Here is a 269979-nt window from a genome sequence, read left to right as displayed (position 1 = left end):
CACACAATGTCTGAGGAAATTCGGAATGCAACGCCAGTTCCAGATGCCTTTTAAAAAATAAGCTTTCGTTTTCATTTTCAGGTGCTCCGAATTGCAGGCTTGTTCAGAAGTCACATGGCGTACCTCAGAGTTTTCCAGAAAGTCATCATGGGTGGAGATGAGTTGGCACATTTTTCCCCAGCAAGAAAAGAAAAAAAAAATCCACTTCAGATGCCTTAGTTATTCCAATGGTGGTTTTCTGCAAGACTTGGAGAAGAAGGGAATGCAAAGACTGGGAGTGGACAGCCTCTTTTCAGAGCAAACGTATTAAAACTCAGAGCAAACTTTGAGGAAGGGTCGTTGCTCATGTTATAAGAAAAAAAACTGCTCCTTTTCCCTTATGGGGTATCCAAGAGCCCGTATAGAGTCCTTAAGTGGGTTCCCTATCGGTAGGAGAAAATAACAGAGGCCAAACACACTATATTGAGAAGTAAAGTGGCTAGTAAGCCTGATCTTTATTAACTGTTGCAACACGGTCCCCTACTCCCCACACGCAGGAGGGAGGAGAGAACCCAGAACAATGGTGCGCAAGCCCTTTTATAGACTTCTGAAGCTGTCCACCCTGTAGTCCGAGACCACCCCCCAAAACATCATATACGTCACAGAAGGAGGCGGTCTACAGCAGAAATCCTGTTTGCCAAGATACCTGATAATGGTCACTGATGACTTTACCTGGGCAGCCTGGCCATTCTTTTGTGGTGGTTAATAGTTTAGTTCCTGAATCCAGGTCACAGGCTCACCCTATTCATACACAAATACACCCTTAAGACAGGATTTGTAAGGAAAAGACAAAGGGAAGGCTTTCCCCATTTCTTCCCTCCTTTCAGAGAAATATTTGAGGTCAATTTGGGAGAGTCAAAATGACTTCAGGATTGCTCTCCTGTACCATTTCAGACACATGGTTTATACACTTATTATGTACGTGCGTTTGCCTTGTACATTTAGGAACATTTATTCTATATTTGAGACCTTAGAATTCTTAGAACACTCAGGTGCTGAGCATCTTCCTTGCACACAGAAGCTCCCGGCTTCAGTCCCCAATAACATCTCTAGGTAGGGCTGGGAGACTGACTGATTGCTGCCAGTCAGTGTACTGAGCTACAGATGGACTTGGTGTAAGGGAGCTCCCTCTGATCCTAAATTGGCTAGGAATCTCAGAACACATGCAAGGATTGGAGTTGGGTGGTGGGAGCAGGATGAAGCCAGCAACACTATCCGAGTTTGGTAGAGATGATTGGATCCTGGCATATCACAAACACACCTGATCCACCCCACTTGGACCACTGTGCAGATCACAGCCGGCTTTCCACACATCCCAATTTTTCTTCCGCAGCTCAAAAATGAAATTTAACAAATCAGTACTGTTTATGTTGTCATTTACTAACTAAATGCACCAATAGCACATGGTTTGTAGAACTCAGCAGGGATGGGGACAAAACGAGGCTTAGTTGGCTGTCCTGATCACTGCCTCTGGCGCCACCCGCTGGTTGGACTCCCTGCCCTGCACCCCACCAGGGGGTCCTGGGGACACAACTCTCTGCTGGAAGATGAAGTGGTCAAAAGCCCCCACAGTCCTCATCTCTGAGCACCAAAGCACCATCTGTTTCTTGACACGCTTTCACCATATTTGGTCCATCACAAATCGCTCCTGCCTGGAACACAGAGCCAGAGCAATCTTTGGTTGTGAGATGCTCAGGGGCTCAGATCCTTTGTCATAGTCACTGTGCTCCTTTGGGTTAAAGGTAAAGGGACCCCTGACCATAGGTCCAGTCGTGGCCGACTCTGGGGTTGCGGCGCTCATCTCAGTTTATTGGCCGAGGGAGCCGGTGTACAGCTTCCAGGTCATATGGCCAGCATGACTAAGCCACTTCTGGCGAACCAGATCAGTGCACGGAAATGCCGTTTACCTTCCCGCCAGAGCGGTACCTATTTATTTACTTGCACTTTGACGTGCTTTTGAACTGCTAGGTTGACAGGAGCAGGGACTGAGCAACGGGAGCTCACCCCGTCGCGGGGATTCGAACCACCGACCTTCTGATTGGCAAGTCCTAGGCTTTGTGGTTTAACCCACAGTGCCACCCACGTCCCTCTGGGTTACTCTGCTCTGCTCCTTTGGGTTACTTGACCCTTTTACAGGCCAGGCCCACCCGTGAGGCTGAAGTCCCTGAGGCAGAGGGGGGTGTTCCTGGGGGTGCCCTCCACCCTGCTGCCACTGCCAGAGAAGCAATGCAGGCACTGACGTGAATTCCAGCAAGATTTCACCAAAATCTCTCAAGATCTCTTGCAAGAGCTCTTGTGAGATTCACGATCTTGGCGGAGACAGGTGCCAAAACACTTCCTGTTTTGCCTCAAGTGGTGAAAAGGGACACGCCACCCCCTGCCCATTTCATTGTGGTGATTTCCTCTCTCTCTTTTTGCTCATGGGGCAGCGCTACGTGATCCCGCTTTCGACAGCGCGTGCAAAAGTTTCAAGGTGGCCATACAGGTACCGGTCCTGCAGCTGCCTGCTGAAATCATGTAAGGCTTTGCACCATAAACGCTCTGTTTTATTTATTTATTTTATCTCACCCTTGTCAGGCTCTAGTGCCAGAGGGCATCTTCCGATGGCAATAATGCAATAATAATTCCATGTGGAATCTTTAGTGGACAGCCAGGATATTGCAGACGACAGCAGGACTTTAAGAGAAGAGGGCTGCTGAAGGAGAACAAAGGCCTCTGACCGACTCCTCCTGCGATTCCTGAAGGATTACGGAACCGAAACAGTTCCTAACTTAAGGTTGCCAGATGTCCCTGTTTCCTGGGGATGGTCCCCAGATTTACAAACCAGTCCCCATTACAAAATCTATTGTAGTTGAAAAGTCCCCGGATTCAGGGGGGGGGGGAATCTGGTAACCTAATCCTATCTCCTCTCTCAGCTTCGGGTGTCACTTCCGCCACACTTTGCTATCTGAGAACAGACTTGCTTTTTTATAAAAAAAATAAAAAAGGAGAGAGAGAAAGTTTTAAGGAAGGTTGTCTCACATGATCAGCCCACGCTCAATCTGTCTATGTCAAAAGTTCAGAGTGTCTCACTTAGCACCCTGGCTGCAGTCTGGGTGAGGGTGTTTGTGCCTCTTTTGGCAGGATCCGTGCTTTTTTTTTCCAGAGGGACCGACTGTAGAAAGGAAAGTCATCTGCTCACCTCCTCATCTTTTACTCCACTTTCTGCCACCCAGGAAAAAGCTCTGCACCCGCCCAGTAAGCAACGAGGAAGTAGCCAGCCAACGATTTGGGTTCTCACCCTGAAGATGAGTAGGGGGTTATGGTGGCAAAAGAAACACAGTTGCCTTTCGGGGGGGGGTTCCTGGTGTTTCGTTTTGGCGTTGCAAATTGCGAGGAACACCTGTGGGATGACTCACCTCGACTCAAAGAGAGGCTCAATGAGGCGAAATCTAAGGTCCTAATGATTTGATTTCACAGCTGATGGACGCTGAAACATCTGCCATTTCTTAGCTGGGGGTAGCGGCTCACCAAGGAAGCCCGTTGGGGGCAACGAACCATTGGAGCAGAAGATTTAAAAAACAGACACACAGAGAGAGATATCCAGCTTGTTCTTGAGAGGTGATTGCATGTCAACTCAAGGCTTTGTTTGGGGTGGGGTTAGATGTCCTTTTCTTCAGCTCCTGGGCTAAATCTCTCATGGCCTAGGCAAGCTTGGTGGTGGCGATGATGATGATGATGATGATGATGATGATGATGATGATGGCGGCAAGAGACTTGGCACTGCCTGCCAATTCATTATTGGGCTGAGTTGAAGACACTGGGGTTTTGGTGTACAAAACCTGATACAGCTTGTGTCAGGAGCGAGCCAGCTGTAAATCACATGAAGTAAGTGGAGTTAACTCTTAATTAGAAAAACGCACACCAGGATCTGCACAGGAGTGTCTGGCCTAATCAACACAGCAACTCATCTCTGGCAGGTCTTTTCCCCATGAAGCATTTGCTGAGACCGAAGGTCTCTGCCTCCCCACAGCCGCCTAAGTTCCCTCCTCTCCAGGGCTTCCCCCAAGCAATCTTAGACTGTGCCTACATGGAGCTAATTTCTCCTCCGCCCTCTTCATGCCTCTCCTGGTACTGGGAGACCAGCGGAGAGGGAAGCTTGTCACCACAGGCGATGCAGACACTCTTCCCCAACCCGACTCATCTCTGCCTCTTGGTTGGCCTCCTTCCTCTCCTGCTTCAGCTTCTATCTACAGTGGTACCTCGGGTTAAGTACTTAATTCGTTCCGGAGGTCCGTACTTAACCTGAAACTGTTCTTAACCTGAAGCTCCACTTTCACTAATGGGGCCTCCTGCTGCCGCTGTGCCGCTGGAGCACGATTTCTGTTCTCATTCTGAAGCAAAGTTCTTAGCCTAAAGCACTATTTCTGGGTTAGCGGAGTCTGTAACCTGAAGCGTATGTAACCCGAGGTACCACTGTATTCTTCTGGACTTCTCTCTGCCACAACCTCTCCCTGCTCACTAAGCCCTGTTGACTCTCCAGCTTCTGACACCTCCTCCTCTCAGTCTTCTCCCTCTGACCACTCCTCGTCGTCCCACCACCAATCCCCTGTCCTTGAGACTTCTTCCCTTGGGGGTTCCCTAGCTGCTGCCTCCCCCTCCCCATTCCTCTGCGTCCAGCCAGTCCATGACAGCTTGGAACCAGGATACCTGAACGATTGTCTCACCCCTTATGTACCCAATCGATCCTTGCATTCTACAGGCATCCCACAGTTGCCACCTTTTCAGGAAGTCCATTCCGCACAGTGGCAGAATCGGGTCTTGAGCATCGTGGTGCTAACCCTAGTCCCTTTCCTTGAATATTAGATGGGGGCCATCTCTGTGGTCTTGTTGGCCCCTGTTGTAAACTTTTTTAAAGCAGAGGTCTGTATTTGTATCAGAATTGTGTTTTAAAAGATGCTTTTAGTGTTGTTTTACCTGATTTGCGGCCCTTGGAAGGAAGGGTGGAATAATAAATTTAATGCATGCATGAATGAGTGTTAGTCAAACTAGACCCACCAAAATTAATGAACCCATGTGAACCATGCTCATCTGGTTTACTATTTTTATATCCTCATTGAGCTGGGATCTTTTGTGGGGGGGGTCCCATCCTTCGCAGAAGTGTTTTTGCACTTCTGCTCACTTTGTTCCCCCTCTAACCCCCACCCAAGCCTCCTCATAAAAAGGTAAAGGGTAAAGGGACCCCTGACCATTAGGTCCACTCGTGACCAACTCTGGGGTTGCGGCGCTCATCTCGCTTTATTTGCCGAGGGAGCCGGTGTTTGTCCGCAGGCAGCTTCTGGGTCATGTGGCCAGCATGACTAAGCCGCTTCTGGCGAACCAGAGTAGCGCACGGAAACACCGTTTACCTTCCCGCCGGAGTGGTACCTGTTTATCTACTTGCACTTTGACGTGCTTTCGAACTGCTAGGTTGACAGGAGCAGGGACCGAGCAACAGGAGCTCACCCCGTTGTTTGGATTCGAACCACCGACCTTCTGATCGGCAAGCCCTAGGCTCTGTGGTTTAACCCACAGTGCCACCCGCGTCCCTAGCCTCCTCATATCTCCCCCTTATTTCGGGGATAATTCCACTTTTGGCAACTTAAGCAATGAGACATATTTTTGCTATGCAGTCGCTACTGATTCACACTATGATTTCCCAGATGTCTTCCCCCACTTGTTTTTTTGGTGGGGTAACTGTCAATCATCATAAAACTATTGCTAGCGGGCAGTACCTGGTGTCACTTGGGAATTCTAAGATTTATAAATGGATGATTTAAATTTTTTTTGCAACAACCTTTGCTTTTTCCAGCAGATGAAGTCGATTTGGAAAGAAAATAGCATTCTAAATCACCAGAAATAATATCTGGCATCAAGCCGGCTAACAGGAGCGGGTTATTCCTCTGACAACTCTTGCTTTCATAACCATGACTTGTCTCACGTCTACTAATCCTAGCCTTCCCTTTGGGACTGCAAAAGGGTATTTTCAACTATGCACCAACAAGAACCCATTTATTTTATTTAGGGGATCAAAGCTCGTCTTAAAATCAACATTGACTCAGGATGGGGGGGGGGGGCAAAAAAATGAAACTCACTTTCTTCCTTTGATGGGGGTGCCGGTCATCGTGTTGACTCAGCTTGGAAAACCCATCCAAACCTCTGTCTGCACGTTCAAAATAAGGAGGGGCCACACCGTAGCTCAGTGGCAGAGCACATGCTTGGCATGCGGAATAACCCAGGAACAGTTCTCAACATCTCTAATTGCAGGAGATAGGAAAGCCCTTCCTGGCTGGCTGGCTGGCTGGCTGGCTGGCTCCCCCTTGGACCCTCCCTCAAAGGAGACGCTGCCCGCCAAAGTAGCCAACACAGGCTATATGACCAAATGGTCTGTCCTAGGGTTTTGGATGCCTCGCTTCATTACGGATATTGCAGAGGTAGAAGAAGTTCAGGAAAGGGCACCCAAAACAATCAAGGAGGTGGAATGATTCCCCTACGAGGAAAGTTTACAACATCTGGGCCTTTAGAGGAAAAGGCAAGTACAGTGGTACCTTGGGTTACATACGCTTCAGATTACAGACTCCGCTAACCCAGAAATAGTGCTTCAGTTTAAGAACTTTGCTTCAGGATGAGAACAGAAATGGTGGTCCAGCGGCGCGGCAGCAGCAGGAGGCCCCATTAGCTAAAGTGGTGCTTCAGGTTAAGAACAGTTTCAGGTTAAGTACGGACCTCTGGAAAGAATTAAGTACTTAACCCGAGGTACCACTGTAAAGAGAGGGCATGATCAAGAATCTTTTTTTCTGCTCAGTTCCCTTCTGGGTAACATTCTGAGGGCCACATGACCGGGGGGGGGGGGGGGCAGGAGCAAAGGAGTGGGGCAACAAGTGTTAATTTACTCGCTAGGGATATACCTTTTTTGCAACCTCATGTTCCTATAGCTTAGGTTAGATGAACATTTGCCTAAAAGTAATGAACCGTCGTTTCAAAATCTTTGGGAAAAAGCTCATCCCAAAATCAATAAATCAGTTCTTGTATATGCAACAGCATAATGTATTATGTAATTATACATAACAATTATAGCTATCGTTATAATGCAGGAAGAATAGAGCTTGCAAATTTTATAATACTTGTACAGTGTTTTGCTGTACATCACTTCTTATTGCTTAGAATAAATCAAGGTTGCGGTTTGTCTTTGCTTCTGCTGAAAGTACCATAAAGTTCCCGCGTCACTTTGATTGCGTGTTCTGTGCACTGATTAACTTCTTGGTATCTGGAGGGTGGATGGCTCTTGCTTCCAGTGCTTCTCCTGTACCCGCAATGCCTTTTTGTAAGGTTTCAATATTTCTGACAAGCTCTTGAAGTCATTTACAGTATGCAGTAATGTTACAGCTATGGCGATTCCCAATTTTCATTTCGGGGTGACCTTCTTTCTCAACTTAGTCCCTTTTTCATTGTTTCTAAGCCATGGGTAGGCCCAGGGGCCAGATCCGGCCCAATCATCTTCTAAATCCAGCCTGCAGACGGTCCGGGAATCGGCGTATTTTTACATGAGTAGAATGTGTCAATTTATTTAAAATGCATCTCTGGGTTATTTGTGGGGCATAGGAATTTGTTCTTTTTTTCCCTTTCAAAATAGTCCGCCCCCTCACAAGGTCTGAGGGACAGTGGACCAGCCGCCTGCTGAAAAAGTTTGCTGACCCCTGTTCTAAGCAAAAGTTCATCCCTTTAGGATACAGTCATACCTCGGGTTGAATGCGCTTCGGGTTGAGCCCGTTTGAGTTGCGCTCCGTGGCAACCTGGAAGTAACGGAGCGCGTTACTTCTGGGTTTCACCGCTTGTGCATGCGCAGACGCTCAAAATGACATCACGCGCATGCGCAGAAGTGGGAAAAAGTGACACGTGCGTGCGCAGACGTGCCATCGCTCGTTTCGTTTGCTCCAGAACGGATCCCGTTCGTATCTAGAGGTACCACTGTATAGGAAATTGGGGTTGTTGTTTTTTAAGTCAAAAAAATATAACCCACACACCTCGGCAAGTAAGAGCTCAAAGATACATCAGGGGCAGATTTAGGGCTGTGCAAGTGATGCGCATGAAATATGCGCTGAGCCAAGGGGATGTCTTGGTAAACAAGGTGCTGGGTGTTGGGAAGGAGGTGTGAGGCTCTGACAGGGTCCTAAAGACCCCCCTCCTCCTTCCCAAAGCCTAGTTAGTGCATGCCCCAGTCCAGGAAGCTGGACCAGGCGGGGTCATGGTTGTGATCCAGCTGCAGGGCTCTTCGTCCTGTCTTTCTCCCTTGCCTGAAAAAAATGCCAGAGTTCTGAGAAGCCTTCCAGATCCAAGCCACAGGTGCAGTGGAAAGCAAGGTTATATAAAAAAAATTACACAACCCCAAATCAAAGCATCGTGGATTGGAAGGAGTCATCGTCTCTCCAAACAAAGAGGTGTGGGGAGAAATTACCTTCCGGTTGGGTTGCTGGGGGGAATTCCCAGAGGTTCTGAGTAAACGCCACTTGTCCGAAGCATCACCACTTGGCTTTTCCACTCAAAAGCGAAAGCAACACCAGAGCAGGCTACTGCCACACCCACAGCCCCACTTGGCTGCCTGCAGGCCCTTTGGTCTCTGTTGAGCAACAAGGTCAAGGACCTACCTTCAGATTCTTGCATTGAAAGGGGGCTGGACTAGATGACCCTTGGGGTCCCCTCCGACTCGAAAATTCTAGGATTCTATTAAACATGTTGAGCCTCACAATCTGGGTAACCAGAATGTGAAGGGCCACCTTGCCGGAGCTCACGAGGTCTAGATCGGGCAGGCTGCGTGGATGGAGGAACCACCTGGCTAGAATGTGATTTCGCCAAGGTTGCAGGTTCGATCCCCGTATGGGATGGCTACATATTCCTGCATTGCAGGGGGTCAGACTAGATGATCCTCGGGGTCCCTTCCAACAATACAATTCTATGATTCTATGAATGGCACCTGCTGGACCTGGACTGGAAACTTTTGTTGGAAGCTGTCCAGAGTGGCTGGAGCAACCCAGTCAGATGGGTGGCACGTAATTAGTGTATTATTATTATTATTATTATTATTATTATTATTATTATTATTATCATCATCATCATCATCATCATCATCAGTGCTTTTCTTCTAGAAAAATGGTCCTGGTACTGCATACCCTTGAGTAAAAAAAAAGGTAAAAGACCCCTGACAGTTAAGCCCAGTCCCGAACGACTCTGGGGTTGCGGCGTTCATCTCGCTTTACTGGCCAAAGGAGCCGACGTTTTGTCCACAGTTTTTCCGGGTCATGTGGCCAGGATGAATAAGCCACTTCTGGCGAACCAGACCAGCACACAGAAACTACATTTACCTTCCCGCCGGAGCGGTCCCTATTTATCTACTTGCACTTTGACGTGCTTTGGAACTGCTAGGTTGGCAGGAGCAGGAACCGAGCAACGGGAGCTCACCCCGTCACGGGGATTCGAACCGCCGACCTTCTGATCGGCAAACCCTAGGCTCTGTGGTTTAACGCACATTGCCACCCGCGTCTTACCCCCAGAAAAAAGCACTGGTTGTTGTTGTTGTTGTTGTTGTTGTTGTTGTTGTTGTTGTTGTTGTTGTTGTTGTTGTTGTTGTTAGCTATCCAGGCTAATGATGTTCTGTTGAGTGTGTGATGAAAGAGCATCATGTCACTAGAAAGTTGCCCTCTTCTCTTTTTTCCCAGCTAATGCTTTAACACCCTTGGTCAGTTTTTCCAGAAGTGCCATTGTCCAAACTTTCTGTTTCCACTGTGATAATTATAAACGTTCCAAAAGTTTTTGTTTTTTTTTTAAATTGAGCAATAAGTTGTCAAGTGGCTACTAAAAGCAAGGCAATTAGCTCTTTCGGTCTCAAATTTGAATTATCATCTTTAAAGATGGTTCACAATACCAAGACACACACACCCCGCCCCACCCTTCTGATATCCCGTAGAGGTGGAACCTGAGACAAAAACAGTTAGCCGAGAAAAATAAGGCTGTGTTTTTCCCAAGTGCAAGAAGAGTGAAAGAATTGGTATGTCCATGCTTTGGGAGGTTGCTTTTTTTGGTTGTCCCTCCACCCCACCCCACCCCATTTGATAAAATGCCAGCTTACGGGAGCTTTTGATGACTCAGGTGCACATCAGTTAACACAGCTTCATTAAAAAGCTTGTGCGATGGGCAGGTAAGATACCGGAGGTGGGTGGGTGGGGAATGTAATCCAATAATAAGAAAGCTGAAAGGCTGGCTGATAATAAGTGCAGAAAAAGGCCCCGTGAACGACAAATGCATCTGCTATGTGCAGCTTGAACCAAGTGTTTGATGCGCCCATCGAGGAATGTTCTTGTTTTTGCATTCACCTGCAAACGAAAACATTTTCGGGCTGCTAAACGAATCCAACCGATAAAAAACCCAGCAGCCAAATTAGCCAGGAGCGGTGGCTGGTGTCACAAAAAGGGCATCAGTTTTTGTGGTGCTACGAACAGAGTGGGGGTGGGGAATTCCCATTTTCACACGAAAATCCCTAATTGGCATTTATTTTTATTTTTAAAATATATTTTATTGTTGTTGTTTTTTTTTAAAAAAATGAACATCGAAACACAAGCCAGCCCATCCAACTTTGAGAAGATGGAGCAATGGGTTCAAGCAACAAGAAAGGATATTCCAACTACACATTAGGAAGAGCGTTCTGATGGTAAGAGCTGGTTCAACAGCGGAATGGGTGACCTCAGAATGTGCTGAGCTCTTCTTCCACTTTTCAGCGGTTTTTCCTGGTGTCCATGACCCAGAGCTTGGTCTAGGGTAGGGTTGCCAGATTTCAAAAAGTTTGAACACATTACCTGGCTAGAGAACCACATAGCAGAACTCAAAGAAGCGTCGTTTTCAAAGGATGGCTGTGTTTCAGGTTTGCCTATCGTATCAGAAACTACAAATCAGGTGGGTTTTGCCTTTGAAGGCAAATTGAACCCAAACTTCTCCTCCATCCCTAAGCTTTGATGCTGTGTGACCGAAAAATATCCCCAATATTTATTTATTTATTGCAGATTAAAAAGAGGAACCTGGAAGAGTCAGTGGCTTAGTGCTCCTGGAACTGATCTATATTGTCCTTCTGCAAACATCAGGCACCCTCCACCTGTGTTCGCTGCTAGAAGGTAGCAATGGTATTGATAAGGGAGGGATAAATATCAGTCGATCAAGCGGCATTGAGAATTTTGCCACACATCAATTGCCAGTGAAGGTAGAGAACAGCCACCTGGCTGGGCTTTGTGGTCGACCCAATCGTGTGGACTCAAAAACCGTCTTTTGGGGTGGTCCAAATTCACATGCCAATCCCCTAATTTGAGTTTTGCCCCTGGAAGTGGATTCAATCATTCACTTGCCAATTGCCTCCCTTCTATTTTAAAACTCTGTTTCTCCCGATCTCTCGCGTTCAAGATCTTCAGGTTGTGGCTAAAAAAAACCCCTTTGCGCGAGACTTTCCACAGAAGCTGGGGCCAACAGCTCCTGTTAGGATACCTCTGTGACCTCACCCGTGAACTCTGACACATCCATGACCTTGCCCGTGACCTCTGACACATCCATGACCTTGCCTGTGACCTCTGACACATCCATCACCTTGCGCAACCCCCTTCCCCTTTCCTTGCACGATACAAGCAAACATTAAGGGCGTCAGCCTTTGACACTTGAGAATCAACAAGCTTTCCGCTCAGCTCGCAGAATCTACGCAAGTGCCGAGTTTTAATCCAGCCCACACTTTCCCCCTTGGGTAGGGAGAGCATGATGAGTCCTACCTAAGCCGCCTAATTCAATTGAGCAGGGACAACGGAGGAGTAGAACAAATCTGCCAGATTACCGGGGCAGCAACCGATGCCCCGAGGGATTGCGTCGACTTAAGACGACAGCTCATTATTCAGTACGTACGATGCACTTAGAGCAGTTTAGGATTGCTTGGATTCATTCATTTGTACTCTCCCTGGGGTTGCCTAGTCCCTAATCTGCTGTAAACCAACAAAACATTCGTGTGTTATTGTAGCAGTGATTCAACCAACCATTAACACGAAAAAGTAGACATTCCTATTCAAGATAGATGCCGCCCCGGTAAATCACAAACGAGGTGGAAATGGTCGACCGCCGGTTCTTTTGCTGTGGTGTTCATTATCCATGAGATTAAATTTGGCTTCTGGTTGCAGAGGCTACACTGTAACCTCTTCCAGTCAAGGAAGCAAACTTTTTTTTTTAAAGGCATCAGAAATCAAAAGATACTAAACAGAAGATGCCAAGGGCTTCCTGTGCTGCCCTCTGCAGGCAGATGAAAGCATCTTCAACTAGAACAAAAGACTATTGTTTAATGCTACAAGGACACTTGGCAGTGGCGGACTCTGGGCTTTAAAATTTCAGCAGTGTCCTGCAAAATTTGGCCCTCCCTGGCCCCTTGCCTTCTGTTGATTGTCACTGTTGCAACATCCCCTGCCAAGCCTTCTCGGATTGGGCGAACTGCTCACATTCCCTTAAATCCACCTGTTATTGGGGTGGATTTGCAGTGCTCCAGATTCCTGAAGTCTCGTGAGATTGGAAAAAACTCCATTAGGCTTGTAGCCAACCAAGTTTCACTCAAGAGTAGATCTGCTGGAATTAATGGACCTAAGGTAGCCATGCCCATTCATTTCAATGGGTCTACACTTGAGTGTGTGGCCAGAATTGGCTACACAATCTTTAGTATGTGGTTGCAAGCGGTAACTGGGAACTTTGATCTACGAATATCGGAAGAATACCTTTTTCCTTCTAAGGATGGGTGGTTCCGTATCAGCACACGGTCATGTGGACTGCTACTGATTTAGCCACCCTATTTAACCACCCTAAATATTTTGTAGGCAACTGGAGTAAAAAAAGAAATAAATCACTCTCTCTCACAGCAAACTTGGGGGGTGAGTGCTGACGGAAATGGGAGTCACTGGGGAACATGCTCGGGGGAATCTTGTGGTTTGCAGATCACCAAAAAACACCCTTACTTTTAAAAACAACTTAGGAGACAAACCTCCCAGCCCAAAAAGGATTAAGGAAGGTGATGGAGTCTGTTTGTAAACGGAGGTCAGGGATTCAGGACTAGATGACTCTTGGGGTTCCTATGTTTTATTTTTCAACGTTTTAGATCTTTGTAGTACACTTTGAGGTGCAAATGAAATGAAAAGCAAGGCATATAATTTTAAAGTAAATATGAATTCTTTGCCTTTTGGCTACCAAAAAAAGCAATTTCATGTAATGTAATCTGGCACACTTTCTTAAAACTGAATTACAAATGGCACATACATTGGGGTTTTTTGTACAGCCTGTGGGCGTTTTAATTTAAATCAGCAAAGAGATCCTTGACTCTTCAGCGTGTGAACGGCACCTGGCTGTAAGCAGAAGTGTGGCTACCATGCACTTGTTTTTAATGAAGATTTCAAAGCAAGCAGCCGTCTCCAATCCAAGGGTGTCTTGCTTATCTGGATTCCAGCAAAACACAGCGACGTTCATTATTCAGCCCTAAGCAGAATCCTGTAGACACAACTTTCCATCCTGAGATCTCAAACAACTCCTTTTTCGAGATTCGGGCATTCCCTATGTTTCAGCCAAAAAATCCTGACTCCATTGTCAAGGGAGTTCAGCATTTAAGTCTGAAACCGAAATCTGGTAAATCGCGACAGCATCCTGCTTGTCTGTGCCAATGGATGATCACTGAAAGCAAAGAGCTTTGAAAAGCTCACCCCAGGGAGGCCGAGGTAGGGTTCGCCATCGTACATTTTGCAACCGGAGAAAGACGAGGGCTGCTGATCCACTCTGGTCCTTTGAACCCAAATTGATTCAAGAAACGAGGCGTCTTCTCTCCATCTAACTCTTTCCGGCCTACTTTCTTTTCTTATACTAAAAGGGAAAGAGGGAAACAGGAAGGAAATAAGCAAAACTTCTGGGACGCAGGCAGGTTACCTGTGCTGGATGGGGTCGCAGCCCCTCTGAAAGAGCAATGGCATAGCTTGGGGGTGCTGCGGGATACGTCTTTGTCCTGATGAGCCCAATTGTCCTCTGTGGCTAGGAGTGACTTTGGCCAGCTTTGTCTCTCCTCAATGGGAAGAGAGTGGAGTCTGGAATGGAGCGTGCTGGAAAAGGGCAGAGCTGGCTGGCTGGCATCTTGAACAGGAACACACCCCCACTGTAAGTCTTTTCTTTTTTTAAAACTTTATTCCAAAACCGAAAAAGAATTACAAACATCAAATTCAAAATCCATATTCATTTTGTAACATAAGCCTATTACAAAGTTGACTAGATTAAAATATACCTAATTGCTATAGACTTCCCTTTGCTATATATAAAAGGAACGCAAATAGAAATATTATAATTTTTTATAAATTCCCCTATACCCCCCACTCCCCTTCACCCATGTGTGATCTCAATATTTTTTTTAACTTCTTCCATCTTGTTGTGTTGTTGTAGTTTAATAATTATTCAATTGATTCTTATTCAATTGATCCTTGCTTACCCCTGCATGTTTTACACATTATCTATTAATATTCCAGTTCCAGAACCATATTTTTTCATGTATTCCTTCACTCCATGCCACTTTTTTAATTATTCTCTGATTTGAATGGCCTCTAATGATTGCCGTCAATTTTGCCATTTCCACAAACTCATGCCCATTGTAAGTCTTTGGTTGCAGGTCCTCCTTAGAATCCAGGTGGAAGCCACCTTCAGGCACCTGTGGCTTACCCCCAGAGGATTATGGGAGCTGTAGTTTTAAGGGTGACGAGAGTTGTGTTCCTCTCAGAGAGCTCAGTTTGGCAATCAATCCCTCTTCACAGAACCAGAAACCTGCAAGGAATACTCACTTTTTCCATCACCCAGTCAGCATCTTCAATGGATCTCTTGATGATCTGCCGGATCCGCTCTGGGTTGTCTTCATCAGAATGGACGTGAAAACTCTGCAAAACGATTTGCAGGGAGAGAGCGACCCATTCAGTTAAAGGACAGTGGAGTACTCAGTCCAGAGCGCATTTACTAGAAAATAAGTATCTCTTAAAGGGATGTGGGTGGCGCTGTGGGTTAAACCACAGAGCCTAGGACTTGCCAATCAGAAGGTCGGCGGTTCGAATCCCTGTGACGGGGTGAGCTCCTGTTGCTCGGTCCCTGCTCCTGCCAACCTAGCAGTTCGAAAGCACATCAAAGTGCAAGTAGATAAACAGGTACCACTCCGGTGGGAAGGTAAACGGCGTTTCCGTGCGCTGCTCTGGTTCGCCAGGAGCGGCTTAGTCATGCTGGCCACATGACCCGGAAGCTGTATGCCCGCTCCCTCGGCCAATAAAGCAAGATGAGTGCCACAACCCCAGAGTCGGTCACGACTGGACCTAATGGTCAGGGGTCCCTTTACCTTTACCTTTAAGTATCTTTTAACACCCATTTCAGGCCTAGTGATCTTGGGCCCTAGCTCAATTCTGGTAAGGTCAGGAACGCTCCTTATCCAAAGTACCCTTATCGGAGAGCTGCTGCCAGCCGGTGTTGGCAATACTGAGGGACAAAGAATCTGACTCTGTTTAAAGCAGCCTCCTCTGCTTCCCCAATGGCAGCTCTCTCCAATGGCCTTGTAACTGCTCTCAGCCAAGATCTAGCTTACGAATTCCGAACTGCGTGGACCAACAGTCTGACTCAGTATATGCAGACAGGAAGCATCCAGTCTTGCAAATTTCTCCACAAACTGCACGAAGGCCGCCCAAAGTTTATAAGGAAATCAGTGAGATAAGCCCTTGAAGGAAGCTCATGTAAGGCAAAACGTGCCAGGCTAACATCATATCGGACAGCCATCTTTTCCAACTCGTCTGAGACAAGCTTCTCCCTTTTTCTGCTGACTCTGAACAAGACAGTTTCCTAGGTTCTTATTTAATCCAGTCCTTTATCTCGAAGCATGAGGACTAGAGCCTTGGGGTTGCATCCAACTAGGAGGAGACCCGCTGGAACTAAGGGAGGCAAGTTAGCCCTGTCTGAGATTTTCAGTGGGTCTACTTGGAGTAGGACGACAGCCCTGACTTTACGTTTAGGTGACAGGGCGATCAGGTTGGGCGTGTTTCCGGCCTGAAATCCTGGAGAGCTACTGTGATACTGAGCTAGACTTGGTACAAAGCAAGCTCCCAGCATTCAGCATCCCAGGGACACTTGCTGGGATAGCTCAGCCAGTACAGCGCGAGATGCTTAACCTCAGGGTCAAGGGTTCGAGCCCCACATTGAGCGAAAGATTCCTGCGTTGCAGGGCATTGAACTAAGATGAACCTCGTGGCCCCTTCCAAATCTACAATTCTATGATCCTTGGTCTAAGTCCTAGACAGCAGAGACATCACCTTGCCAACAAAGGTCCGTATAGTTAAAGCCATGGTTTTCTCAGTAGTGATGCATGGAAGTGAGAGCTGGACCATAAAGAAGGCTGATCGCCGAAGAATTGATGCTTTTGAATGATGGTGCTGGAGGAGACTCTTGAGAGTCCCATGGACTGCAAGAAGATCAAACCTATCCCTTCTTAAGGAAATCAGCCCTGAGTGCTCACTGGAAGGACAGATCGTGAAGCTGAGGCTCCAATACTTTGGCCACCTCATGAGAAGAGAAGACTCCCTGGAAAAGACCCTGATGTTGGGAAAGATGGAAGGCACAAGAAGAAGGGGACGACAGAGGACGAGATGGTTGGATAGTGTTCTTGAAGCTACAAACATGAGTCTGACCAAACTGCGGGAGGCAGTGGAAGACAGGAGTGCCTGGCGTGCTCTGGTCCATGGGGTCACGAAGAGTCAGACACGACTAAACGACTAAACAACAACAACAGGTCTAAGTCTTCTTCCTTACCTGCCGGATCATGTGCTTGTAGTGCTCCTGGACGTTCTTCCCTGGCAGCAACTTGCAGCAACGCAGCAGGTATCGGTACAGCTGCAGAGGGCTTTTCACCAGCTCCGCTCCCGGGAGGGGAGCCATCGCCTGCGATCAACCAGCTCCTCAAAGAAAGCAGGACAGAATTGCAGGAGTATTAGTCAAATTGCACAAGCAACCCCAACGTCAAGGTTTGCATCCCTGAAGCGACAGCTAAAACAGTTGTCATTCAGCCTGCAATTTAGTCATTCATTAGCCTTGGTCCTGTATACCTGAAGGAGCGTCTCCACCTCCATCGTTCAGCCAAGACACTGAGGTTTAGCTCCGAGGGCCTTCTGGCGGTTCCCTCCCTGCGAGAAGTGAGGTTACAGGGAACCAGACAGAGGGCCTTCTTGGTAGTGGCGCCCGCCCTGTGGAACGCCCTACCATCAGATGTCAAGGAAATAAACAAGTATCTGACTTTTAGAAGATGTCTGAAGGCAGCCCTGTTTAGGGAAGTTTTTAGTGTTTGGTGTTTTTAATATTCTGTTGGGAGCCGCCCGGAGTGGCTGGGGAAACCCAGCCAGATGAGCTGGGTATACAGTGGTGCCTCGCAAGACGAAAAGAATCCGTTCTGTGATTCTCTTCGTCTAGCGGTTTTTTCGTCTTGCGAAGCAAGCCAATTGACGGATTAGCGCTATTAGCAGCTTTTAGCGGCTTATCGGCTTATCTGCTGATCGGATCAGCTGATAAGCGGCTTAGCGGCTTAGAAAAAGGGGGGGAAGGAAAAAAACCAGCAGGAACTCGCAAGACATTGTCGTCTTGCGAAGCAAGCCCATAGGAAATTCGTTTTGCGAAGCACCTCCAAAACGGAAAACTCTTTCGTCTAGCGAGTTTTCCGTCTTGCGAGGCATTCGTCTTGCGGGGCACCACTGTATATGTATGTATGTATGTATAAATAAATATTATTATTATTCATACATTTTCATATTCATGAGAATCACCCACAAATTCAAGGACTTTTGACTGTGTGGCAGGAGCTGTCCTGTCCTTTTTGCCAGGACACTGTAACCAGCTCTGCTCCTGAATCTGATCTTAGAGGAGCTGCAGTTTTAAAGGCAAAATATTTACTCAGAGGTAAGTCCCACTGAGTTGCAGAGGCCTTGCTCCTTAATAAAGAGCGCTTCAGATATAGTTCATTTCAGAAAGGTCAGCAATATCAGAGCAAAAAGAAATGGTGTCTTTGGCTGCTGATAGGAAACATTTTGCAAAAATGTAGAGATGGACTACTACACCACCTATGAATGAATGGATAGAAAGCTTTTGAGATTTCACAGCAGTGACTAAACTGACTGGGGAATTTTTTGGATTTTGTGCTAAAATGAGAAAAATTTATTGAGTACAGTAAAATTTTAAGCTTGACATCAGAAATAAATTCTTGGTTTATAATGCTCTGAATATAAGTATGGTGTTCTGTAAGTAAATATTGTCTTTAATTCAAAATACAATTGTGGTATTTATTATGGTATAAGAGGTATTAATCATGCATCCCTAATCGAAAGGTGAAGGTGACTTCGTTTATGTATACCTATATATCAATTTATAAGATGTTTTACATTACCGGTATGTATAACTAATTGATTAAAAGCTGTTTTATTTATATTTATGTATTTAATAAAACTATTTGTTTACAGTGGTACCTCGGGTTAAGTACTTAATTCATTCCGGAAGTCTGTTCTGAACCTGAAACTGTTCTTAACCTGAAGCACCACTTTAGCTAATGGGGCCTCCTGCTGCTGCCGCGCTGCCGAAGCCCGATTTCTGTTCTCATCCTGAAGCAAAATTCTTAACCTGAAGCACTATTTCTGGTTTAGCGGGGTCTGTAACCTGAAGCGTATGTAACCTGAGGTACCACTGTACTGCCTTCCCATAAATTATCAGGGCAGTGTACAACAATACAAAAGCATGCTTATAAAATTATTATAAGCAGTAGAAAATGATGATTGTAATGTCTGGCTACACAAGAACAGTTTAAACAACTGCAACTGCCTGGCGGCTGGTGCCCATTGAGACTGGTTGGGTGGAAGGGAAGGAGCCAAACAGTAGGTGGCGCCAGAGTCAATGACAAGCGGAGCAAACTAAATGACAGGCAAAGCCAATTCATTTAGTCCCTATCTTGTCCCTTGCTGAGTTCTACCAGGACTGATGATATGGAGGAAGAAGGTGCAAAACACCTTCCAACTCTAAAATGCATTTGAATCCTGAAAAACAATAATTCTGAAATTCAAGAATATCCAGCAAACAAATAGCTGAAGTCCTGAGACATATCAGCTTCTGCTCGCTCTCTCTCCCACCTGCAGAAATCAAACACACATATGTGCCAGGACTTGGAAGGGCTTACTGTCACCTAAAAAGCACCGATTAAAGCTTTAAATTTACCGCTCCGATTGCCACCTAAAAATTAATACATTAGTGAAAGAGTTTTGTTTACGAGTCGCTCTGCCAATAAATCAGGAAAGCATGGAGGAGGAATGTTGGACGCCATGAGCGCACTGTGCCACAGGCTTGCACATGCTCACATTCCATGATGCCTGTTTACTGCACCTTGGTGCAATTCCATGCGCTTCCATGCGCAATCTGCCTCCTGTGCTCCGTGCTGCCTGAGGTTAAATTTGCTATTTTCACACCTTGAAGTCCAAAGGTGTGTTCCCACCCATACCCAAAGTCTCCCCCCGCCCCACCAAGGCAGCTGCGTTGCACCCACCCACCAGAGACACCCGCACATGTCGGATTTGCACCCCCACCCCTGCCTCCAGCATTGCTCAGTGGTTCAAGAGCATCAGCCTGGGAGACCCGTTCAGATCCCTGCAAGGCCATGAAGCTAATAAAAAGGTAAAGGGACCCCTGACCATTAGGTCCAGTCGCAGACGACTCTGGGGTTGCAGCGCTCATCTCGCTTTATTGGCCGAGGGAGCCGGCGTACAGCTTCCAGGTCATGTGGCCAGCATGACTAAGCCACTTCTGGTGAACCAGAGCAGCACATGGAAACGCCGTTTACCTTCCCGCTGGAGCAGTACCTATTTATCTACTTGCACTATGACGTGCTTTCGAACTGCTAGATTGGCAGGACATGAAGCCAATAGGGCTGACCTATTGCTCCCACCCTCTCACTCGCCTACCTCACAGGGTTGTTGTGCGCCTGCAAGTAAGCAGGGAGCACTCTTTACGCAGCCTTGAGCTCTTTGGAGTAAAAGAGGGGTAGAAATGCGCTCAGCCTGCATTGCCTTAACTTGGGGGCTGCCTCAGCCGCTTTGCACCATGTTAATAATAATAATAATTTATTATTTATACCCCGCCCATCTGGCTGGGCTTCCCCAGCCACTGTGGGCGGCTTCCAAATAAATATTAAAATACTGTAATACATCAAACATTAAAAGCTTCCCTAAACAGGGCTGCCTTCAGATGTCTTCTAAAAGTCTGGTAGTTCTTGTTCTCTTTGACATCTGGTGGGAGGGCGTTCCACAGGGAGGGCGCCACTACCGAGAAGGCCCTCTGCCTGGTTCCCTGTAACCTCGCTTCTCGCAGTGAGGGAACTGCCAGAAGGCCCTCAGAACTGGACCTCCATTGGGGGTGGAGACGCTCCTTCAGATACACTGGACCAAGGCCGTTTAGGGCTTTAAAGGTCAGCACCAACACTTTGAATTGTGCTCGAAAATGTACTGGGAGCCAGTGTAGGTCTTTCAAGACCGGTGTTATATGGTCTCGGCGGCCGCTCCCAGTCACCAGTCTAGCTGTCGCGTTCTGGATTAGTTGCAGTTTCTGGGTCACCTTCAAAGGTAGCCCTACGTAGAGCGCATTGCAGTAGTCCAAGCGGGAGATAACCAGAGCATGCACCACTCTGGCGAGACAGTCAGCAGGCAGATAGGGTCTCAGCCTACGTACCAGATGGAGCTGGTAAACAGCTGCCCTGGACACAGATTTGACCTATGCCTCCATGGACAGCTGTGAGTTCAAAATGACTCCCAGGCTGCGCACCTGGTCCTTCAGGGGCACAGTTACCCCATTCAGGACCAGGCAATCCTCCACACCTGCCTGCCTCCTGTCCCCCAGAAACAGTACTTCTGTCTTGCCAGGATTCAACCTCAATCTGTTAGCCGACATCCATCCTCCAACCGCCTCCAGACACTCACACAGGACCTTCACCGCCTTCACTGGTTCTGATTTGAAAGAGAGGTAGAGCTGGGTATCATCCATGGACGCCCCTCTTGCATTCTGGGGTTTGCAACCTTTGCACTACATTCCACCCTCCCCTTCACCTCCCGATCAGTTTTACAGGCCTTCCCCAGTATACAGTCTCCAACGGCCCCCTGTGCACGAAGCACCCAAGCTCCCGCCACACGCATATATGCACATTCCCTGTTGCAAAAGCTCCCTTACAAAGAAGCTGACCTTCTCCAGGCGCATGCGCGGTCCCTTTTTCCAGGACACCACTGCCGTCGGTTCTCCGGGCAACATAGAGATAAAAAGTTGTAGAGGGACACATCCTATTTGCTGGATACGAAGCCTCCGGGTTCTCTTTAGAAGCCGCCCTACTCAGCACACGTTTACTCAGGAGTAAATCTCAGGGAGTTCAGTGTGGATTAATTCTAGGGCAGGCACCCCCAAACTCGGCCCTCCAGATGTTTTGGGACTACAACTCCCATCATGACTAGCTAACCAGAGGTCAGGGATGATGGGAATTGTAGTCCCAAAACATCTGGAGGGCTGAGTTTGGGGATGCCTGTTCTAGGGAAGTGGGAATAGACTGTCTTCTCCTAGCAGATCCGCAGCATATATGTAAATCTCATTCAACACACATTCCAAACAGAAAACCCGCAAAGAATCCGGGAACTGAGGTTTGCCAAGGGTGCTAAGGATTGTGGCTCTATATGGAAGCAGGAGGGAAGGGATTACTGGAGGGAAATCGTGAGCTCTAAATGCATGCAGGAAAGCTTCATATGGAGATCACTAAAGATATTCAGAATTTCACAGTAGCTGCTTGGGTTTAGGTCCCAGGGCATTGTTCAGCCATTACAGAATTATAGAATTGTAGAGTTGGAAAGATACCCCGAGGGTCATCTAGTCCAACCCTCTGCCACTCAGGTATCTCAGAGAAATAAGTACACATAGAAGGTGGTTAAGCAAAACAAAATCGTCTGCTGCTTGCTATGTTTTTTGTTGTGGGTGGGTTGCAAAAGAAGTAACTACAATTCTTAGATTCTATTATCTGTGATTCTAACAGTAGCTCAGTGAGTTCGCATCAGCGAATGATCACGCTTACTTCATGCAATGAAAAGCTTCAGCTCAATCGCACCTAAATCTTGGATGGAAAAAAACTCACTGCAACACGGAATTTCAGTCCGCGCGTGGCTCTAACCTTTTTCTATCTCTGTGGTACATAATCAGCGTGGGGGGGGGGAGATTGACGCAGGCGTGCTTCAGGCAGTGAAAGGGCGCCCTCTGGCGAGCAAGACGCGGGCCTTCTGCTGACAGCAGTTTCTGCAGGAAAATCCCATGCTCTCTTGCTTCCACACCAAGGCTGTGTGATAAACGGTAATCCAACAGGTGCAGTTTTTCCAGTAAAGCCTTGTCTGTTGGATATCTGCCTGCAATGCCACAGAAAAGTGACCTGTGAAATAGCAATTCATGCTTTAATCCTAGATGTGATTGGGGAGGCGAGCTGTGATGCCTCCGTGATGGGCAAAAGGCCCTCTAATTTGGGATTCTATTGGGATAGCTCAACATGAGACTCTTAATTTCAGGGTGATGAATTCAAGCCCCACATTGAGCAAAAGATTCCTGCATTGCAGGGGGTTGGACTAGATGACCCTTAGGGTCCCTTCCAACCCTACAATTCTATGATTCTGTGTATTAGAAGACTGTATGCATGAATTGGGCGTTCTTATTTCCCCTTTCTCTACAACAGAGCTTTCCAAACTTTTCAAGTTGGTGACACACTTTTTAGACATGGCATAGTACCATAATTCAGCTTTCTTAGCAAACCAGTGGTTAAACTGACCCCATGGGAGGAATGTGGGGAGCGTTTGTGGGACACAGACATGCTAATGTGTCGTGGGCACAGTTTGGAAAGCTCTGCTCTACAAGTTAAGTGTTTGGCAACACTTAAATTTGGGGACCAGGAACAAAATCTCGCATTGCACTGGAGCAGAGCCCTTTTCCCTTAGATTGGTGGACCCAAAACAGGCATTTTCTGCTGTTGCTCCTGTACTAGGGGGTGCCTTCCCCTCTGTGATATGTGAAGCAACAACCCTAAATTGCTTCTGACATTTAGTAAAAGCTTACATTTTTTTATGCCCAGGCTTTCCCTAAGCCATAAGACTGGGTGCTGTTTCATGAATTTCAGTTTCATTGGCTTTTATGAAACAAATGTTTTCATATACTTTGATGTGGTTTTTATAGTGCTGTCTTGACTCATTTTGGGTTGTGTATTTTTGTTTGAATGTTAAATTGGTTTGTGGCTGTTTTTCAGACTGTACTTTGAGAATTTTTGAACTATTAAGCGCTATAGAAATGCGATAAAATGTGATAAACCTGCTAGCGCATTTGCAAAGCTCAGCAGCATCCGGCATGGTTTCAAATTGGATGGGGGACTGTGTGTTGAGATTCCTGTATTGCATTACATGACTCTCTGTTCCCTTCCAACTCTACCATTCTATGATTCTAAATGCATCCCATTGCTCCTTCTGGACCACCTTCATCGGCCCTGACTGAGTGACAGCCTCTTCCAGTCCTTCTTTTGAGATCCATTTAGATGCCAAGGATTGAACATGGGTTCCTGTGCTCTCAGCTTGAGCTATGGCCCTCAGTCCCTCTCCGCTGTCACGTCCGTGTCTTTTGCTGGTGCCATGCTTATGGGTCCATAAATTACCATATAGCATATATTCAACACAAAAAACAGTTACAGATAGGTAGCCGTGTTGGTCTGCCATAGTCAAAATAAAAAAATTCCTTCCAGTAGCACCTTAAAGACCAACTAAGTTAGTTCTTGGTATGAGCTTTCGTGTGCATGCACACTTCTTCAGATACACTGAAACAGAAGTTGCCAGATCCTTCTATATACTGTAGTGAGAAGGTGGGGAGGGGTATTACTCAGAAGGGTGGTGGGAATGGGAGATTGGCAGATAGCTGAGATGAGCCTGTTGACGACTCTTAACGACTGTAATAGGTCTTACAGGAAAAGGCAAGGGGTGAGAAGGTGAGAAATGGCTTAGTCATGTATAATGAGATAAGAATCCAATGTCTCTGTTCAGACCAGGTCTCTCCATGGTTTTAAGTTTGGTAATGAGTTGAAATTCAGCAGCTTCTCTTTCCAGTCTATTTCTGAAATTCCTTTCAGTGTATCTGAAGAAGTGTGCATGCACACGAAAGCTCATACCAAGAACTAACTTAGTTGGTCTTTAAGGTGCTACTGGAAGGAATTTTTTTATTTTGACAAAAAACAGTGACAATTTGTTGTTGACAAAGGACAGCTGGACATATAAAGGACCCCATTACCTTCAGTAACTTAGGGCCTCATCAAACCTAAATCTGGCCCTGGGTGCAAAGCACGACGCCTCCTTGAGCTCCTTGGAGAAATACGTGGAGGCATAAATGCAATAAAAAACCATTTTTGAAAGGCCCACTTGGGTCTAGCAGCAGCTTGTGCAGTTAATAGAGAACTCCATGGCTCCTGTTAATATAAACCAAGCAGGGTAATGATCAACACAGACTCGCCAATGATTAATTCACATGATTTTGTGATTACGAACAGCGCATTCTAAAAATTAAGGACATTTCTGCTTCTTCCTTTCTTTTTAATGGAGCAAAGCACCCCGATATAAGGGGTGTGGATGGCATACCCTCCAACATTTCTCCAATGAAAATAGGGATGTTCTGAGAAAAGCAGGACATTCTGGAATTAAATCAGAAACCGGGACGGCTTCTATAAATCTGGGGCTGTCCCTGGAAATAGGGACACTCAGGTGGACCCCCCTCAGATGAAGAACCCAGGGTCCAGGTTGGTTCATGTGGGGACAGGCAGTCCTTCAGGTATTCAGGTCCTGAGCTTTATAGAGAGCCAGTGTGGTGTAGTGGTTAAGAGCGGTGGACTCGTAATCTGGGGAACCGGGTTCGCGTCTCCGCTCCTCCACATGCAGCTGCTGGGTGACCTTGGGCTAGTCACACTTCTCTGAAGTCTCTCAGCCCCACGCACCTCACAGTTTGTTGTGGGGGAGGAAGGGAAAGGAGAATGTTAGCTGCTTTGAGACTCCTTCGGGTAGTGATAAAGCGGGATATCAAGTCCAAACCCTTCTTCTCTTCTATAGGTCAAAACCAGCATTTTGAATTGGGCCCAGAAACTAATTGTAAGCCAATGTGGATGGGCCAGAATTTGTGTTATGTGCTCAGGCTGTCTTGCCCCGGTGAGCAACCGGGTTTCTGAATTCTGCACCACCTGCAGGTTCCAAACTGTCTTCAACGGCAGCCCCACGTATAACACATTGCGGTAACCTAGCCTAGAGGTTACCAGAGCCTAGGCGACAGAAGTCAGGCTACCAAGGTCTCCTAACAATAGGGAGTCCACTAAATAAAAAAAATAATAATCACTTGGGGGTGGGGATAATCTGCCTGCATGCCATGTTCTAGTGACACAAGTTTCCTCGCTCCGACTTAAATAGCATTCGCACAGCGCCAAAGAACTTCCTAAGCAAAGCTCAGTAGACTCAGAGTTTTTCTTTTTTAAAAAAGAAAGAAAGAAATCTGCTAATTGCGCAGCTTGTGGAATAGATGACTGTATAATGATGGCCTCATCAGAGAGCTCAGATCACATTTGCATTTAGATAAAGAGCTCCTGATTCTTTTCTTTAAAGAGGCAGGCATGAAGGGAGCCCGGCTCTGGCTATTGCAGCTCTTCTGCCTTCCATCGCAGTGTCTGCCCCTGATAAGGGAGGCTGGGGCAGAGGCGCCAGGGAAAGCCTTGCCCAATTAATCTCTGCACGCTCGGGTTTGTCAATTGGCCGATTCAGGCCCAAGCGCAGGCAATGTGAGCGAGAGATGACACCGCGTGACACCTCAGCTATCAGATGCTCTTGGGATTCATTCCTCTTCTCCAGCTGCGCCTGTTTTGCAGCCAAACCGCCCCCCCCCCCATTTCACAGTTTTATCTGAAACACTTTCAACACTCTCACTGAAGAGGGCTTCGGTTGCCATTCAAATTCCTCTAGAATGCTGAACTCTTCAGATTTCACTCAATGCGAAATTTTGGGTGCCAGATCTGCAGCCAAAAGCGAAGTGTTGTTGTTGTTGTTGTTGTCGTCGTCGTCCTTTATTAAAAATTGGGAAAGGCCCTAAAATTCTGTGTCTCTCTCTCTGCAGGAAACCGGGAACCCCAACCACTTTGTTGGCAAGCCTTCTCCGCTCATAGCTTATAACACCAAAATTAAACTTGGCAAGCGAAATAATTGGGTTGGTCAGATTGGACAAGGAATCGTTTTTTGTTTTTTTGCAGGATTCTCTTGGGTTCAGGAAGGTAAAGGTGAAGAAAGAAATGGCCTGGTGAAGAAACAAGTTCTTGCCAAATTGCCCCTGAAATCTGATCTATTGGCTGGGCTGGATTTTCTAGTTTTCTATCCACTGTTGAGCTGCATCGAAAAAGCAAGGGCCCCTCCAAACCGGTGTCATAACCTTCAATATTCCTCTGGTGAAAATAGGGACATCCCATTTCATCATAATAATTTTACTATACTACTATCTGGGTTGCCCCAGCCACTCTGGGCAGCTTCCAACATACATAAAAACGTAATAAAACGTTAAACATTGAAAAACCTTCCCTATACAGGGCTGCCTTCAGATGGCTCGGGGCTCGGATTACTCCATACCCCTCAACATTTCTCCAATGAAAATAGGGACATCATAAGGAAAAGCAGGGCATTATGGGATCAAATCAGAAACTGGGACGACTTCTGTAAATCCGGGACTGTCCCTGGAAAATAGGGGCAGTTGGAGGGTCTGGGGGTGTTTGCAGATGCAGTCTCATCCCTATTTTTATCGGAGAAATGTTGGAGAGTATGGAGTTATGTGACACACACCCCGTCCCAGCTACAGAGATAAGCAACTATATAAGCTTTAGAGGACATCTGAAGGCAGCCCTGTATAGGGAAGGTGGTTTTTTTTTTAAAAAAAGTTTCATGTTTTTTAATGTTTAATGGTTTGTATATGTTGGAAGCCACCCAGAATGGCTGGGGCAACCCAGTGAGATGGGTAGGATATAAAAATTATCATTATCATTATTATTATTATTAAAGAGGACACCCCTATTTTCATCAGAGAAATGTCGGAGGGTATATAATCTGCAAGATGTAACCAACACAATAATCCTGCGTTTGTGGTGGATTTATACTGGACCATCCACACATCATTCAGCTTTATTAACAGTTCTGCATTACCTCCCATATGTGACCACATTATTGCCCTCTCATACCCTCTGAGTGTCCCAATTTTCCAGGGGTAGTCCCAGAATCACAGAAGCCATCGTGGTTTCTGGTTTTATCCTAGAATGTCCCCGTTTTCTTTTCTTCCTCCCCTCCACGTCTCGGAGAACAATTAAAAGTGGTGTGTAAGTGCAAAAATGGAGCCCTGCACCCAATGAAGGAAATTGTGAAGCTGGCATATGAAGGAAAAGGTCACCAATCCACTTTAATTACTTAAATTGTGTTGCTTCAGCAGCCAGCCATTTCTTAGGAAACATGTGGAGTGTCTACTTATTTATTGCAGATGGAGCCTTAACACTGTCTACTGAGAAGTACGTCCCACTGTATTAAATGGAAGTTACTTCCAAGTAACTGGGTAAAGACTGTGCAGCCTTACCCTGCAATCTGAAGCATTTTTACTTACTGGTGTGTTCCTGTTCAATCCCACAGTTGTTTCTCCTCCTCCTCCTCCTTCTGTTGTTGTTGTTTCCCACCTTTTCCCCTGACAGGGACTTCAAGGCAGCTTACTGCTAAAATTTTATTCCATTCCATTTATCTGCGTAAGGTATTGTACATGATCTTTTCCCTCGCATATTTTTTCCTTTACAACAATCCTGTGAGGCAGGATAAGCTGAGAGGTTGCTGTGGGAATGTTCAGGGTGGCAGGAGAGGATATATTGTTTATTAATATCCTTCCTAACTTGCGCTAGCAAGTTCCTTCATGTAGCAGAGTTACATTCCCCTTTCTTACATGGACATCAGATAGCTGGTTGCAGGCTCGTGTAAGCTTTTTACTATTATACAATTCAGTCTGTGTCAGATTGAATTGTACGTTCCTAGTAAATTCCCTTTAATCCCTCTTAAAAGAATAAAGACACGACAATCTCATTTAAAGTCAATAAAAGAAGTTTACTCACATCAGTTCACAGTTGGATTCCTGAAGGCAGACTTAGTTACACATATGTACATGTGGATCTAGCCCATATGGGCAAATAATCCCAGTGCTTCTGCTAGCTGAGAGCTAGCAGAGCATTCCTAGCTAAGAAGATGGTCAAACGAAGAAGGAAGTGAAAAAAGGAGAGTGCGCTGCATGATTTGTCCTTTTGTTAGCTGGAGAGGTAAGGTCACGTCCACCTCTAGTCACATGCAAGGGAAGGATGCTTCAGCCCAGGAGGAACAGGAAGTTTCGACAGGCTGGACCAACATCCCCTTGCATGTCCACTCTAGGAAAACAAGGAATGTTGTATTTGACTGCTCCCAGTGGATTACATCCCACAGTTGCAAGTGGCTCAAGGTGACAGATGGAGATGCATGTATGACATTTATGTGTGTGGGAGATCAATCGTGCGAGATGTTTCCTGGTGCAAAACAGGATGTCCCTCTTTTCACTGGACACTCTTGCGCTACAGCGCATTAAAAGCTGGGCAAAAGCAACAACCCAAAACATTTGCAGTCTGAAAAGTTACAGGTTGTCAGTCGTCAGTTACAATCGAGACACGTACCGATAAGAAATGAAGCTTAAAATGTCACTGTGCGTGCAAAGCCCTTTGCGTAGGAAGCAATGCGCTCATGTAGCTACTAATAAAAACTGGTCATTATGCTATGAACGTATTTTGATGTGTGCGTATAATAATGGATCGACACAACCGCCTACATTTTTGGGTGCTTATTGGGAAGCGTGGTTACGAAATCTGCTCGTGGGGGTGTGTGGCTATGGGAACTGCGTTGAGGAACGTTTGCCCTTCCAAAGGTTTACCATTATACAGCTGCTGTTAACGTGGTGGCTCTTTTGCTTTCGGTTGCGGGGAGATCAGAAAGGGAGACAATTGAGCCTCAGAGTATAGAGATTCTAATTTCACACCCAGATATGCAAACAAGATGCATAACATTGACTTTAGCACTGCGACAATGTCATTGTGCTGTTTCTTCGGAGTGCATTTAAATGAAGAACTATCCTTGCCACATTCTCTCCTGTTGCCAAACGCTCCCCCTTTTTTTATTTAACCTTGCCTCCCTGCACAGTGAAACTTAAATGTTGTTACAGATATAGAGACATCTCTTTTCACATTGAGAAGCTCTTTGACAAGAAAGGCATTTAAAGGAAAAGGGTTCGTGATGGAACTTCTGTTGGCTCTCAAAGGAGGGGGAGCTGAAATAATAATAATAATAAACCCCGAAATAAAATCTGACATTGAGATGCAGTTTAATTAACTGGAGTTCTTGCAGAGCGGCAAATCCCAAAAGGGAACAGGGTGGTGAAAACAGGAGTGGGAAGATCAGAATCTACAGAGTCGGCGAAAGAGGCACATGAGGTTGCTACAGAAGAACAGAGACTTTTTTTAACATACACGATGTACCTGGGTTTTGAAAACGGAGAGGGGGGGTTGTTCTCATAATAGGTAAAGGTAAAGGACCTCTGGACAGTTAAGTCCAGTCAAAGGCAACTACAGTGGTACCTCAGGTTAAGTACTTAATTCGTTCCGGAGGTCCGTACTTAACCTGAAACTGTTCTTAACCTGAAGCACCACTTTAGCTAATGGGGCCTCCCACTGCCGTTGCGCCGCCGGAGCACGATTTCTGTTCTCATCCTGAAGCAAAGTTCTTAACCTGAAGCACTATTTCTGGGTTAGCGGAGTCTGTAACCTGAAGCGTATGTAACCTGAAGCGTATGTAACCTGAGGTACCACTGTATGGGGTTGCGGCGCTCATCCTGATTTCAGGCTGAGCGAGCCAGCGTTTGTCCACAGACAGCTTTCCGGGTCATGTGGCCAGCATGACTAAACCGCTTCTGATGCAATGGGACACTGTGATGGGAACCAGAGTGCATGAAAACAGCGTTCACCTTCCCGCAACAGTCGTAGCTATTTATCTACTTGCACTGGTGTGCTTTCGAACTGCTAGGTTGGCAGGAGCTGGGGCAGAGCAATGGGAGCTCACCCCAATGTGGGGATTCGAACCGCCAACCTTCTGATCGGCAAGCCCAAGAGGCTCAGTGGTTTAGACCACAGCGCCACCTGCGTTCCTTCTCATAATACTAGAACCCAGGGGAGTCATCCAATGAAGCCAAATGTTGGAAGTAGTAGTGGACTAGGGGGGCTAAGACTAGTTCTCTAATTATTCCCGTCACCTCCTTCCCAAAACCTGAGAAGCTTGTGCCCAGCTTAAGGAGGGAGGCTTGATGCTCCAATGGGCCCAAGAGCTCCCCACCACCTTCCCAAAGCCTGCCTGGCTTTGAGAAGGAGGCAGGAAGGCTTCAGCCCTCGTTTCAGGGACCTGGTGCCTCCTTCCCCAAGCCTGGGATGTTTCTGCCTGGCTTAGGGAAGGGGGCGCGATGTTCACACGCATGACATCAGGACATCGCCGCGTTACTCTTGCAATGTGCCCCCTCATTGCCCTTGCAAGCTGGTGCCTCTGACCCGAACTGTTCCCCTTTGAAAAAATTTACCGCATGCCACTGGTTGGAAGATTTGGGACAAGAAAAAAGGAAGGACGTCTTCACACAGCTCAGAGTTAAACTCTGGGATCTGCTTGCAGAAGATGCGGTGGAGGAGGACAGCTTGAAAAGAAGATTAAACAAATTCATGGGGGATAAGGCTTTCCATGGTATCTCATCACAATGGTTAGAGATTAGCTCAGAGGCAGTAGACCGGAGAAGTTAAGAGGGGAGTGCCTAGTTGGACATTCTGAGAAATGGTCTCATGGTCAGGTAGGGTTGCCATATTTCAAAAAGTAAAAACCAGCATTTTTTAAGGAAACCCTCAAAATTGTTGAGTTTTTTTGGTTGCAATAATGGCCAAAGAAACACAATTTTTTGTTTGATTTACATAAGCACCACCTTTCAGAAATCCCACCCACCCACCCAGACGTCAATTCCACATTTGAAATCTTGGATGCATGGCAGCCCTAGATCATGGCAGCATGAAAATGTCTTTTGCCAGCATATTATCATTGACAATGGCCAGACCAAAATGTTCCATTGAATCCATCATCCTGCCTTCCCTCGTGGCAGCCCAGGTTTGCAATTGGAGTGTGAAGTCCGTGGAGTTTGGTATATATGTGGCAGTGGAGTTCAGAAACAAATAGGCTGGGAAGACTGCTGGTTGAAAGAATAAAGAAGCTTAAGGTTTATTATTCCTGGTGGATGACATTGTCTTGCAAGAAAGCATGACTGGATGACACACTGAACAAGAGCATTCTGAACTGCAGCATTTTATTGCAGCTCACACTTGCTACAGCATAAAGTCGACCTGTGGCCCTCCCAGTGTCCCAGTTTTCCAGGGATAGTCCCAGATTTACAGAAGTTGTCCCAGTTTCTGATTTGATCCTGGAATGTCCTGCTTGTCCTTAGGATGTCATTATTTTCATCGGAGAAATGTTGGAAGGTATGGCATTATGCGACACACACACCCCCAAGCCAAGGAGATAAGTAACTACACAACCTTTAGAAGACATCTGAAGGCAGCCCTGTACAGGGAATTTAAAAATAATAATAATGTTTTATTATGTTTTTATATATGTTGGAAGCCGCCCACAGTGGCTGAGGTTGTTGTTGTTGTCGTCATCATCACCACCACCACCACCACCACCACCATCATCATTGAATAGGATGCCCCTATTTTCATCAGAGAAATGTTGAAGTCTATGCAAGCATTAACTTAGTTTTGCATAACCTATAACTGGGGCTGGTTTGGCAGAAACCAGCTAGGGATCTAAGAATCCTGAATTTAGGCAATTGGAGCTTGCATCTTGTACTACAAAGTTGCTCCAGGAAAAAAGGTGTGGGCCTATGCCCCATAATCAAAAGGCACACAGTCATAAAGCACACCGCTGTGTAATTTGGCCAAGTGACTTGTATTATTTTTACGATGTGGTAGGAGGTCTCCATTTCAGGTAAAAACAACGGGCTGTATGGGTTGAATAGCTCTCTCCTCAAGATCCAAGGTTCTACCTGTTTTACGACTGCATAATACTCACCTGAATTCCCTCCACCTTTTTATTAATTCAGTTCATAATGCGCTGCAATATAACATTTCATACTCTGTGTGCATGTTTGTACACAAACATTATTCTGAGAGATGTGCAAGAAAAGGCAGGTCTCTGCCTCGCCTCTGTCTTCCAAACGAAGTCCTCTGAATAGAACCAGCTGAGGTTCATTTTGAAAATCTAATGTATCCATCTTGTCTGCTCTTCCATAAGAACGGCATGCCATGTTGGACAATACCACACCTTGGGCAACAAACCATTTTTGCAATCACTTAAAGAAAAAAGCACATCTGTAGCACCATCCTTTTTTTAAAAAAATACTTTTTATTAACCGACCAATCAAATCAAATCAAATCACATCACATAAATTCCGAATTACAAAGCTGAATTTTAAACTTTTGTTGGGGGTACCCATATTTCCAGTTCCGAAGGGGATCCAATCATCTTCTTGCTACTGCTTTAACGTCCACAAATCTGTCCAAATAATATTCACAATAATGTCCTTTCTTGTTGTTTTCCACATCTCATCTTGTTATTTTCATATATTTTTCCTTTCTCTTTGTGACCTCTGATAGTCTCCATAAGCGGGTCAAGACAAATTGTAATCCTGTGTGAATTTTTCCGTTCGTCCAAAAATCATATCCAGATGGTTTCCGTATATCATCGCTTCCATAGATAAAAGCACTCTACCATCATTAATCTTCACAAATCTGTCGCCTTTCTTAGTCGAGGAGGTTGGCCAGCAGTATGAAAACAATTCCATTCCTCCTCCCGGTCGTAAATCTTTCAACAGAACTTGCCAACATGGCGACGCTATTTTTTGCTGCGTCATCCCAGAAGCTCTTGTACTTTTCTCGATCTCCATAAAACATGCTTTTGGTTAGAATTCATTTCCACACAGTCTTAAATCATCCAGCTTAGGTCCTTTAAGCGACGGTTCTGACTTGTGGGGGGGGGGATTATTGGGTAATCACACAGAAGAAAGAAAAAAAAGTCGCCCCCATCCAGTCCCGCTGCCGACATACCAGTCTTTGATGAATCTTCTCATGATATATTCCTGTTGATCCAACCCGACGGTCTTCTTTCACAGAGGTCCCTTCAAATAGCAGTCTTTACTCCCCATTCTTCACTTGAAATATGTGCATTTGCTTCTTCCGAATTGTTTATTTCAAGTTGCTGCAGTTAGTGGCGCGATCAGAGACAGCGTCCAGGAGAGCCGAGGTCCACACGGGGGCATTCTGCCTAGGGCCCTCACCCCCTTCTTTCGAATTAGGGGGTGATTTATGGGCACAGCAGGCAAGGGCAGTGTTACCCATTTCCTTGGGGCAACAAGGGAGGCTGCATACTCCCATAACAGCCTCTTAATTACCTTGTGTGGGCCGGAGAGATGTTATTGTCGGCCATCTTCCAATGCGCCCCTAGTGGCCCCATCTGTAGCACCATCCTATGCCTGTGTTTATTGGAACTTGCTCCTAATCAGGTTGGGATAACTGGGATAGCAGGCTTGTTGGGTTGTGAATGTCTTATGTAGATTTTTCAATTTCGTTGTTCTGTATGGGACAATGACAATAAAGATTATTGTATTGTATCGTATCGTATCATATCGTAGGGAAGCATGCATAGGATTGCAACTAGTTGGGCACAAATATCCCCTTCTCTCTCTCCCTTCATGGGTGATGGAAATGGCCAAAATCCCAATGACTCTTCACCTCGTCTGCGCTTTGCATCTAAAGCAGTATCACCCCACTTTAAACAGCCATGGTTTCCCACAAAGCGTCCTGCAAACCGTGGGGTGCTGAGAGTTGTTCAGAGCTGTCTGTTCCCCTCCAACAGCTACAATTCCCAGAGTTCCCCCGCGAAGAGGCATTGGTTGTTAAAACCACTCCGGGAACTGTAGCTTTGAGAGGGGAACAGGAGTCTCCTAACACCTCTCAGCAGCCTTATGAAACTACAGTTCCCAAAATTCTCTGGGGGAAGCCACAGCTCTTTAAAGTGGTATCATGTTGCTTCCATTGTGTGGTGCGGATGTGGCCAATATAAGAGGTGTGTTTGGGGCAGACCGGGACCTAAGTATGCCGCTCAAAGTCAGGTGATCATTTTCAAAATGGATGCTAACTTTCCCCTCTTATTTCCTTGTGTGTGCAGGAGGGGGTGCACACCCACCAGCCGATGATGGTCTTGCAGTCGTCTCTCCCCCCCCCTTTGACGCCTTTGTTTGCTGAACAAAGGCCTCGAAGAACAGGATTCTCGACAGGACCAAAAGTCTTCGGGAATAACAACAACCCAGCCACCGCCACCCTTGGTGCGTGGCAGATGGTTTCGGAGACAATCCTCGAGAGCCAGGATTAAAAAGCAATTTCCAGCAACTTCAAAATGGGTCTCCATATTTGGGTCAGCAAATTAACTCTTTCGAGGGGAGGAGAAGAGGACTTATGCATTGGATTCCCCATGCATCATCAGTCTGTTTAAAGCAGGAGGTATAAGAAGCAGAGACTGGCCCATCAGGGCAAATGGGGCTGTGTCCCACCAATTTAGGAGAGCTCAGGGACAGCCTCTCCTCTGCTTGCTTGCTTACTGGTCAGCTTCCTGCTCCTTGGCCTCAGTATTGGACTTGTAGAACTCAGCAGGGAGGAGGAGGATGGGGACAAAACTAGAATCAGTTGCCTCTGCCTGCTGTTGGCTGTGGCGCCCCCTGCTGTTGGGCTCCCCACCTTCTTCCCAACTAGTCAATGGGCTCCAGTCACCACAGCCTAGTCTGGATGGATGCAGAGAAGTGGTGGGAGGCACCAGATGGGGAACCCCCAAGGGACACCCCGGGGGAGAAGGCTCAGAGCCAGGAGGTTGGTGGTGGGACGATGATCCAGTGGGAGAAGAGGGGGACAGACTTGGGGGAGGAGGTGTCGGAAGCTGAAGAGGCAACAGGGTTTAGTGAGGAAGAGACTGTGGCAGAGAGCAGTCCAGACTCAGGGGCAGAAGAGGAGACTGGAGAGGACAAGGACCAAAAGGCAGAGGTCAGGTTGGCTGCTGAAGAATCCAGGGAGTCTGCTCCTGCTGCTGCAACCAGCTCCCCTCCACCCTGAGCTCCCAGAACCAGAAGAGGTATGAAGAGGGTGGAGCAAAGAGAGACAAGACAAAGGGGGCTGAGATAGCTTGGGAAGGAGGGAGGACCTTCAATTCTAGCATCTTGGAGCAAGATCTACAGGGAAGCGTTGCTGAGATCACTAGGCCTGCACTGTTCTGGTTTCTTTGAATAAAGAATTAATTTCACTAACACCAGTGTTTTTTATTTCTTTCTTGGTTTTTTTTAGCGCAGCAGCATTTAATTTAAATGGATTAAAGAGACAGTAACATTTCCTCTGTCTTCATATAAGAATAGTTGTAAATTCTTAAAAAGGTACCGCTTCCAATGTCTTTATTTTGCATAACCTTGTGAAATTAATTGCACGAAGCTACAAAATGAGCAAATACTTTGAAATCTGTATACAAAACATAAATGACCTCTACTTTTAAACTCAGCTTTTTTGTGCGCAACTCAGAAACTTTTAAAAGTGGCACCCAAAATAGCAATACACCACTCTAAAAAAGGGAACTGTTCCTTTAATACTATGGCTTCTTCTCCTCCCGCTTCTCCCGACACTCAGATCTCAATACACAACTAGTCGTTGTGTTCACGGACATTTCCAAGGTGAGATTCCATGTTCCGTTCCCATAACTTCTGGTTGTCAGAATACCCGATTTCCTTTGTTGAGGTTGGGAGCATCCCTTCCAACGTTCTTCATGCGCATTTTAGCCTCTGTTCAGGTTCACTATCTTCATCTCCGTTGAAGATTGCTGCTACAGAAAGTGTTTTTGGAGCTAGGCTTGGAGTAGGCTCTTTAGGTTTATTGGCTCCTGCTTGAGGGATATCGCAGGCAGTTGGTTCCTTCAAAACCTGTGTGCCAATGGCAAACCTGAACTCAGACATTTTGGCAGGAGCAGGCTTTGCGTCGAGGTTGTCAGTTCCTTCATCAGCTGCTGACTTCTCCACGCTGTGACTCAAACTTTCCCCTCCATTACTGGAAGGAATAGTCAAAATAAAAAAATTCCTTCCAGTAGCACCTTAAAGACCAACTAAGTTAGTTCTTGGTATGAGCTTTCGTGTGCATGCACACTTCTTCAGATACACATCTGAAGATACGTGTATCTGAAGAAGTGTGCATGCACACGAAAGCTCATACCAAGAACTAACTTAGTTGGTCTTTAAGGTGCTACTGGAAGGAATTTTTTTATTTTGACTATGGCAGACCAACACGGCTACCTATCTGTAACTGGAAGGAATAGTCTTAGTTTTCACAGGTTTTTCTGCCTCCTTCATCAGGTCCTCTGTCAAGAAGCGGCCGCTTCAGCTTCATGTTCCCTCCTTTGCCGTCCGCCATTTTGCCCCCAATGTTTTTTATTTCTGACCTACTCCTGACGTCAAACCTGCAACTTTTTTGGCTCAGCTGTGAATTGAGCTTTGGGGCTACTTCTATGTAGGCTTTGACTGTGTCACACTGATTTGCAGTGCCCTCCTGTTGGTGGGCTAGGGGTGTTTGTCAAGGGTGCCCTGAGTCCAGGTCCACACCCTATTTTTAACCTTTGGAAAAACCCACAGCTTTGCGTCCATCTCAAGTTGATGTAAGCATTTCCTTCTGGGGAATAGTCATGTGTCACATGACAACAGGGCCAGGGGCAAAGGTAGGTGGAGTAACCTATCTATATTTTTATCTTTTTATGGCAGGCTGATTTCTATAAACACACACACCCTCCAGCCAGCCATGTAGCCTCTCCAGCCAGGCAAGAAAACACCCAAGGTCGGGTATAAAGTGTGGCTGGTGAACGTGTTCAGCATGGGGAGAATCCTGAAGGCCAGGAATAGGCATGGGGAGGCACATTTGCCCACACCCACAAGGGCTGAGGCTCCTGGTTCCCAGTTTGTGGCTGGACCCACTGCCATCTTCACTGGGCCAGAAGCAAAATTTGTACCCAAGTAGAAATGGGGGAGAAATTTGATTCAAATTGCATTTCAAGGCAGGTCTAACCTAAGTGGTAGGGACGCGGGTGGCGCTGTGGGCTAAAGCCTCAGCGCCTAGGGCTTGCCGATCGAAAGGTCGGCGGTTCGAATCCCCGCGGCGGGGTGCGCTCCCGCTGCTCGGTCCCAGCGCCTGCCAACCTAGCAGTTCGAAAGCACCCCCGGGTGCAAGTAGATAAATAGGTACCGCTTACCAGCGGGAAGGTAAACGGCGTTCCGTGTGCTGCGCTGGCTCGCCAGATGCAGCTTTGTCACGCTGGCCACGTGACCCGGAAGTGTCTCCGGACAGCGCTGGCCCACGGCCTATAGAGTGAGATGGGCGCACAAACCCCAGAGTCTGTCAAGACTGGCCCGTTCGGGCAGGGGTACCTTTACCTTTACCTAACCTAAGTGGCACTTTCTGTAACAACACATCGGACCGAAACGCAGCCCTCCTTCTAGATTTGCTCTTCCTGAGTTTTCCAGCGCACTTCTCCTGCCTGCCAACGTGCACAAAAATCCATGCGCGAGGGCAAAGTGCGTGCATAAAAATACCTCTGTGGATGAAAATAACATGCAAAAAGGCAATGATTGGGGGAAATGGCTTTGCAAAAAAGTGCAAAATTGTGTATAAGCATTTGCATGTGAGGAGTTCACACTAAAGTCCTGATGAATTTTCATCAGGACTGAGTGGTGTGTGTGTGTGTGTTTGTGTGTGTGTTTAGCAAAAGCACAAATATATGGAAAGATGGAGAACAGAACTCGAGGCTGGAAAAATGAGAAACCGAGAAAAACCAAAATTGATAGATTCCCCCCCTCCCACCGCAACTATCAAGCAGTTCTCCCTTAATCACACCCAGAAACAGACATATCATAACAGGAGAAAGGACATACATTTAAAAAATACCCATGCTGATTCCCCCCCCCCCCTAATGTTGAAAACAAATTGTGTATGAGGTGATTATGGAACAAAAGAGGCTGGTAAAGCAAAATGACAGAGTAGCTTCAATCTGGATGAAAGCTGAAAGAGCTGGTAATTTGCCATTGATTTCCAAGGCACATCCGCCTAATGACTTTTTTTTTGCATTAAAAGCAACACATCTGCCGGCTGCTGCCTGACCCCCACATCTGCTATTTGTTGAAACAAAATCATGTCCTCATCATACATTCGCCCCGCATACTCCCAACATCTGCATGGATGTGTGTTGCCCTCCCCACCTTTGTCAGGGTCATTGTTTTCCCAGCATCAGTTGGTTTGTGTGTTGCAGGAGATGGGATTTGGGGCTGGTAGCTTATTTTCGTAGTTTGATGGGGGAGATGACTCCAGTAGGAAGCCTCCGAGCAAGCAAGCAACCTCTGAAACTCCACTACAACCAGCAGCCGTGGCTAGGGCTACTCTAGGAGGCCAGAATATGTCAGGTGTCCTCTTTGAGCGTGGGTAGGCAAACTAAGGCCCAGGGGCTGGATCCGGCCCAATCATCTCCTAAATCCAGCCCACTGATGGTCCGGGAATCAGCGTGTTTTTACATGAGTAGAATGCGTCCTTTTATTTAAAATGCATCTCTGGGTTATTTGTGGGGTATAGGAATTCATTCATATATTTTTTTCAAAATATAGTCCAGCCCCCCCCAAGGTCTGAGGGACAGTGGACCGGCCCCTTGCTGAAAAAGTTTGCTGACCCCGTCCTTGAGCCTTCTAGTGCTTGGAAGCAACTCAGATCTTTTGAGTCGGGCATCCTTGGAAGAGAAATGGCAATGCGAACTTTTGCTGAGCCTTTTGCGCTTGAAATTCATTGTACAATGAAAGTGCCTGGAGGGAATTAAAAGTTTATAGCCTTTCACCAGCGATGGGGGGAAAAGGAGTCCAACCATTGGTCTACCTAGCAAAGTATTGCCTGCAAGAACATGTAGCGGTTCTCTAGGGTTTATGGCAGGGGATCCTTCTTGATGCTGCCTGGAGATGCTGGGGACTGAGCTATGAGCCTTCTCTTGCTCTCTCTTCCCCCTTAAAGCTGCATGCATAAGTTTGTCCCAGCTGAAGTTGGCATGAGGGCATCAGAGGTAATCCATTAACTGATACCGAGCTGACAGGTGGTGCAAAACCCAAGTGCATTGAAAAATATATATACATCTTTTTTCCAGCAGGTGTCTTTTTGTTAAGATTCCTTCCTGTGTACAAAAACAAATTGGAACAAAAATGCAAATGAGCCGGTTATTTTTGTCAGTGACTGAAAGGCTGCTATCTTCTCAGACATTTGCGTTCTGAGTGATCATGATTATCACTGACGGCGGCAGCTTTGCAAATAGGCTTTAAAAACAAAACCAAATAAAAAACCCCTCTCCCCCTTTCCCTCCCTCCAACACCTCTTCATTTCCCACTCAGCATAATGGCTTGTTCTGGGTACTTTGGCCATCTTCTATTTTATTTGTTGAAATCGTTTGTAATCTTATTGAGAAAACTTGCAACGGAGAAAATTTGTAATAGAGAAAAATGGTAATAGAACAGCTCCGTTCTTGCTTCTCAAAACAACCATCAGAGAAGATCTGGGTCAATTGCAATATGATCACATACTTTGAACAGGCCAGCAGCAAGGAAGCTTGGAGCCCAAGGCTGAATGTGGCCCTCAAAGCCCCCTATCTGGCCCTTTGAAATCTTCCCAGACCACACCCCTCGAGGCCTCTGCTTTGAGTGTTATAATCTGGCTGGAACATGAACTCCGATAGTGCCTCATGCTTGTCTGGTTGGAGGTTACAGAGGGGAGCATGTAGAAAGTAGAATCACAGAGCGGCTGGGGACCCTCGAGGGTCATCCAACTCAACCCTGTGCAACGCAGGAATCTCAACTAAAGCATCCCTGACAGATGGCCATCCAACCTCTGGTTTAAAGTCTCCAAGGAAGGAGAGCCCATCACCTCCCAAGGGAGCATAGCTGTCAACTTTCAGATTTGAAAATAAGGGCTCAACAGCCTCGAAAATAAGGAATCAGCAGCCTCACCTGTCCCGGGGATAGTCTACAGGATATCTAACAATCCAGGATAGCAGCAGGAAGCAGCGGAAAACAGTGCTGGAATAAGGGAATTTCCCGCAAAAAAAGGGAAGGTTGACAGCTATGCAAGGGAGACCGTTCCATTGGGAGGCAACAGTACGAAGTAGCCAATTGTACAAAGGTTACATCAGCTGCCCCACCCACTTTTGCCTCTGACCCCGCCCACCAGTGGCGTGTGACCCACGGGACGTTACCCAGAGGGAAAAGGAAGCCATTAGGGTGACAAAGGTCCCTCTCCCCTGGGACAGATGATATAGGGTGAGGGGCAATTGGTCAAGGAGGCAAAGGATGGCTTCGAAAGAAGATTCGACAAATTCATGGGGCATAAGGCTGTTGTTGGCGGCTACTAACCCTGATATGCTTTTCATACCCTCCAACATTTCTCTGATGAAAATAGGGACATTCTAAATACAGTCATACCTTGGGTTAAATGTGCTTCAGGTTGAGCGTTTTCAAGTTACTCTCAAGGGCGACACAGAAGTAACGGAGTGTGTTACTTCTGGGTTTCACCGCTTGCACATGTGCAGACGACAAAATGACGTCATGCGCATGCGCGGAAGCGGCAAAACGCGACCGTGCACGTGCAGTCGCGTCTTATGTTCTACTCAGGATGCGAATGGGGCTCTGGAACGGATCCCGTTCGCATCCAGAGGTACCACTGTAATAATAATAATAATAATAATAATAATAATAATAATAATAATAATAATACCTCGCCCATCTGTCTGGGTTTCCCCAGCCACTCTGGGCGGCTTCCAACATATATGAAACCACAATAAAACATTAAAAACATGGCTCAGTGGTTGGATAACTCCATACAACATTTATCCGATGAAAATAGGAATTTCCTAAGGAGAAGTGGGACATTCCGGGATGAAATCAGAAACCAGGACAGCTTTGGTATATCTGGGACTATCCCTGGAAAATACTCAGAGGTAGGAAATGCTTCTGATTTCCAGTTGCTGGAAACCACAAGAGTGGAGAGTGCCACTCAAATCCTGCTTGTGGGCATCCCATAGACATCTGGCTGCTGGCAGCAATAGGAGCTTTGGGGAGTGGGTGGTGGTGTTTGTTTATTTACTTCCAGGGAGGCTGGTATTGATTTGGCTCCTGCAACTGACTTAACCCAGAGAGCATGCATGCAGAAATATTAGGCCAATTCATGACCGGCGGGAGGTCTCTCAATGCCACCCTTGGGATGTTTATAACGGCACCCGCATTTATGAATAAAATATGATTGAGGCATTTGAATTCCTGGATGCTGTGCTGTTTTGAAAAGAGAGGCTTGCTGGGAGGGGACAGCAGCCTCATGGTCCTCAAACAAACACACACACACACACACACACACACACACACACCACTGGCCAATTAATGGGTCCTGCTCAGCGCCCGTTCTTGGTGTGACTTTTCTGTTCCTCTGCTCATCTGGCAAGTCTGCTTTTGTTTGCCTGCACATGATTAAAACATTGAGCTGGAAGCCATGGTCAGAAAGAGTCAGCAGGCACCAGCAATTTGAAAGGGCGCTCCCTGCAGCTCTGATATGAGAAGGTATTTTGGTCAAACCTTTGCACTCATGACCAGTGGTTAAACTGCCCCCCCATGCCCAGGGATGTGGTGTAGTGGTTAGAGCAGAGGAATTGTTGGTGAGAAACTTGTGGCCCACAAAGTGTCATTTCACTTCATCTTCCATCATCCCCTGCCTAATATTTCCCAGCTTCTCTCCTTGATGGTCCTTTCGTCAAACCACTGTTCTTAATCTATACTGTCCTCCTCAGGAAGGTGGAGAGAGGGTGGGTGGCGGCTCCCAACATTCCTCCTCAGTCCAGCCCCTGACAATTAGTAACCTCGTCTATTCTGTATAAACTCATTCCAAATATCAATATGTTTATCCAAAGAAAGTCTATGGCTACAAGTAATCCGTTCTTATGTTGTGAGTTTTGACCAAACTGCGGGAGGCAGTGAAAGACAGAAGTGCCTGGCGTGCTCTGGTCCATGGGGTCACGAAGAGTCGGACACAACTAAACGACTAAACAACAACAACATGTTGTGAGTGTTGTCATGTCATCAATCCACTGATTAAAGAGGATCCTATCTTTATTCTTCCAATTCTTCAATATTAAACTTTTGGCCACAGCTAGGGTGTGTAGAATTCATTTTTGTTTTCCAGATACTCTTGTATGATAATCTGGCAGCAAATGACTTTGCTTCCCTCTGCATTTTAAATATCTATTTATTCCATTAGTTTGGTTTGTCTCATTCCCCCCCCCCCAATTTTGTGTGGGTTGCTTATTTGTATTTTTAAGTTGTTGCAAAGCACCCTGTGGACAGTTTTCTGTTGGAAGGCAATCCAGAAATATGGCTAATGCAAACAACAATGCAAACAAACAAAAATATTTAACCTATTTCTTGCTAAAAGAAATATTGACAACTTGTGTTTGCTTAGGAAGCAGCCAAGGAACATTTGAAGCAGAATGTGAAATACTGTAAATTGTTTCTATTATGTTATCCTATGAAGACTAATTGCACAGTATGGTTTTAATTGCATGGTTTCACGGTTCTTAATTATGGTCTCAACAAATAAATCTCTAAGAGTCTGTTGGACAGTGGAACAGACGACCTCAGAAGGAGCTGGATTCTTGTTCATTGGGGTTTTAAAACACGGGCTGGATGGCCATTCGTCAGCGATTTTTTAGCTGCAATTCCTGCATTGCAGGGGGTTGGACGATGATTCTTGTGGTCCCATCCAACTAGAATTCTGTGACTCTGTGATTTTTAACCCACTGTTCCTCCAGGGATCTCAAGCTGGCAAATACAGTGGTACCTCAGGTTAAGTACTTAATTCATTCTGGAGGTCCGTTCTTAACTTGAAACTGTTCTTAACCTGAAGCACCACTTTAGCTAATGGGGCCTCCTGCCGCTGCCCCGCCGCCGGAGCACTTTTTCTGTTCTCATCCTGAAGCAAAGTTCTTAACCTGAAGCACTATTTCTGGGTTAGCGGAGTCTGTAACCTGAAGCGTATGTAACCTGAAGCGTATGTAACCTGAGGTACCACTGTATGGTTCTTCCTCTCTTACAATAATATTGTGTGGTAGTTTATGATAGAGAGACAATAGCTGGCCCAAGGTGAGCTTCAAAGCTGAATGTAGATTTGAACCTAGGTCTCCTCAAGCATTCTAGCCACTACCAAGCTCTGGGTCTGGTTTTCTTTGTCTTTACTTTACCCTAAGCAGTTACATAGAAGAGAATCATATTGTAGACATGGTTTTAACAAAATACTCTGCTAAGCAAGTCCTTGGGTTCATCTAGACTAGACAACAAGAATGCAATGGTAACTGAGAAATCAAGGGTTGCAGCCAATGCTATACCTAACTCAGGGTACACTCACTGAAGAACAGACAGGTCTAACTTGGGTCCATCCATTTCAACCAGTAAATCCGAGTTGTATACAATCCCACATTGCTTCTTCAGCGCCACCAACAAGGTCAATCAAGAACCATTATCCTGATCATGAGTTGAGGTGGAATAATGGCTAAGAGAATGAATGAGCTCTTGACTGGGAAATCTTTAGCATTCTTTAGCAAGCCACTTTCTCTTCACACCCGTCCCTTCATGTGCAATATTAGGGAATATTAATACTGACAGAGTTGTAGTAGTAAAAATGATGGCTAGAAAATACACACGAAGTACACTTGAAACCATCATTCTAAAATTGTTCAATATTTGTTTCTGTAAAGACACTATTACTACAGTGGTACCTCGGGGTTAAGTACTTAATTCGTTCCGGAGGTCCATTCTTAACCTGAAACTGTTCTTAACCTGAATACCACTTTAGCTAATGGGGCCTCCTGCTGCCGCCGCACCATCGGACCCCGATTTCTGTTCTTATCCTGAAGCAAAGTTCTTAACCTGAAGCACTATTTCTGGGTTAGTGGAGTCTGTAACCTGAAGCGTATGTAACCTGAGGTACCACTGTATTAAAAAGCAAATCAAGAAGATGGTACAATGGTGTAGTAAGATTCAATGTAGCTTTGTGGGAGGAGGTAAAACAGCACCAGATACTAATCAAGTGCAGAACAAGAATATCAGTTCAACTGCCTGTCATGAACAGGTAAAGGTACCCCTGCCCGTATGGGCCAGTCTTGCCAGACTCTAGGATTGTGCACTCATCTCACTCTAGAGGCCGGGAGCCAGCGCTGTCCACAGACACTTCCGGGTCACGTGCCCAGCATGACAAGCTGCATCTGGCGAGCCAGCGCAGCACACGGAACGCCGTTTACCTTCCCGCTGGTAAGCGGTCCCTATTTATCTACTTGCACCCGGAGGTGCTTTCGAACTGCTAGGTTGGCAGGCGCTGGGACCGAACGACGGGAGCGCACCCCGCAGTGGGGATTCGAACCGCCGACCATGTGATCGGCAAGTCCTAGGCGCTGAGGTTTTACCCACAGCGCCACCCGCGTCCCACCCAGTCATGAACAGCTATGATACTTCAAATTAAATGACAATCAGGCCAAAAATAAAAGAGAGTTTATTCTAAGGTTTTCCTTATATTTTATAGTAAAATATCTAAATATCTTTTCATATATAACATATTCAAACCATTTTTAAAAATTGAAGAGCAGACTATGAATTAACAAGTTCTATAAATAAATCGATCAAACCCCCAAACCATTTAAAAAAACCAGTAAAACAATATCTTGCTTATTCCTCTAAGGTGTATTAAAAGTTAGCATATGTATTAACCTACTCTTTTTTCACCCACACAAACCTCTCCTCAATGAGGCCCTTCGCCTTGCCAAGCCTTCATTCGCTGTCTCACTTAAACCTTAAGTCCCGCCCACGTTCGAAGGCCCGAAGTTGACCCCCATTTCCTCCTTCCCCATTCATCCTGCAGTGTCCTCGTCTCACCCCGCCCCATCACTTTTATTGGCTTCCTTCTCTGTTCATCAGTCCACAGTCCCGCCCTCTAATTAGTTTATTATCGGAACTCTGGTCCCTGTGGAGGACAGTTTCTCGATGGCGCCGCCTTTACTGTCGGAGATTGACCTTCCGATTCGTCAACTTGGCTGTCTATCTTCACTTAGTGACCAATTGCCTCACCCTGCCGGTATAACGCTTTCTAAAGTCTTCGAGCACCTCTTAAAAATTCTTCACTCATTAACTCGGAGACGAGAGAGCGACAGGTTCAAAGCGTGTTCGTTCTTTGTGCGTGTTTAAAATTAAAAACTAAAACGAAACAGGATTTCAAGCCCTACAAGAGCCGCGCTACCTAATTGGCTAGTGCCATTTAAATCGCGGCGGTGCCAGCCAATCAAATCGATCGCCACCCGCCCCTTTTCCACGGACCGAATATGTAGGTGAAGGTTGCGTGAGGTGAGAGAGTCTCGCGGGGTCTCATCGGCAAAAAAATAGTAAAAGGCGGGACCAGGGGCGGGGCGACAACCTGGAGGAGCCTTTGATTGGCCGGTGGGCGGTGCCTATTACCCCACCCACCAACCCACCCTCTTTGATCTCTTCAGAGGAGCGAGAGAAGAGTCGAATCCCAAGTCCCGCTTGTGGGCTGGGCGCTGCTCTGCTATTGGCCGCCGCGGCCTTCGAGGGGATGGGTCCCATTGGTTGGGGAGGAAGAGGAGACGGGACGGAGAGGATGAGCGCGAGCGTGTTTCTGTGTATGAGAGTGTGCGAGAGAAAAAGAGAGAGGGAAAGGGAGGCGCGCGCGTGCGCGCACACAGACACACGCCGCCGCCCGGCTATGGGAAGGCGGGTGAGGAAAAAAGAGTAAAGCGAAAGCAGGCCGGGGGTGCGCGCATGCGCGCCTCCGTCGCCGCCGCTCTTTCGCTCTGCGCTCCGCTCTGGGGCTCCCGTGAGGAGAAGACGGAGGAGGTGGCGGCGGCGGCGAGGAGTCGCGGCCGGTCCGGCGGCCTGAGGGGACGACGGAGGAAGACGAGGAGGCGGCCACGGCTGCTGGAGGAGGAGGTGGAGGAAGAGGAGTGGGGGGGCGCCGTCGTCGTCGTCGACGTGGAGCGGCGCTGTGGGGCCTGAGTGACCCCCCCACCCGACCTCTCCCCTCATCCCTCCCGCCCCCCGTCGGAAGAGACCCCGCCGAGGCGCCCCACACGCAACCCCCTCCCTCGGCCGGCGCCCGCCCCCATCCCTCCTCATCTCCATCCCGCCTGTGGCTTCTCCACACAGCGGGGCGGGGGGGCCTGTAGCTGCCGCCGCCGCAAACCGTGTGCCCGTCCCCCCCTACCCCGCCCCGGTCCCTCAGCTTGCCTCGCCTTTCCTCCCGTCCTCCCTTCCTATCTGTCTCTCTCCTCACTCCCCGCCCGCTCTGGGTCAGGCTGTCAAGGCAAGGGCGCCCACCTCAGACCCACCCAGGGAGGCAGTGGGGGTTGAGGAGTGGGTGGGAAGCGAACTGAAGCTGGCTGACTTGGCTCGCTAGCATTGCTGCCTGCTGTCCCCCTTCACCGCCACCTTCCGCGTTCCCTTCTTTTATCTCTTTTCTATCACCTTCCATAGCCTCTCTCTCCTTTCTTGGCACCTGCCACATTCTCTCTCTCTTCATTCGGCCTCTCTTATTCTCTCTTCTCGCTCTCTACCACGTTCTCGTTCTCCCTCTCTCCCAGCTTTTGCAGTCCTTACTCCTGCATCTTTTAATTATCTGTTTGATAAATAAGTTTCACCCCCCACACCTTTCAGTTCAGTTCCTCCTTTAGCTTTTCCTGTCAACACCCATTGACATTTTTCTCTCTTCAAGAAACTCGTATTTTCTTGTACATTAGTTGCTCTGTCTCTCTCCCTGTTTCTCTCATCATCCTTCATCTCAGCTTCCATAATCTTTTTAATTTAAGGGGGGGGGACCCTTCACTTTGACACATTCATTCTTTATTTTGCTTCTTTATTATTAACTTTTTATTGATCTACTAACAGTGCTTTCCTTTTTTAAAAATAAAAATACTCACATCCCTAAGCACTTTCCCCACTTTTTAAAGGGCTCTCGCCACATTTATACGTTTGCTTCCTATAGTCTGTGTTTCTTTCTATAAATAGCCAGTTTAGATTATTTTATCCTGATTCACATTTTAATGCTTTCTTCTCCCTAACATTTCCTTGTCCCCCTTGTACTTTTTCTTGCCTGTTTTTGCATCCTCTTGTATTTTCCATCTTCCATCCTTACAGGAAAAGCATCCATTTCTTTCATTTACTGCGACGTGTTTGGATTCTCTCATCTCTTGTTTGTGGCTTGATCACACTTTTATTCTTTCCCCCATATTGAAGCATCATTTGCTCCAGCCCTGTTTTTATTCTTTCTCCATGTTCTTTCTCCTTATTTCCATATTCTTCTCCCTTAACTGCATTTTTTTTAGCCTTCCCAGATTTTTTCTCCTTTAAACTACTTTTTCCTACCCCATTCTTCTCTTGGTTATCTTCTTTCATTCTTCTTTTGTTTTTGTTTTTTCCCCTTCCAAAAGTTCTTGAAACCTTTTATTCCTGGTCCTTGATAACTTCTGTTACCTGACTTTTTTGCTTTCTGCACATCATTTTTAAGTTTCTTCTGTGAGCTTCATTTGTTCTTTATTCACTCCCCCTCCCTGCCTCATTTTGAATATCGTTCACTGACTCTTCCTCCCACTTGCATTCCATCTTTTTCATCCCCTTTTCAATTTTTGGACTTATTTTCATTTCCCATTTATACAGCCTTCCTTGATTTATATAGCCACTTTCCTTCCCCTTAATAGTGGAAGTTGCTCATATCCACGTTTAATATTAAAGGTGGATGGATATATACACAGAACAGAGAGTAGAGTTGTAGAAGGCCTTGAAGACCTTCCTACACATTTTGAAGAGATAAATGAAAAGGATGTGGGAATGGAAGGGGTGGGCTTGTCAGTACTCCTAACATTTTCTAGGGGGGTGAAGTTTCATCCTTTTTCTGGGGGGGAAGGGGACTGACAAATTTCAAGACTGGCACAGAGGAAACATAAGAAGGATGGCGTTCTAGTACCAACTACACTGGCCATCTTGGGGGGTAGGGGGTTTATTGCATGCTCACATGCGCACTCCATTTTTCTTGACTTGATGAAGACATAAAGGCCTGTTGAGCTCCATGTTTTTGAAGGTGGGCAACTTGCTTGTGGTAGTGTAGCAAACTTCATTTTTTTGTGGCCAAATGACAGCTTGACCCAGTTGTTATCCAACGAGAGGGCATCACCTTGAATGTCTCTTTGTAGTGCCACAGCCAGCGCAAAAATGATGGCGGCTTACAATGGCGGTACATCTGCAGCAGCAGCAGGTCACCACCACCACCACCACCACCACCTTCCTCATCTCCCCCCTCCTCATCTCCATCACCACCACCACTCTCAGCACCACTTGCACCCAGGCTCTGCGGCTGCAGTACATCCCGTACAGCAACATGCTTCTTCGGCTGCTGCTGCAGCCGCAGCTGCGGCCGCTGCGGCCATGTTAAACCCAGGGCAGCAGCAGCCATATTTTCCATCACCGGCACCAGGTCAAGCCCCTGGACCAGCAGCAGCAGCCCCAGCTCAGGTACAAGCTGCAGCAGCTGCTGCAGTCAAAGCGCACCATCATCAGCACTCGCATCATCCACAACAGCAACTGGATATTGAACCAGACAGGCCTATTGGATATGGAGCCTTTGGTGTAGTTTGGTGAGTATGGGGAGCAAACAGCTCTTGCGCTCTGGTGGCTTCCAAGCCACAGCATATTCCTGTTGCCATTTGAACTTGAATGCCAACACGCTACTTTTCAACAGGTGCCTGTTCAAGTCTGTAGCAGATGGTGTCCACTCCCACCAGAAAAAAGGGAGATTAGAAAGTGCATTAGAAATGTATGAGCTGGGGGAGCTTCAACTTGTATGTGTGTTTAGTGGCACATAGTTAACACGAATGAAGTGTTTCTGTTATTGTGGCAGGTATCAAAACAAAATGTTGCTACCTTTTTGCTGTAATGATTGTCATCAGGTTGTCACTTGCGTACATTGAAAAAAATGTATCAGTTCCTGGAGAAATAGTAAGGTGAATTTGCACATCTGTATTTCATAACTTTAATTCATTTGGATTTCTTGGATTTTTACCATTTAGAGCCTTGTCTACATTTCCAAACTTTATTCCCCTCGCCTTCTCCCCTATTGGAGGGCAAAAAAACTTTATTTTAAAAAGTGGAAGCTGGCATTATTGGTACTTGCAGGTCCTTACCTACTCCTGTGCGGTAGGTGGTTTGCTCTTGATTTTTCTATAGCTGCAGCTCAACAGTGCAATCCTATGCAAGTCAGTCCCATTGCATTCATTGGGACTTATTTGCAGCCCCAGGTGAGTGAGTGTAAAATTGCAACCTAAATTGGCTTGGATTATGTCCGACATCATTGCCTTGAGACAAATACAACCTGCTTAGATTTTCCAAAACATTCTGCTGCTACTGCCGAAGCATTTATTATGTGTTTTAGAGGTCAGTAGCTTGGGTTGCATCAGAAAGCCATTTTTTATAGTAATAGAATTTCATTCATGTGTGTCTTAAATGCAAATGGAGAAAAGTTGGTTTCTGAATCCAGTGACTGGAGTTGGAAGCAATTTCTTTTGGACTCTTGGTTTTGGCAGGTGATTAGAGTCTGCATTTCCCCTGCAGTATCACACAATGTATTTCTTAAAAGTTATCTTAGGACTTTGCACTTCATTCAGATCCCCCCCCCCCCATCTTGCTTTGCTTTGGCATGGGCCGTCATAGCTACAAAACCCTAGGAGCCTTGTGTAGGAAACAAAATGTTTTAATGACTCTCTGCTTGGCCTTGTTTAAGAATGGCTTTAAAAGAGGGAAATTATCCCTGTCTTGGTATCGAAGCAGAATGTTAACCAAAAATCTATGTAGACATTTATAAAATGGATTTGGATTGTATTTGTAACTTTTCTTGCATTGAGCTAAACAGTCATGTGGCCCATTGAATGTAAGAGGCACAAAATGTATAAGGGGAGAGGTTTTCAGTTGCGCAGGAAATTGATCCAATAAAAATCTACCCCCTGTTTGTATTGTATTCTTACCACCAGGATAACAATTCTTGAATCAGCAAAAAATCCTCTTTTGTACTTTAAGGAATGCTTTGCTTGCCTCAGCTGTCATGCTGTAGTTTTCACTTAGCTGAACTAAAATCATTGCATGTATTAATGCTATGATTCACTGGATTAATATGTGCTGTAATAGAGTGCTGTGGAGTAGAGTGGTTTTGACAGCTAAGGCACAGTTGGATTTAGACTGGTAACTGATAGTATCATACAAATGTATTGCTTAAACAGGTTTCAGCATAGAAGTGTTACTTAAGCAGGGAACGGCTAAGGGCCTAAGATGAATCTTTTTGTAATTAGTGAATGCTTCCAAGTTAATGATTTGATTTCTGTCAAGTGTATATTCTGTGTTTCTTATACCACTTCTGGAATTAAAAATTAAGATTTATAGCTGTCTATCCTCTTCTTGGATTATACTTTACTGCAGACTATTTGATAAATGCTGTGAATGAGAATCTTAACAGTGAATCCTAGGGATGTGTAGTTGGAAGTAGCTCTCATTGAATTAGTAAGACTTACTAGCTGTGAATTGCATTTTTGCAGTTCTAGTTATATGCTATTTATTGAAAAATATGATTGCATTATTTTTACTGTAGATGCTTTGGGCAGGATCAAAATCTAGAATAATTGGCAAGGAGTGTGTTCAAGTTGACAGCAACAGAAATAAAAAAAATTCAAATTGAGTAGCTTTTCTTATAAGAGAGAATGATATAAAAATTACAGCAGCTCATTCATAGCATAATTCTAAGAAAGAAGTACTGAGTTGAATGGGACTTTATATCTATTTAGGTTGCAGCCTTAGTTACACTTTCAGTCAGCACTTGGTTAAGGTAAAGTAATTGATGGAGGAGTGGAAGCCCATAAAATATGTTTTGGTTGCTTTTTTAAAAATGCAGTGAGTTTTCTTAAATGCAGAGTTAACACCACCAGTTTTTCAAATAAGTTATAAAAGGCCCTCATTATCTTACTTCGCATCTTTTCAGAGGCACAACACATGCTAAATTTTGTAGTGTATGTGGCTAGAAACTTGTAACTGAAATGCTGTGTAAGTGATAATTCTGAACTCCGTTGAGGTCTGTCATTTACCGTATTTTTCGCACCATAGGACGCACTTTTTCCCTCCTAAAAAGCAAGGGAAAATGTGTGTGCGTCCTATGGAGCGAATGCAGGGGGGAGGCAGGCGGGAAAAGCCCTCAAGAGCCGCACACAAGCTTCGTGCGCTCCTGCGGGCTTTTCTCTAGGAGGGAGAAGGGAGTGACTGGCTGCAGCAGTCCCTTCTCCCTCCTGGGGGAAAAGCCCCCAAGAGCGGCACCCTCTTTAAAGGCTGCGCGGCTCCTGCGGGCTTTTCTCCGAGGTGGGGGAATTCCCCCACCTCCCAGAAAAGCCAGGAGAAGTCGCACAGCCCCTTTAAAGAGCGCACGGCTTCTGCGGGAGGTGGGGGAAGCTGCAGCAGATTCCCTCCTCCTGGGCTCCCTTTGAAGCGGCAATGTGGGAGGGGAGCAGCTTACACTCGTGTAAGCAGCTCTTCTCCCACTTTCCTGCTTCAAAGCAACCACGGAGGAGGGAAGGAAGGGGACCATGGATCCTCTTCGCTGCTGGAGGCTTCAGCGGATTCCCTCCTCCGTGATTGCTTTGAAGCGGCAATGTGGGAGGGGAGCAGCTTACACTCGTGTAAGCAGCTCCTCTCCCACTTTCCTTCTTCAAAGCAACCACGGAGGAGGGAAAGAGGGGACCCATGGATCCTCTTCGCTGCTCGAGGCTGCAGCAGATTCCCTCCTCCCGGGCTCCCTTTGAAGCAGCAAAGTGGGAGGGGAGCAGCTTACACTTGTGTAAGCAGCTCCTCTCCCACTTTCGGATTCCTCCTCCGTAATTGCTTTGAAGCAGGAAAGTGGGAGGGGGGCAGTTTACACTCGTGTAAGCAGCTCCTCTCCCACTTTCCTGCTTCAAAACAACCACGGAGGAAGGAAAGAGGGGACCCATGGATCCTCTTCGCTGCTCGAGGCTGCAGCAGATTCCCTCCTCCCGGGCTTCCTTTGAAGCAGCAAAGTGGGAGGGGAGCAGCTTACACTCGTGTAAGCAGCTCCTCTCCCACTTTCCTCCTTCAAGGCAACCACGGAGGAGGGAAGGAAGGGGACCATGGATCCTCCCCTGCTGGAGGCTTCAGCGGATTCCCTCCTCCGTGATTGCTTTGAAGCAGCAAAGTGGGAGGGGAGCAGCTTACACTCGTGTAAGCAGCTCCTCTCCCACTTTCCTCCTTCAAAGCAACCACGGAGGAGGGAAGGAAGGGGACCATGGATCCTCCCCTGCTGGAGGCTTCAGCGGATTCCCTCCTCCGTGATTGCTTTGAAGCAGCAAAGTGGGAGGGGAGCAGCTTACACTCGTGTAAGCAGCTCCTCTCCCACTTTCCTCCTTCAAAGCAACCACGGAGGAGGGAAGGAAGGGGACCATGGATCCTCCCCTGCTGGAGGCTTCAGCGGATTCCCTCCTCCGTGATTGCTTTGAAGCAGCAAAGTGGGAGGGGAGCAGCTTACACTCGTGTAAGCAGCTCCTCTCCCACTTTCCTGCTTCAAAGCAACTACGGAGGAGAGAAGGAAGGGGACCATGGATCCACCGCTGCTCACGGCTGCAGCGGATTCCTCCTCCTTGATTGCTGGGAGTTTCTCTGGGCAGGAATTCCCTCAGCTTAAGTGGGGTGGGGGAAGTGTGGCAGGTAGGGGGGTACAAATTGGGAGTGGGCATTGTGTGAAGTGGCTGTGGATCTCCTGCCGCAGAACTGTAGGACTGTATAGAGTTGGGAGGGCCACCCAAGGGTCATCTAGCCCAGCCCCCTCACAATGTAGGAATCACAGCTAAAGAACGCCAGGCAGATGGTCCCCCAACCGCTGCTTAAAAGCCTCCAGTGGTGGAGACCCCAAACACCTTCCGAGGTCATAGAATTGCAGGGTTGGAAGGGAACCCCAGGAGTCATCTAGTCCAGCCCCGGTGGACAGCGGGCGCAATCCATCCCATTGCGCAAGACTAAAGATGCTGTGCAAGGCTAAAGAAGAAGCCAAGGCAGTGAGCGGGATGGATCGCGCTTGCTGCCTTGTCTTCTTTAGCTGCACTGGAGAGGTTTAGCTCCTGGCTGGAGAGGTTGCGCGGCCATGGATCCCGTGCGCTGTCTTGGCTTCTTTGCTCTTTGGGGCTGGGGGGGGGGTAACCCGGGCTTCCCCCGCAGCCCCGAGAAGCTCTGGGAGAAGTGGACAGGCTGCATGCAGCCTGTCCGTTGCTCTTTGGGGCTGGGGGGGGGATAATATTTTTTTCCTTGATTTCCGCCTCTAAAAACTAGGTGCGTCCTGTGGTCCGGTGCGTCCAATAGAGCGAAAAATACGGTAAATTAGAGCTGAACACTGAAAGTTCAGCTGCAAATGTGTGTTTGAGAGTAGTGTAAAGTTGGCTTGTTCATGTAAGCAAACAATTTTTGATGCTGGAAATTTCTGATCCAGTGTAGCCCACCCATGTAGAATGATGTTTAAAAGGATATAACTGGTGAATGTCTGTTGCAGAATGTTGTTTTGTAGTGTAGAATTGTGGTAATTCTAAGCCAAATGAAGGGGTGCCAATTTATGTAGATACTTGGTCCATGCTGAATGCTTACTGTCTTATTAAGGAGTTTTGGAATGCACAATATGATGCAAATTGTCTTTTTTCTCTGCTTCTTCCATTTTGCTACCAATTGGGGGAAGTGGGAATGTGGAAAATTAAATGAGAGGCTTGAGGGAATGTTCTTCCCCATTGAGCGATTTTAGGATAATGTTGAACCCAATTATTTAGAATGTGGTCTGAGTGCTGGAATCCCCATTGTAGCCTTTTAGGTTGTAGTTGAAATGGCTGGTGTTCATAGCCTCTTTGATGCAGGCTGACTTCTGTTTTTCCAGTTCACTGATATAGTTCATCAGCCATAAGCTGTTAAAGCATGATGTCTTGGCAGACTTTCATACATAGTCTGCTGTTACTGTTGATTGTTCATGTGCCCCATTGTGTTCTCTTGCTCTTTTTGCTTGGCTTTGCAGGATAAGTTGGCTATCATTGACAGATATCACCTCCCTTTTGGCTACATGTGGATTTTGAGGCAATGGTAGTTCAGTTGCTTAGGCAGTAAGAGAATCCCAGTGGATTTAACAGCATTATAAACTAGTCTCTTATATTTTGTGTGGTTCAGAATAAACTGACAACAAGTAAGCATGTGTTGGGTTCATTTACTAGCCACTGAATTTATAAAAGCTTGGTGAAAAGTGGGGGACTTAAATAATGTAACAGCAAGAATTTAACAGTGCTGTAACTAAGGTCTCCACTGAATTGACAGAATTGAGTCCATTGTTTAATTGGCTCAGAATCCTCAATCTCAGTTGCTTGCTGAAAAAAGTGAGGCAGAGAGTTCACGCTTGTGTCTTTTAAAAGTGGTATTGGTAGCTTTCCCTGAATGTCATGTTACTGTAAAGCCTGACTCTTAACCAAAGCAGTCTAGTGTTGATAGCTAGACTGTGGAGAGCTTTTGAAAAACATATTCTCCAAAGTATTCCCATTTAAAAGAGGAGCCCTCCAGAGATTGGTAGGGGGGAAATGCTAATGGTTCTTGTGAAACTCTCCCACAGACTTGCTTTAGTTATGTCACTGGTGGGCTGATGAAGAACCAGTGTTTGTTTTAGGGAGTCTTGTTGTTTCAGGAGGTGAGTTGTTCTCTGTTGGGAACAGAAAACAGGTTTGAAGCATTGTGCATGACACAATGGGCCGTACTCAAAGTTAGTCCTACTCAGTGTGGACCCACTGAAATTATTGGACACGCCTAATTTATACTCATTAGTTTCAATGCTTTTCTCCAAGTATAAAGTTAGTTGGATAGCGCCCAGTATTCTGTGGAGAGTAATAGTAACATATCCTTAGTCAAACCATGTAGTAGAAGCTCTGTAGCACATAAAGTTCCTTTCAGTACAGAGCTCCCTGTAGAGAATTGCCCTCTGATCTGGCACTTTAAAAGTCAGTATAGTTTAAAAATGCTGAATAATGACATTTCTAGCCAAGACACATCAGTTCAGGATTCTGGGTAAACTTCTAATTGATTAGGTTGCAAAATGAAAGCATGGTGGTCATATTGCAGTATGGGAAGATTCCATGGTAGATCAGGAATTTAAAAACTAGCTGAAGTTTGATTTAATTTAAGGACCTAGCAAACTGCCTTATATTAGGCCAGGCTATGTCCATCTAGCTGAATTTTGTCTTCTCTGACTAGTAGTGATTTTCCAGGATCACAGGCAGGTCTTTTCTGTTACTTGCTACCTGATCCTTTTAACTTGACATGCTAGGTATCGAATTTGAGATCTTTCGCATGCAAAGTGTGTGTGTTCTACTACTTAGCTAAGTTCTCCTCCCTAATATTGTTTGCAGAAATATGCTTGAGTAAGGGCAGATCATCAGATTTCATGGGTGTTAGTCAATATGTAAATAGCCTTTGAGAGGTAGATTGGTGAAGAGTAGCTCCCCTTGCCTTGCAAGAATCTGCTGAACATATTTTTTGAATTAATTTAAGCAGCTTTGGGTGCTTGCAGAAAAGTTGCTCAGCATTACACACCTTTTTAAATATTATTATTACATGGACTTGGATTACAAATAATAATAATATCCTAGCTTGATTTAGATTTTTTAATTGTTTCTAATTAAAGGTTTTCTTGGTTTACAGAAATACATACATTGTCTCCACTTTCAGATTAGAATTGCTTTAGTTTTACAGAAGAGCCAGTTGCAGCAAAGGAAAAAGTAGCTATCCCAGAGTTTTTTTTCTTTTCTCAGCATATCTTTTTTCTACATTTACTGGAACCAAATACCTCCTATGGAACTTTTGAGAACTCATCCTTTCTATGGGTAGAAGATCCCTCAGGGTGATGGGGATAGGCAACTGAACTGTGGGTGAGAACATTCCCAGCATGGTATTCCTTCTAAGTGTCATCAAGTCAGCTAGCTGTCTGTGGGAAGAACTGTGCCAGAAGCAGCATTGATTCTCAGACCTGAACATTCTCTGCCCTCAGTTTAGTTCAGGGGAGTCTTTCCTGAGAGGGCTTGGTCTTTCTTTTGCTACTACTGTTGAAGCAGTGCTTCCTAATGGACAGCATGCACATGTCGAGAGAATATGTTGGTTCCTTCTAGGGTGCACGCCTGTGGAGTGAAAATGGCTATTGTTCTTTGTGGGTGCACAGAGAGCTGTATCAAGTATTAGTCATACTCGGCGTAGACCCATTACGAATAATGGCAGTGACTAATTTGGGTCCATTTGTTTTACTCTGAGTAAAACTTAGTTGTTCACAACTCATTTATGTGGTCCAGAGCAAGGTTGTTGAACAGCTACACTTGACCCTGCTCTTGATTTTGACCACAGCCAGATTATTTAACAGCATAACAAGCTTCTGCCCTAGAGCCTTTGATTTTCATAATATGGTGGTGGCTTTGATGACAGTGCCTACACTGCAGGGAAGAAAGTTGATAACATGAGTTATGTACGTGTTTTTATTTGTAGAATGTAAAAAACAAAACAAAAAGGGACACTCGTATTAAGGGGGTCTCCGAGGCTCCTAGAAACATTCAGGCCAGGGTTATGTAGGGTGGGAGTTTGAGAACTGCTGTCCATAGCTTAAGCCACGGTTTTCTGTCTCTTGAACCCAGTAGGCTTTGAGTGAAGCCGCAGCTTGTTGATCTTGCCTTCTTTTCTCTCAGCTGTCAGAGGCCTTGCAGAAAGATACAGAAAATCTCATTGAACTGGAATGTCTGAGTGTTACAAAGTTTGCCCCACTTGCTGGGAACTAGAATTATGCAGTTTGTTCCATTGTAGTAATATTAATTCTAGCTATAAAATCCCAGTGCTAGCTTATTAAAGTACAGAAGCTCTATAGTTCAATGATTAGAGGGCTGCCTTGTTTAAAGCTTTAACAGTAGGTTTGCCAGGCATGCAATTCCCAATCACCCCCATAAAATTGATCTATTTTATACAAAGTAGTTTTACACTTAGCATGTGGTACTAGGAAGAAATAGACTTGGGGAAGATAGGGTGTTTGTGGCAGCAAGAGTGTAGGCAGCAAGGAGGTGCGGTGTTGGGGAAGAACTTAACTATAAACATGTCCCTTTGATTTCTTAGTGAGGATAAGGCTGGCTACTACAACTGGGAACTGAGCAACAAAATGATCAGTTTCAAAGCTTCTCATGAAGACTACAGTAACTATTTAAAAAGCAAAGAAGTCAAATCCAAAAAGGCTACATTAATAATTCTTGATTTGCAAGCAGGCTCTCAGACTGGTTTTTGTTCAGGTTCAGCTTGTGCTACTATTTTGTTTCAGATGACCAAAAATATTGCATATATGCTCAAATTGGTTATTTCTCCTTGGTGCATTTCTTGAAGTTGTAACATGCAATTTCATATTGGATGTTTGGAAAATATTCTCCCTGTTACAGATTACCTGATTTTTAGATCTGTTTTCTAACATGGTAAGAAGGGAATGACAAAACTGTCACTAAAGGTAGAGCACAGTTACTGGTTTGCTCATTGGTGACAGTTTTATTCAAAGCAGTTTTGAAATAGAGCAGTGAACAAGCTCTTAATTTATAGTTTCTTCTTGCTGTGGAAAACAGTGATTTGATAGTGTCGTGTGAATTCTGTGTTGGGAAAAGATCAATTCTGTGCTATTGGCACAGAATTGGCACCTGAGACAATTTTGTATTCTCCCCCCCCCCCCCGCACAATTCTTTCTCCATTCTTCCAGTTGTTAACTGTAAATTTTAAATAATGAGTAGAAGCCTGGGTGTTTGTGTTCTATACCAATAGTTTAAGATTTTTATTTTTTTATCATTACAGATAATACAGGAATGTTGTCAGAATGAAGAAATTTAAAATTAGAGCAAAGCAGAAAATTTGAAGAAGAAAAAAGTTTTATAGCACCCAAAGGAATGATATAGCTATCAGAATGTAACGGGACTTCTAATAAATAAATTATGCTCCTGTTACAGTCTTGCATTTCCGTGGTATTATGGAAAATCCAGCCTTCTGTTTTCAGTCAGATAAGTAGAAAGATAACGAATGACCTGGAAGAAGATAAAAAGGGAAGCAAAAGTGAGCAAGGAGAAGATATTTGGGTGTACATTTTTGTAAGCAAATTGGGCAAGAAATCAGAATATCAAGTCAAACCTTGTGTTATAAAACAGCTGCACTGGATCCCAATTTATATCTGAGCCCAGTTAAAGGTGCTTATATTGGTGTTTAAAGCTTGTCTGAAAGACTGTCTGCATCCATATCCACCTTCTCTGAAGTTGAGATCTTCAGAGGGGTTTCTGCTGATAGTTCCTCCACCCTCCAGAAGTTCTGGGGTTGGTGTCCTGGGAGAGGGCTTTCCCTGTGGCAGACTTTGCTTGTGGAATTTCTTCCACACACAGGTGTGTCTAGCATCCTCATTGTACAGTACAATTTTACTATATGCTGAAGATGCACATCTTTTTCTGGTTTTGACAGGTAAGGTGTTTTGTTTTGTGGGGTTCAGTTATTTGTTGGATTTATACTGTTCTGATCCATTTGGAATGGTTTTCCTTGTTTTATACTTGGAATGCTTTTATTTGTTTTTATAGTTGTACATTATATTGTTGTAACCTGCCTCTGGTGAAGGGCAGGTAAGAAAGCTTATAAGAAAAAAATCCATAGCTATTTGATACAGTTTTGCATTAAAAAACAGTGCAGATTTTCTGAAGCAATATTTCATCTGACAGCCCTACCAAGTACTTCGATACTTCAAAGTTGAAGACAGATCTTGCTGGGATGTCTTCATGAATTCCTGTGTTTAGTATAGATGCTACTAAATTTGAGGTTAGCACAAGTAGCAACTATTTAAATGCCTGCAGACAAACCCATGGAGTACTACTTTAAAACTAAATCGCTGTGTTGAATTTCTGTCTGTCTGTATGATGGTGTAGCAAGTACTTTTGTCTGGCACATCTAGTGCAGATGAACAGGGATTTCCTGACTAACTGAGTCTGTCAGCTTGATCCTCTGTTGCTTGGAGGGAAACCATGGGAGTGCCTGAGGCAAATGGTGCAGCGCCTCAATGAGCACATGATAAAGCAGTGTATATATTGAACCTAATTCTGATGGCTGTGCTATTTAAGAATTATTCATGCCACATTCTTATGAGGCTGTCCTGGTATTCAAGGAATGCCCTGTTTAAATTCCTTGGGGGCTGTGACTTCCATCATCATCCTACAAGGATAGATCAGAATCCCATTTAACATAAATGTGACCTAATTGAAAAGCTGTGTTTGCCTGTTTGCAAGTTTTTACATAATGAACATTGGAAGCCTGTTTCAGGTACAGAAATTCAGTGTCCCCCACCAGCCTTGCTGAATAAATCAGGTATATAATGCCTTTAAGTATACGAATGCAAACTGGAAAGGTATTCATTGCATGCCTTAATCCTAGAAAGAATCATTTCTGGGTTGGGGACACTGCAGCTTCTTAGACAATGGCATCAGTTGTTTGAGTCACGAACCAGTTTCAAACAACATTCATGCAAAAGGCTGAATAAGGAGCAGCATGATTTCTAGAGTCTCTCATAGCAGATGCTTAGTTTCATCGTACTCAGAGTAGACTTAAAGAAATTAATGAACTCAGCCATACCTATTAATTTCAGTGGGTCTGCTCTGAATAGGGTTTACACTGAATACAACACACTGTACTTCTGCTGCCCTGATTAATAGCAAACTGGCCTAAAAACATTCAGAAGATGAATGCTGAAATATTTGAGTTTTTATGAACAAAGACTAGTATATTAATTTAAGTTACTTTGTGTTATAAGCCCTTGCTGCCTACTGTCAAGTCATACAATGAAGTGTTGATCTGTTAAACTGCAAGCATGTTATTCTAGTTGCAAACTTTAAGAATGAAGAAACTTGGAAGGCCTCATTTGTTTCTTCATTTCTCCCACCCCCAAAAATTATTTCCAGGGGTTGTAGACAAGTCTCTTTTGATGAGTCAGTGTTCGGAAAAAATTGTCCAGGTCAGTCTTATGACTAACCTGATTGTTTTGTTCTAGTACATCGTTTTCAGGTCTTGATATTGTTTGTGTCTGGGTAATTGTATGTTGGCAGTACACACAGAAGTGCGACAGAATCCAATATTTGTTTCAGTTCTTCTGCAAATGTTATAGCTGAACAGCTTGTAACTATATTGGGAACCAAAATTAGTTTTTCATGAGGTATTTATATTTCAAATGTGATTTCCCCCTCCCTTTTGAGTTCATTCTTGTGCATTCTGTCCCCCTCCCCACAACACGTTTACTGATTGAAGTATTTTAATGTGCCCCATTCCCTCCTTGTGAAAACGTTTGGATAAACTGTATGGCTATAGGTAAAGTTTTATAGAGTCCCAGGTCAACAAGTGACTTTAGGTGGTTTCTTTGAGGAGGGAAAGAAGACAGTGGGCCTGCATGCACTGCACTGCACCATACCTCAAAGTAGCTCCCATTGCCACTAGCACTAAATTTGCTACACAGTTCTCTGAATTAGCAACTAGCACTTGCTGATCCCTTTTTTCATGACCCAGTGACTAATATAGTTTCAAGCCGAGTGCTGTGGGCAGCAGGTGCTGCATGACTGTTGACAACTCCCACAATGTTGGTTTTTATGTGTTGGGATTGGGGTGATCCAGGGTTAGAAACGGGGGTAGAAAAGCTAGGAGCCAAATGACTTATGGGACCTGGGTTGTGGGCACCAAAACAGAATGTCTAGTCACCACTGGGGAGGGGGGTTGGCAACACTATATTTTTTATTGTTAAACTCCTTAACATATTGTCTATCCTAACATATATTTTGAAGCTTCAAATCACATACATTTCAGTAATCCTTGAGCGTCAATCATGTGCAAAAAATGGCGCCCAGACTTTTTGAGGTGCCTGCAAATGGAGAAACTTTAGGCGCAAAATACGCCTGGCGCTCTGCTAATTTCTAACCCTGGGATGATCTTGCTTTATAGCTGTATCACAAATGCACTAAGCAGCCCGGCCAGAATGTCCTAGCTCTCAAGTTTGGGTGTGAGGAATATAAAAAGAATTTGGACAGTTACAGTTTTTTTAAATGTCCTTTCCCCTGCCCAAGGTTGAACCATGTTCAGTTCCAGTATCATGACCTAGTCCTGAATCTAAAAAGACAACGATAACTTACAGAGGCTTCCATTGAGTATCAACATGGAGTCTTATTAGAGGGTCTCTGTATTTACTACACATCTGTAATAGTTACTCAGCATCTCTTCTGTTTTTGTTTTCAAATAAAATCAGTGATCCCCTAGCTTTACTTTGAACAGGGGCAGGGAACTTTAGGCCTGGGAACAAAATGTGGCCCTTGGGACCCTTCCTAGGCCGTTCCCCTTCTCCAGGCCATGCTTCTATTCGATGCCATTTTTGCCTGGCTCTCTGGCTTGGAACAAGAAAGGAAGTCTGTGACAGTAACTTATCTTGCTGGGGGTGGGAGAGATGGGGACCCAAGACATTTGCACTGATTTTTTCTTAATGTGGATTACTCCTGTTTAATAATATTAAACCCTTTCTTAAATGTTTCATTCTTGATCCGGGCTACCTTAAATGAATGCTTTGCCAACAATAATTCACAACGCAGTCCTACTCGTGTCTTTTAAGAAGTAAGTTCTGTTAAATTCAATGGGGCTTACTTCCAGGTAGGTGAGGTCGGGATTGCAACCCTTAGTCACTTTATTTTGTGGCTTTTTATTGCACAATGACCTTATAAAATGAAATGTTCAAATTAAACTAATGGGCACCTTTAGAATTAGAAATGATAAACTGAGCCCTCCTGTAGCATAATGGGTCAGTGTTTCTGACTGTTAACTAGAAGGTTGTTGGTTCGAGCCCACCCAGGGGGTTGGACTTGATGACTCTCAGGGTCCCTTCCAACTCTACAATTCTATGATTCTGACAGTGAACATTGTGGTTTTTTTGGGGGGGTGCAGTTTTGCAGCACCCTGGTAGATTTTACTTTCCCCTTCTCTCCTACCTGAGGCTGAAATTGTGAGGAAGAGTTTGCTTAAAGGATTAGTCTGGGTACACATAAGGCAAGAAAATCAATTGGAAGAACTCTGGATTCTAATTTAAAACTCCATAGTACATGGAAGAACAAATATAGTAAATATCAGACTGTGACATGAGTAAGTCACTTTAAGCTAGTGGTGTGTGTATGTATCATCTAGTTCTTGTACTCAGTAATTCCATTGTTAAGCTCATTTTCCATAAATACACCATTGTGTAAGCATAATCCACACTTGAATATTTATTACTGAAGACAATGTCTCATCCAGAGATATGAATGCCACATTATTTTGGATTGTTTAAAAGTACTTATTAGGCTACACATTCAGTTTGCAAATTATGATTAAGGCAGGCCTTATGATGTTAACATTTCTTCTGAAATTTACTGGAAAAGTGTTCAGTTGCTTTGAGGAACATGATTAAATGTAGCTCCTCACTTATTTAGTCTGTAAGCTATGTACTGTGACCTGGCAGGTACTTGACAAATCCTATTGTTTTTATAGTCCCTAGCAGCAAAAGCTAGACTTTGACTGAGCCTCTGGTAGACCACCATACATGGCTCTTGTGCTGCATTTGACTTGCTTGGTCTCAAGTTATACTGGACTCTGAGTGCTGAAAGTGTAGGCAAAGTTATTAGAAACCCTGTAAATTTGTTTCTGAAGTGATGTAGTTTTTCCAGATTTTTTTTGAATTAGGCTAATTTGCATAGGAACAGTTCACACTAGAGAGTGATCTAATTTGGAATATTTATTTGACTTGAATAAGTATTTAGTAAACAGTGCTAAAAATGTGGAAACTGCAATTGTATTTTCAGTTGACACCTGCTCGTCATTAACTGATGGACTTAAGAAATGGAAATTTTTCTGTGGAAAAATAAAAGAATGGATAATTTTCCATTTTGGAAAACATTCCTCTCCACATTACTGAGTTTTTGACACCTCTTGTAATATCCAAGGTAGTGTGGAGTGGTGTTAATTCAAGTGCAGCATCAAGTGCCTTCTTGGAAGGACACTGAGGGGACTGCCTTACCCCAGCTAACTTATTGGGTCTTCATGGCTGAACTGGGCATATCTCTGCGAGACTAGAGAGTAATCAAGGCAGGGCATGTTAGAGTTTACCATACATATAACAATTTTATCTCTTGTCAGTAAAGAATGGTGCCTAAAATAGCATATTAATGGCTGTAGACTTCCCTAGTCATTGGGTGGGCCTTGCACCGCTTAATGTTATCTGCTATTGCGCCCCATCTTGTCCTTGTGTCGTGAATGTGAATTTACTGTTCTGATTGTTCAGTTCTTTGAGGTCTCCTCTTGTAAAAAGGTTGTAGCTTGCTGCTTTGGACGGGTTGTGCGCCTTTCTTGTGTGCTGAAGTGGCAATTAGATTCAATTTTGTGAAGTAGGTCCCCTGAGCTGAGGTACTTGCACTATAAACACAAGCTATTTATGTCAAGCAGGGTGAATTCACACAAAGAGTAGATGTCTGTGGCTAACATTCATAAAAATATATAACTTAAGCTCTAGCAAGCAGCAAGAATAAATTACAAGGAAAAGGTTGTAAAAGCGACTGAGTAATGGAGATGACTACCCACTGCTTTCCAATGTGGTATTGGGCTTATAATGGCTGAATTGTGCAAACTGTGCTTTTAAAAAGGAGAATGAAATCAAAATTTGCCAAGAGCAAGTTTAGGTGTCCCAGGAGAAATATGTGTGTCTGCTAACAGCAACCACTTTGTGTTGGGTTTCCCTAAGATGAAAACCCTCACAGAGGACTGGGAAGAAGTTCCAGGAGATCAGAAAGCTGGGCAGGATAGAGGTAAGTGGGCTAAGTACATAGTAGGAAATGAAGGGAGAGAAATGTGGGAGAAAGTTCAGTAAACAATATAATTTGGTGGGAGGAAGGGGCCTGAGGGAACAGAGAACTGAGTCAAATGGAGAGGTTTGCAGCAGGGCAGCATTTTAAAAATCTGGAGGAGGGTGTGCTAAGTAGGCTGATCAAGAGACAAGGAGTTAAACAAAGTGAGACCAAGTAGACCTTTGCTTTTAGCAACCAAAAACTGAGAAAATAATGGGTAGAGGAGGCATGAAGTTGAAACAAGTTAGAGACCAGAGAGGTTATATGCAGAAAGAAAGCAGATGGGCAAGGGGGCATTTGGAGAACTGCACCAAGGGGGCATAGGGTTTCTAGAGTTTAGATCCCTTGGGCCTGGAGTATTCTGCCAGAAGTGACTTCTGTTGATACTGCAGCATTGTGACCCTGGCAACCCTAAGGGAACAGCAAGGACCAAAAGACCCTCACAAAACTGTGGATGATGCTGAATTTCCTATATTGATTTGAACTAACAAGCCAGTACTTTGTCTGAAGGCTTCTAGTTGTTTGGAATGCTTTCCCTTGGGCTTGTTGTACTGATGCCCCTTAATTAATCACTAGCAAATGAATATCTTGCTTAGTTGTTTTTTTTTTTTTTGCTACTGTTCTCTGGGAATCTTATTTGTAAATGCAGTCTTTAAGGTACCATGAAACAGAAAGATTTATTGTGGTATAAAAGTCCATGGCCCAAAACCATCTATTGAGATGACAGAGCAATTGCACTTTTATACTTTAAGAATCTGGATACTAATCGCTATAAAAGTAACATGGCTTTGCCATCTCATCCTTGGAAGACAGGTTCATTCTTTGTTTTACTTTAGAGGTCTAAATAACAGAGAACTGGTTTAAGTCCCTTATCTAATCATTACAATGGCTAAACTATGTCTGTGGTGAAATTTTTATGATTGGTGCGCCCCTGAGTCTACCTACAGCTCATTTTGCCCCCTTTTGGGGGAAGGACTAGCTAAGCACCAGAGTCAATACCATACATTCACACACGAATTACTAATATGTTTGAGGCCCACAGAATGGCATCTGTAGACACCCCAGCACCCTTAGACACCTTCCTTGCTGCTTGCCAAAGCCCCTTGTCCCTTCTGAATTTTATTTTCCCCCTAAAGGACACCTGTCTATCTTGTGATGCATTATAATCATTGTATAACATGCTCTGGGAATCTTTCTTGACTGACAAAAGGGCTGGGGGGAGGTTTGTACGTGGAACTTGTCTGAACTTGGTCTCCATGGTTACTGATTTTAGAGGATCTTCAAATGAAATGCAGCCACTGTGCAACTAAGGTCAAATATCTAAACAGCCAAATATTGTCACTGCTCAGGGAATAACGTGTAAGTCATATATATATTTCAGAAGAATGGAGGCAGGAACTCCCCAAATGCGCAGTGATAATGCTGAAATGTATGTTATACCGATGGTGATAACTTGGAAAACTGGTTACAGACATATCTTGTTAAGGAGTGAAAACCGAGGTGCTGATGGTGAATGGGTGTACACATGGTGCTAATCTTTATTTTATTATCCATAGCTGTCAACTTTTCCCTTTTCTTGTGAGGAATCCTATTCGGGATAAGGGAATTTCCCTTAAAAAAGGGGAAAGGTTGACAGCCATGTTATTATTACGAGTGGTAGTATTAAATACCTTTGGATCATGGGAATGTTGTCCCATGTGCAACAGGAGTTAAAACTACTACTGACTGCTCGTCTATGTATAACCTTTGATAGGACTAAAAGGGTGTGTGAAAGAGATATACCACATGTATTTAAATCCAGTTTAAATACTATTGCACAAATGTAAACATAGGTGCTGGAGATGGCATGAATCTCCTTCTTGGCGTTATATGTACCTGCTCCTTACTTGTTTTTTGAGCTGTTTCCCAATACTGTGTAAAAAATAAATTGTAATTGGTACTCTCAGTGGTGAAGCAACTAAACACAATTCTTAAGTCAGTAACTTGTGCTTTACCATCTCTGATTGCTTAATAGTGAAAACATAGTCAATTCTTAGCCCAGTGGTATGTGTTACCTCACATTGCCAAATTTGGCATGTTAACACTTTATGCTTTTTGAAGTACAGTACCACCATCTCCCCCCCCCCCCCCAGTATAAAGAGAGGTAGTGGCCCCATGAGGACAGCCTACATGCCACATTTATTTCTGACAGAAATGACTCTTGGAAACAGATGTTCCAGTTTAAGAACTTGAAAATTGCCTGCTTTCCAAATTGCCTGTATGAAAGACACTTCGAAGGACTACCATTTAAATTACAAATAGCTCCAGAAATTCATAGTGCGTGACTTGTAGAGAAAGCAGATCATGTTAATGTGTTACATTTTAATATGGGAATCACTTACAAATGTGTACCAGTGAGTGGAAAACTTTAATTAGGTAAATTGGCTGTTGGGATTGCCCTTCCAAACATGGTGATGTTTACTCTCTGCTAGGAGGAGATCATTTCTTCAAAAATTTCTCAGGAGTGGAGCTCCCTATTAGCAGTGGCAAGAACACAGCTTCTTCTCCACTCCCCACCCCAAGTGGCATAAGCTGTGTTGGCAATTCTGCTGGCTACCATTCTGCAATCTCCACAGCGTCCTGGGCATTCTGGGCATTTTTGGGTGGTGAATGGTAACCTCCACACTTTATAAATAGTGTAGCATATTTACAGAAATTCTGCAGTGTCCTTATTTTTGTAGGGTAATGAGAGAGAGCTCAAATTTTCTCACGTCTCAGCTCTAGGTTTTTTTTTATTATTATCTGGCGTTGGTCATACTTCCAAGTTGATCTATCCAACCATAAGACCTAGAAACTTGCTCTTTTATTTATTTATATGAAAGCTGATGTTCTTCCAAACTTCCTCCATGTGTATGGCAAATACATCGCCCTGACATGATGAAAAACCAGAAAGTCTTATTTGTATAATCAACTGTCCTCATCATTTCAACTACAGTGGTACCTCTTAAGACGAATGCCTCGCAAGACGAAAAACGCGCAAGACGAAAGAGTTTTCCGTTTTTTGAGTCGTTCCGCAAGACGAATTTCCCTATGGGCTTGCTTCGCAAGACGAAACGTCTTGCGAGTTCTTGTGAGTTTGTTTCCCTTTTCTTAAAGCCGCTAAGCCGTTAATAGCCGCTAAGCCACTAAGCCGTTAATAGCCGCTAAGCCACTAAGCCGCTAATAGCCGCTAATAGCCGCTAAGCCACTAATAGCCGTGCTTTGCAAGACGAAAAAACCGCAAGACGAAGAGACTTGCGGAACGGATTAATTTTGTCTTGCGAGGCACCACTGTATTCAAATCAACTGCTGGAATCTGTCATTATATTTAAGGCATAAATGCTCATATATCCTTTATTTTAGCATTGCAGCTAAAAGGGCTCTCACTTGTTAAAAGTACTATGACATACACTTGAAATGTCAAGCAGTAGGTCATGGCATCTCTCAAATCCATTCTGGAGACTTGGTATCTCTGAAGGATTTGAACAGTGAGTTGCTTGGAGTTCTAATACAAATTGTAACTCTACCACTGCTTCCAGGAAAGCAGTAGGGTCTGAACTTCAGGTTTGGGCTATTAAATTCCTGGATATATAATTGTTGACTTTTAGTTCAGTGAAGCCCTAACTGTCTCCTGGAGGCTATTTTATCAGGTGAGGATAGCAACATGTTTCTGTTTTGCCTTCACTATGCCATCTTGTGTGGTACAGTGGAACCTCGGGTTGCGAATGTGATCTGTGAAGGAGGCACGTTCGCAACCCACAGTGCCGCATCTGCGCACATGCGGATCGCAATTCAGCGCTTCTGTACATGTGCAAAGCGTGATTTAGTGCTTCCATGCATGCCGAGTGCCGAAACCCAGAAGTAACCCATTCCGGTACTTCCGGGTTCGGTGCGGGGCACAACCCAAAAATGCATAACCTGAAGCATCTGTAACCTGAGGTACCACTGTACAGTCATACCTCAGGTTACAGACGCTTCAGATTGCGTGTTTTCAGGTTACAGGCGCACCAAAACCCAGAAGTACCGAAACGTGTTACTTTCGGGTTTCGGTGCTCGTGCATGCGCAGAAGCGCCAAATCAAAACCTGCGTGTGCGCAGATGCGGCGCTGCGGGTTGCAGATGCTGCAGATTGTGAACGTGCCTCCCGCATGGATCACGTTCACAACCCGAGCGTCCACTGTACTATGCTTTAATCCCTTGGATATTGCAGTTGGATTAAATCCCTTGTTTTGGATGATGACTGTCATGCTAAAATGTTAAGCAACTGGTTTTGTAATTTAATAATGTGCCTGAAAATCCTATGTCAGCAAGTCTCAAAGTCCAGTTCCAAGTAACATTAGATTTTAAACTGTGATTAGAGCTTTGTTGTTCAGAATTCATTACATTTTTTAAAAAAAGTTATTGTTAATAAGATCAGCTTTGTTAGTGAGGCAGTAGAATTTATTCACTACTTTTAAATTGAATTACATGTAGTAAATTTGTTGTTTTGCATCTAAATTGGCAGTTTTTAACGATTGGATTTGATATGTTGCAAAATGGGAGCTTACTGGAACAATCCATCTTGTGGACAGTATAAAAGAAGCCATTTAATGAATCCAACTTGGAAATTGTTCTAGCCATGGTGCAATAGTAACTCTTGGATTTCTCCTTTCTGTTTTCTGATATTTCATATTGTCAGAGTTGAAAATCCCTTTAGAAGAATAGCCAGTGCTATTCTCCAGCACTCTGTTCGAATGGCAATTCTGGATCACAACTAGGATTGTCCTCAGTATCACTTGATGCTCTTGTTCTCATTTTGAAAATGTATTTTTCCATATTTTGCGAATAAGCAAAATTAATAATTTGATAATTATTTTGATACTATGCTATATTATACTACACTGAAATGTTTAAATGTTTCTTTGCTTTTCTTGAATCTTCTCACCACATTCTCTCCTGCCACACTTGCCACCCCCTCTTGCCACACCTGTGCCCCACACCCTTTGAGAACCATTGGCTTAAACCCTGGCTTTCGGGAACAATTCAGGATCAGAAACCATGGTTTGATCTTGATTTGCTTCAATGAAGCATCATTTACATTCTAAACGAACTACAATTTGACCTTGTTGAACTAACGCAGAAGCAGATGCTTCTAACTGAGCAGCTTGTTCGCATAAAACTAAACAGTAATTTTGGTCTAGGTTGGATGTTTATGCTGATTTGATTGAAGCATTCTAAACACTTGAAAGCATTATATACATATTATTGCATGTTCCCTCTCTCTCTCTCTCGTGCCTGAATTCCCCCTTGACCCCTGCTGTACCTAAATAGGATTAATGCTAGTACAGACATAACAGCTAAACATACTTAGAGTTGGCCAGAGGAGTACAGAAGGAACCCATGTGCAAGAGAAGCTGCAGGTGCAAGTTTGTGATCACATATCCTGATCCTCATCTCTCAACTGTGGTCTGCTTAATTTATTGGCCACTCTTCAGCCAAATGTACCTTTTGAAGACCTTGAATATTTAAAAAAATTGGACGTACTATAGCTCCTTACCTATCTGTGATGCACAGTGAGAAATTGTGTGGTCTCCTTTCCAGACTATCCTTTTATGAAGATGGAAAATGATAGCATCAGGTTGCAAACATTGTCTTTGCATTTCATTTTTTGCAAGTAATTCATAGGCTGTACTGTACCTTAGCTATCAGTACCTATTAGTACTGTGCAGTGTTTAGAAGCCTCATCCTAAACGCAGTATGCTTCCTTGGAAATATTCTTTGAGGCCTCTAATAAAGAGATGAATAAGGAATGAAATCTGTTTGCTGAAGATTAATGCATCTGCTGAACAGCTGGCTCCTAGCTACTATATGCTTGTCTAGAGCTCATGTTTCTTTATCCTAGCAACCACACCAGGTAACTGCTGACTCTGGTCACCCAGATAGCTCCAATTTGTACAAGTACAAATCATGTGGTATCTCAGATAACTTCAATATCTCATGCTCTCATGCCAGAGCATCCTTTGACTGAAGCTGCCAGATCCAGGTAGCATTAGGAAAACTCCTGCTAGCTTTCTGGTTTTTGCAGGGGAGTGGGGTTAGAATGGCGGAGGAAATAGCTGACAGTGTATGCAGTTTTTTGTTTTGTTTTTAAATCAAATGGTGTCTCATACAAAGATAAATATGGGTTAGAATTAGAGTTTTCAACTGTGGAGGGGAAGAGGATGGTTGGGGAGTTTTCATTTAAGCTACTGTATTGGATTAAATAAGTCAGTTGTCTTGAATTTGCAGCTGGCATAAAAAATGCCAATCTGCAAATTATTGGATGGAGGGAATGGTAAAGGTATTGAGGTCTGCAAATAAGGATTATTGGATTTTTAAAACTTCTCTGTTAATGCATACATTTCAACAGGACTTCAAACAATTAAATAGCATGAGGATGGCAGCCTATGTTTGGAACAAGATTAATGTCATAGTTTCACCTCCAAACTACTTATCGTTTAGGGATTCAAGTAAACAAATGCTTTGGTCAGAACATATTGTGCAGATCAAGCGTAGTCTAAAGCAAGTGACATCATGTTGCATCTGTATTGTATTGCGGGGTGTCTCATATCCCTTTTGAAGTTGCTTTGACCTGTGATGCTACTTTCCAAACCACTTTGCTTACAAGTTTCAAACTATACTCTGCCCTGCCTAGAAATGAGATCCAGAAGTATCCAACCATTCTGTGTTTGGTAACCTGGAAAGAGCTTCTGTTTCCCTTCTGCCACCCCAGTTCAGATGAAGTCTGGGCAGATACACTACGCTTTTTTTCTCGTTTTTTATGTCACTTCTTCCCTATGAGGGTCCCCTGAGGCATAAGGTTCTAGGTTCAATCCCTGGCATAATGATGTAAATAGAATATGGAGCAGCCTCTGTCAATGAGAATGAATTATGGTATACTGGCCTAAATAGACCAACAGTCTGACTTGGAATAAGGTACCTTCATTTTGGATGACGTCTCCCAGTATCATCTATTCTCGTTTCCAGAGTCTTCCTTATACTCTTTTTTTTGTAAACCTGGGCTCTTCTGCATGGAGGGCCAATGCCCAAAATAAGCAAAAAGTTGCTTTTAGTGAAGGTATGACTGAAAATAGGCATTTGAACATCCTGAGACTAGGCTTTGCCCTTCAGCTGGGTTGTGACATAATCAATGGGCAGGAGCCTTTGACTAATCTCTGAGATACTGCATTGCCCAACACTTATTATTTTGTACATGGGATAAACTGGAAACAAAATCTTAGGTTTGTGGTCTCCTGGCTCTCTAAAGTTTTGTTAAAATATGAAGTTAGCAAACTTCCTGGAAAGTTCTTCTCTCCCCTGCTCCCCCAAAGTCTGGTGGGGGATACCACCCTAAAGGTCAGGTGTTGGACCGTAGGAATTTGAAATATAGTTTCAACTCTGTGGATTGTGGATAGCACCAATTCAAACAGCCATCATGCAGCACTCTTAAAATTTTGAGTGGCTGCTTCTCCGTTTACTGCTTTAATTTGCATTGGAGGACCTGCACACTGCTTGTATATCAGATGGCAAATCTCAAAAGTGTGCCCACATCCAAATTGTGCAGTATGTTTTGATGTGCTGCTGCAGGAGCTGGTACACCCATTCTGAACAATTCCTTATTTACCAACTGAGTCTTTCTAGGTGTGTGCCATTAATGATTGGCAAGTCCATTATCTGACTTTCAGAGCAAAAAAATATATTCAAGGAAAAAGTAAAAGTCCAGTGAAATAACATACATAAAAATTGTATCTGTATCTATTCACAGTAACTTGCTCTCTTAAGAGTTTCTGCTTTTAAAAAGATATAGTACTCAGTGTGTTGTGATTCATAAAGCAAATTAGAAAGCTTAGAATGAAAAGAGCTTTTGAAAGAATAAATAAAATCTTGATTTAGAAAAGTCTTTCTGCTTTGAAGCTTCCTAGAACAAGAGCAAATGAAACATTTTTAGAAGATGTTGGCTGTGAGAGTATCACTTTAATTTCCTTTCCTTCCTAGAGTTAATAATCATTTTTGCTTTTAGCGCTGGTTTTTTCTTTATTAAAAAAAGAATAACTGGTAATGGTGCATAAGCTTGCAGAGTTGATTAGAATGCATTCTAAAGGGCCTTTTAATGCTATCTTCAGTTGAAAAGAAGCTCTGGAGATGGCTGCAGTTGGCAGCTGAGAGAGATGTGAATGAAGGTTACCTTTGAAGTATAGTGTGCAGTGCAAGTTGCTTAACCCATTTATTTTGTGTTTCCTGTTAACACAGACTCATGGTAGGGGATTTTTTCAGTGGTTTTATAGATTGGGGGAGGGATCCCCCTACACCCTAGAAATTAATAAATGCTAGGATTTCTGTTACTTGTGATATGAAGGGAGAATGAAAGCTGCAAAGGAATTCCTAGGCTAAGCTAATGCAAAACAACCTGGCTGTGCTGCGACTATCAAAAGAGCAATTGTGGGACATTAACAATACAAGAGACCAGATCCAGGAGCTTTGGAAGAAATAGATTTTCTGGATCCATTTCAATGGGGAGGGGGTAGGCCCGGTTTTGGCACAGAAACTGCTTTGGTTGCCCTGTATGATGACCTCTGTCCAGACTCTAGAGAGAGGCAAGGGAAACATGACCCTGTTAATTCTTTTTGACCTCTCAGTGGCTTTCGGTACCATCGAACATGGTATCCTCTGAAGTCTCTCAGCCTCACGCACCTCACAGAGTGTTTGTTGTGGGGGAGGAAGGGAAAGGAGATTGTTAGCTGCTTTGAGATTCCTTAGGGTAGTGATAAAGCGGGATATCAAATCCAAACTACTCCTCCTCCTCCTCCTCCTCTTCTTCTTCTTCTTCCTCCTCCTCCTCCTCCTCCTTCTGGAGCAACTGTCTGAACTAGGGGTAGGTGGCACCACTTTGTGGTGGTTCCAGTCTTACTTGGATGGTCGTTCCCAGAGGGTGTTGCTTGGGGAATGCTTTTCAGCCCTGTGGAACCTTCAATGTTGGGTTCCGTAGGGCTCAATCCTATCCCCTATGTTGTTTAACATCTACATGATGTTAATTGTGTATTTTGTGGTTTTATATTTTGATTTTATTCTTTGAACTGCCCTGAGACCTGTGGGTATAGGGTGGTATATAAAGTCAGTTAGTCAATAAACAAACAAACTCACTCCTTCCCCCTTGTCCCAGGTGTGAACAGAGACTGGGGATTTGGACGGTTGCCAGGGTAACTGCTGGGGTGGGGCAAGGGTTGCTGGAAGGAAAGAGGAGGAAGAAAGGCTGAGATTCATCTTGGACAGACAGGCTGAAGGCTGCCTGCACTGCTGGCTCTTGAAATGACTATGCCATAAGATCTGGACTCCCTCCATGCAGACTGAAAGTGTAAATAGGTGAATAAACCATATTTCTTAAAGTCCCAACAGTCTACTCCAGGTCTTCCATTCTTCAAAGGAACACCTTGTATGGGTGCCTGGGACCCCATGGGCTCCTTCCACTTCTCGGCAGAAAGAGGGGCAGGCACCCAACTTTTGTAACAATATATTCACATGCATTAGACATCTTTAAGCTCTGTCAGTCCCAGCAGATCCTAAGTCCATGAATCAAATGGTGTGAACAGGTTGTATTAAAACTAATTTCAAGTTTTGAAGATGTGAGCACTTGTCAAATGTGTGCATGTTGTTGAAGATGATTTTTTTACTAAACAGACTAAAATCCTACTTTAGTATTAACTATTTTAAACTGTAATGCAATGTGTAAACTAGGTCTGCTTCCTTTTGGTAGACAGCTTTTCTTTTAAGAAAAAAAGCGGCTCTCTGTAGTTGCTGGTATGGCCACACTGCTAGTGATCAATCCAAAATCCTTGGATTTGCCACTTTAGTGGCAAGAAAGAAAAATATTTAGCTCGGGAAATTGCAGCTTACAGGTCCCAGATGTCTAATTATAATTGTAAGACATGGGTTTTCTTTTGTTTGTGCCTTTGTCTGTTAATATATTCATCCTATCTCTATAGGCAGGATATAGAAAGAAATGGGTAAGGACAGTTTCTTGATGAACAACCTTCAGCTGGAGTATGGTCTAAAGCTGCAGTGGAAATTAAGGTTTTTTTAAGTGACTAAGGTACTTGGATTCAGCATGATACAAAATCTGACGCCAGTCTAATTTAAGATCAATATGAAGTAAACACTTGCCTCTGTGTCTGAATGCTTATTTCCGTTGATTTAAAAATGGAATTTAAATATGTTTTGGATTGTACTCACATTTAAAAGTGCCAAACTGTTAAACATCTGAAAATATTTTTGCAATAGCAAAGGTAGTTGAACTGAAATACTGATGGGGGGGGGTGTAACAGTGGTTTGTATTTAATTGGTGTAAGTGTTACATTTTAGAGCTTTATTTTGACCATTTTATTTCATTACTTCTGTATCACTTAATATATTTAAAATATCTCTAAGCAGTGTACAGAAAACTGAAGCAACAATAGTCAACTTAAACAAAATATTACAAAAATACACAGTTAAATTAATACAGTTACTAATATATATAAATCAATATCAATTCATTTTCCTTATTCTCCCTCAAAGCCTCTGGGTTCTCATCCAGGGTCCAAACACATGCTCAATTCACCTATAAAAGCCTTACAATGAAAAGAGCTCATTCAAACCACTGACATCAATATTTGGGGGGCTTAGCCACTTGCAAAGAATATTGAGGGGGCTGATGACACCTCCATCTACTAGAGTTGGTGCACCTGCCCCTGAGAGGGTGTGAGTGTCACCGCAGAAAAGGCCCATTTTACCCAGACTACTTTTCAGCTCTAAAGAACTATACCAGTGATGACCAAACTTGGCCCTCCAGCTGTTTTGGGACTACAACTCCCATCATCCCTAGCTAGCAGGACCAGTGGTCAGGGATGATGGGAACTGTAGTCCCAAAACAGCTGGAGGGCCAAGTTTGGCCATCACTGACTTATACATTTTACAGATGTGTTAATGTTCATATCCTACCAGAGCTTCAAAATGTAAAAGGTATATTATTCAGGAGAGGTTGTTCAAGGCAAGTTGTCTGCTGTCATTCAACTGAGAAGCATTTTCTGCATGGCATTCCTAGTATTGTAGAAAAAAGCCTATGCGGGAATCAGGGAGTACAAATTGGCTATGACTACCTTGTGCACTGTACTTAGTCATAGAAAAGAGCATCTGTTTGGCAGTGACACCAGCCTAGAGTGCTTTTACGGAGCAAACAGTCATTCCTTACTTGGAGCAAGTAAATTCTGTCATAATGAAGGGGATTGCTTCAAATCTATTCAGACAAATTTAAAATGGCTGTTCCTTGCCTTTGAGGCAACATTTTCAACCCCTTCTGTCCACCATAACAAGATAGGAATATAATTTCATGAACTCAGGAGACTTGTATCCAAAAATCTTGATATGCCCCTGATATGTATGGTAAGTCTATGCCTCTTCCCCCACTGTACGTCCTACCACCTTCTGAAGTATGGTTGGCAGGGATATGTAAGGCAGTGTTAGAAACTCAGATATATAAGCTAGGTGCCAAATGGCTCCTTAAACCAGGGATACAGTCATCACCAAAACAGAATGCCTAGTTGCCATTTGGGGGGCCAGACAGCCAAAAAGTCATATTTTTCAATACAATGTTTTGGTTCCTGAAATTCATTCTGATCGTGCAGATAAAATATAATGGATATAATTCTATAGGAGGTGTTGCTAGTGTGTGAAAACAATCAAGATCCAAGGCATCCCAGCCATGCAGCTCCAGATGGTGATGTCAGGTGGCATCCTGGCACCTGGGCATCTTCCCTTGGTCACAAGTGGTCGATAACCAGGTGCAAAATGTGCCTGGCGCCTGGTGAATTTTGAACACTGGTATGGAGGGCTTTTTCTGTCATAGCAACCAGAATGTAGAACTCTTTGTCCAGGGAAGTTAATTTGGCTTCTTTTTACCAATATTTCCGATCAACTATTGATCCTGTTTAATCAAGCATTTCTTATTTGCTTAAGGAAAATAGTTTGAGACTATTGTGACTCTTGATTGATTGATTTTGAAAACCTGTGATCAGAAATTTGGACTGTTATGGGGTATTAGTTTGACTAGTGAGGATGCATGACAGCAAAGATTTCAGGTCCTACGACCGATATTTCACCCAATTTTATTGTAACCCTTCTCTCTCTCCCTGTCCCACATGCCCACATTTGTATATTTGGATAGCATATAGAGCTTTGTGCCTTGATCATGTGGAACAGGCTTTAGAAGCGGCAACAGGAGAATGATAATGGTAATTACAGGTGAGGTTGAAGGAAAGAATGAAGAAGCAGCAGGATTTGGGAATAATAAAAAATCTGTTTGGATAGAAAGATGGAATGGAAGCAGCTTTGAAGGAAAATCACTTTGCGGTTTCCTACTCCCTCAGGGTTTGAGGATGCAGTTTCTAGGCTGATCCAAAACTTCTGTCCAGCCATCTGCATATTCAAACCTTGTAAATGGCCTCTGGATGAGTACCTGTGGCAAGTAAAATTCCAAACTCCACCGCAGGGTGATTCTTTTATTGGGCCAACCAAAATGTCACAAAATAAGGAACAAGCTTTCAAGTTTTCCAGAACTCTTCATCAGGCTAGGTGTTAACAAAAGCGGGGGGGGGGGGGTTTGGAAGAGGGAGGGAGGGAGAGGGGAGCTGGCTTGTTGCAAAATGCCATAAAGTCTGCATTAGCCTTGGTTTTAAGATGGATTGTGGAAAGAGATAGCTGACTCCATAGATTAGGTGTTATGCAGGTTTCAGGTTACGCCTGGGGATGCTGGAAAGAAGAAACATATCACTGCTGACTACCCATTTTTCAAAATATAAAATCCAGCAGTTCTCTGGATCTGTCTCCAGCCTAAGGTGAAACGCAGAAGATCCTTCAGGTAGAAAACAGCAGTAAAGAGAACTATAACAATTGTTAGATTAGCAAAACCAGAGATTCATTTTGGTGGTGTAATAGGTTTTTTAAAAAGGTCAGTAGCTCAATGAGATAGCTTTATCTATTGGTTTTTGTGTGGCATGTTCTTCAGATATAGAAGCTTCTGAAAATGCGAAAATAAATAGCATTACTATATGATGTTACCCTAGTAAAAGTATTGTGGGCTAGTAAATGTATCGGTTAAAAAGGGAAAGGAGCTGGTTTAGTATCAAGAAAAATAAAGTCAGCGATCTCTTTTGGTAAAGGGTTGTGGGGGCTATCTATGACATAAACTTAGATTGGTTTCATATTACTTCTGTTGCAACTTCTGGATCTTGGGAATTAATAATTGAAATAATTGTTGTTTTAATGTGCTCAAAGTTCTCTTAACTTCTCCAGCAGAGTACATTTTCCAGTAGTTTCTGCAAGGTTGAAGTATTATTTAACCTATAATGAATCTATATGGTGACCTAAAAGTAGTGTTTTTAATCTTATCTATCTAATCTATCATGATGAAAAGAGAGCAGTAGGGACTGTAGTCTAGATTATTGTTTTCTCTATGCACAAGAACTCTGCTTTGAACAATAATTATATTACCATTCTGAAAAATATCAAATAGAAGGTTATTCTGACCCTGGGTTATACTGATTGCCTGGTTCTGATTTAAGGATTTGCCTGGGGAACAGGCAGGTGAGAGAGAAAGTATTTGATATCAAATTAGCATCTTAAAACAATCTTGGCTAGGTAAATGTTTAATTGCTTTTGTTGTTTATCAAGTCCAATTTGTTTGAAAATGTTTTCTGTGCTCTGTTTCCTCAGTATAAATGACCAGGTGTTGCCTATAAAAACACAAGGAGGCAGGCACTCAATCAAGTTTCCACTCTTTGAGAACATTCTTTATTTTTTGTGTTTTATAATTGTCATGAGGTGGTCACAAACTTGTTTTTTTAACTAATTGGTCAGGAATTTAAAGTACTAAATGAAGTGGATTAGAAGGTGAGGGAGAACAGGAGAGACACAGCACTGCGGGGTGTAATCACTGGCATGACATTTTCTCTTCAGCATGGTAGTCACTTGAGCCTCCTGGGAGACCAGTTGTTAATATAAACCTGAATTCTGAGTGTAGTAGGAGTCTGGGTTAACCCACTGACCCTGTTTTATTCAACTCCAAGGGTCCCTCCCCCAATGCAGTGTTAACTCTAAAGAGAGTATCAATGAAAGCTTGAAAAAGATGTTATAACGGACAGTCCTTGTTAAGACAGTCATGTTTCCTCCCCGCTGTCAGGCACAACTATTTTGCTTCGCTGTGGAGAAATTGATTAGAATAGCAACTAACTCCTTGGATGATACCATTGTTGGGTATAGGACAGTGTTCCTCATGTAGTCATTGGACCACTTTCAGTCTCACTGGCCTCCTTGCTTGCCCACCCCACCCTCTAGTCACCCCATAGCCTTTTTGTTGCAAAAGTGCCAATACCAGGAATTCCTTGCATGCTGACTAAAGGTGGTCTGGCAACAAATATGTTTGAGGGTGTGTTTCCAAGTTTGGGAAACACTGGGATAAGAGAAGAAAGCTGTTACCAAAAAGAAGTGAATGAAAAGGGACCAAGAAGGAGAGATCAAAGAAGCTGGCAGCTTGGGGTGGCTGGGAATATTTACAAGATAAGTGTGAAAGAAATGTCAGGAGACAGGTAAAAACATTTTTTGATGCATGGTGCAGGGAGGGGAAATAATTATTTAATAAATAATTAAATGAAAACATTTCTTCACTTAGAGCCTGTGAATCAGGAAATTCTGCCTAAATTGGGGAGGTGGAATATTTCCAGAGCCAATGTCTGTTCTTAGCTTGAAGAAAAATGACTTAGGGAACTCATTGACACAAGGAAATTGCTTGTGGTAAAGAACTTGGCAATTTCCAAAATGGTGTTGGATATTAGTAGAAAGTTATGTCTAGTTGTCAGCTGATTAGCCAAGCCTTACTGCCACCTGCCACTATTCTGTGACTGGTTGGTCCTTCTACTACACTACTATTTTGTGACTGGTAGGCCTCAATATTTTTAGCCATCCCAAGTGAGCCTTGGGTGTATAAAGTTTGAGAACCCCTGATCTGGGATTTGATGAATCTAACCCATCCTGCAGTGATGCAAAGTTTACCCAAACTCAAATCCCTGCTCAGCTATGAAGTTCACTTGGCAGCCTTGGGCTAATCATAATTTGTTTTACTAAATATTTTGAGACTTTGTACAATATAAACATTTGTACAACTATGCCAATAAAATAACAGCAAAACCAGTAAAAGTAGCATCAAAACCATCAGCAATAAAATAAAGCAGGAAATCTTCTGAAAGTAGAGGCAACCAGAGTGGGACACCTGTTGGATCAACTTAAGTCAGGGGTTGCCAACTTTTTGAGGTCCATCCAGTTTATCCATCAAACTGGATAAACTGTCATGGGCACCATGCTCTGCAACTTACTATATTGGCTATGACATAATGCTGCTTTAAAGCCTAATTTCATTGGAGGGGAGGAGTTACCCAGAGGGCACCAGGGAGGTTTCTATAGGCACATGTGTACCCTTGAGGACTATCTTGACAATGTTTAAACATTGCAAGTAAAAGGATGGTGTAGTGGGAGTTGACATCCATCAGTGACTGGAGCATATGTTGAATCAGGCCAGATATGTTGAAGGCCTGATAAAAGGTGGTAGATGGGGTATGCTTAAAATCTCAGCCAAGGAGCAATGAATGCCTGTTTCTAGGAAGGCTTGTTAAAGTATTTCTGTGACCTATGATGCAGAGAGCCAGAGTGACAGCAATCGCTGATCTGATAAGAAAAAATCCTCATCTGCCCTCCAGGTGAACATACTTTAAATTGGATTGAGTATGTGGCCATATGTTAACCCAACAGTCCTGGTAAATGTATTACAGCTTGCCAGATATGCCCTTCTAGAATAATCATTTGTCTTTTAGTAAAGATGGAAAAAGAGTGCCTATGTTTTGGAAAGTGAACTTTAAATATAAGTTAGGGAAGGTTTACTATGTAGCATACTACTAAGAAATTGTATTTCCTTTTTTAGTTCAACATAAGATCCAGTAAGCATCATATCCAGGACTGCTATCTCTGTTTTTGAAAATAAATTGATGTTCATTAGAACTGAGAAAGAATGCATAAATTCACATTGTAGCACCATTAATCAACAATTTTATTTTTTTCGGGGCAGACCTACATTATACAGTTAAAGCATATCCAACATGCCTTTAATGCACAGGGCCTCATTCCCCAAAATAATCCTGGGGATAACAGTACACCCCCCCACCTCACAGTTACAATTCCTAGCACCCTTGACAAATCACAGTTTTCATGATTCTTTGTGGGAAGACATGCTTTAAATGTGCATTGAATGTGCTTTAAATGTATAGCGTGGCTCTCTCCTCAGTGTTGTGTGTTTGAAAAGCAGGGAATCAATCCAGTCACTTTTCTTTTCTCATTCTTGTTTCTCACTGAAGTCATTCCGGATCAGGCAAAAAATAAAAATGTTGCCAACAATTTCAGTTGTATCATGGAGACAAGAAGGCATTCAGTATTCTTTGAGGTTAGGTTCAGTTGCCAATGGACTCTTCCACAGGAAAACTCACCCAACTGCTCTTGACCAACCATACTGCAGGGCTTCAGTTCTGCTGAGAACACTCCATGTTTTCTTTTGTTCTCTTCTATAAAAGGATGGTCTCAAATGGGCTCTCCTGAGTTAGAGAAGTAGCTCAACATTGTATACTGAGTGGTATTGAGGGGGCTGCACTATATTTTTGCCCAGCCCTCCTTTCATTGTTCCAGCCTCTAGGACCTGAAGAAAAGAGACCCAGAGCATCATGGGCTGCACTGAGCAACAGTCACTCATTGATTCCAGCTGCTAGGACATTAGCCTGTCTCCCAGCTTTAGCTAAATGGAGCAGGGTGCAAAAGACTTGCAGAGCAGGGGGCTGCTCACACTGTGATCTTACTCCTGGCTCTTGAGGGCTGGAATTTATTGCAAGGGAACACAAAGGAAACAGGTAACAGGGCAACCATATGTTCCCCTCCAAATGTGCCTTTTACTAGCTGGACCAGCAGCATGTCAATGAACATTCTCATAGAGGGGTGTGTGTGTGTGTTTGTCTATCTGTGTAGTTGCAAATATTCTCCAGTCCCTACAGAAGGACAACCTTTTTCCAGAGATGTCCTGGAGCTGTTTACCTTTGTTCTTGGGAATGCAGGCTTTCTAATTTACCTGTCTGAGAACAAACCAGGATTTACAATGGTGTTATGAAACTGAAGTACCCGGTAACAGTTTGGACATGACTGAATTTCAGGGGGTATGTACTTTTGGGCTGCCTCTCCCTCCAACTCTTGACCAAACCCAGACTCTAACTTTCATACTTGAATTTAGGGGTCATCTTTCATCATTGGAAACCAATAGATGAGGCAAGAGTTAAATAAACTGCTAACACAAGTTTCCATAAGCAAGCCCACCCTCCAGCAGCAGTTCGTACATTTCATGGCTTTAATTTTGCTGATTATCATGAAAGAGACCACTAAATAGTCTTCAAATAAAATTAGAGAGTCTTTGGCGTTATATATCTCTCCTGGTCGGCACTGCTGAACTGTCTATTTTAAGCAAAAGATCTCATTGGTCTCTCTCTTTCTCTCTTAATCTTTGCTTAGCAGGCACAAGGCATGTCAGTCTGGATGGACCCTGTCTTGCTCTTTGATAAGCAGGTTTCTGAGGTCTCTAAAGCAGCTTTCTGTCAGCTACATCTGCTGTGCAGCCTGTGTTCCCTCATGAAGAGCAGGGATTTTGCCACCCTGTTTTAACATATAAGCTTGAGGATTGAAATGTTGGGGTGCCCTTGAAGATGACTTGACAGCTTCAGCTGTGCACAGTGCTACAGCCCATCTCCTGACGAATGACTTTTGATTTTTATTTATTATCTGCCCTGCACCCTAAGGTCCTACAGCAGGTAACAACAATTGCAGTTTTGTCAACTGCAACTGGCTACAGTGTGCTTTTGGACCCAATTCAAAGTATTGTTTTTAACTTATAAAACCTCTTCACAGCCTGGGACCAACAAACTTCAGACTGAGATTGCCTCCCTATATTAATCATCCTGCCATCTTTGTTTACATCCTCCAGTTCATGTAATCTGAACATTTGCTAGAAACAGTGGTCCCGAGACTGTGTTGCCCTGGCTCGTGTTTCACCCTTCCATGCTTTTCTGTAGATGGATTGTAAAATATGGCAGACTCATAGGATTGTGCCATTTAATTTGTGGTATGTTTGGATAGCTTTGGGAGGCCACCGTCATTTTTTGTATAGTTCACCCTATCCCACAATGGGATGCTTTCTCTGCCTACAGATTATGTCATGTTGGATTACATATTCAGACAGATACTAGCTTCGCCAGGGATTTGAACCTGTAATTTAAAGGTGGAGAATGTAATCTATGTATTGAAATGTCCATTATATGCTGGCCCAAGGGAAACATTTCTGAGAAATACTTTGTCTGGTGCAGAAACCTACCCTGACCAAGAAATTACCTGTTTTCTCTTAGAAGATGCTTACCAATACGTAACATACAGAACAGCACTATGTGCTTTAGCTGCAAGGAAACTCTGCACAAAAATAATCAGTGTAGTGTAGCAAGTTATGCCTGAGAGTTTTAAGAGTGTGCTCAATTCAGTTATAGCTTAAATTGGGTTTTATTTTTAATTTTTGTTTTATTTTTAATTTTTGTTTTGTTTTTAATTTTATTTTGTATTGGATTTTTTAAAGTGTATTTTAAAGTTGTCAAGGCCAAGGGCTGATGTAGTAAATTTGTTGCTGCTGCTGGGATGCTGAGCACAGGGGCAGGCTCCATGCAATTGATTCCTACAGCTGCAGGGAAGCAGTGGCAGTTGTCTTGCTGCTGCTATATTAGACTAAGCACATGGCTCTCGTATTTGTTCTGTCTTAGTGTGGTAGCCACCCTTAAGAGTTGACATGGTAATACTTATGTTTACACTTTAGCTATAACAGCAAAAGAGCAGGGCCAGTGTCTGATCCTTGTGTTCTTTAAGCTTGGATGAAACAGGGAATGGTGCTTGGTTTTTTGTTTATTTTATTTTATAAAATTTATATACCACTTGATTGTAAGAAAAAATAACTCAAAACAATTTACAAAAAGAATGAAACCTTTTGACTGTCTCACATGTGCCGGAAGATGTGTGTATGTGAGCCTGAGGCTTTGCAGACTCGTTCCTACAAAAAAAATAAAAATAAAGCATAGCTTGTTGTTAAGTCTAAACCATGTAAATTTTGAACGTGCCCAGGAAAGAATATGTGCTATTTTCTGCAGTTGTCTTGCGTTTCTATATGTGTGTGTGTGTGTATGTCAAAAGCAAAGTTGCAATTGCAAAAGTGAAAAGGATTCTCCCCTCTTCTGGTCAGTGTTAGAAACTGAGATATGAAAGCTTGGAGCTAAATAGCACCTTAAACCTAGGTTATGGGCGTAACAACGGAATGTCTAGGCACACTTCTTTATAACAAGGATACAAAGCTGAAAATGAATGAACTGCAGTTATAATATTATGTTCATTTTCCCCTTGGTCTAGTCCTTCCCTGGACCACCTCCCTAATATTCTTAAGAGGGTCTCTTCTCCAGTCTTCAGAGAGTAGTTGGAAGTGGCGAAGCAGAAAAAGGTCCTTCTTACCTTCCACTCTGCAGTTTTAATCTGAAATCTTAGGCGCAATACTGTGCCCAGAGCTCAGAAACTGCTTGTGCTAATGAAATTCCCTGTCACAAAATGCACCTAGAACAACTGGAGTTTCAAACACTGCTTCTGATTATTAGATATGTTTATTTTACTGGGAACTAATGCTGCTCTTGGCCAGCTTGTGATTGACCAACTCCATCAAACCTGTAGGTACTCAAGGATCTGCTTTGAGGCAGTCTATTCTCTTTTCCTAGCCTCCTTTTTATGCTTTCCTTGATCCTCCTCCCATCTCTCTAGAAGGAAGGCTGCATGGTCTGCTGGGCACAATTTTTACTTACCATAGGCAGCTAGGTTCATTTGCATTCCTATGTAAATGGTGTTGGTTAGAGTTTTGAAATTTTGTCTTACAGCTGTTCTTTTCCTTCCTTATCCTGTCTTAACCTGCAAAAGAACTCTGGGAAAAGCCTGTGATCACTATATTGTGCAATACTTAGCACTCTATTGTAATAAATCACATTTAATAATAGAAAATCAAAATCAAAAAGGTTTATTCGGCTATGTTCAAAGCAAGAGAAAGAACAAGCAAGTAGGTCCTCTGTGTGGAGAAAAAAGAGGAATGCTGTTGGGTAACAGAGAGAACATGAAACTGCTGAACACCTACTTTGCCTGCCATCACCCAAAAGGAAAGGAGGGTCCAACCTGATGACATGATAAATGATGTAAGGAGGGAGCTGTAGCCTACCTGATGCTTTAGTTGAGATTTCTGCATTGCAGGGGGGTGGACTAGATGACCCTTGAGTTCCTTCCAGCTCTGCAATTATATGATTCTTTAAATAGTAGTCACTCTGACATATTAGAAGAAATCTAAAGATCATGAATATCAGAAAACATTCACATTTCTCAAATAAACCCCCTGCAAAGCCTTAGGTGTTGATCCAGAGACTCAATTGTACCTAGTTTTATACAGTAAATGTGTTTGGTAGAAAAGCTTCTGAGAAGGACATTGAAAGTCTGATACATGCATGCTGTAATTTGTGGGCTTCCTTTTGTTGGATTCCTCACCTTCCTTGAGCTTTGTATGTGGGGTCCTGCATGAATACTTTCTGTGACTATAGAAGCTCCTTTAATTCTTACCTCAAATACCTTGATCTCAAATATTTTAAAAATATTTTAAGTTAAATGATTTTAGTCTTTTATCACTCATCTACAGCTATACTTCATATGTGAAAACCTTTTGCAGGCTTCTGTAGTTGCTTAAAAGAGCACCCTTGTTGAGTCTGAACTAAGTGATGGATGGGTTCCCAGCCTGCTGCTCACTTTGTCGCTAGAGTCATGCAACATCCTAACAAAGCTGGGTAGGGAATTGAAACGTTCTCTTCTGAGAACAACAGTAAGTAAACTTACTCTCTCTCAATTAGCTCCTAGGAGACTTCATGCTTTCACAGGTTTCTTTTGGGTATTTGTGACCTGATTTTTGATGGTATCCATATATGTACTATATAAAAAGGCAAACATTTTCCTTCAGCCAGAGAACTTTTTTTTTTTTAAACTACCCTGTTACATATAAGGGCATCTCTGTTTATTTGGACTTCCAAAGTTGATTCTAACTCCACTTTCTTTCACTTACCATGTTCGTGTGATGACCACTTCTGTGCATCTGTGACCACTTGCTGCCTTTTGAGAGTGCCTGACCACTAAGATCTTTGGGGATGGGAGGCCCTGAACTGTGTCCCACCTCTGTCTGGGGTTAGGTTGGTGAATGTGAGCTTATCTCTACAGCAGCAACTGGTTTCTGAATTTCTCTTCCACAATAGATGCACTTAGCTTAGGGAAGCTTTTAATGTTTGATGCATTACGGTCTTTTAATATTTTGTTGGAAGCCGCCCAGAGTGGCTGGGGAAGCCCGGCCAGAAGGACGGGGTATAAATAATAATAATAATAATAATAATAATAATAATAATAAGAAGAAGAAGAAGAAGAAGAAGAAGAAGAAGAAGCATCTCTTTCTGTCTTTAAGCAAATGGCAAATACTCTTCTCTTGCATTGAGCATCTTACAGCTTGTTTCATCCCACATTCTCCCACATTGCTAGTGATAGCATGGGTGTAGCCAAGGGAGGTGGGGGGGGGCAGCTGTCCTCTCTAAATCAAGTAAATAAATAAAAATACTTTAAAAATTGGCAAACCGTGTCACAGAGAGATCGGTTCTGCCTCTCCCCAATAATCCTGCCCCCCTAACATAAATCCTGGCTACACCCATGGGTGGCTGATAGTAATATTGTTTTAAGACCACAGGTTGAAACATTATTAAATTGTTAAGAATTAACAGCAATCAAATTACATAAAGCCCAATGTCAGACATCAAATGTTTAAAGCACAACTTTAAAATTCAAATGACAATGAACAGAAATTTGTATCACCGTGACAGTCTACTGTGTGAGCCTTAAAAAATATTTGCTTACCAATAAAACTGTCACCTTATGACTTACTGTATACTGTTTAACAGGAAGGCAGATCTCTGAAAAACTGACTAAGGGACTTTCTCTTTTAAAAGAGAAGTCAAATTATTATTACTAACTTCCTTTATTATGGATCGTGAAAATATCAAGTCACCACTTGCACAGATACATTACTATTGTTGTGCTGTAGTTACTGGATCTTCTTCTTCTTCTTCTTCTTCTTCTTCTTCTTCTTCTTCTTCTTCTTCTTCTTCTTCTTCTTCTTCTTCGTCTGTGCTGTGATTTAAAAAAGCTACCCAGTGTGAAATGTATTTTGGACATCAAATCTTCAAAACCTTTATGTCACCTGGCCTTCCCTCATATCAGCAGAAAGTTGCTATGAGCGTGGTTTGCCAGGGTTTTTTTTTGTCTAACACACAAATATAGAAACATTATTGATTTTTCCATTGGGCTTTAGAGCAGGAAGTACATTTTAAAGCTGCTTTTGTATCTGTTACAACATACGTGTTTTCACCTTAAATTTAGTAGTATAAATGTACATGTAATTTATTAAATGAGAAATAGAATAAATACCTTCTAACTAGGACTCACTCTTTCAAGGTTTTAACTGGCCAGTTGTCACTCTCTCCCATGAATACAAATGCACTATTATCCACAAAAGAGGTTTCATTCTCATATCTGGGCACACACATATCCTTGCTTACAAGTTGGCCTTCTGTCCATCAGCTTCATCTTACCTTTTGAACCTTCAACTTGGCTGCAGCTTCCCATGGCTTTTGGATAGGCTGATATATCAGAGCCATAAGGAGATTGCAGAAAGCCAGATGGAGGAGGTGGTGCACTGAAATTCAAGCCTGAGATTCCCCCTCCCTAAATTATTTTGTCATTTTGGAAAGTCTTGTTATCCTATTGGACACAGGCTGTTAATTCTAATATGACAAAGGCTGCTCACCTGTTCATAGCACGGTTCATTGCATGTGAATACTTCAGTTTTACAGAGGCACAGCACAAGTGCTACTGCTCTGTGTCAGAGTAGGGGGCTTTGTTTGGAACTGCTCTCCATGTATCTTTCTGCTCATTCCTTTCTAGCTCTTGCCATAGTGGGTTGTATGCCTTGTCCATGGACCATAGGTCAGCCAACACCATGCATGGCTTGGCACTACAGAGTCTGGGGGCATGCTTGTAAAGTGTGCAGCAGGAGCACATGTGAGGGAGGGGTACACGTAGCTGCATGTAGCCTTAATGGACTCTTCTGCCTTGCAAAGCACCCTTGGGAAGGGGATTTTTTGCACCAGAAGATGCAAATGCACACATCCACACTTTTACACTGCACGTGCATACAGTCAGGCATATGCCTGGGTCATTTTCAGCACTGGTAGGCTTGTTGTGACTGCATGTTACACAGACCTTTTCCATGCAGTAATCATTTGTGTGTTTGTGTACATGCTTTTAGCATACCCATACCCAATTTTTTAATGTTTCATCTTACAAATGTTTTCCAAATGGTTTTTTTTTAATTAAATGGTGCTGCTCTGCTTCTAAATTACCATCCTTATCCAAAATAATGGTACATGATGTTTGTAGCTAGCAATTGCAGACCCATATCCCTGTCTTCATTGTCTGTAAGGATGCGTAGTTCTGTAGCCCAGAATTTATGGCCTAACATTTGATTGTTTCACCACATAAAAATGGTATGTACTTGGCAGTGACTCTTGCCAGCACCACATACCCATTCCCCTCTATCACTCCTTTGCTGCTGGTATGTATCCTAGAATTTCTGTGACTTGTCAGCTGCTTCAGCTGCCCAAGGATACTAATGTAATATGTGCATAATTTAAATACATCTTTCTAAGACTGAGGGACTATTTTTGATCTTCCAGATAGTTTTAGAAGGTGATTAGACAAAGTCATAGAACAAGATAAGGCTTTCTTATTCTTATTCAGATTCAGATTTGTATGCTGTCCTATACCCATAGATCTCAGGGCAGTTCACAGCAGCTATTAACCAAATTGAAACTCCATGTCTAGAGACAGGTTACCTCTGAATACCAGTTGGTGGGGTCAAACTGCAGAGGGCTGCTGCTCTCCTGCCCTGTTTTTGGACATGCTGGAAGCATCTCTCTGGCTACTGTTGAGAGCAGGACATGCTGGAAGCATCTCTCTGGCTACTGTGGACCTTTGGTCTGATTCTGCAGGATGACTTCAATGTTTTCCATTGGCTATGCAGACTGGAATTGATGGGATTTGGAGTCTGCAGCATCTAGAAGGCCAAGGATGTTCTTTATTCCTGCTATAGAGAAAAGCCCTCACCCCATATTTTTGTGTAAAAGAGGAACCTCTTCATTCTTCTATGGGGAGGGGTATATTTTGGGGAGCTGGCCTAGAGGGCTGGGCATCTTACACCCCAGTTTTGTTGTATCTGTTTGGTCACTGTGAGAACAGAATGCTTGACCAGGTGAACCATTTACCTGATCCAGCAGGTTCTTATGTTCTTCATTTTTGGGGTTCTAGAATGTATATGAAAGATTCCTGTGTAACTGTGAGAAGAACTTAGCCTGGATACAGCAGTGGAGGGAGACTAGATCTCACTTACTTTGAGAAACCACTTCTATTTAATATGAAAGAAACATAATACTGTACTGGAGTTTGTGTCAACTCTGCCCATGATTGTTTTCTGAAACTTGATTGACTGATCCACTGTGGAGTGTGGAAATTGATGAATAATTCTAGGTGCACTAGTTGGTGTCATTTTTTAATATAGCCAGGGTACACTTCATTGGCTATGTTTGCATATATTTGTTTTTATAACAGCGCAAGCATCAAGCTGGCTGATTATTAAAGTACCTCTTTTGTTCTAATAAAGTTAATGGTTTAAAAATACTGGTCAAAGATTCACTGTTTAGTTTGTCAGTTGACCAAGCCTTTTTAAATGGTTCAGTAACCAACTCTGTATGCATTTTGTGACTTTGTTGAGAAATGCCTTTTCTCCATTTCTCTCTCTCACCTAAGTATGATACTTTGCTGGATTTTTATTTTTTTGCACGGTATGCTGTGTTCACGTGGCAAGCTGTCAGTTCAGCGCTCAGGATTAGAAATCCACAACTGAAGCTGTTACAGTACTGTTGCAATGCATTAGCTATTAAATATCTCAATAGGAACTCTTTTGAACTGTCTCCCAAGTGTGGCAGCATGGGGACAGTATGTAAATACTTTCCTCAAATACATTAATGCTTGCAAAACTACAGATAAAATCTGAATGCTTCAAGCAGAACAGAACATACAGAATTGTTGTTGGGATTGGTAGTTTTATCAGGCTTTATTAACAGCGTTTCTCCTAGGCCTAGTTCATTCTTCTAGGCCTCTCTTGCATACATACACACACATGCACTGTGCATGCAGACACACTTGTGATAATCTGTGCTACTGCTTTTAAACCTGATTAAGAGCAAGATCCTAAACACACTTTGAGAATCTCATTGTATTTGGGGTCTCGGTGGTACATCTAAATTGCACACTGGTCCTAACTTTACATTTCCAGGAAATAGGTTTTACGTGCACTTTTTTCTTTCTTTTAAGGACTAGGGTCCCTGTCATATTAAAGGCTTGGTTCTGGATGAAATAATAGAAAAATTGTTGTGACTGTTCAGTATGCATATACTGCGGAATTTGGCACATAGTAGTTATTCCTGGGAGTGCACTACTTACGTTACTCACTGACTGTTAAACTACCAAGAGAAAAGAGAAATTGCTACCCCCAAATGTGATTGCTTATCTGCTGAAGACAAATTGAACTTTGTGCAGTAATTAGACCATGCTGATACTCTTCAGCCTTGCATGCCTTAGTGAAAGCTGTAGTTACATGCATATTGAAATGCATTAATAGTTTATGCCTACTGCTTATGTTGGAGGTAGTATTTTTTTCTTGAATGATACTAGATGGGCAACCCCTCCTCAAGATAGCTTAGCACTGATAGATTATTTAACAGCTAACTAATCACTGTTATTACTGTTGGTCAAATAAGGTTGATATGATATTAGGTAAATATTTCTCCTCATTCCTCCAGTCCATGCTTACTGGTTGCATGTGATGTATGTATCTAAATGAGGAGATGAAGCCAGAATAAACAAGGATATTATCATGTACTGTATGTCCTCTAGAGGAGGCATATTTGGTTTCCTTTCTGTGCTCTCATTGAACTTTCAGACGAAGGAAATATGACAATGATAATGTGAGGTTTTCTTTATATGTGGTGCTCTTGTACTCAGAGATTGATAAATTACAGAAGTAACCTTTCAAGTAACGGTTAAATGAACCTTGCTCTTATATGTCGTGGAAGAAGACTTGGGATGTTATGTGAAGTTACTGAAAAGTTTGTTAGCTGCAAGAATTATCAACACTGAACACAGGAAAGTGGCTCTGGTTCCCAACAGCTCAGAAGTGGCAGATAAATAGCCTGAATACTGCATAAATGGGCATACTGACTGGTCTGCATTGGTGGAACGGCTTATCCACTTCGGTAGATCTAATTCAAGGATGGGAAACTTCTGGCCTTCAGGACAAGCATGGCCCACCAGACCTTTGCACTTTTGGGTGGGGGGGAGCCATGCCCATCTGCCTTACCTAACATCCTACATAATACCCCAGGTGTGGGGTGGGTAAGTGGGGGGCTTCAATGGAACATTGGGGAGCTTAAAGTAGGTTCCCAGTTATTCAGTTGATGGGTGTTGGGAATGTGGCTTGGTTAAAGGGAAGAAGTTTCTATAGGAGGTGGAAAGAGCCACGCAGGGAGGATTGCAAAGCCCTTTCACACGCTTCCCCTTTCAACCCCCAATGTTGCAGGATTAAAGAATTGGAGGTGGGTTGCCCTGCCCACCACCTGTCATAGTTGGCCTGCAGGCCCCTGGAGCCAAAAACTCTCTCACTTTACTAAGTATTGGAATTCTTATCAATATGCAAGACACTGTAGCTACCAAGTAAACTTTAAAAACAAAAATTAAAAAACTTGTTTTCTGAGTATGGATTTTGGAGCTTTCCAAATGCTTATTATTTTTACAGAATTATAATTTTACTGTTTGGAAAAGAGTAAAACCCAGAATCATAGAATCATAGAGTTGGAATAGACCACAAGGGCCATCGAGTCCAACCCCCTGCCAAGCAGGAAACACCATCAGAGCACTCCTGACATATGGTTGTCAAGCCTCTGCTTAAAGACCTCCAAAGAAGGAGACTCCACCACACTCCTTGGCAGCAAATTCTACTGTCGAACAGCTCTTACTGTCAGGAAGTTCTTCCTAATGTTTAGGTGGAATCTTCTTTCTTGTAGTTTGGATCCATTGCTCCGTGTCCGCTTCTCTGGAGCAGCAGAAAACAACCTTTCTCCCTCCTCTATATGACATCCTTTTATATATTTGAACATGGCTATCATATCACCCCTTAACCTCCTCTTCTCCAGGCTAGCCCAGAACTCCTCTTCTCCAGGCATGCCCAGCTCCCTTAGCCGTTCCTCATAAGGCATCGTTTCCAGGCCTTTGACCATTTTGGTTGCCCTCCTCTGGACACGTTCCAGTTTGTCAGTGTCCTTCTTGAACTGTGGTGCCCAGAACTGGACACAGTACTCCAGGTGAGGTCTGACCAGAGCAGAATACAGTGGCACTATTACTTCCCTTGATCTAGATGCTATACTCCTATTGATGCAGCCCAGAATTGCATTGGCTTTTTTAGCTGCCGCGTCACACTGTTGGCTCATGTCAAGTTTGTGGTCAACCAAGACTCCTAGATCCTTTTCACATGTACTGCTCTCAAGCCAGGTGTCACCCTCTCATTTTTTTTGCCCAAGGGCAATACTTTACATTTCTCCCTGTTAAAATTCATCTTGTTTGTTTTGGCCCAGTTCTCTAATCTGTCAAGGTCGTTTTGAAGTGTGATCCTGTCCTCTGGGGTGTTAGCCACCCCTCCCAGTTTGGTGTCATCTGCAAATTTGATCAGGATGCCCTTGAGTCCATCATCCAAGTCATTGATAAAGATGTTGAATAAGACCGGGCCCAAGACAGAACCCTGTGGCACCCCACTAGTCACTCTTCTCCAGAATGAAGAGGAACCATTGATGAGCACCCTTTGGGTTCGGTCAGTCAGCCAGTTACAAATCCACTGAGTGGTAGCGTAGTCAAGACCGCATTTTACCAGCTTCTTTACAAGAATATCATGGGGCACCTTGTCAAATGCCTTGCTGAAATCAAGGTAGGCTACATCCACTGCGTTCCCTTCATCTACCAGGCTTGTAATTCTGTCAAAAAACGAGATCAGGTTAGTCTGACATGACTTATTTTTCAGAAATCCATGCTGACTATTGGTGATCACAGCATTCCTTTCTAGGTGCTCACAGACTGTTTGCTTAATGATCTGCTCCAGAATCTTCCCTGGTATTGATGTCAGACTGACTGGGCGATAATTATTTGGGTCCTCTCTTTTCCCCTTTTTGAGAATACTTGAGAAACTTTGCCAAGGTGGTTTATAAGAACTATTTTCCATACTTTTGCCTTAATATAAGGTTCTTTTTCTGACTTTATAAAATTTGGAGCTCCAAAAGTATTTTTAGACTTCATGTTTCTAAATTATGGGCAGAGAAAAAGGTCCCACCACTCCTTTTGTGGGGCTATGGAATCAAAACACTGCATTTTTCTCTCTCATGCTTTCTGTTCAGTTAAATATAGGCTCAGTAACCAGTTTGGCATACAATGAACAAATAGTTATTTATGGCTTCCATGTAGTCACACATACCGTATTTTCTTGAATGTAATGCAAACTTTTTTGGCCAAATTACATTACAAAAATTAGGGTGTGCATTAGATTTTATGGCGCATTTATATTCGCCAGCAAATACTTTTTTGGTTTCAACCTTTTGAAAATAAAGGTGTGCATTAGATTCAATAGCACATTAGATTTGCGTAAATATGGTATGTGTCTGCATCTGTGTAAAGCAAGCTTTGAAACATCCTAGAACTCTAAATAGGAAGCCGGTGCTCAGGCACATTGCTTAAGTCTAAGAATCTGCATGCCTTATGGTCTGTTGTGAACTCCTCCTTCTTTAGTTTTCAACTAATGTGTTTTGCAGCAACTAGATGAACATTCTCCCTGTCTCTCTCACTGCTTTAGCCTTTCTTATGTAGGTCAATGTGAGTGTGATCTCTTTGTGGACGCTGTTCCTTATTCCTTTTTGTTGTATTCCTCTTCACACCTGCATGTTTATGGCGCAGCAGGTTTCTTTTGTAACATTTTTATATTCACATCATGATGAAGAGCTTATACTAAGAAGATTAATCTTTTGATACTATGTCCTAATTTTACTGTGTATGGTTAAACACTGTAGTTAAAATGTTTAATACATATGGTGTTGAAATGTAGGAGGGAGAGCAGAGGGAACTCTGAAGAGAACAAAGGGAATGCTATTTCCTGAAAGGTGTGATATGATTGCAAAAATTGCTCTTCATAATATTTTTCATAAATAAATAGGTTATTCCCATCTCATCATCCCTATTTTCCCCACAGTTTTACCCGTCTCAGAAGCCTGAAAGAGGTGGAAGGTGGGATTGTGATCAGGATTTAACTTAATGTGTTGCAACCCTTGGCTTTCTTGCTGCTACAGAACATCATGACTAGTATTCTGAAATGTATAGTTAAAAACCTCAAAACCACCTTTCCCCAGGAATGTTTTGGTTTGAAATTGGCACGTATACTTCCCCAGTGCCTTTGTCCCACTACTTCTGTTATCTTTCCTCTTCTCTGTCGAAATTCATGTTGTAGAGTCTTCTGTACAGGGGCCTGAGTCTGACCTTTTGCTTATGTTATTCTGTAAAGGCCAATTGATGATGCTGTATAGTCATGTAGCCTGAGCTTCCGTAGGCTTCAGTGTGTCATGGCAGATATATGAGCATCTGATGATTCAGCCTGTTGCCTACAAAAGCTCATGCCACTGCAAACCAATTAGCTTTTCAGGAGTCATGTTACTTTTTTGCCCCTTGAGTGCTGCTCAAATTAATTTTCTGTGCTCTAAAAAGTCAGTCATTTTCTTCTCTCTGTCCCCCCTCCCCCATAAGACGCACAGTCTGGTATTATTAGCAGTCTAATAGTCACATTTATGTTGTAGAACTCTTTAACTTTTAAAGAAACTGCCCTGTTTAGACTTGTTAGAATGACCTCTTTCAAAAATGAGGCAGTGAAAGGTGCTGTCAGAACTGGCTGTTATCTTTACCGCCTGTAACTCATTAGCTCATACAGATGGAGATAACTGGCCAAAGAGCTCAGCACAGCAAGCCTTTTCAGCAACAAAGAAAATAAAAGCATTCCTGTGTAACAGGCTTCAGCACTTATCTGTTTTCTGGTACTATTTGTGCTGAACCAAAGCAGCTGCTTCCCCGAGTTAAGAGAGAACAAGCTCAACATGGCATGAAATTACTGCACTGCCATTCACATTCATTAGGTTATATTGCTCCAGCTACAAGCATGGTTGGTCTTAGAATGAATAATTAAAAGAAATGTTGCTTTGTGATTTTGTGTTAACTTTACAATATTAACAAACTACAGCCCTATATTTGGGGACCAGGTTTTGTGTCTGTACAAAATTTAAAAGAAGAGTGATTTTGTGCTTGTTTGTTTTAAAGAAATAACTTCATTTATGTAAGATAACCCCAACATTAAAGCATTTTGGGGGAAAGTGTGTTAAGTTACTGTTTAAACATGGAACTGCTATTTAGAAAGTACAGACACTAATTCTCACATGTTGAAATTATCCCAGTTTAAGTAGTCAGATGTCTTCTTTCCTCAGTACATAACTATTTTTGTAGAGCTTGGAGTTTTTCATAACTTTGAGTATGGCACTTGCTGCACACAAATTGCTAATCTACATCTGTACGTTGGTGGAGAAGTAATAATAATAATAATAATAATAATAATAATAATAATAATAATAATAATAAATTATTTATACCCCGCCCATCTGGCTGGGTTTCCCCAGCCACTCTGGGCGGCTTCCAAAAGAATATTAAAATACTGTGATACATCAAACATTAAAAGCTTCCCTAAAAAGGGCTGCCTTCAGATGTCTTCTAAAAGTCTGGTAGTTGTTGTTCTCTTTGACATCTGGTGGGAGGGCGTTCCACAGGGAGGGTGCCACTACCGAGAAGGCCCTCTGCCTGGTTCCCTGTAACTTGGCTTCTCGCAGTGAGGGAACCGCCAGAAGGCCCTCGGTGCTGGACCTCAGTGTCCGGGTAGAACGATGGAGGTGGAGACGCTCCTTCAGGTATACTGGACCGAGGCCGTTTAGGGCTTTAAAGGTCAGCACCAACACTTTGAATTGTGCTCGGAAACGTACTGGGAGCCAATGTAGGTCTTTCAAGACCGGTGTTATATGGTCTCGGCGGCCGCTCCCAGTCACCAGTCTGGCTGCTGCATTCTGGATTAGTTGTAGTTTCCGGGTCACCTTCAAAGGTAGCCCCACGTAGAGCGCATTGCAGTTGTCCAAGCGGGAGATAACCAGAGCATGCACCACTCTGGCGAGACAGTCCGCAGGCAGATACGGTCTCAGCCTACGTACCAGATGGAGCTGGTAAACAGCTGCCCTGGACACGGATTTAACCTGTGCCTCCATGGACAGCTGTGAGTCCAAAATGACTCCCAGGCTGCGCACCTGGTCCTTCAGGGGCACAGTTACCCCATTCAGGACCAGGGAATCCTCCACACCTGCCCGCCTCCTGTCCCCCAGAAACAGTACTTCTGTCTTGTCAGGATTCAATCTCAATCTGTTTGCCACCATCCATCCTCCAACCGCCTCCAGACACTCACACAGGACCGTCACTGCCTTCACTGGTTCTGATTTGAAAGAGAGGTAGAAGTATTACAAAAAACTTTTGGGGAAGCTAGCCCTCAAATTTTTGGAGAGAAAAATATTTCAAATGTGTTAAGCATTAGCTTCTAGATACCTGGATGAAAAGGCATGCTTCTGAATCAGTTTTCATATGCAAATATATTCACATGCAGATTTGGTTATCAAGGGGGAACCTGAGTATAAAATGTGGCACTTGTTGACATTTGTGTGTATGTCATCTTTGGTACACATATGAGCAAACTGCTGTTTTTCTCAATATTTATAAAGCGCATGCTTTGCTGGCAGGAAATCCCAGGTTCTGCCTCTCCAGACTCTTACCCATGGGTAGGCAAACTAAGGCACGGAGGCCGTATCTGGCCCAATCGCCTTCTCAATCCGGCCCGCGGACGGTCCGGGAATCAAGAGTGTTTTTACATGAGTAGAATGTGTGCTTTTAATTAAAATGCATCTCTGGGTTGTTTGTGGGGCATAGGAATTTGTTCAAAATATAGTCCAGCCCCCCACAAGGTCTGAGGGACAGTGGAGCAGACTCCTGCTGAAAAAGTTTGCTGACCCCTGCTCTTACCAGAAACCCTGGAGAACTGCTGCCAATCACTGTGGACAGTACCCAGGCTTAGGGGTGTGGGTTTTCTGGGAAATTTTCCTGTGCAAATTAAGGTAGTCATTTTGGAAAATTTTCAGCCTTTGTTGGAAAATTTTCTGATGCCCTAGAGCAGGTTTTACCAAAAACTGGGGTCTCAAGCTATATTTGGCCTACAATTCCCACTGGTCCTCCTAGGTAGAGATGATGTGAGTTATAGTCCAAAAACAGCTGAAGGCCCAAGTTTGGGAAACCTGCCCTAGAGAGTGGTGTAATTTAGGATCTTGTCTAACACTGTATTTGAAGTTGATGTTGTTCATTGTTAATAATGAACTTACAAAATAGATATTTTTTTTTCCTGCAGAAAAGTATCACACTGGACTGAGCTAGATAGACTTGGTGTAAAGCAGCTTCCTCTGTTCTAGCATAGTTAGCCTGAATTAGGAGTTGGGTGGCTTTCTTGTCTTGGGCCATTTCATATAGTTCTTGGAAGCAGCAAGCCATATATTAGTGTCTATCCTCTTCCTGAAATATTTTGTAATCATTGCAGATAGGTAGGATTTTACTATGTTTTGCATGGGGGGACATTAGCTGCCATGAAGTATCAAGGAAGACAAGGGATTCAGTGTCTTCCCCTGGCCCTCCCTCACAATGTAGACCAGAAACTGCATGTAGAACACCCCACCAGAAGATATGCACTATGGTCTAATTTGATGCCAAGGGAGCAACTTTTTTCAATAGTTCCATACAAAATTAATCTTGTTAGCAGGCAATGTTGAAAAGCAATGTACTGTGGCAATTTAATATTGAAAAGTCTTGTAATGGGAAAGGTGTCCTAGAACTAATAGAGTAATTAAAGAGAAGAAAATGTAAGTAATCAGATACTGCCATTTATTGACCAGACATTAAATAGTAGTGTACAGTTGAGGTGAATAGTTTTACTGATGAAAGACATGAGGACTTGAATGCATAGTAATCTCATTGCTGAATAACATGCAGAGTTGCCTGAAGCGTGGATTGAATTCACTTTGTATACAGAATAAAATGCAGCGAGACTTGTTTAAGAATTCTACATGCCTCTCTTGATTTTCTGCTTTGAGCATCCAGATTCATCTTGATTTTTTTTTTAGCATAGGTATTCTTGGGGTGGAATGAAAGAACTTGTTTGTTTAAAGTCAGATTATATGCTTAATCTTCTTCTCCTCTTCTTCTTCAGGTCAGTAACAGATCCGCGAGATGGAAAGAGAGTTGCACTCAAAAAGATGCCCAACGTCTTCCAAAATCTGGTCTCTTGCAAAAGGGTCTTCCGTGAATTGAAGATGTTGTGTTTTTTTAAGCATGACAATGTAAGTGGCCTGCAGCTTGCTTTGCATGAACTTCAATACAAAATTCAAATACCAGTGAGGCACAGCGGCAGAGGAAGCAGCTCAGGTGCCTGGGTGGACTGTTTGGGCACTGTGGAGCTTGTGTGCGCCCAAGCCACTGCATCTCTCCCAGGAGAGACACGTGGCTCAGGCGTGCTGCAGGCCCCGCGGTGAGTGTCACCCGGCATTTTGTCACCCCCCTCAGTGGTGACACCCGGGGCGACCCGCACCCACCGCACCCTCCTTCCTCTGCCCCAGTGAGGCAGGTTTTTTTTAGGGACTATGGTCACGCCTTCGCTATCAGGCTAAAAGCAGTTGAATTAGACTTGACTGGCTTCCTCATTTATGGCAAGTAGCAAATGCCCCCAGCGAAGTGTGCAAATGGCATATTACACCCAGTCTCTTCTCTCCCACCTTTAGGAGAGGAGTAAAGCCAATATTAGTGTCTCGGTAATGACTCTGAAATCATTAATTTAAGCTTTTTCTGAGCAAGGTGCCTAATTATGTTACCAGTGGAGATATTTTTTGTTAACTTTCTAACCAGTAGGGACTGTGTGTACAACTTTTTACCTTCTTGTTTATTTGTTAAATGCAAAATCAAGCATGAACAAAGTCACTACAGAAAACAGGTTAGATACATTAAATCAAGAGACAAAAAGGGGGACCAGAGACTTCAGCAATACATTCCAGACTTTTGGTGTAATAGAAATCATAGGAACCTATAGAAATAAAAACACCATTAACATGGAGATGCCTTATTTTGGGGGTGGGGAGGGGCGAGCTGCATTTCCTGCAAACCTTAGCTTGTAAAGCTCTGCACATATTCCAATTTTATTGTATCATCAACCACCACTTATAGGCAGGGATGGGAGGAGATTGGTATAGTGTGATTGTTTACATTAATAATGCAGAGCATAACCAAACAGAAGTTTTCTCTCCTACAAGCTTTCACAAAATGCACTACCCATTAGTGAAAAGCAGCCTCTTATATCTGTGCAATTGCCATGGAGAACTTGTACGCTTCATTTGTGTCGAGTGAGATTGCCAGATGTAAGAGCTGGTGCAGATGCAGTTCTGGTGCTCTGTGAATCACAGTTGACACATGTGGAGCCACTCCTTGGCAACATGCACCCTCAACACACACTAGCTGAGATCAAGAGCTTGCTGTCACCACATCAATCATGACCGAGACTGACTAGGATTACCACCTAAACGGAAAACATTTTTTTTGTTGACAAACTGGTTAATCATGGTGGAGAAGAAATAGGGAGTGAAGGTCTGGCAGGCCATTATTCCTTACTCCAAGGGCTTTGCAAACCTTCAGCATTCTTCCCGAAATCTCCTAGCTTTGTGATATTTTAATCTGTGCAAAGAATGCTTGCATTCAGTCATTCCCAAAAGTAGGCATCACCACATTAGCCTTTTCAAATGGAGGGAGCATAACCAGAAATAATCTGGTAACCCCAAACGGTATTCAAATGCCTTACTGTAAGGACCAACAAAACTCAGTATTCAGTTCAGGTGGAATAGCACTCTCTGGAAAGAGCAGGTTTGTAGTCCAAGCTGCCACTGGAGGCCAAGCTACCACAATGGTGAGGAGCACCTGTGCCCATCTACAGTTTGTTCGCAAGCTGCAGCCATTCCCAGACCAGTATCAGCCATCTATGCTCTGATAACTTTCCATAGAATGCACATAATACAGTGCATTCCATGTGGCACTTCCCACGAAACCAGCTGCTGCAAGATTCTGCTGCCTGCTAGTTAGTGGGTGCAGCCCGACAGGGTCATATCTCTGAAGGCACTGCACTGACAGCTGGTAAGCTACCAGGCCCAACACAAGGGGTTGACGTCAGTCTGTAAAATCCTAGATGGCCTGGGACCTAAATACTTGGCAGGACACCTTCTCTCGTACCCGGTATTCCAAGCCCTAAGATCTGTCTGAAAGTCCCTGCTTGTATCCCGCCAGCTAGTGTGGTGGGCAGGACAGTCATAAAAGATGGGGCATTTTTGGTGGTGGCACCCAATTTAAGGCACTTCCTCCTGATTGAGAGATGACAATCCTCCACATTAGAGGCATTTAGATGACAGGTCAAAATATTTATCCAGGTCTTTGAAACCTGATGATTTTGCTGCTGATTGGAGTTGTAATGGATTTATGGTTTTATTATATATTATATATTTTTCATTACCATGTACATTGCTTGTTGTTGTTGTTCTTGTTTATACCCTTTTTTCCTCTGATGGGACTCAAGGCAGCTTACAGATAAAAACAGATAAAACCAACAATTGCTAAAAACATAGAAAAACCAATCATAAAAAATCAAACATTACTAGAATTAAAACTATATACATATATATAATATGTTAAAACATACAAATAATTACAATAAAACCAGCATGGTGTTTATTAAAAGCAGGCAGTTCCCAGAATCCTGTTGGGAACAAGATCTTTACCTGCCAGCAGAAGGACCAGGAGGGAGCCCGTCTAGTTTTTCTAGGCAGGGAGAATTTTGGAGGAGACTCCAAGAAGGCCCTTTCCCGTGTCCCCATGAAGCTACAGTGGTGCCCCGCAAGACGAATGCCTCGCAAGACGAAAAACTCGCTAGACGAAAGGGTTTTGCGGTTTTTGAGCTGCTTCGCAAGACGAATTTCCCTATGGGCTTGCTTTGCAAGACGAAAACCTCTTGCAAGTTTGTTTCCTTTTTCTTAACACCGTTAATACAGTTGCGACTTGACTTCGAGGAGCAACTCATAGAACGCGGTGTGATAGCCTTTTTTGAGGTTTTTGGTGATTTTTGAAGCTTTTCCAAAACTTTTCCGACACCGTGCTTCGCAAGACGAAAAATTCGCTAGACGAAAAAACTCGCGGAACGAATTAATTTCGTCTTGCGAGGCACCACTGTACCTTGTTCTCATTTGGAGGAAAGGTGGGATATGAAAACTCTGAAATAAAATGAAGTAAATTTGTTGCAAAGAGGAGGAAGTTAAGTTGCAAATACTTAAGTGTAATAAAGTTGCAGACTTTGGAGAAGACCTTCCCTAAGAAGTTATGAGCAAAGATATTGTGCATATAGTCTGTGGGTTCAGAAAATCTGAATAAAGCTGACATAAAGGATTATGACATACATAGCAGTACAAGGACCATCATTTTCTGGAAACGTCAGTTCTGCAATTTTTTCTTTGATCAGACATCAGTAGTGCCCTTTTTCTTTGTGAAGACCTCTCAACTTTGCATTTCTCCCGTCAAATAAAGGTGGAGGCAGCGTAGTTGTGAGTTGAAAAGAAAGCCTTGTCTTTGATTTCACAGTTGCTTCTCTAAAGTGAGGATTTCTGGTGTATTTCACATAACCAAATCAGCTTCCCCCTTGTTTTGTAGGTGCTCTCTGCTCTCGACATACTCCAGCCACCACACATTGACTACTTTGAAGAAATGTATCCTAAACACTAAATAAACAGTCTTAAATGAGGTAGGTGTTGATTTGACTCCAGCCTATAAAAATGCCTGCTGCTTTTGAATTTCTTAATCTTTGAGCTTTCTGGCCTCTGGAAAGGTGGTAGGTAAGCCAGCTGTCATAGCCCATATGGCAAGTGGTTGCTGATCAGAGGGGGAGTTAGGGAAGCGGGTGTGAGTGTAAGTATTTGTGGTCATCTTTAGATAACATGAATGAATAAATTCTAGTCCCATCGGTAAGGGTTTAAAGTGCACCACTCCCCCCTTATCTAAAATGTATAGGAGAGTTCCCCCAAAACGGCTGCAGATAAATGATTTTGTAATGCATTGTTGCTGACATAATAGTTTTGAAACATGTGACTGTGCCTTGAAGCACATGCAGAGTGGAGTTAGTTACATCATCATTGGTTTTAAAGTGTTACGGTCAAAGGGTAGATTCCTTTTTCTTTACCCTTTTAATGCTTGCTTATGACCAAAGAGTATTCTGATTTTCAATACTGTATGGAATAAAGGGGTGGTATTTAGTTCATATTGTATAACAGAACATAAGTCTGTAGTTACCTGGCTTTGCAGTCTATGATACGTTACTTGGGCAGTGACCCAGTACTGTTGGTACTCTGGCTATATTTTAGATGTTTTCGGCAGCAGGTTATCATAAGCAGGTTCATAAGATGCTTCTGGTTAAGATCATTGCCAAGAATTGGCTTTTGTTCACTGCTGACCTTTAAAGGCTCAACTACGTATGGCACAAGAAGTCAGTGATCAGGATCTCTTGCTGTCTTCTAAAAACTCAATAGCAGCTGAAGATAAACCGTTTATCCTTCCACCTTTGGTGGTGTTGGGGTGTGTGTGTGGTTAAGCAACAAAATTGCTTGGTGGCATCACTTTTGATGCCAAGATACTGATCAGATTCATATTCTGTCACTCACACATGCTTACATGCTAACACAGCTGTCACCTACCCCTGCTAATCAGTGTGGGTTTTTAACCTACAGGAGATTCTTGATTAGGTCTCGTTTAGTAATCACATTTAGTTTGGCGCTAAGCCTTATATATGATGTTTTAGGTTCAAAATGGTACAATAAAAACAGGCTTGTGGATCTTCCAGTGTAGAGGGGCTAAATGCTCAGACTTGATCCTCAGCTCCTCAAATTAAAATCTCCCAGGTGTCTAAGAACTTGGCCTTATAACAGATAATGTATATGGGCCGAGAGGACATGTAATTAACAAATTATGATCCTTGCTTCTTGTTGGCTTCAATAACTTTTTCTGTATTTGCATTTGTGGATATGCTGTGCATGTAGAAATGATAGATTTCTAAGGACCTCACCCCCTGTTTCTTATATACTTGCATTGTTCAGAAAGTGAATTTGCTAATATTCCTTTTGTCAGTTCAAAGAGGATGAAGATGGTATCCACCTAGCCAAGGACAGTGATTTAAATAAGAATTGTTTTTGTTCCTCTTAGGAAGTTTACCAGCTTACAGTGCTAAAGATCTTAATGGCAACAGTCTGCCTAGACTCATCCGGCTAATCTATTACTATATTTAGAGTTAACTTAAAACATTAGAGCAGATGAAAAGATAATTGCTGCAAAACGTTTGGAAAAGGCTTTGCCAGGTCTTATTTGGGTGAGTAAAAGACACAAAGTAGACAGACAGAGCAGTGTTGGATATAATTTGTGCTCTCCCCCCCCCCCCAAGCATTCATTTCTGGGTAGATTTTACAAATCTTTGAACTGTTAAGAATGCCAGGTTGATGACAAAGTGCCAAATAGTTTGGAGGGTTTAATGGTGGCTTGAGACTGTACGAATAATCAATAACCGTATTTTTCCATGTTTAAGACAATATTTTTTCCTTAGAAATAATAGGCAAAAATTGTGGGTCTTCTTATACATGGATAGCAGAGGGGAAACGGGTGATTGGTGGCAACAGGCAGCAGAAGATTGGCAGCAGTGATTGGGCGTGTGATTGGTTGCTGCTGCAAGGCCTGCCGACGATTTGCTGCGGCAGTTGGGCAATTGATTTACGGCAGTGGCGAGGCATGCGTGCAATCGCCTGTGGATTTGTCAAGTGGGCAGGTGGGCAATGCGTGTATTTGCAGCTGGTCGGCATGCTGTAGAGCGATTGACTCCCCCCCCCCAAAAGAAGCTCAACAACTTTGGTCAATTCCCCCCCCCCATTTTTTTTTTGTTGCAGTCCCAAAAAAATAGGGGTCGTCTTATACATGGGAGCACCTTATACACAGAAAAATATGGTACCACAAGTGAATCCTGCACACAATACAAGTGCCACAGCTCCAATTCTGACCAGACTTGTTGACATTCACACGCTTCTAAAGCCAATACCTCTTCAGAGCAAGGGTTTTTCCCTTACTAGAGTAATAAAGGAGAGCTCAGAAATGGCTTGGGTGATTTACAGTGGTGCCTCGCAAGACGAAATTAATTCGTTCCGCGAATTTTTTCGTCTAGCGAATTTTTCGTCTTGCGAAGCACGGTTTCCCATAGGAATGCATTGAAAATCAATTAATGCGTTCCTATGGTCAAAAAAAGTCCAAACAAAGCAAAATTTGGTACAAGAGTTTATTAAGTGCTCTTTAAAGTCACACATACTGTAAAGAGCATTTCAAAATTCAAACCCAGAATTTTTTTAAAAAAACAGCAGAGAGGCCCAATGGTCACAGAAAATCATAAAAATGCAGGGGGGAAAACTACAAGCTTCCAGATTCTTGCAAACCCCTCCCCAACTGTTCCCCCAGCCACCCAGCACACAGAAATTCAAATCCAGATTTTTTTTTAAAAAAAACAAACAGCAGAGTGGCCCAATGGTCACAGAAAATCATAAAAATGCAGAAAAAAACACACAAGCTTCCAGATTCTTGCAAACCCCATCTCAACACCAAGTCCTTGAATTCCAAACATCCCAACACAAAATCCAACCCCCCCAAAAAAAAGTTTTAAAAGCTTAACTTACCAAATGGCTGCAAAAGAAGTTTTGGGAAAGCTTCAAAAATCACCAAAGTCTTTAAAAACCTCAAAAAAGGCTACTATGTACACTGCGTTCTATGAGTTGCTCCTCAAAGTCAAGTCACAACTGTATTAACGGTGTTAAGAAAAAGGAAACAAACTTGCAAGACGTTTTCGTCTTGCGAAGCAAGCCCATAGGGAAATTCGTCTTGCGAAGCAGCTCAAAAACGGAAAACCCTTTCGTCTAGCGAGTTTTCCGTCTTGCGAGGCATTTGTCTTGCGGGGCACCACTGTATAGCTGATAGTAATTTACTAGTTTTATCTTTACTGGTTCTGTCATCTTTTATCTCTTACTCTTAAGACTTAACACTGGCAAAGGCATGGGTGGGGAAGCAAACCTCATTGCTCAAATTGCTTCTTAAAATACAGAATAATAACACACATGTTGCTTGTATAAGCCCTTCTTGGAAGGAGATGAAAAGCTTGTATAAGATGACAACTGTGGCAGTAAACAAGATAGCGAAGAAACATCCAGACGTTCCTGAATATTGGAACTGTTCACATCACTATTGAGAGTATGCAGTGCAAGGCTTCTCGGCCTTTTGGCTAAGATCAAGTGTGAAGAAGACAGGCGGGCTGCGTTAAATGGCCAGAAGGTTGAATGGGGCTGATCAAATGATTTGCTGAAGGTCAAACTTATACTACAAAGCAGGCTCTTGTGAAACTTTTCTTTTCATTTAGACCTAAAATTTACTACTGAGGCATACCGATTGTAGTGGTGGAAAGCCATAACTCTTTTAATATTTCCTTGAAAACTAATTGCTAAATCCCTCTAAGTGGGAGTGGGTAACCCTTATAAAGGACTAAAAATATATTCAAATTCCTAGGAGCCAAAATCAGATATTTGAATACTTTGGCACCAAAAGAAATAGGAACCAACCCTATAAAAACTGGGTGAAATGGAGATGCAGTGCTGGCGCTTGGAGACTAGGTGTCAGGGATTTTTCCAGCCGTGACCTTATGGTGTACTGAAAGAGAGATAATCTGTGCTTGCGAGCAACATACACTGCATTAGAGAAGAAAGTTGAAAAGGCACAAGTCCTAGATAATATAGGCAAACCCACCCATTGCTACACTTAATGCTTTTGGCACATACAAAAGTTATCCTGTTCCTCAGTGTGATTCAGCATTGCATGCTTGAGGTATCCCTTGTTGGAGAAAGGCAAGGTCTGCTCATTTTGCTGTTGGTTGGCTGCTTTTACCACTAGATAGAGGCAGATGGCTGGGGCCCTACAGAAGGTTAGAAAGGATCGCCTTCCCTGAATCCTCTGTGATCTACCCAGTGCAGCTTTAGATAAGGACCTCTGAGTAGAAAATGCAAACTCTGTTGTACAGCGATATGTTCTTTCCCACAATGGACAGTGGAAAATATTTCTGAAAAGATGGCGTTCTTAGGGGTGTTTTACCCTCCTCCACTATGAATCATTGCTTATAATCACATCCTAGCTTGACTCCCATTTGAGATGTTGGTTTGAGGTGATGGAAGTGTTCTGTTGCACTTAACTCATGATGAAAATCAAAGGTTTTGGGGTGAGTTTCTAATCTATGGGGCCTGGGAGGAGGAAACAAATATGATGAACAACCAGCTTCAACCCAATGGAGCATGATTTGCTTTAGATCAGCCTCCAGCCCAGCCCCCACCCTTTGAGCCTGGGGAAAGATTTGGAATTTTAATAAAATGTCACAGGTCCTATAAAATACCCATTTGATTAATTATATATATGGGAGGCTCCCCCCTCAAGCCTAATTGCAACAAGGGAAGGGGGATTTGGGGGGGTGGGGAGGTCACAGCTGGAAACCCCTTGAAATTGCTCTACTCTGTTGTAATTCAGCTTCAAGAAAGGCTATTGTAGTTGGTAAAAAGGCTTCTTTGAAGCCTAATTATGGTGTGAGAGAGGTGTTTTTAGGTGGGGGTGGAATAGCTGGGGAGGGGAGAGAGTAGCTTCTTCCTTCAGCTGCACTCCCTCTCTCTGAAAATGCCCCATGTGCTGTAATCGGGCAAGCTTAATTCCAGCAGGGAAAGAAGAGGTGGGCAGGATCTGGTGGGTGCCAGGGAAGGTTTCTGGGGCCTATGGCTGGTGACCTATATTGATAAAGCACGGTGTGCATGATGCCTTACAGAGCAACAGAAGACAGATCTCTGACTTAAGGAGCTAAGCCCAAAATTCAGGAAAGGGAGGCCACAGAGGGATCGGGTAGAGATGAGGGTAAACCGACTTTGTTTTAGTAGGGGATGAGCACCAGACATCATGCATTTTACATGCAAAAAGGACCCTTATTAGATCCCTGCAACTGCAGGTAGGGCTGCTCTCTACAACCTTGGAGAGATGCTTCCAGTCATCACCTTTCATTCAATATAAGGCAGCATCCTACAATCCTGTACATCACAGAAAAGATGGGATCTGTCCTCCCTCATAGGATCCAGTTGCTTTTCTACCCCGGCCCTCTCTGTGTGGTTGCAGGTAGGTCTCAGGGCTTTATAAAGTCATCTTGCAGGGGGAACGCAGTCCATGAGCAGCTGCCAGTTGGCCATCTGCACTCTAGGCAAATGTTTGCCTGAGGCAGATGAATAAAATATTGCCTGTATTGTCACGAATGCTTGCCTATAGGGTGTTGTGCAAGAATTCTTTAATATATTTTTTTAGTGTAGGAAAATAGGCAATCAGATGGAAGTAATGCATTTCCCAGAGTCCCTGACATCTTACTTCCTTTTTGTTTTTCACTTCATTGAGCTGGCTTTGTCAACTAGTTTCGGCATGGTAGGAAAAAAGCAGTGTCTATGGTGTAATGAAGCTTGGCTTTCTTTTATTAACCACATGCACTAAGAGCTTGAGCAAGGAAGTTGAGCAATGATATGTTGTAAGCATGTCAGTGTACAAAATTGGAAATGCCAGTTTCCTCAATTTACAAGTTGGGTGGGGAAACCCTTTCAAGTTTTAATTATTTAAATCTTAGTTTGCGTAAGAGATCAAAACCTTAATCTGTTCAGGCATTTCCATCGTATTTAAAAGACGCTTCAAGTGATGTAGCTAAAGTGAAACTATTAGGATTCACTTTTAACAGTTCACATTGAAACACCGCTAGTTCTGTGTTGCTACATGTGTTATCATCAACACAGTCCAATGAGAACAAGAACTGCAATAAAGTGTATATATTAGACAATGTAAGCATTTTCCCTGCTGATTAAACCAACTAGATGGAACTGTAAACTGAAATTAACTCACAACCTGGTACAAAGGAATAGTGCTAGGATCTTACAGCTTAGAAGGTGGTTCTATGTGGGTGTCAGACTCTTGACCAGAGTGAAAGCAGCCTTCATAAATTTAAATAAACAGCCAGATAAGGTCACTAATTCTTTTTTGGTTGTCAAGAGCTTCATGAGGTGGCTGTTCTGATCGTTGGAATGCATAAGGGAGTAGAGGAAATTATTTGCTTTAAAAAGTGAATCTACTTCTATTCCAGCTTTGTCTGTTTGGGCAACTAGACACTCTGAATTCTGGAAGTAATGCCACTGTGTGTGTTTTTTATGCTTTTGTCCCAACTCCATTCCACCCAACTTGCTCAGAGCTGCTGTGGGAGCTTAAAAAGCAGAGGCAGCAAAATGTGATGTATCAAATGTAGCAAAGTGTGGACTCCCAAGCAAAAGGGTCAGTGGCAACCATAGGCCCAGTAGTAAGTTAATGGCCATATGCTAGTGTAATACATCCCTGGGCTTGCAGGTGGCAAAACAGCACAACTCCCCGCACAATAATAAACAAGTTCATTATTTCCTTCATGGTTTGCTTATGTCAGGTCCAACAGGTTTTTGTTGTACTTCAGAAACTTTTGAGAAGCATTTACCCACAGTAGAGAAGACTGATACAGCCCACTGTGGCATTATACTACAAACAAGTCTAGGAGGAACTACCCCCCCCCCCTTTGTAAATCAGTGGCTAATTTTCAGTCAATCCAGAAGTTCACAATAATTTTGGTTGTCCTTTTCCAACTCTACAATTTCCTTTTTCAGCTGCGGCGACCAGAACTGAACACTGTATTCCAGAAATGAGCACATTATTCAAAATGCAATCACACCATAGTTTTGTATAACAGCATTATGACATTGACAGTTTCAATCCTTTCTTAACAATCCTCAACATGGAATTAGCCTTTTTCACAGCTGCCAAACACTGGGTTAACATATGCATTGAGTTATCCACCACAAATCCTAAGATCTCCTTCCTTGGTCAGTCACTGCCAGTTCAGACCCCTTAAGCACATATGCGAAGTAAATGGGGTTTTTTTTTTTTGCCCCACTGTGCATCATTTTACACTTACTTACACTGAATCACATTTTCCATTTTACTACAGCCCAGTCATCCAGTTTGGAGATACCCTTTTGGAACTCCTCACAGTCCCTTTTTATTTTTGTTTATATCCCACCTTCCTTTCACCATGGAACCAAAGGCAGTGTATGTGTTGTTCCCAGGTGGTCACCTCCTTAGTTTCAGCAAGTTGGTGGCCTCAGGTGCCTTCAGGCTATACCCTGGGACTTTCTTAACACTCCAAACAAATTGGTGTCATCAGTGAATTTGGGTACCTCACTTCTCACTCTCAACTCTTAAGTCATATATGTGCACAAGTTAAAAAGCACAGTTTCCAACACTGATCTTTGAGGTTCCCCCGTACTTCTTTCATCCCTCCATTGTGCGTACTGTAAGTCTTCATAATTCTTTCTCCTTAGTGATCATGCTATTTATATGTGTTGGTATTATGATGCATGCTGTTTGCTCTGTTGCTAAAAATACAAAAATAAGAACTGTTTGCCCAGAGATCATAGCAGGACAAAAAAAATAAACAAATGAACATATGTACTGTAGGCAATGCTATCTCTGTTTTATTACCTTTCAAGTCAATCTATACACAGCTTCAGTGTCTCTTCTTAGTGAGTGTGTCTCTTCTAGGTTTTGAAGCTCTGGCATGAATATGATACAATAAAATATTGGCAGGCTTGTCCCTTTTTAGCATCTCCCACGTGATAAAACTTGAAATGAGGCAATTGTAGAGAGCTGCAAATATTCTGTGAGGCACCTGCAAGGGTATGAGTTGAGTGCTTTGTCCTTCTGTCTTTTGTTCTTTCATGCCCCTGCTTTTTGTCAAGCTGAACTCCAGCAGGAAAGATGCTGAGGGCAGATATGCCAGCTGAATGTGTCTCTGGAGCATTGCCTTTTCCCCTTGCCCTCCTCCCAAGTTTCCCTTCTTTCATATAGTTCCCTTCTTTCATATAGTTCAAGAGGTGGTAGGGCAACTGCTGGTTAGTGCTTCTTGTAACACAGTGCCAACGAACCTGCAGGCCTCTAGATACTGTTGGGACTCCAACTTCCATCAGCTCCAGGCAGCACTGGCAGTGGCTAGGGATGATAGGTGTTGTAGTTCAATAACCTCTGGAGAGCCACATGTTCCCCACCCCTGTTGTAACAGCTGGTGTTGATCTATATATCAGTTTCTTTGCTTCAGTTGTTCATCGTTCTTTCCATTCCACTAGAAGAAATTGTAATGGAGAGACAGAAGAAACTGCACCCTTCCCCTACCCTGTAACATACTAAATATGTGTGCCTTCCTTTCCTTGTAATGCAGCTTCAGTTAATGGATTTTTTAATTGTTTAAGTTGTTTTGTTTTCTAATACTAACAATTTTCAATAAGCTTTAAATATGTAAGTGCTTTTGAAAAAAATGTGGTGGTATTGATCCCAAATGGATTCTTTTACCATCATGTTGTTTTTTGGATGTTATCAGTTGCAGTTTCACCCTTTGTCTAAGACTTGGTTTCCCTAACAACAATGAGGTGTTTGAGTCTGAGGTCTTTGTAAGGTGACTTCCAGCTACTTCTTCAAAGGGCTGTCATTGCTTAGCATGTTTGATAGTAATTAGTTCTAGCAGGAACACTTTGATTCACAGAGAGGCATTTCTAATTGACACAGAGCCTGAGTAAACTTAAAAAACAACCACCCTAAAAACTTGATAATGGAATGAAGACACTTGCAAATCAACGTTGAAATATAAACTAGGCCAAGGGCATTCATTTCTGTGGACTGTTGTCTAACCTTAGCCACTTCTGTGTTAACAATTCTTCACATTTTTGTGCAACCTTCAGTAATAAAACTTGCAAGGTGGCTTGCTTCTAGTCTCCTTCCATGCACACAGGTTTGCAGTGTTCTGCTTGGGGCTATAAAGGTGTTAAAGGGCCAGGCCAGGGGGTTTAATTTATATTGGAAGTAAAATGGATGTGGGTTGACAAGTGAGGATGAGGGTGGATTGGTGGGTGACAAATGGTGGTGGAAAGAAAACTAAGGTGGGGGGGGGCATGGCTCATTGGTTTAGCACACAATTTGGATGCAAATGGTCCCTGGTTTTGTGCCCAACATCTCCAGCTAAAGGAACTCTACTTGAGGTGTTGAAGTCCCACTACCAGTTCAAATTAGACATACTGTAGTCAGAAAACATCAAGTTTATTGCTAGATGACAGGAGGGTATCTAGTTGCATTTTACTGTTCTTCTTGGTGGGCTGAGGATCATTACATGTGGCAAACTGCAGGAGGGGCTGCTCTTCTAAGCACATAATGATAGATGGCATAGGGAACAACTTAAAGATGAGAGTCCTAGATAAAATTATTTGAACTGGAGGGAGAGATTGAGAAGTGTGTCACAAGAAGAGAAGCTTTAGGTCAGGCATTATGAAATGCAAGGTTTAAAACTTAATGGCTAGAACTTTGAGATGTTCAGCTTAATGCCATCCCATAATACAGCAAGCATTTGAAGGAGAAATGGGCAAAGCTGTGGCTTGCATGATCTGGCTGTTGGCAGAAGATCTTAGTCAGCCTGTGTGTTTGCACAAGTACAAGGGGTGTTCACCACTGACATGTTCATTAATCACTTGGTCAGGCTTCACAACAGGGCTCTACATCCAGCTTTTAAAAATCTGAGCTGCATATTGCTCATTGTTTGTCTTTACTTTTGAAATGGGGGGAATTGTTTTTGGGTTGTGTATGTGATTTATTATTATTATTTATTTGCAAGAGAATCTGTTTGGCAGCACAATTCCAGTTATATTTCACTCATTCACATTCTATTCCCCATGGTGTTAACCCTAATCGTAATACATTGGTTCTAGCAATTTGTCCTGCACAGTTGGAGAAGCTATTTTTGGATTTTTTCATCTCTTCTCCTGCCCCCACCTCCAGTTAATCCATCTCTGAGCTGGCATTGATGGCACATTCCCCATTACCATAGGCATAGCCAAGCAATACAAAGAGCTTCTGGGCAGGATTCCAGCTGGCTACAGATCCCTGCTCCCTAATATTTGAGCTTTTGATGTACACTCTGGTTCTGTGATACGCTTAAACTTGTAGCCAACTGTCAGGGTGGCCTGCTACCCATTTAGAAAGCGTGGCGCTTTCAGTTTGTCACTGTTGTCACTTGTTTACGTGATTAGGACTACCTGAAGATGTATGTGGTGGTTTTTTGTTTTGTTTTTTTAGCAATGAGTACTTCTGCTTGTGCCTGATGGAAGCCAAGAGCTCCCAACATCACCTATTGATGGTCCCAGTGCATTTATCAAAGGCCCAAAGGGGAACTAAGCTCTTGTGATAAAGTGAATCCCTTTATTTTATTCCTTTTTCTGTCCATCTGTGTGGAAAGAGGAAGCTTTATTGAGGGCTCTATGGTGCTATCATAAAATAGCCTTTCCTGACAAGGCTTTTATTTCCGTAGAGAGAGATACTAAAAAACCATCCTCTTGCAAGATGGATGGGCTGATACTATTATTATTGTTGAGAAAAGATGCTAGCATATTAGTGTGTGTGTGTGTGTGTGTGTGTGTGTGTGTGCTCATGCACGCACACAAATAATAAAGGGATTGTGTTCTACTGAGTCGGTAAAAATCAATGATCTTTTAAAAAATAAATTTATTTATTCTTTACAAAACATTACTTTGATCTTCAGATATTTGGATGTAATAAAAGCATATACAAACTGAAGCCATGATTTTCTGTCAAACCAGTTTTTCTTTGTAAAAGAATCAACCAGGAACAGAAATATGCAATTCTTGTCGTTAAACACTATAATATAAAATACTATTTATAATTGTATCCTGACAATTTAGACTTTCAGCTAGATACTATCTATGTCATGTAGAAACACTGTACTAACTTGCATCTATTGGCCTTTGCTCCTGGAAAGTTTTAGGGACCTTAGTCTTCAAGTAAATGAACTTGCTCAGTCCCCTTGCATGAGTATGTACAGAGAACTACAGTTACAAAGTGTCATAGAGAGTCCGTTAACAAACATAGAGACAGCCAAACAGAAATCCTTAATCTCACAATCCCACAAGCAGATATAAATTCTGTAGTGTAAAAGGCACGTGGGCTACTTGATTAGAATTTTTAGATTATGCCCCAGGTAGTGCAGCCACATTCCATTTCAAAAGTCCATTTTAATTTTTATAGTGCTCAATTGGTATGTGCGGTTGTACATGGATTAGAAAGTTGGAAGCTTAATTTATCTACCCTCTTTCTTAATTATTGAAATGGCTCTACCCTGATTAATGATTGCCTCCTTGAAAAATATTGTATGAAGGGACCTAGGGTGATACAATCGTTCTGCCGGTGGTGGTTTTCACTCACAGTGTCTTGAGCATTGGATATTGCTTCAGGCCTGTGTGTTATTCCAGCTACGTGATGTTTCACATCTAGAAGCACAGGATGTCTAACCGCAGAATTACTTGGTACAGTGGTACTGAAGTGGTATGGCTCTTCCTGTGGCCATGCCATTTGAGAGTGGTTAAAAATTGCCTGAACTGCGTGAGTGCTGGGCTTTACACAAAGTGCACATTTCATCAGCAGTATGTATGGCTCAGTAGCCCGGCAGTAACGATATCATCAGGCTAAACCACAATCAACCCCTGAGCCTTCTACTTACTAAGCACAGGAGTCAGATCTGTACCGAAGCTCTTCGTATTAATACAAGTTGTTTCGGGTGGCTTTCCTGTAATTTCTGTAATGTTTGAAGACGTAAATCTGGAGCATGGGGGAAATTTAGTGGGCTGAACTGCTATACAAGCTGAAGTGGGTCAACAGGAGTCAGATCCCATGTATAATTTTTGTACGCGTGGATCTTCTTAAGCAGTGTCAAAAATGTGACAAAACAAATGTGCTGGCTAGATTGCTTCTACATTACCAAATAGAAACACTTCCCCATACCAAGCTGAAAACAAATGCAACATGAGAATCAGTCCCAAGAGCCACACAATGCTGATTTTTACTGTTGTACTAAAGAGAACTGACAGGAACTGTTCGTCTTCGTGGTCTGCAGTCTGATACATGATGACTATATTAGAAAAAAAAAGTTTTCCTCATGAACTTTTTCTGTTATATTTCACATATATACAAAATTTATGATCCATAAAATTAAACTTTTAAGAACACGGTAGAGATGTATTTTCTACTCAAAGCTGAAATTTGAGATGCATGAAGTGGGTGCCATTGCACTCTGTAAGGCAAGTAATATTCTTCAGGGTTTTGCATAGTCCACTCTTTTGCAGGGTGCATTGGGTCTTTCTGGGTAGTTGGCTGCTGGAATGAGAATTGCCCCATCCAAAGAAAGATGGAGCAGTTTTCCTTAGGCGGAATCTGCCACAATATGTCAGAAGGCTGCAAGCAACAGTTGGATATGGCAGGAGAGCTGATTTAGGATTTCTAAAGGCTAGTCTGACACTGCTATGAATCTGGTGCAGGCAGTGTGCTTGTGTCTACACCCCTGTGATAAAACGCCACATTTTGCAAAAAGGGAACCTGCTTAGGGAAGAATTTCTTTGAGCTTTGCGGATCTCAGGGAAGGGGACTGCAAACAATACTGTTGTGATGTGTTAGGCTTGTACATTAGGGTTGCTTGTCAGTATGGCATAGTCTGTTAGCTTCAACAAGTCTCTCAGCCAGCACAAATTAAGGCCCTTCTCCTGTCCTCTGCTTTGTGCCTTTGATAATTGTTTTGAAGCAAATTGGTGTGTTTCGTACTTCTAATTTTATGCAGCTCCTTCACTAATTATTACTGTCAGCAGCATTTTCCATCCAGGAGTGCTGTTCTGTTTGGGGGTATAAAAACTAGAGCAACCTCGCAAGTCCTCTGGCCATGATATTTATGGCTCAACATTAAATTTAGAAAGACAGACATGCACTGAAACTTGCTTCCATTAAATGCCCTGACTTTAGCTTTATGGAGTCCCCCCCCCCAAAGCCTTACTAACAATTATAAGCACTGGAGAAGGCAAATGACATTGACCTATCCAGACACCAGCTGCTTAAGACTTTGCTGTACTTGTGAAACCGGAAAATCAAGCGAGGCCTGCTTTTGCTCTTGCTTAGAGGCCCTTGTTAAATTATCCAGAGACAATTATGAGATAGTTATTGTTGAAGCTAATAGCACCTCTGAGCCCTTATCAAAAGCTGTTTTTTGGAGGGGTTGTTTTTGTTTTAATGCACAGCAGACCTGGAGCTGTGCAGGTGCCATTCCAGGCCCTCGTTTAATTTAAGCTGCTTTAGTTGGCATGGCAACTAGTTGAGACATCTGGGAGACATTAATGCTCAGGATTGAGGTTGAGGAGGATTTAGGTGGGAGAACCAAACAAGGATGTCATACCATAATAAAGCACAGAGTATTGTAACTGGTTTTCTAGAATTGTGCGTGTATTGGCAGGCAGGGGGGACGGGGCTGGGTGGGGAAAATCTGTATGGAAAGAGGAAAAATGCAATGGATGCTAATATGGGTGGGGATTTTACAATAGGATCAAGTTTCCTGAGCAGATTCTGTAAGCCCTTCTTAAATTTCTCCATAAGACCAGGCTTTGCGAAGATGGTTAAGAACATAAGAAGAGCCCTGCTAGATCAGACCAAAGGCTCCTGTTCCCCACAGTCGCCAACTTATAAGAAACCCACAAGCAGGAAAGAAATAAGGCAGTAGCTCTCTCCTACGGTGGTTTCCCAGCAATTGGTGTGCAGGGGCATGCTGCTTCCCATTCTGCAGATAGCATGCAGTCGTCAAAACTAGCAGCCATCATTGGCAGAAGTAACAGCTGAGTAATATTTTTATTACGGCCATTGGAAATGTCCAGAGTAGTGAGCAAGGAACAAAAAAGAGGGATATAGAAAACCTACTTTCCTGGGCATGATGAAATGAATCATAGTCCTGCGGTTTGTGAGTTGGAAACCGGGGACGGGGGGGGGGGGGAGCAGCTTTGCAAGCTTAATTTGATGGGACAGTGCTGCAGGCAAAACGGGATTTCCATTTGCAGCAAAAGCCACGTGGGTGGTATATGTGGATGCAGTCACTGCTGTCCCTTTGAAAATATAAAAGCCAACATGTAGTGGGATCTGTCATTTGGGCACTAATTGGACTACATGTAAAGAAGCGACACTTTACACAAAACTCCTAAAACAAGCATAGACAACTTGGCTCACTTCAAGGGTTGCATAAAATAGCGTGGGTGTGGTATGTCAGGTAACATGCCGGGCTTCTTCATCTAGAAAACTCTATGAGACTGTCATGTACCCTAAATTTCATTTGTGGAGGTTCGCTCTGCTTTTTCTGAAGTGTGCAGTACAATGACAAAAGAAGTGCTTCTTTTTTATGTTGCATATCTATATATCTATAGATAGATATCCTGAATCATCCTGAATGCATGGTCCCAGGGCAGCTACAGAAAAGTAGTAAGAGACAATAAAAGTACAATGATTAAAAATAGAAAATAAGTAAAAGCATACAGATGCAGCCAACTAAAATAGCAACAATCCATTCAAATAAAAACTTTGATTTTATATATATGCTAACACAAGCTGTTCTTAAAAGCCTGGGAAAACAAACGTTTTTTGCCTAGCATTCAGAAATGATTGGTAGCCAAGGTGCTTCCTGGGGAGAGCATTCTAAAGATGAGGAGATGTTGCTGATAAGGCTCTCTCTGGTCATGACCTGTAACATTTCAGATGGTGGGGGACCCTGAAGGAAGATGGTGATCTCAGTGGGCTGGCAGATTGATAGTCGAGCAGGTATTTGGGTTCTAAGCCACATCGTTTTAAGCCACAAAGGTTAAGACCTTTTAAACCTAGAACAGATTTCTTCCACCTTGCTTCCCTCCCCAGAACTCTTCTAGTTCTGTCACTGCAGGCATAACCTGTTACCTGAAAACCCTGACGCACTGGTTTTGCTGCAGGCTGTGTGTCCTCCCAGACTCTTGTCAACAGCCAAACTTGTGGATCAGAGAATTCGCCTGACAATTACATTGGTATGGGAGGTGAAACTGGGATACCATCTTGCTCTTTTTTGTAGTTACATCTAAGCACTTTATTGCTGACAGTGGGGAAAATCAGACCGCTTAAGCAGGTATGACTCAGGCAAACAGGCAGCAGCTATCGGCTGTTCTCAGGTGCTTTTTTCAGCTGTGTTCCCACCCTGATGATGCATGAGAGATGCAGGCGGGCTCCCTGATAACAATTTTGATTTAGTACGTTGGTTTTTTGCCATCCCTCTGTAAATGTCTGTGGTGCTTCCAATGCTCATTTGCATCTCCACCTTTAAATGTCAGCAGGAAGGGGGTGCTGATTTTTGTCATGCTGAACTACTGCTGTATATCGCCAGCAAGCAGTTGCGTTTTCTGCAACTGTGCCAGTCTATTAAATGGTTCCTTTTATCTTGCTTTCTCTATGTGAGCCTGCCAATTTGAAAGAAACAAAACTGGAACTTTAAAGATGTGCACCCAGATTGTATTGTTTGCCTAGTTTCAGGGTGCCTCTTCACACACACGAAAGGAGTTGGTAGAGTTATTTATCGGCAAAAAGAATTGCACAGGTTCCACTGCTGATGGTTCTGAAAATAGCAGAAATGTAAAGAAATGAGCTCAACGTTGAAGTTACTTTACTTGAAAAATAGGCTACATGTTTATTGTTCATTGGAATAACATTTCTGAATGTGAGCAATTTGAAAGCAATGTGTGTGGGTTTTTTTTTTTAAAAGACTGCATCTTAGATTTTTCTTTATGGTCCATGTGTACATGAGGCAAAAATGTGTTTATGGTTTCAAAACAAGGAAGCAATTTGGTTTGTCAGCTCTTGGGGATCATTTGAGTCTGTATAGTACAGGCATGGCCAAACTCGGCCCTCCAGATGTTTTGGGACTACAATTCCCATTGTCCCTGACCACTGGTCCTGTTAGCTAGGGATGATGGGAGTTGTAGTCCCAAAACATCTGGAGGGCCAAGTTTGGCTATGCGTGGTATAGTAAGACTAACTTTCCCTAAGTCAAGTTTGGTTTTTCCCATACCCGGGGAGTTAAGTAAGTAAATCAAAATAACAATTACTGTAGAATAAAGTGCCACTAGCTGCTACTCTGGCCTTTGCTACCTCTCTGTATCATGTGCTAAAGAGAACGAGAAGAGACAGCTTTTCAGACATCTCTTGCACCAAGTTGAGGAGCTGAAATCCTTTGTCTGTACTTTCCTTAATGAGTGCAATTGAAGATATGTTGTTACAGAATTGATGCAGAGCGACCTCCATAAGATTATTGTCTCTCCTCAGCCACTCAGCTCGGATCATGTAAAGGTTTTTCTTTACCAGATTTTAAGAGGTAACATGTTTTTGGTTTTTAATGCAGAATGAATGTGTTGGGTCCTTATCCCACCTTATCCCCATTGCAACTTGTAAACTCGCCTTCTCCATTACCTCTGACAGTGGAATCCAGCTGTGGGACCATCCATAAAGTGGGGGGGGGGCAAGGATGGTGTATTGGTTAAAATGTGGCGAAGGGTGATGTGGGGGAAGTCGGGAGATTTATAAGCCTTTAACAACGGTGGTCTACTTTATGGATCGGTCCTGCTCCATTTTTGATATGTTAATTCATTCCCTATGAATTATCCTCCCAAACTTAAAATGTCCCAGCATTTAAACTTGGTGAAAATAATGTGTTATATCTGATGTTAGTGCTGCTCAGAGTTAGACCTATTGAAATGAATGGGCATGCCTAACTTAGGTTTATTATCGTCACTGGGTCTACTTTGAGCAGAACTTCGTTGAATACAACTCCATATCTTTTAATTTGAAGTTCAGTTCAGCTTGGAAGAATTTATTAAGTTGAACAAACCCAGTCTTTGGTGTTCAGAGGAAAAATAAAACTAAACCTCCTTAATCTTCAGCTATGCATACTCTGATGAAAACCACCACGACTGGGCATACTTAGAAAATATATGGTTTTGATTTTGACTTGCATATCTCCCAAAGCTTCCAAAATATTTAACCAGCTGGAGTTACCGTAGTCTAGTAAGGGACCTTTTGGCCATGGTCAGTCTTAATAGTAGCACCTTGATATACGTCTTAAACTCCTAACTTTGTATGTACAAATTTTAGGCCTTCATTAAAAAAAGTAAGGAGCAGATTTTTTCCCAAGAAACAAAACTTTGTGTTAACTTTTAATGTGGGGAAAATACTGGAGTGTTGACTCCGTTCCTTGATAACTTAACATTCTCCTCCAAATAGTCTCCTGGCCAAAAGAGAGCCTTCCAAACATATGTTAACTTGGAGATATAGAGTGTGCTAGTAAGCTGGAAATTCCTTATCAAATGCTACTATTACTGAGAACTGTAATTCTGCATTGAGAGCTTTGCAACAGATATCTGTTGCCTGGCTGGGTTAGTTTTGCATCCTAATGGAAGTCTGAAGAATGTAACTGCTCAACACCTTATGACAAAACATTGTAAATATGATGTCGTATTTCGTATGTAGATGTAGCTCATGCCTTATGTCATGCAGTCACTCACACACCTTGCATATCTTTCCAGGATCTGTTATTTCCTTTAGTCTATGCATAGTGTGCTTTTTTTTTTTTACAGCTTCTCTTTTTTGTTTTTGTTTGCAGGTCTGAAATACCTACATTCGGCTGGTATTTTGCATCGAGACATTAAACCAGGGAACCTACTTGTGAACAGCAACTGTGTTCTTAAGGTGGTTTTTTCACACCTATATAAAAAATACTGCACATAGCATGCCCAGGTCCAAAAGGGTTTTGCTATTTCTTTCAAAAATAGAACTAGAGGGTCGCTTCTATAATCTGCTTGTTGTCTGTAGCTCTGAGATGCTTAAAGCAAAACCCAGGAACCCTGAACTTCCTAGGAAAAAGCCCTAGTGATGAGTTGATTCTCTTCTAGTAGGTGCCTCTTCATTTGAAAAGTGTGTTTCCTTTCATTCCGGTACATTGTTACCATTATGAATATGGCATTGAACACAAGAGTTTTTGTCATCCCCTCTCACATTTGTACAATATTGGGGAATAGCAGTGCCTTGCTTTGACTTGGTTGAAGGAGAGGGAGGACTATAATTTCTCCCCACCTCCTGCTCAGAAGCCAGGAGCATTTCTCTGCAGATTAACAGCACAGTCTTGTCCACGTCTACTCATCCTGTTTCTCCTAAGTGAGTGGGTGTAGGAATGCAGCCCAGGAATCCAGCAGGAGCCTGGTCCTTCCATCTGAACCAACATAAAAGCTAAATTGATCCCGATATTTATCAATCATACAATGATTTGACTTGATCTGCACACCCTTCTGCTTCTAAGATCCATTATGCACACAAAGGTCTCACTTATAGGTTTCCTCATCCTCATTCTTATGGGGCAAAATACCTGTGTCTTGGTTGTAGCAATTTATTCTGCAGATGGGGGCTTCCACGACTGAATGCTCCTCCATACAAAAAATTAAAAATCATATGCAGAGAAAAATCTTGTCAAAGTAAAGGCTAGGATAGAATCCTGCTCCCAAACAGTCTAGTTTACTTTGTAGAAGTTGGTGGGGCAGGGGGATTGTATATAGAAACATAAACACAGCTAATACTTTGGTAGGACAAACTCTTAATTGCACACAAAAAATCTCAAAAACACAAGAAACCTGAGAAGTCTGAACACAAAGAAAACTTAACAGTTAGTGAACATTTCATCCCTATATTGGAAGAGCTAGATTTAGCATGAACGCAACTGTGAAATTTGAAAACTTGCCACTAGCTGAAGTTTCAGGCATTTGCTGAAATATTTCAGATCCTGGTAATCCTGAACTGTTAAAAATTTAGCTAAACAAATGTGCATCCCATAGGTACATATGCCTGGTTTTCATATGTGTGTGGCCCAAACCAGGTTTTATGTGGACTATTTGGAAGAAGGCAGATTCAGGTATCACATATCAGCCACCATTCTTAAATCTGTATAAATATACCAAGTATTTACTCACCTCTTTCTTTCTTTTTTTCCAGATCTGTGATTTTGGCTTGGCCAGGGTGGAAGAATTAGATGAATCTCGTCACATGACTCAGGAAGTTGTCACTCAGTATTATCGAGCTCCGGAAATCCTGATGGGCAGCCGTCACTACAGCAATGCTATCGACATCTGGTCCGTAGGCTGTATATTTGCAGAACTGCTAGGACGGAGAATATTGTTTCAAGCGCAAAGTCCCATTCAGCAGGTATGAAGGCATTTCAGCCTAACCCTGTCGATTAGCAAGTGATGCCCGGCTCTCTGACTCTTCTAGTGGATGGAATTCAGTGCGTGTCAAATTCTGGTTATTCTTAACATCCTGAAATCTCCATTGGGGTAGACAGTTAGATAAATGAAGTTGTAATGTCTTAAGTAATGCTTTGAAGCAGCTTAGCCTGTCCACAATAAGGGAGAGTGTCCCATCTTTCTCTCTGGACTTTACAATGGATGGCTTCCTGATGCAGTTCAGGTACTAGTTTTAATCTTCACAGTTCAAAATCTCAAACTAGCAGATCTGAAGGTATCACCTCCTCCCATGTGAGCTTGCCCTGCTCCAAGTTTCTCCACCTTCAGAGGTGAGGGGGGCGGCTTCCAGTGATGGTCCTTTTGTGTGGTCACACCAAGACTTGAAAAAATTTCCTCCCCAGGTATATTTCTCAGGTTTCTTCCTCTTTTCTGTGACAGGGACCATTGTTCGGCAGTAGATGGCATTCTTTGCTTTCAGAATGTCCCAGGTTCAGTCCCCAGTGAGCATCTCCAGCTAAGACTGGGGAGAGACCCCTGCCTGAAATCCTGGAGAGCCACTGCCAATCAGTGTAAACAATACTGGGCTATATGGACTGTTGGTCTGACTCTGTACATATAAGGCAACTTCCCATGTTCCTAACTAAAAATGTCTTTGTTGGGTTAAGCGCTTGGCAGCATTTAATTGTGATAGGATGTTTTTTTAAATGTATACATAGTTTTAATGGTGGCTGCCCCTTTGGCTTTGCATTTTTATTATAGTAAGGAATTCTGTTTAATTATTAGAGGGACCTAAACTGGTGGAAAGGCAGAATATAAATGTTTTAAATAAACAGTGGTTACTGAACGTTTGTGCAATGGTTCTTCTGCCTTGTACAACACTGACCCGACAGCCTTGGTTCTTATTTTTCCTGGGTCCTTTAGCTCCTGCCTGCAGATAACAAGTTTGCAGCTTGCTGATCTGATTCATGCTCACAGCAACCTTCTGAGGTAGATTGTCATCCTTCCTATATGACAGATGGGGAACGGAGGTTGAGAGAGAAGCTTGCCCAAGGCCGCCCATCTTGTCCAGGAGTTGCGAGGACAGGTGTGGGTGGCTGATAATTTGCAAACTAGAAGTGCTTTTAAAAAATAAAAAATAAAAAAGTTGGTTGAGGAAAAGTGAAATGCTATTCCGAAGTTTTTCATAGAATATAAAAATGCTTGGGTAAATATACTGACAGTGTCACAGTCTTCCAGTGGTTACTATATTAAGGATGTTAGTTTCCACTGTAATCTGTCATCTCCAGGGTTGAAGGGATTTTGCGACAATTTGCTGGGGATTGTATGTAACAAAGTAAACACAGTGTTATCAAGAAATTGTTTCTGCCCGATTCGGGTAAAGAAGACCATGCTGTGGCTAAATGGAGTTTGAGGTTTAGCAATATAGTGGTACCTCGGAAGTCGAACGGAATCTGTTCTGGAAGTCCATCCAACTTCCAAAACATTCGGAAACAATGGCGCGACTTCCGATTGGCTGCAGGAGCTTCCAATTGGAAGCCGCGGAGGTTTGCGGCATTCGGGAGCCAAAACGTTCGACTCGCAAGGCATATAACTGGATTTCATTCATATGAAGTCTACAATATCTACAAAGTATTCCCATAGCTTCAGACAACCTGCATGGGATAAGGAAGTGCAGTTCTTCAGATAATAGAGTCCAGTTTGTCCTGCCTCAGCAACTGAGAGAAAGAAAATTGCATGTGACATGAAGGAGTGAAAGACTTCATCCACTTTGTGTCATCCCCTGCCCCATCAATCCACCTGCAGGATTGGAGGGCAGCAGAGCAGACCTTTGCCCTCTATATCAAAACTTGTAGATCCAGCACTGAATCCCACTACACAGTTTGAGAAGCTAAACCTACCCCCCAAATGGTGACTTGGTTGCTGCCATTTGCATTCTGCCAATGGTATATTCGGGCGAGTATCCTAACACTGTGGTAGAAAGATTGCTGCCATAGCTCAGTGGAATGCACACTCTGTATGCAAGAGGTCCAGACTCAATCCTCATCATCCCCAGTTGAAGGATATTGAGTAGCAAGACTGGGAAAGACCTGTTCCTGAGCTGTTGCCAGTCAAAGTAGCAGGACTGGGCTACATAAACTTGACCTAAATCAGTTTTTCAGGCTACATCCTGACTTTACTTGCACTCATCATAGCTGTTAACCAATCAAGCTCAGGTGTAGCACGCTTAATGTGCAAAACGTTTTGAGGTCTGTTACCTTCACAGGAACACTTTGTGAGGTTGGTTGCTATGCCCATTATTATTTTCATTATTATTTTTATCCTTCACCAAGAAGTCCCAGGGCAGTTTGCAGCCATTTAAAATTATAATCAGTTAAAACAAATTGCAGTCACAGGAATAGGGTGAGTCCTGTAAACACAGGTCAAAGGCCAGGGTGAAGAGATGCATCTTCATCATTCGCCAAAAACCGGAATCAGTTCAATACGTTGCTGGGGCAATGGCAATAAAGGAGAACTGCCAAATGCAATCACTTTCTGCAAAAGCTTTGCAAAAGTACCGGTCTTTGCATTGGTTTAGTATCTACAAAATGGTGAGCAACTTAGGCCCCAAATACCTGAAACTCTGCCTCCTTCCCTACAGATGTTCTTAAGTGTTAAGGTCAGCAGAGGGGCCCCTCCTGGTGGTTCTGCTGTCCTCAGATATTTGGGTGGTGGTGACCCAGAAAAGGGGGTTTTCTTTGGCAGCCCCTATGTTTGTAGTTTCCTCCCCACAGAGGTGCATCTGGCACTTTCGCTATACAGCTTTTCTCTTTCTGTTCTTTTGGGTACAGGTAGTTAGCCGTGTTGGTCTGCCGTAGTCAAAACAAACAAACAAAAAATTCCTTCCAGTAGCACCTTAGAGACCAACTAAGTTTGTTATTGGTATGAGCTTTCGTGTGCATGCACACTTCTTCAGAAAGCTCATACCAATAACAAACTTATTTGGTCTCTAAGGTGCTATTGGAAGGAATTTTTTTATTTTGTTCTTTTGGGGTTTGCGTCACTGTGGGTTGTATCACATGCTTGTTCCACTCAGAGAGACCCATTGAAATTAATGGAAATGACTAACTTAGGTCTATTAATTGCAAATGGTCTTGTCTGAGTAGAACTTAGGTGGACGCAACCCTGTGGGACTATGGACATGTCAGTACTACTGTTTTCGGAGAGTTTCAGATTCTTCTAACTTCCAGGCAATGGAGTCCTTGGAAGTTCTTTGAAGGGGCCTGAGGAATCCCTAACACAGGCACCCCCAAACTCAGCCCTCCAGCTGTTTTGGGACTACAACTCCCAGCATCCCTAGCTAACAGGACCAGTGGTCAGGGATGATGGGAGTTGCAGTCCCAAAACAGCTGGAGGGCCAAGTTTGGGGATGCCTGCATAGGCGCCGACTCCATGGGGCTTGAGGGGGCCCGAGCCCCCTCAAAAATTCGTTTTGGGGGGCTCCGCCCCCCCAATAATCTCCGGCGCCCCTCCAGCAGAGCGCCATCGCCGCCCCTCCCCCAGCCCAAAATGCACAGGGTCGGGCTGCATGCCTCCTGCCCTCCCTCCCGAGCAAAAGCTCCAATCAATTTCCTTCGGAGCTGATTAATAGGCGCAGCACGCTCTCCCCTATTCGCTCACGAGGAGGCGGCGCCACTTTATTTGCATATTCATGAGCTTATTTATTATTCATGAGCTTTCCCGGCCCCCCCCCCCAATATTTTTTATAAGTCCGCGTCCCTGGATGCCTGCCCTAACAGATTGTTCAGTCCCCACTAAAGGTTATTATTTCCAGGATGCTCATTGGGCACCTAAAATAAACAGCGATGGCTGCAATACATCTCCAGGTGAATATGCCTGCCACTTAAGATAATCTTAAGGGGCCTTTCTTTGTTACAAAGCCTTCTGAGACTAGGTGGATGTCTACCATAAAGAGAATTTCTCTGTGGCAATGCCCAAACTCTAGAACTGTCTGCTTGGATGTGTTTTCCTGGCACCATCTCTTGTCATATTTTAGGAGCCAGGTGAAGTCTCCCCTGTTCTCTCATGCTTTTAATGGAAATTTATGTCCTCTTGTTGGCTTTTAATCTGCTGGGTTTATTTGTGGTTCTAAGGCAAGATATAAATCCCATACATCTGTAAACATGTACACTTGCCGCAGTTTCAAATAGTACCAGAAAGTGGGGAATAGAAGGGAAGAGGCTGATTGTGCAAAGTTGTGTATTCATTTAGGAAAATAGGAAGCTGCCTTATACAGAATCGTACCATTGAGTTCATCTAGCTCACTATTGTCTGACCTAACTGGCAGTGACTCTCTCCCAACCTTACCTGGAGATACTGAGAATTTGAATGTGTGTATGCGCTCATTGTTTGAAAAGAATATGCTTCTATCCAGATTAAAATTGTGGACAATTTCTTCCATCTTTACAGTTGGATTTGATCACGGATCTCTTGGGAACACCGTCACTGGAAGCAATGAGGACGGCTTGTGAAGGCGCCAAGGCACACATACTCAGGGGTCCTCATAAACAGGTAGGATGAAAAGCTATGACTCTGAATTTCCCAAGAAGCCCCATTCTGCAAGCACATTATGGAGGTGCTAATCTGGGCCTATTCTAATGTAAGATTTTAATACTCGTTGCAATAAGTGGGCACAAGATTGAATGATAAATAATTGAAGGCCAGCCAGGAATCCTCTTTTTGGAATCATTTCATTAAATATTTTTTCAATGAAACACTATGCTGTATCACTAATATATTTAGTGAAATTGGACAAAAGGCAATACATTTTAGAAAAGTGGGAGATTGAAGTTCAGACATATTAATCATATAAATTATCTGTCAAACATACATTCTTCAAAAACACTTTATCCTTCTACAAAACATGAGACAATTTAAGATACAAAACTCTAGGTCAAGATAACAAGTTGATTATTTTTAATCCAAACCATTACAATTTTAGTGTACTTTGTGGTAGTTTCATTATAATAAAAGGAGCAGGTTTCCTCATGTTTAGCCATGTTTATTATTTCAGAGTACTGTACTTTGAGTGGTCGAATTCCTGTTCAGTACATTGACTTTATACTTACCCTATTTCACCACAAAAATGCACAAACATTTTATTCAGAATTGCTGACTCCCGTATTTTGGTATACCATTCTTTCTCTTAGCTCGTGGTATTTCCATTCTCTGTCAATATTCAGCATATTTTTTAATAAAGATTATAAAATAAGAAGGTATCCTAAAATAGAGTTTGGCTGTACTTCAGTTAAGTTACATTCTGCCTTATCTTCAGAGTGTTTCCCCTAGCGCTTCTGTGTGGTTTCCCAGCCCAACCACTGACCAGACCTTTTTAGAGCTGTAGTTTTGCTGAAGCATATGCCTTCCAACCATACCCTGTGTATCTCACATCACATGGGGCTTTGTGCTTCACAGCCCATCTCTTGGCCAGTAAAAGTAGTTTCTGACCTGGAGAACTAGGTGACCTCACAGGTTCTTTCACTTCTGTGTTTCTGCAGTATTTAGTTTTTTTCTGAATGCATGGTGCCTTTTAAACCAAGGGCACTTGAGGAGCAGGAAATGGATCCAGGCAGCAGCCACAAAGTGAATTACCTAAAATATATGGCATGAGAACTTATGTGTAACTCTTTATTCCTGGATTCAAGACACAGTTGCCTGTTACAATAGGTTTCTGTTGGAGAAAGCAGGCAGGTCTGCTTGACCTGGGGTATAGGTGTAGCTGGCGGTGTGTGGTTCTAGTGAACCATGCATAGCAAACCACAAGAAAGTCCTGAGTTCATGTGCATTGATGGTAGCATATGAACAATAACACTTAGGCTAAATTAGAACGAATACAATCCAATTACTTAAACAAGCCACTTAACCTCAATTTCTTTCACCATCTGTGTCTTGGGCATATCCGCAGAAGATATAAGAAAATTAAATATAATGCTTGGAGACTATAAAGTGACTTGTAAATCTGTAGAGGAGCAGCTGCCTCATTCAAGAAAATGTATCACTTCAACAGAGGATGTTAATTTGCACAAGTAATTCTGATAAATGTGAAGCTCAAATGGAACAGTCCCAGCTCACAAACAAGCTCTGTGTCCTTTAAAAAGAAAAAGGAAAACTTCAGTTCACTGAAATTCTGGTAGAATTGGGTATAGAGGGCTATGATTTTGTGCATGCAGGGTCATAAATAATACAGCTAAGGAATTATAAGTTTATTAGAGCTTTTGAAGAAAAATAGGGCAGGAAACCTCTCTGTAGATGAAGACTTTGTTTTCTTAGGCTACCATAATTGAACGGATCAATCATTGTGTATGTAAATACAATGGAGGGGCAATGAATGGGAGCAGAAGGTCAATTTTGCAGTTCCTGAGATATGAGGCCTGCTACCTGAGTGGTAAATCCCATTTTTTGCACACACTTGCTAAATAATTCCCTGAAAGGACAACTGGGCAAAAAGCCCTGCCTAAGACCCTGCCTGTCGGAGAAGGCAGTACCAGACTAAGTGGACTAGTGGCTTGACATAGGAACATAGGAAGTTGCCTTGTACTTAGTCAGACCCATTCGTCCTTCTCGGTCAGAGTTTTAGGCAGGGTCCCTACCCAACTTTAAGATGAGATGCCAGGGATTAAACCTGGGACTTTCAACATGCAAAGCAGATTCTGTACCAATGAGCTGTATCCTCTCCCTGTTACTTACACAATGCAGCTTCATATAAGACATGCTTGATTTTATAGCAGTTTGAATATGTGATATAAATCAATAGTCATCCTCTGCATCCCTGCAGAGCATTCATTCTCACTTGGCTTTTTTTGCCTTTTTTGGCTTGGGGTGGGGATAAACTGTGGCAGGTGTAAGATGTCTTGCCCAAGGAGCTTCCCCTACAGCTTTCATGAAACATTTAATACAGTTTGCCAGCTTCTGTAAAGCTATTGTAGCACCTAACCTTTTCTATTAATGTTCTCCCATAAATAGATAAGGCAAAGGCTTGATTGCTTCATCATATTTCAGGCAGAGTATGTTTTAGTCCTTGGTTGGCATACAGCATATTCCTCCCACATACCAATAACAATTAATCATCTTCCATTAATAAGAAAACTCTTATATAATCTCCTCCCCCCTGCCTTTCTTTGCTCCTAATGGTTTTTTCCCAGCACCTGCACACTCTAGACCTCTTGTAATAAGCTTTGCTTTTTATATTTGCATAGGAAAGCAGATGATTTCTTTAAAAAAAGAAAAAGCACCATGCTAAGGAAATGATAGTGTAGGAAGTGCTGGAGAACAAACAGCTTCAAAGCCCAGAATTTTAGGCAATGTTCTTTTTAAAAAAGAAAATGGCAAGGCTTTTAGATTTGCATAAAGAGGTCAGGGCTATTTTTGTCTGTGAAAATTACTTTTAATTTTGGAGCTGTTTCCCCCACTCCCCCCTTGTGCTCTCATTCTAATTTTAAGATCAGGCACCCTCAGGCTGAAATCTCTCAGCATCCTTGATCCAATGCATAGTGACTCAGAAGAGCATAGCTTCTACTAGTCTTTTTGTTGGACAGTAGATACTGTTAGGATGAGCCACTGGAAAGTAAGGGTGAGAACGGAGGGCCAATGTCCAAAATGCTTCCGCACCATAATCTCCAACGGGTAGTCCCTGATCTCCTGTAGTTCATAAGGCCCTAATAGATGTTGGCAATATTTAGCGAAACATCTTTCATTGTGCAGAAGAGTCTTCTGTTTCTAGGGAGGTCACTGACTTGGGTGTGTGTGAGAGAGTTTGAAGGTTCAGCAGAAGGAATAAAGTAGCCAAGTGGCTCTGGCAAGAGCAGATCAAAATGCAAGAACCAAACATGAAGCTAGAACAGGGAGCTGCAAACTCTGCCCTGGGGGCTACATTCTCTTTCCGCCATATGCACACAAGTCTCCACAAATAATTTTGCTAGGAGCAAGCGGCTCTGGCCCCCCCAGCAAACAGGTTGTGTGGCTTTCTGCAGATCCCTGTTCCCAAAAATATTGGCAAAGTTGAAGAGAAGGTAGTAAGTAGCAGAAGTCTTTACACTGCTTGGAAAAGAGGCGCCTGCTGTTCCTTGTACACTTCTGATATCACACCATGCCTCTCTCCCAAGCCCATTATCTGCCAGAGGATGGTGGGGTGTGCCCTGTGTTGGTGACTACAACTAATGGCTGTCTAGTAATCCAGCCACTGCCTTCCTCTCCTCATATACCTCTCTCTCAAACCATGGGCTTATGTTGTACCTTAAATTGTGATGGGCTTTAACTAATAAGCTGATGTGTGTCCATCTTGGTTGAAAATCAGTTTGTCAACGTAATAAATACTAGTGTCTTTATACAAAAAGAGGGCAGCATTACTTGCTTGTTCTGTGAACGGAATTTAATATACATTAAGAAAGAAGCAAAAGTAACTTGACCCATAATGCGCGTTTTCACCCAAAACATGGTTCTGAGAATAGCAACAGTAGCTTTGGAGAGGTACAGTGGTACCTTCGCTCTCAAATGGCTTGGCTCCCAAACGCCGCAAACCTGGAAGCAACTGTTCCAGTTTACGAACGTTTTTTGGAAGCCTAACGTCTGACGCAGCTTCTGCTTCAGTGCAGGAAGCTCCTGCAGCCAATCGGAAGCCGTGCCTTGGTTTTCGAACGGTTTCGGAGTCAAACAGACTCCCAGAACGGATTGAGTTCGAGAACCAAGGCACCACTGTACAGTACTTCATTTCCTGAGCTCAAGCATGGGTATGTAAAAAGGGGGGGAAGTAACCAAAACCCATTCTGAAGAAACTTATGACTAAGATAGTAAGCTTAAAATTAAAATAAATGAAAACCTGGGTTTTGTGGTCTAAAAATACCACATAGCATAATCCTTGTTCTTATGTTTCTTAGGGAGATTCTAAGTAAGAATGTCTGTGTTCATTGGATGCTATGTGTGTGTATGCTTGAGTGCGCATGTGCATGCATGGAGAGACTATGCTGACAATGAAGAGTAGTATTGTGAATGGTTGGAGGAATGTCCTCCAAATGAACAATAATAATACTTAGCAGGTAGGTAGGTGGGTGGGTGGGTGGGTAGGTAGTAGATAGATAACTTGTGTGAAGCCCTTAGAACATTATTTCAATGACCTTTTAACACCCCTGTAGGTTTGGCTCAGGTTATCTTCCCACTGAAGATGCGTGTCTGAGGGTGGGGAAGAAAGAGACTGTAAAAAGTTCACTCAGCAAGTTGATGAGTTTACATACCTTTAAATATATAGAATTTACCAATTATGTACAGCATTACTGCACAATATCAGTGACCAAAATGAGGATATATATGAATACTTACATAGATTCTAAGCTTCAGGAATCCTTACTGAACAAAAATGGGAGGAGGGGATGCTGGAGACCTGACAGATTTCTGGAATGCAGGAATCAACTGACCTTGGATTTTCAGCTAGCAGGGCCGCCACTCAAAAAAACAACAAAACAAAAACAAAACAAAAACACCTAACTGGCTTCTCCACTCCATCTAACTCGTTATAGAAATAAAGTCATTTTTGTTATAATGATTTCAGTTTTGTTCAACAGCCAACCTCAATTTCCCAATTTCTCACTTTTGTGTTAATTCCAGTTTACCCTCACAATTCTAAGAGAACTGCAGTGATTAAATCTTAGAAATGCTGTCCTCTTTATCTCCTTTTATGCACACATTTCCATAACCTAGAAAACCTAGAAACTTGCTTCATTGAATGAAACAAAATACTGAGGGGTTTTGAACCCACATTCTGCTCCAGATAATAGGCCTATTTTAACAATAACTTTAAAAGATACAAGATGAGCTTTTCTGAGCTCTTTTCCTTTCCTTTTTTCAGTTTTAGCAGGGTTGTCTCCTGCATTTCTTCCCCTGCCTGCCTTCATTTAAGAAAGTTAAAATCAAGTCTTCTAGCAGCTCTGCGAAAAAGCAAATGCATATTACTATGAGAAAATGAAGGTGGGATTGGCTTGATGAGTTTTTGAAATGAGACATTTGCTTTTATCCCGCAGAGCTCTTCTTAAATACCTGTGCGGATTCTAGCAGAGGGATGTGGAACCTGTAGCCCTCCAGATGGAGTCTAGCTCCCATCAGCCCCAGACAGCATATCCATGGATGATGGGAGTTGTAGTATATCTGGATGGCCGCAAGTTAGCCACCCCTGCTCTAGGTGTCTGTAGGTGTTGTATTCATATGTGAAACTTTCCTGTGAGCACAGAGAGACAAAACTGGCATGCTAAGCTCTCCTCCCGACTTGCCCTCACTTGTGAAAGAGCAAGGTGTGAGCCCCTACTACCCGTGCAAAGTTTCCCACATGAATTACAATCTGCATGATTGGGGATCTGAGTTGCTTGAGAACCCTACATGGATGTTTTCTGCTGCAGACCTCTCCCCTCCACATTTTGAATGGTGACTGGGGACATGAGCTTAGCACATTGTCCCATTTCTGTCCCCCTGTGCTCAGATTTGGGCTTCACACAAGTAGCACAATTGCATTGGGTTTTTATGTTAAAGGTGAACTGCATGTATCAGATGAGGCTCAGCCTGTTTTCTCTTTCTTTTCACAGCCATCCCTTCCTGTCCTGTATACATTATCCAGCCAAGCTACACATGAAGCCGTTCATCTCCTTTGTAGGATGTTGGTCTTTGATCCAGTGAGTTGGTGCTTCGTCTTCTGCATTTTGAAAGGGTGGGGAATGGATGGAAATCAAAAAATATATTTGTGTGTGCACAGAGAGTTAAGGTCGCTTAGCTCCAAAGCAATCTTGACACCATGTCCACATTCACTGATGCAGCCTGGTCACGTGGACAAGGTGCTTGTGATGATGCGGCCAGCCATGTGTTCTCTCAGCCCTTGCCCCTCTTGGATGATTAAAGCTTGCCCAAGGAGGTTTGCCCGGATGGCTCCAGGGCATGATCAGCACATCCTTGTGCGAAGGCGTGAGCCCAGCCATCTTGAAAGAGGCACACAAACAACTGCAAAAGGCCCACCGTGTACCCATTGGTTTGTGACAACTACTGTTTGGTCACAAGTATCCCCATTTGAGGGAAGGTGAAGGGGGAAAGTGCTCCAATATCACTGAAAGGAGAGTAGGAGACACTGGGCTTAAACAGAGCACATCCATGAGTCCCAGTCCTCACTCTATGAAAAACCGTTTCAACGAAGCTGTGTGGACATAGTTCCCCATTTCATACTGGAACACAGGTGCATGTCAAATTTGCAGATTTCCATAGCCGCTTGTGAATCTTCATGGGTCTCCATTTCGTCTTCTTCATTCTGCAAGCAAACACTGCTTTTAAAACAGTTCTGTTGCCTGAGCTCATCTGAGCTCCTTTCAACTCATCTACCCGGCTGTGGATTTTCTATCTTTACAACTGGCCACCCTCAGAAGGGAAGTGGGATTCTATCATGCAAAGGTGTTTGGTGACTCATCCTGGGCTCCCTTCTTCAGCTTAAGTGTTGGTGGCAGAACACTTGATTGGCATCATGTGGGCGCTTGCCTTTCTGTAGCAAGTGGTTTTTTCTCCTTCCCTTTTACCACTTGTGTGGGGGGCTCTGTGTCTTCCTCTTTGGTCTCGAGCCCTTTGTTCTTGGCTTCAACTTTTCACTTTCCATGAAGCATCCTTGAATTTCCTTCATTTTAGCAATACTGAGAGGCAGCCTGTGGCTAGAGGACTCTTGAGGGTGGCTGTGGAATGCTGACAGCAGATGAGTTACTCCTTCCTACAAAAAGCCCTATCTCTTTGCTCAGACCTTCCTGGAAGGAAGAGCATATTTGGCATGCCTGGGGGTTTTTTTGCCTGTGGTGAGAGGTATGGCAGAGGCTCCTTAAAGAGGAATTCTGTCACTGTTTTGGTTTACAACGCTCCAGAGTTAACAGGCCCTTAGGAAGCAGACCTCCCCTCCCTCAAAACCAAGCAGTATGGGAAGCTCGGGGGCAAGAAGGCATACCAAACTCATCAGAGGCTTGCCTTGATTTTAGTTTAATACTTTTACAATGGTTTTGCAACAACAACATTTAGCACAAAGCAGCTCACAATATGAAAATAATAGCATTAAAAAGTAGCAATTCTTAAAATTGCTATAATTGTACCAAAAAGACAATAGCATATAAGGCAAAACAACAACAACCATATTCATCAAAACAACCATATTCATCAAAACAACAACCATATTCATCAAAACATTCCCACCACCCTTCTGAGTAATACCCCTCCCCACCTTCTCACTATATAGAAGGATCTGGCAACTTCTGTTTCAGTGTATCTGAAGAAGTGTGCATGCACACGAAAGCTCATACCAAGAACTAACTTAGTTGGTCTTTAAGGTGCTACTGGAAGGGATTTTTTTATTTTGACTATGGCAGACCAACACGGCTACCTATCTGTAACTAATCATCAAAACAGTTGATGCAGTTCAATACAAACTTACAATCACAATACAGTAGTACCTCGGGTTAAGAACTTAATTTGTTCTGGAGGTCTGTTCTTAACCTGAAACTGTTCTTAACCTGAAGTACCACTTTAGCTAATGGGGTCTCCCTCCACCACCGCACCATGATTTCTGTTCTCATCCTGAAGCAAAGTTCTTAAGCCGAGGTACTATTTTTGCATTAGCAGAGTCTGTAACCTGAAGCGTCTGTAACCCGAGGTACCACTGCATCAGAAATGGCTGCTGAGCTCCAACCCCCTGCTAGCTGGCATACTCTCTTTGGGAAGCGGCTTCTTTGCCCAGAGCAGCAGCTGCAGCACTGCAGTCCCAGGCAGCAAGATCTTTCGTAGCCTCGACTTCTTTTTCAGCCTCAGAGAAATCAATCCTTTCTGTGTTGTTTTCTGAGGGGTGGGGCAACAGGCTCCACAGAAGATCCAGATTGCCTAGGATGTCTTTTTCCCATATGGGATATTAAAGGCAATACTTTTCCACACTCTCTTGGAGGAGTGCACTTGGGGGGGGGTCTCTCCTCTCAGGGGCTGCAGGCAAAAAGCCACATGGCAAGAGTGCTCTAGCTCTTGCACTCAATGCCCCAATGGCTCACACCTCTGGCAAGGCATGAACTTTCAAAGTTTCCAAGAGGTAAGGAGAGTAGACAGGCCTGATGAGTTTAAGGCTTTCGGGTGGAGCCTCACAGGTACACTCCCAGAAAATGCCTTATTTCTCTATAAAACGGATGTCTATGTCTCCCCATCTCTGTCTCTCTCTCTTTCTCTCCCCACCTAATATGTTTTACATATTAATCCAACCTATCTATAAACAGCTAGCACTCTTAATAAGATGCCCTTTGGGTCCTGCGAGTCAATTTAGTCTTGGAGGCTGGTTGCAACAAAGTAATTTAATAGTATCAGAACTACTGTTCCAGAAGGCATTTCTGGTGGGGTGGGGTGAGGAAGAGTATATGGTTTAACTTATGAGCCACCTGTCGCCACGTGGGGAAAAGTTCAATTATTCGCAGTGCTGGCTATTTCAAGCAAACACTGCCTCCCAGTGGTTTTTGTAGTAGTACACAGAGGTTAGAAAAAGTGATTAGTTTTATATTTGCATGTTGTGAATACGTGTGAGCAAAGCAAATAAAAATCCCCCTTTAAAATAATTAATTGTGTTTTTCTCTCCCTCCCCTCATATTCCAGTCCAAAAGAATATCCGCTAAGGATGCCTTAGCTCATCCATATCTTGACGAAGGGCGTTTGCGATATCATACCTGTATGTGTAAATGTTGTTTTTCCACCTCTACTGGAAGAGTTTACACCAGTGATTTTGAACCCATCACGAATCCCAAATTCGATGATACTTTTGAAAAGAACCTCAGTTCTGTTCGGCAGGTTAAAGGTCAGTATTTTAGGTTAGGAATGTCTCATTCCTCTTGGTTATTGTTGACTGCTTTGTTGTTATGTCAGATGGATAAAGCTGCACACAGAGCTAGGTATGTATAATATTTGTGTATAAAGCAGAGCATACGTAATATGTGTACACATTGTGCCTGGAGAGCATCCTTTACTACAGCTCTATGTATGAGAGGTGCCCCTCTTTTATCTGTGAGTTCTGAAATACATGCAAAATGGGAATGTTTCAGCATTTTGCAGATTTCTGCCCCGCAAGATGTTGCTGCTGTTTTTCCTAGGCATGTTCAGAGCAAAGAGGTGTTTTTTAATTACTGTAGAGATTTCCTTACTTAATTGACTATGGCTCATGCTGTTAATCAACTTAAGTTTCCTTTAAGCAGGTGACCACTCTAATTACACTTTGTGTGATTGTTCAGTAGTAAAAAGAAAGAAAGAACACAGTAGAACTCCTGAATATTTTGAGAAAAACCAAACTGAGACAGGAGGTGAGGAGCTTTGGGCTCCTGCAATACAACCTGATCTGATGAATGTTTGTGTTTCTCAAGTGGTGTTGCTCGACTTTCTTGCATGCTTCCCCCCCCCCGTACAACCCTAATGTACTATGCAGTTCTTATCAGCTTGTGTGAAGTCGGGTTTGCTTCCTTTCATCCCTGATCACTTCTTGTTTTTCAGAAATAATCCATCAGTTCATTTTGGAACAGCAGAAAGGAAACAGAGTGCCTCTGTGCATCAACCCGCAATCTGCTGCTTTTAAGAGCTTTATTAGGTAACTGTATGTAATCACATCTGATATTCATTCACCTTTTTTTTTTTTAGTGGTGCAGCAACTTTTAAAATGAAGTCAATCTTTGAATTAAGAGCTCTGCAACAACTTTAGCCATGCACCTAACGTATTATTTGAGTGCTTTAATGTTTACCATGATTACATTTTGTCCAGCAAAAGCTGCTGCCATGCAAAACCCCACAGAACAGGAACAGAGAGCACTTGGCGAGTTGTTCCCTTGGGTTTTTTTCATGGCGTTACAATCCTCTTTGACTTGATCGGGTGTGGTAGAAGCATTCCATAAAGCGGTAATCAGCCACTCATCCAGGAGAAGGAATTGGTGTTAAGCAGAGAAGGGGAAAGGAAGCCGGTGGAAGGAATTAAGTTACACGTCGTGATCAACAAGGGGGTTGAATGCCTCTTGACCAGGCTTCCTCAACCTCGGCCCTCCAGATGTTTTGAGACTACAATTCCCATCATCCCAGACCACTGGTCCTGCTAGCTAGGGATCATGGGAATTGTAGGCCAAAAACATCTGGAGGGGCGAGTTTGAGTAAGCCTGCTCTTGACAGGAGAGTTGTGAGGGGAACTGGGATGTGAGGGGAAGGTTGCAAGAGCCAAAATGGGAAATAGGTAAGGCAAGAGCACAGCGTTCAGACAAAGGGACATTTAAAACACATTTCCCTTCTGAATAATCCTGACAATTATAATTTGCACCTCACCAAATTAAAATTCAGAAGAACCTTCACAAACTATAGCTAAGATGAATCTCTTGGTGGGCATGGATGTGCTTTCAGTGTATGGAATGTATACAGCCGAAGAGGCAGATCCTTCTTTTGCAACATATGGCCTTACTATCTCTCTCTCTGTCTCTGAGCAACCATAGTCACACCTCTCGAATCGGGGGGGGGGGGCGATATTTCTTCCGCAGTCTGTGCATTCTGGCTGCCAAGGCTCTCCTGCCGCCCCGCGACCTGCCCCACAGACGTGGCAAGTGCCACTGCCATGCTAGTATGCGGCGTGGCCTTCTCTGTGTTCCTGTGGCCTCTTGCAGGTGAACGCTGATCTTCTGTGTCTTTCTGCCTTCCAGTTCCACGGTCGCTCAGCCGTCCGAGATGCCTCCATCTCCACTGGTCTGGGAGTAAACGTGGAAGATGTACTACTGAAGACATAATGTAGCTTTCCACTGGATTCTGGGATTTGCAATTCTGGACATTTAATCATGCTTGTACTGTAATTTTACTAATGAAGTTTTAAATTAACAACCACTATCCTTGTATGATATATGAATAAGACTTAGAAATGTTAACTAGGCTTTTAAAATTCCTGTCACGGGTGGGGTTGTGCTTTTAGGAGAAGAAAAAAATTATTTTATCCAGAGTTGCACATGTTTTGTTTTTAAAGTATGAATTGTAGCGCAGCTGTAATCTTGCTTGGCTCTGAACAAACAGAGGGTTTGAACCAAATTGGTGGGGAAGTTGCTTTAAAAATAAATAAATGATGGGGCTTTTCTTCTTCTTCTTCTTTCCAAGTGGATAAGTCATTTTTGATATTGAGCCATTCCTGAAGATTAGGGATTTTTTTCTAAAACAAGAGAATAAAAAGTTTAGGGAGTACAGAAGTTTTAAAAACTGTGACCAATCATGAAACCCACCTGATGACAATAGCCCAGCTTCTGTGGGCAAGTGTCACCTGGCAATTTAGAAGAATCCTATACATAGCTTCTCACTAGTGGGGGTGATTGTGTGCTGTTTTCCAATCAGATGTTGCGAGTAGAAAGAGTGAGTTTGTGACTAGCGAGAGACGAGACTCCTTTCCCCTTTCCTTTTTAACCCCCCTTCCTCTGGTATAAATAAATATATATAAATATATATATATTTAATCTATTTTTATTAGAAGTTTTTTCTGCTCTTTTCTTACATAAACCATCCCTTTCTACCCCACCTCCCGCGTGCATCTGCAAATGTGTGTAAATAATTCCATTTCCGGGGCTAATATTGTCAAAGAATCTTGCTATCCATTGCTGTGTAAAGAGAGAGAGAGAGAGCGCAAGAGAGCGCGCAAGAGAGGAAGTAGCTTGCACATTTTTAGGTCTGTGAAACATTGTGGGGTTTTTTTGTTTTTTTTTAATTCTGCACTGGACAGTCAGCGAAAAAGAAAAGCAAAAAACGCAAAAAAAAGCACATAGGGAATTATGTTAATTGTATTTGTGTCCATAGGCAAAGCTGTGGAAGTCTTGAAATGTCACAGTAGTAAATGACTTTTATTACGTTTTGGCTAACTCCTTTTTGTGTGTGTGTTCTGTTCAAACACTGAATTATTCTGTGCATATGTGTATATATATATATATGAACACAAACTGAAGGCCTCTACCTCCTGGAGTATACAACTTGGTTTGTTTACCTCCACATGATTTTGATTTTTATTTTTAAGTTCAGTGTGGAGACTTGAAACTTGAATGTCCCTCCCAACTTTTATATTTAAAAAAAGGCAAGAAAAATTGAAGACTGTTTTTCACCTGTACAAAGAAATAATGAATGGATGGTCTTAAATTTTGAACATTGGTCTGGGATATTTCGAGAGAGTGAGAGAGAGAGAGAGAAAGAAAAAGAAACCTTGGTGTTTGTCATGGACAATTAACTGTTAAAGTTATTGTAAGTTATCTGTATTTAGCAGAGTATTTTCAAGAAGAGTGATCTGAGCTGGAACTGAATACTATTAGTTAAGTTATGTTTTTGGAAGTTTTAACTTCAATGAAGTAATTATTTTGCTGTGAAAGAGACAAACGTTGAATTTCTCGAACAAAGATGATGAAATATCTTTGTTTTTTATGTGGCTCCTGAGGAATTAAAAACAACAAGAACAACAACAACCAACTGAAGCATTTCAATTCACTTGAATGAATGAGAAAACGTGTTTTAACTTAAATATGAGCCCAAGAAGACACTGGTATGAAAGGTAAAATCTCAGAGGTTGGTCTGTTAAATGTGGCACACTTGCGGGTCACTTTGTACAATGTAGATTTTGAAGTACAGTGGTGGAAACATTAAATGTGACATTTGAAACAAACAAAAGAAGCACCGTGACTAAGTCTTCTGTTCTCCATCTGGCTGAGGCGGGTTGTGGATTCTTTTGCTGACTTCTCCTTTATATTGAATCCACGTTCTTGGATGTGGGACTTGGGCTGTGTTTGCTACATGGAGTTGTCAAATGAACAGATCATTCAGAGGCTGCATGCCAGCTGCTGGACTTACATAAGATGTGGACCTCAAGGGCAGGGGTAGAGACTTATCCTTCCTGTGGAGGGCTGCATTCCTCTTGGGGGTAGAGTATATTTCTTAAAGGCCTCCTGGTTAGTCAGGGCTGATCTAGCCATAGAAGCTGAAAGTGGGTGAGGCTACTACTATTCTCCATCCTCACTGCCCATCAGGCTACCATAGGGAGGGCAGATTTCGCTTGTCAGGGAGCTTTTGCTCTTGCTTGCTTCCATCCTATAAGGAAGCTTCCTTACACAGAGTCAGACCGTTGGCTCATCTACCTCAGTACTGTCTGCTGTGACCGGCAGCAGCAGTGGCAGTCTAGGATTTCATACTGGGAATGCTCTTGGCCTTACCTGGCAACACCAGGGATTGCACTAAGGACCTTCTGCATACAAAGCAGATGTTCTGCCACTGAGCTGCAGCCCTTCAATGTGCTTTTCATATAAAAACCTGTACACAATTCCTCTGGCATGTGCATTGCCCCTACAGCACTTGGAATTTTGCTGATAACTTTTTATTGGTATTATACATATGTATAATGCCCCTACAGCACTTTGAAGCACATTCTACGGCACTTTCATTGCCTTGTCTTATTCCTCCCCCCCCCCCCCGCCCAATTGACCAGTCAAAACATTTTAACCCTCGTCTCTTAGGGATGATTTATTCTGAACTGGATTTATTCTAAACTGGCATTTATTTTAAGTGCCCCTCTGGAACCCTTTGGATTTGGAGTGCCAACAGTGGAGCTTGTCTGTTTTGCCTCGCACATCAAAAAACCTCTTTCCATACATCACCATCTCATCCATGCTCCAAGACTCTTCAACTTTGCCCATCTGGTTGTAAAACTAGAAACATACAAATCATAGGAAGAAGACGAATGCATCAAAGGATGGTTTGTGTGCCGTTAATAAAAGAATAATTGAGGTTAAACACAGGTCGTTTAGGATTTGTTGCATCGTATTGGAGAAAAACCCATCTGGGGGGGTTGTATTTCCCCGCCACACACTTCCAATAAATTGTTAGTATATTTGGGGTTGGTTATTGCTGTCGGCTGAGTAGTTGTATTGTCCATGGTAAGTACGTCCCATAACTTTGCTGTTCCAAACAGTAGTGACAACTGCCCATTGGATTTGGTGGGCCACAAGGCAGGAAGCCCAAACAGCAGGTAAAGTCAGAACCAATTCTCATTTTGTCCCCACCCTCCGCACTGCTGAGTTTGTCAAAGGTAACTGAGGAGGCGGAGGAGGAAGCTGTGAGGAAAGCCCACGCCATGGGCTGTTTTTTAGGAAGCAGGCAGATGAAGCCCGCCTGAGTTTAGGTTGGTGGGGCAGTACCCTGTTCGTCCTAATGGACCCATCTTCATCGAACACATCTTGAAAATGGTGTGGGGTCTTGTTTTCCTTTTTTAGGTGTGCTCTGGGTCCTAACTACAGGCAAGAGAGTAATACAATCTGTCTCTTAATTGCAGGAATTGATGAACTGTCTGAATGTCAGGTTAGATGAGCTTCATCCAAGTTGCTATGCTACGCTAGCTTCCCATTGCACTGATGGGAACTTAATAGGAAATCACAGTGGTTTTGATGGTACCCAAGTGACTGGTGATGCTTTTAAAACTGGTGTGTACCCTGGGATGCCATTGTGGTATGGAGGTTAGAGGTGCCTTTCTCGACCTTGGGTCCCCAGATGTTCTTGAACTACAACTCCCATCATCCCTGACCACTCGGCATGCTGGCTAGCAATGATGGCCGTTGTAGTCCAACAACATCTGGAGACCCAAGGTTGAGAAAGGCTGGGTTAGAGTGTCTTAACTAGGACCTGGAAGACCAGGGCTCAGATCAGTTGCTGCCTTTCAGCCTAACCAGGACATCATTAAGCTATTAATCACACCACCACTCTTTAAGTTTTCTTAACAGTTCTGTGCCTCCTGGAGTGCAATGAATTATTATCAATAATATCCTATTCTTATTTAGCTGCAATGAAGGCTGCAGACACGCAGGGGCCATGCTAATCTTCTCTGTATCATTCCAGTTTTAGTATATGTGCTACTGAATCAAGAAAATAAGTGCATATTTAAGGAATCTAATTCGGGAACATAATGAGAAGATCGGAGGTCAAATTAATTGGAAATAGCTTGCAGATATTTAATTGGCTTAGGATTTCATATAAGTTAAGTGATGAATCAATATGTTTAATTTTAAAATTAAAGGATATAAGGATGTTGATGTTTTAGTTAAATTTCAGAAGAACTTTGATTTGGAAAACCGTTAAAAGGAAGCGCAACCAAAGGAAATTCAACCAAGCGAGGAAGTCACTTAACAATGTTAATAAGTGTAATTTTAATAAGGTTATGATTCATGTTTATTTGTTTTGTTTATAATTTTGTGAAAATCAATAAAAAATTTATTTTTTAAAAAAGAGAAGATCGGAGGTGATGTCAAACTTAATTACAAGACGATGTACAGAATAAGTGACAAACAAGGAATGAATGAGTGTTTATTTTTTATTTTGTCTTTAATATCTGTTGATTGTTTTTGTTATACTGTTTTAAGAGCATTTAAAAAGAAAAGAAAAAAGACACGCTATCTCTTTAAAGCACTTTTCTTCCCTCCTCCCAAAAGAATTCTGGGTACTGTAGTTTGTAAAGGGCTGCTAGGCATTGCAACTCTGCGAGAGGCGAACTACAGCCTTCCTAGAATTCGAGGAGGAACAGACTGCGCTTTAAAGGCACAGCGTCTTTTCGGGGATTCCAGGCGCAACCGCTTCCCTCCCTGCGCCGGCTTTGCTGCCTTCCGAGCCCTTTCCCGTGGCAGCTGCGCTGAGCTCCGTCTCCTTTTGCAAGAAGCGGCCCGGCCCCTTCGCATTCCGCAGCCCTTTTAAAAATGGGCGGGCGCAAAGTGGGGCTGGAAACACCCCTCCGGCTCTTGGAGAAACCAATGGAGGAAGGAGGAAAGTGGGCCGATCTCGGATGAGAAGTTGCTGCTGCAGGGAAGCTCATTGCTTTGCACCGAGAGAGAAAGACGCGATGGCGGCTGGGGCAGCGACGCGCCTCCTGGAATGGATCTTCGCCTTCTATTTCCTCACTCACATCCCCATCACGCTGCTGGTCGATTTGCAATCGCTCCCGGGGGCAGGATTTTACCCCCGCAGCGTAAGTCAACCGAGGACGGGTGGCTCAAGCTGCAATCCGTACTTTCTTAAACTTGGGGAATGGAGCTTTCATTACTATTCCTGCAAGGCGGCGGGTGGGGTGAGGTTTGCTTTTAGGCAGAAAAAGCGAAGGATCGCCCTTGTCTGCTGTGCTGTTTATAATAATAATAATAATAATAATAATAATAATAATAATAATAATAATAATAATAATAATAATAATAATAATTTATTTATACCCCGCCCATCTGGCTGGGTTTCCCCAGCCACTCTGGGCAGCTTCTAACAAAACACTAAAATACAATAACCTATTAAACATTAAAAGCTTCCCTAAAAAGGGCTGCCTTTAGATGTCTTCTAAAAATTTGGTAGTTATTTTCCTCTTTGACATCTGGTGGGAGGGCGTTCCACAGGGCGGGTGCCACTACCGAGAAGGCCCTCTGCCTGGTTCCCTGTAACCTCACTTCTCACAGTGAGGGAACCGCCAGAAGGCCCTCGGCGCTGGACCTCAGTTCCGGGCTGAACGATGGGGGTGGAGATGCTCCTTCAGGTATACTGGATTGAGGCCGTTTAGGGCTTGAAAGGTCAGCACCAACACTTTGAATTGTGCTTGGAAACATACTGGGAGCCAGTGTAGGTCTTTCAAGACCGGTGTTGTATGGTCTCGGTGGCCGCTCCCAGTCACCAGTCTAGCTACCGCATTCTGGATTAGTTGTCGTTTTTCTTTCCAAGGTGCCTTTTAAGAATGCAGCTCCTGTCTTGCAACACAGTCCAAAGGGGCAAGAGCTGTACCTCAACGGCAGAGCATATGGTCGGCATGCAGAAAGCTTTCCTCTTTCCAGCCTGGATAGCTCAGTTGGTTAGAGCGTGGAGCTAATAATAATAATTTATTATTTGTACCCTGCCCATCTGGCTGGGTTTCCGCAGCCACTCTGGGCAGCGTCCAACAAAGATTAAAAATACCGTATTTTTCGCCCTATAGGATGCACTTTCCCCCCTCCAAAAATGAAGGGGAAATGTGTGTGTGTCCTATGGGGCAAATGCAGGCTTTCGCTGAAGCCTGGAGAGCAAGAGGGGTCGGTGCACACTGACTCCTCTCGCTCTCCAGGCTTCAGGAAGCTATCCGCAAGCCTTGGGAGCCCGGTGGGAGTTCCCGCCGGGCTCCCAAGGCTTGCAGACAGCAGCCTGCAGCCCGAAACCCGGGGAGCGCTATGGGGCGCACCCCGGGCTTTGGGCAGCTCTCCGCAAGCCTTGGGAGCCTGGCGCGACATCCCGCCGGGCTCCCAAGGCTTGCGGACAGCAAGCTCCGGGAGCGATGGCGAGGTTGAACGCAACCTTGCCATTGCTCTCGGACCCGTTCTGGGGGCTGGGGTCGGGGGAAGCTTGGGCTTCCCCAGCCCCACAAGCTCCGGGAGCGATGGCGAGGTTGCGCAACCTCGCCTTCGCTCCCAGACCCCCAGCCCCGAGGCTAAAAACAAAGCCAGGACAGCTAGCGGGATCCATCCTGCTCGCTGTCATGGCTTCTTTGCTCTTTGGGGCTTGGGGGGGGATTTTTCCCCTTTATTTCCCCCCCCCCAAATAAGTGCGCCCTATGGGCCGGTGCACCCTATAGGGCGAAAAATACGGTACATTAAAATGTCACACATTAAAAACTTCCCTGAACAGGGCTGCAGGTTTGATCCCTATATAGGACCGCTGCATATTCCAGTGTTGCTAGATGATCCTCATTGTCCCTTCCCTCTCTACGATTCTATAATCCAGGGCCTATAAAACCAAGTGGGGTGTTTGCTCTGCGCCTGTAGCTTTTTGCCCTCCGGTCAATGTTCCTGAATTCTTGACTGCAGTCCTTGCCAGTGCTTGCTGAAAGATCCCTGAGATTATGCCGTTAATATCTTGCTGTTAAGATTATTATTGAGGGCGTTCTTCTGCAAGAAACGAAAACACATATGGACTATACATTTAAAGCAGTATCATGCCGCTTTGAAAAGCGATGCCTTCCCCCAAAGAATCCTGGGAGTTGTAGTTTGTTAAGGGTGCTGTTAGGGAGACCCCTTATTCCCGCACACCGAGGTACAGTTCCTAGTTTCATGGGAAGAGAGCTTTGACTGTGAAACCACTCTCTAAGAATTGTAGCTCTGTGGGGAGAATCATGGGGGTTTCCTAACAACTCTCAGCACCCTAAACGAACTTCAACTCCCATGGTTCTTTTGGGAAGCCATACCTGTTCAGAGTGGAATGATGCTGCTTTAAATGCATATTGATATGACATTGAATTGTAATCCCAGATTAAACCACGGTTTCCCAGTCTCCAGTAATGTGGGTAATATCTCCCTATTGCAGATTGGGCAGGTGGCTGATCTGATCCTGGTTTCATATCCTCTTTTGTAATCCAATATTAGTATTAAGTTCAAATGTAACAGGAAACCGTGGTTTAACAAGCCGTAGACAAGAAAAGAGGGGTCTAATAAACCGCGGCTTGCTAGATCTCTGTGACCTGCGGCTATGTGACTGTTCCCCCCTATTCTTTTTGCTTATATTTATCTTTGAAGAGCCATTTGTACTGAGAGAATATTAACAGTGGTCAAAATAAGAGACGGGAGATTTTTATGTTTAGCTGCAGCTAACATTCCCTTTTTTCCTCTCTCTCTCCCTAAGCTGAAAGAATTGACAACTTGGTACACGGTTTCATTTAAGGACCCCATGATGCAAGACCCCCCCGCCTGGTTCAGGGCCTTCATAGTCTGCGAAGCCTTCCTGCAGTTGCCTTTCTTCCCTATTGCAGCCTATGCCTTCTGGAAAGGTTGGTGCGCCAATTGGGGTGGGGTGCGGGGAAAGCACTTGTGATTAGGAATGTAAGAAGTTTGGTCCATCTAGCCCAGTATTGTCTGGGCTCTTCAAGGTTTCTGGCAGGGGGCATTAGATCAGTGGAACGGTCTCCCTCAGGAAGCTGTGGACTCTCCTTCTCACACAGAGCCAGTGTGGTGTAGTGGTTAAGAGCGGTAGTCTCGTAATCTGGTGAACCCGGTTCGCTTCCCCGCTCGCTCCTCCACATGCAGCTGCTGGGTGACCTTGGGCTAGTCACACTTCCCTGAAGTCTCTCAGCCCCACTCACCTCACAGAGTGTTTGTTGTGGGGGAGGAAGGGAAAGGAGATTGTGAGCCGCTTTGAGACTCCTTAGGGTAGTAATAAAGCGGGATATCAAATCCAAACTCCTCCTCTTCTTCTTCTTCTTCGTTGGAGGTTTTTAAGCAGAGCTTGAAAGGCCATCTGTCATGGATGCCGTAGTCGAGATTCCTGCATTGCAGGGGGTTGGACTAGATGACCATAGGGGTCCCTTCCAACTCTACAATTCTATGCTTCTATGACTTGATGGGCCTTTGGCCTGATCTCAACAGGGTTCTTCTAAGGTTCTCATGAACAATATGGCCAATAGCTCAGCAGCTTTTGCTAATGTTAACCAAATAGCATTTTGATCTGCATTTTTTTAAAAAAAGAAAATCATTTGGCATAATTGTTACAAAATATAAGCAAAATATTTTCAAATAAGCACATATATATGAAAAAGGAACAAAAGAGAAAAAAAGAAATGAAAAAGAAGAAGAAATAAAGAGAAAAGAAGAAGAAAAATTGGAAGAATTTCTTCCAAATTTATTCTACAAATATCTCAATATAAAAAAAAAAATTCATTGACTTGATGGAAGTCAATTGGTGATCTGCATTTTGACAAATAATTATATATATATAATTTTTAACTTCAGTAGTTAATTTTAATGTGTTCTTATGCTATATGTCAGGGATGTCCAACTGGTAGATCGCAATCTACTGGTTGATCGCGGGGCATCCCTGATCAACCCTGGTTGACCGTGTGATCTTGATTGATCCCCCCAGATAAAAGCTCAATAACTTTGGGTCTCCCCCCCCCCCAAAAAAAAAAAAAAAACGCTGAACAACTTTGGTCAATAGAATGGGTAGATCACTGCCAGTTGTTTTTTTTAGTGGGAGTAGATTGCAGTAACGCCAAATAAATCTTTATATAAACATAATAACTGAAGGCTGTCATCATGCAGCCCCCGTGGGAGGATTTGTTGCACCGCATTGCAATTTTGGATTGCATGCAGCTGCGGTGGGGGCAGGGAGCAGAAGAGAAGGCGGGGTTTATACTGGTGGTTTCAAACAACAGCAGAAGTTTGAATAAAGCAGGGGTGGAGGGACGCAGAAGAACCGTAAGGCTGTGGGGGCACTGCTGGAAGGAGCTGTGAGGGGATGGGGGCTTGGGTGAGATGCAAAGGAGGGCGGGGCTGTCTTAAATTGTTTTTAAATGTTATATGTTTATTTGGGTATTTGTGGGTTGGGGGATTGGTTAGGGGCTTGTTGGGCAGTGTCCATTTTTTATTAGTTTACATCCATTAGTATTGTTAATTGTTTTAATTATTTTTATTACGTATTTTGCGACTTTATTTTGTAACTTTGTGTTGTGAACTGCCCTGAGACCTATGGGTATAGGGCAGTATACAAATTTGAATAATAATAATTATGTAGGGAGAGTTGTTGAGCAGGATTAGCATGTGTGTGCATGTGCGATGTGATCTGAAGAATATTTAAATTCTGCTCTTAAAAAAATCCAGGCAACTGCAAATGGATCCGAATCCCGGCCATCATTTACGCGACGCATGTCATGACCACGCTGCTCCCCATCTTCAGCCACGTCCTGTTCAGCGATTTCTCGCGGTCCAAGCACCCTGCGCCCCAGACGCTGCCCGAACGCTTGACTCTCTGCGCCATTTACAGCCCTTACTTCCTGATTCCCTGCCTCATTCTTCTCACGATGCTCCTCAGCCCCCTGTATAACCAGGTGGATAAAAGGAAAAAGAAATAAGACGGCGAGGATTCTTCCTAAAAGAGGGGCAAGGAGTCAGCCCTTGGATTCAGAAGCTTGCAAACTGGGCCAATAAAATGTTTTGGGTTTTTTAAAAAAATTGTTTTGGTGTCCGTGACGTGGATCGATGTATAGCTCAAGGGGAGTGGAGGGACTAGCGGAACGAGGGCCACGTTTTCTTTTCTTAGTTTCTGCGAGAGGCGAACTACAGCCTTCCTAGAATTCGAGGAGGAACAGACTGCGCTTTAAAGGCACAGCGTCTTTTCGGGGATTCCAGGCGCAACCGCTTCCCTCCCTGCGCCGGCTTTGCTGCCTTCCGAGCCCTTTCCCGTGGCAGCTGCGCTGAGCTCCGTCTCCTTTTGCAAGAAGCGGCCCGGCCCCTTCGCATTCCGCAGCCCTTTAAAAATGGGCGGGCGCAAAGTGGGGCTGGAAACACCCCTCCCGCTCTTGGAGAAACCAATGGAGGAGGGAGGAAAGTGGGCCGATCTCGGATGAGAAGTTGCTGCTGCAGGGAAGCTCATTGCTTTGCACCGAGAGAGAAAGACGCGATGGCGGCTGGGGCAGCGACGCGCCTCCTGGAATGGATCTTCGCCTTCTATTTCCTCACTCACATCCCCATCACGCTGCTGGTCGATTTGCAATTGCTCCCGGGGGCAGGATTTTACCCCCGCAGCGTAAGTCAGCCGAGGACGGGTAGCTCAAGCTGCAATCCGTACTTTCTTAAACTTGGGGAATGGAGCTTTTATTACTATTCCTGCAAGGCGGCGGGTGGGGTGAGGTTTGCTTCTAGGCAGAAAAAGCGAAGGACCGCCCTTGTCTGCTGTGCTGTTTTTAATAATAATAATAATAATAATAATAATAATAATAATAATAATAATAATAATAATAATAAAATTTATTATTTATTCCCCGCCCATCTGGCTGGGTTTCCCCAGTCACTCTGGGCAGCTTCTAACAAAACACTAAAATACAATAACCTATTAAACATTAAAAGCTTCCCTAAACAGGGCTGCCTTTAGATGTCTTCTAAAAATTTGGTAGTTATTTTCCTCTTTGACATCTGGTGGGAGGGCGTTCCACAGGGTGGGAGCCACTACTGAGAAGGCCCTCTACCTGGTTCCCTGTAACCTCACTTCTTGCAGTGAGGGAACAGCCAGAAGGCCCTCGGCGCTGGACCTCTGGGTCCGGGCTGAACGATGGGGGTGGAGACACTCCTTCAGGTATACTGGACCAAGGCCATTTAGGGCTTGAAAGGTCAGCACCAACACTTTGATTTGTGCTTGGAAACATACTGGGAGCCAGTGTAGGTCTTTCAAGACCGGTGTTGTATGGTCTCGGTGGCCGCTCCCAGTCACCAGTCTAGCTACCGCATTCTGGATTAGTTGTTGTTTTTCTTTCCAAGGTGCCTTTTAAGAATGCAGCTCCCGTCTTGCAACACAGTCCAAAGGGGCAAGAGTTGTACCTCAACGGCAGAGCATATGGTCGGCATGCAGAAAGCTTTCCTCTTTCCAGCCTGGATAGCTCAGTTGGTTAGAGCGTGGAGCTAATAATAATAATTTATTATTTGTACCCTGCCCATCTGGCTGGGTTTCCGCAGCCACTCTGGGCAGCGTCCAACAAAGATTAAAAATACCGTATTTTTCGCCCTATAGGATGCACTTTTCCCCCTCCAAAAATGAAGGGGAAATGTGTGTGTGTCCTATGGGGCAAATGCAGGCTTTCGCTGAAGCCTGGAGAGCAAGAGGGGTCGGTGCACACTGACTCCTCTCGCTCTCCAGGCTTCAGGAAGCTATCCGCAAGCCTTGGGAGCCCGGTGGGAGTTCCCGCCGGGCTCCCAAGGCTTGCAGACAGCAGCCTGCAGCCCGAAACCCGGGGAGCGCTATGGGGCGCACCCCGGGCTTTGGGCAGCTCTCCGCAAGCCTTGGGAGCCTGGCGCGACATCCCGCCGGGCTCCCAAGGCTTGCGGACAGCAAGCTCCGGGAGCGATGGCGAGGTTGAACGCAACCTTGCCATTGCTCTCGGACCCGTTCTGGGGGCTGGGGTCGGGGGAAGCTTGGGCTTCCCCAGCCCCACAAGCTCCGGGAGCGATGGCGAGGTTGCGCAACCTCGCCTTCGCTCCCAGACCCCCAGCCCCGAGGCTAAAAACAAAGCCAGGACAGCTAGCGGGATCCATCCTGCTCGCTGTCATGGCTTCTTTGCTCTTTGGGGCTTGGGGGGGGATTTTTCCCCTTTATTTCCCCCCCCCCCCAAATAAGTGCGCCCTATGGGCCGGTGCACCCTATAGGGCGAAAAATACGGTACATTAAAATGTCACACATTAAAAACTTCCCTGAACAGGGCTGCAGGTTTGATCCCTATATAGGACCGCTGCATATTCCAGTGTTGCTAGATGATCCTCATTGTCCCTTCCCTCTCTACGATTCTATAATCCAGGGCCTATAAAACCAAGTGGGGTGTTTGCTCTGCGCCTGTAGCTTTTTGCCCTCCGGTCAATGTTCCTGAATTCTTGACTGCAGTCCTTGCCAGTGCTTGCTGAAAGATCCCTGAGATTATGCCGTTAATATCTTGCTGTTAAGATTATTATTGAGGGCGTTCTTCTGCAAGAAACGAAAACACATATGGACTATACATTTAAAGCAGTATCATGCCGCTTTGAAAAGCGATGCCTTCCCCCAAAGAATCCTGGGAGTTGTAGTTTGTTAAGGGTGCTGTTAGGGAGACCCCTTATTCCCGCACACCGAGGTACAGTTCCTAGTTTCATGGGAAGAGAGCTTTGACTGTGAAACCACTCTCTAAGAATTGTAGCTCTGTGGGGAGAATCATGGGGGTTTCCTAACAACTCTCAGCACCCTAAACGAACTTCAACTCCCATGGTTCTTTTGGGAAGCCATACCTGTTCAGAGTGGAATGATGCTGCTTTAAATGCATATTGATATGACATTGAATTGTAATCCCAGATTAAACCACGGTTTCCCAGTCTCCAGTAATGTGGGTAATATCTCCCTATTGCAGATTGGGCAGGTGGCTGATCTGATCCTGGTTTCATATCCTCTTTTGTAATCCAATATTAGTATTAAGTTCAAATGTAACAGGAAACCGTGGTTTAACAAGCCGTAGACAAGAAAAGAGGGGTCTAATAAACCGCGGCTTGCTAGATCTCTGTGACCTGCGGCTATGTGACTGTTCCCCCCTATTCTTTTTGCTTATATTTATCTTTGAAGAGCCATTTGTACTGAGAGAATATTAACAGTGGTCAAAATAAGAGACGGGAGATTTTTATGTTTAGCTGCAGCTAACATTCCCTTTTTTCCTCTCTCTCTCCCTAAGCTGAAAGAATTGACAACTTGGTACACGGTTTCATTTAAGGACCCCATGATGCAAGACCCCCCCGCCTGGTTCAGGGCCTTCATAGTCTGCGAAGCCTTCCTGCAGTTGCCTTTCTTCCCTATTGCAGCCTATGCCTTCTGGAAAGGTTGGTGCGCCAATTGGGGTGGGGTGCGGGGAAAGCACTTGTGATTAGGAATGTAAGAAGTTTGGTCCATCTAGCCCAGTATTGTCTGGGCTCTTCAAGGTTTCTGGCAGGGGGCATTAGATCAGTGGAACGGTCTCCCTCAGGAAGCTGTGGACTCTCCTTCTCACACAGAGCCAGTGTGGTGTAGTGGTTAAGAGCGGTAGTCTCGTAATCTGGTGAACCCGGTTCGCTTCCCCGCTCGCTCCTCCACATGCAGCTGCTGGGTGACCTTGGGCTAGTCACACTTCCCTGAAGTCTCTCAGCCCCACTCACCTCACAGAGTGTTTGTTGTGGGGGAGGAAGGGAAAGGAGATTGTGAGCCGCTTTGAGACTCCTTAGGGTAGTAATAAAGCGGGATATCAAATCCAAACTCCTCCTCTTCTTCTTCTTCTTCGTTGGAGGTTTTTAAGCAGAGCTTGAAAGGCCATCTGTCATGGATGCCGTAGTCGAGATTCCTGCATTGCAGGGGGTTGGACTAGATGACCATAGGGGTCCCTTCCAACTCTACAATTCTATGCTTCTATGACTTGATGGGCCTTTGGCCTGATCTCAACAGGGTTCTTCTAAGGTTCTCATGAACAATATGGCCAATAGCTCAGCAGCTTTTGCTAATGTTAACCAAATAGCATTTTGATCTGCATTTTTTTAAAAAAAGAAAATCATTTGGCATAATTGTTACAAAATATAAGCAAAATATTTTCAAATAAGCACATATATATGAAAAAGGAACAAAAGAGAAAAAAAGAAATGAAAAAGAAGAAGAAATAAAGAGAAAAGAAGAAGAAAAATTGGAAGAATTTCTTCCAAATTTATTCTACAAATATCTCAATATAAAAAAAAAAATTCATTGACTTGATGGAAGTCAATTGGTGATCTGCATTTTGACAAATAATTATATATATATAATTTTTAACTTCAGTAGTTAATTTTAATGTGTTCTTATGCTATATGTCAGGGATGTCCAACTGGTAGATCGCAATCTACTGGTTGATCGCGGGGCATCCCTGATCAACCCTGGTTGACCGTGTGATCTTGATTGATCCCCCCAGATAAAAGCTCAATAACTTTGGGTCTCCCCCCCCCCAAAAAAAAAAAAAAAACGCTGAACAACTTTGGTCAATAGAATGGGTAGATCACTGCCAGTTGTTTTTTTTAGTGGGAGTAGATTGCAGTAACGCCAAATAAATCTTTATATAGACATAATAACTGAAGGCTGTCATCATGCAGCCCCCGTGGGAGGATTTGTTGCACCGCATTGCAATTTTGGATTGCATGCAGCTGCGGTGGGGGCAGGGAGCAGAAGAGAAGGCGGGGTTTATACTGGTGGTTTCAAACAACAGCAGAAGTTTGAATAAAGCAGGGGTGGAGGGACGCAGAAGAACCGTAAGGCTGTGGGGGCACTGCTGGAAGGAGCTGTGAGGGGATGGGGGCTTGGGTGAGATGCAAAGGAGGGCGGGGCGGTCTTAAATTGTTTTTAAATGTTATATGTTTATTTGGGTATTTGTGGGTTGGGGGATTGGTTAGGGGCTTGTTGGGCAGTGTCCATTTTTTATTAGTTTACATCCATTAGTATTGTTAATTGTTTTAATTATTTTTATTACGTATTTTGCGACTTTATTTTGTAACTTTGTGTTGTGAACTGCCCTGAGACCTATGGGTATAGGGCAGTATACAAATTTGAATAATAATAATTATGTAGGGAGAGTTGTTGAGCAGGATTAGCATGTGTGTGCATGTGCGATGTGATCTGAAGAATATTTAAATTCTGCTCTTAAAAAAATCCAGGCAACTGCAAATGGATCCGAATCCCGGCCATCATTTACGCGACGCATGTCATGACCACGCTGCTCCCCATCTTCAGCCACGTCCTGTTCAGCGATTTCTCGCGGTCCAAGCACCCTGCGCCCCAGACGCTGCCCGAACGCTTGACTCTCTGCGCCATTTACAGCCCTTACTTCCTGATTCCCTGCCTCATTCTTCTCACGATGCTCCTCAGCCCCCTGTATAACCAGGTGGATAAAAGGAAAAAGAAATAAGACGGCGAGGATTCTTCCTAAAAGAGGGGCAAGGAGTCAGCCCTTGGATTCAGAAGCTTGCAAACTGGGCCAATAAAATGTTTTGGGTTTTTTAAAAAAATTGTTTTGGTGTCCGTGACGTGGATCGATGTATAGCTCAAGGGGAGTGGAGGGACTAGCGGAACAAGGGCCACGTTTTCTTCCGGGCAAACTTCTGAGGGCCACATGCCAGTGTGCAGTCACAACCCCCCCCAAAAAAAACCCCTATCCATCCAGACAGACAAGAAGCCTTTTCAGAGTGAAAGACATAGTTCAGTCCGGCAGCAACACTCGAGGAGGGTGTGTAGCAGGGCCAGTGAAGGATGTTTTCTGGGGAAGAGTCCCAGGGCCAGATGGAGAGCATGTGACTCAGTCTCAGGGTTACGCCACGTTGGGCAGAATGATTCCTGCATTGGAGGGGTTTGCACTAACTAGATAACCCTCGTCCCTTCCAACTAGGCAGTTCTATTATTCCAGTTCTCTTTGGCCCCCAGCTTCTCCATCCCTGACATAACTGAAGCCCCTATTTACCAAGGAGGAAGTAGAATTTGGCCATTTCCAAATCGACGTCCTGCCCTCGAAACAACCTGTTGATCTGGTAAAAGAGGTTGTTTCTCCTCTGGGTGTGTGTCGAAAGAGCACCGATGCTAATCTATTACCCTCTTGGCTCATTCTTAGCCCAGGATATTCCAGAAGATAGGGGTCATGTGCTTCTCCTTTTCCCCAGCGTGAGGGATTAAGAGCAGCTTTGTCTGAATGAGCTGTCGCTCTGCAAACCAAATACTGTAGACCAGACATTTCCAACTCCCAAGAGACACTGATCTACTCCCAGTATTAAAAAACGGGCAGTGATCTACCCATTGTCATTGGAGGGAGGAGGAGTGTGCATGGAGTGGGTGGATTGCCCAGAGTTGTTGAGCTTTTTGGGGGGAGGATTGCAGTTTTTTTAGTCCCCCCCCTTAACTTTTTGTACACGATAAGGATCCCATGATCTACCAGGATCAGCCAAGGACCTACCGGTAGATTGCAATCTACTGGTTGGACATCCCTGCTGTAGACATGGCGTTGTATCAAAGTCACTTGGTACTATACTTCTTGCACTGGCAAAATGGTAAGGATGCAGGTGGCGCTATGGTCTAAACCACTGAGCCTAGGACTTGCCAATCAGAAGGTCGGCGGTTCGAATCCCCGCGAAGGGGTGAGCTCCCATTGCTCAGTCCCTGCTCCTGCCAACCTAGCAGTTCGAAAGCACCTCAAAGTGCAAGTAGATAAATAGGTACCGCTTCGGCGGGAAGGTAAACGGCGTTTCCGTGCGCTGCTCTGGTTTGCCAGAAGCGGCTTTGTCATGCTGGCCACATGACCTGGAAGCTGTACGCCGGCTCCCTCGGCCAATAAAGAGATGAGCGCCGCAACCCCAGAGTTGGTCACGACTGGACCTAATGGTCAGGGGTCCCTTTACCTTTACTGGCAAAATGATGTTCCACAAGAGGAAAACGTGAGTACATTATGGAAGGATGGAATTGGAGAACTGTAGTTTTGGAAGGTGCCACAAGGAGCAACCCCCCTGCATTGCAGGAACCACGGCTGCAGAATCCCTGGCAGGTGGTCAACCTCTGCTTAAAGACCCCTCAACGAAGGGGAGTCCGCCACCATCTGAGGTAGTCCTTTCCACTGTCAAACAGCTCTTGCCCTCATAAAGTTCTTCTGATGTTTATTGGGGTCTTTCTTCCTTGTCATTTGAACCCATTGGTTGGGGTTCTGCCTTCCGAAGCAGTAGATATTATGGCCATATTCAAATATTACTTCTCAAGCCTTCAGGCAAAACACACCCAACTCCCTCAGCTGTGCCTCGTAAGGCTCGGTTTCCAGCCCCTTGATCATCTTGGTCACCTAGTCAATCTCCTCCTCAGAGTGCAGTGTCCAGAACTGGACAGTTGTGCGGCAGATCGCACAAGATTCAAGTGTCCGGTCACAAGGACCACGAGCGATGCCTACTTTTCCCATGCCAGGCTAATTTTACATGCTCTCCCACCCAATCATGTTTCCAGCCCACACCCAAATGTACTAAGGGCAACTTAAAAAGGAAATGAGGCGTCTTTAAAAACAATAATTTATTTCCTGATTTCCTTGAAAGTATTTTACAGGGCTTTTTTTATAAAAACCAAAAAAAAAAAAGAACAATGGGAAGTTGTGTAAAACACAGAACAGTCTGATGACTATATAAATGACTGGCCATATTAAAAAAAATCTTCAAAAATACAATAGCTGTAGCTGTCCCTTTTAGAAATATCTTATTGCCAGACCTAAAGTAAGTCCAAAAGAGTATTTAAGATCTAAACTTTTTTTGTTTTGTTTTTGAGAGGTGATCTTGGTCAATTAAAAAAATAAAAAGGTCAAAATTGCCCCCTCCCATTTCCTCCCCCTAAAAAAACCCCATTAGACTATAGGAATGGTTCAAGATTTCCCAGTGTGTTTGGTGCTGGTCATAAATTCTCTCTCTCATTCTCTCTCTCTCTACTTCTGGAAAATGAATTGGTCGATGAATTCGTTCTGGTCCGCTTCTATTTTACACAGCGTTTGATATTCGATGCGGTACCTGGAGAAAAAGCAGAGCAAATGTGTTAGCTCGGCCGTCTTCCGAGTCCAATCAGCCACGGCTGGCCAAAATGGCTGGAGGGTCAAGAGATGACAGGAATTGCCCACTTGGCGTGTCTGAAAAAGTGGGCTCTATTCAGGACTCGCTAACTTTTGACCTTCCAGATTTTGCTGTACGCAACGAGGACAGACCTGGCAGCTTTCCGTCAGTCTGAATCAGTGTGCTCAGTGACCAGATCTATGTCCCTTCTTTGGGAAAGGTTTCCAGAATGGTGCTATAGGAGAAATCCCTTTTCAGTTGGGGCTCCACATCTGTGGAACACTCTCTCCAATGAGGTCCACCTGGCATCTTCACCAACCTCTTCCTTGGCATAAGGTAAAAGCTTGCGCTTTTTGCCAAGCTCCTGATGAACAAAGACAGGTGAGGAAGGATGTCACTGAACTACAACCTCCCTCCCATCCCTGGCCATAGGAATGATGGGAGTTGTAGTACAGCAATGCCTGGAAGGCTGCAGATTAGGCACCCGGGCTCTCTGCTTTTGCCATGAAGGGCTTTCAGCTTTGAAAGTGTGTAATAAGCAAGACTGACATACATACAAACAGTATCTCTTACTATAGGAACACAAAAGGCTGGCATTGGAGTTTTACACGCACATGGAAAAGCCTCCCCAGATAATACTATGGACCACCTGCTACAGATCACAGGTTAAAAGCTCCCTTCCCAAGTTTGGTTTTTCTCAGATTTCAGCTAGATTAAGAAACCACCAGGCAATTGCGTGAACGTGGGGCTAGATTACTTCATCCCCTGTATGCTCACTTGACCATTCCGATCTGCAGAAATGGCACAGCTACAGATGCCAAATAAAACTCATTACACCAGTGCAAGAAATTGATCTTTTAGTGTAGCAGCACCTTTGGAATTCCCTGCTGATTGACCCCCCCCCAAAAAAAAAACACCCCTCAGGAATTAGAAGCTGTCAGTCAGTTGCATGAACTTGAAAAAGGGACTTTTTTAAAAAACACCAGTGATCTGCAGCAGGTGGTGGACAGTATTCCTTGTTTTGAGGGATTCTGTATGCGTTTCTGCAACTGTCAAGCTCTTGATCTTTTCTCTCTATAATATAAATACTATTTGTTTCGATTTGTGCTTATTTATTGTGCAGGTAGTGGCAGGACTCCTACAAGGTGCATCTTCAACTCAAAGGTGTCCCACAGGATCCTCTCATTTTTGCTGGCCACAAAGTAAAAACATTCAAAGAGACATGACTGCTCAGTTGGCTAGAGAGTGGTGTGGAAAATGCCAAGGTTCAATCCTTTTATGGCACAGCTGCATTTTCCTACATTGCAGGGGGGCTGGACTCGGTAATCCACAGGGTCCCATCCAACTCTATGATTCTATGACTGGCTGAGGTCCAGCTATGAGGGCCTTCTGGCGGTTCCCTCGCTGCGAGAAGCCAAGTTACAGAGAACCAGGCGGAGGGCCTTCTTGGTAGTGGCACCCGCTCTGAGGAACGCCCTCCTACCAGATGTCAAAGAGAAAAACAACTACCAGACTTTTAGAAGACATCTGAAGGCAGCCCTTTTTAGGGAAGCTTTAACGTTTAACAGACCATTGTACAGTGGTACCTCGGGTTAAGTACTTAATTCATTCCAGAGGTCTGTTCTTAACCTGAAACGGTTCTTAACCTGAAGCACAACTTTAGCTAATGGGGCCTCCTGCTGCTGCCGTGCCGCCGGAGCACGGTTTCTGTTCTTATCCTGAAGCAAAGTTCTTAACCTGAGGTAATATTTCTGGGTTAGCAGAGTCTGTAACCTGAAGCGTATGTAACCCGAGGTACCACTGTATTTTAATACTTTGTTGGAAGCCGCCCAGGGTGGTGGGAGACCCAGCCAGATGGGCGGGGTATAAATAATTTATTATTATTATTATTATCATCATCATCATAACCATCATCATCATCCAAATTGGTGGCCACCACTGCCTCTTATGGGAGGATGTGCCATAGTTTAACTCTGCACTGTGTGAAATAGTATTTTGTCTGTCCTGATTCTTCCGACATTCAGCTTCTTTGGCGGTCCATGGGTTCTGGTGTTATGAGAGATGGGGGGAAGCTTTCCCTGCATCCCTTTTCTTTTCGCACCTTTCCAGCTGTGTTGTCTTCTCGGCTATCAGCGCCTGAAGCTGCTGCTGTTGGGCTTCTCTTTGCTTCGCTATGGACTTCAGCAAGTTGCGAGCGCCAATTGCCTGCGGAAAGAGGAATTTTATTCTGGGCGATCCCGGAGCACCTTAGCAGCCGTCCAATTTGGGGGTGGGGGGGGGGACTGATTCTTAGTGATGCGACGCAATGAAATAAATCTTACCTACAATGAATGGAGCTTCAATGGATTAAAGAAGAGGTTGCTTTTAATCTGCACATATATTGCAGATGGAGAAAACTTTTTTAAAGTGTCTTTACACATAGCCCACTTGGATGACGCCTTCCTGTGATCACAACCAAGTACCCTTTTAGAAGATGCTTGCCAGCCACGGACTTGTAAGTCTCTCAGCCAGCACAGCAAGAGACTCTTAATCTCAGGGTTGCGGGTTCAAGCCCCATGTTGGGCAAAAGATTCCTGCATTGCAGGGGGTTAGACTAGATGACCCACGTGGTCCCTGCCAACTCTACAATTCTACGATTCTGTGATTTGAAAATAGCAGGGCCATCACCCGAAATTGTATTGACGCAATCGTATGTGTAGTGGATTTAGGGGTTGCTCGTGCGTAAGTTGCCGCCACTGCTGGCGAGGTTACCTGGTTAAACCCTTTCTGACTGAACAGCCTCCAGCATCGTGACTGTCTCAGTCGCTGGCACAATCCATCAGTGGGTGTTTCTTGAACCTTTTCCAGCATAAAAGTTGTTTGACGCCAAGTCTCCTCCTACTCTCCCTGCGCGTAAGTCTTCTGCGCAGGGAGGGTGTGGGCAACGGAGTACCCGTACTCTCTCCACTGGTCTCCGGCGAAGAGTCTTGGAGCCTCCTCTCCGATTCCCCCATCTGCCCCCCCTTCTCCACTGGTGTTACGCTGATTTCCTTCCCCAGAAGATGGGCTGCCTCTCTCCCTACTGGGACCCTCTCCGGCATCCCTCTGGAGCCTTCCCTCCGCCTCTAGCTCCGATGGCAGTTCCCTGACAGTACGTTCCTCACTTCATCAGTCAAATGTAAAGGTAAAGGGACCCCTGACCATTTAGGTCCAGTCGTGGCCGACTCTGGGGTTGTGGCTCTCTTCTCGCTTTATTGGCCAAGGGAGCCGGTGTACAGCTTCCAGGTCATGTGGCCGGCATGACTAAGCCGCTTCTGGCAAACCAGAGCAGTGCACGGAAATGCCGTTTACCTTCCCGCTGGAAGTATTTATCTACTTGCACTTTGAGGTGCTTTCGAACTGCTAGGTTGGCAGGAGCAGGGACCGAACAACAGGAGCTCACCCTGTTGCGGGGATTTGAACCACCGACCTTTTGATTGGCAAGTCCTAGGCTCTGTGGTTTAACCCACAGCGCCACCCGTGTCCCTCAGTCAAATGTGCGTAGGAGAAAATAAATGCTCTGAATAATAAAGGGTAACTGGTTTCTAAACAATGCATATCTTGCAGAAGGCATCATCTCAAGAGAGGTATCCTCTTCTCGCTCTCTCAGGAGGGAAAGCCTCCTCTTCAGTTATGAATCTGTGCTTCAAAAGGGCCTTGGATAATTCCCAACCGGGAAACCCAGCTACTGTCCAGTTTTAACAGTAGTCGCAATATGCTGCATGTCTGTTGGGGAACAAAAAAATTACTGGAGAAAAGGCGCGTGCAACAAAGGGCTAGCCTACTTATTCTGACGTCTGGAGTAGAGAGAAGAAACACAGACTCGTCACTTTGCCCCGTCAGGTTACCTTAATCTTCTCATTTTCGGTTGCTTTTGCTAGCTGATCTACAAGTTCGATGAGGCCACCCACTATTTTCTTAAATTCTGCAATTTCTGGAAAGGAGGAACAGAAACCATCAAGACCAAGGTTCTCTCTCTCCCACCACGGCTATTAAACAAACACAGGGAAGTTAGGAAGATGCTGTCATTGCTAATGGCTGTTCTTGATTTCTGAACCAGAATTCACCAGTAAACCATTCCAAGCAGTGAACAGTCAAGCAATGTGTGTGAACCAGCCCTTTGACCAAACATGAATGTTGCCCCAAAGAGTGAGAGATGCAGGCCTGTGCTCGGCAGAGAGGGAACTTACTGTCTACAAATACTTTGCATTCCTCTTTCAGCTCAGTCGTTTGCTGGGACACCTCCGGGTCCAAAACCCTCAGTTTGTTCAGTTCGTCAAAGTGAAAGCCTGCTTCGCCTAGGATATCTTTGGCCATGATGGATCTTTTTTAGGCTTCTGTGCAAAATAACCAAACACAAGAAACTTTTTTTTAAAAAAAAGGAGAGAAGGGAAAGAGCAAGAGATTGTATCACTCGATATTGGGATGCTTGGGTTTCTAACAGGCTTTGATGCTTGGGCTCCGAATAGGCTTGTCGCCATTTCCTTATTTCAATGTATCCTTATGTACTCTGTGTAGAGCTTCCCTTAAGTGCAGAAGCCGCAGCCAATGCAGAATGGATCAGCAAGACTGTTGAAGGAGGTGCCTTATTGACAGCACATAACAACTCTGCTGAAAGAACTGCCAGTGCGCTATCAGGTGAAGGATAAGGCCGTGCTACTGGCATATAAAGCCCTGAGTAAGGCCTCATCTGTACTATACAGTTAAAACAGTATCACCCCACTTTAAAAGTTGTGCCTTCCTCCAAAGGATCATGGGAACTGTAGTTTGGTAAGGAGTTGTTTGATGATGCCTATTCCTCTCACAGAGCTACGCTTCCCAGAGAGAATTACTTTTCAGCCACTCTGAGAATATTTTTGCCACATTTTTCCAGGGCCGAGACCTACTTCACCAGTCAGGATGTGGTTTTAAACTCAATTTAACAATTGTAAGGCCTACCATTCTTCTGCACTTCATATAAATCAAATATGGGGAACCTTTAGCTCTGTAGATGTTGCTGCCTAGCACGGGAGGAAGGAAGCTGTTTTTGGTGGCACCTGTGGAACTCCCTCCAAAGGGACACACCAACGGGCCCCTCTTTGGCTATATAATTATGCATATTTATGGGAAATAAATAACATAAATAAATAGAAGCCGGCCTTGTGGCAGGGAGCGTCAAAACTTTTATGTGTTTGGAAGGATGGGAGGGAGTGTCTTTACTTTATTAAAGTATTCTTGGACCACATCTCAAGGTTACAATACGAAACAAATCATAAGAGGTTGAATAAAATCAAGACAATTCTTTAAAAACACACACACACAAATTGCCAGCTGATGAAACCTTCCTTTTACAGCTCAGCTCTGTGTTTCTACTGATGATACATCACACTGGGGTTTGGGCAGCCCTGCCAAACAGCCGATTCACGGCTCTACCCGTTGGTCCACTCCCCCTGAACATGGATGCTCCATTATTCCCACTTGTGGCTGCGACCCAACCTAACCCTTCCTACAAAACCAGCTTCCCCGGACCGCCTAGCCCGGCATCCTGTTTCACCACAGCAGCCAACCCTTCGGCAATCGGAAGCCCACACAAAAAAAGCCACCCCAAAATAACAATAACAATAATAATAATTTATTATTTATACCCCTCCCATCTGGCTGGGCTTCCCCAGGCACTCTGGGCAGCTTCCAGAAAAATATTAAAATACTGTAATACATCAAACATTAAAAGCTTCCCGAAGCAGGGCTGCCTTCAGATGTCTTCTAAAAGTCTGGTAGTTGTTGTTCTCTTTGACATCTGGTGGGAGGGCGTTCCACAGGGCGGGTGCCACTACTGAGAAGGCCCTCTGCCTGGTTCCCTGTAACTTGGCTTCTCGCAGTGAGGGAACCGCCAGAAGGCCCTCGGCGCTGGACCTCAGCGTCCGGGTAGAACGATGGGGGTGGAGACGCTCCTTCAGGTATACTGGGCCGAGGCCGTTTATGGCTTGAAAGGTCAGCACCAACATTTTGAATTGTGCTTGGAAACGTACTGGGAGCCAATATAGGTCTTTCAAGACCGTTGCTATGTGGCCGCTCCCAGTCAGCAGTCTAGCTGCCGCGTTCTGGATTAGTTGTAGTTTCCGGGTCACCTTCCAAGGTAGCCCCACATAGAGCGAATTGCAGTACAGTGGTACCTCGGGTTACATAAGCTTCAGGTTACATACGCTTCAGGTTACAGACTCCGCTAACCCAGAAATAGTGCTTCAGGTTAAGAACTTTGCTTCAGGATGAGAACAGAAATCGTGCTCCGGCAGCGCGGCAGCAGCAGGAGGCCCCATTAGCTAAAGTGGTGCTTCAGGTTAAGAACAGTTTCAGGTTAAGTACAGACCCCTGGAACGAATTAAGTACTTAACCCGAGGTACCACTGTAGTCCAAGCGGGAGATAACCAGCTGGTCCCGTGAGATAGACTGCCTCTGAACAGGGAGGCTTGTCTCTAGCTACTGCAGCTGCTAAAGGTGAGGCTTTGCTGGCTCATATTCCACCCCAAGCTCCACCCGAGGCCTCATCGCCTGCGGGCCAAGCAAGGCAGGTGCCCCTGGGAAGCCCACGAGGATGGGCACAAAGGCAGGTAAGCAGCCCTGGCGGACGGGCTGCCTGCTGTCCCCCAGCAACTGGCACTCAGAGGCATGGGCTACCTGCCTGCCACCCTCCTCGCCCCGCCTCCCAATGCCACCCCTATGGGGTCCCCGTCGCCCGGCTCACCTGCAGCCCCTGCGGACGCGCCAGGTGGCTCCCGGCTGCCCCTCCCTCCCTCCTCCAGCGCGGCCTTCCGCTGCCACGGCGACAGCAGCAGCAGCAGCAGCAGCAGCCGCCACTGGCTCCTCCTCCTGCCGCCCCGCCCACAAGGAACGTACCACTTAGCGAGGCGGGGGATGGAGGAGAGAGAAGGCATCACGGGAAGGGTAGTTTCCCTAGGAAGCATCCAAAAGCAAGGAGGGGGAGCGGGAGGGATGGTGCCAGAGACGTCTGCAGAGAAACGGGGAACCATTGTATTTTAATCAATTGTTTTACACTTTATACACGCGGCGCTCTCATAAATGTGCACTTATTTGAGGTTTGTTTCTGATGCAAGGGACAAGCATGATTTTAAGCAGTTTAAAATCAGGAGTGGAAATAATAATAATAATAATAATAATAATAATAATAATAATTTTTATTTATACCCCGCCCTCCTCAGCAAAGACCGGGCTCAGGGCGGCAAACACCATTTATTATTATTATTAGGGGGGAAGGCAGGTGCCAAGGGGGGAAGCGGGTGCAATTGCCTTCCCGACCAAGTAAATCAATAAAATACTTAAAATATTTAACTTAAATACTTAAGATTCTACCCGACTCCCAATTAAAACATAAATCCTGGCTACTCCCATGGCGGCTCCTGAGATGAACAAGGCTCCCCACTCCTGATTTTAAACTGTTGAAAATCACGCTTGTCCCTTGCATCAGAAACAAACCTCAAATAATTGCACATTTATAAGAGCGCCGCGTGGGGTGTTTCATGGTATACTACTTTGGTCTTTAAAAAAAATAAATTAAAGGCGATCGACAGCTCTGAACTCAAAGCTTTTGCCTGGAGAGGGTGGGAAAAAAACCAAAATGGCAGTGCATGCTGGGAAATGTAGTCCCGTCGGCGGGCGGCTGTCGGCGCGTGCTGCACGCTGGGATTTGTAGGCCGAGGCGCCTGACTGGGAAGGGCGGCTTGTCGTTGGAGCTGCTCGTTCCTGAGCTCCGCCTTTCGCCCGGGTCTGGGAAGCTTGAGGGGCGCGCCGGCTGGCTGGTTTCGCTCGCAGCCGGTTCTGCTCAGCCCCCGTCGCCTCCCGGTGCGAGGCGGAGGCCTTCGTGGAGCGGCAGCGCCGGTTGACTCCCCAGTCGGGTAAGGTAAACAGCCGGGGGTTGGAGGGGCCAGTGGGGGGCCGGGCGGGCCCGCTTAAGAAAGTGGCGTTGTGTTTGCGTTTAGCGGGCGAGGGAGTGGGGCGGGAGGGCGGAAAGTTGGCTGGTGGGTGAGTAAATTTGGGCGAGAGAGCTGATTGGCTGTTGGAAGGGGGTGGGGGTCAGAAGTAGGTCAGCCATGGAGGAAAAGGGAGGTAAATATTTGGGGAGGCGGAAATAAAGAATGGCTGCTGCTCCGGCTTTCTCCTGCGTTGTTGCTCCTTTAAACAGGGGTAAGTGAGGGCACCCCTTCATGGATTACTGCCTTGCTGTGGCGAAGGGGCTTGAATAACTCAGAGAAGCTATGAACTATGCCAAGATGAACAGGTCATAGTGGAGAGTTTTGACCAAACGTGATCCACCTGGAGGAGGAACCGGCAAGCCACTCCAGTATCCCTGCCAAGAAAACTCCATGGACAAAGACACTGCAGATGGTGACAGCAGCCACGATATTAAAAGACGCCTGCTTCTTGGGAGAAAAGCAATGACAAACCTAGACAGCATCTTAAAAAGCAGAGACATCACCTTGCTGACAAAGGTCCGTATAGTAAAAGCCATGGTTTTCCCAGTAGTGATGTATGGAAGTGAGAGCTGGACCATAAAGAAGGCTGATTGCTGAAGAATTGACGCTTTTGAATTATGGTGCTGGAGGAGACTCTTGAGAGTCCCATGAACTGCAAGAAGATCAAACCTATCCCTTCTGAAGGAAATCAGCCCTGAGTGCTCACTGGAAGGACGGATCCTGAAGCTGAGACTCCACTACTTTGGCCACCTCATGAGAAGAGAAGACTCCCTGGAAAAGACCCTGATGTTGGGAAAGATGGAGGGCACAAGGAGAAGGGGACGACAGAGGACGAGATGGTTGGATAGTGTTCTCGAAGCTACAAACATGAGTTTGACCAAACTGTGGGAGGCAGTGGAAGACAGGAGCACCTGACATGCTCTGGTCCATGGGGCCACGCAGAGTCAGACACGACTAAACAACAAACAAAGTGGGAGCAGGAAGTTCCACAGGTGCTGCGCTGATAGGGAGAGGCGACACCGGTTTCTTTCCTGCTGGCTGTTTAAATCAGCAGGAGAGCCGGGTGGCTGCAGAGCTGGGGTTGATAGAAATTCCACAGTGTGGCCAAGAGAGGTCGGGGATGCCGCACCTGTTGGGTTTCTGCTGGCTGTTACCGACCTGCAAGAGGGCCAAATAAATATGGAGCGCTGGAGAGAAAGAAGACCTGCCATTCACCCTCCCTTTTGAAACCGTCACAATGAAGAGATTTTGCATTTGGGCACATTATTGCAATTCATTCCCACTCCCTGACCTCTGTTTTTTTAAACTTGTAAACCTCAGCCCTGGGATCTATCTGTGACCCTCCAGGCCTCTCTTTCTGGCCCTTGAAACTTTGTTGGGGCTGCATACTCCACCAGGCCTGCTTCACCCCCAACTCTTTAAGTGTTTTTGCTGGGCTGGGGTGTGTGTCCTTGAAGAATGCCTCTTGCTTCCCTGACTAGAGGATAAAGAGAGGGGGGGGTGTGCACAGTACAAATTTACATTACTTGCTCCTCCAATTTTTGCATCTGGCTCCTCCCACGCTGCCATGTGGACTTCTGAGGATTGCCCACATGGGGATGTGACCCTTGCCTTAACAAACACCCCCATCCCTGATTTAATTAATTTCCTTTTAAAGTTTTCGCATGTTCTTTTCCTGCAGCCTGTAACCATTACCCCCTTGGTTCTTCCCAATGTTCCCTCAACCGACTGACCTTTTTTACAGTGTTAGCCTTACATCTGCCCCTCCCCTTCAGCCATTCATTAAATCACATGAATGAATGGGTCAGTGATAGTTAAGTAAATAGGCAACAATGCAGAATGGGAAAATCCGGTGTGTAGAAAGTAAGCTTGAAAGGTTCCGATTTCCCTTTTCAACATGGGTGTGTGAGATGAAGCCTGGTTTTGTTCTGTTTTTCCTACATGAGCGTTGGCACTTGGTGAATGAAGCTACTATTGGTATATAATTTTTGCCTTCCTTGCTGCCTTGGCTGAGATTCTTTCCCCTCAGGGGAGTGTGATCTTGGGTCAGAAGGCTGAAGCCTAATATTTAAAATCTACATATCAATATGTTCTGTACCAGGCATAGGCAAACTGGGCCCTCCAGATGTTTTGGGACTACAACTCCCATGATCCCTGGCTAACAGGACCAGTGGTCAGGGACTATGGGAACTGTAGTCCCAAAACATCTGGAGGGCCGAGTTTGCCTATGCCTGTTTGGTACCAACTACGTCAGCTCTTGGATATTCCAAGCGTTTCAATGCAATGCTTACTTATTTCAGTCCTTTATCCAGAAGAATGAGAACTAGACTCTTCTTTTATTTTTAGGGAAAGGACCACAGCTCAGTGACAGGACACCTGCTTTGAATGCAGAAGGCCCCAGGTTCAATCCCCAATAGGGATTGTAACTCTGGAGAGCCACTGCCAGTCAGTGTAGACAATACTGTGCTAGATGGACCAGGGGTCTACCTCTGTACAAAGCAACTTCCTGTTCTCATAAGAGAAATGTCTGGTGTTGGGCCGCGTAATTGCATTATCGGCCCATGGACCCACTCATGACTCAGTTTGCTGTAGGACACAGCACACAGACTGTTTATTATAACCTCTGCATTCTCCCAAAGGTCACTTATCTCTGCATTCCCTTGCAATCAAATATTTCCGCGGCCGTTCTCAGTATAGCAGGCTTCTCACGCCCTTTCCCAAATGCCATCTGCATGCCACGCTTGGATATGGAAATGGGGCTGCTGGAAATAGAAGCTTGTTAAGCCTTCAGTCATTTCCAGTTTGTGTGTGTGTCACAAATGCAAAAATGCACTGGAGGACTAGGGGAAGCAGAGGAAATGCTTCTATTGTGTGGGACAGTCTTGAGTCAGGCCCATTACGTCATCCTGGAAGGCTGGGAAGGGGCCCCAGGTTCCTGCCGCTGTTTGGAGATGCGTGGATTGAGTTGCAGACTTTGGTCTCATCCAGACGGCAGTTTACTGATCTGCCGGCTGGCTGGCGCTCTGCACCATTGCAGCTTAGAAAAGGCAGGTACCTTTCCCCCTTTGCTTAGCCCCAGCTTTTATAGAACTTTTCGCAGCTGCTTAGGTATTACACATCTCAATTTGTCCTTACGGCACCCCTGTAAGGTTTTTATTCAAAGTATTGTTTTATTTTATTTGTTTAAAATATTTTTGCTCTCCTGAAAAGGGCCGCTGCCCCTCAGGCTTCCAATCCCAGAGACGCAGCACAAAAGGAAAAGGGATTGGGCTGGAGGAGGGTGGCTGAAAGCAAACACAAGTGCTGGTTCTTAGGCAGAAAGTGCTTGTCGGTGGGAAGAGGGGAAGCTAGCTCCCTGCTTTTGCTGCTGCTGCTGCTTGGCCACTGGATGGGCTTGAACTGCTCTTCCTCTGGGGTTTCAGCCACTCAGTGGCAATTAGACCCCTGGCTGTTGGCAGAAGCCAGAATGTGCTGCCCATCAGCTCTGCAGTCCCTGGGCAACAAATACATGGAGATTGCCAGGGCGCTGATTCCTCTGCCCTCTTCTTACACTCTCTGCTGGTGAGACCACACTGTCCTTTTCTTGGGCAGTAGGGCTTTCAGCAGCCAGCCTGGGAACTTGGAGCTAGTGGGCTCATTGCCCTCATTGTAATCACAAGGACTAGCAACTTGGCTTCATGAGAAACCTGGCTTTAGCAAATGTTCTAGATGGCTCTTGGATAAGGCTTGAGAATGATGCCCTGCTAGGAAGCTTTGCCTTTGGAGAACTCAACGAGCGTTGTCTGCACTTTTCCAAGCCTCGTCCTCTTGCAGTCAATGAGGGCCGGCCACTTGCTTTTTGCAAGTGCTGCATGGAATGAGGCTGATGTGCCATTTGGTTTCCAGCTTCCGTCCAGGGCACTGCCATTAACCGGCAACGTCCCAAACGGTTTAGGATGTGGGTCCCTTGGGGAAAATCAACTTCTGTACATTTCTCCTGGCAGGCTCTGGTCATCCTCACCTGAGCCCCAGATTCCCTCAACCTTGTGGGCCATGGCTGGTAGCAACCAGGCGGGAGCATTTTCTGTAGTTCCTTGGCAACCCATCCCTCAATCATCAGATACCATAATAATGATAGGTGGGTTCTGCCACCACTCACCTTTTCATATTGGCTCCCAGGATTGTGGACAGATAACAGTCTCGTCCATAGAGCCCAGAAAGCTAGGTCACTAAGCCAGCCAAACCTTGGCACCTGCGTGGGCTCATATTAGAATTATCCGAGTCCTGGTTGTATTCCCTGTGCAAAGAGAAATAAAGTTCTTTTCTGGACCACCCACTATGTCTCTCATTTTCTCTTCCTCTTCCTTTCTCTGTTCAGTTTCTTGGCTTCAGGGGCAAACTGCTTCTGGGAATACTCTCCTTGCCCAGCCAGTGACCTCGTGGCTCTCCAACCTCCCCCCACAACCACGGCGGAGTCGGTCAAGCCCACCCTCTGCAGAGTTGTCATCTACTTGCAGAAGGAGATGTCCGGAGACACCTGCCTGGCGACCGCCTGCCCCTCGCCAGGAGCCAAGCCCAAAGGCTGTGGCTTCAAAGGCGGCACCCTGGGCAACAAGTATGTGCGGCTCAATGTCGGCGGGTCCCTCTACTACACCACGGTGCAGGTGCTGACGCGGCACGACACCATGCTGAAGGCCATGTTCAGCGGCAGGATGGAGGTGCTTTCGGACAAAGAAGGTGAGCCAGGGGGCAGTGCTGGCAGCCAGTGTTAGAAGCTCGGGTGCAAAAGCTAAACCTAGATTGTGGTTGCCACATGTCTTAAGCAACTTTTTTTTTTTGCAATGAAATTTAGTATTACTGGTGTTCTTATTGTTCATTTCAATTCTATACCGCTTTATATTTTAAATTTAAAAAATGGTTTACAACACATTAAAGCGTCAAATAAAACAGAATATAACAAAATCTACCTGCCCGGGGTTTGAGATCTTCAGCAAAGGCCCTTGTCTCAGTCCTGCCACCCTCACAGGCATGCTTCGTGGGGATGCAGGAGAGGGGCTTCTCGGTGGCTGCTCCCATACTCTGGAAGTCTCTCCCTAGAGAAGCCAGACTGGCTCCCTCCTTGCTGCCCTTCTGCCGGCAGGTAAAGACTTTATTGCTCCAACAGGATTTTGGAAACTGCTTTTAATGAAAGGGCTGGTGCTATGTTGTTTTTATTGTAATTATTGGTATGTTTTTAAACAGATTTTATATATATAGTGGTACCTCGGTTTTAGAACAGCCTTGTTTAAGAACTCTTTCAGTTTACGAACTCCGCAAAAGCGGAAGTAGTGTCCCGGTTTGCGAACTTAACTCAGTCTAAGAACGAAATTCAAATGATGGAAGAGCACCGGTGGAGGGAGGCCTCATTAGGCCTCATTAGCAAAAGTGCACCTCGGTTTAAGTACGGTTTCAGTTTAAAAATGGACTTCCGGAACGGATTAAGTTTGTAAACCGAGGTTCTTGAGTACTGTTAGGGGAAAAGGTGGCGTATAAATAAATATAACAATGAAGAACCCTTGGGATGGGTGCAAGCTTTTTCTTGCCTGTTGTCGATCAGCTTCCACGCCTACCTGATGCCAGCTCAGATTGCAGCTCTCTTGTCTTCTCCTGCTCTCACAGGCTGGATCCTCATCGACCGCTGCGGGAAGCATTTTGGGACCGTTTTAAGTTACCTCCGAGACAACACGGTTGCCCTCCCGAAGAACCGGCAGGAGGTCAAAGAGCTAATGGCTGAAGCCAAATATTACCTCATCCAGGGCTTGGTAGACCTCTGCCAGGCTGCCCTGCAGGTGAGAGCTGCATGCGCGTTAGGGGGGCCCTTGGAGGTCATAGAATCACAGAACTGTAGAGTCGGAAGGTCACCCAGGGGTCATCTAGTCCAACCCCCCCGAAATGCAGGAATCTCAGCTAAAAGCCTCCATAACAGATGGCCATCCAATCCCTGCTTAAAAACCTCCAAGGAAGGAGAGTCCATCAGCTCCCGAGGGAGACCATTCAGCTGTTGAACAGCTCTTACTAGCCATCTATTCAGTGCAGGAATCCCCCAACGGCAGCATCCCTGACAGATGACTGCCCAGCCTCTGCCATGGGAATGGGCCATAGAGCACCTGGGTCCCAGAGTCAATCCCCAGCATCTCCTGGAGGGCCACTGCCAGTCAGTGTAGACAGTACTAGATTAGGTGGATCAATAGTCTGACTCCGTATAAGCCAGCTTCCTATGGTCCTAAATATGTCCTGCAAATACTTCCGTTGTCTCCCTGTGGACTAGTTCCTGCACTGATTTTGAGGGCCACCGACATTGTGAGAGACCTGTGGGTGCAGTCCCAGTCCCCCATTCCTCTTTTACACCAGCTGCAGGGAACCTTAGACCCTCCAGTTGTTGCCAAACTACAGCTCCCATCAGCCCCTGCTAACATGACCAATGATCAGGGACGGTGGGAGTTGTAGTTCAGCAGGGGCATAGGTTCCCCTGCACCTGTTTTACACAGTCGGCAACCGTGTGGGGAGGGCGATGAAGTGCATTTTTAACCACCACCTTCAACTGGATCTTAGAGAGTTCTAACCTTTGAAACTCTTATCCCCTCGCAAGTGTGCTTAGAGTGGTTTTCAGGCTGGTTATTGACTTCTGCGTTTTGCAGGCTCATCTGTCCTGGGTGCTTTTAAGTTGAGATTCCTGCCTTGCTAGATGACCTTTGGGGGGTCCCTTCCAACTCTATGATTCTGTGGTCCCCCAAAGAAGGGGACACCGAACCAGCACTCATCTACCTGTGTGTCTGTAATTCTGTTCTGCAGGACAAGAAAGATTCGTACAAGCCCGTCTGCAACATCCCGGTCATCACATCACCCAAAGAAGAGGAGAGGCTCATCGAATCCGCAATGAAAGTGGGTGCTTTTCCTTCCAGGTCTTGTTCTTGAATTTCCAGAGATGGGGAATTCGTGGGTTGGGGTACCCCAGGAAGACCCAGAAAGGGGAGATAGAAGGCTTGAGCCCTTGACTGACAATATGCTGCTGAACCACGGCTCCCATCAGCCTCAGCAAGTGTGGCCAGTGGCCAAGGATGATGGGAGTTGTAGTTCAGCAGCATCCAGAGGGTCAAAAGGATCCCCACCATTTTAACTTTCCACAGTGCCCTGGAGCCAGGGGTGGGGAACCCCAGACCCCGGAGCCAAGCGACTCCCTCCAGACCCCTCTGAGCTCCCGCCAAGCCAGACATCCCTCACCACCTCTACTTCACACCCCTGAGTGTTTTTTCCTGGCTGGAACGTGTCTTTGAAGTCCAAAAATGCTCCTTGGGGGAGACTACAGGGAGGGGGCACGTCAGTGTGTGTTGAAACTAACCGACTACACCAGGGGTCAGCAACCTTTTTCAGCTGTGGGCCGGTCCACTGTCCCTCAGACCATGTAGTGGGCCGGACTATATTTTTTGTGGGGGAAACGAACGAATTCCTATGTCCCACAAATAACCCAGAGGTGCATTTTAAATAAAAAGACACATTCTACTCATGTAAAAACACACTGATTCCTGGACCGTCCGCAGGCCAGATTGAGAAGGCGATTGGGCCACATCTGGCTCCCAGGCCTTAGTTTGCCTACCCCTGGACTACACAAAGGCAATATTTGCATGTGTGGCCCTGCCTGCTTTTGTCTCTGGCCCCGCCCACTACTGGCATTTGGCCCTCAGGAGGTTAGCCAGGAGGGAATGTGGCCCTCAGACAAAAAAAGGTTCCCTTTTACTGTTTGTGGAGAAGCAGGGAGCCCCCTGGCCACCCTTGGGTGTGTTTGCCGTTGCTGCTGCTGCTGCTACTGACAAATAGGCTCAAGAAAGTGCCACACGAAGGGGGCTCACCAGAGACTCCTTTGCCCAGGAGACCTAGCCATCTTCTTCCTCAGTCAGTACAGCCCGAGACTTAATTTCAGGGTGGTGGGTTTGAGCCCCATGTTGGGCGAATGATTCCTGCATTGCAGGGGGTTGTACTGAATGACCCTTGTGGTCCCTTCCAGCTCTATATTTCTGACACTTCCCCTCTTCCTTCCAGCCTGTGGTGAAGCTGCTGTATAACAGGAGCAACAACAAGTATTCCTACACAAGGTAAAGTCTCTGTGGTTTCCCTAAGAACATAAGACGAGGCTGCTGGATCAGGCCTGTGTCCCATCTAGTCCAGCATCTCACGGTAGTTTGAGAAATATCTGACACCCTCCCCACAGTGTTGAATTTATTGTTTCTGGTAGTAAATGTGAAGGACAATGAACCCGGGCTTATTTCATATTTATTCCATGTTGGTTTCAGCTGGAGCAAACCTCTCTCTCTTTTTAATATTTGGAAAGGTTTGATTTAATTGCTGTACGAAACAGCACAGCTCTCCCAATTTAAATTTAAAATACCGTGGAGGATAGGCAGTTAATAGTCTGATCTGCTATAAACAGCTTCCTATTTATTTTATTTGCCCATCAGTCCTAGCATTGTCCACTCTGACTGGCAGCAGCTGCCTACAGTATTGGCCATACATTGCCCTGTTACCAGTTCTTTTGTTTCTTTTTAATTTTTATTTTAACTGGAAACGCTCAGCCTGTTCTTGTTGAGTACTTGGGATAAGCGGATCTTCCACTGCTCACTTGGTCTCCTTCAGATGAAGAATGTGAGGACGGGGTTATTGTGCTTGGGATGTTGAGCATGTGAAAACTAGCATTGTGTAATGGGGTCGAAGTTTCCAACTAGGGAACTCGAGGTTCAAATACCTACTGAGCTGTGAATCTTGCCAGGGAGCTTTGGGTCAAGTCACCCATCTTCTCAGCCCAACCTACCTGAAAGGGTTATTGTGAGGATTAAAATGGGCAGAGGGACCTCTGAGCTCTTTTTTTGGGGGGGGGGGGGAGAGGCAGAATCCAGATGTGAAAAAATGGTTATTTACTCAATTTATATCCTGCCCTTCCTTGCAAATGAGCCCAGGGTGGAAAACACATCATGGCAACTTTAAAAAGCATTCCGATAACAGTTAAAACATTCAACCAGTGCTTTCAGGGTTGCCAGGAACTGTGTCTTTCAGCCATCAAACACCTGGAGGAAACAGGAATGTTTTTAACATCCTCTTGAAAGTCAGTAACGAGGGTGGGAGACATAACTCCCCAGGGAGGGCATTCCACAAACAGGGGAGCTGCCACCAAAAAGGCCCTGTCACAAGCCCATGATCCACATACGTCATTCCTCTTTTTTAAAAATCATTTTTTCAGCACTTCCGACGACAATTTGTTGAAGAACATAGAATTGTTTGATAAGCTCTCCCTCAGCTTCAATGGGAGAGTCCTCTTCATCAAAGACGTGATTGGGGATGAGATCTGTTGCTGGTCATTCTACGGTCAGGGGAGGAAGCTGGCTGAAGTCTGTTGCACATCCATAGTTTACGCTACGGAGAAGAAGCAAACCAAGGTATGCTGACCTTGTGGTTTCTGTTGGGGGGCGGGACTATCAACACAGACATCCCTTTCTGTGTGGCTTCTTCTGAGCAAATTTCAGGGGAGGATTTTACAGTGCCTCCATAGGCCAGGGAAAGAGCCTATATCAAAGCACATGTAAGTAAAGGTAAAGGGACCTCTGAACATTAGGTCCAGTCGTGACTCTGGGGTTGCGGCGCTCATCTCGCTTTATTGGTCGAGGGAGCCGGCGTCCAGCTTCCAGGTCATGTGGCCAGCATGACTAAGCTGCTTCTGGCGAACCAGAGCAGCGCACGGAAATGCCGTTTACCTTCCCGCCAGAGTGGTACCTATTTATCTACTTGCACTTTGACGTGCCTTCGAACTGCTAGGTTGGCAGGAGCAGGGACCGAGCAACGGGAGCTCACCCCGTCGCGGGGATTCGAACCACCAACGTTCTGATCAGCAAGCTCTAGGCTCTGTGGTTTAACCCACAGCGCCACCTGCGTCCCTCTCAAAGCACATGGATTATTAAGTTATATATGGTCCAAAGCACATGTATTGGACCATATATAACTTTATAATCCAATAAGAACATAAGACAAGGCTGCTGATCAGGCCAAGGGGCCCATCTAGTCCCGCCTCCTGTTCTCACGGCGGCCTGCCAGATTAATTTATTTTAGAAGATTTGTACACATCTTGATTGTAAAAAGCAAATATAAAAAATCTAAAACAACAAACATGCAAAACAGTAATATAAAACTTTCAAAAAGTTAAAATAACAATAGACCAAAGGCAGTCAAAGGAATTCTGGGCATTCTTGCTTTGACTGTCCCCACTGCATTTGACTTGCAACAGTCTGAAGAAGGGAGGGTGTCATGTGAAACAAAAATTGAGAGCAGGGTGCCAAACTTCACACACCAGTGTCGAACTAACCAGTCCTTGGGGACAGGGAAAGCCGAGGGCTCCAATTTGACATGTTTGTGCTTTCTTTTTTTGTTTTTCCCCTTGAATTTTTATTAAAGCTTGAAAACACAGTATACAGAAATATATTTTTTTAAAAAAGCAGTATACTGAAATAAGCAACAAATATCAAGCATTTTTAAACATGAAAATTAAAAGAAAATAGAGAAGAATAAAAGGAGAAAACTTCCAATTCTCTGTCTATGAGCTTTTAAAATTTGTGCAAAATTCTTAATTCATAAGAACATTCAACTCTTCCACTTTCCATAGCCAACCGTTTTTTTACTCTTCAAACCTGATACTGCACAAGTTCATTTTCCTTATTGTGCAGAAAGCCCCTGATGGGTTTCCAATCATTAATAAATGTCAACAGTGATTTTTCTCTTAATTAAGTATGCCAACTTGGCCATCTCAGCCAAATCCATTAATTCCAACAGCTGTTCTTCTATAGCAGGCAATAATAAGTCCTCCCATCTTTGTGCATGTAAGCATCTCGTCACTGTGATCGGTGAGGGCTTTCTTTTTGTGAGATTCTGCTGCTCCTAGTTATAGCGAAGGGTGTAAGACGCTTTGGCAGAGGCAGAAGCTACAACCTCTTTCCCTGCCCTCAGCACCCCTGCTCTTCTCTTGCTGTCTGGCGCAGTGGAGCGAAGGAGGCAGCTGAGGATTCTGGGATGGGGAAGCAACTAAGCCCTTAACTTAGGCTTGTATTTACTTGAATAAGATTCAGCAGCAGGGCAGGGGGAAGTAGCCGAGAGGACTTGCTCCCTCTGGCCTCCGTTATTAGTATTTATTAAATTTGCTTGTCTCTTTTTTCCTTTGCTACGGCAAGTCAAAGCAGCTTATATTTTAAAAATCCATACATTAAAATAGGTGGTGGTGGTTATTTTCTGTTCTTGTTTGCATTCTGTGTTTTTATCTTGTGTTTTTAGTCTGTGGGTTGTCCTGAGATCTACGGCAGAAGGGCGGTATATTGTTGTTGTTATTTATTATTAATATTATTAATATTAATAATATTAATATACCACTCTATACTTGGGGGTCTCAGCGCAGTTCACAGAATAAAATCAAGATATAAAACCACAAAATACATAATAAAAATAAAAACAACAACCCAATACCCCCCCAAACCCACCACATTTAAAAGGGTATAGGATGTAAATCAGATCAACCAAAGGCCTGGTTAAAAAGGAACGTTTTTGCCTGGCGCCTAAAGGTGTACAATGAAGGCGCCAGGCGAACTTCCCTGGTGAGAGCATTCCACAGATGGGGAGGCACTGCAGAGAAGGCCCCGTTCTCGTGTTGCTAACCCTCCGGACCTCTCGTGGAGGAGACACACGAAGAAGGGCCTTAGAAGACGATCTCAGGGTCTGACTAAGGTTCATATGGAAAAAGGCGGTCCTTGAGGTATTGCAGTTCAATAAATAATAATAATGCATGAAAGCATCCTACTCACTCTAAAAGGCCATAGCTAAAAAGCCAAAGGCCTGGGTAAAAGGGAAGGTTCTTGCTTGACACTTGAAGATACGTCACAGGGGTGCCTGGCAAGCCTCCTTGGGGAAAGCGTTCCACAAACGTCGGTGAAGAAGGGTGATCTTTGGTGCGTTTGCTCCTCCTGGTAACCCCCTCGACTCTTTTCTCCCTCCAGGTCGAGTTCCCTGAGGCCCGCATCTACGAGGAGACCCTGAACGTCCTGCTGTACGAGACACCCCGGGTTCCCGACAACTCCCTGCTCGAGGCGACCAGCCGGAGCCGCCCCCAGGCCTCCCAGATCGAAGACGATGACGGCAGCTTTGAGCTGCGCGACCGCGTCCGTCGCATCCACGTCAAGCGCTATAGCACGTACGACGACCGGCAGATAGGCCACTAAGCCCACGCAGTGCGGGGCGGGGGGAGCTCGCAAGGGATGACGCCCTTTCCGCAAGGGTCCGGCTGGCTTCGAAGCAGGGGAACTGTCCTCTGCACCTCCACTACTTCCAACCCTGCCTCCCCAAGAACGATTCTGTGCTCGGAACGGTTCCTGCCCTGCACCCAAGCAGGCGTTCCTTCATCGCGCCGGAGCTCCGCTTCACTTCTGATTCCAGCAGTACAGATCAAGGTGCTCCGAAGGCCTGCAATCCACAATGCCAGCTTCCAAAACCTTACCAGCCGTTATTGTTCTTCTGAGACTTAACTTCTCTTCTAGAAGCTGCTGAACAACTTATTTCTGGCTCGAGAAGAAGCTGCGGTTTCCTTCCTTCCCCTCTGAGAGTGGTTCTTGCAGGGGGGGGGGGAACCATCTTGGGCTGGGTGGTCTCAGACTCTGCTTGCAGAACCCTCTTTTTTGTCTGTTAGGTTTTTAGAATCTAGGTGCTGAGGATGGTGAGCAAAAGCCGAACACTAGTTTTCCTTATGTAGGGCAAACACTACACACATCCGTTACAGAATGCTCTTTGCCAGAGCTGGAAGAATTTCAGCCCCGAACCCTGACTTAAATATTTTGTTACGTAATGCCAAGGAACAATGGGAAAGCCAACTGGGACTGGTTTCTGGTGAAAAGTGAGCCCATCCTCCTACCCCGGTCCTGAAAGGATTGCGTGTCCGGCGAGGTGGGATGATGGAGAGGCAGAAGAGAAACGGGGGTGTAGCAAAATGCATCCTTTTTCGATTTTGCCCCACAAACCGGTTGAGGAGCTTACGCGTTTTGTGCATGGGGAGGGGGTGCTCATCCAGCACGTTTGCCTGCCTCAAAATGCTGTTCCTAGTCCTAAACATCTGCTATTGGTCAATGGGCATTATCATGAGATCAGAGGGCAGGAGCTCCTTTTTTTGCTTTCCAGAGTTATGTTCACTCTGAGTTGATTTGTTGGGGGGTGCGGGCCATGGCCCAAAGTGGGTGAGGCCACCCCCTCTACCTCCAACACCCTGCTCCTCCATCCCTTTTCCTCCCTTCATATCGGACTGCTGAGAGAGAGAGATGGCTCTTGCCATGAGACTGAAACGACCCCTTGTAGAGTGAGACAAAGTGCACACTGGTGGCAGTGGTGGAGGGACATATCCATTATACTGTTTGCTCAAGGTGCAGATTCACTACAGAAATACAGTGAAAAGCCAGGGGGGCAACGCCCTACTCGATCGCCAATCAGTTCAGTTTGGGGAAAACAATCATATTTTTATACTGCATTGTGTTTGCGGCAGTGAATCCACACCACAATGAGTGTTGTATGCAAGATGGAGATGGAGGCAAGGATGGTGCGGGGGGGGGGGAGATATTAGGCCAGGTTGGGGGGGGGATACTTTTGGCCCCATGCTTCTGAACCACAACTGGCCCCTGGCCATTGGCCATGCTTCCTGGATAGGCCTTGGTTCATACTGTATGGGAGCAGTGGATGATGGGAGTTGTGGTCCGGAACATCTGGCAAACACCACTATCCTGGCCACCCAGCCAAAGAGGACGTGAGTTGAATTCTCCATGGTGACTGCTAGCTATGCTCTATACCTCCCTGTTTAATCAGACCTCATTGCAGGCTACCCAAGCCGGATGTGGCGGAACTGCAACTTCCATCAGCCTCGGCAAGCGTGGCCAGCGGCCTGGGATGATGGGAGTTGTAGTTCAGCCCAAGGGCCAAAAGGTCCCCCCCTGTGTGGTCCAGGCCAGCAGGTTCTTTGAGGTACATAGGAGTGAGGAGGGCTCCTTCCCCACAAGTATAGGCTGGACCAGAATTTGTGGGGTCACTGGTAGCAGTGGTTAGCGGGTTGTTAACCCTCGGTGGTTAGATGGTGGTTTAATTTTCACCCAAGGTAAGTCGCTGCTTCTGGTTAACCCATGTTTGGATGAACGTGCAATGGGTTATATATCCGGTAACTCGGATCATGACACCTTGTGCTCCTGGCACAGAACAAATAAACAATATTCTGTATCACACAGGCCTAATTTTCTCTTGTAACCTGTATACAATCATGGAAAGATTTATATATATGTTTTTGCATTTTTGTGGAAAGGAGCAAGCTACTAAGAAAGGCACAAAAATCCCATATCCTCTTGCCCAGCTGTTGCTTGTAGAACTGACTATTGAGAGGAAGAGCATGGAGACATTCAAGGTTTTTCTAAGTATCCATGAGGGCTAGAAACATGAGGTTGGGATGGTGTTTTAAAACTGAGGCTTGATTCTGAAGCCTGTGCTAGATTTCTCTGCTTGGGCATGACCCTTTGCATGTATTTATTGACTTATTTTACATATTAGATGCACACCCCTATTTGGAAGGCCTCAAGACTTCACTGCAATGGCTACCAATATGATTTTCTTTAAAAGTAAAAAAAGGGGAGATTCTTACGGAATTGCTGTATGCAATACCCAACCTTCCACTTGCAAAAAAAATGGATGCAATTGCCCCTTGATTATTTTTAATGTTCCAATAGGGATATTCCGCCCCCCCCCATGTCTTTCAAAAATGCTGTAGAATTAGATGTCTTCTGGCAAATTCAACATCTGTCATGTGTTCTCCTTTTTTTGCATCACCCAGTGCCAGAATGGAGCTTCAAAATACATCAGAGCCGAGTGCAATCACTGCTTACTCATAACTCAGCCATTCTTTCTCCTGCCCCCTCTCTCCCCTTTTTTGAGCTATTTTCATAAGCATTTCCCAGGAGGAAAGAATGCAAGCCTCTCAACACAAATTTTCTTCCCGTTAAGACAAACGTGGGTCTTAAATGGAAAACGTTTTATACGTTGGTGGGGTCTGTAATCATTTTAAACAGAAATTCGCCCGAGGCCCTGCCTGCCTGCTGCAGGTGGCCTGTATGTTTATTGCAAGTGCATGAACTTCTGATGACCAGGATGGAAATACCTGTTCTGTCCTCACTTTTGCAAGGTCTGGGATTTGTCTAGTTGAGTGTCCAATGCACAAGTCCTTTCTATATTTACCGTATTTTTTGCTCTATAAGACTCACTTTTTCCCTCCTAAAAAGTAAGGGGAAATGTGTGTGCATCTTATGGAGCGAATGCAGGCTGCGCAGCTATCCCAGAAGCCGGAACAGCAAGAGGGATTGCTGCTTTCACTGTGCAGCGATCCCTCTTGCTGTTCTGGCTTCTGGGATTCAGAATATTTTTTTTCTTGTTTTCCTCCTCCAAAAACTAGGTGTGTCTTGTGGTCTGGTGCGCCTTATAGGGCGACAAATACGGTAATTCTTCAAACTCCAGAGGAAATCCAGTACCAGCCCCCTAGATGTTTATTTGGACTCCAACTCCCATCAGCCCCAGCCAGAATGGCCGGCAACCAGGGATGTTGGGAGCTGTAGTCCAGCAGCATCTAGAGGTCCTCTGTCTTTGCAGGCAGCCCCCTGTTCTCATTAGGCAGATGTGGAGAGCCTGTTGTCTAGCCAGGTTGTTGCCGAACTACAACTCCCAGCATCCGTGGCCACTGGCTGTGCTTGCTAGGGGCTGGTGGGGGCTGTATTCCAGCAACATCTGGAGGGTCAAAGGTTTCCCACATGTGCTTGGCCATGCAGAAGGTCACGGGTTCCACCTCTGCCATCTCCTGGTAAAGCGAGGAATGTTCACCCTCCGAAAACCTGGAGGGCCACTTCCAATCAGTGCAAAATAACTGAGCTAGCTAGATGCTGGTCTCAAATTCAATCCCTGGCATCTCCAGTTAGGGCTAGGAATTTTCTCTGCCTGAAAAGCTGCTACCAGAAAGTGTCGACAATGCTCTGCTTGATGGACCAATGGTCTGAATCCTACTAAGGCAGCATCCTATGTTCCTTATGTGTTCCAAAACTTTGGCAGGCTAGCTGGCTTAAATAAGGCTCACCGTCTCCTTCCCTGCCTCAGCTCCCTTGGTCCTCAATTTCACATCCTTAAAAACCCACTTTAAAATCCCCAGAGGCAGGGATGGGGCAATGATGGGAGATTCAGTCCCGCAGCATGTGACGGGCCGCTGGTTGCCTGCCCCGGTTTAGAGATTGGCGATGAAATGGCATGTTTAACAGTTGCACAAAGTACTTGGCAGGGCGGCTCACGCCTGGCTTACTCAGCCAGCTTACTCAGAAGTAAATCCCATTAAAAGAGCAAAATGTGATTTGCTCGAGGCTGCACGATTGTCTCCTTAGCGCTTTAGTGCTCTTTCCTAGTTTGCTTTAAGCTTTAAGAACTAAATTACATTCCCTGTCAACAGTGTCTGCAAACAGCATAGAAGCCATGAGATATTGCGAGAGCTAAAAAACCCAAACAGAAACAAATTTGGTTGTTTACTGATGATGCGCATCTTTGCTCTTTGATCCTTGGAATGTGCTGTTTTTTTAGGACCCATCTTATGACTGAAATGTGTATTTAATAAAGAGTTTCCCAGGCGATCTCAGATCCAGGTGCTTCTGACATCAGAAGAATGTCATCCTTTGGATGGTCTGGCTTGCTCTGGGAACCTCGTGATGATTCCTTCATTGACCAGGATGACAGAGCTTTTGTGGTGGTGGCCCCCAGCTGAGATAACCAGTTGCTTTCAGAGGAGGACTGCCAAATTTCAGCATCTTGGCCCTTTTGAAAACTGGATCTAAAGACTGCTCAACTTAGCCTTTATATTAGGGCTAGCCAATGTGGTGCTTGCCAAATATTATGGACTTCCCATTACCCTTGACCACTGGCTATGCCCTAAAGGCTAGCAGGTTCATTGTGGTATAAGCTTTTTTGGTCTGCTGAGCCCACATGAATGCTTGTCCTCAGTTGGAAGATATGTACACACAGAGAGAGTAACTGTAGGGAAATTGAAGCAAACTGCAGAGGCCAAAATGGCCGTGAAATCCAACAAGTTTGCTCTGCGATACCCTATACTAGAGAAGCACAGTGAATTTACAATGACATAACAGTGATGACACAATCTGGGTTGCACTGGGCAAGATAAGCGACTAACAAATTCAATAAATAAAATAACCTTCCTAGTTTTGTTATGCTAAGTTGACACCTGATTTAGGATACAAAGCCCTGGTGCTGATCGAATCCTAAACAAAGAATCAAACCCCAGATGGGTGGGGTTTTATTATTATTATTTATTAAACTTCCCGTGGTGGTGCTGGAACATCTCAGTAAGCTGTCGCTCTCAAAACTTGCATTTTAAAGTTATTTTTTTAAAATAAAATTTTTATTGGTTTTTCAGTTTTTATAAACACAAACAGTACACACTACAAACAAACAAGTACACAAACAAACATGTATAATTTCATATCCCTTTTTCTTAAACCTTACTTCGCCGACTTCCCCATACCTCCCCTTTCTACATCCCAATATCTAAACTTATTTCAGCAAATCCTAGCTTTTAGTTTTATCAAATTTTCCCTTATTCTTTTCTTTTACTTAATCTTTTACAGCTGTAAACCCCTTTTTTCCTAAAACCTCGACATTTTAGCTTTCATTAATTTTACAATGTTTCTTAAGATAGATTTTAAATTTCTTCCAGTCTTCTTCTGCCGTCTCTTTCCCCTGGTCACGGATTCTGCCGGTCATTTCAGCCAGTCCCATATAGTCTATCACCATCTGCCATTCTTCCAGAGTGGGTAGATCTTGAGTCTTCCAATGCTTTGCGATGAGTACTCTTGCTGCTGTGGTGGCGTACATAAAAAAAGTTCTATCTTTCTTTGGCACCAATTGGCCGACAATGCCCAAGAGAAAGGCCTCTGGTTTCTTAGGGAAAGTACATTTAAGCACCTTTTTCATTTCATTATATATCATTTCCCAGAAAGCCTTAATCTTTGGGCACGTCCACCAAAGGTGGTAAAAAGTACCTTCAGTTTCTTTACATTTCCAACACTTATTATCAGGCAAATGGTAGATTTTTGCTAGCTTGACTGGGGTCATGTACCACCTATAGATCATTTTCATAATATTTTCCTTTAAGGCATTACATGCCGTAAATTTTATACCGGTGGTCCACAACTGTTGCCAGTCAGCAAACATAATGTTATGACCAATGTCCTGTGCCCACTTAATCATAGCTGACTTAACTGTTTCATCTTGTGTATTCCATTTCAGCAACAAGTTATACATTCTAGACAGACTCTTAACATTGGGTTCTAACAATTCTGTTTCTAATTTTGATTTCTCCACCTGGAAGCCAATTTTCCTGTCTTGTTTATACACCTCCATTATTTGATAATAATGGAGCCAATCTCGTACTTTGGTCTTCAATTTCTCATGGCTCTGTAGTTGCATTTTAAAGTTAGTACTTTTTCCACACCCACCAAAAAAAAGAAGGGGGGGGGGAAGGACATGGTCCTTTTCTTAAAGTAAATATACTTTTCTTAAAGCAATTTATTTTTAAATACTGCTTTTTTGTTTTTGTTGATGATATTTTAGTGACTATTTCTAACTTGTAAATATTTGACTGTTTTCAGAGATAGTGTGCAGAGGTTCAGAGTGTGTTTGCTCACTTGGAAGCTTCTCCTTTTGGCTAGCAATTAGATAGCAATAATTTCCTTGGCAGGAGGAGAAGTGTAAAAAAAAGAGAAAGAAGTGAAAGCTTCTTCGAAGATACAAGCTCCCTCGTCGTTTTCAAGCTGAAAGGAAAGTTTATAGCAAACAGATGGCAACGCCAGCCTTAGGAGGACAAGTGGTTTGAGCTTTCCACAAGAAACAGGACTCGGATTTCCATTCAGGAACGTTAACGAAAGTCAGAGTCCCTCTGCATTTTTATTATTGTTCATTAAACTTTATTAATTCTCAAGAAACATATGGCAACCACACCAAATAGCTAAATACAAACATTATAAACACCTGTCATGCAGAACTATTAATATTTCACCATACAGAAAAGCTATTTTATTCATCCACATTTATTCTGCGTTTACTCTTTCCAAATTCAGTTAGAGGATTCCATTTATCTTTAAAATTTCTTCTCTCGGCTTACCACCTCTCGCTGTCATGAATTCTGTATGTTGCATCGTTGTGCAACCTTCTGGATTTTCACTAACCGTCCTTTCCCTGTTGGTGGTGACCCATTTCCCCACCCCATTTTGCTGGGAATAAGCCCCACTGAACGCTGTGATCAGGTATAGGATCATGGGCTCGATGAGGAGTCCGGTGTAGCTTTAAGCTGTGCACTCCTGCACTGATAGTTGTTGCTTGGATACAACGACACATCCCTTTACCTGCTCTGCATCCCTCAAGAACAAGAGGGGATGAGATCAAAAACACGCATGCATGTTATACCCGATGCCAAACTGGAGGGATCAGTTGAAAAAGATCCGGTAGCTGTTGAGCATTCCATGGAGGTGGCAACATTATTCCACCTTCGTTTCCAAGGGAGATGGCTGTTTATGTCTCACATGAACAGTATAACCTGGTGAGAAATGGATGGTGAAAATCATTTAGATGTGGGGAGTCTAAATGCAACCGGAAGTAAAAACCACTTTGTTTTAAGAGCATAAGGAAGATGCTTCTGCTGTCACAGTGACTGTCCAGGCAGTTCTGGGAACCTGGAAAGCAGGACAGGAGCACAACAAGGCTCTCCCACTTGGGATTCCTTGCTACTGATGTTCCTTAGGCATCCTGAAAAGCACTGGTACGCAGGATAAGACCCTACCTGCCCGCGGACTGTCTCGCCAGAGTGGTGCATGCTCTAGTTATCTCCTGCTTGGACTACTGCAATGTGCTCTACGTGGGGCTACCTTTGAAGGTGACCCGGAAACTGCAGTTAATCGAGAATGCGGCACCTAGACTGATGACTGGGAGTGGCCGTCAGGACCACATAACACCAGTTCTGAGGGATCTGCATTGGCTCCCAGTACGTTTCCGAGCACAATTCAAAGTGTTGGTGCTGACCTTTAAAGCCCTAAACGGCCTCAGTCCTATATACCTGAAGGAGTGTCTCCACCTCCATCATTCAGCCTGGACACTGAGGTCCAGCGCTGAGGGCCTTCTGGCAGTTCCCTCATTGCGAGAAGTGAGGTTACAGGGAACCAGAAAGAGGGCCTTATCGGTAGTGGTGCCCGCCCTGTGGAACACCCTCCCTTCAGATGTGAAGGAAATAAGCAGCTATCCTATTTTTAAAAGACATCTGAAGGCAGCCCTGTTTAGGGAAGTTTTTAATATTTAATGCTGCATTGTTTTTAACACTCGATTGGGAGCCGCCCAGAGTGGCTGGGGAAACTTGGCCAGATGGGCAGGGTATAAATAAAAAAATATTATTATTATTATTGTTGTTGTTGTTGTTGTTGTTACTTAATTCCTTCCCCCTCTTCCTCCCCATTTGTTTTATTTACAGCTTCCTGGTTCAACTTCTCTGGATTGCGAAGCCCTTTAAGCAGGTTACAACCCCCTAGGAAAGCAAACAGCTGCCGGTTAAAAAGAGAAGTGGCATTATCGAGACCCTTTGCCCATTGAAAGGAATTAGGGTTGATTCCTTGAATTGGTTGGTTTTTCAACGAGAGGGGTGGAGGGGAGAGAGAGGGACGCAGTTCCTTTGCTTTTAGTTAGTGTAGAATCCTAGATCCATAGAGTCCTATGGAAGAGATCCCAAGGGGTGTCTGGTCCAACCCCCTGCAATGTGGGAGTCTCAACTAGATCATACATGACAGGTGTATGATCAACCAGCTTGAAAACCACCGCGGAAGGAGAGGCCACAACTTTCTGAGGGTGTCCATTCCACTGTCAAACAGCTCTTACTGCCAGAAAGTCCTTCCCAAAACAACAACAACAAACCTGTGGTTACGTAAAACATACTCAATAAACACACAAGACGTAACCGGCTGTACTTCTGAATAAATAAGGAATACTATTCATTGTATCAAATTGTAGATTTCAATGGAAGCCTCATAAAGTTCAATGAAGAAAGCAGAAGACCCAGTGGATCAGTTCATGCTCTAGTCCATGCATAAGGTCTATTCTACCTGTCTGTTCAAAGAGTCCAATAATCCACATGAAGGGCTGTTACAGTTCCACAGAATCCTGTCATAGAGTCTAAGACAAGGATTTCCTGAATATTAGCCTTGTTTCGCCATTCTAGGCTTCATCAGTAGAACAGGCTCATATGTAATATTACAGGATAGTGGATCTTATAGCGTAATAGTGGTTCCTTATTTATTAGAAGTACAGCCGGTTACGTCTTGTATGTTTATTGAGAAAGTTCTTCCCAGGCATGACGCCTTGCCCCCCGTGATTTAGGGGGCCCAGAGCCATGTGACGCCAACACACCACGTGCCCCAATTCTGGCCAGAATATTCCAGCCTTCTGTTCTCACAGCGGCAGGGGTTAGACTAGCTGAGCCTCGCGGCCCCTTCCAGCTCTACAATTCTGTGCCAACCAGACGCCCATGGGAAACCTCCAACCAGGCCCTGAATGCCACACTGCAATTCCCAGAAGCTGCCACCCTACTGACTCCCACGGGGGACCAGACTGCCCCCAGAAGTGGTGGATGGGCTGTCCTTCGCTGGAGGTTTTCCATCTCTCAGGGCTGCTGAAGTTGCAAGATTCCTGTGCTGAGCGGGAGGCTGACCTTGAGGGATCCCTCCTGCCTGTATTAACTCCACAACTTTTATGTTCTGAGCCATGGGTAGGTAAACTAAGGCCCGGGAGCCGGATCCGGCCCAATCGCCTTCTAAATCTGACTCACAGATGGTCCCGGAATCAGCGTGTTTTTACATGAGTAGAACGTGTCCTTTAATTTAAAATGCATCTCTGGGTTATTTGTGGGGCCTGCCTGGTGTTTTTACATGATTAGAATGTGTGCTTTTATTTAAAATGCATCTCTGGGTTATTTGTGGGGCATAAGAATTCGTTCATTATTTTTTTCAAAATATAGTCCGGCCCCCCACAAGGTCTGAGGGACAGTGGACTGGCACCTACTGAAAAAGTTTGCTGACCCCTGTTCTGAGCCACGTCGCTGTTCTCAGTGAATGCGTCAGTCCTAAGAAAAAGAGAAATTGATGGTTGGGAGTCTGAATAGGTGAAGAAATAGCTAGGAATGCCAGGAGAAGGGAGGGCTTAGATGCATCTGTTGCTCCTCTCGCATCTTTCCCAAGCTAAACCTCTTTGGTCCCTTTGACTTTGCTGCAAATAACTTTGTTTAACGTGCCACTTGCCATCTTTGCTGTCCTCCTCTGAACCCATATCTAACTCAAGAGGGCAGCAATCAGAGTCTGGAATAAGAAACAAATAAAATTCTGCAGCAGCAAATTCACGCCTGTCTGCATCCGGATGATGAGGTCATGAGAGAGAGAGAGAGAGAGAGAGAGAGAGAGAGAGAGAGAGAGAGATCACTTCTTCCACTCATGCCTGTGTTTTCATAAATGGAGGAAAGCTCTTTCAGGGTAGCCCCTCTGCAGCATCTTGCCCAGTGTTTCTGAAAGCAGCCAGCCAGGTGCTTCTGGGGGAGCATGAAAGCAACAACAGACCCTCTCCAAACGTGTCTGAGCAGCTGGGGTAGACTGCCTCTGAGGATGGAAGCACCGTTCCTAATGATACAAGACAGCTGGGACAGATGGGACTGGCTACCCAAAGCTGCAGGGTGTGGAGGGCTCCTTTTTAGGATACTCCATTCCATTTTGCACTCAAGTTTTCTTTTCTCCCCCCCCCCCATCCCAACAACTAGCAGGCATTACAATCGGCTGTTTTAGGGCATATTGCCCTCTCCTCTTGGGGCATTATTATTACTACTACTACTACTGCTACTACAATTGTTTTTCTGAGCTTCTGCAAACCCCAAAGACTCCTAATACCTCCTTCTTATGTGTGGCACAATAAGCGAGAGCACTGAACACCAGAAACAGAGGAAGAGTGATAGATAAATAAATATTCTATTTATTTTTGCTTTATTTATTATGCCTCATTTCAATCACTGAGATTTCTGATGGGGATCATTATTGTTGTTGTTGTTGTTTTTATTTATTATAATGGGATTATTATTACAGATAGGTAGCTGTGTTGGTCTGCCATAGTCAAAATAAAAAAATTCCTTCCAGTAGCACCTTAAAGACCAACTAAGTTAGTTCTTGGTATGAGATTTCGTGTGCATGCACACTTCTTCAGATACCTGAAGAAGTATCTGAAGAGGTATCTGAAGAAGTGTGCATGCACACGAAAGCTCATACCAAGAACTAACTTAGTTGGTCTTTAAGGTGCTACTGGAAGGGATTATTATTGTTATTGTTGTTGTTTTTATTTATTATAACATTATTATTATTATTATAACGTATTATAACTTATTAGTCACTTGTCTCGCCTGCCTCCTTCCAGCAACTCCTGCAGCCAAGATGGTGCCAAACATCTTGCTCTGCTTTCCTTTGGACCACATCAGTGAGGTTGAGAGAGGGGTCAGATCATCAGGGCAGCCCAGGAGCTCCATGCAAACTGCCCAGGCTTGCACCCCAGAGATTGGTCACTTGTTGCTCGAAGGTCTTCAAGCAACTTGCAGCAAAAAAAAAAAAAAGAAAAAGATCTACATTACATAAGGGGGGAAAGGGGTGAGAATTATATAATACATTAATATTTCATATAACATAACATCCATGGGGCTGGTGGTGGGAATAACCATACTAGCCATATAAATAGCAGCAAGCAGCATTAACAATACTCAAAACAATAAGCAAAGCTACACACTGACCCACTAATTTGCAAATAAGCAAAACCTCAGCCCTCAACCATTCACATCAAACCAATATCCCCCCTCCCCGACTCACCCAGAAGTCTGGGGTCAAGCCCACTGTTACAAATTGGTGGTGGGTGGGTCCAGAGTCCTCCAGGGATGGTCCAGAAAAAGTCTCTCCTCTCCCTCCAGGGGAGCAGCAGCAAAGCAAAGCAAAGCAGGAAGATGGCAAGGAAGGCGCTTACCTGCTTTGCAGGTGACCCAGGTACTGTTCCTCTGCTGGTGGTGGGGTGCACTTCTGGTGGCTCCCCATGAAGGCCCCGAGTTTCCCCAAAACTGACCCCTCAGTGTGGCAGGCCCTGTCCTGTGGAACTCCCTGCCAGTATTCAGTTTTAATGTTCTCAATAATTATTATTATTTTTAAATGCACTGATTGTCAGCAGCTCCCCAAGGTTGCAGGTGAGGGCCTCTCCCATTTCTACCTGGGGAATTGAGGGACTGAACCCGATTGTTTTGCATGCAAAACAATATGAGCTACAGTCCTTTTTCAATGCAATGTTGCGTTCTGGGCCTTACACCCTTGAGTTCTTTCAGCACCAAGACCTTCAAATTTCTCCCTCACTCGGCATTCCTGCACTCTGCACTTGCCCGGGGGCACCATTTATTTCTGATTTCTCGATCATATTTTCACCCCAGCCTTCTTCCAAGAAACTTCAGGATGTTGTGCCAGACACCAACCCACCTACCAGCACCATTTCATCTTGCACAACAACCCTTGAGGCAGGGCAGACTAAGGGAGAGAGAGAGAGAGAGAGAGAGAGAGAGAGAGAGAGAGAGAATGCCACTGGCTCAAGGTCACCCAGCAAGCTTCATAGCTGCGTGGGGAATTTGAACCCCGGTCTTCCTGGTCCTCGTCTGACACTCCAACCGCTACACCATATTGCCTTTTGAATTATTCCTTTGCCCATTGTACGGTTGCGTATCGGAGGGGAAGTGTGGTGCACTGGTTAGCACCTGTGACTCCACAGAGAGCCCCGGATTTAAACCCTCCCTCTCCTGCATTGGGGGACATGGGTGGCGCTGTGGGTTAAACCACAGAGCCTAGGACTTGCCAATCAGAAGGTTGGCGGTTCAAATCCCTGACGGGGTGAGCTCCCGTTGCTCGGTCCCTGCTCCTGCCAACCTAGCAGTTCGAAAGCACATCAAAGTGCATGTAGATAAATAGGTACCGCTAAGGCAGGAAGGTAAACGGCGTTTCCGTGTGCTGCTCTGGTTCGCCAGAAGCGGCTTAGTCATGCTGGCCACATGACCCGGAAAAACTGTCTGCGGACAAATGTCGGCTCCCTCAGCCAGTAAAGCGAGATGAGCGCCACAACCCGAGTCGTCTGCGACTGGACCTAACGGTCAGGGGTCCCTTTACCTTACCTCCTGCATTGCAGGGGGGTTGGACTAGATGGCCCTTAGGGTCCCCTCCGACTCTCACCCTGACCTACCTCACAGGGCTGTTGTGAAGCCAAAAGCACAGAAAGAACCCTCCCTCCCTCCATGAAGACCGTGTTGGAGGAGCAGATTCCCAACCCCTTGGGAGCGGAAGGCGGCGGGTGTTTGTTTGTGAGCGCGCGTCCGAGAACTCTGCCCATGCTCCGGATCCCTTTCGTCTCCTTCCTCCCCCGGCAAAACCCAAGGTCCCAGTAAGGCAGGCGCAACGTGCCCACCCCCGCGACCCGCCCTCACAAAAGCACATTGTTACCAAATAATCCCCCCCCCGCAGCTCCTCCCGTTTCCTCCCGGCTCCCCGCCCCCACCCCAGCGAGGAACCCCCCCCCCGACAAGGAGGCGGGCCCCGCTCGGCTGACGTCAATGTGGGGGCGGGCTCGGAAGATGGCTGGCGCTGGAGGGAATGCCCTCTTGGAACCGCAGCGCCGAGCGGAGCGCAGGCTTGGCGGGGCCGCGCGGGGAACGCTGCTGGGGCCGGATCGAGGAAGCGCCCATCGCCCTCCTTTTGCACCGGCCGCAGGGACTGCAATCGCCGCCTGGGTTTTAATTTTTTAACCTCTATATCGATCGATCTCTATATTCCCTTTTTTTTTTTTTTGAAAGAGTTCCCTTTGGCCACCTTCCCTCGCTCAGCCCAGGAAGCACCATGAGTCTCCCTGAAGATGCAGTGAAGGAAAAATTGCTCTGGAATGTGAAAAAGGAGGTAAGAGAGAGAGGGGTGGGTGGGTCCTGAGCACTTTTTTTGCACAATTTTTTTTTTGGGGGGGGGTCGTCCCTCCCAAGAGACTGATCCCCCCATCTTCCATTTTCCCCATCTCTCTCCCTCTGGAGTCTTCCTTTGCATTTTGGGTCTCTGCCCCCCACCCCCCAGATAGATTCCCCATCCAACTCTCACCCCAATTCCGGGGTTTGTTTGTGGGCATTTGAGGGGTGCCAGAGCTCGGCTCGGCTGAAGCTCAGGTGCGGAAAGGGGGCTTGGTTTGTTTTTGAAGAACCAAAGAGGTGCTTTGAGAAAGGTCTCTGGGCAGCCATGCCTGCCCCCTGGGGGTTGGGGTGGGTCGGAGGGGTCAGCACCCACCCCGCCCCGCTTTCTCAGCCCAGAATTGGGGATCAGGTGGAAAAACGTGTGTATATATGCTGTTTTCGAATAGCAAAGGAAAAGCACTCTGTGCAGGCTCAGAGGCTCCCTTTCCCCCTTCGCTCACACTTTCTATATTGCAAGGTACTGGGTGCAGGTAATGTTTGAATTTCAAAGGGACACACATACACACACACTTTCTTTCTGTGTCTGTCAGTGAACACCATATATTTAAAGCACACCTCCCTCTCCATGTGAATCCTGCGAATTGTAGTTTACTCCTCACAGAGCTACAGTTCCCAGGATTCTTGAGGGGTGTGTGTGCTTTAAATGGGGTGTGTGCCCCCAAAGTGCATGCTCTCATATATATTCTGCAGGCGAGACTTAAACCTTATTCTTAATGGGACTTACTATGTATTTAATGGGACTGACTCTCTGGTAAAGGGCATACAGAACCACAGCTTGGATTTGACCTGGAGGCCTAGGACTCTAGAACCTGTTTTCTTCCTAGGTTCTGCTTTCAAAACACCTGGCAAGCAAACCTGCACCCAGTTTGGAAGCTGCTGTGGATGTTTTTCATTTGAGCCTGGGGTTTGTCAGGCTCAGCTGTCAAGCGTTCGGCTCTTTGAAGAGAGCAGTTTCCCTGGTGCATCTTCAGTTAGTCCTCCCCCTTCCTACTACCAGCTGTGTAACCAGTCGCCAGCCTGATATAGTGTCTCTGGGTGTGTGCAGAGTGCCGTTCTCCCACCACCGCGACACGCATAGCTGGAAGAACTCCTCTAAGTCTGGACTTGCACAAGTGCTGCCAGCTCAGAGGTTGTGGTGTTGGGGGCTGTTTTGAACCCTCAAGATCTCACAGATTAAAACAACATTGCTCTCAAGGAGGAAGATTGCTCCAGTGTTGCACTAAACCTGGGATTTGCCTTAACACCAAGCAGATAACTTGACCGGCTGACTAGCGGAGCAGAACCAGGGAAGCAGCCTCAGACCATTGCTCCATCTAGATCAGTATTGCCTACAGTGACTGGCAACAGGGCTTCAGGCAGGGGACGTTCCCAGCCCTACCGTTGGGGATTGTGACCTGGCCGGAGGCGAGGCAATAAAGGCATTTTACTGGCTGGTTCACTTTGCAGACTCTGAGCACACTTCTCCAAATGCCTTTGGAAAGCCTTGTCCTCTGAGGGAAAGGTTGCCTATTTGTGTGGGGAGGGAGATGGCAAAAAGAAAGGGTCTGGAATACATTTTTTTTGTGGGGTGCATACTGGTTAAAAGCACCAAAAGTCTTCACCAACTCATTTCCACACACACACCCTGTGAGTCTTGCACAGAGATAGAGTAGCAATCTGTTCTTCGGTGGGGAGGGGGCTTCTAGGATGCGATGGATGCTTTGGCTTTGGGGTGGGGAGCAGCTGGATCTAGAGGGTTCATCTCCACGCTTTCTCTCTCCTCTTCTCCGCCTCCCCCCCCCCCCTTTATCAGTTGCCGCGTCCTCAGTGACGCAGATGCTTCTGCCTTGCTGATGTGTGTGTGTGTGTTCATCGAAGTGTGTTGGTGGGGGACTGACGGGGACATGAATTCATTCAAAAATTGCAAGAGCCGCATCCAGCCCTGTGTCCCCTGATGCATGTTAAGTAGCCACTACAGCTTGATTTAAAGGGATCTGCTGCGAATTAGCTGCCTGGGTTCTAATCCATCAGTTAATTGATCTGAGAGCTGCATAAATTTGCATATGAATGACAAACGGAGTGGGAGGGAGAGAAGATTTATTATCTTTTCTGGGGAGGTTATTTTATTTTAGCTGGTGCAGAAAAAAAAAGGTTTCCCAAAAACACATCCATTTGTGTGTGTGTGTATGTGTGTGTGTGTAAAAGAGAGAGGTACAAATCTTCCTAAGACAGAGTTAAAAGAAGCTCCTTGTGTGAGAGAGTCATATAAAGTCCCTTCCACTCACAGATTTATCAGGGATTGCAATACGATTATCTTAAAGATGTACTTGGTTGTATCCAGTGTGTAGATGTGCTTAGAGTAGACCCACTGAAATTAATGGCCATGACTGACTTAGGTCTATATTTTCAGTGAGTCTACTCTGAGTAGCCCACTGTGTTTCGAATCCTAGAATTGTGCAGTCGGATGGGACCCCGAGGGCCATCTAGTCCAACCCCCTGTGATGTAGGAATCTTTTGCCCAGTGCGGGACTCGAACCCACAACCCTGAGATCGAGAGTCTCATGCTCTCCCGATGGAGCTATTATTAAGGTGGCGCTTTTCAATCAATCAATCAAAACTCGGATCGACTTGTCCAACTAACCAATTTCATGGCCTACACCAGGCAGCTTCATGCAAGCCAGAAATCTCTCCAGGAAGATGTGAAAATCGAGATTAAAGGCATAAGAAGAGTTTGCTTGGGAGGAGGCCAAGGTCCATTCAGTCCAACATCTCAGAGTGACTGACTAGATACCTCCGGCAAGCACATAAACAGTGCAAGAACCCGGTAGCCCTGTCCTGACCCCCTCGACCCATATTAAGAGTTAGGGATGGGCAAGAAATTTGATTTGGTTTGCATTTAAAGCCAAATCTATCGAACTCACGCAGTTAAGGGGTAGACTGCTCCTCAACACAGAGACTCTATTTCTAGTTATCGTTGTTAATAAGAACAGAGTCCTGCAGGTTCAGATCAAAGACCTATTAAGTCTGCCGCCCCACAGTGGCCAACTACTGCAGATGCCTCTGGGAAAACCCCAAGAAGGGCTCTGAAGCTACAGCCCTCTACCGGTGGTGTCCTCAGCAAGCTGAAATTCAGAGGCAGGACTCAAACCCATGGCTTTGATTTACAAGAAAGGAGAATCCGACTAAACATCAGGAATAACTTTCTGACAGCAAGAACCGTTTGACAGTGGAACAGACGCTCTCAGGATGTGATGGATTTTCCTCCATTGGAGGTTTTTAAGCAGAGGTCTGTCTTGGATTTCTGCCTTGCATGGGGTTGGACTGGATGACCCTCAGGGTCCCTTCTGACTCTTGCGATTCTGTGATTCTAGGTAGAACTGCCTCTGGACATGGAGGTTCTATGCAGCCATTATGGCTCATTCTTAGTCCTCTCCTCCTTCATGAATTTGCCTGTACGCATCCCCTTTTTGAAACCAGCTGTGCCCATGGCAGCGAGTTAGACCAATGAAATCAAGGCTGTGTGTATTAATGAGATTCTCCGGGCTGCTGAGATGGCTTGCCTGATGGCAGCTGTCAGCAGTTCATGAAGCAGTTGCCGAATATGTGCAAATCTCCTGGGTCCTCCTAGGCCCAGGGCGGTCCAGGTTTTTGGCAGAGTTGCACCCAGGTTCCCAGGAGACCTCTGCCTCCCTCCCCCTCCCTACATTTATGGGGGGTTTTATAAAGGTTTATATAACACAGCCAGCAATCGAGGCGTGTCTTGGAGACACAGTTTTCTGCGCAACCCTGCTTCCTGATAGGTAGACAAACAGGAAAGTTGGGGGATCCTGGGGGCCGCACTCCCTTCTGGGAGGCCAATTGGGGGGACATGTGCCCTGTTGGGTGTGGCCAGAGGCAAAAGTGGGTGGAGCAATAAATGTGAGCTTTACCATTTTGCAGAGTAAGCTAATTTTATCTCACACTCTTCTTTGCCCTCCATCAAGAAAGCAGCTTTATAGAAGTTATACCTGCCATGCAAAAGGACCCGAGGAGCTTTTAGATTTCCCACAATGCCTTGGTGCGACACTACATGGCGGCCATTTTTAGGAAATTTAAATGGCAGCCGACCACTAGGAAAAAGTGGTCTCAGGGCAAACGCTGGCAGTGGGCATTGGAAAAGCAGTAGTGCTCTGAGTGCCTGTTGTTGATGGCGAACCTGCCCCCTCAAAAGAGTCCGGAAGCTTCCTTTGTGGGAACATCCAGCCCACCTTTGCTTAAACCACTTCCTGGCCACGCAGATGTGTTTTGATTGCTAAAGTGTACTCTGATTTCCCCCCTTCCCTCGTGGCATTTAATTCCCTGCATCTTTTTGCGCCGAAGCAGTAAATTAGGCTTTTGCGTGCGGCAAATTGTTGCCCTCGCCCTGCTTGGGAAACTGCTAAAATTGAGTTCCTTTTCCTGAGCAATATGTTTCTCTGCCTCAAACCGATCCGTTTCAGGTAAATCTTCGTCCTTGGGGGAACATTTAAGAACTTATTTGCTGGCTTGGATTTTCTGGCGGCCTTGCTTGCTGTTCCCACTGGGAAGCAATTTATTTCCTTGACTTTAAGAGAAAGGCAGGCCTGTAAAATGTCTTGAGAAATTTGGCTCAGTTGCCTCCCGACGTTTACCTCCTCTGTGGGGAAGCCTGTCCCGATGAGAAGTGTTATGAAGCTCGCTGGTCTTTCTCCAGCTGATTTATGGGTTTCTGCAAATCTGAACCAGATCGACATGGGCGATCCAGCTTTGACCCTGGGCGACCACTCAGTATGGGCTGTGCAGACCCACAACTCTGAGAAGAGTGCAAGAGGTGGTCTCTGTGCTGGGAGGGGGTCCAGAGTAGTCAAACTTCTTTTGGCCAGGGAGCTACTCTTACCCACCACTTTGCCACACAGCTTTCCCCCTCCTCAGCAGTGTTCGAAATTAGACAGGTGCCTTTTCCACCTGACTATTGACCATTTAAAGGGACGCAGGTGGCGCTGTGGGTTAAACCACTGAGCCTAGGGCTTGCCGATCGGAAGGTTGGCGGTTCGAATCCCCGCAACGGGGTGAGCTCCCGTCGCTCGGTCCCTGCTCCTGCCAACCTAGCAGTTCGAAAGCACAAAGTGCAAGTAGATAAATAGGTACCGCTCCAGCGGGAAGGTAAATGGCGTTTCCGTGCGCTGCTCTGGTTCACCAGAAGCGGCTTAGTCATGCTGGGCACATGACCCGGAAGCTGTACACTGGCTCCCTCGGTCAATAAAGCGAGATGAGTGCCACAACCCCAGAGTCGTCCGTGACTAGACCTAATGGTCAGGGGTCCCTTTACCTTTTTATTGACCATTTATGATCCAGTGAAGATGCCTGGACAACAGGATGGCATCTGACATCTCCACCATTTGGAGATGCATACCTGGGGACTTTACAGCCATCTTGTCCAAAAATGGCAACTAGACATTCTGTTTTGGTGACTGCAACCTTGGTTTAAGGTGCCATTTTGCACCTAGCTTATATAACTGAGTTTCTAGCGCTGCTCCCCAGCACTCACTTTACAGGGTGGCGCTGGGTAGTTTATATCTTTGCTCATCCCGACGCCATTTCTATCTTTCTCTCTTTGCCACTGCCACCAAAATCATTGGGGAGTTGGGGGGCGGGGGCTTTCCAGGCTGGAGGATAGTCAAACTAGTCTAGACTAGAGGTGTGAAGGCATTGAACAGAGAGTTATGACTCAGAAATGGTCTGTGTTCTCCCACATCCTTCTGGGCCTTCACATATCTAGTCTAGTCTAGACCCCAAATCCTTGGTGGGCTTATAGGTCCACAGCAGCCACTCTCAACTTTGGTTCCCCAGATGCTCTTGAACTACAACTCCCATAATCCCTCACTACTGGCCATGCTGGCCAGGAAAGATGGGAGTTGTAGTCCAACAACATCTAGGAACCCAAGGCTGAGAAAGGCTGGCCTAGAGTCTGGACCCTGAACAGGAAAGTTTATCATGTTTGGCTTCTGTTGCCATTGCAGCTTTGAGACTTGGCAAGTCACCGTTTGCACTGGATGCCAATTTGTATCCAGGCTTGGTTCAAGTTGCCAGTCCTGGCCTGTCATCTGATGGTTGCAGCGGGTAGGGAATGGAAAATCAGGAGGGAGAATGGATTGGAGTGTCATGAACAAGGGCATTCTGCACTGCGAGAATTTGTTGTGGGGCTCCCCTGATTTTAATTCCAATTCCTGTTTGCTCCTGTTTTCTATGCAAGGTCACATGGCTTCCCTCGAAGAATACTGGGAACTGTAGTTTAACCCTTACAGTGCTATAGTTCCCAGCACCCTGAATAAAGTGGTCAAAGATCTTGTGAACCGCCCTGGGATCTTGTGATGAAGGGACGGTGTATTATAATCATCTTCATCATCATCAAAGCAGCACACAAAAATCAATGAAGCAAGAGTAAAACATAGCCTATAATACATCTGTCATATTAAAACAAGTAAGCTTTTTGTTTTAAAAAACCACTTTTTTATTCCTCAGTTTGCCCTAGTATCTTGTTTGCTCTTCACAACACAGGAAAGAAACACCTCCATGTTTCTTCTTCCCTGATTTCATTGTGTTTGCCAGGTGCTGAAATTTTAATAGAGGCTTCCCTATATCCAGGGCAGCAAGATCCTATTAGCTACGAAGCCATTAGCTAAATTAAATGGATTTCTGCCTGTTTTGGAGTGGGTTCAGGGCCTCCAATGTAAGACCCAATCTGTGCTCAGGTCTGTGTGGGCATGAAAGGAATGGTGCCCATTTTCAAACTGCATCTCCAGGCAGCTTTTCAGGGCAGAATCATAATTCTGTAGCTGGTTGGAAGTTGGGGGGGGGGGGGGCGGCGGCGAAAGACTCTTACACGTTTTTTGTTCAAAGCAAAGCAAAAATGCCCAGCTGTCTCCAACAACCTGCATCTGATTCAGAGAGAATGGATTGTGTTGTTTCACTGCCTGTAGCATCTTAAAACTTTTGCGGTTTTAATGCATGGTACGTTTCTAGATCTGGAATTAGGTATGGGGGGCACCCCCCTCCCATGATCAGAAATACTGCCAGCGTGCCAAGGGTGTCTGTCTGCCACCACTGAGTAATTCTCCCATCCTCGACGAGAGGGCAGGGAAGTGTGATCTATCACAGTCCTCCCCGACATAATGGGCAATTTGCGGTTTCAGTTGGACTAGAATATGCTTGGTGGATTTGTGCCCATCTGGGAGACATTTTGCTTGTTGCTGTTGCTTCCCTCTTTGCAGTGATGGATGGCTGTATCCTCTAGACTCCCAAGCACAGAGAAACTTGGGCTGGATCGTTTTCAGTTCTGAGCATGGGATGAATAATCAGCCACCAGCAATTTTTGCTCCCGTTTCTTTCATAAGGATTCTCTTGACTTCCCTGGTGCAGTGAGCTCTTGTCTGCCCTTGGAACTGGCTGCCAGGCGGGGTCTCTGCCTAACACAAGGAGTCTTTGGCTTGCCAAGTGGCGTCTCCAGTTGCCACATGGAGTCTCTGATTTGCCAGATGGAGTCTCTGGTTGCCATGTGGTATCTCTGGCTTGCCACATGTGCAGTGGTACCTCAGGTTACAGACACTTCAGGTTACATATGCTTCAGGTTACAGACTCCGCTAACCCAGAAATAGTACCTTGGGTTAAGAACTTTGCTTCAGGATGAGAACAGAAATCATGCTCCAGCGGCACGGCAGCAGCAGGAGGCCCCATTAGCTAAAGCAGTGTTTCCCAAACGTTTTTGGGCAACGGCACACCTGTTTACCGGAAAAAAATCTCGCGGCACACCACCATTAAAGCCCCGCCCCCGTGACGTCATTCGGGGAGCCGGCGGCCCGGGCCTGAGCTGGAAGGAGAGGCGGTGCTTTTCGGCACAAGGCAATCGGCCTGGAATTGTTTCCCGCGCGCTGCGAAAGGGAACAGCTGCGGTCGCGCAAACCCTCCGGCGCTGGGAGGGGAAAGGGCGGAGTCGCAGAGCACCAGCTGGCCGAGCGGTTGCGCGCAGCGTTGCGCTTTTGGAGAGCGTGCGGCTGCTGCTAGGGGATCCGGGGACGTGAGCAGGCCTGGCCCGACCCGGGTTGAAGGAGGACAAGCCGGCAGCGCGCCAAGTGAGTTCGGTTGCGCGCGACGGCCCCCGCTCCCCCCACCCCCGCCGGATCCTCGCCGCCGCCGCCTCTCGCCCGCCTCCCTCCCACGGCACACCAGCCGATGTCTCACGGCACAGTAGTGTGCCGCGGAACACCGGTTGGGAAACACTGAGCTAAAGTGATGCTTCAGGTTAAGAACAGTTTCAGGTTAAGTCCAGACGTCCGGAATGAATTAAGTACTTAACCCGAGGTACCACTGTAGTATCTTGCTTGCCATGAGGTTTCTCTGACTTGCCAAGTGGTGTCTCCAGTTGCCATGTGGTGTCTCTGCCTGCTACATGGTATTTCTGGCTTGCCACATGGTGTCTTGGTCTCTTGGCCCTTTGCCTCTGTTCTGCTCGCTCCCCTCAAAACCTGGCCCTTCCCCAACGCACAAATCTATATTATCTCAGGACAGTGCTTTCTGGGTCTTCTGCCAAGGCAAACAGGGAATGGAGCTGGTTAAGACAACACCGCTTGTTCGAGTGAGCAGGGAGGGGGCCGCCCCGTAGTTCAACAAGGCTGCCCAGGTGTTGCCTTAGCGATGCCACTTAGAGGCCCATTTCCACTCCCTCTCGCTTCCTGCTTGTCAACGTGCCAAGCTTTTTGCCTCCTGCCACTTCTCTGAGAACTGGCTTGCATCCCGGGAGGATTGCCCGCCTTTCTGAAGTCAAAAGACAACCCGATACAGTTCCAGGCCGAGCATTTCCACCTCATGGAGCTACCAGTTCTCAAACTGGTTCAAGAAACCTTCTTTCTTTTGGGAGTTTGTGAGGGGACGGGGGGGTCTCCTTGCACCCCTCAGCACCTTTAACAAATGACAGACCCCGGGATTTTTGTGGCTCGAGGAACCAAGACTGCTTAAAGTGGTATAACGCTGCTTCAAATGTATGGGGCAGGTGTGGCCCTAGTCGTTCAGGGGCCTCTTCCTGTAGGGCCCCATCAGTTCAGGATTTTCCACAGGCTTTAAAAGCCCACTTCACTTCAGGTTCCTTTTTCTACAAGCGTTCCTGGTGCTTGTCATGGCCCTTGGTTGCAGCAGGGAAGTCAGGCTTCTTCAGGGAACTAGGCCGGAGATTTGAGGCAGTGAAGGACTTGCCCGTGGGGCAGCCCCAGATGGGCGTAAGGAACAAAAAGCCCTTGCAGAAGAGGAGGCCAGTATCTCCTGGCCCAAGGAGGTTTCGTTACCCTCTTGTGACTCCTGGTCCCTCGGAGCCACTGATTTCTGAAGCAATATTTGAGCTCTGCTGTTCTGGAGTCACCAGCCTGAGCCATTCTAGATGCCCTGTGCTATCAGAGCAAAGACAAATTTGACCAAGGATGGAGCAACTTAGAGGCGTAGCAAGCTAGCTTATGGCAAGCCAGACTGTCTTTCCATCTATCACAGCCTTATTGGTGAAGTGTAGTGGTTAGAGGGAGACTTGGGTTCAAATCCCCTCTTGGCCATGAACCCTAACGCTAACACTAATATTTATTTATTTATTTATTTATTTATACATACATACATACATACATACATACATACATACCCTGCCCATCTGGCTTGGTTTCCCCAGCCACCCTGGGTGGCTTCCAACAAAATATTAAAAATACAATAAAACATCAGACATTAAAAACTTCCCTAAAAAGGGCTGCCTTCAGATGTCTTCTAAAAGTGGTAGTTGTTTTATCTCTTTGACATCTGATGGGAGGGCGTTCCACAGGGCGGGCGCCACTACCAAGAATACCCTCTGCCTGGTTCCCTGTAACCTCACTTCTCACAGTGAGGGAACCGCCAGAAGACCCTCGGAGCTGTACTTCAGTGTCCGGGCTCAATGATGAAGGTGGAGATGCTCCTTCAGGTATACTGGGCCGAGGCTGTTTAGAGCTTGAAAGGTCAACACCAACACTTTGAATTGTGCTCGGAAACGTACTGGGAACCAATGCAGATCTCTCAGGACCGGTGTTATGTGGTCCTGGCGGCCACTCCCAGTCACCAGTCTAGCTGCCGCATTCTGGATTAATTGCAGTTTCCGGGTCACCTTCAAAGGTAGCCCCACGCAGTAGTCGAAGCGGGAGATAACTAGAGCATGCACCACGCTGGCGAGATAGTTTGTGGGCAGGTAGGGTCTCAGCCTGCATACCAGATGGAGCTGGTAGACACAGAATTGACCTGTGCCTCCATGGACAACTGTGAGTCCAAAATGACTCCCAGGCTACAACATTTGGGAACAGGGAGTCCTCCACACCCACCCGCCCCCTGTCCCCCAAAACAGTACTTCTGTCTTCTCAGGATTCAACCTCAATCTGTATAACCCTTGAGCTCCTTCAAGAAAAGATGGGATAGAAACAGAATAAATAGAATAGATAGATTATTGAGACTGACAGGCAGTAGCTCTCTGGGGTCTCAGGCAGATCCTTTTAACTGGAGATGAATGGGCATTGCACACCTGGGATTGTCTTCTTGCAAAGCAGGTTCTCTATCTCTGAACTGTGGTTGCTTTCTTCTTCTTCTTCTTCTTCTTCTTCTTCTTCTTCTTCTTCTTCTTCTTCTTCATAATCTTTTTATTAATTTTTTTAAGATTTTACAAATTCTTTTAGACAACACTCAAAGCAAATCTTTCATATCCCTTCACTTCCCACCCAGCCTTCCATGGTGTTCTTTTCTTACCATATAAAACTGCTATATTTTACCCATCTTATACATTAATTCTAACTTATTAAACTACCAATTCTCATCTGTTGCTATACTTTAAATCCTGCATATGTTTTAACATAATCACGGTTTTTAAAAATCAAATATTCCACGAAATATTTCCATTCTTCAATAAATTTTCTTCTTTGATTCTATCAGTCAGTTTAGCCATCTCAGTTTATTTCATCATCTTCATAAGCCAATCTTCTTTCATTGGGACTTCTTCTTTTCCACTTACTTTATTTTATTTATGATTTTCAATTTTATACATTTCTGTAATTTTGCAATCATTTTAACATTTCAAAGCTCAACTGCCTTCCCCCTCTTTCTGCGGTTTCTTAAATTTATTTTTTTTGCATTTTCTGCATTTTCCAAATTAACTTAATTTACTCATTTATTCATCTACTTTAAATATATACTCTTATAAAACTGCAGGTTATTACAACAATCCTGCCAATGTTCTTATCTGTTTACAGTTTATTTATAAATATTCAATAAACCATTTCCATTCTTCTTCTTCTTTTTTTAAAAAAAGTTTGTCTTGATTTCTTATTTTTCCGGCAAGTTTCACCATTTCTGCATATTCCATAAGTTTTCGTATCCGTTCTTCTTTTGCTGGGACTTCTTCTTCTTTCCACTTTTGCACATAGACTATTCTTGCCGCTGTTGTAGCATACTTAAACAAATTAAAACAATTGCTTCGGAAGCTCTGGACCTGTTATACCTAACAGAAAGGCCTCAGGTTTCTTGGGAATCATTACTTCAAACATTTTTTTTTTAAAAAACTCATTATAAAATAATCTCCCAATAGCCTTTCGCCTTTATGCAGGTTGAACCGTGTTTGCTTTCCAAGTGTGCTGGTTCTGGGCCAGCTTGTCCACTTTGGCTGTGTGACTCTTGGCTCCTTCCTCGATGGCAGAGTAAGTCCAACCCAAATCCTCTGCAGCCGCTAGCCAAGAGCACTTGATCCTTCGACGTCTGCTTCTTCTTCCATCCTTCTGTGGCTTCCAGTGATGGATTTATCCCTGATGGACCAAACTCCAAGCCTGGAATGTATTGGCGACTGCTATCTGCCTTCTCCTCAGTGATGTAGCTTCTGTCCTGCTTTCGTGTCCTCCTGGATCAGATCCACGGCTGGCTGGGCCTTCACAACACACGGCGCTGTTGCCTCTCCGGCCTGCCCACACATTCTGTGGCTGTGAGTCAGCTGTGCTGGGCACATAGCTGTCAACTTACAGATTAGAAAATAAGGGACCAGCAGCCTCGAAAATAAGGGACCAGCAGCCTCAAAAATAAGGGATCATCAGCCAAGATAAGGGATTTTGCTTAGCTTATACAGAAGTCCGGCACTGATGGAGCCATGCTGCTTTTGCTGTGACTGACTGTGTTTTGCAGGGGTTTGGACTAGATGATCCTAAGGGTCTACAACTCCGACCAAAGAAGAGTGGCAGACAAAACTGATGAACGACATCGAGATGGCAAAGCTTACAGGCAGAATTAGAAACCAGAAAGAATGGGGAAAGTTTATCATTTATTTGAAAAGATATTGTAAAGCTATTGTATTGTAAACATACATTGGTAGGATTGACAGAAAACTTGTAGTAAAAATTTGAACTATGGATGGACAAATTATTTATAAAAATAGAGTTATGAAAGGGATGCAGAGGGGGAAATCACTACATTAAGATGCTGCACTGGTTGGAGGGTATGCTAAGCAGCACGTCGGGGCTGCTGTCATCCTGGCAGGAGGAGTTCCATCGGCCGTTCCCCGCCCAAGAGAGGGAGGGAGGCAGAGAGAGAGACTCTCGCCCACGCCGCCCGCGAGCCCGGCATGAGGTGGTTGTGGCGCCGTGGCGGCCGCTGAAGCACCACCCTTCTGCGTCCCTCCCCGTCCCCTCCTCTTACTCCTCCCTCAGGCCGCCTCCTCAGCTGCCGCCGCCGCCTCCGGCTTCCCCTGGCAGCGTGGCGGAAGTATTGCAAGAGAGGGGCTGCCTGCCCACCCGCCGCCACCCGTCTCCTCACAATGCGCCCCTGAGGGGGAAAAGGGAGAGATGGAGACACGGCAGCTCATGCACGCGCTCTCTCACACGGCGGAGGACCCCGAGCCACTGCTACCCTCCCGAGCCGGGCGAGCATGAAACCCGGGAAATTTAAGGGACATCATCAATATGGGACAGCAGCGGGATACAGCGCTGGGATAAGGGAGTTTCCCGCTAAATAAGGGACAGTTGACAGCTATGGCTGGGCAGCCTCTTGTCGTTGCACCCCTCTTAAGTTGCCCGGTCGTGGTCGATGGGAGAGGAGAACAGGTTAAGCAGCTAGCTGCCTCTTGCCAAGTGTTGCATCGCTTTTCACTCGAGTGCAGAAACCTGGGAAGATTTTGGCAGCCCACCCACATTCCCACACCACAAATGTGCTTCTCAAGTGGTTTCAGGATCCAACAGTCTCGCCTTCTGCTTCGGGGAGATGCCATTTCATACAATGTCCACAGCACCCACCTGTTCCACCAAACTTGTAACTCTTATCATAACAAAGGAATGAGATTCATTTGGCATGGCTTGTTTTTGAGAAACCCATAGGATTTATCCTGCAGTGTTTTTACTCCTCACTGCCTCTTCCTTTTCGGAAAGACACCCTAGACAGGCTTCAGTGCCCTGTGCAGCAAGCGCTTGGGCTAAGAACTGGTTAAGCACTTGGGGTTGACTCCAGTTGTGTTTGCATGTCCTTCTAAAACACACTTGGCCAACTGGGTGTCCTCCAGATGTTTTGGAGCTTCCAGCTGTCATTCTCCCATCCCAATACAGAATTCCCCAGGAAAAAGGGATTGATTATTTAAGCGTTTTGGGAACTGTAGCTATGTGGACAGAATAGAGATTCTCAAACCACCCTCAGTGCCCTTCAGTTCCCAGGATTTTGGGGGAAAGGCCATGTTTGAAAGTACAGTGGTACCTCTGGTTATGTACTTAATTCGATCCGGAGGTCCCTTCTTAACCTGAAACTGTTCTTAACCTGAAGCACCACTTTAGCTAATGGGGCCTCCTGCTGCTGCCGTACCACCACCGCACGATTTCTGTTCTCATCCTGAAGCAAAGTTCTTAACCCGAGGTACTATTTCTGGGTTAGCGGAGTCTGTAACCTGAAGCGTATGTAACCTGAAGTGTATGTAACCCGAGGTACCACTGTATTTAAAGTGGCATGATGCTGTTTTAAATGTGTAGTGCAGATGGGACTTTAGCCAGCATTCCATAGCCAGCCAGTGAATTTGACCATAGAATCACAGAATTGTAGAGTTGGAATGGATCCTGGCGGTCATCTAGTCCAACCCCCTGCAGTGCAGGAATCTCCACTAAAGCATCCATGACAGATGGCCATCCAGCCTCTGCTTAAAACCCTCCAAGGAAGGAGGGACCACAACCTCCCATAAATGGGGTGTGGGTTTTGGGGTGGGGGGCGGGAGTCAGTGTCTCTGAATTTTTTCCTAAAAAAGTGTTCTGCTTCTGCCAATCTCAAGTCTGCTGATCCATTCCTTTTGTGGACGGGTAGCGTAGTTTTGGCTGTCTGGTGAATGGCGGTTGCAGCCAGAACGCTGGGAAAAGAAGGAATAACTAATCAAACAGGCAAACCTGGCTGTGGCTCCCCACATTTGGCTTGGCCCAGAGATCCAGAGACAATAATGTTTTCCAAAGCAAGCAAAGAGGGGGTGGGGGTGGCAGCTTTGCAACGCTGCCATCATGCTTCTTCCTGCAGCGGTTTTTGCCTGTTTCAGTGTGCTCCTTCGTTTTCCTTCCCTCCTCTGCCTTAAGCCAATTGCTTGCAAATAATTCTTTCAATTTGCTTTCTGTCCAGCTGTGTCGGCAAGCATCTTTTTCCCCCAGTGGTGCTTGCTACAGAATGTCAGTGCAAACAAAAACGAAACCCTCAGTGCCTTCCTGCGCGGCCTCCTGTTCAATTTGATCTGATCCTGCACTCATTTGGCTTTGTTTTAAGGCAGGCGTGAAAGGTCACTGTGAGACATCTTTCGGGAATGCTTGGCTCCTCCTCGCAGGGTGGAGATTTATTTGTTTGTTTTTGTTCTGCTGCTGTCGAAAAACAGCCAAAAGCACAGGGTTAGCGCACTGCTTTCTTTAATCGACTGACACAGCAACGCCCAGCAAAAACCAGCGAGGGCCATGGGATTGTCACTTAGACTGAACATTACAGCAGGCTTGCATGTTGGACAGAAACAGGTATAAAAGCTCCCTCAAGACAGCTGCTTGTTTTAGGAGGATTGGAAGGGTGATTTGGAGCAGAGGAAAATGATCAGTTTTCCACCTGCTACTTTTTCTCTTTTCCTAATTAACTGCTCCCCCTTAAGAGGACTTAGTGGCAAGAGCTCACCACTCTCTCATCTGGCAGAAATAAAGGATCGGCAGAGATACCCATTGGCATGAGGGGGGGCACCAGAGGGCAGCCTGGCAATGGCCCCTTCAACATCGGCCCCGGGGAAAATCAGTCCCCAAGACCCTGGAGGATCTTTGCCAGTTAATACCGGGATACTCATAGAGTCAATGGGAACATAGGACAGAGAATTCAGCCTTCTACTGAGTCAGAACATTGGTGCATCTATCTCACTGTTGTCTGCACTGACCGGGAGCCGCTCTTCAGGGTCTAGGTCACCCTACCAGGAGATACTGTTGAGGACTGAACCTTGGATTGTTATCTTTTGCATAGAATAGCACGTTGTAGAATTGTGGAATTATAGAGTTGGAAGGGACCATGAGGGTCATTTAGATCAAGACCCTGCAGTGCAGGCGTCTTTTGCCTGATGTGGGGTTCGAACCCACAACCCTGAAATTAAAAGTCTCATGCTCTACCAACTGAGCTTTCTCAGGCCTGCCTGATGCTCCACCACCGAGTGAGCTGGGGTCTTGCAGCCGAGAAGCAGAGCACATTTGCATGTGAAACTTCTGTGCTCAGTGTTTGGCATCCCCTGTCATGAAGGAATCGGGTACCAGGTTGTGGGGAAAGATACTCCGCCTGAGGCCCTAGAAGCCTGCGATCTGCTTGAGCAAAACTTGCCTAGACAAACAACCCAACCTGTTGCTGGACTCTCTAAGGTTCTCCCTCTGTGTCTTTATGACCCATCGAGTGTTGCTTTCCATGCACAAACTTCTTTATTTCTTCCTGTTCAGGTGAAGCAGATCATGGAAGAAGCCGTCACGCGGAAGTTTGTGCACGAAGACAGCAGCCACGTCATTGCATTGTGCGGTAAGTGAATAATTGTCGTGTTACGGTGCACAAAACCCTTGTGTTATTGCTTCATGCAGCAAGTGACAAACCGTTGCTTCGTCGCTGTATTATGTGGTAAATAACAAAATTGCTGGAGCTCTGAGCTGGTGTAAACTAGGATGGCCTTTGTAATTTTCCTACCATGCACTCTTTTTGTGTGTGTGTGCTGCTGCAACAGCTTTGCAGCCCAACAGAACCGCAAGTTCTGTGCCTGGAATGCATGTTGCAAATCATGACTACATTAGCCACAGTTGAATACACTGGCTTTGATCAGATTGTAGAGTTTAGAGAGCCAGGAACTTTATTGCTGAGCTGTTGTTGGGAGACAAGGCAGATGTTCTGCTACTGAACTATGGTCCCTCCCTGGTCACCAGCCTTTTTGAACCAGTGGACACAGAATACCCTGTGTGCCCCTCCGCAGGAGGGAGGCAATGCAAGGCCTATTCAGTGGTGGCTCCCTGCTTGTGGAATGCCCTCTCTGGGGAAGCTCACCTGGAGCCCTCTCAGTCTAGTTTAAGGCACTCTTGGCCCTTAGTTTGAAGGGTTTTTAAGTATTTCTGACCTCTTTTGGTGGGGCAAGATCTGCTGACTCTGTCTTCTATTTGTATGGAGGGCGTGTGTTTTGTTTTTTAGGTTTTAGTGTTTTTGTTGTGTTAGCAGGTCACTTTTGAGTCATTTTTAGGAGCAAAGTGGCTAATTATTGTTGTTTAGTTGTTTAGTCGTGTCTGACTCTTCGTGACCCCCTGGACCAGAGCACGCCAGGCACTCCTGTCTTCCACTGCCTCCCGCAGTTTGGTCAAACTCATGCTGGTAGCTTTGAGAACACTGTCCAACCATCTCGTCCTCTGTCGTCCCCTTCTCCTTGTGCCCTCCATCTTTCCCAACATCAGGGTCTTTTCCAGGGAGCCTTCTCTTCTCATGAGGTGGCCAAAGTATTGGAGCCTCAGCTTCAGGATCTGTCCTTCCAGTGAGCACTCAGGGCTGATTTCCTTCAGAATGGATGTGACTAATTAAGTAACAAATTAATAACAATAGCTCCCCTAGGAAGTACAGGTACTCTACTAACCCTTAAGATATTTGAAGATGGTCATTGCATGTCTCCACCTTGTTGGTTTCCCCTTCTGCTTCCTGAAAGACCTCTAGGTTCAGTTTCTGATCTCTTTCGTTGAGAGGATCGTGGATATATAGCACGGCACTAGATGGATAAAGTTTCCTTTTGGGACAAACCTCTTTCACATGGTCCTTCGATGTAGTACATTCCCTCCTACTCAAGTGTTTCAGTGGATCGTTTTATGTTTTGCATTGCCGCCGTGCGGAGGCGAGTGCTGTTCCATTTGATTGACACCCGCTGTTCAACACTAGTGGTTTTTGATTGATTCCCCACTTTAAGGAAATAAAATAAGATCCCCTGGCTAGGCCTCTTTACCGGCACAGAGGCTGTTTTCTTTTTGTTTGCTTTTTTTGCGGAGTTGTGGCTTGTACTTCAAGTGACAGTTTTATTGGCAACGTTTTTTCATTTCGCTTTTTGTTAACAACGCCTGAAACGTTAGTTGCTTGGCAGCCCATCCCAGCTAGGAAAAGGGTTGTACAGTGGTACCTCGCAAGACGAATGCCTCGCAAGACAAAAAACTCGCTAGACGAAAGGTTTTTCCGTTTTCGATTTGCCTCGCAAGACGAAATTTCCCTATGGGCTTGTTTCGCAAGACGAAAACGTCTCGCGGCTTTGTTTCCTTTGTCTAAAAACAAAGACATGTTTTGTTTATAAAGTTAATTTATTTTCCCTTCAATTTTTGAACTGCTCTTTACAGTATGTGTGACTTTAAAGAGCAGTTAATAAACTGTTGTTGTACCAAATTTGGCTTTGTTTCGACTTTTTTTGACCATAGGAACGCATTAATTGATTTTCAATGCATTCCTATGGGATTTCGTGATTCGCAAGACGAAAAATTCGCTAGACGACAAAAATTGCGGAACGAATTAATTTCGTCTTGCGGGGCACCACTGTATTACAATCTGCCTCCCCAGACCCCAGGAATGTCTTTTTGCAGTCTCTGGAGAGATGGGAAGCATTTGCAAAGTTTATGCAGAGCATCCCCAGCAGGTCAGATGGTTGATCTGAAGGGCGGCGAGGCGCAGCGCATGGTTAACCTATGGAACTCTCTTCCACAAGAGGCAAGGATGGCCATCTACTTGGATGGATTTAACAGAGGATTGGACAAATCTATGGAGGGCAAGGTTATCAAGGGCTGCTCACTACGATGACTATGTTCTAACTTGAATACCAGCAGCAGTCTGTGTGTGGTTTGGGAGCTGCACGGCCAGGGAAAAAACAATGCTATCCAGGGTTGTAAAGACTGCAGAGAGAATAATTGGGTGCACTCTTCCCACCTTAGATCAAATCTATGCTGCCAGGTGCCATAAGAAAGCAGCAGAGATAGCGCAGGATAGTACGCACCCCGGAAATGATTTCTTTCAGCTTCTGCCTTCTGGAAGAAGGTATAGGGTTATAAAGGCCAGGACTAGCTGCCTGAGAAACAGCTTCTACGCAAATGCAATTCTGGTTCTAAACGCAGCATAAGGGGTCTCTATGTATTTTAAAATGGGGTTTCAGAGTTTTTAGGGGTTTTCGAATGTTTTATGTAGTTTTTATGTAGTTTTATGTAGTTTTTATGTAGTTTTATGTAGTTTTTCAATTTCATTGTTCTGCATGGGACAATGACAATAAAGATATTGTATCGTATATATCATAATGCTTCTGAATGCCAGCAGCTGGAAACTGCAGGAAGGGAAAGTGCAGGTTTTGCATTCAGGTTGTGCTTGGGGGTGTCCCGCAGGCATCTGGTTGGCCACTGTGGGAACAGGATGCTGGAGTAGATGAGCCACTTGCATGATCCAGCCGTGTTCTTCTTAACGTCATTCAAATTATTACATTATTCAAATTATCAGGAAGACGTTTAATTGTGTTTTTATATTTTGTTGGGAGCTGCCCAGATCAGCTGGGTCAGCCCAGTCAGATGAGTGGGGTCAGTGTTCGAAATTAGCCGGGCGCAAGGTGCATTTTGCACCTGACTATTGGCCACTTGTGACAAAGTGATCTGATCTGTTCCAGCATGTTGCCCTCCTTTTTCCCCCTTTTTTACATTTTCCAATTAGATGTACACTAAAAGAGTAAAAACTGAAATGTAGCATAATCATACATCGACACATTATTCTAGAAAACATTATCATACCAGTGTACTTAATTATCACAGCAGCGACTATTTAATAATCTTAGGGTAAATATCAATAATGTCAGTGATCAATTATGAACCTGCCTATTGTGTTCAGTTGCAATCTCTCCCCGCCCCAGCTTTTTTATTTAAGTCTTTAAATTCACAGCATTTCATTGCAGATTTCCCTAATATACTCTGCTCAATATAGACATTTTTGCAACCAATTCCCCCTAATAGGATGCATTTTTGTACGTCATTTTCACTAATACATGCATTTTAATGCATTCTTGTGAACACCTTTACCCTGGTATATACATTCCTTAGCTGGACAACTGCATTGCAGAAAAGCAATTCACCCACTCAGGTCGTGGTTACACAAGCCAGTTCAGTTCCCTCATCCATGATCACATCATAGATAAGGCTGGCTCTTACTCCTGCACTGACCTGCCATTGAACAGCGCAACCAGGTTAGGAGCCTCTGTAGCCAGGCAGCCAATTCTCTGCTGGATAGGATCAGTCGAGGGGAATAGCCTGAATCAACAATTAAATGGCTTTGTCTACTTGCAAATCAATCGGGTCTCTCTTGATTTAAAACCAAGCCTGATAAGCACTTTTTAAAAAAGTCAAATAAGCCTGAGCTTTGCAGACAGATTGATTCTGTGCACAGTTCCACATTCCGCACACTTGCAGAGTATTGCGGTCGATAGACAGCCCTGGTAATGAGCGATGCTGTGCTTCCTGAGGCCTGAAAATCGATGCAACACCCTGATCTCTTGTCTGTCTTGTAGGAGATGGAGTCAAGCAGCCTTCAGGGCATTCATTGCCTGTGGTCACTGAGCCTGGGAGCTGTCTGCATCTAATGCATCTGTCTGGAAAGTGGGGGTGCGGCTTTGAGGCTTAAATGCAGGCCACCCCAGTCAAACTTAATACAGCTTTCTGGACAGTGTTAGAAACTCAGATATAGTAAAAGCTAATCACCAAATAAGGGACGCGGGTGGCTCTGTGGGTTAAACCACAGAGCCTAGGACTTGCCGATCAGAAGGTCGGCGGTTCGAACCTCCGTGATGGGGTGAGCTCCCGTTGCTGGGTCCCTGCTCCTGCCAACCTAGCAGTTTGAAAGCATATCAAAGTGCAAGTAGATAAATAGGTACCACTCCAGCGGGAAGGTAAATGGTGTTTCCGTGCGCTGCTTGCTGGGTAACCTTGGAGTCAGTCACAGCCCCTTAGCCTACCTCACAGGGCCGTTGTAGGGAACTGACTGAGGAAGGAGGTGAACCATGTACAGTCATACCTCATGTTAAGTTTGCTTCATGTTACATTTTTTCAGGTTGCGTCCTGCGGCGACCCGGAAGTACCGGAAAGAGTTACTTCTGGGTTTCACTGTTCACGCATATGCACAAGTGCTAAATCACACTTCGCACATGCACACAAGCACCACATTTCGCCGCGCACCTGCACAGATACGGCGCTTCAGGTTGCGGGCGTTTCACATTGCGAACGGGCCTCTGGAACGGATCCCGTTCGCAACCAGAGGTACCACTGTACTCCTTGGAGAAAAAGGTGGGATATGCTGTGGTACCTCAGGTTACAGACACTTCAGGTTACAGACGCTTCAGGTTACAGACTCCGCTAACCCAGAAATAGTACCTTGGGTTAAGAACTTTGCTTCAGGATGAGAACAGAAATCATGCTCTGGCGGCGCGGTAGCAGAAGGAGGCCCCATTAGCTAAAGTGGTGCTTCAGGTTAAGAACAGTTTCAGGTTAAGAACAGACCTCCAGAACGAATTAAGTTCTTAACCTGAGATACCACTGTAAATACAATAAATAAGCTCTTCTGCTTACCTGCTTAAGTAAACTGGAGGGGCCAGCCAGATGGAGACAAGAGTCACCAACTTGGTGGTCGCCATTGGACCCACGCCAATCGCAAAGCACACCTGGGAATTTCTAACGCTGTTTCTGGATGCTTTGAAGCCAAGTCGGCTCACCTGTCCACCTCTCTGAGAATCCCTTCCTCTTCTGTGACACTTATGTGGAGGAGAGCAAGAAAGCGCTTGGGGAAGGGACCTTAGCTCACTGGTTTGCATTTAGATACACCCAGGTTTGATCCCTGGCATCTCCAGGTCCGGCTGGGAGCAGCCCCTGCCTGCAACCCTTTAGGGCTGCTGCCAGTCAGTGTAGAGCTGTGCATCTCAAACTTTTTTCTCTCGGCCACCCTTTCAGAGTAAAAATTTGCTTGTGCCACACCAGATTCTTTCTTGATTAAGAAATACGTTGGAAAATGCAAAGAAACAAATCCTAGCAGTGCTTGGTTCATAACACAGAACACGACTGCTTTATAAAATGATTGTGAGGCATCCAGAAAGTATACTGTAAAACAATGCAGCTGCATAAGAACATGACTCAACACCCCCCCCCCCAATATAATGATAAAGGAGCCTCTTGCAAACTAAGTGAGAGGCGTGAACTTGCTTTCGCCGGGATTCCAAAGGCAGATCTGTATACTGACACCCAGGAAGCCCCAATAAAGAATGGGAGAATGAATCCCCACTGACTGGCAGCGAGGCTGGCAAAACCTCAGACCCAATCAAGAGAGCCCAAACTGTTGGGTAAGGAGGAGTGTGCTTGCAGGCGAGTGACTCACCCTCTTGTGTGGGGCGGCTTTCAAAAATAGAACGGGGACGAGCCTCGCAACAAGCTGGATGAGAGGGGAGATCAGCAGATATAGATAATATGAGAACGTAAGAAGGAGCCTGCTGGTCCTATCTCGTCCGGCGTTCTGTTCTCACCATGGCCGGTCAGATGCAGGTGCAAAACCTGCAAGCAAGACCCAAACGCAAGAGCGTTGTCCCATTCCGTGGTTTCCAGCAAGGAGTATTCAGAAGCATGACTGCCTCCAACTGTGGGAGCAGAGCAGAGCCATCATGTCCAGAAGCCTTCTGTAGCCATGAATGTGTCTCATCCTCTAGGCTGGTAGCCCTCACTGCTTCCTGTGGCGGTGAGTTCCGTAGTTTCACTATGCACCGCATGGAGAAGTGCTGCATTTTATCTGCCCAGCATCTTCCATCATTCAGCTTCATTCAGATGCCCACTAGTGTTACGAGAGAGGGAGAAAAACAGTTCTCTATCCACCTCTTCCACGCCAGGCTTAATTTTATAAACTTCCATTATGTTGCCTCTTACTGGTGTTTTCTCTAAACTAAAAAGTCCCGGGCGCTGCAACCTTTCTTTATAGAGGAATCGCCCCATCCCTTCAATCAGTTTGCTTGCCTTTTTCTGAAACCTTTTCCAACTCCTTTTTGAGGTGGGGCTACCAGAACCCTACACAGTACTCCCAAGTGCAGTTCGCACCGTAGATTTCTATAACAGCATTACAATATTGGCAGCTTTTATTTTCAATTCCAATGATCCTGAGCATGGAATTTGCCTCTTTGTACACACACGCAATTCATAATCCGCCCCCCCCCCAATCAAGGCCATTTTTCCAAACCTGTTGGAAAGCCTTGGCAGTTCTCCTTTCAATTAGCCAAGGTGTGATGACAACAGCCAATCTCACCTCCATTGCTTAAAAAGACTAATTACAGGCACCCTCTCACATTCCGTACGGGGAAGTGGATTCCTTCCCAAGCCTCACTAGGAGACCTTAGCAACTGCGAGGCAGCTGGCGAGCGATTAACTTGCACTATCATATCCATCAACACATATCCAGAGGCAGATACTAAACAGAAGCAAAGCAGTATCAGATTCATCTGTGATGCAGTGGGGGAAACCAGAGGTGGAGATTGAGCCAGAAGCAGGCAGAGTTTGCCTCACTGCAAGAGTTTGCCACTGCTTCCTATCTCTGCCCCTCCCTCTCACAGAGGTGTTTAAGCAGAGGCAGAAGAGGAAGAGTTGGAGAAAGAGCAGATAGCGGGCCTGGAAGGGATGGAAGAGGGAGGTTCTTCCCTTGTAATTCTCAAATATTGGAAAGGACTGCAAGGGTCAAAGTAGGAATCTTTTGCCCAGCTTCAGACTCAAACCCATGACCCTGAGGTTAAGAGTCTCATGCTGCTACCGACTGAACTGTACCGAGATGCCAGAGAGGGGGAGGCTCTCTCCCCCCCCTCTTATGGAGTACAGAGCCTCATCATTGGTTTGGGAGGAGCACTTAGGCCTGCCAGAAGGAGTGGGGGGTGGCAGCAGAGCTGGTGGCAGAAGGACAGGGCACAGTCTTGTAGCCATGAACCAGGGGCCACCTTTGTAGGTGGGATCAGACACACCCGCCCAGCAGGTACATGGTGGAGCCATAGGGGGAGCCTTGAGTGAGTCCACTCCCTCTTCTTTTAAAGTTTGGTGGGAGGGATGTGTCCTCTGTTGGGACATCTGTATAGCTTCCGTTCAGTTCTTTTTTTAAAAAAAAAAGTTTTTTTATTCAAAATTAAAACAAGACATATTATCCAAAAACATATCATCCTTGTCCCCCCCCCATTTTTCCTCCCTCCACCCACCCACCCACCCACACACCCCACCCCCGACTTCCCTCAGTTCCAGTCTTTGGTTTCTCTGAGACTGCTGTTTTCTGCATGTTACAAAGTTGTATAGATCCTCAAACTATTTAGCTGATTATTATAAATAAAAGGTTTGTGAATGTTTATTCAAAACCTGCCAAGGAGTCCAGTTCACTTTGTTGCATCTCCAGATACTTTGTAAAGGGTTCCCATTCATCCTTAAAGTCACAGTTATCCTTGTCCTGCAGCTTATATTTCAGTTTTGCCAGTTCTGCATAGTCCGTCAATTTTTCTTGCCATGATTCTTTAGTTGGGGTTTCTTCAGTCTGCTTCCGTTCAGTTCTAAAGCTCTTGCCTCGCTCCTGTTCCTTGGCGTCCTGTTTTCTGGACCTTACCCTTGCAGCTGAGACTGAGCTACTATCAGCCTGAATAAAGGTCTCTTCCTTGCTTTTCAAGGAACAGCTGCTGCCTTTGCGTTTTGGGGCGAGAGCTTAACAGCTTCCCTCCATCAGTTTTATGAATGAAGTCTGGGAGCATTGTAAAGACTAGCAGATTCCCAGCCCTCTTTCTCCAATCTGTCTGTAAGCCCCTGAAGCTTGTGCCGCAATAAATCTGAGCCATTTCCCCCTGTGCTATGAGAATCTTGTTTGGCAGTCAAGAATAACCCTGGAGGCCTGAGAGCAGTGACTGGTATCAGAGGCCTTCGGAAGGGAAGCAACCGCATTGTCTTTTGGAGCTCTCCGTGGTGCTGATCTGGTTCTTTTCCAGTTAAGCTCCAGGATCCTTCAGGCGTTAGAGAACACCCTTCCTCTCCTTTCATTTAGCAGAGCTTTGGCTCATTTGATATTTACCCAGTGAGGGCTTTTGAGTGGAATATGACTAATAGGTTCTGTTCTTTGTGCGTGCGTGTGATATTCTGATCTTGTTCTTTTTGTAGTTGCTGGTAGCCTTGGGTGCTCTTTGAATGGAAAGTCAGGTTAAAAACCCTAAATAAATAATATCCGACTAGGAGGAGAGTTGGCTGGCTCAAAGCATCACAAGCTGCCAAGGCCTTTGTTCCAAACAACACACAAGAGTTATTTTCTCAGTCCTTTGCATAAGCCTAGGTTGGTGATATGGGCAGAGCAGCTGTGCACTTGGTCAACGCAGAGAGCAGGGCCTTTCCCTTGCTGTGATCCACACTTTGCCTTCTCTGGCTCAAAGGTCCACCTCTGGAACCCTCTCCTAAGGACTCTGGGCTACTGAACACAAAGTTGCAGGCCTGGGATTCAGAGACAACTGCCCTCTTCCCTTCCATTGTTGTCTAGGAGGTGCTCTCGGGGGCCAGGGTCTCGCTCCAAAGAGCTGAAAGCCTTTCAACAAAAGCATTTATCCAAGAGATTAGGGTTCCAGGTGCAGCATAGTCTGAACTAGTCAGGGTTGTAGAATTGTAGAGTACGAGGGTTGTCTAGTCTAACCCCTCTTCAATGCAGGGATCATTTGCTCAACGTGGGGCTCAAACTCACGACCCTGAGGTTAAGAGCCTCATGCTCTACCGGCAGAGCTATCCCAAGTCCATCTCAAGCACTGAGAATCATTCTAGCTTCCAAACATAATCCAGGAGCAATGAGGAAACAGCCCAGAGTCGATATCACAAGGAAGGGGGATTAGAAATGGGAGCTCAGCCCCAAAGTACAAAGAGCCGGGGGCCTGTGTGGTTTCTGGAAGGCTCAGTAGGGAGCCCTATATGGTGGCTTCCCTAACCCTAGCTGCTGATAGTGTTGCTGCCCTGGGCTCCATTAGAGGAAGGTGTGAGCACATAAGTCTGTTCAGTAACTAGCAATTGATCAAGTTCTAGGGATTCTTTACTCAGGAGCTGACAACCATTTCGCCTGAATTGGGAGATAACTCTGGGCCTATAGATGAACATAAGAAGAGCCCTGGTGGATCAGGCCAATGGCCCATCTAGTCTAGCCATCCTGTGCTCAAGGTGGTCACCCAGATGCCCCAAACTGGAAGCCCCAGGGCAGGAGCTGAGCACAAGAGCTCTTTATCCCCACTTGCGACCCCCAACAACCGGTGTCCAGAGGCATAATGCCCCCGCCAGTGAAGTTCTTCCTTGACTTGGACCTTTCAATTCTCAAGGAACAAGGGTTGGCTGCCCATCCCCAGACAGCTCCAATGGTTTCCCAGCAGGTCACCCACCAGAGGGTATCTCTCGCACCAGTTCCAGGAGACCCTTGCCTGCTCCTCAGGTTCCCCCACCTGTGGACTGTCTCATCCGTCCTTTGAGGACTCGGTGTCTGGCGCTGGGTCAGAGCTGAGCATGACACCCTCCCTCCCTGACTCTAACGCCACCATCTGACAAGCATGTTCCACCAATGTGCAACACTGGCAGGCTTTGCTGGTGCGAGTTTGGAGAATCCGGTGGCGAATTTCCTCCCTCCGTTCTGTGACCTTTTTCTTTTTCTCAAGCTCTCTGCCAGCTGCTACTCTGCCATGGAACGACTGGACTAATCCGTCCATTGCAGCGTGAAGAGGCACATGCTACTTCACTTGCAGCCGTTACACCCTTTAAGGGAGAGATGTGTCCACGTGGCCATGGGGACAGGATATGCTCTGCTTCTGTGTGCCATCTTGTAGAGCCAACAGAAACACTGCTGTCGTCATTAGATGACCAAGCCTTTGGCAATATCTTTACTGCCGGCACAGGGTAAATTCTTTGAATCGCACAGTCCATTAAGTGCTATTAATAGCCATTGATGGTACAATATAATGGCAGCACGTTGCTTATTACCAGCAGGGACCAGGAAACTGCGTACGACCTCTGTGTTTCCGTGTGGGTTGTGGAGAAGCTGCACAAGACCTTCTCTGTAGTGGCAAACGTAAGCCGTGGATGTCCCAGCAACCATCTCCAGTCTGGAAACGGCTCGCTGATGTGCTCAGAAAAGGCGTTGCTTGAAAACTCATGCCACAGGGAAGGTTAGTGCAGATCACAGGTAGGGAACCTGTGGCCCTCCAGATATTATGGGCCTCTGAATCCCATCATCCCTGATGTGAGGAGCAGGTCAACAATAAATCGCATGGCATAAGTGAAGTTAACCCTTCAAACAAGGTCTGCTCAGGAGGTCATGCCTAGTGAGCACAGCAACTCAACCTGGTTGATCTTGCCTCTATGAGGCAGTTGTGGGGACAGAAGGTCACTGCCTTTCCCCAGTTGCCTAAGCCTCTTCCTCTCCCAGGTCCTTCCTCAGCAATCTGAGACCACATCATCATGTCTGTCTTTGCTCCTCCCTCTTCATGCCTCTTCTGGTTCTGGGAGACTAGCAGGAGAGGGACACACACTGGCCTCTTCACCAGCCTGATTCATCTCTGCCTCTTGTGACTTCTCTCTGCCATAGACTCCTCCTGCTCACTAAACCCTGTTGCCTTCTTCCTCTGACCATTCATTGTCATCCCACCACCACTCCCCGGGCTCTGAGTCTTCTTCCCCTGGGGGTTCCCCAGCCTTTCACCACTCCTCTGCATCTGGCCAGTCCATGACACCTGGTCATTGGTCATGATGGCTGAGACTGATGGGAATTGGTGGCCATCAAGTTCTGGAGAGGTGCAGGTTCCACATCCTTGGTGTATGGACCCGTCTTCTTCAACCTAGTTCTCTCCAGATGTTTTGAACCATGGCTCCCATCAGCTGCAGCTAGCATGACCTATGACCAGGGGTGTTGAAGGCCTACAATATCTGGGGGGCCATAGGCTCCCCACCTCTGAGCTACACCAACCCTTCCCAGTGGCTATGTTTCCATCAAACTCAATGTTATGCTGCCATTCTCACTGGAGCTGAAGGGAATCGTTTCCCTTCTCCACCAGTATGGCTGATGGCCAGGGATGATGGGAACTGTAGTTCATTAGCATCTGAGGAGGCCAGAGGTTTCCCATGTCTGTTTTGCCGCAGGGAGTTAAAAAGGGGGCATTTACATCTCCAGTGTTAAATATATTTGCATAGGCCCTGTTTTGTCAGTTCAGCGTGGCTTGTGACATATCTGGAGGTGGCAGAGGGGGCTCTGAACTGCCACCGTAATTGCTCTGCGCAGCTGACACCCAGGTCTCTGGCAGCCTCTGCTTTTCAAATTCCCCTTTTCACAAAGTGGATATCAGCCTTTCTAAACCGTACACGCATTTCTCTCTCTCTCTCTCTCCCTGCCTGAAAGCAAAAGCCTATTACCGGCAATTAAACCGAATGTAATTTTCAAACGCAGAAGACAACCGTGGACAAATTGAAAAGCCCACATTCTGTTGAGAAGGCTTATCTCCAGAATTGGCTTTGGCGATTAAAAAAAAATAAAATCCAGAGGGAAATGTATTGCAAGGGAAAGGGAAGGAATTCCTTCCTGGTGTGCCTATGAGGAGGAGAGAGAACTTTTAAAAAAAAGCTGTGTAGGCTTGTTTCCCCACTTCCTGAAATGTGTAAGAATTCACACACACAAACAATTTGTTTTATGGGGGGGGGGGGGTCTGCTTATTTGTTTGCATCATTTTTTTGAACTGATCTGCATCCAGCAATCATAATCTGAGGCCTTTCTTCATGTGCCTTCTCTGTGAAAAGTCTGGAGAACGGACATTGTTATTCTTTTTGTTTGTTTTTGTTTGTTCCTATGGTATGTCTTTTTTGTGTTTTCCTCTTGTAAACGGCCCTGTGGTCCTCGGATGAAGGGTGGTATAGAAACTGAATAAATAAAAGTTTAAAATAAAATAACCGTTTGCTGGGGGTAGCATAATGCAGTTAATTGGGCCTGGTGGGGTGGAAGGCAGGGAGCCCAACAGTAGGTGGCGCCAGAGGTAATGACAGCAGTGGTTGTGGACACTCACTGGGTCTCTGGGGTAGAAGGGAGCCCAGATCGTGGCTGGAGCCAGAGCCAATGGCAGGCAGATCCTGCTCGTTCTCACACCCATCCTCTTCCCTGAGGACTTCTACGGGGGAAACTTTGCTAGGAGGTGGAAGCTGAGAGGAAGGGGTTCACATGGAACCTTGCCAAACAGAGTGTGATTTTAAACCCTGCGCCACTTACCAGCCGATGAGCGAGGGTTAACTCCTGCAGAATGGGCTGCCTGCACCAGTCCCTGGAGAAATGGCCTGCACAGGCAGTGCAGGATTAAACCCCACCTGCTACCCATCAGCCGATGCCTCAGCTGTTGACCCAGGGGTTCTGGTTTCAGGGAAATGGACTTCTGGGCCAAACCTCTGCTCAAAAGCCATCAGATGGTTGTCTGAAGCAGCTCCCCTTGGCAGCTGGTTTGAGGCATCACGAAAGGCCAGCAATGTTTTACCTCCTTAATTTATTAGTATTCTCTCTCTCTCATCAACAAGGACTGGGAAAGTTGCTTGTAAGGTGTTCTGCCTTGGTTTGCAAAAAAGCTTGACCCCCACCCTGGGGTGCTATGCACATTGTGCTGGATGGGGGGGGCTCTGTTTGTCTTGGGGTGGCGGCCTGTCGCTTTGAATCCACCACATTTTGCCAGGTCCCGCAGAGCACATCTGGAAATCCTTTCCCCTCCCCCTGCGGTTTTGTTGCCATAGTAGCGGCTGTTGGTGCTCCTGATGTTTTAAAATACCTCACGCCACCTGAGGACGTGGTGTTTCTCTCTGTTGTGTTCTTCTGCCAAGGAGCAGATTATTGGTTAATTGTTCTTTGTGTATCAACAAACCGTTTTTTTCTGAGCTGACTAATAGGATCGTGGCGCTAATGGTAATGAGACAATTAGTGCAATCATCTCTCTGACCCGCCTCCTCCACTCTGGTATTAAACGAGCTTCCCTTTTTTCATGGGGGTGGGGGGTGGGGGTGAATTTTTTTTAATGGAGCTTGTGTTCCAAGAAGACCCAATATGTGAAAAGGTGCCGGTTTAATTCTCAAAGTTCGACAACATGCTTTATTCAGTTTCTGGGGTGAAAAGCCGTTCTGCGCAGGCCATTTGAATGGTGTGTTCTTAGTAGTGATGGAAGGATCTGTCAGCTTTGGTTCTCTCAATTTGTCATTGTTCACATTTTGCAGGAATCTGTTATTAAAAAATACCGTATTTTTTGCTCTGTAAGACACACTTTTTCCCTCCTAAAAAGTAAGGGGAAATGTGTGTGCGTCTTATGGAGTGAATGCAGGCTGCGCAGCTATCCCAGAAGCCAGAACAGCAAAATTGCAGAGAAAGGGAGAGATAAGTATTTATGAAAGGGGCAGTGACATGCCTGGTGTGGCCTGCTTCTGCATGCTGATACTTTGAGCTGATAAGCGAAAGGCTGATCGTCTGGCGATACTGCAGGAGGGATGTGCCATTGTTTCACTCCATCACATGCTCCTCAGAACCGGGGTGGGGGGCAGCGAATTCCAGGTCTCCAAGTTTTTATATCAGGCGGTAACACCGGATTGGCACACTAGTATCACCTAACCAACTCCCTGTGTTAGGAGGGTTCTGGGATGTTGTGCTGCCTGAATGGTCTGTACCTCCTTTCTCTAGCCAGCAGGGGCCCAGTAAGCACTATTTTATTTATTTATGTTACAGTAATTGTTCTTCATGCAAGGATTTATCCGGTGTTTTCCAGGGCCTTCAAAGCACTTCAGCCTGCATTATCTCGGTAATTTGTTTACAGCAGCTCTGCAAAAGTGGCTCGGTATTTATTGTACCCATTTTACAGATTGGAGGGAGGGAAGTGGAGGCAGCAGCCTAGAGGAAAAGCAGCCTGCTTAAAGCTGGGGACAGGACATGGGGTATTGAAATGAAAAGACAGCGGCTGTTATTTTGATTTCATTTATTGCATTTACACCCCACCTGTTTCTCTAAGAAACGATAAGGAATTATGGATTTGTAGAGTTGGAAGGGACCCTGAGGGTCGTCTAGTCGAACCCCCACCCCTGCAATGCAGGAATCTGAACTAAAGCATCCATGACAGATGGCGTACATGGTTCTCCCCCATTTAATTCCTCACAATTACCCTGTGAGGTAGGTTATGCTGAGAGGCAGTGACTGGCCTAAGCATCATGGCTTAGTGGGGATTTGAACCCTGGTCTCTCAGGTCCTAGTATGGCACTCTAATCACTGTACCACACTGGGGCTGTTGTTAATTATAATATTTAATGTAATATAGCATTTAATTTATCAGATATTTCTTGTTTTGTAGAGAAATGGCCATTGCAATGTAGTTCTGTAACAACCCAGACTGGGCAATCCTCATAATTAATTTTTAGGAAGAATCTAAAAACATTCCTGTTTTGGTGGCTGAGAATTCTCTTCCTGACAAACCTAAAAAGATTACCGGTACCTGTAGAAACACACAGACACGGCTGTGCCCCTGCTCATTCTGCTTACCAACCCCCTGTGATCTTGCTATTGACCCTAGAGCTTCCTCTTCCCATCCCTTGCAGAGCTACTAAGTTCAGTTTTAGTGGCCCCTTGGGTTTATCCTGGATTGTGATGTGGTACTACAAATCCTCCAACGGGGGCAGTGCGACGACAGCCTTACATTTCTATGTATATAGGAAGATATATATATGATGCAGTTACATAAGAGTTAACTGTGAAGATTAAGGTTGTCATGTCTGCTGATCTGATGTCTGCCGAGGCTGCTTTTGTGAATCTTCTACTGAAGGCAGAGAGAAATTGTGCTGGGGAGATAATTAGATTTCCCCCCCTTTCTGTCTTACAAATGCAATTAGGAGCCTCTGGCTGCCTGATTTCTGAAGCTGGAGACCTCTGTGTTTGCACTACTCTCCCCCACGCTATCCTCAGGGTCTTGAGGTCCAGCTATGGTCCGAGAAGTCAAACAATGGCCTTTAAAACATTGCAGGAAAAGAGCAACAAATCGGGCGGGGAGGAGAGAATCACAAAGCAATCCTGAAAATAATGAGCAGTGCCACACTCTCTAGTTTTCTCTCTGGGAGCAAGCATTGGCAGGAGTGGCTCAGAACATAACAGAATTGTCCATACACCCAAGTCACCACCCTTGTAGAAAAAAACCCATCTCTGCTGGTTTCCCCTTTTTAAGCGAGGGTACCAAGAGGGTTTGGAAATGGCAGCTTCTTGAATGTGGTGGAAAACTTAGCAGGGGTGGGCATCCCTTTCTTAAGATAAGCATTTTGCAAATCTGGGAGACAGCCGGACAAGCCAGAAGTCCCGTTATCTTACCTTTGTATTTGTGATGAGGAGGAAAATTCCTCCCAAATAGGCTCCTCTGCTGAACAGAATAATGGGGTGGAGTGGGGCTCTACGTCTTCCTAGCTCTGTGTAAATAATTTTATTTATTTAATGTTCCTGTATGCTGCTTTTTTTTTTTTTTGTCACAAGAGACCCCAGTGCGGTTTTACATGAAAATAAATAAGTCACATCATTGCAAATCAGAGAACACAGTGAAGAGCGCAGTGGAATATAAGCAGCAGTGCTATAAAGCAAATAAACAAGACAGTACTTTAAAGCTATAAATCAGCACCATAAAACGAAACAGACTCCAGGCTCCAAAACTGGCCCAACCAGAAACCACCAAAAGTGAGGAGGAAATAGAGAATATGAACAGGGAACTCCTGACAAACGCGTGGCCATCTCTGTCCTCCTGAAGGAAGGAACATTTCAAAACTGGGGGCAGCGCAATGTAGTTTTATTTTTATTTATTCCAGCAATTTGTAAACCACTTAATCACAGTCTTCTCTGAGGGGTGTATAGGATCAGTGTATTGGATCTGGATGTATCCCAAATACCAGGCTGATGTCCTTTGCTTGATAGGCTGGTCAGACACAAAGTGGAATCTTTACCAGGGTGGAATCTAGACACATATTAAAAAATGCTGTGAAAATGCTTTTTTTAAAACACGTTTTAAAAAATAAGTTGAATTTGCCATAAGCTCACCATTGCCATCTAGTATCACATTTGTATAATGCACTTAAAACACACTTAAAACTTTTTAACTTCATTAGGTCTGCATAGTTCTGTCTTAAAGTACTACCTTTTATGAACAGATGCCAATTTTATGCTTTGACCTATATATTTTTGTATTGTCCCTATGCCAATAAAGGTGATTGATTGATTGATTGATTGATTGATTGATTGATAGTTCTTCTTCACCCCAAATCAACTTTAAATGTTTCCAGCACAAAAGACCCCAGATCTATTTGCCTGTAATTTGGCAGACTTTATCCACTTGGAGGAGCTAGCATTCCTGCAATTTTCATCTACTTCTGCCAAAAGAGGAAAACATCTGTAGCCATTAAAAAATATATTATTATTTCCCAATAACAAATGTGGGAGCTTTTGGGGTGACGGACTCAGATCTGGATAGGAGAGCCTGTGAAGCTCCTCAGATGAAGGTGGGGTGTTTGCCGAAGTGCTGAATCAGGGTCTGGATAAAATATTGCAGGCAGTGCGCACCCCTAAAATGTGGTATCTCCCAGTTGGAACATGCTGAGCTATTATCTCAGGGTGGAAGGTGCCAAAAGGGGCATGTTTCAAAGGCAGGGGAAGCTCTGTTCAGAGAGTCAAGATCTAGGAACTCCTGGATTCAGGGCTCTGGGAAGGCGGCGATGACATGCTTTTCAGAAATATTATTGCAAGGAAACAGAAGCATGCCGTAGGCCAGCTCTGGGCTGTCGTAGTTGAAATGATTTCCTGAAGCAATAAGGGAGAAGCAAGCACGATTGCGGCAGGAAAGTCCAATTAAGTCTTCTTTGCTGCATAATTGTCACCTGGAGTTAAATTATAGAGGAAGAACCCTTCTGACTGAGTCTAGGTTTTTATTACTTTGCTTCACTTTTCTGTTTTGATGCATGTGGTGCTATCTCAGCCGACGGGCAGCTTCGCAGCTGACGTACGATTTCATTAGTTCCCTCTCCCGTCTCCGCGGGTGTTGTGCTGACTCTAGGCTGATTCCATGGCCGCTTGCTTTCCTTAATGTTAGGCATTAGTTAGGCTGGGATAGCAGGATGGTCCTGTTGAGACCAGGGATGTAATATACTCCCAGACACCCTTCCCTTTCTTGCCCCTTAATCAAGTCAGCCGACTGAGGATTCAGGATTGATCTCCAGTGTTAAACTGCCGGCTTTACATTTACCAGCTTTTCCTTAAGAGCAGAGCCCTGCCAGGGCAGACCAGTGGCCCAGCTGCTCCAGCATTCTTACAGTGGCCAACAAGATGCTTCAATGGGAAGCCCACAAGCAGAGCATGAGGACAACAGCACTCTTGTCTCCCTGCAATTCCCAGCAAGTGATATTCAGAAACATTAGTGCCACCAACAATGGATGGAGATCATAGCCATGGGCTGGCAGCCACCAAGAGCCTTATGACCAGAACAGGATGGAAGTGCCAGAAAAATGGAGTCTTCTACAGAAGGGCATCAACAGTGAATAAGGAGTATTGGCCAATGAGTGAACAAGGAGGACATATCCCATCCTCAACTGTTGTTTTTTTTACCTCCAAAGTTCTCCAAGTGTCACAGACTGGTTGGACTTAGAGAAATGGTGGGAGGCAGGAGGTGGGGAACGTCCCATGGGATGAAGACGCAGGGCTAGGGGATTGGTGGTAGGATGGTGTTCAGCGGTCAGAGGGAGAAGCCTGGGGGGAGGAGGAGGAGGTGACAGAAGCAGGAGAGGTAACAGGGTTTAGTGAGCAGGAAGAGGCTGGGGCAGAGAGCAGTCCAGACTCAGAGACAGGAGAAGAGGGAGGCCCAAAGAGATGAGTCCAGCTGGTGAACAGGCATGGGTGTCTCCCTCTCCTGCTGTGGGAAGCACCTCACTCTCCTGGTCTCCCAGGACCAGGAGAGGCATGAAGAGGGCGGAGGAGAAGCCAGCTTCATGCAGGCGCAGTCTCAGATTGCTTGGGGGAAACCCTGGAGAGGAGGGGACTTAGGCAGCTGTGGGGAGGTGGGAGACCTTCAGTCGCAGCAACTATTTCAAGGGGGCAAGACCTGCCAGAGATGAGTTGCTGTGCTCCTGCGCAGATCCTGTTTTTACTAATTGAGAGTGAATTCCAACCTGCTCAGCCCTCTCCTGTCTCCAGGGCTCCAGGTCTCTCCCAACCCTACTTGGAGATTCCAGGGATTGGACCCTGCTTTGCGTTGGTGACAGCGTGCGCCTCCAGACTGTCAGGTGCTTTCCAGGAGGAATCCAAGCCCATACTGGAGCTTGGTTATTTCAAAGGAGATTAAAGGGCTACAGTGCAACAGATGTGCCTTGAAAACACCCACCCATCAAAATAGACGTTTTGCATTTTGGAAAGTGACAGTGAAAGGCACAGAGAAGTGTGGGGTGAACAAACGACCAATGGGAAGATGTGCAAACACCCTGAAGCAAATCAGGATGGATGCTGAGTGAGCAGGTCCTCTGTAGGGTCCTGGGGACCTCCCTCCGTGGATCCAGCCCTTCTAACACTTCTAATTTACTGAGCGGACAATCTGCCCGTCCCACATTCTCCCCAATTTTAATTTTGTTGGAGCTGATAATCTTCTGTGCCCCCAGCTCATGATGGAAGCCAAAGACAGCAATCATGCCTAGCCTGTGTGTGGGATGCCTGGAAGGTGAAAAAGCCATATATCCTGTCTCTCCCGCCCACACAGGCACTGGCTGCAATCTGGAGCCTGCCTGGCAGACACAGAAGCCATCTCCAGGCAGGGCGTGTGTGTGTGTGTGTGTGTGTGTGTGTGTGTGTGTGTGTGTTCCTGAAATGGAATTAACATGCATGCAGATTGGCTGTTCCCTGGCAGCAAATGAAGGTGTTTTAAGGATTGTCAGACAGGGGCGGGCTCGGTTGAGAGCTTACGGCGACGTAAGATGGGTCAGCAGTACGGACAGGGGAGAGTTTTGATTCAGTGCACCTGGAAAAGCCTGTGGGCCAGATCTTGCAAACAATTCCAAGTACAGAACACAAATGTTCCGAGTGTTTGTTCTCTTTTGGCGGCTGCTAAAGATACCTTTTTCATGGGCTGCAAGAGTGAATAAGAGTTGCAGCAAGATTTATGCTCCTTCCAGTATTGCAATACTAGCCTTTTGGCCACCTATGTAGAGTCCACTTAACTTTGCCCCTCCGTCAAGGCCCAGAGCATTGGCATGTTACTGCGTATATAGCATGGCGTCATGGATTGGCTAGAGGCAGAGAAGTGGTGAGTGACATGAGCTGCAGGACCCCAAAGGGAAGAAGGCTCAGAGCCAGGGGATTTGTGGCGGGACGACGATCAGTGGTCAGAGGGAGAAGAGGGAGCAGACTGCAAGGAGGAAGTATCAGCAGTAGGAGAGGTGACAGGGTTTAGAATCATAGAATTTAAGAGTTGGAAGGGACCACGAGGGTCATCTATTCCGCCCTCCTGCAATGCAGGTGACTTTTTGCCCGAACCCACAATCCTGAGATTAAAAGTCTCTTGCTTTCATGAGCCAGGAAGAGGCTATGTGAGAGAGCAGTTCAGAATCAGAGGCAGAAGCAGACAGGGTGAGGTCAAGAGGCAGAGATGAGGCAGGCTGCAACAGGAGCCAGAAGCTCTCCTGCTGCTGCTGCTGTGACCAGCTCCCTTCCCCTCTGGTCTCCCAGACCCTGCAGAGGTATGAAGAGGGCAGAGCAAAGAGAGACAAGACAACAGAGCCTCAGATTGCTTGGGAAGGAACCAGGCAGGAGGAGTCTTAAAGAGCAGTGGGAAGGCAGGGAATTTCAGTCCTCTCAACTTCCTCATTGGGATAGTTCCCTGCTGAGAAGAGTTGCTGTGATCACAAGGCCCGCACTGTTTTCTTTCTTTGAATAAAGAGTTAACTTCACTGACTCCAGTGTTTTATTGCTGACCTATGCCTGATTGTGGCTTCTGACACATGAGTATCTGACCGCTTTAGGGATTTTCCAAGGCGGTGACTTTCATCCGGAAAGGTGCCACTCTAGGGAATGGCCAGATCGTATGTTTCAGTGCTGCCCCGGGCATACCACAGTGCCAGAAGGTGTCCAGGGATGCCACATGCTTTAAAGGTGTTGTGTGTATGCAGCCTGAATCTCTGGGAGTAAATTTGGACAGTAATGTTGGCACCAGGCGGGCCTCACTGGGGGAAGCATTCCATGATTTGGGGTGGGTAGAGGTCACCACCGAAAAGATCCTCCTCCCATCTAACCCAGTTAGCTCCATATGGTTAAGACTGGGGATCTGAGACTGGCAGGGTGAGAAAAGCAGGAAGTTCTCCCCACTGGTGTAAGGACCTCTCTAGACTTTTGGGGGGGGGGCATGTGTATTCAGTGACATGTCATTGATGCTATAATGCTTGCTTAGTGGTGGATCTCTACTGGATTTATACTCCCCTGTCCGCATGTCATTCCGCTTGTCCTGTGAGTCTTCCCCATTATTACCACCTGGAGGGGCGCTCTTCCTAGAATCATAGAATTGTTGGAAGGGAACCCGAGGGTCATCTAGTCCAACCCGCTGCAGCGCAGGGAATCTCAGCTTAAAGCACCCATGAGAGATGGCCATCCAGCCTCTGCTTAAAAACCTCCAAAGGAAGGAGAGCCAGCAACAAAAGTGGGACAGAACACAAAACTCCGGAACGTTTTGCAGTATGAAAAGTTACCGGATTTCAGCAGGAAGCTGCAGGGCACGTTCCAATTAGACACGACGCAGGGTGCAAAACCTTTTAAAGTGCAAACAGGAGGGAAAGTGGCGTTATAACCAACCACAATACAACCATGAGCACAAATTTTCACGAATGCAGAATGAAAAGAGAGCCTGTGGAGTCATGTTTCATTTTCTCAGAGCCTTTGGTGCTTATCGATGGAGCTGTGTAAGTCACAGAAAGACACCCCCCCCAAAAAAAAAGAAGACGCAGAGTTTCCTCTCCCTCACTCCCCTTACATGTTTGAATGAAGTGTGTGGTTTTTCTTCAGCCATGCCTGTGTGTGAATTCAAAAGCTTGGTATTTTTCCACTGCTGTGCTACGAATGTTCCAAGTTTGGGTCTGAGATGTCCAGCCTTTTCTCCTTTTAAAAAACGCAAAATGAAGCTTATCTTCCCAATGGATAATGCTTTTCCCCCTCACCCTCCTCCTCCTCCTATTTTTTTTTTTTTAAAGGCTGCAAAATGCGAGTCTCTTTCCCCAGAGGTTGCTCACAGTAATTGACACAGGCAAAGGCAAGCACTTGTGGTCAGATCAATCTGGAAAAGAGGCAATCCGCTTTATGCTATCATTTCCTTTGGGAGGGCTGTGGGGGTTGGAGGAGCGACTGGGGAGGGGGGCGCAGGATGCTGTCTCTGAGACGTCCGTGCTCCCTGCCTCTTTCTTCCCTTTCCGAATTTAATCACCAATCAACTGGGGTTGATCATGGATGAAACTTTCCGTGGGTGTTAAGCGCCAAGATTGCGATGCGGCTCAGTCCACTTGGTAACTACAGAATTCGATACGTGGGCATCTTCTGAAGCGGCAGGAGAACTCATCGTGAAGGGTGGGGGTTGGGAGAGCTAAATTCAGCCTCCAGTAATTTTGCAAGCACGTTTCGGACTTCTTTATCGGCGCCTCAGAGTTGTTAAATGCTTCTTGCTTCCGGGTGATCAAAAGCAGTGCTGGGGTCCTGACCTCCCTCGCTTCAGGAATCTCAATCTGTATCGCCTGGTCTGCCGCGGGACCCCTTTATGTTCGCTGCTCCAGGAAGGGATTTTGGGCAGACCCACAAGGAAATAGGGAGGGGGTATCGCTGTGGGTTAAACCACAGAACCTAGGACTTGCCGATCAGAAGGTCGGCGGTTCGAATCCCCGCGACAGGGTGAGCTCCCGTTGCTCGGTCCTTGCTCCTGCCAACCTAGCATTTCGAAAGTGCGTCAAAGTGCAAGTAGATAAATAGGTACCACTCCAGAGGGAAGGTAAGCGGCGTTTCTGTGTGCTGCTCTGGTTTGCCAGAAGCTGTATCTGGCTCCCTCGGCCAATAAAGCAAGATGAGCGCCGCAACCCCAGAGTCGGTCACGACTGGACCTAATGGTCAGGGGTCCCTTTACCTTTACCTTTTATGCTTTGGAATGGGCACACTGGAAATTTATGTGGGCCACAAACAGACTCGTTTGAATCCCTGATCTCTCGTTGCCAGGGGTGCCTTTTGCCCCGTTGGGATCTGGTCTGGCCTGGCAGCTTCAGATAGGGGAGAAAAGGAGGAAATAGAAGGAGCAGGGCTCTGTCTTGTCACTGAGAACCAGGTGCTGCCTTCATAGGTGGGATCAGTTCATGCACCTGCCCAGGTGGGCCATACATGTGGGCACATAGCAGGCTAGCTGGGCAAGAGGGTCCTGCTCATGAGGTCTCATCTTTAAAAGCTTGGCGGGAGGGGCGTGTCCACTAATGGGACGTCTTCTGTTTGGTTGTGAACCTCTTCCGTTGATCTGGTTCGCCAGAAGCGGCTTAGTCATGCTGGCCACATGACCCGGAAGCTGTATGCCAGCTCCCTCGACCAATAAAGTGAGATGAGCGCTGCAACCCCAGAGTCGGCCACGACTGGACCTAATGGTCAGGGGTCCCTTTACCTTTAAGGAGCTATTTGGCACCTAGCTTATACATCTGAGTTTCTAACACTGGACAACAGCCACTGTCGTCGTGTTTTGCGACGGGAGCCTGATGGTAGTCAGAGGTAGTTCTTCATTTGTACGCCCAGGTCATCCCAGGTAATAGCTTAGGATGGGATGCAGTGAGGCTGTTGGCTCCTCCCCCTGAAGCGCCATCTTGTAGCCTTGTAGCCTTCGCCATCCATGCTCTTATTTTATACCACTGAGTCCATCCACCCTGAGCTTCCGGGGAGACCCACCCCTGAACCACACCGTCCTTTTGCTCCTATTGTTAAACAAGAGCCTGTGTTTGCCCCAAGACCACAGAACTCTCCAGCGGAATGGGGTTTGCTCCTTAACACTCTTGCCTTCTTATCTCCTCCCAGGGGTGGTGGAAGCTTGCCTTCTGCACATGCTCAAGAGACGGGCAGCTGGCTTCCTGCGGACCGACAAGATCGCCGCCCTCTTTACCAAGGTCGGCAAGACGTACGACGTTGCCAGCGACGTGTGCAGGAAAGCCCAGGAGCTGCTGCAGCAGGTAGAAGGCAGGTGAGGGTTAATGTCCGCCTCCGAAGGGAGTCCGCAGCTCAGTGACGAAACCTTGTTTTGCAGTTTGCCCGCCCGCCCACCAGCCCAGTCCCGGAGTTAGATCTGCACTGTTTTCAGCTGAAAGACTGGAGCGTGTTGATTTCTGCACACTGCAAAGGGCTGGCATCAGGGGGGCATAGCTGTCAACTTTCAGATTTGAAAATAAGGGACCAGCAGCCTCGAAAATAAGGGATCAGCAGCCTCACTTGTCCCGGCGACAGTCTACGGGATATCTAACAATCCGGGAAAGCAGCGGGAAATGGCGCTGGAATAAGGGAATTTCCCGCAAAAAAAAAAGGCAAGATTGGCAGCTATGTTGGGGGACGGTATCTTTGTGCAGCGGCCAAGGATCCCAGCACTCTCATGCCCCCCCCGGCCTTGATGCCAATTTGCAGGGGCACATTTTAGCAGACCGGTTGCAGGCACGCATTGCAAGGCTAAGAGAGACCTTACTTGCACTCTTAAGAGGTCATCTCAGACAGGTTTTTCGGGTCCTTTTATTCCTTGCCCTGTTTAAATATTTGCTTCAACTGTGCTGCCACATTTTGAACAAGTTTATATTTAAATAGCCTGTGTGGTGATGTGAAAAGGTTCCACGATGGCTATGCAGCAGATATTAAATCAGTGCTGAAAGGGGAGGGGGAGTGTTTATTTTAAAAACAAACAAACATTTTATAACGGAGAGAACAACTCGTAACAGCAGACAGAAATCAAAAGGTGAAAAAAGAAATAGGCACACGAAATGAGTACAGTTGCTCCGATTTTAACATGGGGTTAAAATAACAAAATCCAAGTAAGGACTATTGGTATTATCAGATTATCAAGTATAGTTCCTGAATTGCTAAACTGGTGACAAGGGTTGTCTTGAAAATGATGGTTGTGCATAAAAGAATGCCAAAACGTTTTAAAAAGTGTTCTAGTCCTCCCTAAAATCTCAAATTATGCATAATTCTCTCCATTATAGCTATATTAGGTACCATTAGTTTTCCAGCACCATTAATTTTGGACAACAATACAGTGGTACCTCGCAAGACGAAAATAATCCATTCCGCGAGTCTCTTCGTCTAGCGGTTTTTTCGTCTTGCGAAGCAACCCTATTAGCGGCTTAGCGGATTAGCACTATTAGCGGTTTAGCGACTATTAAAGGCTTAGCGGCTATTAAAGTCTTAGCGGCTTAGCGGCTAAAAGGCTATTAGCGGCTTAGCGGCTTAGAAAAAGGGGGGAAAAGGGGAAAAAATTGCAAGACTCGCAAGACTTTTTCGTTTTGCGAAGCAAGCCCATAGGGAAATTCATCTTGCGAAGCGCATCGAAAAACGGAAAACCCTTTCGTCTAGCGGGTTTTTCGTCTTGCGAGGCATTCGTCTTGCGGGGCACCACTGTAGTTTACTTAGCAATATTTATCCTTTCTGTCAAAAACAAGCCATCCTTTGTTTTTGTGAATGCTCTAGGAGGCTACTGAAATTGGCAAGGTGTTATGGGGGGGCAGCCGGTCTCTCTCGCACCCCTTCTCCTCTGAGACTTGTTCCGGTTTAACCCAGAATTCCTTTGGAACACACTGTTCTAGGTGCCGACTGTTTTGTCTGCGTTGGCCCAGACACCAAAGGCATGACCCCCAAAAGTGCAAGTGTGCCTATGTGCACGCTCACACACAAACACGCCCCCACCAAGAAGTCTCAAAAGAATCCATCTTTCTTTTTTCCCTTTTCAGGTCACCTTTAAGAAAGCTGGAGAATATAGTGAGGAGTTTCAGCTATCAGCCAGCGCCTCTTTCTCTCCTCAGGTTATTAGTTTATGTCAAGTGAGAATAAGATGGGGTAGTCCAGCCTACAGCAATTTGGTGCCTTCTGGATGTTTAGGACTACAACTCCCATCAGCCCCAGCTCCCAGGGACTGCTGGGAGTTGTAGTCCAGAGCATGCAGAAGGAACCAGATTGCCAAAGGCTGAGCTAGACAAATAAGGGTTTTTATTTTCTTTCCCCATAGTCCGGAAGATTGAAGGAGGGAGCAAAAATGTTTCTGATTGATTTTTTTTCCCCTCCTCCTTGCCGCCCCCCCATCCATCCTATCCAGTTTAAACTAGTTTACCAATGACAGTAACACTTGTTTTACTGCTAGCATGTTCTCCTATCAGCTGTTGCTTTAACACTCTTTCGAAAATGGACCAATTAGGCCTTCTGGTTTGGAAATGGTAGCTCCAGTCAAGGCACGGGCACAAGGTGAACATAACAACATCACAAGTGTGGTTCAAACACCTGCCTAATGCTAGAACAGGGAGATATCCAATGGAGCCAAATGTCGGACAATTCAGGGCAGATGGAAGGAAGATTATGGGGCGCATAAACTGTGGAACTCACTGCCACAGGAGGCGGGGATGGCCACCAGCTTGGAGGACTTCTGAAGATGATTAGACAAAACCAGGGACAAGGCTGTCAATGGCTACCAGCCATTTATAGGTGCTCTCCCCCCAGAAGTGACCCCTTTGAGGAATGCAGGCCTTGCATTTGGGGCGGGCACAGAGTTGTCAGTCCCTCTCCAGACAAATTAAACCGTGTGTGCTAGCGTTGAAGCTTTTAAACTCTCTCTTTTTTGAGAGTTTTTGGGCTTTCTTTATTTCTCTTTAGCAGGAGAAGTCAGCCGGCTGGCCAGGAATCCCTCAAGAGGCAGACGTCCACCACGAGCAAAGCCCCTGCCCTGACCCCACAAGCCGTCAAGCACATCTGGGTTCGCACCGCTCTGATCGAAAGGGTGCTGGACAAGATTGTGCAGTACGTGGTGGACAACTGCAGGTAAGGGACGAGCAAAAGGAAAGAGAGCCACGAGTGGCGCATGCTGTCGTTATGAAAAAAAGCTTTCAATGGCTGGGGGGGGGGGGCTTTTTCAGCCTGAGGGTTGCATTCCTTTCTGGGCAACGTTCCGAAGGCCACGTGCCACTAGTGGGCAGAGCAATGAATGGAGGCTCTCTCATCATTAGTAATAATTTTGATTTATTGCCCATCTTTTACCATAAGACTCCAGAATGGACCATATTAATTTAAAAAGCAATGTTAAAAACAGTTAAAACAAATTAAAATCACAACTCGACTGAGTTTTTCTTTCTTTCTTTCTTTCTTTCTTTCTTTCTTTCTTTCTTTCTTTCTTTCTTTCTCTCTCTCTCTCTCTCTCTCTCTCATCTATCTAATCATCTATCTAATCTGTATCTATCTGTCTGTCTATCTGTCTATCTATCTATCATCTGACTATCATGTATCTATCTATATCTATATCTATCTGTCTATCATCTATCTATATATCTATCTGTCTGTCTATCCATCTATCTATATCTATCTATCATTATCTATCTATCTATCTATCTATCTATCATCTATCTATCTATCTATCTATCTATTTATCTATCTATCTATCTATCATCTATCTATCTAATCTATCATCTGTCTATCATCCATCTATATATCTATATCTATCTATCATCTATCTATCTATCTATCTATCTATCTATCTATCTAATCTATCATCTATCTATCTATCTATCTATCTATTTATCTATCTATCTATCTATCTATCATCTATCTATCTAATCTATCATCTGTCTATCATCCATCTATATATCTATATCTATCTATCATCTATCTATCTATCTATCTATCTATCTATCTATCTAATCTATCATCTATCATCTATCTATCATTATCTATATCTATCATCTAATCATCTATCTATCTATCTATCTATCTATCATCTTTCTGTTTTATTTTCCTTTCTTCTGTTTCTTTTTTCCATCTTGCTTCTCTTCTCTTTGCTCCTGTTTCTTTTTAGATTAGATTTTTTTAAACACTTCTTTTATTCTAGCATTGGGCATAATCTTTGTGTATCAATAGCAGCACACCTGGAACTAGAGACGATGCTTTCCTTCTCACCGGTCGACGCAGAGCAGCTGGCTTTCGTTGCGCCAGTTCCCTCTCTGTGTTAACAATATGCCTTCAAGAGAGGCTCCTGTGTGCTGTGCCCCCAAGTCTGTACGAACAAATGCTGATGCTGCCTCTTTCATTTTTGTAAAAAAATGGTCTAATGGGCAGCAGCCAAGGCAGGCCACCGAGTTGCAAAGGCAGCCCACTGCTTCTTTTTTTAAAACCAGGGAAATATTCCTGGGCGGTGGGAATGACATCAGCGCTCTTAGGGGAAAGAGTGAGGACTCCTGTTCCCTCTAGTGGTGAAATGCCACCATTCCCACCATAGAATCAGAGGGATGTAGAATTGTAGACAGAAGGGGGGACGCGGGTGGCGCTGTGGGTTAAACCACAGAGCCTAGGACTTGCCAATCAGAAGGTCGGTGGTTCGAATCCCCACGATGGGGTGAGCTCCATTGCTCGGTCCCTGCTCCTGCCAACCTAGCAGTTCGAAAGCACGCCAAAGTGCAAGTGGATAAATAGGTACCGCTCCAGCGGAAAGGTAAACGGCGTTTCCATGCGCTGCTCTGGTTCGCCAGAAGCGGCTTAGTCATGCTGGCCACATGACCCGGAAGCTGTACGCCGGCTCCCTCGGCCAATAAAGCGAGATGAGCGCCGCAACCCCAGAGTCGGCCACGACTGGACCTAATGGTCAGGGGTCCCTTTACCTTTACCTTTTAGACGGAAGGGACCCTGAGGATCATCAGGTCCAACCACCTGCAATACAGGAATATGCAGGGATGGAGCCATGGCATTATCAGCACCCACGCTCTAAGCCAGGCATAGGCGACCTCGGCCCTCCAGATGTTTTGGCACTACAACTCCCATGATCCTTAGCTAACAGGACCAGTGGTCAGGGATGATGGGAATTGTAGTCCCAAAATGCCCCGAGGGCCGAGGTTGCCTATGCCTGCTCTAAGCAGCTGAGCTAAGAAGTATGAGGGCAAACTGAGGTTGGTGGGGCAGACCTCCCATTTGCCGTAAGGCACCAGCCTCCGCTCTGGCCTGGAGAACGGCTGCCAGTCAGAGCAGGCAACCCTAGGCTCAAGGAGCAAATGCTTTGCCAGGGCAGGGACCCCTGTGTAAGAAAGCCAGCCCTGCTTTTTTTTTGTTTCAGGCTCCGCTCCTTTCAAAACGTGGCCTGTGTTTAAATAATAATAACCGGAAGAGCGCCTCTCTCTCCTCCGCACGGCAAACTTCATTAACGCCCGTGCTCCTTTTTTTCATTGAAAGGTAAATGTTATTTTATCGCTGGTCGTTTTGTGTGGTTTCTCTCTTCCAGCAAATATTACGAGAGAGAAGCTCTGCTGGCAGATCCGGTCTGTGGGCCCATCTTGGCTTGCCTGCTGGGTGAGCATCTTTCAAATGTTATTTCTGTGTGCTTTGGAAGAGCGCTGTTTTGACAGTCCCCATGTGGTTCGCCGAAAAGGCGTTTGCACAGATAATGAACATGAGTCAAGAAACGTGATGCTATTGCACCAAAGGATGCAGCAAGGATTTGGGGAGAGGAAGGGAGAGGAGGTTTCGTGAAGCGATGGGCTCTATCTGAGGCACGGCTAAGCTTTTGGCATCAGCATCAACAATTTAAAAATCCCAATTTTCCTTTCCTGGTAAAAGAAGAGTGGGTTATATGTTCTATGGAGCTGGGTCTGGGTAGGGGAACCTGTGACTCTCTAGACATCGTCGGACTCCAACTCCCATCAGCCCCAGGTAGCATGGCCAGTGGTTAGGGATGCTGGGAGTTGTAGTCCACAGCAGCTGAAGGGCACCACTATTAGCTGTCCCTGATATAAAGGCTGATAGGTACTTAAATCCTGTTTTGCCAAGGGCCAAGATGCTGGATTTGGCAGACGTCCACAGGCAATTAGTTGTGTAATCTGAGGGCCACCACCAAGAAGCTCCTGCCACCCTGATTGATGAAGAGTTTCCCTGAGTGAAAAGTAAAGATGTTGCTCTTCCGCCACTGGAAATCAAGTAGTACCCAAATTTGAGATAACCTGGGAAACAACTTATTTGCCTCTTCCTTTAGACCAGGGATGAGGTCCTCCAGACGTCATTGTACTCCAGATCCCACCAGCCCCAGCCAGTATGGCCCAGTAGTCAAGGTTGATGGGCGTTGGGAGTCTCACAACATCTGGAGCCCCCATCAGTGGCTTAGATCTCTTTAGCTGAGGAGAAGCTACTGGCTTTCTTCCACCCCAAATGAGTTTCCCAATTCCATTCTCTCTCTCTCTTTGGTTTGTTCTCAGTTGGACCCTGTGCCCTGGAATACACCAAGCTGAAAACAGCCGACCACTTCTGGACAGACCCCTCGGCCGACGAACTGGTCCAACGGCATCGCATCCACGGAGCCCACGGCCGGCAAGACTCTCCGTCCAAACGGCCGGCGTTAGGAGTGGGTCCTTTTTTCTCCCTGATGTGGCAGCGCAGCCTTTTCCATCCCATGGCCCTTCAGATGTTTTGAGGCTATAGCTTCCATCAGGCCCAGCCAGATGATGGGAGCTGAGGTCCAGAATATCTGGAAGGGTGTGGCAAACATGGTTATAACCCATTTAGGCTGCATGCACACTGTATGTTTTGGGCACTTTTGAAGCACAGCTCTACCCCACGAATCCTTGGAAGTGTAGTGGGACTCCTTAGGGGCACCCGCCCCTCAGACTGTAAATACTATAGAATCATTGAATTGTAGAGCTGGAAAGAAATGTGCATCTGTTCCATATAGGGATCAGTAATATCCAAAGGCAACATGATGACCAAGTACCACAATGTAATGTCAATATAAACACTTTATATAATCTATACAGAACACTGAACAATATGAAATATGCACTCTCTGCAAAACCAAATAAACAGAAATCTTCTAAATCTCTGAAAGTCACAAAATATGCACTCTTGATGACTTTCAGAGATTTAGAAGATGGGTGGCATGCTATTATTATTATTATTATTATTATTATTATTATTATTATTATTAATAATAATAATTACAAAAGCATAAAACTGAACACTAAAATATCTGGACTTCTGAATACTCTTCCTTGGACAGTGAAGCCCATCAAAATCAATAGGATTTCCTTCTGAGGAATTCAGATGGCGGCCTTGCTGCGAAATGTGACGCTGTTCCTCTTTCGGAAATCTAATATGGGGCGAAGCTTTTGTTGTTTCTCCCACCCCAGAAAAGGGCACTTCTCTTTGGTGTCTTGTATCACCATTGCGCATTGAACCAGCATGGCCAGGGGGACAGGATCAGGCGATGGCTAGCAAGGGATGTTGGGAGTTATAGTCCAAAACAACAACAACTGGAGACACAAGCTTGGGAAACCCTGGGTTAGGGTAAAGCCAAGGAATAACCACAACTTAACAATGAAAATATAATTAATGTGAGGCCGCCTCTCTCAACAAAGCAGGAGGTTATTCACAGTTGCCCATTGCAGCCAACGCAACGGTATCCTTACGTGTTTTCCCCACCCCAGATACGGAAACGGCACTCCAGCGGAAGCATGTCGGAGGATCGCTTTGCTGCCTCGGCTAGAGATTACGTCGAGTCGTTGCACCAGAATTCCCGGACGCACTTGCTGTATGGAAAGAACAACGTCCTGGTTCAGCCCGTAAGTGCTTGGATCGTGTGGCGTGGGGCAGAGGAGCACATCTGCCTGGGGTGACGTTTCATATTGGTGTTAGAAAGAGGAAACCGTGCCAGGAATCCTGCTTCTGTTCCCAGCCCCCATACAGCAAGCCCCCATACAGATCCTGCCCCCTGACTTGCGTGCGCTAGAGAGAGGTATGGGGGCTTGTTCAGTAGGGCTAGGTGATGTAACTCACCTGCTTCTTCCTCCCCTAAGGTAGAGAGAAAGAAGCAGTTGAGATACATTCCGTACTGTGATATACAGTGGAACCTTGGTTCTTAAACTTAATCCATTCCAGAAGTCCATTTGACTCCCGAAACCATTTGAAAACCAAAGCGCGGTTTCCGATTGGCTGCAGGAGCTTCCTGCACTCAAGCGGAAGCTGCGTCGGACGTTTGGCTTCCGATAAACGTTCGAAAACTGGAACACTTACTTCCAGGTTTTCAGCGCTCGGAAGCCAATTTGTTCATCAACTAAGCCATTCAAGAACCAAGATTCCACCGTATCAGCATATCGCGTATTTAGCTGCTGATATATCGCAGTGCTGGAAACCAGATGTTGCCCAGCCCTGCTGTACCTTTAAAGCAGTATCAAACCCCTTTAAGCAGCTGGGCCTTCACCCAAATAACTCTCCACGGGAATCTCTGGGAATTGTAGCTCTGGGAGGGGAATAGGGGCCTCCTTGCAACTCTCAGCACCCTCAACAAACTACAGTTCCCAGGATTCTCAAGGGCAGGCCATGACTGTTCAGAGTGGTATGATACTGCTTTAAATGTGCAGTGCAAATGAACCCAAGGTAAGTCACTTTTAGCCTGTTGCCTTGATAATCCCAATAATGTACTGAAGGAGAGAAAAGAGTCTGGCGAGGGGTGTATATTTATTCACCTCGTTTGCCAATATCACGATCTCTCCAGAATCTTGGCTGTTAAGTGCATGATCACAAGCCAGCTGGGGACATGTGCCGCTTCACGTCAGAATTAAAAGATATGAAGTGGACACTGACAAGGGAATTCATTTAAAGACATGAGTCACAAACAGGACAGAGAGGGTTGGAAGCATTGCGATGAGTCACCAATTCATGCAAGTCAATGAAGGGAAGGCCAGAATGTTGGCTTCATTTACATCTAGGTACCTGGGTCAAGGAGACCCCGGCTTCGACATCACACGTCTCCTATTTTTGGTCCCCTTTCCTCTCCCTCGCTCTCTGTCTCTTTGCTGTGCTCAACAGGACATCTCGCAGCCTTACTGATCCTTCACAGCTGCCTAGAAGCTGGCTGTGCATTCGAAGTTGAGGACAAGCAACAGAGAAACATTATACCTCCCTCTCTCCTTACAATAGAATTGGTGGAAATAAAAAAATTCCTTCCAGTAGCACCTTAAAGACCAACTAAGTTAGTTCTTGGTATGAGCTTTCGTGTGCATGCACACTTCTTCAGATACTTCTTCAGATTAAGGTGCTACTGGAAGGAATTTTTTTATTTTGACTATGGCAGACCAACATGGCCACCTATCTGCAACTAGAATTGGTGGGACATCTACGGAAGCTGGATGTCGGGAGATTCAGGACTGATGAAATAAAGTCCTTCTTCGCACAGTCAGGGCATAGTTAAATTGTGGGACTCTCTCCCAGAGAAGGCAGCAATGACTAATGGCTTGGATGGCGTTAATAGAAGATTAGATCAATTCTTGGAGGAAAATGTTCTAGTGCTATGAGAGAGGGAGCAAAAGACTTTTCTCTGCCTGCTTTCTGATGTGCAGCCCAGGGCCTCGCCTGCTCCCAGTTTCTTTCCAGTTCAAAGCTGTGCTGTTGAAAGGTTTGAGGCCCTTTGGGGATGGGATGTGCAGAAACAGTGTCCCCAGTAATAATAATACTATAATAATTTATTATCTATTCCCTGCCTATCTGACTGAGTTTCCCCAGCCACTCTGGTCGGCTCCCAACAGAATATGAAAGCACAATAGGACATCAAATGTTAAAAACTTCCCTAAACAGGGTTGCCTTCAGACGTCTTCTAAAAGTCAGATAGTTGTTTATTTCCTTGACATCTGATGGGAGGGCGATTCACAGGGCGGGCGCCACTACCAAGAAGGCCCTCTGCCTGGTTCCCTGTAACCTCACTTCTCACAGTGAGGGAACCGCCAGAAGACCCTCGGAGCTGGACCTCAGTGCCTGGGCTGACCAGGGCTCTTCTCGTTTTTGCGGTATACGGTGTTGCTCTCTTCTACATTTGTCCTAAACTGTTTCCTCTCCTTATTATTTGGCCGGCTTCCCAAACAGAAAGATGACATGGAGGCCATCCCTGGCTACTTGTCTCTCCACCAGTCAGCCGATTCCCTGACTCTGAAATGGACGCCAAACCAGCTCATGAATGGGACGCTGGGGGACTCGGAGCTTGAGAAAAGGTAAGACGCAGTAGTAGCCCTTGCGACCGCTGGGTGTAAGAAAGAAGTCTGGCAGGCAGGGGGCTGGCTGAGAGCAGACTGTGCTTGTTTGGGGCAAGCGCCCCATTCGCTGTAATGCACCATTGGGGAACCTCAGGCCTGGGAGGGGAGTGCAGATGTGGTCCTCCCAGGGCTCTCTGCCCGGCTGTCACAGACTGGCTGGACACCTAGGAATGGTGAAAGGAACCAGCTGGGGAACCCCCAAAGGAAAAAGACTCAGAGCCCAGGGAGTGGTGGTGGGCTGACAATGAGGGAGAAGAGGGAGAAGACTGGGAAGAGGAGGTGGTTTCGGAAGATGAGGGGTAACAGGGCTTAGTGAGCGGGGAGAATCGGTGGTAGAGGGAAGTCCAGAATCAGAGGCAGAAGCTGAAGCAGGAGAGCAGGGAGGTCAAGAGGCAGAGGGGAGTCTGGCTGGTGAAGAGACCCTGGTGTCTCCCCTTCCTGTTGCGACAAGCTCCCCTTCCCCCTAGTCTCCCAGAACCAGAAGAGGGCTGAAATGGGTGGAGCGGTGGCAGGCTACATGCAGGCACAGTCTCTGATTGCTTGGGGAAGGTCCTGGAGAGGAGGAGACATAAACAGGTGTGGGAGGTAGAGGCCTTTAGTCTCTGATTTTCATGGAGTAAGACTACTAGGAATGAGCTGCTTGATCTTCTGCCAAATCTGGGAAGATCTTGCTTCTGCTAATAAAGAGTTAACTTCAGCTTTGAATGGTGTGATTTACTGCTGGGTCGCACTTTGACACTGGCCTTCAGATCTCTTTGCAGGCCACACCCCTCCCTGGCTCTGCTTTGTTGCTCCCTAGGCTAGGCTGTGTCTTTGAACCCTGATACTGCCTCTTTCTCACCTGGGCAGAGGGCAGAGAGGGGCATGTGCAAAACCCCTCTAGCCCCAAAGTGGGTGCTTTTGTGCGTTGTGTTGTGCGTTGCCTTGACAAAAGCTTCAATTATTAGCCAATCAATCAAACAGTAATTAAACAAGTATCTGAAGAAGTGTGCATGCACACGAAAGCTTATACCCAGAACAAGCTTAGTTGTTCTCTAAGGTGCTACTGGACAATCCCTTTTTTTTTTTAGTAATTAAACAAATTTATGTTGGGTTGACAGGGCCTTGAAGAAATGATCACCTCTTGTATTTCTGTTTGTTTATCTTATTACATGCGTTCAGCATCTACTGGGACTATGCCTTGATTGTGCCATTTAGCCAAATCGTGTGCATCCACTGCCATCAGCAACGTAAGCATCATACGCTCTTACTCATGGGGAATCTGGGGAATCTCTGGACCATATGCACTTTCTCCGGTCAGTATGCAGATTCCCCAAGACACATGCCACCTTTTCCAATTTCTTGTTCAGCAGCGTGCAGTCTTCACTCCTCAGGCTGCTGCTGTTCCGCTGCCTAGTCTTACGTGGCCAACAACACGCCTTCCCATTGACTGGAGAAAATGCATATTGCCCAGAGATGTACAAAATTCAGTCACAATATGCACATCATTGAGGGTGAGAGGTGGGGTCTTGTCGTCTGGGCAGCCCAGGACCTCCATACACACTGCCCAGGCTTGCACCCCAGGGAGGTCAAACACTTATGCACATTCTCCAAGGCTTGTTGGGGATTATGCACAATGACAAGAGAATGTACAAAATTCAGTCACAATATGCACGTTCTCCAAAGCCTGTTGGGAATTATGAATACTGACCAGGAAATGTGCTTCATGGAAAGATTATGTGCACATTCTCCCTGAGGCCTGGTAGGAATGTGCCAGGTTTCCCCCCCCCCCACATTAACCACTCTACTTAGATTCCTCTTGACTTACGTAAACAGAGCTAACATTGAGGCATATTCATTCCTGCAGCAGAGCGAGGGGGGACGCTGGTTCTGGTGAGCCAAGATGGCATCCAACGGCCCCCGCTTCACTTCCCACCTGGCGGACACCTCCTTGCCTTCCTCTCTTGCCTTGAAAACGGCCTTCTGCCCCGTGGACAGTTGGAGCCTCCACTGTGGTCCCAGCAGGGAAAGGTAAGCCCTCTAGCCTGGCAAATAACGCCTTCCATATGGACCTGACAGGACAGTAATGGGTAACCTCCAGCCCTCGTGATGTCACTGGACTCCAGTTCCCATCAGCCACAGCAGCCAGCATGGCTGATGGAGAGGGATGATGGGAGTTGTAGTCCAGGAGCATCTGTAGAGTCACAGGCTCCCCATCTATCAGCGGCACCTGTAGGGATCCATGCAGAGTCCCCATGAGCTGTGCGAGGTGCTTTGCAGGCCCAGCAATCGGCTCCCTGTTGGGCCTTCAAAGCTTGCTTAGACCTCCACTGTTTAATTTCAAGCGGCAATTGATAGGTGGCCCAGTCCCCCACTCTGCTGTGTCCAATCAGGGTCTCTCTTCCGGTCTCGACCAACCATATGCTTCCCAGCTCTCGACGGCTATGCACCTCACCCAACCAACTAGTACTCGGTTATATTTCATGAAGGGGGAGGTTGTATTTTGGCAAGCAGCTGCTGAGAACTGCTCCACTGGAGGGTGGAGCGCTGCTGCTTGGGAGCCAGACACCCAGCTGTGCCCTTTTCCAGGATATCCAGTCCAGTCCACCACCCGCAGTTAGTCAGCATTCTGAACATTCTCGGTCCTCTTTGGACTGTTGGAGGATGCAATCGGCAAACCCCAGGATTTCCAAGCCTTCCCAGACCTTTGTGTGTTCGTGTGTGGGGGTGCCATTATGGCTGTATAACTGATGGCACGCCCCCTCTTGCACATCAGAAATTGCTGGAGCAAGATAGACCATTCCTCCTTCTCCATGAGAGGCCAAAAAGAGCCCTGCTAGATTGCACAAAAGTGCCATCTAAGCTAGAAGCCTATTCTCATAGTGGCCAGCCGAATGCTCTTCAGAAGCCCCCAATCAGGTCTTGAAGGTTATATTGCCCTCTACGATACTTGCTGCTCCTTAGCAACTGGTACTCGCTGATAGACTGCCTCTGAACATGGAGGTTTCATCTTAGCACCCTGCTCCATTAGCCACCTCTTCCGGCAATTGACTTCCACATCTTGCAAGGAAGTCCTCCTTTGGCCTGCCCTGGATTTACTGCTTTGTTGGGTAACCCCTTGACATCTAGTGTCATGAGAGAGCGATTTAGAACTCTCTACTACAGCCTCTCTGTGAGTTACATCCTGTCGGATTGCCCTGTTTTACATTGTAGGGCAAAGTTTTCCCCAAACTCCGGAAACGGAACACCCACAACAGGTCTGTGGATCTGGAAGAAATGCCAGTGGCTATGGAGACGGCTGCAGATTACGTCTTCAGGATCATTTACCCAGGCCATAGGCACGACAACAGTAAGAACCTCCTTTGTTTTGATTTTTCATTTTACGTAGATGACGGTAATTTCTTTGGTAGCGGCGACATTGGGGATTTCCTTGAAGTTCTTAATCTTATTTAGAACATTCGCACCGTTCCTTTTTGGCTTAAATTGCCCTCGAGGCAACATAAAAATAGATCACACCATAAAATACAGTGCCATTAAAAAATAATAATTAATGAACTATCATCAGGGTCAGGGATGGGGGACCTGTGGCCTTCTACTTTTATATCAATTTTATTAAGAGTTTTCAACATATGATACAATAAAAACCCAGTTAGTCTAAAAAGAGAGAGACTTACCAGCAAATTGGCATTGCATTTGATTTTCCATGAGAAATTATCACGTACAGAAAATTGTGAGTTGTAGCATTCAATGCAGTCATTGGTAGTGTGCGTCTCTCTTTTTAAAAATAAAAATAAAATAAAATTGAAGGATCTACCACAGGGAGTGAGAACCTGGAACCCTCCAGATGCAGATGGACTCCCAAAACCAACAATCCCAGCCAGCATGGTTAGTGACTAGGGATGATGGGAGTTGTAGTCCAATGATTCATCATGCCATGGATGTGTTAGCTGAGATTCCTTAATTGCAGGGGGTTGGACTAGAGGGTGTTGTGGTCCCTTCCAACTCTACAAATCTGTGATTCTGGAAGGTTGTTTGTGCCATTGAAGGTGGGGGAAAGTATACAGTTGTGTGCAGTCTTCCTTGACTGGCTGAGTAGGCAAGCCAACTTTCAACAGCTTTTGGAAGCACCAACCCCAGCTGTTGCGCCGTCCATGCTCGGCTCTTAGGAATGGATGAATGGGCCTTTGGTTGGAAGGTGGCCTTCCTACCAATCCATGATGTCAGAATCTTGTGTTTGCCCCCTTGTGGAGGGGAGGACCCGGTTCCCTTTGCTTCAGACATGTCCTTTCAAAGCTTGACTGGTGGATCCCAATGCCCGTTTTGTTTTCTTATTCCTCTTTCACTATTTTCTTTGAGCAGTAACTATTAACTACCACCACTTAGCTGCCAGCCGCTCTGCCTCCGTCGACGATGACGAGGACGACGAAGACAAGCTGCACGCAATGCTATCCATGATCTGCAATCGGAACCTCACAGATCCTAAAAGGATGAAAGGTTTTTATCCTTCTCCCCCCGCAACCCCACTCCCTCTTCATCCCCACCCCCTGGCAGCTCCAGAGCAAAACATACTTTCTCACACTCGCACGCAACGTGCAATGGTGCTGGCATTGCTGCAGCCTTGATGTGCCTCCTTCCGGGTCAGAGGAATTGCAAGGAGGCCATCTTGGAAAAAGGGAAACCGAAGAGACCAGTGGCTCTTTTGTCCCCTGTTTCTGTTACAAACAGTCACTAACTCCTTTCTCTTCTCTGCTTAGATCAGCAGTACTCAACCTGTGGGTCCCCAGATGTTGTTGGACTACAACTCCCATCATCCCTGAGCTCTGGCCTTGCTAGCTAGGGGTGATGGGAGTTGTAGTTCAACAACATCTGGGGACCCACAAGTTGAGAAAGTCTGGCTTAGATGGTAGTCTGCGCTCAGTACTCAGGGACCTTGAACCAAAAAAGCTTGAAGACATGGCTGTCCACAGTGGGGTGGCAGTGAAGAAGGGGGTAGTTGCCCCCATCCTGCTGGGCAACCCATAATCCCTACAATCCCAGTTTTCCTTTTTTAAAACAAGGTTTCTCGCATTTGTCGAACCTGAGATGACAGGCAAAATGTGTGTGTTTGTAATTTCTTTAGAGAGCAACTTGCCTGTTCCTTCCTTTTTCGTTATGTTATGTTATGTTATGTTATGTTATGTTATGTTATGTTATGTTATGTTATTATGTTTGTAGGGTTTACTTTGCTGTCCCTCTGTCCCTCCAAATTCCTGCCCATGCCTCTAAGGTGGTGTGTGCAAAGGCCTCTTCAGGCGGACAAGGGAACTGCGGGTATAACATTGGGCCTCCTGATTGGCAGCCTATGTGAAGCCTCCAGATTGGTCAGGCCTGATATAAATACTTGGAGTCGAGCCTTTTTTGGGGGGTCAGATGCCTTTTCTCGTACCAGCATTAATCAAAGCCCAGGCTTATACTGTAGGTGGTGAAGCTGCAACCCTCCAGATGGACTCCCAACACCCATAGCAAATGAACCAAAGGCGATGGGAGTTGTATCACAGCAAGATCTGGAGGGTCGCAAGCTTCCCACCCCTGCCAAAGATGGTGGCACGCAGGTCTCCAGTTTCCACTCCAGGAAAACCATTGTTAAAGTTTGTGGGTCGTAAACCCTTTGACCCACTGAGTCTGCTGCAACGGCCGTGCAATAAATCTGAATTTATTGCCACTCCGACAACCTTCAATGGCGCCCACACGCTTCCACTCGCGCGCTGCCACTCTTCTCAGTTGCCGGATAATAGCAGAGTTCACACACCGTGTAAAATGGCTTGTCTGTGTCGACGTGGTGTCTTCAATAACTCAGCTCGACACCAGTGCTTCTATTTTAACACTCTTTATTTAGGAGCATAACAAACAGAAAAGAAAACCTACAGAATCTAGCTGCATGTTCACAGCTTTCTGTCTCTAACAAAAAAGAAACTACCTTGCTCACATTCTCAGACAGACTGCTCTCCAGAGAGAGCTCAGCCCCCAGAGAGCACAGATCAAAGGGAAATGCCCGGATCGTGTGGGCAGTGCACCCAGTTAATAAGAACATTTCTGGAGTGTTAACTCTTGAGTGTCCAGAACCATAACAACCATTACCGCATGTCTGAATCTGTCCACAGTCTGGCTCCGACAACTGGTATCTGGGCGGATGCAAAACGGTGAAGAAGGCAATTGCGGCGCCAGATCAAAGCCCGAGCCTCTGTCCTCCCATCCTATTCCAACACAGATGGGGGACCATTTGTAGCCTGAGGGCCTCATTCACCTCTGGGGGCCAAATGCTCATGGTGGGTGTGGCCAGAGGTAAAAGGGGGTGGAGCGACAGGCAGTCATGCTACCTGTTGTACAGTGGGCTAGTTTCTACAGATATACCCTCCTGTGTGCAGGCAAGCAACAGGCATGATCAAGAGTTCAAAGACACATCCCAGCCGGGCAGAAAACACACAGGGGTGATGTGAAGTAGGGCCAGTGAAGGGTGTGGCCTGGCTTGAGTTCTCAGGGCCGAACGGAGAAGCTTGGAGGGCCACATTTCTCTCCCCCCCCCCCAGGACTGAGGTTGCTTTGTCCTATGGCCTGGTGCTTTGTCACTCCAGCGCACTCGGTCAGCAACATTTGCTGTCTGAATGAGCAAGCGGGGAAGGGCATGGAATCATAGAATTGTAGAGTTGGAAGGGACCCTGAGGGTCATCTAGTCCAACCCCCATGTGCACCTACATGTCAATAGCTCCACACACCTACGTGCATGTGCGCAAGAGCCACGTGGCATCCAGAAAACACACACCCTCCATAGGGCTGAGGGTGGGGCACTCCAAAACACCCGAAAAGTAGCAACATTGGCAGCCAGGACTGCCATACTTCTACCTCATTTTAAATTGGGTTATTTTTTGTTTTGTCCTGCAGGCTTTCTATAGCCACTTTGCTTATCTCTCTTTGGAGAGAGGAAAATGCGGGAAATAAATCTGATTGCAAACAAGCAAAATAAATATTTTTTTAAAGAAATTTCCCCAAAGTCAGTCTCTCTCTCTCTCTCTCATAAATAAATAAATCTATAGTATCAGGAACATGATTTATTAGGGATAAAAGGAAGAAAATCCATGCACATATAAAATTAGCATGTCAGGAAGAAGTCTCCCTGACTTCCTAGTTTTCAGTGTACGGGGAATGTTTATAGAGGAGCCCAGTGCACATTGGAAATGATGGGACAGAAGGCAAGGAGCCCAACAGTAGGTGGCGCCAGAGCCAATGACAGGCAGAGCCAACTCATGCTAGTTTTGTCTCCCTCCTCTTCCCTGCTACAAGAGGCAATACTGGGACCAAGTATGAGAAAACTGACAGGTTGTTCTGCCAAGCAATGCACATTACTTAAGCAGATGCCGTAAGACCTTGAAGTCCAGAGTCTCTCCTTACCCAGCTTACCCCTGGCGCCTTGACCATTCCTCTGGACAGCATAATGACAGCACTCTTGCACCCACCTCGCTCTCCATTTTGCTTTTGAGTTCCTTGCCACCCCCTTTTGACATTTCTTGCATGCGGCTGAAAATCTGGCCATTGATCAGGAAGATTTGCGGAAACCCGATTTAAAACAAAAACAAAAAGCAAAAACAAACAAAAATGAGCTCTCGTTTCTGTTCTCGATGCTGTTCACTCTAATTCTTCACCAGTTCTGGTACCTTTCATCTGAATTCTTAGGTTCTGTGGGGTTCACCTTAAAAGGATATGGTTTCTTTTAATCAATAAAGACCTTCCAAAGCTGTCTTTTTCTTGTCTTGTGGAGGGGTGGGGGGAGAAGGGGAGGGAAAACCCAAACCACACTCCCCCCCCCCTTTAAGATTGGTTGGCCAAATGGATTTGGGGTGGGGGAAGTTGCCATAAATACTGGCTTGCTCAGCTCCTTCCTGAAGAATTAAGGTGAAGAGCATTTTTTATCCTCCCTGCTCGCTTTTGCTTTAATGGAGTTTGGCTTCTATAGCATGAACATAACATCTCTCTCTCTCTCTTTTTTGGATAACACTAACCGCATTCTCCGTTCCAACCCATATACCTTTCTGTTAACACTTTCTGTTGCAATAATAGCTGAATCCATTAACTGCTCCAACCCTACCCTGAATTAGGCCACTTTTTGGGAACGTGAATACGCACTGTGTCGGCTAGCCAAGTTGCATGTTTTGGAGTTCCTCCTCCGTTCTTATTTTCTAACCCTTTCCTGCCAAAATCTGAAAGCGCAGCTGTGGGGAGATAACCTCGCCAACCCGCCTCTTGCTTGCATGTTTTCCGTACGGCCGCCTGGTTTGGGCCCAAGCCATTTGCCTTAATGGACATCATGGATGAGCTGACAGCCAGTCGTTTATGAAAGGCATCATCCGGTTTAAAAAGAGGGAGGGGAAATAAAGGGGTGGCTGTTCCCTAGCCTGGTGCCGTCCAGATGCCTCAGACTACAACTCCCATCGTCCCTGACTACAAGCCATCTGACTGTGGATGATGGGAGTTGTAGTCCAACACATCTGGAAGGGCACCATGCTAACTGTGCCTTACGGAATCAGAGTCACAATGTTTTCTTTTTCTTTTTCTAGCTATATTTGCCCCAAATGGAGCAAAACAGAAGCAGGGAGAAATCAAAGTGTTGCGACTTGTTGGTGTTGGTTGGGGGGGGGGTATCGGAGGGGAAGCACACTGCAAATCTTTGCAGCGTACTTCTCCTCTTCCCTCCCCGTCAAATCTCAGCCCAAAGGACGCATGATCTGCTCCGAGGCTTCATATCACGCTAAATATTTCTCCCTCTCCCCCGCCTCCCCTCCATTTCTCTCTTTTGCCTAGATATCGGCGACATGTCAGAGATGCAGGGGTTTGGGGCCAGCTTGTTGTCGTGGCAGCTGGACCCGTGCAGCCAGGGGTCCTCCTGCCTCTCGTGCTCCACCGGCAGCTCCCCTTACGACGTTCCCAGCTGCTGCACCTGCATCCACGACAGGTGAAATGAATTGCTCAGGTGTTGACCTTGCTTTTGGGGGGCTCTCTGTGTTAGTGCAAATATCAAAGAATAGTTGGCGTTTCAGTTTGCATACTGCTTTGGAAAGTGCAGATTTTACAGATCTGTGCTTTAAGTGCCTACTGAATTCAATCTCTCCTCCATCCCTCATTGCCAGCATGCACGGTTTGGCGGCAATCGCATGATTGACAAGGGTTACCGTATTTTTCGCCCTATAGGACGCACTTTTTCCCCTCCAAAAATGAAGGGGAAATCAGGGTGCGTCCTATGGGGCGAATGCAGGCTTTCGCTGAAGCCTGGAGAGCGAGAGGGGTCGGTGCGCACCGACCCCTCTTGCACTCCAGGCTTCAGGAAGCTCTGCGCAACCCTCGGGAGACCAGCTCCGAGGGTTGCGCAGAGCTGCCTGCAGTCCCCGGCTCAGCACAGCTCTGCGCGGCCATCGGGAGCAGAGCGCTAAGTCCCGCCCTGCTCCGGATGGCGGCGCAGAGCTGCCTGCAGTCCCGGGATCAGCGCAGCTCTGCGCGGCCACCGGGAGCCGGGGGCGAAGCCCCGCCCCGCTCCTGATGGCGGCGCAGAGCTGCCTGCCATCCCGGGACTGCAGGCAGATCTGCGCCACCATCCAGAGCGGGGCACTAAGTCCCGCCCCGCTCCCGATGGCGGCGCAGAGCTGCCTGCCATCCCAGGACTGCAGGCAGATCTGCGCCGCCATCTGGAGCGGGGCGCTAAGTCCCGCCCCGCTCCAGATGGTGGCGCAGAGCTGCCTGCCGTCCCGGGATCAGCGCAGCTCTGCGCGGCCATCGCCAGCCCCACAAGCTCGGGGGACAGCGGGGAGGCAGAGCGTGCCTTCCCACTGTTCCCCGACCTGGTTCTTCCAGCCCCGCACCTGGGGGGGAAATAATTTTTTTCCCCTTTATTTCCCCCCCCCAAAAAAAAAACTAGGTGCGTCCTATGGGCCGGAGCGTCCTATGGGGCGCAAAATACGGTAAATCACAAAACTGTTGAGAACACAGAAAAGCAAAATTAACATAATCAGCATTGTCTCTGTGCTTTCTTTTCAACCTCACTGTTTACAACACACACACCTCCAATGATAAACTCAGAAGCTGCACCATGCATCTGATGAACCAGACTGTAATCTACGAAAGCTTATGCCAGGCACCCCCAAACTCGGCCCTCCAGATGTTTTGGGACTACAATTCCCATCATCCCTGACCACTGGTTCTGTTAGCTAGGGATGATGGGAGTTGTAGTCCCAAAACATCTGGAGGGCCGAGTTTGGGGGTGCCTGGCTTATGCCATAATAAATAGGTTCATCTTTAAGGTTCCACAAGACTCTTAAGTCTGTTGCAGCAAAAAACAACAGGGTTTCCCCTCTGTAAATTCTTCTAGGTCAGTGTTTGCCATCTGCATTTTTCTTCTTTTTTCTGTTTCTAATAATTTTTTTTAAAAAAATGAATACAGAAATCACACGCACCATGCGAACTCTAAATGATAGTACAAAAATCAATAAGAATATCATATAATGCAACATAAACCTTTTGATATTCCTGTGACACCTTAATACAAAACCTTTAACAGTGCAGCTATATATTTTCAAAGATACAATGAGATATATATTGAATAGCCATCTATTTTCTTTAAATAAATGTATGAATCATCTCTAAAATCTCTGTATCAAACATTTAAACGTTTGCTTATAACGTACATTTCTCTGTGTATAAATTCATTTCGTTTACAGCAGCCACCTGCAATCTGACCTTTAAGATTTAAAGCCATCTGCAATTTCTGTGAACACTTCGATTTATCATTTCATTTCATTTTCATTTCATTTTCAAAAAAGCATTATTTTATGGAATCTGCCCATCCAGGAAATTAATCTGAAGGCAAAATTAACCTGAAGGCACCATTCTGTTATTTATTTACTTATGGTGATTGCATCCTCTCCCTTTAGTTAAAAAAAAAAAGTTCCCAGAGCAGTTTAAAATACAGTGGTACCTCGGGTTAAGAACTTAATTCGTTCCAGAGGTCCGTTCTTAACCTGAAACTGTTCTTAAACTGAGGTACCACTTTAGCTAATGGGGCCTCCCGCTGCCGTGCGATTTCCGTTCTCATCCTTAAGCAAAGTTCTTAACCCGAGGTACTATTTCTGGGTTAGCGGAGACTGTAACCTGAAGAGTATGTAACCTGAAGCGTATTTAACCAGAAGTGTCTGTAACCCGAGGTACCACTGTATCCATTATTAGGACCATCTCTGCACTCAGGCTTACAATCTAAAAAAACCTGACACACAAGTCTATTGAAATGCTGTCAATCCCAGGGGCGGAGGAAGGGGGGTGCGGTGGGTGCAGGCCGCCCCGGGTGTTACCACTGGACTTTGCTAGCTGGACTTCAGGCTAAGAGACAGCAACAAGCCCATCTCTTCTCGTCAGGTTGTTGAGAAGTTTCTTCTAAAAATAAATTTTAACATGTGCATTTGTCAGTTTAAAGCCTTTGGATATTCCTTTCAACAGGACCCCTCTAAAAATGTTATGCCAAAGCATGAAGAAACAGATTATTTCCAGAGCCTTCTATGGATGTAAGTAAAGCCCATGTTTGCAAGTGGGGGTGGGGGTGGTGTAAGTCCGCTGTCCCAATTGAGATGTATTGTGTTTTGCCTGGAAATAAGTCTTCCGATGTTTGAAAGAGACCTCTTTCTCTCTCAGAGCTACGATTCCTAGAGGACCCCAGGGATCGATGGTTAAACTGCTCTGGGAATTGCAGCCCTGTGAGGGAAATGGGTACCAATGGAAAGTTCTCTCCTGGAGCGAATAACATGCTGGAACTTAGGGTGATATTCAGGGGTGATATTTAGGGGAGCAGATAGTGCTGTGGTCTAAACCACTGAGCCTCCTGGGCTTGCCAATCAGAAGGCCGGCATTTTGAATCCACATGATGGGGTGAGCTCCCATTCCTCTGTCTCAGCTTCTACCAACCTAGCAGTTCGAAAGCATACCAGTGCAAGTAGATAAATAGGTACCGCTGCGGTGGGAAGGTAAACGACATTTCCGTGTGCTCTGGTTTCCGTCACAGTGTCCCGTTGGGCCATAAGTGGTTTAGTCATGCTGGCCACATGACCCGGAAAGCTGTCTGTGGACAAACGCCAGCTCCCTCAGCCTGAAAGCAAGATGAGCGCCGCACCCCATAGTTGCCTTTGACTGGACTTAACCATCCAGGCATCCTTTACTTTTACCTTTGCCTTTTTATTCAGTGGTACTGCAGTGCATAGGGAAGGGCCTTAAAAGCCCTTCCCCTCTTAAATCAGCAACAATGGGATATCAGCTCTGCCCAAGGCATGACGAATAATAGCAACAGCCGGGGGAAAGACATCTTACAGGACCAGGAAGAAACACCACGGACCGAATAATTGCCACACGCAGGAAGAACAAGGATTTAGTTTTGAGTTCCTCACTTGTACTTGTAGAAATCATTTAATGTGTTCACACGAATAGAAGTTTATCAATATTGCAGTTGTTGTATGAGGGATTATGATGATGACTGGATTGTAATTGAAATTAATAAGATTTTGGAATGCAGAAATAAAGAAAATCATCAAACCATCTAATCCAGCATTTGCGGGGGGGGCACTTTATCTAAATTATATAATTCGGTATTTGAACGTTTGGTATTAATAATTGTATTATATATTGGTATTGTTAAAATGAGGCTATTATTGGACTGTAATTGAAAACTAATAAAATTATTATCAAAGAGGGCGATTAAAAGCCCTTCCTCTTCCCCATGTACTGTTGTTCATATCCTGGGTGGGGAAGGAGTTACAACCCTCCCCCTGGTTCACTGTGGTCCTTAACCGGCATCTGGGGAAAGGATCAAAACCCTCCCCCTTTTCTGTGCCCTCCTGTGTCCCTTAACGTGCATGGGGAAAGAGTTGCAACCCTCCCCTTACAGCACATTGTGGTCCTTACCTGAATGGGGAAAGGGTTACAATTCTCCCCCTCCTCATGCTCTGTGGTCCATACCTGCATGTTGAAAAGGTTAACCCTGTATGGCGCCCTACTTTCCTTAACCTACACTGGGGGAAAGGGTTAAAACCCTCACCACCACACCAGTGCCTGCCCTTTTAAAGAACTTTCTAAAAAGCGTGTGAAGCACTCATTCAACTTTAAAGTGGCATGTCGTTCAGTTCTCTGCTAACCATCTTTTTCTCTCTCCTCCCCCTCGAACTCAGGGCTCGCCTACTGCCGACACCTGTCCACCGTCCGGACGCACCTGTCTGCCCTGGTAAGCCACACCATCATCCCTCCGGACAAACCCACAAGTGCTGCGGGGGGCCTGACGAAAGAGGTCTGGAGCAAATATCAGAAGGACAAGAAGGTAGGAGGCCTCCCTCTGCACTGATCGATTTTATAGAAATGCTCTGCTGCTTGATATAGTAAGAATCTCAAGCATGCGCACACAGAAACACACCGTATGTAGTGCACATGCGCACAAATAGCTTTTCCCTCTTTCCATTCTGTCCATCTATCTATAAAATCAGGTGTGGGGAGACTTTAACTCTAAGGGCCACTTTCCCTTGCAGACAGTTTGGAAGCGGCCAACGACCACCGGCTTATTTATCTATTTCGTAAAATTCATACACACTCAGTTGTAAACAACAACAACAACCCAAAAAGCTTCAAAGTGGCTTAGACAGCTTAAAAAGGAAGTAGATAAATCCACAGAGGAGGGGTCTGATGATGAGTCCCACCCTTGACAGCTGAAATCGAACTTCCATGCGCCATGGCAGTGTACCTCTGAGCACCAGTTGCCGGGGAAGAAGATGTCGACGGCATGAGAGGCCTGTTGCTTTTGCGCCCTGCTCTCGGGCTCGGGCTGGCCACCAAAGGAAACGGCAGTGGGTGGATTTTGTTGCCGTCTGGCCTGGCAGGGCTCCCCTGGTCTTAGCAGGAAGATTCTGGCCCATGGCGTCTGTCGCCTGAGTAGAAATGCTCACAGGCCTTCCACGGACGCTGCCGTGATGTATGGAGTTGGTACTCAAACCCGTAAGGCTCCTAGTCCTGCGGCAGATTCTCTGAAATCAATTTGCTTAAATAGCCGTGAGCCCATTGAAGATGCACTTGATGATAACAGGCCATTAAGAAACCATTATGAGATGCAATCAGGTTAAGTGTCGATGGGTTCCCCCCCTTTTTTTATTACGTTGCTGAATCAGATTAAGGCCTATTTTCTCTTGTATATTGTTTTCTATCAGTTGCCTCAAAATGCTCCCAAGGAAGGCAGGAAAATGATAGCCCCAGACAGCCAGGAGTGGAAGAGAGCCTCCAATGAAGAGCCTTTTAGTCACTGACCCAGCAGGTCCTCCAGAAATCCTCTAGAGCAGTGTTTCCCAAAGTTGGGAGTCCAGCTCTTGTTGGACTACAACTCCCATCATCCTTAGCTAGCTGGTCAGGAATGATGGGAATTGTAGTTCAGCTGGAGACCCAAGTTTGGGAAACACTGCTTTAGAGTAAGGATGAAATTTGACACACTAGGCCTCACCATTCTGTTCGGAGCTACCCAGAGTAGCTGGGGAAACCCAGCCAGATGGGCAAGGTATAAATACAGTGGTACCTTGGGTTAAGAACTTAATTTGTTCTGGAGGTCCGTTCTTAACCTGAAACTGTTCTTAACCTGAGGTACCACTTTAGCTAATGGGGCCTCCCACTGCCGCTGCGCTGCCGGAGCACGATTTCTGTTCTCATCCTGAAGCAAAGTTCTTAACCCGAGGTACTATTTCTGGGTTAGCGGACTCTGTAACCTGAAGCGTCTGTAACCCGAGGTATTACTGTAATAAATTAATATTATTAACACTAGCCACACACACCCTTCTGGGGTTTTTTTTCTTGGCCCACTGCTCAAATTAGGACCCACCCCCCAAATTCTTCACATTTTTTCTTAGGCCTTCCCATCTCTAACCATACCCACCTGCCTCACAGATCAAGCCAGGTGTGCGGGAGGTGGGAGGTGGCTGTGATCCCTGCAATGCAGGGGGTTGGACTAGATGACTCTGAGTGTCCCAGCTCCACAGTTCTACGATTCTAAAGTCGAATTCAGCACACACATTTGCTGATGACGCAGGGAGTTTGTTCCTGCTCTGTGCAGGATTTCAACATTCAGTTTGGGGTCATTGCATTGTTTTTTTCCTGCAGCCTTGCTTCTTTGAAACTCATGTTTATACAGTGTTAGATGCTGGCAAATTTTTGGAAGAAAATTTTTGGTTGTATAAGTATGATAATGAGTTACAGGTAGGTAGCTGTGTTGGTCTGCCATAGTCGAAAGAAAATAAAAAAAATCCTTCCAGTAGCACCTTAGAGACCATTGGTCTCTAAGGTGCTACTGGAAGGATTTTTTTTTTATTTTGTTATGATAATGAGGAAAGAGTTAAAAATTTCCAGAAGATAGCATTAGCTTAAATTATATACCTAATATATGGGGCTTGGCAATCGGGCAAGTTAAATGGATTCTCTGTGCCCTTACATCTGCAAAAAGATTGATATTGATACATTGGAAAGAGGAAAACGTGGCCTCTTTCAGTGAATGGATGGAAGATGCGACAACTTTTGCCAGCCCATTAACAGGTCGCTTTCAGACAAAAGATTATGTGTGGGAAAATGTAATGATATTTGGAAAGTACGGTATTTATTGTGACCCAGGAATCAATGTATATTTGAGTGAAACAGTAAGTTCATCCATTTACGTATATGTTATAGAGTAATTTTAATTATATTTTACTGTCATGTTGTTTTAAAAGGTTTTATGTATTCTTTTTCTTTCTTTTTCTACTTTAACTCATTGTAATAGTCTTCATAATGATAATATTAATAATAGTAAAACAAATCTCTCTCCCTCCTTTCTTTGGCTCAGAATTACAAGGAGTTGGAGCTCCTCCGGCGAGTTTACTATGGTGGGGTGCAGCACGACATTCGGAAGGAGGTGTGGCCGTTCTTGCTGGGACACTACAAGTTTGGCATGACCAAGAAGGAGATGGGTCGGGTGAGTACTTCAGGTTATATTTAGATGCTTGATAACTGACCTGGTATTTTTGGGGGTGTGAGGAAAGGAGTGTTCCTTGAAGATGCTGTTAAGACAGGGAGGTTCAACGGCAAAGTGTCTCCATTGCGCTCTCAGTTCCACCCTGGGCATTTTGAATTACAAATGGTTGCAGAAGAACTTTTGCCAGCAATCCCATGCTGTGTGCACCAACAGAAAAGGCAAACCTCTGTTTCCCTGGGGAGGCTTGGTCCTAGATGCATCCTCTGGGGCAGGTTCACCAGATAAGGCAGTGTTGTTCTTAAACTATATTGGTGCCCCATTCCCTTGCTTCTATAAACACATCCCTATCCTATTAAAAACTAAGATCATGGCCACTGGTCCCATCACCTCCTGGCAAATAGAAGGCGAATAAATGGAGGCAGTGAGAGATTTTACTTTCTTGGGTTCCATGATCACTTCAGATGGTGACATGGTCAGGAAATTAAAAGACGCCTGCTTCTTGGGAGAAAAGCAATGACAAACCTAGACAGCATCTTAAAAAGCAGAGACATCACCTTGCCAACAAAGGTCCGTATAGTTAAAGCTGTGGTTTTCCCAGTAGTGATGTATGGAAGTGAGAGCTGGACCATAAAGAAGGCTGATCGCTGAGGAATTGAGGCTTTTGAATTATGGTGCTGGAGGAGACTCTTGAGAGTCCCATGAACTGCAAGAAGATCAAACCTCTCCATTCTTAAGGAAATCAGCCCTGAGTGCTCACTGGAAGGACAGATCCTGAAGCTGAGGCTCCAATACTTTGGCCACCTCATGAGAAGAGAAGACTCCCTGGAAAAGACCCTGATTTTGGGAAAGATGGAGGGCACAAGGAGAAGGGGACGACAGAGGACGAGATGGTTGGACAGTGTTCTCGAAGCTGCCAGCATGAGTCTGACCAAACTGCGGGAGACAGTGGAAGATAGGAGTGCCTGGCGTGCTCTGGTCCATGGGGTCACGAAGAGTCGGACACGACTAAACGACTAAACAACAACAACAATCCTATTAAAAGCATTATTCAGAATTCCATTCTGCACAACCCACTAAGGAAGATAACGATGCAATAAAATACAAAACGCTGACAATTAGCTGCACATTTATTCAAAATCCATTTGAAACCTATTTAAATTAATTAATTCAACAAGATGGATGACCTTGATCCAGCAATAACAGCTTTTCAAAGCCTGAGAGTCATTTACGCCCACTGCCCCTTTACCACTTAGGCAACCCCTTGGGTAATACCCCCCCAAGGGACGGGAACCACTGAGATACAAAGGGGTTAGAATCATACAGTTTGAAGGGACCCCAAGGGTCGTCTAGCCCAACCCCAAAGGCTGTAGCCCTTCAGCCCCACCCTTCTTTCATTTTTTTTATCCCCCAATCTTTCAGAGAAGCAGCACCTACACTTTGGAACTCCCTGCCTATTGACATCAGGCAGGTAACCTGGCTGTACGGTTTTTGGCAAGTCTCCTTCCTCCTAATTTGTCCTGCCCCTGCCTTTCTTGGCACATCACTTTGGCGCTAATGCTAGCCGGGTGTGGAGTTCATTGTGGCTTCTTGCTGGCTCAGTCTCAGAGCCCTGCACAGAGAACGCCCCAGATTCAGCTCACAGCACCTCTAAGTTGGGCTGAGAAACCTTCTGCTTCCAGTCTGAAGGGTTACAGTCCAGGAACAAGACTGTACCCTGAATAGACCAGGCCTATCAAAGCCGCCTTGTTGTGTATTAGGGTATGTCGTTTTAGGGAGCAAAACCTATAGGTAAAGGTAAAGGGACCCCTGACAATTAGGTCCAGTCATGACTGACTCTGGGGTTGCGGTGCTCATCTCGCTTTATTGGCCGAGGGATCTGGCGTACAGCTTCCGGGTCATGTGGCCAGCATGACTAAGCCGCTTCTGGAGAACCAGAGCAGCGCACGGAAACGCCGTTTACCTTCCCGCCAGAGTGGTACCTATTTATCTACTTGCACTTGAGGTGCTTTTGAACTGCTAGGTTGGCAGGAGCAGGGACTGAGCAACAGGAGCTCACCCCTTTGTGGGGATTTGAACCGCCAACCTTCTGATCAGCAAGTCCTAGGCTCTGGTTTAACCCACAGTGCCACCCGCTTCAGTGAGGAGTCTTAAAATTAGTTTTTTGGGTGTGGGGAATTCAAACCTGGCATTATTTTTGTGATGGGATAACATTTAGCTTGGTAAATCTGTGTTTGATTAGAAAACCACATAAACAACAGGAGAATTGTGTTATTTTTTGGCATCAAAACCTTTACCCTCCCCCCCCCCCGGAGGTAACGTAGAAATTGTTTTTCCTGAGGGTACACCAGACTACTAGGGTGGGTTTGGTGATTTCTTGCTGGTTACCTCCCCCCCCCCCCCAGAGATAAGGTAGAGGATTTGCTTCTGAGCAGCACCCATGAAAATAGCAAAAAGTGTGGGTCGCTGTGCAGACCCAGCTTGGGCTTATATTTATCTCCAGGGTTGCGATTTAAAACATGAATTGTTTAAAATATAAAAAGCACGTGAACTGCTCCTGAAAACCAAATAATGTTAATTGTACCTTCTGAAAATGTCAGGTAATGCTCGCAACAACAATAACAACAACATATAAGTGAAAGTGCAATGTGTATGCAACCCTCCAGCATCTCCCTACGGCAAACCAAAATGTAATTATTCCCTAGGCGGGAGTGACAAATGATGGTTATAATCGACAATAGATGTGCAACAGGAAGAATCTACCCAGAGCTCACTGGCGGAGGTTAAGATGCTAATGACAAATGAATGATCATCTGCAGAGTCCTGAAGTTTCTCATTTCTGTCCCAGGAGAGAAATGGGAACAGCTGCAGGCTGCAAGGTCAGCGTGACCTTGGGGTTTTTGGCCAGAAACAAGTGTGCAGATAAAGTCTGGAGGAGGAGGACAATTTGCCTCTTTTTCCCAGCCTGCTAGCCCCCTCCTCAAAGTCTTTTTCTTGCAGCTAAGATAAGATTAGTGGCAAGTCAAAGAGCGATTCTTAGGTAGGGTTCTGAAAGCTTTCATTTGGCGATGCTGCCCAACCCTGGGCCCCCTTCTCTCCCACCAGAACCTCGGGTGCGCATGGACAAGACGAGTTTATAATTCAGGGGCGTTTTGGGCTCAAAACTCCCATCAGCGTGGTCAATTGGTCCATGAGGCAGCAAAATCCTGTGGGTCGGCGCCTGACCTGCCACTGTCACCACAGAAGTGAGGAAAAGTGCCGGCAGTGGCGTTCAATGAGATTCTGCTGGAAGCTGCCAGCGTGCGACTCAGGGCTGAGGTAGCAGGAGGCAGCATGTTTCTGTTTTGCCTCAGGCGGCGAAATGGGACGGGCCGCCCTGTTATAGTCCAGCAATCTCTGGAAGGCCACAGGCTTCCCATCCCTGACTTGGGAGAAAAAGCTAAGAATTGCTGCAGGAGAGGCGTGCAAGTCTCCCCCAGTCACTTTTGGGAGAGCTGAGGCCGCAGTGGTGATGGATTGCAGTGGAGCTGAGGAAACAGTGGATCCTGGACTAGAGTGAAGACTTCAGAAGATTTGAAAGGCACCTGAGGAGAAGTTAAGACTTCATTTAAAGCCCTCTGAGAAAGCTTGCGAGTTAATTTCAATGGTGTTAACAGTGGTACTTGGCTTAAGGTTGTTGTCTAGGGCAGGAGTGGAGAACCTGTGGCTCTCCAGAGGTTGCTGGACTACAACTCCCATCATCCCTCAATACTGGCCAGGCAGGCTGGGACTGATGGGAGTTGTAGTCCAGCATTGTCTGAAGAGCCTCAGCTTTCCCTGTTGTGAAAACCTTTCAGAACCCCCCCTTTTTTTGTAATGCGCACAATATATATTTTTTATTTGTTCTGTCTTGTTTTCTACGTGGATACTATTTCTTGTTTCCTTCTTTTTGTGTGTGTCTTATCTCACTCTATGCACTTGTAATTTTGTACTTTTGATTTTTTTTTAATAAAGAATATATATATTTAAATGAAAACCTGCAGAGGTTTCCCAAGGCCTTTCCAGAGATGACTTCCTGACAGCCTTTCCCCCCCCTTCCTTTCTGAAGGTTGACGAGGAAATTGCGCTCAGGTATCAGAAAGTGATGGCCGAGTGGAAAGCCTGCGAGGTGATTGTGAAGCTTCGGGAGAAGGAGTCTCAAACGGCCACCAAATTCTCCTCTGGCAGCAGCATAGACAGCCACGTCCAGCGCTTGATCCACAGGGACTCCACCATCAGCAACGATGTAAGGCAATGTGCCTTGTTCTACGTCCCTCTTTGCTGTGACATAATGCAGAGAGCCTTGCTGGGTCAGACCAAAGGTCCATAAATCTAGACCAGGGGTCAGCAACTAGAGGCCTGAGAGCCCCAGTTGGCCTGAGGCCTAATTTCATTTGGCCATTGCTCTAGTTTCATGCAGGTGCAAAAGAAGGGAATGGGAATGGGGAGAAGGAGGTGGCACAGAAGAGTTTGGATTTGATATCCCGCTTTATCACTAGTGTAACTGGCCCAAGGTCACCCAGCAGCTGCATGTGGAGGAGCAGAGACGCGAACCCGGTTCACCAGATTACAAGTCTACCGCTCTTAACCACCACACCACACTGGAGAGGGAGAGGGAACAGGGTACCCTGCCCATCATTGGCTCTGGCTGTGGACCCCCATCTAGGCCCATCCACAGCCTGCTTGCAGCCTCTCCCCCAGCAGATTGATTTGATTTAGATTTGATTTATTATATTTCTGTGCCGCTTTTCATCCAAGTTCTAGTCACCACACCATGGCAGTTTTAAGGTCCAAAATAGTTTACTGCTGCGGAAGATAAGGCTTCAGCAATACAGTTCTGGACGTTGATTTTTACATAAAGCTTGTAGCCTTTGCAGATACAGATACAGATATATACAAGTAGAAAGTGTTTCTGTTGCTCCAGCAGTTCCAAAACGTAAGACAGACTCTGACTCATGGGCGGGACTCATGGACTGACAAATGAGCTGACATGTCTTAATCACTTATATAGATGGTACTGGGCCATTGCCATAGCGACTGGCTTGGCTGACCCCGGACCTCTTGCCTTATCTCATACATGGGGTGTTTTGTGCCCATGAAATAAATTCACCCCTTCCTCCATGTCCAGTTCTTCCAACTGTATCAGGTGGTGCATCAGACCTTCACCTTCCTGCTGTGTTCGTTTAATCCTTCCTTCCTTTCATGATAAACATCTTGCCCTTCAGGTGTTTATATCCGTCGATGAGATGGACTCGGTAGAGCGAGACCTGAAGGTTCAGGAAGACCCATCTTTGACCGGGGGCTGCAGCGATGCGCCAACAGTCATTGTGGCCATGGAGCAGCAGCAGTCGGTAGAATTTGACTCCCCCGACTCTGGGCTCCCGTCCTCCCGGAATTACTCCGTCACGTCTGGCATCCTGTCTAGCATTGATGACGGGCAGAGTGTCTGCTTTGAGGACGGGGCTGAGGAGGAAGCTGGCTCCGATCCACAGAGGCAAGATTCTGACCAGGACCCTCAAGCCAAGGGCTCGGAACCTCAGGACTTAGTAATTGAGGAACAGCTCTGTTCCCAGATGGACTGTAAGGAACCTGCAGAGGAGGCCATATCTGTGTGTTCTGCGTCTTATACGGTAGGTAAGAGGGACCCTGTAGAGATGGGCAACCGGTGGGCCTTCAAATGTTGCCGGACTACAACTCCCATCATCCCTGACCATTGGCCTTGCTGGCTCAGGCTGATGGGGTTTGGAGTCCCAACAGCATCTAGAGAGAGCCACAGCTTCACTCTTCCATCCTACTCTCTTGGACAGCCCTGAATACTGCATTTTGGTGATCCAAAAAGTCTGAACCCTTTAGGTCTGTTTCATTGGGCCCTGCCATCTCCTGCCCTCTCTTTCCCCTCCGAACTTAAAACAATGCCCTCTTTTTTGGCAGGGCATATTGCAAAGTTAAACAAAGCTGAACATATTTTAACAAAGTTAAAAATCAACAAAACTTTCGAAAAGAAATATAAGCATCTCAATCTTGAGTCTGGATAGACAGGCCTCAACGGAAGAATTCTCAGCAGGCATCTAAAGCAATATAGTGTTGCTTAGAGGAATGACTCTGTAAGTTCTGCAGGTTGAGGAGTATGTGCCCATAACTGGGGTGCTGTTGCAGAGAAGGCCCTGCGCCCAGTGGCCTCAATAAGCGAGGGTGCCTGAAGCAGGGCCTCCGCTGCAGAGCTCAGCAAATGGGTGTTTTTATGGGAGAAAAGGGTCCAGTTGATTTGCTGTCTCCTCACAAGGGTTGCTCTTGCACTTGGAACACAGAATGAAATAAGCCGTGTTCCTGATGTAAATGAAGGCCTGGGATGCATTAGATGGGGGGTAGTCAACCTTATTGTACCTACCGCCCAGTAATGCATCTTTCGTGATGGTAAAAATTCCTTACCGCCCACCAGTGCTTGATGGAAGGAGGATTCAGCTTGTGCCCTAGAACCCCCAACCGCCCACCTAGAATCCTGAAACGCCCACTAGTGGGCGATAGGGACCAGATTGACAACCCCTGCATTAGCTCAAAGTTGGGGAACCTTAGACCTGGTCCAGGGGGACCTCCATAGGCTATGTTTTGACAGATCTGCATCAATCACACTGAATTGCAGAACTGAGTAGGTCCCACACAGAATTCCCAAAGGAATTCTAAGATACTAGTCCTCATGTTGGCTGTAGAGAAAGAATGAAATGCAATGAAAACTGCATTTGAACCTCTTGGGTTTTTTTGGGTGGTGGCGGTTAAAAGCCTTTTTTTGCTCTCTTCCCCCCATTACAGAAGGCAATTAATAAATCAATGATGATTAGAATAAATAAAAATTAGTAGTGTGTGTGTGTGTGTGTGTGTGTTTTTAAAACACACACCACTTTCCAAAATTTCAGATTGCAACAGAGAAGTCGTGTTTTATTCAGCAACACCTCTGTGACGTGTGCTTGTATCTTCTAGATAGAAATGTTGGACACTGTTGCCTTAAACTTGCACAGAATTGATAAAGACGTACAGAGGTGTGATCGGAATTATTGGTATTTCACCGCTGAGAACCTGGAGAAACTACGGAACATTATGTGCAGGTCAGTGGAACCGGGAGGCTCCCAGGCGCGGAGTCCGGGATTCAGCAGGGGTGGAGCCTGGCAGTTTGAGGGCGGAGCCTGTTGGAGCAAGGGGCGGAGCTTGGGAGAGCTACAGAAGCGAATAACGATAATATGGTTCGAAAACCAAGTTAGGAGAATAAGAATTTCAGGACGTTCCAAGCTCAGCGAAGCTTCTTGAGATCCTTCCTCCAGATCCTAGTTTGTTTTGGCTGAACTGAAGTTCCAAGCTACATTTTGCAAATTTGCCCTTTAACCGGAAGCAGTTCATTTAAGAGACGTTTCAAGCGTATGACTCCATTTCTCCTCCCTCTGTTGCAGTTACGTTTGGGAACATTTAGACGTTGGCTACGTCCAAGGAATGTGTGACCTCCTGGCTCCACTCATGGTTATACTCGACAAAGGTTAGAAGTCTTCATGGTATCTGTGCAGCCCCATATAAAAATATATATTCATTTATATCACAGTTGCACGTTCATGCTAATCCATAGTTTACCTTAGCTTACAATTTATCAGGGGTGGATGCAGAATCTTCCTGGATTTACTAGAAGTTACTAGAATATTCTCGTGCTTTCTGGACAAAGCACGTCCACAGCTGTTGTTATTCATAGAGTCCTGTAAGAACTCAAGGTCAGTGCTTAGAGACAGAGATATAAACCTGCCACTGAGCTCTGCCTGAATTCTTCATCGTCTTCTTTTTCTCTCTCTATTTTGGTTTCTGCATATACCATGTGTTTTTGCTTCTGCAAAAGCGAGGTTTTTGCCTTGTTGGGGATTCCAGCAAGTTTCTGTATGCTTTTAAAAACCTCAGTAAACTTTTACTGAAGAACTCTGCCTGTGTGTTTTACTCCTTTGTACTCTACACAAAGATGAACTTCCATTACTCTGCTGATTTTGGCCCATGACCTGCAGTTGCCCAGTTATGGAGACACCAGTTGGCTGGACTTGGCCCCTGGCCCTGACACAATTTTATTCTAAATACAACTTATTGATGGACTTTTTTTGCGTGAGAGAGAAAATGAACTTGTAATATCTGGAATTGAAGTTTGAAGAAATATTGGTATACAGAAGGCAGAATGGTTGGATGTGGTTAATGAGTGAATACTATATTTAGCTGCAGGACAGAGAACTGAAAGTCTTTTATCTTTCTTTATTCTTTTCTCTCTCCTTTCCCTTTTTTCTGTCTTCCTTTATTTATTTATTTCTTCTTCTTTCTGCCTCCATTCCTTTTTAGATCAAGCATTTATTTTCTGTGTACGGTGGTGCCCCGCAAGACGAATGCCTCACAAGACGGAAAACTCGCTAGACGAAAGAGTTTTCCGTTTTGGAGGTGCTTCGCAAAACAAATTTCCTATGGGCTTGCTTCGCAAGACGACAATGTCTTGCGAGTTCCTGCTGGTTTTTCCCCCTTTCCCCCCCTTTTTTCTAAGCCGCTATGCCGCTTATCAGCTGATCCGATCAGCAGATAAGCCGCTAAAAGCCGCTAATAGCGCTAATCCGCTAATCCTTCAATGGGCTTGCTTGAAAAAACCGCTAGACGAAGAGAATCACAGAACGGATTCTTTTCATCTTGCAAGGCACCACTGTATTATATAATAGATACTTTGCATGGAGTATGAATTTTTGTATATCTATGGGCAAGTATCAATAATTTTTTTTTGAATACAACTGATGGATGTGCTGGTTCATAGTTCAAGCCTAAGCATGTCTACTCAGAAGTAAGTCCTATTGAATTAAATGGGGCTTACTTCTAGGCAAGTGGGGTTAGGATTTCAGCCTTAGATTGCAACCTTAAACACTTGGGAATAATCCCCATTGAACACAGTAGGGCTTACATCTGAGTAAACATGTATAATAGGATTGCACTGTTTCTTGATTAAAAAGCAGATTTACTCTTTAAAAAGCATTGCTTCACCGTTCTTGTTTTAAATTAACATCTGTCTGCGTTTGATTTCAGACGAGTTGGCTTACAGTTGCTTCACCCATCTCATGAAGAGAATGAGTCAAAATTTCCCTAACGGAGGTGCCATGGACACACATTTTGCAAACATGAGGTCCTTGATCCAGGTGGGGCTTTGCATGCCTATGTTAAAAAAAATAATGTTTAGTTGTCCTGTTCCGTTCGTTTGAAGCTGAAGGCAGTTTATCAAAATTAAAATGGGCACAAAACTAAAGACTGAAACCAAATTAAATACAACACCCAAACAGCAGCGCTAAACCAATGATTTGCTGCCCACAATTAAAGCCCACCCCCCAAAACTTTAGTGCAGCTGGTGCTCTCCAGATGTTTTTGACTACAGGGGTCATAGAGCATGTGCAGAAGGCCTCGGGAGTGATCCCCAGCAACTTCTGTAGAAACGGGAGACGCTTCTCTGGAATCCTGCTCCCAATCATTGTAGACAATCCTGAGCTACATGGATCAATACCCAGCCACCGATATAAGACAGTTTTCTGTGTTCCCATCACCCCCAGCAAGCTCTGGCTAATGGGAGTTGTAGTCTCAAACATTTGTCGGGCGCCAGGTTGGCAGACTTAGTCAATGGCACAGAATTTGCCTGGCACTTAAAGGCCAAACGAGGCTTGATCCCTCCTTCAGTCTCCTGGAAGAATGCTGGGACAGACATCCCATTTGTCCAATGGCCCTGCTGTTGATCTTGTAGTGGCGCTGGCTGCAGATTTTGGGCCGTTGGGCAGGATGGCATCACTGCTGCCCATTTGCACTCCCTCTGGGCCCCATCAGCACATGGGTAAAAATCCAGAGGTACGCAAGCTTTGCGTGGCTCTCAGACATACTGTATCTGATTCCCAGCTCACAAGTGCAGCGTCTCCCATTTCTTCCCATTATCCCTGCACAGAGGAGGTTCAGCCACGGAGCGCGGCAGCTAGAGCGGCCTAGAATCCTTTGGAAAGATGCTCTAGCCGGCACACTCCGTGGTCAGGCGTCTGAGTGCAGATGGGCATCCTCTGCTCAGTTTCCTCTCTGGACACCTGGCAGCCCAGAGCTGAGGACGGTGGGGAGGGAAGAGCTGGAGCAGCTCCCCACCTCTGCTGTCTCTGGGCAGGGGGCCAGTTCCTATGGGAACCGTGCAATTCTTCTGACTTCTCAGCGCATCTCCCTAAAAGGGGGAAAGTTCTCAAGCAGGGTTGTGAAGGCAGCTCAAACGCCTCCTTGGGACGTTACTTCTGAGTAGACACATGCATGAGATCAGGCCGGCAGGTCTGGAAGAAGGGAACGTTAGGGCAGGGAGGTGTCTGCAAACTTAAATCTGGAAGAGATAATGCACTTGGCTGGAAGAGATAATGAACGATGGTTGACTGGGGTTTGTGTGAGGGGAAGAATGGATGCCAAAGGGTGGAAAGAGAGGAGATTGTAAAGGAGAGTGGCACAGAGAGAGAGAGAGAGAGAGGGAGGGAGAGAAGGAGAGAGAGAGAGAGAGAGAGAGAGAGAGAGAGAGAGAGAGAGAGAAGAACGTGTGAAGAAGGGCATTGTGGGAAATTAAGATGGTCCCCAGTGCCAGTCAGAGCACCTGGCTGGGATTCTGTTTCAATGTGGTGGCCAGCTGGGAGCCCATCATCTGCCAAAGGTAGCCAGGTTCTGACGCGGACCCTGAGCTGCAGCCCCTTCACCGAAAAAAGCCTTGTGGCACCTTAGGAATCAAGTGTCCTACCTCCTCCTGCCTTGAACTCCCCACCTCTTCCCCCCTTGGAGGCCCAATAATCTCACCTGATGGTCAGGCCATGGTAGGTGTGGCCTGCTCCCAAATCTTCACGGTTCAAAATCCTGAGACCTTGCAAGCCCCTGATTGCACAGCTGTGTTGTCGCTCGGATATCTGTGTTGTCAGATATTTAAAACTGGAACTCATTTTTGTCTCTGTGTTGTTGTTGGTGTTTTCAAATTTCCCCCCAAAGATTCTGGATTCTGAACTCTTTGAACTGATGCACCAGAACGGGGATTACACTCACTTCTACTTTTGCTACCGCTGGTTCCTGCTGGATTTTAAGAGAGGTAAGATGCTTGAGCCACATATTGATCATGGAACCAAAAGGGTTGGGTGGCATCTTGGGGGTCATCTAGTCTGACCCCAACGTGTGCTTAGTGCAGATTCTGCCATTTCAGAATGCAGCAACAGCATCCCCGGCAGGTGACCCCTCCAAGTCTAAAGATGCCATTAGAGATTATTTTTATTATAGTGGTACCTTGGGTTAAAAACTTAATTCGTTCTGGAGGTCTGTTCTTAACCTGAAACTGTTTTTAACCTGAAGCACCACTTTAGCTAATGGGGCCTCCCGCTGCTGCCGCGCCCCCCGGAGCACGATTTCTGTTCTCATCCTGAAGCAAAGTTCTTAACCCAAGGTACTATTTCTGGGTTAGAGGAGTCTGTAACCTGAAGCGTACCACTGTAGTCTTAATTTTTCCCCCAGGGGGAGGGCAGTGGGGGGGGGATTAATGTCGTCAAGAAAACTGTTGTGACCATGATGCGCTTGAGTAACTGGATGCTCTCTGCAATGTTTGTTCCTTCCCTTCAGAATTGTTGTACGAGGATGTTTTTACAGTGTGGGAAGTTATTTGGGCAGCAAAGCACATCTCTTCAGAACATTTTGTCCTTTTCATTGCCTTAGCACTGGTAGAGGCCTACCGAGAGATTATCCGCGATAACAACATGGACTTTACTGATATCATCAAGTTTTTTAATGGTAAGGGAGCCGAGCTCAATGCAATTTCACTCTCTTTTTCTATTCTTTTTTCAAGGACTTCGATGTTGTTCAGTTTAAGATTGCGGGCGTTTAGGGAAAGCTTTTTATTTGTTTGTTTAGGAAGCAAGGGATTTGGGCAGAGGGAGGACAGGAGCAGATCAGAATTCAGTCCTGATCATCTGTATTTTGGAAAGCTGCCTATTTTTCCGCCTGTTCTCTGTGGTTGGGCATGATAGTTCCTGAGACAGAGGAGCAGGTTTTTGTCTGCGTTCAGATACCACCACACACCATTTTGAATCAAGGCGGCAGACCAAACCTTTCAGAACAACTCGAGATTGTCACCAAATTTGGTGTGATGGTTTCTGAGATCCAGGAGCAAACATTTGTCTGTTTTTGGATACAACCCGTTGCCACCTTGAATCAAGAGAGCAGGCTGCAACTTTCAAAACTGTGCTTCTTCTAATCATTTTTGGGTTGTTTGTTTTGTTTCTTAAAATGCCCGAGCAACGGCAGGTTCGAGGCTTCCACTTGGAAATAAAGCGATGCTTTCCTTTCTGATTATTCTCATCTCAAGCTGAAAGCTGTGAACTTGTTTCTCAGATGAAGTGCAACAGAGTACAGAAGGGGCTCCTGTGATGGGAGTGTTGCTGTGCAACAAGAAAAAGGCACACACTGCATCTCAGCAGGGTCAGCGTCCTAGTCTAGCATTTTCCTTGACATGGAACTTTTCCAAAAATGGGGCTGTTGGGTTTTTCTTTGTAGTTTCCAGGTGAAGATAGCTCAGCGGTTAATGTGAATCGGTACATGCAGGCAAGGAGTGTATCTGTTTTATCTGTTTTCTGCGTGGGCTTAACAGCCATATCTTTAATTGGGGAACAGGAGCTGGAAGAGCAGCTGTTTTGGCTCAGCGTTTTTAACTGATAAGAAACACTTAGAAGGCCATCTCGACCCAAGGGTGCTCTGCAGCTTTAACATGGCCATTACATGAGCACATAGTGCTTCAGTTAAAGCATCCAGAACTCCATTGTCAAATTTAGTCCAGAAAACTGTGCTATGGACTATTGTGACTCGGCAAGGTGGGCCGGGTAACTGCAACTTGACTGCGGCAAGAAGAAATTAATCTATCTTACATGGACAGCTCTGGTCCTCTAAGTTGCAAGTGTGCATGTAATGGGGCTGGAATAGCCTTATCCCAAATAAGGTTTTGCTGTATATTCCTCTAGTGAAAGCTTAGCTAACTGGTCAGTTGAGCTCGTTAGGAGTTGATATAAAAATTGAGGGCACAAGGAGAAGGGGATGACAGAGGATGAGATGGTTGGACAGTGTTCTGGAAGCTACAAACATGACCAAACTGCGGGAGGCAGTGGAAGACAGGAGTGCCTGGCGTGCTCTGGAGTCACAAAGAGTCGGACACGACTAAATGACTAAACAACAACAACAAAAACAAGGAGCTGATATATACACTAGTGGCCAAAACTATGGAAACCTTTTGGAAAAAGTGTATTTCTGAGGTTTGAAAAAGCACAACTGCATATCAACTAAAAAAAAAGCTGCATAGCAAACACTTAGTTGTGCTTCCTTTTTCGGGTTAAATGGCTATAACTTTTGATGGAATAAGTGAACAAACTTTGTTGCATTACATTCTTCATTAAATTATCTTTCCATTGATATATAATTTTATGGTATTTATAATAATAATAATAATAATAAGAAGAAGAAGAAGAAGAAGAAGAATGGTGCTATGAGCCAACAAACCTCAGAAATGCACTTTTCCCAAATGGTTTCCACAATTTTGGCCAATAGTGTATGCTCCCAGGCAATCTCAGCTTCCTCCACTCACTTTTCCCTCTGGCTCCTCGCACTACTGGTCCTCCCCTTCCTCTTACTTCTGTTGTGTGTTTTGTGCAGAAATGGCAGAGCACCACAACGCGCAGGAGATCCTGAAGATCGCGAGAGATCTGGTCTGCAAAGTGCAAACGCTGATCGAGAACAAGTGAGCGAGGAGGAGGAACCGAGAGGGTTTGCCTGAGGCGACGGCAGCAGCAGCAACCACAACCTGGCTTGCACCCTTTTAGGGGGAGGAAGGGGGAACGAGAATTTGCCTGCACTTGTCACTTCAATTAATGGTTTACTGGCATCTTCTTCCATGTAATAATGTTTGTAAATACCTGAGAGAGTTCTTTCCAGGAGAAGAAAAAGCACACAGGAAAAACAAGGTGGCTTCCCACCAGGAGTTGAGGTTGTGTGTGCACACACACGAGAGTCTTCGCTGCAGACTCTGTATTTCAGGGCCAAAAAATATTTGTGTGTCTTTCGTTTCTCCAGTTTGTTGTGTTAATTGAGTTTCCCAGCACTGGGATGGTCAAAGGGTGGCGAGCCTGGGCAGAAGGAAGACTTGATGTGCGTGCCCCCCACTGTAATTTGTGCAAAGCCTTGTCCGTCTTCGAACCCACCTACCCACCTGCAGGACACCCTTCC

The 269979-nt window shown here is 45.3% G+C and overlaps 7 protein-coding genes and 1 pseudogene across 17 annotated transcripts; 5 read left to right on the top strand and 3 right to left on the bottom strand.

Moving 5' to 3' along the window:
* Positions 1 to 13176: 13176 nt before the first annotated feature.
* On the bottom strand, positions 13177 to 21414 carry LYRM9 (LYR motif containing 9). Of its 2 annotated transcripts, none has more exons than XM_081173259.1 (4): positions 21358 to 21414; positions 16921 to 17066; positions 14925 to 15017; positions 13177 to 13965 (listed from the first exon to the last, which is right to left on the bottom strand). In XM_081173259.1, exons 2-4 carry the CDS (start codon positions 17044 to 17046, stop codon positions 13948 to 13950), a joined length of 237 nt encoding a protein of 78 aa, XP_081029385.1. In that variant the 5' UTR covers positions 17047 to 17066; positions 21358 to 21414; the 3' UTR covers positions 13177 to 13947. The 2 variants fall into 2 exon arrangements, with proteins under 2 accessions (XP_081029385.1, XP_081029384.1); XM_081173258.1 differs by lacking the exon at positions 21358 to 21414 and adding an exon at positions 21111 to 21324.
* Positions 21415 to 35844: 14430 nt separating this feature from the next.
* On the bottom strand, positions 35845 to 37029 carry LOC308574036 (PEST proteolytic signal-containing nuclear protein-like; annotated as a pseudogene). Its single transcript has 2 exons — positions 36716 to 37029; positions 35845 to 36463 (listed from the first exon to the last, which is right to left on the bottom strand). The product of its transcript is annotated as a PEST proteolytic signal-containing nuclear protein-like (transcript).
* Positions 37030 to 46095: 9066 nt separating this feature from the next.
* Positions 46096 to 139216, top strand: NLK (nemo like kinase). Of its 2 annotated transcripts, none has more exons than XM_081173043.1 (11): positions 46096 to 49151; positions 98326 to 98455; positions 101850 to 101905; positions 118487 to 118593; positions 119878 to 119963; positions 121257 to 121466; positions 125951 to 126052; positions 132106 to 132192; positions 135164 to 135362; positions 136049 to 136142; positions 137230 to 139216. In XM_081173043.1, exons 1-11 carry the CDS (start codon positions 48697 to 48699, stop codon positions 137282 to 137284), a joined length of 1581 nt encoding a protein of 526 aa, XP_081029169.1. In that variant the 5' UTR covers positions 46096 to 48696; the 3' UTR covers positions 137285 to 139216. The 2 variants fall into 2 exon arrangements, with proteins under 2 accessions (XP_081029169.1, XP_081029170.1); XM_081173044.1 differs by having other exon boundaries at positions 136049 to 136148.
* A 2954-nt stretch (positions 139217 to 142170) lies between these two features.
* Positions 142171 to 147522, top strand: LOC308574898 (sigma intracellular receptor 2-like). Its single transcript, XM_081173260.1, has 3 exons — positions 142171 to 142547; positions 145202 to 145346; positions 147172 to 147522. The coding sequence occupies exons 1-3, from the start codon at positions 142365 to 142367 to the stop codon at positions 147420 to 147422; spliced, it is 579 nt and encodes a 192-aa protein (XP_081029386.1). The 5' UTR covers positions 142171 to 142364; the 3' UTR covers positions 147423 to 147522.
* Positions 147523 to 147722: 200 nt separating this feature from the next.
* LOC308574523 (sigma intracellular receptor 2-like) lies at positions 147723 to 153069 on the top strand. Its single transcript, XM_081172416.1, has 3 exons — positions 147723 to 148096; positions 150750 to 150894; positions 152719 to 153069. Exons 1-3 carry the CDS (start codon positions 147914 to 147916, stop codon positions 152967 to 152969), a joined length of 579 nt encoding a protein of 192 aa, XP_081028542.1. The 5' UTR covers positions 147723 to 147913; the 3' UTR covers positions 152970 to 153069.
* A 2014-nt stretch (positions 153070 to 155083) lies between these two features.
* Positions 155084 to 162486, bottom strand: IFT20 (intraflagellar transport 20). The gene is made up of 5 exons (XM_081173247.1): positions 162362 to 162486; positions 159831 to 159977; positions 159489 to 159574; positions 157724 to 157827; positions 155084 to 155583 (listed from the first exon to the last, which is right to left on the bottom strand). Exons 2-5 carry the CDS (start codon positions 159955 to 159957, stop codon positions 155502 to 155504), a joined length of 399 nt encoding a protein of 132 aa, XP_081029373.1. The 5' UTR covers positions 159958 to 159977; positions 162362 to 162486; the 3' UTR covers positions 155084 to 155501.
* An 830-nt stretch (positions 162487 to 163316) lies between these two features.
* On the top strand, positions 163317 to 177517 carry TNFAIP1 (TNF alpha induced protein 1). The gene is made up of 7 exons (XM_081172258.1): positions 163317 to 163529; positions 167965 to 168323; positions 169245 to 169414; positions 170418 to 170507; positions 171663 to 171715; positions 172855 to 173050; positions 175646 to 177517. The coding sequence occupies exons 2-7, from the start codon at positions 168110 to 168112 to the stop codon at positions 175865 to 175867; spliced, it is 945 nt and encodes a 314-aa protein (XP_081028384.1). The 5' UTR covers positions 163317 to 163529; positions 167965 to 168109; the 3' UTR covers positions 175868 to 177517.
* An 11850-nt stretch (positions 177518 to 189367) lies between these two features.
* Positions 189368 to 269638, top strand: SGSM2 (small G protein signaling modulator 2). 8 transcript variants are annotated; one of them, XM_081172883.1, is made up of 25 exons: positions 189368 to 189745; positions 205776 to 205851; positions 229447 to 229609; positions 231357 to 231428; positions 232273 to 232434; positions 234875 to 234942; positions 235842 to 235987; positions 237066 to 237200; positions 239497 to 239621; positions 240825 to 240892; positions 241510 to 241673; positions 242856 to 242991; positions 244002 to 244136; positions 248475 to 248625; positions 251154 to 251218; positions 252869 to 253014; positions 255544 to 255672; positions 259757 to 259933; positions 260913 to 261317; positions 262663 to 262787; positions 263127 to 263209; positions 264763 to 264872; positions 266716 to 266812; positions 267334 to 267501; positions 269410 to 269638. In XM_081172883.1, the coding sequence occupies exons 1-25, from the start codon at positions 189689 to 189691 to the stop codon at positions 269496 to 269498; spliced, it is 3252 nt and encodes a 1083-aa protein (XP_081029009.1). In that variant the 5' UTR covers positions 189368 to 189688; the 3' UTR covers positions 269499 to 269638. The 8 variants fall into 8 exon arrangements, with proteins under 8 accessions (XP_081029009.1, XP_081029010.1, XP_081029013.1 ...); XM_081172884.1 differs by having other exon boundaries at positions 232270 to 232434; positions 244026 to 244136; XM_081172887.1 differs by having other exon boundaries at positions 232270 to 232434; positions 267427 to 267501.
* The last annotated feature ends 341 nt before the right edge of the window (positions 269639 to 269979 follow it).

Source organism: Podarcis bocagei (genome assembly GCF_964188305.1).
Source record: "Podarcis bocagei genome assembly, chromosome: 15".
NCBI lineage: Eukaryota > Metazoa > Chordata > Lepidosauria > Squamata > Lacertidae > Podarcis > Podarcis bocagei.
This window is presented reverse-complemented; position numbering and strand designations above follow the sequence as displayed.

What these genes read in the sequence shown, in the direction of transcription:
- LYRM9 (XM_081173259.1), bottom strand. Translation starts at nt 17,046, where the DNA reads ATGGCTCCCCTCCCGGGAGCGGAGCTGGTGAAAAGCCCTCTGCAGCTG. An exon ending in ACAAGCACATGATCCGGCAG is followed by an intron (nt 15,018 to 16,920) that starts GTAAGGAAGAAG and finishes ATCGTTTTGCAG; the next exon opens with AGTTTTCACGTCCATTCTGA.
- NLK (XM_081173043.1), top strand. Translation starts at nt 48,697, where the DNA reads ATGTCTCTTTGTAGTGCCACAGCCAGCGCAAAAATGATGGCGGCTTAC. An exon ending in GGAGCCTTTGGTGTAGTTTG is followed by an intron (nt 49,152 to 98,325) that starts GTGAGTATGGGG and finishes CTTCTTCTTCAG; the next exon opens with GTCAGTAACAGATCCGCGAG. An exon ending in TCAGGGGTCCTCATAAACAG is followed by an intron (nt 126,053 to 132,105) that starts GTAGGATGAAAA and finishes TTCTTTTCACAG; the next exon opens with CCATCCCTTCCTGTCCTGTA.
- LOC308574898 (XM_081173260.1), top strand. Translation starts at nt 142,365, where the DNA reads ATGAGAAGTTGCTGCTGCAGGGAAGCTCATTGCTTTGCACCGAGAGAG. An exon ending in CAGGATTTTACCCCCGCAGC is followed by an intron (nt 142,548 to 145,201) that starts GTAAGTCAACCG and finishes TCTCTCCCTAAG; the next exon opens with CTGAAAGAATTGACAACTTG. An exon ending in AGCCTATGCCTTCTGGAAAG is followed by an intron (nt 145,347 to 147,171) that starts GTTGGTGCGCCA and finishes AAAAAAATCCAG; the next exon opens with GCAACTGCAAATGGATCCGA.
- LOC308574523 (XM_081172416.1), top strand. Translation starts at nt 147,914, where the DNA reads ATGAGAAGTTGCTGCTGCAGGGAAGCTCATTGCTTTGCACCGAGAGAG. An exon ending in CAGGATTTTACCCCCGCAGC is followed by an intron (nt 148,097 to 150,749) that starts GTAAGTCAGCCG and finishes TCTCTCCCTAAG; the next exon opens with CTGAAAGAATTGACAACTTG. An exon ending in AGCCTATGCCTTCTGGAAAG is followed by an intron (nt 150,895 to 152,718) that starts GTTGGTGCGCCA and finishes AAAAAAATCCAG; the next exon opens with GCAACTGCAAATGGATCCGA.
- IFT20 (XM_081173247.1), bottom strand. Translation starts at nt 159,957, where the DNA reads ATGGCCAAAGATATCCTAGGCGAAGCAGGCTTTCACTTTGACGAACTG. An exon ending in ATGCAAAGTATTTGTAGACA is followed by an intron (nt 159,575 to 159,830) that starts GTAAGTTCCCTC and finishes CCTCCTTTCCAG; the next exon opens with AAATTGCAGAATTTAAGAAA. An exon ending in AAGACAACACAGCTGGAAAG is followed by an intron (nt 155,584 to 157,723) that starts GTGCGAAAAGAA and finishes CTTTTTCTCCAG; the next exon opens with GTACCGCATCGAATATCAAA.
- TNFAIP1 (XM_081172258.1), top strand. Translation starts at nt 168,110, where the DNA reads ATGTCCGGAGACACCTGCCTGGCGACCGCCTGCCCCTCGCCAGGAGCC. An exon ending in TCTGCCAGGCTGCCCTGCAG is followed by an intron (nt 169,415 to 170,417) that starts GTGAGAGCTGCA and finishes TCTGTTCTGCAG; the next exon opens with GACAAGAAAGATTCGTACAA. An exon ending in AACAAGTATTCCTACACAAG is followed by an intron (nt 171,716 to 172,854) that starts GTAAAGTCTCTG and finishes TCATTTTTTCAG; the next exon opens with CACTTCCGACGACAATTTGT.
- SGSM2 (XM_081172882.1), top strand. Translation starts at nt 189,689, where the DNA reads ATGAGTCTCCCTGAAGATGCAGTGAAGGAAAAATTGCTCTGGAATGTG. An exon ending in CCAAACGGCCGGCGTTAGGA is followed by an intron (nt 235,988 to 237,065) that starts GTGGGTCCTTTT and finishes TCCCCACCCCAG; the next exon opens with ATACGGAAACGGCACTCCAG. An exon ending in AGATCCTAAAAGGATGAAAG is followed by an intron (nt 244,137 to 248,474) that starts GTTTTTATCCTT and finishes TCTTTTGCCTAG; the next exon opens with ATATCGGCGACATGTCAGAG.